General features: G+C 44.7%; 9 protein-coding genes and 1 long non-coding RNA gene across 23 annotated transcripts; 5 read left to right on the top strand and 5 right to left on the bottom strand.

Moving 5' to 3' along the window:
• The first annotated feature begins 5,460 nt into the window (after positions 1-5,460).
• On the top strand, positions 5,461-32,024 carry PDLIM3 (PDZ and LIM domain 3). 3 transcript variants are annotated; one of them, XM_037055192.1, is made up of 8 exons: positions 5,461-5,677; positions 12,342-12,493; positions 13,590-13,674; positions 20,805-20,872; positions 25,749-26,012; positions 27,626-27,756; positions 29,334-29,445; positions 31,075-32,024. In XM_037055192.1, exons 1-8 carry the CDS (start codon positions 5,585-5,587, stop codon positions 31,262-31,264), a joined length of 1,095 nt encoding a protein of 364 aa, XP_036911087.1. In that variant the 5' UTR covers positions 5,461-5,584; the 3' UTR covers positions 31,265-32,024. The 3 variants fall into 3 exon arrangements, with proteins under 3 accessions (XP_036911087.1, XP_036911089.1, XP_036911088.1); XM_037055194.1 differs by lacking the exon at positions 25,749-26,012 and having other exon boundaries at positions 5,462-5,677; XM_037055193.1 differs by lacking the exons at positions 20,805-20,872; positions 25,749-26,012 and adding an exon at positions 20,255-20,442 and having other exon boundaries at positions 5,462-5,677.
• A 5,428-nt stretch (positions 32,025-37,452) lies between these two features.
• Positions 37,453-48,973, top strand: CCDC110 (coiled-coil domain containing 110). Its single transcript, XM_037055085.1, has 5 exons — positions 37,453-37,462; positions 37,819-37,923; positions 44,372-44,427; positions 44,709-44,774; positions 46,838-48,973. The coding sequence occupies exons 1-5, from the start codon at positions 37,453-37,455 to the stop codon at positions 48,971-48,973; spliced, it is 2,373 nt and encodes a 790-aa protein (XP_036910980.1).
• Positions 48,974-53,176: 4,203 nt separating this feature from the next.
• Positions 53,177-68,381, bottom strand: CFAP96 (cilia and flagella associated protein 96). Of its 4 annotated transcripts, none has more exons than XM_037055185.1 (8): positions 68,114-68,381; positions 66,166-66,345; positions 63,663-63,882; positions 60,846-60,983; positions 60,666-60,741; positions 58,074-58,253; positions 54,414-54,583; positions 53,177-53,286 (listed from the first exon to the last, which is right to left on the bottom strand). In XM_037055185.1, the coding sequence occupies exons 2-8, from the start codon at positions 66,263-66,265 to the stop codon at positions 53,238-53,240; spliced, it is 933 nt and encodes a 310-aa protein (XP_036911080.1). In that variant the 5' UTR covers positions 66,266-66,345; positions 68,114-68,381; the 3' UTR covers positions 53,177-53,237. The 4 variants fall into 4 exon arrangements, with proteins under 4 accessions (XP_036911080.1, XP_036911079.1, XP_036911082.1 ...); XM_037055184.1 differs by having other exon boundaries at positions 66,166-66,341; XM_037055187.1 differs by having other exon boundaries at positions 68,209-68,381.
• UFSP2 (UFM1 specific peptidase 2) lies at positions 65,161-87,422 on the top strand. Of its 4 annotated transcripts, none has more exons than XM_037055180.1 (12): positions 65,161-65,165; positions 71,380-71,458; positions 71,933-72,116; positions 72,198-72,264; positions 74,423-74,580; positions 74,991-75,183; positions 77,225-77,371; positions 82,198-82,362; positions 82,597-82,721; positions 84,162-84,238; positions 85,097-85,221; positions 87,234-87,422. In XM_037055180.1, exons 2-12 carry the CDS (start codon positions 71,395-71,397, stop codon positions 87,318-87,320), a joined length of 1,392 nt encoding a protein of 463 aa, XP_036911075.1. In that variant the 5' UTR covers positions 65,161-65,165; positions 71,380-71,394; the 3' UTR covers positions 87,321-87,422. The 4 variants fall into 4 exon arrangements, with proteins under 4 accessions (XP_036911075.1, XP_036911072.1, XP_036911074.1 ...); XM_037055177.1 differs by lacking the exon at positions 65,161-65,165 and adding an exon at positions 68,676-68,753; XM_037055179.1 differs by lacking the exon at positions 65,161-65,165 and adding an exon at positions 68,764-69,044.
• A 63-nt stretch (positions 87,423-87,485) lies between these two features.
• On the bottom strand, positions 87,486-95,508 carry ANKRD37 (ankyrin repeat domain 37). Of its 3 annotated transcripts, none has more exons than XM_037055190.1 (5): positions 95,380-95,508; positions 90,589-90,686; positions 90,221-90,373; positions 89,037-89,128; positions 87,486-88,154 (listed from the first exon to the last, which is right to left on the bottom strand). In XM_037055190.1, the coding sequence occupies exons 2-5, from the start codon at positions 90,667-90,669 to the stop codon at positions 87,947-87,949; spliced, it is 534 nt and encodes a 177-aa protein (XP_036911085.1). In that variant the 5' UTR covers positions 90,670-90,686; positions 95,380-95,508; the 3' UTR covers positions 87,486-87,946. The 3 variants fall into 3 exon arrangements, with proteins under 3 accessions (XP_036911085.1, XP_036911086.1, XP_036911083.1); XM_037055191.1 differs by lacking the exon at positions 95,380-95,508 and having other exon boundaries at positions 87,486-87,697; positions 87,951-88,154; positions 90,589-91,511; XM_037055188.1 differs by lacking the exon at positions 95,380-95,508 and having other exon boundaries at positions 90,589-91,511.
• Positions 90,600-110,052, top strand: LRP2BP (LRP2 binding protein). 3 transcript variants are annotated; one of them, XM_037055182.1, is made up of 10 exons: positions 90,601-90,686; positions 91,933-92,016; positions 96,974-97,100; positions 98,013-98,125; positions 100,600-100,713; positions 103,665-103,807; positions 103,888-103,993; positions 105,058-105,281; positions 106,736-106,910; positions 109,923-110,052. In XM_037055182.1, the coding sequence occupies exons 3-10, from the start codon at positions 96,995-96,997 to the stop codon at positions 109,986-109,988; spliced, it is 1,047 nt and encodes a 348-aa protein (XP_036911077.1). In that variant the 5' UTR covers positions 90,601-90,686; positions 91,933-92,016; positions 96,974-96,994; the 3' UTR covers positions 109,989-110,052. The 3 variants fall into 3 exon arrangements, with proteins under 3 accessions (XP_036911078.1, XP_036911077.1, XP_036911076.1); XM_037055183.1 differs by lacking the exon at positions 91,933-92,016 and having other exon boundaries at positions 90,600-90,686; XM_037055181.1 differs by lacking the exons at positions 90,601-90,686; positions 91,933-92,016 and adding an exon at positions 96,368-96,548.
• Positions 100,936-105,950, bottom strand: LOC118993088 (uncharacterized). The gene is made up of 2 exons (XR_005067771.1): positions 105,309-105,950; positions 100,936-103,901 (listed from the first exon to the last, which is right to left on the bottom strand). It is a non-coding gene; the product is annotated as an uncharacterized LOC118993088 (long non-coding RNA).
• Positions 110,053-110,105: 53 nt separating the features above from the next.
• On the bottom strand, positions 110,106-195,889 carry SNX25 (sorting nexin 25). Its single transcript, XM_037055176.1, has 19 exons — positions 195,199-195,889; positions 172,815-172,899; positions 168,028-168,244; positions 162,576-162,748; positions 161,351-161,537; positions 148,130-148,200; positions 138,385-138,566; positions 133,107-133,238; positions 131,897-132,169; positions 129,469-129,633; positions 128,042-128,173; positions 126,944-127,084; positions 124,058-124,171; positions 123,289-123,453; positions 120,919-121,036; positions 117,422-117,488; positions 114,458-114,639; positions 113,850-113,950; positions 110,106-113,328 (listed from the first exon to the last, which is right to left on the bottom strand). The coding sequence occupies exons 1-19, from the start codon at positions 195,580-195,582 to the stop codon at positions 113,248-113,250; spliced, it is 2,970 nt and encodes a 989-aa protein (XP_036911071.1). The 5' UTR covers positions 195,583-195,889; the 3' UTR covers positions 110,106-113,247.
• Positions 195,890-202,020: 6,131 nt separating this feature from the next.
• CFAP97 (cilia and flagella associated protein 97) lies at positions 202,021-228,010 on the top strand. Of its 2 annotated transcripts, none has more exons than XM_037055173.1 (5): positions 202,021-202,138; positions 211,202-212,235; positions 221,142-221,413; positions 226,605-226,755; positions 227,868-228,010. In XM_037055173.1, the coding sequence occupies exons 2-5, from the start codon at positions 211,218-211,220 to the stop codon at positions 227,993-227,995; spliced, it is 1,569 nt and encodes a 522-aa protein (XP_036911068.1). In that variant the 5' UTR covers positions 202,021-202,138; positions 211,202-211,217; the 3' UTR covers positions 227,996-228,010. The 2 variants fall into 2 exon arrangements, with proteins under 2 accessions (XP_036911068.1, XP_036911069.1); XM_037055174.1 differs by lacking the exon at positions 202,021-202,138 and adding an exon at positions 202,152-202,391.
• Positions 228,011-235,530: 7,520 nt separating this feature from the next.
• On the bottom strand, positions 235,531-239,328 carry SLC25A4 (solute carrier family 25 member 4). The gene is made up of 4 exons (XM_037055172.1): positions 239,091-239,328; positions 237,289-237,775; positions 236,616-236,756; positions 235,531-235,779 (listed from the first exon to the last, which is right to left on the bottom strand). Exons 1-4 carry the CDS (start codon positions 239,199-239,201, stop codon positions 235,622-235,624), a joined length of 897 nt encoding a protein of 298 aa, XP_036911067.1. The 5' UTR covers positions 239,202-239,328; the 3' UTR covers positions 235,531-235,621.
• Positions 239,329-279,891: the final 40,563 nt, after the last annotated feature.

Here is a 279,891-nt window from a genome sequence, read left to right as displayed (position 1 = left end):
CTGGCTAAACTAGAGAACAGCTGAGTTCAATCTCATGATACACTGACTAGAAAGAAGAGTTCAGTAAAGAGAAAGTGTGATGTAGATACAGGTGGTCAGTCGTGTCCTCTCAGAAAATGTGGAAAGAAAGCTGGGAGTGATAGAGAAAAGAGAACACACCAGAAAAGAGGCACAGCACATATAAAGACAGGACACAAGAAATTATAATCCTGCGTGTTGATTTGATTACCGTTTCTTAATGGGTGGTCCGCAGACCACCCACAGTGGATTCTAGCCCCAGCAACTGGATTCAAATCTCTTGAGAGTGCAGCCCAGGAGTTTGCATTTCTAATAAGCACCCAGGCTCTTTCAATGCTTGTCACAATCCAGAATCATTGGTTAAGGTAATCTCTGACTCAAACAAAGATGTATTCTTTCCTTAAAGACAGACAGAAAGAAAAAAAGTAGAGAAGGAAGGAAGGAAAGAAGGAAGGAAGGAAGGAAGGAGAAACATTTTTAAGCAAAACAAACAACTTGGGAAGAGGGGTCATGGCCAGCTCTGCAGTGACAGTTATGTGCTGGAGAGACCAAGTCCTTGGAGCTCATCAGATGATAAAAGGCCTTCAGAGCCTTTGTCAGCAGGGTTTGGCTCTACTCTGGGGACAGTGAGGTGCTACTGTAGGCTCCTAACCCAGAGAGTGTGGGTACTTCCATCTGGCGGTAGTAGTCTGTGAGGTGCAAAGAACGGGGAGGTTGCGGGCAAGGGGGCAGTCTCAGAACTTGCCACCATCAAGAGATGAAGTCACTGCATTCCTGAAACAGGCTGGTAGAGTTTTTAAGGATGAGAACCAGAGTCTACTTTACTGGTAACCCATCGCACTTTCTGGGAATTCCTTCCACCCTCAGAGGGGGTCTGTCGTCCTGCACACCTGCACTCCCACCTTTCCCGTCCATCACCTGAAGGCAGATGCCATCTTTAACTGGACTTCCCTCAGTCCCCCTTTCCTTTCATAAACAACCTCCTTGAAAATATCATCTATCGTCCCCTCTCCTTGCCTTATGCTTCAAAGCACGGGGGTCTGCTTCTGTCCTCACCGTGCCTTTGATGCTGCTGTAAGACCTGTATCTAACGGGCTNGCAGTCTCAGAACTTGCCACCATCAAGAGATGAAGTCACTGCATTCCTGAAACAGGCTGGTAGAGTTTTTAAGGACGAGAACCAGAGTCTACTTTACTGGTAACCCATCGCACTTTCTGGGAACTCCTTCCACCCTCAGAGGGGGTCTGTCGTCCTGCACACCTGCACTCCCACCTTTCCCGTCCATCACCTGAAGGCAGATGCCATCTTTAACTGGACTTCCAGCATCGCCCCCAACTGACCACCCTCACCCTTTCCTTTCATAAACAACCTCCTTGAAAATATCATCTATCGTCCCCTCTCCTTGCCTTATGCTTCAAAGCACGGGGGTCTGCTTCTGTCCTCACCGTGCCTTTGATGCTGCTGTAAGACCTGTATCTAACGGGCTTTACCATCACAACTTTCACCTTGCTTCCTCGTCCCTGTGATCCCTGCCTTCTCACCCTGAATTTTCTCCTCACTTATCTTCTGTGCCTCCACTTTCATGGTTTTCTTTAAACATTTTGCAAGAGGAAAACCATTTCCTTCTATGGACTTCTTATTCTGCCTTTGGAATGCTGCTCTGTCTCAGAGCTTCGTCATTGATCCTCTTCGTGCCACCTTTTTTTTTTTTTTGGTAATTTCCTTCTGTGATTTCTTCTCATTTCTGTTACTACTGCTGTGTAACAAATGATCCTAAGATTTAAAGTGTTTCTAACCATAGAGTACTTTAGTTGAGAGACTAAAATATGGAGCCAGGTACCCAAGTGCTTTCCTAGCTCTGTTGTAGTTACTCTGTGATCTTAGACAAGTTATTTAATGTCTTTGTTAAAATGATGATAATAATATTACTTGCCCCCTAGAATTATCATGAGGTGTATATGAGTCAGTAAGTACAAAATTCTTAGAACTGTGTCTGGCACAAGCTAAGCCCATTAATCTTTTCCTATTATATTAGTAGTAGTATTTCAAATGCAGCATGACCAAAACTGTGCTTTATTCTACCATTCTCTAATTAAAACAAAAATGCCTTCCTGTACTTCCTATATATTTTCTCCTTGTTAATAATTTCTCCATTCACGTAACATCCAGTGGAGACTTTTGGGAGCCTTCCAAGTCCCCTAACCTCTCCTAATCCCCCCAAGCAAGAATTGTCCCCAGGTTGTGCCAATTAACCTTCCTAATGACTCTCACATCTGCTCACTCATCTCCGTGCCCACTGCCCCAAGCAGCATCTTCCCCAGATCAGTGTAGAACACATTAACTGGACTCCCTGCTTCCTACCTCCTTCCATTGTGGTTCATCCTCCCACCTCCCGAAATGAAGCCTACAAAAGACAAACCTGGTTGTTGTACACGTTGCTTAAAACTCTTCCAAGGCTCCCGACAGGCTAGCGTCAAAATGTCAGTGTAATATACAAACCCCCCTGTGATACGGCTCCCGCATGCTATGACTGTTGTCTCCTGTCCCTACCCAATGTGTCTTGCCTCCCTGCCACTGCCCATCCTACACAGTTCTTGCTGCCTTGGATGTCCTCCTTCCTGTTCCCCTTTCAATTCCCAGTCACCTGGAAAACTCACTCTTTGAGATCCAACTCTAACATCCCTTCCTCTGGAAGCCCTCCCTGACACCTGCCCCAAGGAGAGTTGGTTACATTCTTCATTTGAGAATAAGTTCCATCACTATACAAAGGGCTGTCCCTGTGCCCCTCACATATCGTGAACACATTTTACATCTCTACTCCCTTATTTTATCGCTGGCTCCTGGAGGACAGAAAGTGGGTCTTAGCCACCTTTGTATTCCCAGTGACTGGCATGTTATAGATGCTCAACAAATGCTTATTGAATGAATTAATGAATGAATGAAAGAAACCACAATACATAGTGACATTTGCTATATAGAGAATAAAATAGGGGAAAAGTTTACGATCGTAGAAACCTGGAACAGTAGTAGAATGAACTGAAATAAGGAAATTGAAAGTCACAGAAACCAAAAAATCATGTTGTTAGCATGAGTAACAACAGTGATGGGTTCAGTTTTATACAAGTTGAATCCCATTTGCACCAGTAGGCAATTAGAAAAACGGCATCAGGAAATAGATGAGAATTCGAGGTTAAAATTACAGATTTCAGAACTAAAATTGGAGAAGTGATTGTTTGAACCAACAAAAAAACAGAATAGAATGAACAGTTGACCCCCTTCTAAAAGGAAAAAATTCAAGAACTTCCTAAACATGGTTTAAAATAATAATTACAAAAGTAATACCTAATGGAATCATGAAGAGTTTGTTTAGCATAACCCTTTAAAAAGAGAAACATAAAAAGAAATGGAAGACCCATGCAAAAAGAACTTCCAGGACAATCCTCAAACCGAGGGCAGCTCCCTCACCCGGGCTGCAGCGCCCACCCAGGACGGCCTCAGCTCCCAGTTTCTGTCACACTCACCTCCCATGCTCTCTGTGGACCCTTAAGGACCCATTAGCTATTGTACTGACGTCACAGAGGTACTGCGTACCTGCAAATGACTCCAAAAATGACTGGTGAAAAGGCAGAAAAACAAAAACATGTAATTGATCGGTTCTGTAAGCCAGCTCATTAGGTAAGGTGTAAGCAATTACAATCACACTATACCAAATAACTTGTCTGATTTTCTTTCTGAGTTGATCGTGTGTGTGTGTGTGTATATGTGTGTACCAAGCCAATACAGCTAGTGACTAACAAACAAAATGTGCTTTACAAGAACATAGCCAGCCCAAATACAATTATGTCCCTGATAACCCAACATAGGTGGGGACCACCAAACGACACCTGTCCCCAGGAACCTTGATGTGACCCACCATGGGCAAAGTAGTAGCAATCCTGGTTTGGGGATGTGCACAGTCCCCAGGCTGGTTCAGTTCCCTTACAGCTTCCTAAATCTCATTTCTCTTTCCTCTACAAGTCTCAAAACCATTTCCAACAGACTGCTCTATCAAAAGTATGTTGCAGCCCTGCTCTCCTGGACTGATAAGGCCCTATCATATTGGACGTGAAGTACAAGGCCCTCCTTCTTGGGTGTTTAAAGCATTTTGTGCTTCTCTCCCTCCTCCGTCCTCCTCTCCCTCCTCCGTCCTCCTCTCCCTGCGACTCAGAACATCTGGGGTGTGACAAATACAGAGTGGCCCCTCCTGGGACTCTCCTGGCCTTTGCTCCTACACCAGGTGGCCACTAGGGTCAGACCCACGTTCATGATCTCAGTTCCACCACTCAGTAGCTGTGTGATCTCATGCAAGGCGCTCAACTTCCAGGAAATGAGGTCCTTATTGAAAAATAGAAATTGGAATAATAATAGCAACCTGATGGACTTGTGAGAATGAAGGACAAACACAGACATAAGGCAACCACTCCAGCACCCAGCCCTTCCTCGTCTTCCACGCAGATGCAGCCGGGTTGGGTCCTCCACTCCCCACCCTCGCCCTCCCCCCGGCTGCAATGGCCACACAGGACAGTCTCAACTCCTAGGCTTCCGTTCTGCTCACTTTCCAGGTGTCAAAAGCATGAGTTTAGGGACGGCATTTGAAGGGGGTGACAACTGCCCCAATCAAAGCTAAAACCTATTTTGAGTGTATTGATTGATCATCTCTCTCATATGTACTTTCGGAAGGTCTGCCGGACTGGATACATGTCTGCAAGACATGGCCACTTCTAGATTTCTTCATTATAAAAAATGTTGACTATATTTGCATACATGCTAAGTACATCGTGTATACCCATAAATATACTGCGTATATATAAATAAATACCCATAAATGTACGGCAGTATGTATTAACATTTAATTCAGCATTCACGCTGTGCCAGGCACTGTAGTTCATTTTTATGCTGTTTCACGGGCAAAGGAACAATTTTCACAGAAACCCTATTTATGTAAGTACAATTATCACCCCTACTTTACAGATGAGAAAACTGAGACTTAAGGACCTTCAGTCACTTAGCCAAGGTCACACAGCTAGTAGGTAAATATTACCGTACTCGACATTGCTATGATGTTTTGATGGCGCTGGTTGTTTTATTTTCATTGAACGCTCAGAGGCTGTGGTTTAACTGCTTTTAACTTCGAATGAAGCGCCCTGCTGAGCTCCCGGTAGAAAATAGACAGGCGGACAGGTGTGAAAGACAGCGGTGGAAGCTGTAACCCGAAGCCTCCTCCAGCGCCTCTCCTCCCCCACCCCCAGAGGTCGGCAGGCGGCACCCAGCCAGTGCCCGGCTGTAAACTCCCTTGGGTCTGGCGCGGCTCTTTCTTCCAAAGTTGGAGCTCTCCTTGGTGGGAGGGGGCGGGGAGGAGAGTGGGCTGGTGACGTCACTGGGGAGCGGGGATAAAGCTCTCAGGCCTCAGTCCGGTGAGGACAGTGCCTGGGGAGCATAGAGGGGGACCCAGCTCAGGACCACTCACAGTGCGCAGGGCTGCCCCTTGCTGCGCCCCCACCCGAGGAAGGCTGCGCCAGGAGGCACCATGCCCCAGAACGTGGTCCTCCCTGGCCCTGCGCCCTGGGGCTTCAGACTCTCGGGGGGCATAGACTTCAACCAGCCTTTGATCATCACCAGGGTAAGTGGTTTTCCATTCTTTTCCTACAAGTCGGGGACTCTGGCTTGCAGCCGGTCCCCCAGGAGCGGAGAGTGACCAGTGAGCACGGGTGCACTGGGTAGGTCCCCTGGGTTGGGGCTCACCGTTGGAGGGGCGGCGGCAACTTGACAAAGTGAGGTTTCGAGGATGCAAAGCAGCTTAGACAATTAACCGCATCCTCTAGGTCCCCAGCAACTTCCCGGCGGCGGAGGCAGTGTGATTTCTCTGGGCTAGGCTTCGAGGGCTGGGTCTCCTTTTCAGTAACAATGGAGATGGGGACGGGGGTGGGGGGGGTGGGGGGTGGGGGCGGGGAGGAGATGGGCACCAGCAGGGTGGAAAAGAGAAAGGACTGTCATTAGTGCTTGCTCCCTGGTGCCAGGTGCACCAGTAAGCGCTGTTCTTGTCTGGGCAAAAACTTCAGCAGGGCGCTGTTCACGGGGCACAGCCTGGGCTGGCCAAGTTGGAACTGCTCATATCTACTCAGACAGGGAAAGTATTACGAATCTGTGTCGCTGGGTTTCCAGGCTTTTGGAATCAATGTTCTCCAAAGTCAGGAACTTGGCTGAGGAATTTATCACCTATAACTCAAACTACAAAGAAAACCGGCCAGAGAGAGTTTCCCCGATGGAAAGTTACCATTCAGCTTAACAACTCCAAAAATGATGTTTTACTACCAAAGTCAAGCTTCCCTTAATAGTCTTTAAAGTATTGTCTAATTAGGGAAAAAGGAAACCTCACGATTTCTGTCCTGTCAGTAAACTTCTAAGGGCTCTAGCTGATTTCTTTCTGACACAAGTATTTGTCTTAAAAGAAAATTGTTGTTTCAGTCATCACACATAAGGCACATTAAACCTGATCTTTTTAATACTTTTCTTCTCTTCCTTACTACTTACACTGCATCTTACAATCCGGTTGGTTCACAGAGATTTTTGAACACGGTAGTACCTTTTAAATTCCATCCCATGTATACTTCTATGAGATTTGGAAACTGATGTCTTGTAAAAATACCTCCAAACATGTATCATATAGACACAGACCCTGGAACATTTCAACCCTTGGTTTACATTTTTCAAAAACATATAAACACATCTGACATGTGTTTTTGTATGAGACATACAAACTTAACATATCCCCCAAAATGTTGCTAAGTAAAGTAAGCAGAAAATGGTTCAGTGACCAGGGCCAAGGAATGCCTTTTATGGATTTACCAAAGAAAACAGTTTCCATTATCTGTACTAAGAAATATTTTAAAATATTTCTGAAGTATACTTTTCATTTGTTTATATCGTAGGAAATAAGTGTTTGAATTCTAACCGAAGGTAAATCGTATTTATATTAAATCCTAAAGAAATAATTAAGTGATTTACAAAGGAAGTATCTTGTTTTACTACGTAATATGTCAATATGATTCATCTCATGTTTGAAATTTGAGTTGTTGACATCTGAAACATTTATCTAAAGCTGTGCTTACAGTTTGGAATTGCACTGCAGGCGCTTTGGGAAAGTATTTGATACGAGGACAATTATCATGTTGTGAGAAGCCAGTTCTTGTTTTAACTTTTAACTCACTACTAATTCCCACCCCTCATTTCGACACTTGATTCAATAACAGTGCATGACCATATATGATTATCTGGCCCTGCCTCTTCTCTTCAATTAATTTAACTCAAGGGGAACAGGCAAAAATAAACTGCTTTGTTCTTCAGGTGTTCCCGAATCCAGGGCCGTGGTAGATTCCTGCCAAATAATGAAAACATACTTGCTTGAACTTTGTTGCCATCGTGAACACCTAATTGAGACTATTTCCACTTAGACTATAAGAATACCAAAAAATCATTTGGAGAAAGACTAAAAGATGTTGCCCAAAAATAACTGTCAGTGTTATAAGTAGGTAGTAGGGTGATTCCATGACTTCGCTAATGTTTATATTATGTGAAAAGGGTTGATTCTCTCATACTCTCTTCTAAGCCCTTTGTATGCAGGGACGCAAATCTCACGATAATCCAGTTAGAGTGGCAGCACCGTTATCCCTTTTTACAGAGAGGAGAGGACCCTGCTGAGGACCACAGGTGGTGGGACAGAATTTGATGCCAGGTCCACCCCCCTCCCAAGTCCTCACTCATGTTGAAAGATTCTGCTTATCGCACAGATATTTCCGACTAGGTGCTCTGTGCCATCCCGTTCACCACGTGCTTCTCTCGATTCTCTGTGGTTAAGATCTACTTTTCTTTGTTTCCACCCTGTCCCTCTTCAAGATCTCCTAACGTCCCACCGAGCTGTGTGTCTCCCTCTCCAATTCACCCTGCATGTTCTTCGCTGCTGTCATGGGAAATGCAGGTTTGCTCCTGTCTTCCCCATTCTTCCACACCCTTCAAAAGCATCACCAGATTGTGGTGGCTAACATGTGTGGTCTTTGCACACTCACGGCTTCTGCCCTCTATCCCGACCTGTGTTTCCGACCCCACTTCCTCCTTCTCTGGCCCTTCTCACTCCCCCCAAACTCCATACACAGGCAGTGGGACCACGACTCAGGACCACTCATTACATAGCTTCACTCCCCCATCAGTTTCCTTCAGAATTCTTGTCCCCACCCCGCCTCACCCCACTGTCCACTGTGCCAGTGGAAACCCAGTCAAATGGCATTTGATCCCTTTGATGACCATAGTGTCTGACCTACGACCTCTCCTCCTCCTACCACAGGTGTTCGTGTCCATCTGTACCCCACAAATCACATGCTCATCAAGGGCAGGAATTTTCAAATGTGGGGGTTACTCAGTGCCTGGCACTGTCTTATAAATCACATACATCACAGAATAAATATGACACAATATGAATGATTGACTAAATTGTCTACTTTTTACATAACGATCACAAATAAGTAGAGATTGTGTCCTCAAAAATATTCCACGTTAAAGATGAATGACAATTATTTTCTTAATTGATTTATCCATTTTAGATAAGTTCTTAAGTACATAAAGAATCAAAACAACAGTGCCTGCACTCAGCGCCACAGAAAGTCCCCAAAATAAGATGAATTCCTCTAATCAATTAAATCCGTTTTCATTCTTCTACAAGTGGTCCCCTTCCCCTCCTGCCCCACACTGTACAAACCCAGACTGCAGCCATGCCTCTGGACAGTGGATCTCCACTCCACCAGAGCCTGGGCAGGGGGTTATAAATGTAATTCTCTTCATCCATTGAAATGACACCCCATAATTGCTTACGATCCAATTAATCAGCTGGGTTCATCTTTGTATCATTAAAGACATCAGAAGTAAAGTAAATCAAATACCAGACATTCTCAAAAAAATTGAGCAATCGCTTGTGACACACAAAATTTTTAGGAAAGCAATTTTTTAGACTTTATGCAATCAAACTTCCATTGTGGTGCTCAGTTCGGGGCAGTGGGAAGTTTCTGCAGACCCCATATGTAAGTGGCCTTAGTATTTCACAGAGAGAAGCTTAAGGTTCACGTCTCTAAATGAGCAGCTTTCCTGTTTCTGGCAAGAAGGTTCTAAGGCGTCCTTCTCTCTGAAGTGTTCAGACCACCCAGAAGGACAATGTACTATCGATGCCAAGTTACAAATCATCTGTTTTCACAAAGGGTCCAATTTGGAATAAAGCACAAGCTTCTCTCATGCACACGATGTAGAATTGCTGTGTACATCTGACGCCAGTACGTCCCGTCCCACTCCGCTCCCCTCCCCCCCTCCCTCCCCGCTCCTTCCTATTCGGAGCACACCCAGGTTCCAGATCACTGTAACTGAGAATGTTATTTGGACTTGGGCACCAACATAGAAAAAACGTGAGTGCAGTCTTGAATTTTGCAGCCTCTAACATAGAAATGTATATTACTTTAACATAAACTATAGTTGAAATTTGAACTTTCAGGGAAAAGATGTTTATAGCTGAATGCCATCCTCTTCCGGGTGCCAAGGGTAGCAAGAAGGTTGATGTGAATAAAAACCTACGTAATCTTGTTCGACCAAAGGCGTGTCTACATGGAAGAGCTGGTTCCTGTGCGGGTGGTATTCACACATCCCACAAATAGCTGTTAAGTGCAGAATGCATCGTAATTGGGAGGCACTGTGGGGGATACCATCATAATTTAATTGGTTTCTACACCCTGAGAAGCTCACAGATCAGCAGAAGGGAACGACATGCACGTAAACCTCAGAGGTACAACCGTCCGGGATTCCATGAAAAGCAGTGGGACCCAGAGACAGGAGAAGTCGGGGGAGAGGTCACCTGCAGGAGTGGGCTGGCGGGATGGTGGCGAAGCTTCAGCTGCGAAGTTACACACCCCTGAGGGAAATGCAGATTTTCACTGGGTGTGGGACCTGAAGCAAGTTCCTCATACTTTCTGAGCATCAGTTTTCTCATGTTAAAACATTGTCTTGAGTGTTGAGATCACAGTTCTTGATAATAATACAATACCAATAATAGTGACAATAATACTGCAATAGTTCTTGCCCCTGGCTTCACCTTCGACTCACCAAGATAAACCCATGCCCAGGCACTACCTAGAGAGATTCTGGTTTAACTGGTGTGGCTCTGGAAATGTACATGCAGGTGCTAGGAGGCTTAAATTCCAGGGGAAGCACTGTTTATTGGTAGACAAGGAGAGCAATCAAACAATACGGTTTCTCAGCATTTTGATCCACACGCCACAGTAATGCCCTTTTGTGTACACTTGTCTCACTCCATGACTATTCCAGTTATCTTTATTCATAACATAAAAATCTCATAGGGCCACATCTTAGACTTCCCTTGTGTTTCCCATAGTAAACAGAACATTACAGATGCTTCATCTATGTTTTAAATTATTTTTTCCAAACAGGCCCAATTAACAGGTTGATGTGAATGATGAAAATCTGAGACACTTGTTAAAAACACAGATTCCCTAGTTCGTCTCCTAGCGCTTCTGATTCGTGACTCCAGAGACCCGGAATGAGAGAGAGTCTTTATGTTCGGCAGACTAGCTCTTTCCCTTTCATAAACTCTAAGTTAAATGGCCTTTCATTCATTTTCAATTATCCTTTAATTCCAAAACGCTGGAATATACACCGTGAAGCATTAGGAAGAGACATAAAATTGCTTCCAATCCCCAAACTGCCAGTCTGGTTAGAAAGATGGAGAACACACAGGTAAATAACCGAGCATCCAAGTGCACACTGTCTTCATGAAGGAGACGAATGGGGTGGAACGGTGGAGAAGGACAGAGTAGAAGCTGGAGAAACAGCTTCGGATGTTCGGGGGTGTCTCTCTGAAAATGTGGCTTTTAAGCCTAGACCAAAAGGAGGAGAAGGGACAACTGGATGAAGAGTAGAGGAAGCATCCCTGGCAAAACCAGCAATGCGTGTAAAACACAAAAAGGGTGCGGGTTTGGCCTGAGAACTAAAAGAAAATCAGAATAGCTGCAGCACAGTCAGTGGAGGGGAGGGGGCAGCAATGGTATAATCACGTTGGAGAAGTAGGTCGGGAAAGACCAGCTGACGGCTATTAGGCAGCGGTAAATCGTTGGGATGTACCCAGAAAAACTGAGAGTGGGACTAGTAAGCCAAAGAGTCACTGAACACCCAACATAATGATAATTTCAAATGTGTTATCTCTTAAATTAAACATTTAACAACCTTATTTCCCCATGTCTTTAAGTATTCCTTTCATTTCACTCCCCCACCAAAAAAACACCAACATGGATTTCTTGCAGTCAGCATAAAAATGGAACTTGCTCTTTTACCTGGTTTGACAATCTCTATTTGTAAGAAAAGTGTGGTGTGTTTAGACCATTTACATTTAATGTAATACTGACAGAATTGAATTAAAGTGTTGCATCTTGTTTTCTGCTTGTTCCATCTGTCCTCTGTGCACAGAGAAGAGGCTGCATGGATATGAACATCCCTGTGTCTGTGGTTCCCAGGGGTTCTGGACTCCAAATGCTAACTCACACTCAGCCTTGAACCATTTGCTCACGATTTTAACTGAATTCTTCTACCAGCTAGTCCATTAGCCCTGCCTTCCTCCTCGCTCAGATTCAGGCGAGCCCATGCTTACATTCTGTCTGTCCTTGCAGGCACCTGTCTGTCTTTCCTTAAATTCCAGGCTGGTTGGTTGCCCTGCAACTTCAGCTCTCTGAAGAGTTCGTGAAAAGTTACCGTTTTATTTATCACATGGCTTCTTCTTATTAACTCAAGAGGGATTCTCTTTCAAGCTCTCTGTATCCCAAGTACCCCCCTCGTGTGAATCATAATTTATAGAGATGCTAAAGCAGTTTCAGGTCAAATATGAAATCTTCCTAATTTTAGTCACACTCGATTCCCAAATAGCGAGTTGGAGGTAACAAAAAGAAACCTAAAACTCAAATTATGTTGCTTAAAGCAAAGAACATATGACCCAAGCAGGGAAGTAGGAAGGTGTGGGAAAAATAAGAGACAACATGCTAAATGAAATGTGGTTTAGTAAGAAATACAAGAGAAACAGACCTAACACAGTCGATCAACCAAGAGTTGGTTTAAGTTAAATTTAGCATTTCCTGCCTCGTAAAACATTTTCCATGTCGCCAAGCTGAAATACGAATGTCGGGCATGAAACTCAAGCTATTTATTGCAAGATGGTGACAGTGACGAGGCGCCATGATTTCTTCCAGATTACCCCGGGAAGCAAGGCGGCCGCTGCCAACCTGTGCCCGGGAGATGTCATCCTGGCTATCGATGGCTTCGGGACGGAGTCCATGACTCACGCCGATGCCCAGGACAGGATCAAAGCAGCAGCACACCAGCTGTGCCTCAAAATTGACAGGTGCTCCTTAACCCACGGCGCTGACAGGGGGCTGGGTGCCAGGAGAACCTGGACCGAAGCTGCAGGTGGTTCATCCCTCCCGGGGCGGCTCGGGCCACAGAAACTAGGATCTCCAGGGGCTGTTTTCTCTAACAGCCACTCCAGTCTGCTCTTTCCCCAAAGTCAGGCCTTCTGGCAGTCGTGAGCAAACTATTTCTACAAGGAATTTTCTGGAATGTCAGAATAACCAAAGAGGCTAATGGAATTTTTTTCCTGGTACCAGTCCAGTTCATTGACCATGAAAATAGAACCCCTGATGGTATTGGCCGCAGGAACACGGCAGAGCACAGCTAGTTGTCCTGCTGCGCCAAACGTGCTAGAAAACGGAACTCAAAGATTCTCCCAAATCTCTCGACTGGACAGAATGTGTTCTTGTTAAAAATTGGTTGCTAATGTGCTCTATGCCATTGGCCGTTTTGTACAGAAGTCAGCCCTGAAGAATCTCATGAGGTGTGAGGATGTGTGTACACATGAGTATATTAGGTCATGAGACATTTCTGACCAAAAACAGTATCAGGGAATTGATACTTCCAGAATTTTCCCTACTGGCCCAGAAGGCAGACAGTGATCTGCCCTCTGACCAGGTGGAATGGGCTCCTTCCCTGTCTGTGCATCGCCCGGGCTCCTCCCAAGCACAGCACACCGTCCCAGATACGTAAGGGGGATTGGACAAAGCACAGCTCCTTGATGCCAACTGCAGACCCCCCTGGCCAGTCCATCACTGTCCCTTTGTGCCCTGGGCAGGCTAGGAGGGAAGTAGCGGAGACGTAGGGAGCTTGGCCTGGGCCAGGGGACTAGGGTTTCACCGTGTAAATGTGAGGGGGGCACAAACACTCATCCACAGCAGTCCATGGGGTGCCTCCACATTTCCCTGAAAGCACACTCAGTATGGAAGACCAACGAGATGGGAGAGCACAGAATATGAGCAAGGGACATTGCTTTTGCTTCAGTTATCAAGGGTTAATAGTATTCCCACCAACGTTACAGGGAATTGAAGGATGCTAGAACTGAAAGTATCATTAGACTTTAGAGTTTACGAACTATATTTTATTTACAGGGCGGAAACTCGCCTGTGGTCTCCACAGGTATCGGAAGACGGGAAGGCACATCCTTTCAAAATCAACTTGGAATCAGAACCCCAGGTATGAATTTTGGAATACATGATATTTGCATTACATTTCTGTTTAAATGCTGTGGGCTACCGCCAAGAGGAAGAAGTGGCAAATATAAAAAACTGGAGTAAATCTTTATTATCTGAGATTAATTTAGGTTACCCACGTTTTCTTACATTAGGAAAACAGAGGGATGCCTAACCTAGCCAAACATCTTGTTAAAACACAAATATGTTCTCATCAGGAAAAATTTGGCTATATCTACATACAATCTACTTAATTTTTTATTATCTTTTACGATGGACTTCTGCCAAATGACCATGAGGTAGTCCAAGAAAAATTAAGATGTCGAAACAAAAGGGAGGGACAGACAACCATTTGAAACAGGTGTCTCTAAGCTGTTATTTGAACATCAGCCCTCCCAGGTCTTCACCCAGATCTTATTTTGCATCCGCTCCTTAAGGTCTCAGTTCAGGCATTCTGTAATCAAGTTTATTCTATGAAAAATCTTGCACTATGTAATCAAGATGATATTCTGCTCATGCAGTTGAATTGCAAAGATAAAGGACTTTCCCTTGCAGCAACTTTATCTACTGAGCTACACTAATTGAATAATCTGCTAATTATCTGACTATGTCCATTCTCAAAAGCTCCAAAAGTCTGAAATTAAACCAACCCTTTTAAGTGAGCTGCAGGGAGAATGTAATTAAGAAAAGGGTTTTAGAACCTCTACTTAACAGCTCCCCGAATTTAGAGAGATGGCTTTATAAATGAACTACCTCTTTTAAAGGAAGCCTTCCTACTAAACTGAGTAGAGGTTCCAGAGGTGCGGTTTTTCTAGGAATCTAGTGAAAACGGACTGAAAGCGCATTTGTACCTGATGCTTCAGCAACGTCTCCCTCTGGGGCTCGCTGGCTCCTGTGTTGGACCTTCAGGTCTCCCACTTGTCTCCATTAGCCCTGCCCCCTTCTCCAGTACGTGAAGGCGTGGGTGTTTGCACGTGTATCTCCTGGGGCTTCTCAAACAGTAAGGTAAACAATTTGGCACCTCCAATTGTTCACAGAGGTATTGAATTCAGTGGGAGCTCTCATCATTATTGGTAGAGTGAGACCTTCCCCCGCCCCCCCCCAGGGTGTGACCAGAAGTCCCCACAGGCCTGTTCTCAAAAATGAGAGAAGAAAGTGCCCCTGTGTCAGAACTTCCTAGAGACCCAGAATGCCTTCCTCATTACTGTCACCAGAGTCATTACAAAGTACTTTGGATTAAACAGGAAAGGCATGGGAGGGGCTAAAGATGGACGGCATTTTCTGACTTGGCCCAGGACCCATCCCGGGCACCCATCCTCAGTGCTCTGCCACCACCCCCCGCAGCTGCAGGTAAAGGTGGCGGTGCAAGGTGAGTGGGATGGGTAGGTCAGATAAAGGTTCTGCTCTTCAAGGTGAGCGAGCAACAGATAAAGTGGGGAAGACAGGTAATAAATGTGGTGGGAAGGGATCTGAATGTGGGGGGTGGAGTGCCCTGGCCTCCCAGCTGGGTTGGTGAGGAACCGTACCTCTAATCTTCTGTCTTTGATAGAAGAAAAGATATTACACCTGGGGAAAAGATAGAGCAGGAAACAGTTTGTTTGTTTTTTTTAAATTAAAGGTGAAGATTGGGTTAAGGACTATGGAAGCCAGTCAGAACATTCCTTTAGTTTGAGTCCTGAGTAATTCTTACTGACACCCTCAGAGAAAAGAGCCATTTCGGTTCTCTTCCTAACTGGACCGAGAGATTTCTGCTCCTCACGTCCTCCGGCCAGGTTTCTGCACAGTCAGCTCGCAGAAGTTGCCGCTTCACGACAGACATTCCCTACACGAGGCAGCTCAGTTCCAGTCCAGCCTCCACCATCTGAAATCCCATAGCGTGATCTCGAACAAAATGCAGTGATACAAACCACGCAGGGAACTTCACTTGCAGAATGAGATAGAAGGAAAGCTGAGCTGGGGTGTTGAGTAGTCTCCTTTTACTTATGTTTTAACTACCACAAAGCTATGCAAAGAGATGTCTTTTTTCCCCCCAAATGAGAGCTCTGCAAACTTCTGGATGACAAAGGTGTGTCAGCCTCAGAAACAAACGCCATCAATTATACCCAGCTTTGAGATGCCCTTGAAAAGGAACAGTAAAATGCCATTGAGCAATACACAGTCTGGGTTCTTGTTTCTCAGCCCAAATTAAACCCTTATTGTAAATTATGTGACTTTTGCTGTTGGAATAAAATATTCTTTTTTACTTAAAAAATAGCATACCTTTGCTGGGGGGAGAAAACACTACTGTATGTCCTACCACCCACGTGCAGCCACAAATAATAAAACGTCCATATATTTATTTATAGTCTTTTCCACTGTGTAAAGAGTTAGCTTTTAGAGACTTTTTCTTACACAGCTATAGTAATAATTAATACAAAATTTGAATATCTATTTTTGAAGTTTTTCCATGCCATTATTAAAAGCTAAATTTTGTTTGTATGGATTTAGACTCCAAATTGAGAGGTTCTTTAGAGCAACCCCAGCCGTGGACTATACAAATTCAGTGTCCAGGTTCAGTCCTGACCCTGCCCTGTGAGCGCACACACAATTTTCTACACAAGGCTCCACTCTAGACTGAAGTCACGTTAGCGTCCCCGTCCTTCTGCGAAGCTGACATCCTGAAACAAAGCATGTACCCTCATCTCTGATTAATGTCAGCTGAACAACTCAAAATTATATGTAGCTATCATAAGACAGGAAAGATGCTTTTTTGGAACCAAAAAAATGGTTCTTTTCTAAAGGAGAAGACAGCTGTTGGCACTTTTGTATAGAGGGCTGAATCCCCCCTTGTCACGGAAGATTTGACAATACGGACATGCTACATGTACAGTCAAACAGTGTAAGGGTTGAATTTCTTCATTTTTTTCATCAACTACCCTTGTTCTATGATATTTTGATAACTGGGCGGCAGCCTACACAAAGCGAATTTTCATAATCCCTATTTCTCCCAGTTCTTCCCATGAGAAATGGGAAAAACTTGACAGATCACTGCAGAAAGTAATCATAAGGGTGACTTTATTTTTTATTTTGGGGGTGAGGATGAGGCTGGGGGCGGTGATCATTCATAAGTTCTGAACATTATAAAATACCATTTAGTCTGTGTGGCTTGATCAAATATATGATCACTTGATTTAGTGTTTCCCTAATTTCCCCACCATTTTTTCTTATAAAGAAATATGTGTGTGTATTATCAAGCATTGTTGTTGGAGCTGACGATCACCTCAGTTCTCAGACCCAACCTTTACCTGTGACAACTCCGCACGAGGAATGGAAAGGTGGACCCTGCCGTCCTTGCCGAGGTCATGCCAGGGCTTGGGAGGTGGCTGGCAAGGGCTGCTTCCCCCCTCCCCCACCCCCCACCACCCTCCCCATGTTATCGGATCTCTGCTTTACTCTGGCAGCCCTCACATTTCATTAACTCAAAATAGTGTCCCTTAATATAAGCTCCTAACATTTAAAAATAATACTGAAAATGTAATCAATTGCCATGGTTATTGATCGTATGCCTAAGAGATAAGAATCGTGTGGCTGCTTTGGAGGGGTGGCGTATGCACGAGAGCTGGACTCGATTAACTGCCACATAAGGTTTTTACTGGTACCCTCCATTACTGATGACTCTCCACTACGAACTAAAAAGAAGGGAAGGTGGAATAGCAAACTTCGAATCGGTTTTGTCCCTCAATTCGGCCGGCCGTCAGCCGTGATGTGAGTCCTGGATAGAATGTTGCTTCTTGGTGTCATCTTAAGTGTGTGCTCACCTTTGGTGTACACGCATCCTGGGTCTTGTCGGGGATGGTCTCTAAAACTAATGCTTTGCAAAGCCTAAGTACGAGCGTTTAAAGCCTGTCTTAGGAAAAACTTCCTTTTATGATCTGCCTAGAGAACTCGGGGGTTACTTTTCCCTTAACACATTATACATTTGCAAACTTTGCAATATATAACCCAAACTGAAAATGACAAAGAAAAGGCTTGGAGCTGATAAACTCATGGGCTGCTGTGTGGAAGGATCACTAGACTTTATTAGTGCATAAATGTGTTCAGAAAAGTCCCCTCACTCATAGGACAGTCACCTTGCATGTTTACTTACCAGTTTAAGACACATAAAATAAAATAAGGGCAGAAATATTTCCCACAAAGCCAGCACATGATGTTAAATCATTTTTATAAGTTCAATTCTATTTACCAAGATCTTTAACGTATAGCATGCGTTGTAGAAAAAAAGAAAAAGCTAATTTACAAATAGCTTGAGCTCTTCAGTCCTGCCTGAGTCATTCTTTTAATTAGCCTGAGAGATTTATAATCCACCAAAACTAAATTATGCAATTAGGCAATTAGCCTTCTGTCTTCTTTCATATTAAAAAAGAGTAACAGAGGCTGGATCATGGCCATTGTCATTACTTAAAATTATTTCCAGTTCATAGTTTCATGCCATAATAATGGCTAATCATAATGGTTAATCATAAAACACAGCCAGTCCCACTTCATTATTAAATCAGCCAACACAGTGAGATTATACCACCATATAAATGTTTGACCACGCACGTTTTCACATGTTCTGGGACTCAGCATTTTTCTAAAGCCACATTTGGTTGTTTTTGGTCATTCTGCTCTCTAACACAGCCACTATACTGTCACCATACCAACGGGTAGGCGATGAGCCATTGTTCTGGAGGAAAAAGAATGGAGTCAATAAGCCAGTGGTCAAGCCCATCACTGTGTAGAATCATAGACTGATGTATTCAACTCAGACCTTTTGTCAAGTTCAGGAGGCTCTTAAAATATGCTGTCCGAGGCTGATGGGAGAGAAGCTGCTCTTGACCGCATCACAGAGTTTAGGTACCATGAGATTTGGGACAGCTGGAGTCAGAGACTCCTTTGATGCCATAACCCATTTGCCTTTTTGTAACTTGTTTTTTAAGTGGGTTCTGCCAATAGGCCTGGGCATGTGTGATGATGGCCTGCTCAGGAGAACCCATAGAAAGCTTTATGCTCCTTGGATCCCTACAGGAAGTTGCTGGTATCCTCGGGCACAGGTATCTCTATGCAAAACTCCTGTCCCACCCCTAAAAAAAGGGAGACAGTCTCTTTTCTAACAAAATTAAGCATCATTCCACAACATACTCATCTGTAATGACAAGAAGGGGGGAAAAATGACATGAACAAGCATAGTACAAGATCTTTTTTTAAAAAAAATAAAAAGTCTTGCCCTGGCTGGTGTAGCTCAGTGGATTGAGCACAGGCCCGTGAACCAAAGGGTTGGCCAGTTCCATTTTCAGTCAGGGCATGTGCCTGGGTTGTGGGCCAGGTCCCCGGTGGGGTGTGTGAGAGGCAACCAACTGATTTTCTCTCCCTCTCTTTCTCCTTCTCTTCCCCTCTCTCTAAAAATAAATAAATAAAATCTTTAAAAAAATTAAAAGAAAATAAAAAGTCTCTTTCCAGTAACATTCCAAATAACCATAAATGTTTTTACTATTTGAGATGTGTGTAAAACGCTGGTGACGCATTCACAAAAGTAAACAAAGTTGATGCGAATGTGAGAGTGAAAAGACGCTGCAAAGAATTATCTTACTAAGCCTGCCCAGTGAAAAGACTCAGAGAAAGAATTGGCTCATGTCTCCTGTAGCGTTCGCTTTTGGTTTTCTTCTGTTCCTTAGGAAAAAACTTAATAACTTCATGAAATTATAAATCTGTATAAAATTAGAAAACACGACTCCTACATTAAAGTAATAATATAGAGTTTCAGATCATTCGGGCCTATTGCAAGTTCAAAGTTTAGGACTCTGATTTTCTAACCTTTTCTCCAAACAATAAAGTCAAAGTCCTTTTGTGAATCACACACATTAGCTGCCTTTGTGTTCCCGACTTTAGTCTTTCTGGGACTAAACAACAAGAGTTCTCTAAACACAGAACAATGAAATCAGCACAATAAAAAAAGGAGGTTTCTATAAATGTTATTGCCACTTTCATAAGTAAAAAGAGTTTTTTTAATTCTTATTTTTTCTAAAGTTAAGGATAACTTAGTCCACATTAAGAATCTGGGGGTTGTGTTGTTGTTATTGTTGTGGGTATTAAGAAAAAAACATCTTTTACTTGGATTAGTTAATATGATTCAATATAGTTATTAACAAATGCTCCCTTTCTGGCTATTTTATTCCTTCATTTCCGAAAATGGGAGAGAATCTTATTAAAATATTAATAGGAGATAAAGCAAATGTAATTTCTACTTGAGAAAAATGTTAAGTAGAAGGGTTCTTTGAAGCTGAAAATCCCATTTCTGACCCCAAACTTCTCTACTCCCATGAGCCATGAGAATTTTCTAAAAGATGTAGATGCTGCATTATTTTATACTATTTTAAAGGAGGTCAATTCCTGAGCACACGTAAATTTCAGGGAAAATTCCGGAAGGTTTGTAAGCCCTCCTTTAACCCTGCCTGGAATAGTGTAGCGAGGAGAGAAGACGCGATGAACGGCGGTGCTGTCCTCTGCTCACTAACGGCTCTGTTCTGCCCTCTGTGGCTCTGTGTGCCTTGTCTGCCGTTGTACAGGAGTTCAGACCCATTGGTACCGCGCACAACAGAAGGGCCCCGCCTTTTGTTGCAGCTGCAAACCTTGATGACAAAAGACAGGTAGTGAGCGCCTCCTATAACTCGCCCATTGGGCTCTATTCTACTAGCAATATACGCGATGCGCTGCACGGACAGCTGCGGGGTCTCCTTCCTAGCTCGCCTCAACCGTAAGTATCGGACTCCGCCTCCGGCCGCGCCACGCTCTCACTCTTAACCGTGACAGCCGGGTTCTTGTCCTTTCCGAAGTCCAGCTCTTGCTGTTTTGCTTTTACTTTCCTGGAGGCACGATCAGGTTTTTATTTGAGAGATAAGCCCTAGATCAAGGTTCCAATGCGCCGGTTCCCGGACACTTAGCGAACAGACGGTGGAAAGGAAGAGCCCGCTCCCGTTCCACCGCAGCCCTTCTTAGTCACGTCGGTATCTGGTGGCAAAGGATCCGCTCCTGGCGGTTACTGTGCCTCTTTCTGACTGTAGCTAAAAGCAGAGGCTCGCCTTCCACTGAGGGCTCTCCAACCCTTTGTCTTCGCAGGACGTGAACTACTTCGAACACAAGCACAACATTCGGCCCAAACCTTTCGTAATTCCAGGCCGGAGCAGGTCATAAACTTTGAGATTGTGCAGTTTGGGGTGCATGCGTCTTTAATAAATCCTACTAATCACCAAGGAAAGTAACTCGTAGGTGTTTGGAGTGACTTTTTTTTTTTCATGTTGAAGCTTATTTCAAAAGCAAAAGAAACGAACTCACGTAGCAGAGTACACAACCAACTAAGCTCCATTTCTAAGAGTAAACACTGACAAGCTTAGAGGGCTTGAAATACAGTGCAGTCACCACGTTATTTATAACTAATACCCCTGAGGACCCCGTCCAGAGCGCAGCGACCTTTGAGGCAAGCAGGTGTTCAACCTCCCAGCTCAGGAAGGCCCCGGCCGACAGGAACAAAAATGGAAACCAGCCCTCCCATCAGGAGCAAATAAGCAGGTGGGGCACAGGTGGGGATGCTGGTAATTTTGTAAGTTAAACACACGCACATCATCCCACCTCCACCTGCTCATTCCATCAGAGCCCACGGGGCGGTCCCCTTCATGACAGCCGCTGCGTAAAAGTCAGTGCTCATGGATACTGGCAAAGGAAGAGAGGGTCCTTGGAAAGGAAATTTCCACCTGGGGGGAAAGAAGTAACGCAGACAGAGCTGGGAGGGAGGGATATGGATGGGTAGCCCCCACAGAAAACTGTACACGCTGGAACAGTGAGCAAGCTTCATTGTGGCCCACCAGTCAGAGAAGTGGACACCTTCATATGCTCCTATTCAGACATCTCCTCTCCAAACTGACCCCAACCTCCGAGGGAGGAAATTGGTGCCCTGTTTGCCTTTAGGAACCTCACACCCACTCCTCTGCCCTTAGCCACATCAGCCAGCCCGAGGAAGGTTAGGCTGCGTTGTCCTAACAGGGTAGGAACATAGAGTGATGGCCTGTGTCAGGTTTCCCAAACTGGAGGCCGTAGGTGGATCCATTCACAGACAATGATTTGTTTAACCCTCCCATTGTCTCAATGAACTAGGTGAGTACCTTTAAGATCGAACATCTACACTCCGGCTTGTGTAAATGCCCATCACTCCCATAGTATGATTCCTGGCCCACTGTCATGTATGTGTGACCCTGCTGGCCCCTGGGGACACTTGCATTTATGAGGCCTCCTGAAATTGGTCAGTCGTTATTTATGTGAGATGTCTACATGCAGATTTTTCCAGAAGCTAGAGTCAGAAGCAGAGGATTACCCCAAAATAAGCCAGGCAATTTTGTGATCTGACTCAGAAAGAGCGGCAGAAAGATGCTCAGAGGGCAATCATTACAAAATACATCCTCCCCAGGAAAGGGAGCACACGGCTAGGTCCCCACCACCTACAATTGCAGCCGGCACAGAGAAAACACTCCTACACGCCCATCAGCTACAGGAACCAAACCCGAAAAGGGCCTAAGATTTCCCGAGTGGCGAGAGAGACCAGCAGCACTGATCCCTGCCCTCCCCTGCAACCCCGCACAGTCCTCCTCTCCTTCTCTTTATCAGTCCCCATTCCATTTTCTTCTGCAGCTTTTCCCTTTTTCTCCATATTCAACAGCTTCCCAAGCCCGTTCCCGATAATTTAACAAAACTCCATCAGAAGCTGAATGTTATTTTACTGTTGAATAAATACATAAGCATCTTCCTGAAGAAGCACAGTTAACCGAACAGACCTGCATTCTTCTGAGGGTGGCATAACTGAGTGCACTAATGAGCTATAAGACTGTCAGAGGCTTGAACAGAAGGAGGCACCAGAGTAACGTATCTCTTGCCTTCGGTAAAGACCAGGCACCTTTAGTTGTATAAAACTTCAGGGAGATTTAGGCATGTGATACCCTCTTTTTATATGTGGGGCGGAGTGAAAGTAGATTTACAGTCGTGAGTCCCTGAAACACCGAGTTTATTCTTGTATTATTATTTATTGATTATCGTATTATTTTCCATATGAACAACTGTAAACCTACTTTTGCTAAATAAAAGTAAAATGTACTTTCATTTTCATTCAAATATGGTGATGATAACAAGCCACTCATAATTTTGTCATTGTAAGGTACCTTTCAACATAGCTGAATTTGGAAGTGGGGAGACAGGGATGAAAGGGTTGCTTGCAAAACAGGTACAAGGACACAGATCTTAAAGAATTGCAAAAATGCCTCTGCTGTCCTTCCTATCTTCCTGTGCTTTCCTTCCAGTATTTCCTTCCCTATTTGCTCTAGCTCCTGAGTTTCTCATTCTCACTAAGAGATTCTTCATCGGGATGGAATTTTGAGTGGCTATATACCATACTAGAACTACACCATTAATGACCAACTTTTTCATCAGAAGTACGTTGGAAAGGCTAAACTGTATGTGAATTCCATACCATGTTACTACTGGTTACGGTTCTTTTAATTATTTCATCATAATTGAAGCCTATGAAAAAACCAGTATTTCCATGTACAAACGTAAATTTGTAAAGCCAAAGCTATCGTCAAGAATATATACACGGGATTTTATAGGTGCAAATGTTCAAATACAATCCCTGTGAATGGTTTTGGACAAGTCACTTCCAGAAGCAGGCCCCCAAAAGTCTGTACAGATGCCAGAGAAATCCGTTCTCTCCTTAATGGTCTATCCAGGAGTGAGGCAATCGAGTGTAGCATCAACTCTGCAGGTGACTTTGCCCAGCCAGTAAGTCAATGTCAAGAAATCTCATTAGCACCTACCATTCCAAGTCACAGGAGTAGGTCATAGTGAGCCACGATGAGGTTCACAGTGACTGAAGCCCATGACAACCTTTTTTTTAAGCATCAGTTCGAAAGATCTTTTAAAATTGTCCCAGAAATTTATAAAAAACTAATTCTTGCTAGCTTAGAGTTTATTTCCTATCTGTTTAATAAACAGGGACCCCTAAATAGAATGATAAAGAAATTAGGAAACAGAACACAAACTTTGTTGAAATACAGTCATATACACAAGCATGCCTAGATAAAGAACACTAAAAACAGAAAAAGATGACTAATTACAACTATAAAAAGAGGAATAGCTCTAAGTTCTGAGCTGATCATACTTCATCCACTACCTAGCACTTTGCCTGGCACACAGTAAAGTCAGAGTAGTTATAAAGGCTTATTGGAAATGTTCACTATTGTCAGCCCAAGTCTGCCAGGATGTAAGTCACTTCAAATCCCAAATTACCACTTAACAAGCTTCATTCTACTTAGATCCAATGGAGAGGACCCTGACTGAACTGCGTTACAACTGACATTTTACTTCTGCCCTTTTCCCAGTTGAAGGTGATTTCAGGCCCCAGGGCAGTATCGAGCCTCCAGAAATGAGCACAAGGCCCTGGGCAGGCCATACACGATCGAGCCACTCACAGATTTTAAACAGGGTGTCAGGCCCTGGAGGGAAGGAGCAAGTCCCTAGTTACCTGCCTGGCTTAGGCTCTGCAGAGGGTTGAATTGAGTAAAACAAGACAGAAAATAAATGTAATCCCCGTGGTGACAAGGACTGTCCAGACTGCTCAGGCTGTGACACTGATGGAGTCAGCAGAGCCAGTGGCCCCACACAGCCTCGTGGCCTCAGCCCCCTGCCTGGGCCAAGGTCAGATCCGCAGCCCTGACAGCGGTCAGTGCAGGTGCCGTCACACTTGAGCCCTCAGAGAACCCTGACGTTGACAGAAGCACACCATAGAAACCGTGTCCTGCCTTGCGTTTGCGCAACACTGACCTGTGGGCATGACATGGAATACTAACATTTCTTCTGGCTTTGTCTTAAATGACTGTGCTTTTAAAAAAAAATCTCCATATTTCATTTTCTTATAAAGTGCCTTTCTCACACCGCGCGTAAAATGCACGTGGAAAAAGGACTTTTTTGTCCTCAGCATGTCAGTGGTGATCTGCCTCCTACTGGGCTTCAGGGAGAACGAGAGACTTCCCTGGCTGTTCCGCAGGCTGCATGGCCGGTCTTTCTGATGTTTCAGTAACAAGTCCCCTCAACCTGACTGTAGAAGGAAATGATACACATGCATGAGTATATGAGTGTTTTCGAAAGTTTACAAGAAATAGCTCTGCACAGAAGAAATACATCTTAGCCCTAGATTGCATTCAAAGAGTTCGAGGTCACCTTGCTTGCGAGGTGTCACCTTGGCATTAATGTCAAGATGACAAGCATTTGTTGGCTGTTCTAGACCCTGTATGAAATCAGTGAGCAATTTTTAAAGACGTATTCCTCACAAAATTAAAGAATGAAAGTAGGAAAAGTTAAAACAGTCAAAACATTTACAAGTCTATCGCCTTAAAACATAATCTTAATCATATAACCTACGTTTCTAATTACTATTCAATTAAACTGAACTGCATTTCTGAAACGTACTTATTTTGAAATGTCTAGCCTATTTAATTGGATCTTCACAGGGCATATCCAGTTACTCTTTCTATAGATCATTCATTAGTCTTTTAATCTTAGATACTGCCCCTCAGAAATGTAAAAGGATGCCTGGCCAATGTAATTTCCCTGTACCATTTGTCTGTGATGTTGTCAACTTTAAAATTATCTGGCCTATTTTTAAAAAGTGAATATGGCCACGTCTTTTCTACTTGATAGACAACTTTAAGTTGAAGGTTTACCTGTCCACCTTCAACTTACATATCCCCTGGTAGAACAGAGCCAAAAATGCAACATCGCCTGTACCTCTAGTAATTTGGTGGCACCTCTTCCAGTCCTGAGTGTTGACCTGCCCTCCCTCTTTAAAAGAAATGGCAGCCAGAAGTCCGCATGTCGCCCGATTTGTGGTTCCACTCACTTCTTCCTTCCTGTCTTCCACCCCTTTTAACCTCTCCACGCCCATTCTCTGCGCCCCGCACCCCGCACCCCGCCTGGTCTCTGCGCTCCCCGCACCCTCACCGTGTGGCGCGGGCACCGACACAGTGCGTGCAGCACGCCGTCCGGCATCGACGGCGGCAGTGGACGGAGCACCCCCTCTTCCGTCAGCACCATTAGCAGTATTTGCCCGGGCGACTTGAAAGTGGCTGCTAAGATGGCCCCTAACATTCCTTTGGAAATGGAGCTTCCCGGTGTGAAGATTGTACACGCCCAGTTTAACACACCCATGCAGTTGTACTCCGAGGACAATATTATGGAGACACTCCAGGGTCAGGTTTCAACAGCACTGGGGGAAGCCCCCGCGATGAGGTAACGCGAGGCCTTTCCAACCTCGGGCATGCTAACCAAACGCACGGGCAGGGTCAGCAGAGTCAGCGTTATGGGTGTCTTACATGAAAGCTTTGGGAAGAGCTTTAAAGAAAGAATACTAAGGATTTTTTTTTTTTTGCAAATATCTGGGCCTCATGATAAAGATGATTTGAAGAATTAACTAAGTAGAGCTTTATGTGTCCGGTTGTAATGAACTGAAATCACGGAAGGACCAAATGTAGATATACCTGTTGTGAAAAGTTAACGATGTACTTGGCAAAGGTCTGGTACAAAGTGATTAACAATCGAGTGTACTCTACGTTTCTCCCCTTTGGGGGTCCAAAATTGAGAAGGGGTGGGAGGTCCAGAGGAGTTATAAAAGAGATGATACTTTTCTCATGGCATCTTCTGGAGAGGGAATTATTATTATCATTCCACTTAAAATGTCTGCCATGAATAAGGGTTTATTAAGTGATTATCTCAAGCTATTAATGTAGATATTTAATTTCCAAAGGCCTCTATTTTGACTAATTTCTTCCTTAGTATATATATATTTATTCAACGTACTTTTGCCATCAAGTTTTTTCCAGTTAAAGTATAAGAAAACCATATTACTTTTTTCAGTATTACAGAACCATTTGTTATAAATTAAAGTAGTATAATACTTAAGAGTGCTTTGTAACAATATCCCAAAGCTATCTCTTGGGATGAATACAATAAGATAATAATAGCATACTGTTGCTCAAGGCCATTTTGCAAGGAAATTCGGATATTACATAATTATTTCCACATGTGATATAGGTAATAAAATTATGTGTGGATAGCAACTCCCTTTTCTAGATAATGCAATGAAATGACATAAAATAATAAAACATTGTGTGCCTGACATGTAGTTTTACTGTGGCATTTTTAATTGCTCATCATGAATATATTTATAGACAGTTTATTAAAATAAAGCCTCTATTGTTGTAAATGGATTATAATATGGCTATCTAGAAAATATAGTATAGTCATAATAACGCACATGTATGTGTAAGTTTCTATACTATGTGCTTTCAAACACTGGCAATTTAGACTTCTTCAATTTGCAAGCAAAGTGATGCCTTTGTTTCTAGGAGTTAACAAAGCAAATTAATCTTAGAAACAAAATCAAACCATACACTTTCAATGTGGTATCAGAAAGGAATCTGAATTTCAGGACAATTTTATGACAGAATACCCGAGTGGGGCTCACTTCTGCACTTTTGCTCCTGTGTATGTTGTCTTTTTTCTGAGAAAAGGTTGATTTTGTTCCTATTTATAATTATGCATCCATCCGCCACAAGCCTTTTTTTTAATTACTGTTACCTAACATTTTAGTTGCCTTCCAAAGTATTTTTCCAGATGGAGAAGTGCTGATGTGAGCCCCGGGTTAACTAGTGACACCCCTAAGGCAGCCCATATGAGTAGATGTTAATTTTTAACTAGGATAGAGATGAACTTGGAAACACTGCATCTCTGCTCAGGAGCCACTGCAAACACAGGGATTACAATTCGTTGATGTCTTGTGGCTTCTTGTGCGCGTGGTGCCTCGCCCGCTCCTGATGCTGCTCCGCTGCCGCGTTGTGTTTCAGTGAACCCGCAGCCTCCGTGCCCCCCCAGTCGGACGTGTACCGGATGCTCCACGACAACCGGGATGAACCCACTCGGCCCCGCCAGTCCGGCTCCTTCCGGGTGCTCCAGGAACTGGTCGATGACGGCCCCGGTGAGTGGCCGTGAACATCCGCTGTACCCGTTAGCGCCTGCTGGCAGGCCACGGGGAGGGGAGGACGGCAGACAGACCGGGGAAGAAAGTCTAGATACTGATTCTATCCAGAAACCAAGTGCATCTTGGCCCTGAAGGATTGGGGTGGTATTTTTTTTAGGAAAGGAGCTTCCAGAACACGTCCAAGTAGCCAGCAAATTGGTAGAAAGGCACCAAACACAAATTCCACCCACAGTGGTCAAGGGCTATCTGAACTTACACATTTTAAACAGAGTTTTAAGTGGACACTGCAAAATTCCTCAGCTTCCCCATACTCCAGAGCATCATCATCAGAATTTAAAAATAACATAACGAGCCCTCAGTAGGTTCCAAATTCTGTGCTACGTCCCTGGCACACATTATCATTTAACCCTCACAAAAACCCTGAAGGAGGAGCTATTATTTTCCCCGTTTAACAAACGAGAAACTGAGGCACAGAGGGGGCAACTCGTGTGACGTCCTATAGCCACTAGAAAGCAGAGCTGGGGCTGCAGCCTCCGCCTGCTGTTTGCAGGGCTCAGACTCTTACTCATGTTTTCCCACCCCCAAGAGATATGCACTGTCCTTCCAAAGCTGCACAAAAATGCAAAATGCCCCCTTAGAGTGGCCATTATCAAAAAGAAAGGCAAAATAACAAGTGGTGTGAGGATGTGGGGAAATGAGAACCCTTGCACATTGCTGATGGAAAGGTAAAATGGGTGGCCACGGCATGACAGTTCCTCGGAAAATTAAACACAGAGTCACCACACGACCCAGCAATCCCCTCCCAGTGCGCACCCCAGAGACCTGAAGACTGGGACTCAGACGCACGCACACCCCGTAGCAGCGTTATTCTCCACCGTAGAGAGGTGGCCACAACCCAAATGTCTGTTGATAGATGACTGGATAAACAATATGCATGCAGTGGAGCATTATGCAGCCTTAAAAAGGAATGAAACTCTGAGCCATGCTGCAACATGGATGAACTTCAAAACTTTATAAGCCAAACAAGCTAGACACGAAAGGACAAATATTGTGTGATTCCACTTACATGAGTGTGAGGGTCCTAAAACAGACAAGCTGCAGAGACCAAAAGTACAACAGAGGTTGCCACGGTCTGGGAGGAGAGGGCGACGGGGAGTTTTTGTTTAATGCATACAGAGTTTCTGTTTGAGATGATAAAATATTCTAAAAATGGATATGGGCAATAATTTTATAACATTGTGAATGCACTTAATGCCACTGAATTATACCCTAACAATGATGAAGATGGTCAGTTTTCTATGATGTATATTTCACCACCACAAAAGAACTGCAAATGTTCTCTGCTCCTTTAAACGTTCCGTAACAGCTCCCTGGGACAACAGAAGTTGTGACTGAGTTGTTCTGTAAGGCCCTAGTGCAGAACAAGGCATGCCTTAGCTGCTCCTACTGCTGAAACGAGACCAGGCGGCAGCTTAAGAGTTCCTTGGGTTAAAGGGCACAGCCCAAAATAGAAGCGAAGTGCAGGCTGCAGCCAGCTGTCCCTCCGCCGTAAATGGAAGCACTTTGTTTTTCAGATGACCGTCCTGTGGGGACTCGGAGTGTGAGAGCTCCAGTTACAAAAGTCCATGGGGGCGCTGGCAGCACACAGAAGATGCCACTCTGTGACAAGTGTGGGAGTGGCATTGTGTAAGTGTCCCTCTTTTTAAAGATTGTATTTATTTAACTTTTAGAGAAGGGAGAAGAGAGGGAGAGAAACATCAATGCGTGGTTTCTTCTCGCACACCCCCCAGCTGGGGACCTGGCCTGCAACCCAGGCCTGTGCCCTGGCTGGGAATCGAACTGGTGACCTTTCACTTTGCGGGATGACACCCAACCAATTGAGCCTCACCATCCAGGACTAAGTTTCATTTTTAACCCAGGAATTCCCTATAAACCTTGGTAGCAGCTCTCTATTTCTATTCATTGACTTGAAATACAACATCCACCACATATCATATTTTGACCAGAGTTCCTTAGATATACCCTAAAATTGGCACATAAGGTAAGTCAGCAATCTTGACTTATAATTTCAGATTATTCTCATGGAAAAAAATTGCCCAGAGGACATGCCCAGAGTAAAATCATGTCCAAGAAACCAAACTTCCCTTCAAGAAGCCTTCCCTCAAGTACATAGGCTTTGAGTCGTTCCTTTTCTATATAAACCCAGGGAAACAAACACAGCAGCCATCAGGATGTTCATAAAACACATGATCTTTTCCAGTCTCTTAAGCTGCATCAATACTCCAACATCGTTTTTAAAAATGCAATCAGCTCCCATTTTGAGGGTCCCTAGGTTTGAATGCCCACTCCTGCTAGTTCAGATCTTCACGTGACCCCAGTCATCCCCGCTCTCCTTGCAAGTGCCCCACGTGGCCACTTCTCCGGTCCCTTTGGGCCGCCCTGTTGCCCTAAGCTCCCACCCAGAGGCAGCACCCATCCCGGTACCCAGGGTCCATCTCAGGAGGGCAGTGGGCCCTCAGCCTGGTCCCGGCAAAGGTGAGGGTGTGGGGCAGAGAGAAACAGACTGGACAGGAAGCTCAGGAGGAGAGAGGGCCTCCCAAATCCAGACAGACTGTGATGGCAGCAGAAAGCAACTCCCGCTCTGAAGCGGTGACAAACTGTTGGGACAACAGAGGCAAGTCCCTGCCCCCGCCCCCCCCACCCCCTGCTGTGAGAATGCCCCCTCCGCTCTGCAATCTGCCTTGTCCCTGCTGCGCAGAGGCTGGGCCACCAGGGCACAGAGTGACCAGAGGCACTTTCAGTGATGTGGCCCAGGGGTCCCCGGCCTCTGGGCCATGGACCAGAACCAGTCCGGGCCTGTGAGCAGGAGGGGAGCTTGAATCTAATATGCTTGAATCATCCAAAACCATCCCCCACCCTCAGTCCATGGAAAAATTGGCTTCCACGAAACTGGTCCCTGGTGCCAAAAAGGCTGACGAAGACAACATCCCTAGTGAGAATCGAACCCTCCTCAGAATCACATGTCCCTCTCTTGAAGAAACCGTGGGGAGAGATCATGAAGGAAGAGCATATGATTTTCATGTCAGCGACTTGTCTGAAAACTCGGAAAAATATTCACGTCAGAGAGAGATGCAGGACAGTTCATTCTGGTTGTCTTGCATCTCCCTGACGATGACATCAGTGTCACCGCTGTGGCCGCTGCAGGCCCTAGTTTCCTGAATGTCAAACACTCACCACCTGCCTCATCCGTAGTTGCCACCGTTGTGCGGGGGTTGGGGCTCTGCCCTTTGGACCTGATCTCCTGTTTCTCCGCAGCGGGGCCGTCGTGAAGGCGCGGGACAAGTACCGGCACCCGCACTGCTTTGTGTGTGCCGACTGCAGCCTCAACCTCAAGCAGAAGGGCTATTTCTTCGTGGAGGGGGAGCTGTACTGCGAAACGCACGCCAGAGCCCGCACGAGGCCCCCGGAGGGCTACGACACAGTCACTCTCTACCCCAAAGCTTGAGACGGGAGCCCGCACACGCACGCACGCACGCACGCACACTTATACGGGAAGGCATTAGTGACTTTGGGCAGAAGTAGAGCACACTGCTGAGTGCAAACCTAAAACTGAGGCTTTTAGGTGCTTATCTCACTGCGTGGGAGGCAAATGCTTGCTACGGCACAAACATACTTCCAGCTCCGTTTTGCGGCTCTTTTCCTCTCCGGGGCTAGCAATGACCGGATGACATTTAAACCGATTACGTTTCTGTATGTGTTTCACCATTTAAGTTCATATGACGACCGTCAAACACGTAAACATCACGCTATTTCGGGGAGTCTGATCGTCTTTCCTTAAGAAGTTGACTTAGCGATGGTAGTGAACCCTGAGCGAGGGTCTTGTGCTCTGACTCACCCTGAAACTGTCTGTTTTCTGCTTTAACCATTAGAGTGCATGTCAGGGAGAAATTCCCCGGATTTCTGCAGTTTCAGATGCCACAATTGTACCACTGGATGCAACATGCATAAGAAACACACAAAGCGTTTTAAAAATACCTAACACAGTGTCACTCCATGAATCCAGCTGAAACCAACATTCCAGGGAGAGGACCCGTTTGTCTGTGCTGGCTCAGGTCTTTGAAGAAAATGTGGCTTCCCTAGCTTGTAATACTCATCCACTCCTTCTTGGGTGCCCACAGTTCCTGCTGATAGGAGGGACATTTAAATTTGCTAGCTGAAGGTAATGCGGTCTCTTTCAGATTAAAACGGTTTCTTTTGCTTTGAAATAGTCTCTTTCATTTGAAATGTCTCTTTCAGATAAATACTTAATCAAATTGAAGGGTCAGACTCCATGAAGGGTGTTTCTTTGTGCTCAGAGGTTGTTCACCACCTCCTTCTCCTCCCCAAGTTTGGACCCCCAAGAGGAGACAGCTCAGGGGGCTTCCTGAGGGAGGGAGAGGCTCCTGGTCCCCTGGGGTCCAAGGTCCCCCTGGCCAGGGTCTGTTTTCTCGGCATAGTTGGGACCAGGCAACAACCGCACCTCTACTGACATCTCCAAAAACGCAGCTCAGCCTTCTCTGGAGTCAGACGCAACCTCCTGGAAAGTTCTGGTCTGTCCTTCAGTGGGATTGTGACAATGCTGTTGGCATGTCTTATCCATTTCTCACGCTCCTCACTGGGGACACATGGGAACGTGTGCAACTGTCCCCTCCAAGGACAAACATGGGGAACCAGCAGAGTGGGGAGGTGGAAACAGTCTCTTGTCCCCTTGTCTCATAACCTTGTCACCAAGTCTCCTCCAGCCTATGGCAAATGGTGCCCATGGGCCTGGAGCAGGTCTTCTCCTGTCATCCGAAATGAGAGATAGGGCACGAGTCCCACTGCTCTGGGATTCTCCCAAATGTCACCAATATCCCTGACCCTCACCCTGACCCTGACCCGTCTCCGGTTTCGATCCAGTGGGAGGGGCCAGAACTCCCACCTGGTGGCTGCAGTCATTTGAGTTTACAGTCAATGAAATAAATAAGAAAGAAAGAAATTTGGAGGTCAAAAACATGAATGGAGCCAAAATGCATTACAGTTTTGGTTCGGATGTTATTTAAAGTATTTCAATGTGGGAAAGATACAAACTTTAAAATTTGGAAGCTAGAGAGCCAATGAACAATAACTGACCCAGAAAACCTGATAAAGTTAACATCCAAAGCAGCAGTGGAGAAAACTGAAAAGCAACCCAGTTCCCCCTCCAGAATCTCGAAAAGGCGTGGGGATTGGCGGGCTGGAGGGTACAGGTGGCGTTACCACTACGAGGAGATGCCCGTAGAAGCTGTGTGGGGAGCACCTACCCCCAGGGCTGTCCCCGCTCCGCCCCACACTGTCACACACCCTCACCGGGCGCATCCCAGTGGAAGTCTGTAGTACCCGCAGAGGTCAACCCAGCACCCCTGACCTGGGGGCCCAAGGCCCAGTGGAGAGCACGTGCCCCTCCCACTGGAAAGGGGTTACATGTTGAGTGAGAATGAAAAACTCATGACAGACGCATTCACCTGCTCGCTGTCCGTCAACTGCACAAACAGTGCCCTTGTCTGACCCGAGCGCCCCGTTCGGGAGCAAGGGCATTCCCGGGGCTTCAGTCTGTCACAGTGGGGAGGGCTCTGGATCAGCTCCACAGGACGCGAAACCTTTGCAAGTCAGGGAGACTGTTAACCCCCTGGCCGCCTGGTCCGAGTCATGCCCACTGCTCTGTTCCTCAAGTCCTCTTTCCAGCTTATTTTCCCCACGCTGTCTCTCTCTGTGCCACTGACTCACTCTCCTCAGTTTGTAGACATGCTCCAGAACTCCAACCAGGCTAAGAACACGTCCTGCTCAAAGACCTGTGCCTTCTCAGGCTGCCCCTATTTCTCTCTGTTGATCCCTTTCACACACCCAAGGACTTAGAGTTAGACCAACTCCACTTTCTCAGTATCCCCACCACGCTGCTATTAATGTCTTCTTACAGTGGCAATCAGCTCCCTAAGAGCCAAGGCTGGTGGCTGCCCTTGGTGAGCTGTGGGGCTGATTCTCCTGTACAGACACGAGCAGGTGACAGCAAGCACTTGAGGAAACTTAAAGAAGGCTGGGTGTGGAGGTCGGGCCCTCGAGTGGCCGGTGGCCCACCACCCACCCAAGACTCCCTAAGTCACCAGCACACAGGCCCCCCTCTCTGACCACAGCACTAGCCTTAGGACAAACGCCCCAATGTGTAACACCCCAGGAGCGGTTTGGTTATTTTTGCATATACTACAGACCTCAGCTGTGATTAGTGAGAGCCTTGCCATCTCAGGATTCAAGATCTTCTGAAGCTAAAAAACCCAGAAGTATTCCAGTCGGCTGACGCACGACTAAGAATAGCCCTGCTGCTTGTTTGGGTGCAGGGCTCGGGCCCGGCTGCGGATTCTCGGACCCGCAGCTGTCTGTCAGCAGGTGACAGCACATTCTCCAAGAGCAGCTACTGTTTGAAGATTTGGACACAGTGTGACTCAGAGATGTTTTGTCACTGGCAGCACAGCCTTTAATTCTGTCCTTTAGCGATGCACTTCACAATCAAAGAAAGCTCAGCCGCTGTCAGGGCGGTGCTGGGACGACTGGCGTGGGTGGCCAGACAGAGCACACCCCATGGTCCACCTGCTCTGAGGCCGAAGAGGCTGGCTGGCGGCAGTCGCTCCACACTGAGAAGGCCAAGCTGGCGAAGCGTGAGGTCATATCAGGAAACAGCAGCTTTTAGCTCTAGCAGTCACTATATTTACCTCCATGCTCTTGTAAAACTTAGATGAACTATTACTGTCCTATCACCTAAAACTGTAATTCATTATTGGGGGGAAAAACAGTCAAACAAACTGATTTGGGCAAAACCAGGGTCTCAGAATCAGAAAGCGGAGCACTGGCCAGTTTACAGAGTATGTGGAAAGTTTCTAACCTTCCCACACATCGGTTTTCCCCGGCACACATCTGGGCAGTAGAAGCAAGAATATTTCACTAAATTGGGATCCTAATGACGTCAGGAAGGGAGGAAATTTACCATCCCCCAGAGAGAGTGCCTGGATTCTGAACTTTGCTTACTGATTTGAAGTGGGGTGATGACCCAGTCCGTGTCCCTGAAGCAAGAACAGGGACAGGTGGCCCCCACAAGCACAATGCACATTTTGCCAGACCTCTCTGAACACCAGCAACCCGTCCTTTCCATGCATTAAACGTGTGTGTGCTGTCCAAGATACTGAGTGCCCCACGACAGACAGGCAAAGAGGCTGGGAGGGTCTCAGAGGACCCGGGGTGCCCTGCAGTCTCACTGGGGACAATGGGGTTTTCTCCATCTTGGAATCTGAAGGAACTTTCACTACACAACTCCCTTTGTCTAATTCTAATATATGTTCTTGGCAAGTGAATAATCATCTTACCTGACTTGAGCAACTTGGCCATGAGGAACTTTAGAGTCAAGAAGGTAGTAGGAGGGCACACATAAGAATGACACATCTTACAACGTCTTCAAGAAGACAGCTGGTGTGGGCAATTATGTTCTTTAAAATAAGTGGTGGGTCAAGAGAACACCCATAAAAATGGACATTGACACCGGCCTCGGACTCTACGAAAATCAACTCCGGCTGAACAGTAAATTTAGACATGACGGTAAAACAATACAGCGCTTATAAAAAAGCACGAGGAAGTCACCTCGTGGCCTTGCGAGGATAGACGTTGGTGTCCAGCCCTGAGGAGGGAAAGGAGAGCACCCACGCGTGGGGAGCAGCAGAACCAGAGTGGGGAGCAGAGCAGGGTGTGGAGCATGGCCCCGCGTGGGGCTGGCTGCTGTGCGGTTTCAGAGCCCAGGGAGGACGTGCAGGTCCTCTACACAGAGAGGTGGCCCCACACAGGGTGACAGACCTCAGGAGGGGCGGGGAGTGTGTCTGGGAGAAGGGGAGGCCCAGCACAGGGTCCAGAGTGTAAAGGGAGCAGGAGGGAAGGGAGTGTGCATGGTACTGGAACCTAAATGGGCAGACCCAGGCCTCCTGGTGGATCCGTGGTGAGAGACTGGCATTGCCCATGTGAGTAAATAGATAAAGGATCATGAGAGTCAACTTTCTTGCTGTTGGCAAGGGAAACCACACACATGGGAACGGAGAAGATGGGAAAAGACGTGGAGATGTTAGATGGGAACTGGAGGCATCGCAAACTCATGGTGCTCAACATAGATAAACAGATACAGAAATAACAAGGGTGTGCGTGTGTGCCTGTGTGTGTGATGTACACACACAACCAGACATTTCCTAGCTCTCCACTGAGGTGGTCTGAGAGCAGCTACACCCACATAGCAGCAGGCACACCCAGCACTCACACCCTGGCTGCTACAAGCCATTCTCCCCCAAAAGAAACACAGGCTCCTTGGAGAAAGGGTCCGGCTGGGGCTGGCAGAGTGCAGGAGGAGCCTGGAACAGCCGGGGAGGCCCAGAAACGGAAGACGTGCTCCAGCGGCGAAGGCGAGGTGTCAGAAGCACACAGAAGCCAGCTCAAGGAGTTCCACAGCCCCAGTTAGGGGGGTTTAAGCGGCCACAGAAATCACGTCCACAACAGAAGGTAATCCACTCTGACCCACAGAGTAAAATAGGAAATGCTGACTCCACGAACTGAGTAAAGAGGTGGTCACGACAACCACATGCATGCAAGATTCTGGACTGGATCCTCTTGCATTTACAAAGGACATTATGGGGAGAATGGGTGAAGCTTGAGTGGGGTCTGAGGATTAGATGGTATTAATGTATCAGTGCTAATCTCCAACGTTTAATGGCGGTGTCATGCCCATGTTGAAGAGTGTCCTTATAAGAGACACATTAATGTGTATCCAGGAGCAATGAGACACTGTGTAGTGGTTTTGGGTTTTTTTGTGTTTCTACATTTTTCCCTTCAAAATCTGCAATGGTTGTTATTACAAAATGAACATTTACTCACTTAAAATGTTTCCTTGAAGAGCACCATTTTCTCAGCAGCACAGAGCTTGGCTGCCACCAACCAGGCCCCAGATGAACCGGCACCAGCTTCCAACGCCAAGGTTCATCTTTAGCAAAGGGTTTGCCCAGGTGCTAGCAAATTAGCAGCCACGGGACAAAGGAGGGCCGTGGCCTCTGGGACAGCTGTCACGTGTATATTTTAATACATTGTGATTTTTTAAGTTCATTATTGGTAATGAGAGTCTTCTTTTCACCACGGCAAACAAAAGTCCTTCACTGCTCTGATGGATGGGTTGAAATTGGAGGACGGACACAGTGAAACAAACAATGAAACTGTCCTAAGAAAGAAGGCAAACGGTTCCCAGGTGTTTGTTTGGCTGTCTCCAAACAGTCCCTTCCCGACAGAGCTTGGGTCTGACAAGGTCTGGGTCAGCAGGGAAGACATGGGGAGGAACACGCCCTAGTGAGATTGTCCCTGGGTTGGGGAGAGCACAGCAAACGGTGGGACCTTCTCACCACGCAGCTGTCCCCGAAGCAGCTCTGGCGGGTCATCCCGGACGCAGGACCCCGATCCAAGCATGTACCTTCCTCCTCCCTCTTCCCCCACCCAGGCTCGCGCCCCTGTGTGCGCGTGCATCCAGGCCACCCTGTTCCCAGGCAACGGGCTGCCCCGGCGCGAAGCAACTGAGCGGAATGTGTGGGGGGAGACAGTTGGGAAGAAAAGAGAGCTTGAGCAGCAACAATGAGCCCCGGTGAGAGCCCGGACGGGCTGCTGTCCCTTGATGGGGACCCGTGGGTGGTGGACGGGTGGCGGAGGGCGCCGCCTGCCCCGGACAGGCCCCCACATCCCCTAGATGGGTCCAGTGTGGAGTGCGATTTTCTTGACTGGCCGCATACCTGCCTCAACCCCAGAAAAGTGCCGCCTCCATCCCTACACCCTGCTATAGCTTCCAGCCTCCAGCCTCCAGCTTCCTCCACGGTGTCCGGCCACCGCTGCCTGGCCCCAGCGCGCCCTCCCGTGGCCGCTTGGGGCTTCGGCGTCCCGAATCCCCACGCCTCGCCTCCCTTCTCCTAGCAAAACCAAAAGCCACGTCTGGTTCTGTTACAGAAAAGCATCATCAGGACGCGGATGAAGTTGACTGCGTCCTCCTTTCGGCGTCCAAGATCCTCAATTCCTCTGAGTGCGTAAAGGAAAGCGGTGGCAGTGAAACAGGTAATACCTCCAGGACGAAAGCTCCGAGGGCAGTGAGAAACGGTTCACCCTTTTATTACAGGAAACGGGTAAACGCCAAAATCCGCTGGCCCGATTGGGGTGCTTCCAACACATATGCACTTCGGGTTACAATTATATGGTACTAATAATAGTAAAGACGACACATTACTTGGTGCCTGATATTGTTCAACGCATTTAAATGTATCAACTCATTTAACCTCACAACCCTATGAAGTAGTTACTACCATTATCCCCATATTACAAGTGAGGAGACTGAGGCACGGAGAGGTTAATGAACTCCCCAGGGTCACACAGGCAGCAGGTGAGACAGCCCAGTATTCAGCGGGGCAGCCCAGCATCCAGGCATTCACCACCACCCTGGAGGACACTGGGTCTCTCAATACCAAGTAAGAGCTGCTGACTTTTTAGACACTACGAAGATAATACACTTTTTCCAAAAGCAGTACTTTGTACAATAAATGTTGTGGACTGCAGGATAGTCTGCGGGGAGGGTGTTGGGAATAACCAGAGCTCCAGTTTTCGAGCTGCACGTGAACCACGGATGAAGTGTGTGTAAATACCCAGCTGGGGGAATCTGAGACCCTCGGAGTCTCCCCTCGAGGATGGAAGCTGCAGGCTGCACCCCTCTCAGAAGCGCCCGGTGCTCGGTGCGACGTGCCAGGGAAGACGCAGGACACTGTGGGTGGAAGCGCTACCTAGACAGACAGCCGGCTCCGCCGCCCCGGTGCACATCACCTACGAGGCACTGTCCCTGGTGACCCAAACAGCAGTGCTGAGAAAAGTGACGAACCCGATGAAAACCATGGCGGTCAGCACAGGGATTCTGCACCTTCCTAAATCGGGGAGCATCACAAATGCCTTGTCAAAGGCACTGGGAGAAGGAGCTAGCCCCAGCCCAGGCCTCTGCAGACAAAAGCCAGCCAGCTGGGTGCCCAAGGATCACCGTGGAGGCCAGCAGACTGCACGGCAGGCCAGTGCCCTGACCTCTCCCTCTGGGTGCCTCAGCACCCCTCCACCCATGAGGACATACAGGCACCCCTGGCAACCAAGAGGGGTCGTGGGAACTCATGAACAGAGGTGGAAGAGGCCTCAGAGAGAGTTTAGGCCCAGACTCAGCTCAACATTTACTTCCAGGGAGCATTTAAGGTCAGAAGGGGCTGAGGTTCTTTTATTTGGCAAGATCCATGAGGGAGAGTTAGGGCCCCAGAGAAAAGCCAGCACTAGTGGGAAACGCACATGCATGTAAAATAGCACCTAAGCATGAGAGTTACAGCTTCTCTTGCCAGAACACGGTGGTTACAAGTCCTGGACCCACCAAGGCACGCCCAACAACTGACAGAGTTTCTAAGTCAGGCACTGCCAGGGATGACAGTGATTTCGGGCTGACAACTAAGGGCCAGCTCAGCGGGTGAGGCTTTGTCCTTCCCCACTCTGTTTTTCTGTTTATGCTCCACCGTCACCAGGAGGTCCATGTCCTGAGTACTACAGAGTATTGGCCTGATTTGGCCTAAATAAAGCTGGGTTACAAGAGCTCGTGTGATATTTCTGAGGTCTCTTTGATTTTAAAAGAACAAAAAATGAATAAAACATACATCAAAAGCAAACAAATAAATAAATAAAAGTGAAAGAAGGAGTAGATGGCCTAGCCACCTACTTTGGAAAACTCACTTTATTTCCCCGAAAATGCTTTTTCAAACCCTCTCCAAGATACCACATCACTCTTCTCATGTCAACACCTCTTGCCTCTGCCTCTCAATGTGTGACCTGATCTCATACCTCAGGCAAAAAACAGAAGCCGTCGACCCAAACTCCTTCACCCTCTGCCTTCAAATCTGCTATTCCACCTCTCCCACCCACCTGGGTGCCCACATCCAAGGTCACTGCCTCCGGATCCTCTCTCTCCTGGCATTCTCAAGTCCTCAGCTTCTTAAATTCGCCTCCCTCATTCTCCGGAATTATTATTCTCCTCTCTACCATAGGATTCCAGCAGCGAGCAGGCATACCAGAATCTCCCATGGTTAAAAAGTCCTTCTCCATCTTATGCGTCGTCCAGCACGTACTCTATTCCAGCTGAAGGAGTTGCCTGTGCCGATGCCGAACAAATCTTCACAGTGCAGTCTCTTCTCTAGACACTTCATTTGGGCTCGGTCCCCGTCGCCGCACTGAAACTGCCCTTGCCCAGTCCAGCAGGGATGTCTCTACTGCCCAAGACAGTGTTCGAACCACTGGCTAGAACCAGGGACGGGAATAGCCAGTGGCCTGTTCACATCTCCACTCTGATATCTCGCAGAAAAATGAACTTCAATGTATCTAAAAGTGTTTTCCCTGAACCCCATCCTTAGACCATTCTCTCATATCGGTAAATGATGTCTTCACTCATCCGTCTGCTCTCACCCAAACAGGAGGGTCCTCCTTCCTTCTTGTCCCCTGGCCCCGTCTAACCCTCCAGCAATGCTGCTGGTTGCACCTCCAAAACTCAGAATGAATCTGCCTATTTTTCCCCTGCTCCCCCAGCCTGTTCTAGTTCAAGCTACCCTGTCTCTCACTCGGATTGTTGCAGCGGTCCTACAGTAGCCACCTCGTCCCCCATGACCACACCCAGAGTGTCAGATCGAATCATCCTCATGACTGAGACCCCCCAAGGCTTCCCTTCCACCGAAAATAAAAGCCAGACCCCTCCAGCGGGCCCGAGAGGCCCTACGTGACTGGGCCGGCTCTCCCTGACCTCTTACCTTACTGAGCTCCCATCTGCCCGGTAAGTGGTAAGGGGCACCCGGTTGGCTTTCCTTCTGTTCTGCAAACAGAAACTCTCTCTGCTTCAGGGCCTTGCCGTCCCCTCTGCCCCCAGTCTCTGCCTACGGATGTTCACTACAGATGTTCGCACTGCCCGTCCCTTCTTAGGACATAGGAGTCGGATAAGCAGACTGGCACTTCCTAACTAGCCTCACTCACGGTCCCAGTAGCTCATTTTCTCTGCGTAACTTACCACTATTTGAAAGTACCTGGTTCGCTTCTTTGTCTGCACTCTTCCCTGTCTGCTCTGTCAGAGTGTAGGCACCATGAGTGCAGGGGCCCTGCTGTCTCGTGTCCTGCCTGCCTGCAAACCTACAGCAGGACCCACCACAGAGTGGACACTTTGGGACTGAGGGAATGACCCACTAAAACGTGAAAGCTGACTTAAGACTAAATCATTAACTTATAAAAACTTTCCGACACTTTCATGATGAGATTTTAGAGCCACACAAAGGCACTAAAACATGAAACATGACTTAGGACTAAATCGTTAACTCATAAAAACTTATCTACCCTTCCACATAGAGACTTTAGAGCCATGCAAGACTCCCGTCCTCCCCTGGAACGAAATGAAATGAACAACAACCAAAATATATTTTTTAAAGCTAGAAAACTGATAAAAACATCATCAGTAGCAACTGAGAAGGACATAAAAATTAGAAAGTGGAAGTCGAAGATCAAAACAGAAGATTGTGGCCTGGCAAATTATAGCCAGGCTCCTAACTCTGCCTTGACCTTCAGGAGCAATTAAGCAAGCTGAAATATTCATGAATGCTCCCCCCACCCCCACCCCGGCCAACGTGAATACAAAGAGAGGAGGAAAGGTGGTCTTTCTGTGGGTGGGGTTTGGGTGGTAGGGAGGGGCTGCTGTTCTAACCAATGGGACAAGCTAGAGGCTCATTAACAGGCGCTCACTTGGTGTGAAGGGAAGAAAACGCTCTGGACAGGCCCCCACCAGCCCGAGGGGTGGCCTCTGTGTGGTTCAGGAAAACGCACACCCTCCCCCAGCTGGAGGTAAACCCACCGGGAGTGCGATTAACAGGTGGGAGCCGAGCATGGGATGAACTCACATGCCCCCTGGCCAGGCGCCCTATGCAGTGAACAGCCTGCACAATCGCAGGGGACAACCCTGGGCCCCAGACTCCGTATTGTATGGATGCCCATCAACAGAACTCAGCCCTGCGGAAACAGGATACGCCGCCCACTAGATTTCTAACAAAAGTCTCCGGGGACGACCCCAGGGCAGCAGAGGTCACTTCCTCCCACGAAGCCTCCAGAGCATCTCCCCTCCCCCAGGTCCCCTCACCAAAGGGTGAGGCCACAGAAAAGCACAAAGGGAAAAGCACACCAGCTCCTGAGACCAGAGGGACTCAGGGAGGATGACGAGATGAAGGACACTCTGAGCACAGGCGCTCAGGCAGCCAGGAGCCCTGTGACAGCAGCAGCCTGGGAACTGTGCAAAAGCCCCGTGGTGGTCAGAAAAGAAGGGACGGAGGGAGGGTTTAGGGTAGAAGGACAGGAAATCTAAGCCAGGATAAAAACTCCATGTTCTTTCCCTACAATCTTTTCTCTACTATAGTCTTTGACCACGTCTCCAGATTTCTTTCAGCCCAGTATTTCTTATTTGGTTTCCGCAAAAGGAATCCGGTTTTGAGCCTTGAACTTGCACGTCCTCCTAAGGAGACAGGCAGTCCATGCAGAGACGGGAGGCTGGGGCTGCAGGGGCAGGGTGGAGATGGGATTCCGGACAGCACATCCATTCGGAACAGAGCGAGGCCGAAGCTGTTCACGGTGACAATGACCTATCTTTGTGTTAACGTAGACTTGTTGGAGTTATGCCTTCAGAACAAAATTAAACATCATAAAACTTCACAGCGTGAAAACAATATAACTAGCAAATATCATGAGAAGTAGGGCAGCGCAGTGGGAGGAAGTATAACTCTAATCTCTCATAATTTACTCCCATTCTAGGCAGGGAGTAAAACGACACTGACTACAATAGAAATGTCTGTTATTAAAAACCATTAAAATTCCAATCTCATAAGCCTTTTCATGGTCTATTTTCATTAGTGTAGAGTGATCTGGTAGGAAATAATCTCTCACGTAGTGGGAAAAAATCTGAATACCGCACTAATTTGCAGCATTTATTCTGTTACATAAATATAATTTGTTTAAAAGTGCCATGAGTAATATGACCCCACTGTTCTAAAATCATTCTGTTTTTCCCACATACACCCATGGGGAGGGTGCGGACTCAAAATTGACAACAGTTCGTTCCGGGCTGCGGGGTCCCAGGTGACCTGCTCTTTCTGATGTGCATTTTGAGCCGTTTGAGTTCAACAGTAGAGATTGGTTCGAGTCTGATGAGTTTTGGGAAGCTTGGCCACGCTGGCCCAGAGCTCACGGGGGTTCCGTTTGCTCTCTCTGACATAGACGCTGCAGACTCCCGTTTTTCCCTGGTGAGGGGCAAAGCTGAGCACTACCTGCGTCCCCTGGCTGCCTCTCCCTGCCCTCCGATGGGGGCGGGATTCTCCAACTGGCTCCACGGCCCCAGGCTCTGAACTAGAGTTGGGAGGGGAGGTGGGCAGGGGGCAGGGGCAGGGGCGGGGCTATACTTTGCCTCCATGGTCTGTAAGATCTGGCAGACTGCCCGTCCAAAGAAGACATGCTGACCGATTTCAAAACCACCTCTCAGGGTAGAAGTGGTCAGCCCAGGAGCACATTCTGTCCTAACTTTCATTTCATTCCGGACACTGCATGTTATTTTTTTTTAATTCCTGAATAAAAATTCACAAAGCAAGTAGCCAAACATCTGAACGGGGAGGGCTGCGAGTCCACAAATTGCCGTCATCTCTCCCCGATGGAGGTCTGCCACCCATTGCCTAGGCAGGAGCACACACATGGATGTCTGTATGACTTCAAGAGCATGACAGAAACTGTGCTCTGTCAATCCAACTTGTTTTCAAGATAAAGAGAAAAATCACTATGTGGTCGTTTCATAGACACTGCAACCTGTGCAGTAGTTTGCCCAGGGTCTCCACAGTGCAAGGATTATCAGTAGTTTTACCAAAATGAATAAATAAACAAACAAATAAATAAATAAATGTTGTCTGTCTGTAAACATTTATTTATTTAAACAGAGATACTTGAATTTTTTTTTAAAGATTTTTATTTATTTATCTTTAGAGGGGAAGAGAAAGAGAGAGGGAGAGAAATATCAATGTATGGTTGCCTTTGGTGAGTGCCCCACTGGGAACTGGCCTGCAACCCAGGCATGTGCCCTGACTGGGAATCGAACCGCGATCGTGTGGTTCGCAGGCCCGTGCTCAATCCACTGAGCTACACCAGCCAGGGCGAGATACTTGAATTTTTGAAATTTTCAGGTTTGGTGTTACAAGGTAACGGTTCTAAAAATAAAACCACTATTACAACCACAACTAGATATTTTAAGTGAAAAATAATTATTTCTGAAACTTAGTATGTGAGTAGCATTAGGTTCTTCCAAAAGTGAGGCTCAGATTCTCATTATCTTTTTCCCACCGTCCCCAAAAGTTGGTAGACTGCCTTCCACCATGGTTGTTTAAAAAAAAAACTTCAGAATCAAATCACCTGGTTGTTCAAATGTTCTCTTTAGACTATGGCTGCATATCTGAACCAGAAAATCAAATTCAACCACAATCAGCATTAAAAGTAAGTATATTTTGTTTTATTTTTTCCAATATTTGCATCAAGGCTGATGTTTTTCAGGATAAATACTTCCTAAATGCATATAGGTTATCCACAAAAAACAACTTCATGAAAATGCACTGGAGAGTTAGCAAGAATGACCAAGAATGGGAGTCACCTGACCCTCATGTGGTCCTTTCTGGTAAATGGCAAGTGTGGGGATATAAAAAAGTATGTAACGGTTCAAGTGCATGCTCACCGGCCTGAAAGTACCCAATCCCAATGCTCGTTTCGTCTTGTTACAGGCCCTTCAGCATCAACTGGAATCGTTTCAGGCTCTCCGGATACAGACTCTGCAGAACGTCAGCATGGTATGTTTCATTTCATCAGCACGCAGGAAATACCCAAACCTAATATGCCATCCGCATTTCTCACCCACCCATTGATTAGTTGACAGAGGCCACAACATTTTCTAGGCTCAAAATCTGGAGAAAGCAATATTCTGTTATCTTTGGATTTAAGACAAAAAGAAGTCGCACTCACTGATTTTGTAGAATACATGTTCCAAAGTGCTGCCAATAGGGACTCTCATTAAAAGTGATCTAAAAATCTAACCCCAAACCAAGGGAAAACGTGCATCAGCTCCAGACACTGAAAATTCTAGGAATTTCCACGAGGGGGTGGCTGCACCCATATGATCGGACTCATGTCGTCAAGGAAACAGCCACACCCCTGTCTGCTTCGCCTTCATCCCTCCAGATGCCAGGCAGACAGAGAAGGGCCCGTGCTTCTCTCTCTTACCAGTTCACGCCGAGCCTCTCAGCCTGCTTCTGGTTGCCCCAGACCGGGCCCTGTGTGATGCTTGGACCGGTCACTGTGCGAACAGAGCCACCATTGCCCCTGGTTGGCACTGAGCCACCCATCACGCTGGAGTTAGAAGTGGGATCAGCACCATCAAAGGCACAGGGACTTTCTCCAGAAGAAATACAGGGTGCCCTAACCTTCCTTAAGAGAAGGTTAGGGTGTGAACACTGGGGGTGCAGAACCCAGCAAGTATTCACTGAAGACCCCATGTAAACTTCACCCCAATATTCTTGCATTGAAAACAACTGCAGGGGAATGCCCGGAGAGAAGACACATTCCCGAGGGTGACAGAGTGGGTTCCATTCTGATGTCAGAGGTCAAAGGTCTCTGATTGTCCAACAATGTAAAAATCAAGCATAGAGAATTATCCGAACTGCTGAAGATTGCGTTTTCCTAAGTTGAGTCTTTCTAATTTTATAATCACATCATGAAGGCACAATTTTATATCTTTAATTATAGAGGTTATAATAAATTAAATTTATTTTGTATTTTATGGGATAGAAAAGAATTTTTATGTGCAGGAAATTAAAAGGTATCTTTTAATTATAATATCTATTACTCCTTCACCCTCATAAGTTTATAAACCTGAAATGAAATCCTAACATTTTCAATTTCTTTTTTTAAGGTACAGTCTGAAATCAGTGAAATATTGAACAAAAGTATTATTGAAGTAGAAAACCCACAGTTTAGCTCCGAAAGAAATCTAGTATTCAACACACACATTGAAAAGGTATGTTTTTCCTGTACAAAATCATTCTGTATTTAGGAATGTCAAAAATGTTACTGCCACCGGTTCATCTTCAACTTTACATTTTCCCCTTCCTCCCAGGGCGACTGGACTGTCAGAGATGAACATGGGCCAATCCCTGTCCTTGAAAACCCTGAAAGACGTGCATTTACCCCCATACCTCTGGGGCATCCCATTGCCCTCAGGAGAGTAGAAGGGTATTTAACTCAGTCCTGACACTAAAAGATTCCCACGTAACTGAAACACAAGGCAGTTTTATGGCCTGTCTGTCCACTTTTGATTAAGTTTTTCTACATTTAGGACCCGCCCAGACCTGGGGTGATTCCTTGGTGCAGGTCCAAACCGCCATCCCTGTGTCTACATGATTAGAACCCACATTCTCCAGGACAGTCACAGCCCTCAAATCGTCTGAAACTCAGACCACAAGCTAAGGTGCACGGAGAGCCCAGCGGTGGAAATATTTGTTCTCCTTAAATTTCCATTTGTCCCATTGCTTCTCTCTTCCCAGTCTATCAAAGATGGTCTCCTGAGAGATGCTAAATGTCTATTTCTGAAATGGAGGGGTTGGTCCACGTATCTCACCCACTAAGGAAATAAGCACGATTTCTAAGCATATTGTTAAGACCAGAGTTACAGATCTCAACTGCTGTTTAGATTTCCCAGAGAAAATCAGTCCTACTTGGTGGGCTTCATTGTTGTAGAAATGATTAAGTATTCATTTGTTTGCAAAAATAAAATCTCCACAAAATATTATCTTAATGTGTTTGTTTGGTCATGCGGCAAATGACAATACATTTATAGTGTGTTTTTTATTGTTACTAGCCTATAGAGAATCAAGAAGAAATCCTTTCCATGGAGAAAATTCTTCACTTTGAGGATTCGAGGACTCTTCATTCAGTGGAAGAAAAACCCAGTAGCAATGGCATTAACAGTCTCTCTCAGGGTATTCATGTTCCACCCCAGACACAGTCCCAGGACATCTCAACTCTGAGAACTTCGACAGATAATTCTGCTTCCAACATAATTATGAACCCTTCGGAAAATCCTAACGCATTCAAGAATTATAATAACCTTTATAGCTTTCTACCTAATGCACCTCAGAATGTTACGTCTCACGCTGACACAGTAATTCTGGATAAGTCCAAAATTACCGCGCCTTTCCTCAAGCCTGGATTTTGTGAAAATTTAGACGACATTTGCCATTCTATCAAACAAATGAAGGAAGAGCTTCAGAGGTCACAGGACAAGGAGCTGGCACTTACAAATGAAATTCAAACTTTAAAAATGGATACAAATTTTCAAGGTAATATGACATATGACCTGTCCCCCATTCACAAGGAAAATACTAACTTTATTAAGGAAGAAAATACAGAAAGTAACTTAAATGAAGATATAAAGTCAAAGAGAATTTTAGAATTAGAGGCATTAGTAAACAAATTACTCCCACTCAGGGGAACAGTGTCAAAATTGCATTTGACTTTTTGTAGGAAATGTAAAAAATTATCTAAGAGTGAGATACACAGGGGAAAGAAGAATGAGAAAAATAATAAAGAAATTCCTATTGCTGGCAAGAACGCTACAGATTTAAAATTCCATTCCAGACTTCCAAGACACACACTGTCATTCTTTGACCCAACAAAGTATGAAATGAAAGACAAAGAGAGGCAACCATTTGCAGTAAAACGGGGCTCAATAATATTTGAAAATGAGAAAACATCCAAAGTTCACACTGTGACTGAGCAGTGTGTTGCAAAAATTCAGTATTTGCAGAATTACCTAAAAGAATCTATGCAGATACAGAAAAAAGTAACAGAACTAGAGAATGAAAATCTAACCCTTAAGACCAAAATAAAATCTCTTGTCTTCACCACACAATCTCTGATACAGAAAATTGAAATATATGAAAAGCAACTTAAGAATTTGTTTCACGAAAAGAACACTATTCAATCCAAATTAATTAAAACAGAAGAAGATGGCAAAGAATGTCTAAAAGAACTAAAAAAAATTATCGGTAAATATAATGTTCTCCAAGAACAAAATAAAACTCTAGAGGAAAAAAATGGCCAACTTTCTCTGGAGAAGCAACAAATGATAGACACATTAGATCAACTGAAAAGTAAAGAGCACAAAACTCAAAATGATATGGCTGTGGTCAATAATGAAAATGATCGATTGAGTATAGAAATAGAAGCAATGAAAACAAATATTCTATTGATACAAGACGAAAAGGAAGTGTTAGAGAAGAAAACACACCAGCTTGTAAAGGACAAAGGCTCACTTGAAAATGAACTAAAAGAAAGTCAGCTCGAGAGAATGCAGCTAAAGGAGAGAGAAAGATTGGCCAAAACGGAACAAGAGACGCTTCTTCAAATAATAGAAACAGTTAAAAATGATAAACTCAACCTTGAAACTACATTGCAAGAATCGACTGCTGCTAGAGAAATACTGGAAAGAGAAATCGAGAACATTCAAACCTATCAATCGACAGCAGAAGAGAATTTTCTGAACGAAATAAAAAACGCCAAATCTGAAGCAAGTATCTATAAGAATAGTTTATCAGAAATGGGCAGTGAATGTGAAATGTTATCAAAAATGGTCATGGAAATCAAAGCAGATAATCAGATTCTAAAAGAAGAACTGAAAAAACACAGTCAAGACAATGCAAACTTTCAAAACAACATCAGCAGGCTTGTGGAAGACAAAATACTTTTAGAGAACTATGTGAGAAGTATAGAGAATGAAAGGGACACCTTGGAATTTGAGATGCGGAATCTTCGAAGAGAATACTTGAATCTAAGTGAAAAAATCTGTGGCCAACGTGGTGACTTCTCAAAAGTGGGCCACATTCCAAGAAGAGAGAAATTCCATTTTGACAGCCACGACACTTACGAAGACACCTCCAGTCCCAGGTATAGGCCTTTAGCCCCTGATGTGAAAGGTATGTACACACTCTGGTAGATTAATACCAAGTTTTTTTAATATTTTATTTATTTATTTTTAGAGAGATGGAAAGGGAAGGAGAAAGAGTGGGAGAGAAACTTCAATGTGTGGTTGCCTCTCATGTGTCCCCTACTGGGCTAATAGCAAGTTTTTAAACTCTCTTTAGCCTACTGGGCACTAGTCAGAGAACAGTAATAAGATGGAAACTTTTAAGATGAATATAATACAGGCCCTGGCTGGTGTAGCTCAGTGGATTGAGCATGGGCCTGTGAACCAAAGGATCGTGGATGGATTCCCAGTCAGGGCACATGCCTGGGTTGCAGGCCAGTTCCCAGCAGGGGCCAGTTCTCAGCAGGGGATGCACAAGAAGCAACCATACATTGATATTTCTCTCCCTCTCTCCTTCCCTTCTAAAGATAAATAAAATCTTTTTTAAAAGATGAATATAATACATTTTTTAAGATTTGTGTCCAATTTTACAGTAGATTTAGAGATTTTACTCTTTTAATAGAGTTCATGCTATTTTATTTATAATTACTTCTGTACACTGAATATGCACAAAGCAACTTTGGAAGGGAGCAGCAGGGGTGGGGGGTTAATTACTATTTTTCTGAAGTATACTTAGCACTCCCACCTTAAAACAAATTCTTTCTTTTTCCCCAGGAATCCCAAGTAAACTGTATCAAGTGCTTCCATCCAAGATGTGTAAATAAATTTCTAAAATCAACATTTCAAAATCCTTTGTCCAAGAACTTTTTTCCTACAAAATAATTCTAAGTTTGCCTTTAAATATGATTACAATTACTCTGTAATAGAGTAGGTTAGTTTTTTAATTAGAAATTAGAAATTAGAATTAGGTATGTACACTTCATTCCAATTTCTAACTAAAAAACTAATATATGTATTATATTATATATAATACAGATTATATATAATTATATAGAGATTATATCTATAGTCAAGAACTGTAATTAAAAAACCAATGTGTATAATCAAGAACTGTCAGCAGTATGAGATCTCACCACACTCGTAAGCTACTTCATTAGCCAAACAGTTGTATGAGTTCCAGTGGAAGGCAGGAGACATCAGGGTCAGAGGGGAAGGACGGTCTGTTATGGCCACAGCAGGGGCCAGAATATTACCATTTTTGCATTGGTTCTCCAAACCCCTATTCCTACACACAACATGCAAAGGGCCACAGTCCATTATATCACAGGAGAGAGCTCTGAGGCTGGGGAACCCAAATCTTTCTTACAAGTGCAGTGAGCTTGCCTGCCGTGGTCCTAGGTGGAAACAACATCTTTGGCACTTAGGACGCTAGCACTACTGGGCACTAGTCAGAGAATTCATACAACTCAAGGGCGCATCTGCCCTTGCCCCAAAAGAGACGTGAGCTCTAGCTTCTAAGGCTGCTTACTCTGTAAACTTGCTGAATTGTATCAAATGCTTTCTCTGCATTTACTGAGATGTGTTTTCCCCTTTCATCTGTTAATTTGGTAATTATACTGATTAATTTTGAAACATTGTACCAACTTTGCATTGCTGTAATAAATTCCAAAAGGTCATGTATTACCCTTTCAGCATACACTCCTGGGTTCAATTCGATAATGTTTGGTTAAGGATTTCTTCTATGTTCAGAAAGATACTGGTCTTAATATCATTTTCTTTCAATGTCTTTATTTGGCTTTGGCACCAGGAAAATCTGGCCTCATAAACTGTGCTGGGAAGTGCTCCCTCCTCTTCTGTTTCCTGAAAGCGTTCACGAAAGGATTGGTATTATCATTAGCTCTTCCTTAAATGCATAACAGAATTCACCGATGGCCTGGAGTCTTCCAAATGGGAAGGTTTTACACTGCAAAATCAAGTTCATGAATAGATATGGTCAACTGAGATTTTCTATCTGTTCTTGACTCCATTTTGATCATTTGCATGTTCTGAGAAATGTGAACACTTTAAGTTCTCAAATGCATTGCCATGAAGTTGTCCATAATACTCCTTGCTATCTTTGGAATATCTAGAGGACTCGTGACAACATTCCATCTTTAATTTTGGACATCGTTCATTTGGGGGTTTCTCCTTTTTTTATCAGTCTTGGTAGAGTTTAATCACTTGTATTGCTTTGTTCAAAAATCAGCCCCTACAGTAGCAAGGAAAGACTTCTGACACACAGGATATGCTGCTGTGGAACTTCCTCTCCAGTCCCCGTGGGAGCTTCTCGTTGGTCCCAATCTGGCTTGAAGTTCAGCCTTTCCTCCATGACAGGCCAGTACCCCTCCTCTTTGTTTCTGTGCTGGGCCTTGCACAGGCAAGGCTGGAGGACTCCCAGCAGACACTAATGGCTGCTGGACAAGCGAGCTCCTTCCATTGTTCGCGCCTGACGGATGCGGGAAACCACTCAAGTCATCCAGGCACCATCGGGGGACCAGAGATACCTAGATGCCAGCGTTTTCACAAGACGGGAGGCCAGTGTCCACTAACCCTTAACTCCTCATGTCTGAGTTCAGGGGGAAAAGTTGTTACACAGGAAACCACCTAATGTTGTGTTGTATTTGCAAACTTAAGAGTCAGTAATGACTAAAAAAAAAATCGATGGTCATCATAAATATGGCACCCCTCCAATAAAAGTGTACGTGTGTGTGCAACATTTTAAAGGATCATTTTAAAGGATCGTTCCTTTCCCACACGCCTCCCCTGTTCCCGTTGCTGGTTTCTGCATTCCCTTTCCTGTAAATTGACGCCACGCATGAATGCAAACTGTGGATAAGCTCCGCCCACCGTCACAGCACTTCCTGCGCCCTTCGGTCAAGCATTAGATGCACATTCCCACCTACGAATACCACGTGAAGTACGCATGCTCTGCTAGGAGAAGCACATTCATAAAAACTACAGCTGACAGAAGGCAGAGGGAAAAACAAGCATTTAGATCTTAATGAAATCTGAAATTCTAGGCCTCTCATCTCAAAGGACTGTGTGTGTGAGGCTGTTTGATAACATCAGTGTATGACTATATGAATTTTATAAAGTTATGTGTACCTGGTACACTCCCAAAGACAAATGTGTTCCCCTTTGAGTTTACATTATATCCTTGATAAAGTCTTTAAAGATGTTCATTCCACGCTATCCTCTGCATGGGAAATAAAGTTTTTAAATACTTTTAGAAGAAAGGAAATAGTTATGAGGCACAAAATAAAAATATATATTTGACAATAGTAAAAATTCACTGTACCAACTGCAATCTCTTTAAAAGCCAGATGTGTACCTGGATTGACATAGTTCCCCACCCCACTGGGAAAAAAATGGGTCCGAAAGAGGACCCAGCCCCTGTGCATTCGGATTTCCAGCTCAGAGAAGCCTAGGATGGCAGAAGGACGAGTCCTAAGGCAGCACCATGGATCAGAAAGAACCTCCCCAAGACATTATATTAATAGATACTGTACATGTCTCTTTTTAATACAAACACCACCACCACCCACAAATGAATGAGGACTATTGATATCGACCTCCTTATGAATTATAGTAATACATTTAAATTGTATCTTTCAACAGCAGATAGCTTTAAAAGTGGGAGGGCCAGTGAAGAAGAGAGAACTTGAGAACCAGAGGGGGAAGCCTAGGGGGATACCCGACAAGAGGCAGCTCTGGACAGCCACAAAGGGCCGGGGGGGGGCACCAAAGACAAATTCATCCGCCTTGTAACTCGGTGATTTTCTGCAAGATAATGAAGTGAACGTGCATCCCCCGTTCTTCGTTCCCCCAACTTGTCCTGAGGCTGCACTGGCTGACCTGATGCTTTACAGAGGCCATAAATGAAGGTGTGGGACCTCAGAAATTGAGACACTTGACTTACTGTACAGGCTATGACCCTGGGGTGGCAAGAGATCCAATTTTCAGCTCCAAGAAGAAACAGCAAGTTCAGGGTTTACTCTGTATGCTCCGCCCCTCCCTCCCTCGCATCCACCGCTGCTCCACAACCCTGGAGCTTTTTAACATTAGGGGTCCACGCTCTCAATCGAGACCCCACAAGTCAAGATTTATAAAACTTCTAAATATTATATTCTCAGAAACACAGCTCTTACACAGATCAGCAACCACATATTAAATTGCTAGCAGATGCTATTTATTCAATAGCACGAAAGGAAGAGTATTACAGTAAAAGGATTAAACTCATCATAAATGCTTCAGCTGTCTGTTCCACAACATCTTATATATTTTTCCAAATAATTAGCACCTGATAAAGAATTACTGGTAGTCAGGATCTAAAAAGCTCTTTGTCTTCCAGATGCTAATAGGACTGAACTGAAGCAGTCTTGTAGTTCTTCATATTTAGTGCCCTAAAATTAGAAAATAAATGCTCATTTAATTTTTTAGGTATGGCTAATATATCTGTAGGTTCTTGTAAAAATGTTTTGCAGTAAAAAATGAACAATCCCAAACCAAATTTCCTCACCACACTAAAAAGCTTCACTTTATATAAATCAGATATATTTTAAAGATGTAATTTAAGAACGAAAAATTGGTTTATGGGACCAGTGTTAAATAATCAGTTACTCTTTTCTGTCCAAACACATAAACTAGGGCACCATAGAGCCTTCTGTTCTCTGGATAGAAAAAAACCCACAGACAACTGCCCCCAAGAATATTATTCCTGTAGACAACAGTTAAATTACACAAATATTGAAGGGCAGCCTTAGTTTTGTGATATAATAATAATGTTGGTATTATAATCACTGTCTATAAGTGACAGGCTGCACTAGTGTTTTTATAAAAGGAAGTGTGAACTTGGTGCCCTTTACGTAATCCATTGTAGGATCACACTGAAGCTAGAAATAGGTTCATCAGTTTAATTGACATTAAAACTTTTTCAGTGACTAGACAGAAACGAATTCTTTCACTGATTTCTGATCTTGCACACACAGACACAAAATGATAGATTGTCCTTTTCTAATTTATTTTCTGAGCTCCTGAGACCTTCTCAGTTTTAAGAGTACTCCAAAGCTGGGTAAAATTGAAGTTTTAAGATACTTGAATATATACTTCTCCTCGAAGTATTATATAGTGATGCTAACAGCATTTTGATGAACAAGAATATTTCCTGTTTACATACAAGGCCGTTCCAAAGCTAAGAGCAGAAGCCTCGAGTGTCTTGTCAGCGTGCCCAGCTAACTGAACGAGGAATGTCCGTTTCATCTCCAACAACTCAGTGACACGCCACAGGTTTGTTTTAAAAATTATGGACAGAAGAGTTTGGTGCAGATCAATTGGGCTTTTTCCAACTACAAATTTCAGAAGATGGAAAAGAACTTCAAGGAGGGAGAGGAGATGTGTGGAAGGATTTCTCAGCTTCCCCGGATTTGTTGTCTATACAAGTTCGCACAAATAAAAAACATCATTTGGAAGGAATCTAGACGTCTAAAACAATTTCTCTCGGGATAGGGACTACATGAAACATCTTACTTACTTTTTGACATTCAAAGTCATGATGCTTTGAATTGGTCTGCTCTTTGGCCCACCTGGTGGGTGGAAAATCTTAGCGCCTTGGCTCACAGTCTGCTTTGCCAACTTAGCCACATAAGGGTCAGTAGAATGTGAAGGGTAAGGGTCAAATGTGCCTGCCTTCATTCCACCAGCCTACAAATGGAAATTAGAATATTGTATGGGGTTTTATAAAATGCTCCCCCAAAATTAGATTTTGAAGAAGTTTATATGCATTCATGCATTGTCTGTGAAGTTGGTTTTACATTTAAAGAAAGATATCTATTCTGTCTAATTCAAATACTAGTGAAGAGTCTTCCCTACCATCAATTTTATGGGGTTAAGACACTGTGGCTCTAAAAGTCGCTATTAAAATACAAATGTTCACAAGAAAATAAGTCTAAATTATTGCCCAGCATTAAAATTTTAGTGAGACTTTATGACATCAGGCTATCATCTAGTTAGGGGGCGAGCCCACCACTGAGGGAATGAGACCTAGGTCACATATATTTTGACAGAGAAAGAAGTTAGGACTTGGAACCGAAGGCTGGGAGAAGAGGCCAAGGGTAAGTTCACTCAACAGGAGGCCTGGCAGAACATGAGTTTGCTAAACATCAGTCAATGACGAGAAAGACAATTTTTTGTAAAAAAAAAAAAAGAACAGCACATAGAAATAGAAGGTGAGAAAAAAGCGTAATCTATTTTTATATTTATTTATAATTAAGGGAAGTCCATAAAAATATTTTTCACTTACACACAAAACAGATAAATATTTGCTTCAGTTTTTTAAACTGATTTACCATGGCTTTAATCTTTATATTATATATAGTTACTAAGAAAATGCTACAGAATCAAAGTAACCCATTTATTTAGGCATCTTTTCTCTTATAGTATCTAAGCCAGATATATGTGAAAATTTAATTCATTTGAAAGATATGGTTGTAATTTTCAAAATTTCTAGATTAAAAACAGATTACTTCAAAGAGCAAAAAATAATGAGAAAACCTAAGAAATGTAAAATAGATTCAAAAGTATAAAAATAAGTGGATAAATTAAAAATAATAAAATCTAGATTGGTATAGATTGGCATATGGTAAATATACCAACCTACCAAACGATGCATTTGAAAGTAAATTAAATAGATAAAGCCATACTGAAATTAAAAATGAAAGGAGTGGAGGAGCCCATACATATACAGACTACTAAAATACTGTTTTGGTTAACCTCGATGTTAATAAACTTGAAAACCTGAATGAAGAAAAATGATTTTCGAAGAAAATATAAATGTCAAAATTGACTTAAATAGAGACAGAAAACAGATGGGCACCATGCAAGAAATTAAGCTCAGAACATTTCCTACAATAATCCTTCAAGCTTTCAAGAACAGATATTTCTGGTGCCATTTAAATTGGCATAGAGCATAAAGAAGGAAATCTCCCTGATTATTCTAAGATGCTGGCATCTACTTACACCAAAATAGAACAAGGCATACAAAAAAAACGTACAGTCACACTTAAAGTCATTGATGCAAAGATAGTAAAATACTAACGAACGAAAACCTATTACACTTAAAGAGTAACACAGCATGGTCAAGTAGTATTCAGTTCCAGAAATTATCATCATTCATCTAATAGCAAGTCAGAGGGGGGAAAAGAGATGGTGTAAATAGATCAGCCCAAAACAGTCACATAATTCTACATACATTCCTGATTTACACCTATTGTTGGCATCTATAAAAATGAAACACCAGAAGTATCCTCATTAAACTCAAGATTAGGGCAAGGACAGCCACTATTGTGGTCTAAGCAACTGGACGTGAGCATGACATGAGAGATGTAGGTACTGGGAAGCAGGGAGCAAAATTATTATGCAGATAATATAATCATATAACTGAAACTCCAAAAAGAATCAACACAATACCCATTAGAATATAAGAAAGTGTAATGAAGCAGCCAGTAATTTTTTAAAATCAAATGTTTTATAAGGACAAATAACATGAGGAGAAATACGATTGCAAGAAAAAACTATTGACCCCAGCCTTGAAATAAGTGAGAATAAATCTAAGATACATAAGCCTAAATGAATAAATGAATAAATCTAAGATATGTAAGCCTATATGAAGTAAAATATAATATTCTACCAGGGAAATGAAGTTTCTTATTTTGTTCATTTCTAGGTCAGAAGATTCAAATTATGAATATCCAAATAAATCTTAAAATCTAAAGATTTAACTTTATAGCAAAATACCAAAGGTCTTTTCCCCCCAGAACTTTACGAAATAATTCCAAAGTTCTAGAGAATATGTAGAGAAGAAGAGCCAATATCGTTTTTTTAAAGAAAAACAAGAAGAGAACAGACTACCCAATACTGAAATGTAATCGTAATAATTAAAAGCAGGTTGGAACTGGTAGACAGAAGCAAATATCAAATAGAATGGAAATTTTTTTTAAAAGTCCTCAAACATAGGGTATGTTGATTTGATGAGTGGTATTCCAAAGCAGTGGCATTACAAATTACTCTGCCATTAATACTGGAAACAACTGGCCTTTAAAAAATGGCAGTTTTACTGAAATCTAATTCACACACCGCACACTGCACCCACTCGAAGCCCGCAACGCTCTGAGCCTCGCAGACACACGCCCTTCAGATCGACCACGAGCGCAACCAAGGCGCAGAACGTGCCCTCCCCCAAAGTTTCCTTCCGCCCTAAAAACTGGATTTTGAAAAAGGTGAAAGCTCGGTCCTTACCCCACTCTTCGCGTCAGTTACTGGAGTAAGCAAAAGTGGGTTTGTAGCTGTGAGCACGTGAAACACAGAATTGTTCACTCCTCTGTATTATTATTGATCGTTCATTGTATTATTTTCCATATGAACAACTGCCAACCAACTGTTGCCCACCCCTGTACATTTCAGATGAAGATTTCCATGCAAAAGAAGAAGCCGAATAGAAGAAATCAAGAATGTATTTTATTCTAATATTGATGATGAGGGTATAAGATCATAAAGCTCAGTGCAAAGAATAAATTTGACTGCATCAAATTACTAAATTTCTGAATAGCACAAAATTCCATCATTAAGTCAGAATTAACAGACTAAAAAATCATTTTCCACACAGATGACAAAAGAACAGTATCCTTAACATATGAAAAGATCTTATAAATCAATATGAAAAAATATATATATCCTAATAGAAAATCTGCAGAGAAAATACACAGGCAATTACAGAAGAAAAATATATATAAACCAAGGTTTGTAAACCATGAGGAGCATTTTCGTTTTTATTCACACTTATTAACTTCAGCAAAGTGAGACACTTTACTTTAATCATTTCAAAAACGAAAAGATCATCCGGCTCTTTATGGTTTTGAGAAAAACTATCCCTAAGATCTAGAGAGGCACTTAGAAAAATCTATTGTAAATTCAAAAATATTGGAACTGATTAATAATTACTGCATAAGAGCGTCCTTATTCCCATATGCTAGCCATACTTTGGGACTTTTCATAATTTTATAAAAACTGGTTTCACGATTCTTGACGTGAGTATGAGCAAAAGTTTACTGACACAGGTAACAAACCAATTTGGCAGCAAGAGGCACCGTTTCTTTAAAATGCTTAACATTTTTTCATTCTAAAATTTGTAACTTACCTTTTTACCAGGAGAAGGGGGCTTAAACGGGCCTGCAGGCGGTACTTTCTTCTCTTCTTTTCTAATCGGTGGGAGAGGCTTCTCCGAAAAAAAAGGATTGGTATCAAAATAATCTCTTGGGTAAAGATTTAACTTGAAAGGCGCCCCCTTAAGTAGGCTATGATGCTCTTCATTCTTTTTCTGTGGAGTTTGAAATTATATAGCATAAGTTACCCAAATGCATAATAGTACAGAGTCGAATCTTCTTTTCCATTTCATTTATTTACTTATTTATTTACTTAATTTTTAAATCCTCACCTGAAGATACATTCATTTATTTTAGAGAAAGAGGAAGTGTGGGGAGGCAGGGTAGGGGGAGAAAAAGAGAGAGAGAGAAACACTGATCAGTTGCCTCCTGTACATACCCCGACTGGGGACCGAACCTGCAACCAAGGTATGTGCCCTGACCAAGGATCGAACCAGCAACAGAACGACACTCCAACCAAGCCACCCATCCAGGGCTCTTTTAAATTTTAACATAAGCACATAGGTTTTTAAATATATACTGCCAGGTTCACAGGTTTTTAAAACATTCCTCTGCTATGTTCTGTTTTCATGCTACAAAGATGTGCTTACTTATGAACAAGCACAACTATGATCCTTAATTTTGGATATAAATTGATTTGCAGTATAGAAATCTACTTATCACCTGGACAAATCTATACTAACTATCTTAGTAATATGATATAGAAAAAAAAAGAAAAGGGAGAAAGAATAGAAAGATGTGCCTTTAGTTCAAACCCTCACTCCCGCCTGCCGGTGGGCACTCTCCAGGGACTCAGGGCGCCGTGATGTCATGTGCTCTCAGACTATAAACGAGGATAATCTGTGCCCAGTGTCCCAGTTCTGCATATATAGTACCTGGCACGTGGTAGTCCCGTAACAGGCGTCAGTTTTTACTTCTGAGAATGAGGACTATCCACTTTTTACACCCAGCCATTTTTATATGACAGTATTTTTGGCTACCTAGTACTCAAGCAATACAGGAGTCAACTGTTTCCCTCCTACACTGCAATCTTCTCTGTGCGACAAGACTAAGGACAAAAGTTGCTGTTAATAAAGTAGAAAAAATTTTCATGATATAAAATATAGACTCAAAAAGAAAACTGTCAAATGAATATTGACAGAATTTTCTCCGTTTTTTCGACTATGAAATTTGGCATTTCATCATTCAACAGAAAACTGAAAACATTTGATAACTGGCATCTAAAACCGTGAATCCAGGGAAGACTGGTTTTCATTTCTAAGAACAACGCTGTATAACACTCAGAATGTTTTGCTCTTCTTGGATTTTTCTCTTACTTTTGCTTGTCCTTACCCTTTTTCATGCCTGTAGGAACTTCACTCCCTCTTGGTGATCTCCTCTCCTCTCTCCCACACCACAATGGCACTGATAATTTAACCATTCCATTTTTCCTTTTGGGAAGTGTTATCTAATTTTGACTTCTGATCGGTCTACTGCAGGGCCCATTCATCTGCAGTGTTAACAGCCACCTCCGGTGACTCTGACACGGGGTATCAATAAGGCAATGCTGTAAGGATCTGAATGTCGTATCTGTTTTACCAACCCCCACCCGAGAGGGTTCAGTTGAGTACTGATCAGTACGAACATATCTGCTGGAAAACTGCTCAAGGCCAAAGGCACCACCTAAAAAGATCAGAGGTGACAACACCCAGCCCTGACACAGAGCTGGGATGGGTGCTGCTCCATCCGCTGTGCTAGAAATCACGATCCCCAGGGCACTGAGTGGGGCGCACAGAAAGGTCTCGCTTCCGAAGTGAGGAAGAACTAGCCCTAGATTTAGCACTGCTTCCATCCCACCAAAAGAATCTTAAAAGAAGACCTGAAAAAAATCCAACTGTTTACACCTCATTTAACTGCACCCCAGAACAAAGCTCAAGAATATGTATAAGAAAACCAAAAGGTTTAGCAACCAATCAGGGAAAATCTGCTATGCCCAACATCCAACTAAAAATTACCAGCAATGCAAAGAGTCAAAGGCCCAAGCCGGTACGTTCCAGTTCTTCATCCTGCCACTTAGTGAAGGGAGCAGTTTTCCATCCTTTCAATCGCTCCTCCGTTCTGTTTCTACTTTCTCACTTTTCTCCATCCCCCCTCCACGCCGTTCACTCATTATTACAATGGCTTGGTCGGCCCCAAAGTTCTCCCACTACTTTGCTAGTAGGGTGTTGCGGGGACATGACCAAGTGTTAGGATATGACTCTTCTACTCAAAATAGAGTGAGGTTGATCAGGTCGAGTTAACAGAAGTCTCACAGCCAGTTTAGACAGATGAAAGCTAGATGTGGTAAATTATAGCACCAGACAGAAGCTCATCCTGGGAAGAGCTGAGAGGACCTATAGCAAGATGTGCAGCTCTAATAGCAAAAATAAAATAAAGTTATCACAATTCATAAACCTTGGGCTGCCATTCACCTACTAATACAAATATGTCAAGCAAAACAAAGCCTCACCTGGTTAAACCAAAATATGATCAAAGTGAATTCTCTAACTCAATGAGAAAAGTTGAAAAAATTCAAAACATTCTTTTACCTTAAAATCTAGTTTTGCTGCATCGTAGAAATCAGCAGAGTGTGAAAACTGTTTACCTATCGTAACATTTGCATAGCTAAGGAAAGAAAACAAGTGATGGTGACTTTGGGGTTCAGAAATTCTAGATTTCATTGTTTTCAGTGCAAAACAAATGCTACAAAAGTAGTAAATATATCCTACCCATATCCAGTTCCTTTCTTCCCTGGGTTTGTGTATAAATTCTTCCCAGGTACCTCATATTTTTCCCTGGGTCTGGACTGCGCACTGAAGAAGGGGACTGGACCGCCTATTGTCCCATAGTAGCTTCCCACTCCGCATCTTACCATTAAAAAAAATTTAAAAGAATAGGTTAAAATGGCCAATTTTGTATTACCACAATTTTGTGTATATTTTACCATAATTTATCTTAAAATGATTGAAAAAAGAGCAGAATATTATTGACTTGCTTAATTTTGGTTAGAAAAATATCATTTTTGTTACTTTTTAATTTAATTTTCCCCATGTGTCAAAGACAAATTTTAAAATATGTTTTTAATTTTTATGCTTATTTTAAATGTTTGTATAAACAAAACTTTGTAATCTCTAGAAAGTTAAAATCATTTCCATTAATTCAGTTAACTATTACAATAAATAGACCCTTTTGTGTTTTTTTAGATAAATTTTCAGATACTTTACAGCAAATTAGCTAATAATTGGTTGATTACTTCTGACCATCCACTCATTAGAAACTACACTTTCAAAACATGTAAATATTTTTTCTACTGCTGATGGCAAAATGAATCTCATGGAATTTTGCTGAATTTCTCCTTTGTGGTTTATACATATTACTATAGAAAAAAATTTTTTTTAATTTTAATGTTAAATTTTCTGGGTCCACAGTATATATATTAAATCATTAAACCATTTACCACCTAGTACTTTATTTTAACAAATTTTATCTTTAAATTTCAAAATAAAAAGGGTAGCTAATGTTAGTAACAGTCATAGTCTCTAATTTCCAAGTTATCAGTGAAGTAAATTTTAATAATCAGAAAATGGTATCCAAGACAAATGAAACCTTATTATCATCAAAGCCTGACACTGTTTATACATTTGAATTAAAATTTTTAAAAACTAGACAGACATCAACATCGATTATTTACCTCTGGTCTTCAAATAGGTATGTTACCCTTTAATAACTTTAAATAAGGTTTCATTAGGAGAAGATACTTATTTTCATTCATTGCTTTTTATAAATATAAGCAATAAAATAAAATACAATAAGGAGACAAAGCAACGACATCACAGATAAAAGGTCAGTCATGCACAGGCATAACCTAAGAAGAATGTAATTTACTACAAGCAATGAATATTGGTACATTTAAAATTTAAGTGTCTATGGTTCCATAATTTGGTGGTGAATTAGTACCAATATAGAAGGCTTCTTATTTCTACTATCGATCTCTCTTTTTGGAAATACTTTCTGTATCCCACTAAATTACAGATTTGCACATATTTGTGAAATTTAAAAAGAAAGGAAAATACATCTAACTACAAAACCATTATTATTTCTTGGCTGACAAATTAACAAAAAAGCAGATTATAATCAGCGATTTTCAGTCAGCGTGCCACAAGAATTTTTAAAACATCCAATACCTAAGTATTTTAGTCAGGGGCATTGAACTCTTTTTCCTTAGATTGTCAAAAAGAATGACAACAGTCAACACAACAATAACTATTTGATGTGAATAAGTAAAAATTATGCCTATTTTTGTCAGATTGGCAAATATATACATTTTTGGTGTGCCACGGAATTTTAGCATTAGTTTATGTGTGCCATGAGATGAAAAAGGTTGAAAACCACTATCATGATCTAATGTGTCAAGACAGCAATTCCTGATTATTACCACAAGAGGTCAACTTCATGGGAGACACTGGAAAATAAAAAAAGGTTATTCGAAGGGTAAAATACCTAGATTACATGTAAAGAAATGAAGTAATAACTGAAAAAATGCAGTATTGAAGGAGAAAATGAAGAAGACAAAGAAAAAGTAGTAATAGTAAAAATAAATCATTCAAACAACCTATCCAAAGTGTGAAAATGTAGAAAAAAGATTGAACTATAACAATAGAAATAAAAAAGAAATTCCCGGTCAAAAAAAGAAACAGTCATTTTGACTTAAAAGATTGGAGCTTTACTAATCTCAAGAAAACACCACAAATAAGCTCAAAATTAGCCTTCAACCAACCTGTATCTACCATAAACTATAAATTAAGAGAGTAACATTATTGAGTATAAATTAACATATTATAAAACCCAGCTACATAGTATGATATAGTATAGGCTATACGATTGTTTTGTTTAATAATCTGAAGTTACGGAAAAAAAATGAGTCTTGCCCCCAAGTGGGGGGTGGGGAGGGGAGGGGCCAGAAACATGAACATTGCGATGAAGTATGAAGTGTGATTCCTGCTGGAAAAAAAAATGAACCTTCACCATGACAACTGTCTCAACTAAAGTGTTGTTAAACCCCACACAGGTACATTCACAATGATTTTTACATAATGTATCTTGGGTAAATTATCTCCTTTATCAAAAAAGAAGGCTTTCCCTAACTTCACATTTTTATTAATGCCACGTGTAAGATTTTTTAAAGCAGACAAAACAGTCCAAGGCACAGATATGATGACCCAAGGAGATTTTTCCCATCCTGACCACTGCCAGGTTATTGACTGAATTTATATGCATCATTTAGTTGGCCTTTATTATATAAACTAGTAGAGAACAGTGACATAGATAATCCAACATTTAATGTGATAAGGAGAATCAATTTAATCAAAATTACCTGTCAACCTAAATCTTGCAATGTAATTGTCCCCAACTAAGACAAAATAACCAAAGGATCATACTTTTAAAAAATGTATCATATACAAGTAAGTCCTGTGGAAGAACAAACACTTAATTTAGAATAGAGGACAGAAAGCTGCAGGTGTAAGACTTTTCTCCCAGACACTTACGGTTTCTTATCTCCATTACTAGGGAGGAAGGCCTTGCCTAGATTTTTTTTGGCTTCTTCCATCATATTCCGTCTCCTCACTTGATTCAGACTGACATAGCCTTCACCTTCAAAAACCCTCACAAAATGCGGATCGAAATAGCCGGCCTGGAGACTGGACATTTCTTTCGACCCCCCAGGTAGCATCTGTTTTTTTCTGCTGGCGGCCTCATTAAAGGGTCCTTTAAAGATAAGTTATATCATAATTTTGAGCTCACCAGGAATTAAAGAACTTGAAAAATAACTTAGAAAAGCTTCCAAATATGACACGTGCCACTAAGTTTTGAGACCTAAAACCTGTTTCAAAACGTCACTGAAAGCTCTGCAGGAAAGGCTCGGTTGACAATAAGTCCTAAGAGGGTTGCATTAAAATAGACGAATCATTAGATTAAATTCACAGTCTAATCATTAGATTAGACTGTGAATTTAAGAGCTGGAAGAGACCTTAGAGGTCACCTTTTCCAACACTTCCCCATCTGCGTACTGGGAAACACTGTGTGAGAGGGGTGTGTGTGTGTGTGTGTGTGAGCACAGGATGAAGGGGAGGGTGTTCCACACTCGGATGGAAACAATTTCCCTCCTGGGTATATACACGTGAGTGCCATTGTCCACTAAAAGACCTGAACAAGAAAGTTCATAGCAAGGTCATTCCTTATCACCAAAAATAGTTCAAATGCCCATCATCAGGAGAACAGATAAATAAAGTGTGGTATGTTTATACAATGAAATATTGGATTGGCCATGGCCAAAAAGTTTGTTTCCTCTTTTCTGTACAATGGCTCTTGTAGCACGCTCAGTTGTCTTCCACTTCGTTCGAAACGATGTTATTGGATTGGATTGGGACAGCCATCATACCAGCGTGCATTTAAAAAAATCAAAATGGGTGAATTTTTGTGCAGCCATTTTAATACTGAAGATAGAAGAAAACATTAAATATTTTTGGTGTATTATGCTTTATTATTTCAAGAAAGGTGAAAATGCAACTGAAATGCAAAAAGAAAGTTTTGTGCAGTGTATGGAGAAGATGCTGTAACTGATAAAACATGTCAAAAGTGGTTTGTGAAGTTTCTCGGTACTTGACATTCTGGCCGAATAATTCTCTGCTGTGGGGTCGTCTTCTGCAGTGGGAGATGTTTAGAAGCACCCCTGGCCTCTACCCACTAGAAGCCAATATCAGGAGAGAGCCAACATACTCAAAATATCCAAAGCAATAAAGATATTGGTGAAAACAAAAAGTGTGTCCTTTATTTTATGAGAAAAAACTAAATTGGCTTTTTGGCCAACCTAATAAATAATAGTAGCCCTAAAAGTTTTTAAAGGCCGTTTTTATGAATATTTACAACTTCTTTTATAATTGGGGTCAATTTGGGAAGTCCTCGGTAATGTAAATAATTTTTTTGAAGTGCAAACAATCTTTAAATCAATTGGCTACTTCAATTAAAAATTGTATAATTGGCCCTGGCTGGTGTAGCTCAGTGGATTGAGTGCGGGCCTGCGAACCAGATGATCGTGGTTAGATTCCCAGTCAGGGCACATGCCTGGGTTGCAGGCCAGTTTCCAGTAGGGGCCAGTTCCCTGCAGGGGATGCACCAGAAGCAACCATACATTGATGTTTCCTTCCTCTCTCCTTCCCTTCCCCTCCAAAGATAAATAAATAAAATATTTTTTTAAAAAATTGTATAATTGATTTTTTAATTTATATTTTTTAAAAGTAATACATTCACATGGTTCAGAATGCAACAGCATAAACATTTTTTACAACAAATCCTCCTCCTACAGCACTTGGCCATTCAGTTCTTCTCCCACAGGCGATCATGATATTAAACTTGTTTCCCAAAGAATTGAGGCATTTTCCAATAAATATTTTCATATTCTTCTCTATTGTTAATGTTCAGCAAACTATATATACCATTCTGCAACTTAATTTTTTTAATCACATATCTTGGAGGTCTTTTGTATCTGTATATTCTTCCTTAATGTTAAATAGAAGTCATCAAATAGCCAAAAATTTAACAAAGACTTTGAAAAGCTTTATTTACTTTAGCTTTTATTATTTATGACTCTTCTAAAAATCCCTCAGCTATTCATTTAGCATTTCATCTTTCAAGAAGGGATGGTGGATGGCCTTTTCAGGTGCAAATGTAAATGCTATTTGCATACTAAAGTGTGCCATTTAAGAAAAAAAGCCAAAAAGATATTCTGGGAGAAAACTGCCATGAAACCTTGGAAAGCAGTAAAATTACCCATAAGCAGAATTATAAAGGTAGGGCAGCCCAATGAAATGAGCTTCCTGCTCTTATGAAATGACAGTCTCTGAACGCTATGGAAATTACACAGGTTTATTCAACGACAGTACTAATACTTTAAAATACCTACCATTAAAAATATCGCCTAACTTAAACCCCAAACCCAAACTTTCATACAGGAAACGTCTACTGCTAGGCTGTAAAGAAAACTACACTCACGATTAAACGGAGACACGTATTTGTCGCCCACAGTGACATAGCTCATCTCACTGAAGAGGCCGATCCTCTCCATGTCAGTCTTCCCTCCTTCCGCAGGCATGGCTGCTTCTCGGCGGGGCTCTCTACGTCGGTACCTTCAAAGGGTTCCTTAGGGCTACTTCTATCGCAGCCTCAACCTACCTCTCAAGGAAAAATACAGGAGGGAACGTTTAGAAAAATGGTGATTAATAAATTTCAGTCTAAATTACTTTCAGTCTCTAACATTCTCTAAAAAACAATAGTCCCAAACTATGTGGGGAAAGAATCTACTTTGGGGGCTGAGAGGGGAATAATGAGATTCAACATTACTACCAGTGACTTCTCCTCTTCGCTTTCCAGGGAAAATACCCAGAAATTACTAAGTGTGTGTGACAGCATTGTCCCACTGCCACCCAACTGTTGTCAATGACAACGTTATTACTGTTCACTGAGGCCCAGAGTCTGTGCAGCCAACACCCTTTGAGTTCAAGTTAGAATTAAAAATCATAATTAACTATGGCAGGTATTTTCAGTTTAGACCATACTGCATTGTCCCTCGTATTGAAAATTATAACTTAGCTTTTCAGAATGCACAACACACACAGTAAAACCCTACAGCTCTTGAGGTTTTTTTCAGGTTTAAGGGGGGAGGGGACAATCGTCTAGACAAGATAAAAACAAAGAACAATACCAACAAAAATCCACAATGAATTCGAAGTATCTGTAAAAGGGCAAGATGTAACCGTGATTACCTTTTGAAATACCACATTAAAAATGCAACGATTTACTTAGATATTAATTTTTTACTTAGACTTGATCTAATAAAGGAGAACCAAAGAGCTAAGAATACTTGCCTCCACTTCCTCATAGTGTTTTTGAAGCACCAACTTGATCTAGGCACTGGGCATCCATTAGTGAAAAAAATCAAACATTGACTTATGCCTTGAATATAGTGGAAGCTGTCAATGATACTAAACATTTATATTTGGAACTGAGGCTCACTGGAGGATCAATCACTGCTAATGTGCAATATTAAAGGGGCACGTGAAGATTCCAGTTAAACTAAAAGGAAAAAATATATAAGCCCTTCCCCACGTCCTACCTTTTCCTGCAATGGGGTACATTTTTTAAAAGCTAGTGGTTAGCCCACTGGAGTGTACTACTTAGATTTGCGTGGTATGTCAAAGCTCCATCCCACTGCCCACCCACCAAGCTTCCCGTGCTTTTACAGGGGCTCCCAAGGCCGCTCTCACCCTCATGTGTGGCCCTGGGGACCCTGCTCCCTGGGCTGCACTTGCCTTCCTTCTGCTCTCAGGTTGCGCCCTCCCCTGTCACAGGACCACGACAAGCGCTCTGTCACTTTAGGCAGGACTTCACTGTGCCACACCCTTTCGTTCCCTCAATTAACACTGAGCCTTCGTATTATTTAGTTTATTCATCAAGGCGTTAATTCCCTCTATCACAGCCGCACATGCTTCTCTTTCCGTGTCCTCATGACTATGGGTTATCATCTTACATCCACATTAACAGCTCTGCCCCATCCTGCCCCCCCCCACACACACACTCACACTCGATTGTTGGTCCACAAAGGCAGGAACAAGGTATGAGTTTGGTACTTAGCACAATACTCCCCGCGTCTGCGCAGCACCTGGCGCAGCAGCAGAGCGAGGGGAGTTTTTCCACTCTTTATCTCTCCTTGAGCAACATTTACAAAAATCATTCATTCATGTATTTAGCAGTATCTTTGCAAACCCCTCCTCTGGGTAAGACTCGCTGAGAAAACTGGTATTTTAAAAAGCATGGATGATGCCCTCAGAGAGCTTACCCTCTAGTAGAGAAGTTCATAATTAAGTATAACACTCCTGGAGCGTGGATAAAATGACGGGGGTTGGGGGGAGGGTACACGAGGAGCAGAAAACTCCTGGCTAACCTGCTGAGGAAAGGGAGTTCCCACTAGGGAAACAGGCTCGGAGTAGGTAGGTATATATAACGGGCAACAGCTGGCGGCCGCCAGGGCCAAGTCACCTCCCAGAAGGGCACTCAATCCGACCACCGGGATCAGGTCGTCTCAGCTCCGGGCCAGGTTAACTCGGCTGCAGGAGCCACGAGGGCTGCGAGCAAGCCTTGCGCAAGCGCTTCCCGCGCGGGGACTCGCCGCGAAGAGCCACAGCAAGCCCCACGTTCAGCTGGTGTTTGTTGTGACACGTCGCCCCGGGTACGGGAGACTCCATTCCAAGGATGCTACAGGGGGCCCGTAAAGGCATCGAATTGGCTACAAGTAACACAGAAAGACTTATGAGTCGGGTGGAATACGAATGACTCAACCAATAACATTTACTTGTAAATTTTAATAAAATTTACTTTTATGTTAATTACAACAAGACTTCTTCCTGCCCCTTTCTTCACCCGCGGAGAGCTGTGGCGTGGTACGCCCGGACGTCACTGCCTGGCATGCTGGGAGTTGTAGTTCGCCTTCCCAGGCCCCGCCCCCGGGTGACGGCACATCCAGACCAGCCTCCCAGCGCGTGGGCGGACGTCAGCGTCTCTGTCACCGCCAAGTCTCACGCATGGTGAGTACCTCTGCTTGCCACCGACCCCTGGGTTTTTTCCGCGGACTTCGGTAGCTGCCACGACTACGGCTCCAGCGACCTCGAAAGGAGCTGGTCCTGCCGGGGCCCGCGATGGCAGCCGCGAACCCCTCGGCCTGGGCCGCCCTGTGCTCGACCTCCCAGCTGGGGCCGAAGGGACCCTGCCCCGCACCGCATAGATCCCCATCTCCTCCGCATTTGGCCAGGCACCTCCTGCGCCTCCTCCTTGTGAATGCATTTTGAGGACGAGGGGGACATTCGGTGTTTTTGAAGGTTTGAAGAAGTATTGGACCTGGGAAAGGCGAATAACTTCCTTCAAATAATCTGTTCCCTCCATTCCACTGATGTCACCCTTCCGGTTTCCCTCCCTTGTGATTGCTCAGCCAGGTCCTCCAATCCCTACTCTACATACCGTGTGGTGTTCTTCAGGGATACTTCAGCGATACTTCTTTACACCCTGTGCCTTCTCCCAAATTCGTGTCTCCAGTTTAGACCTTTGTTTTGACCCCCAGATCCGCATATCCACTGGCTGCACCTCCAACTGGGATCACTCACGTGTATTTCAGGCTCAGCGACTCATCATTTCCACCTCTCATCCCACCCCTGCTCTTCCTCCAGTGATCCCACTTCACTTAGCCATGCCCCGCGTCCACCCTCTTGTGCATCCAGAACCCTGGGTATCATCCTCGACATCTCCCTCTTCCCAGCTCCTGAGCATCTGACCGGTGATCAAGTCCTGTGGCATCCACTTCTAAATGGCTGTAAATTCTCCTTCTCTGTACCCTTACCGTCCTTGTGCTCGCCACCAGCATCTAGCCATCGGCCAGGCTCTTCCATGGTCCTTTCAGCAGGCCTAGAATGCGCTCGCACACACCCAGCCCCACCTTTCCTTTGGAATTGTCATACTTGTGCCTGCTCACCTCTCGGATCTCAGCTTAAATATGATTGCTTCTAGGCAAGTCTAGGGAGAGCCTAGTGCTTTTACATGAGATCTTCTATGGAATCTGCACAACCATCCTATAAAGTTGTGCATTTTTCCAATTTTACTGAAGAGTGCAGAAGACTTGAGTAATTAGTTAAATTGTGCAAAAGCATACAGTAAGTCACCAAGGTAAATTTGTTCTTGGCTGTCTTTTTAACTTTTACCTTCTTCGGGATCTTTCATTGCCGTTAAATGTTTTCTACTCTTGGGTGCCTAGTATATTGTATGGTAGTATTGTTCTTTATTTTACCAACCTCTTAGTGATAGCTATTTAGGTGTATTTTTTGTGGGGGAGGGGTTACTATGATGAACAAGAGTATGATAAGTGGACAGTGATGAAGCTAAATTTGTCTTCAACTTTCTTCATTATTTTCTTAGAATTCCCAAAAATAGAATGGGGCAAACAGGTTACAATTTATGAAATAAATACAAGCTGTCACCATTTAAAAATGTGACAAGAGATTTGTAAACAAGAAAAATAGTAATGATGTTTACTCAGTAATGTTCTGCGGATCAGAATTAATGTATGTTCAGTCACTAGCACAGTGCCTTTTACATTTTAAGAGCTCAGTCAATGTTTGTCTTTATTTGTTTATTTCAAAATAAGACTCTTACTATGTAGTGTGGGTCTTCGACCTGTCTGAAAAATATTTTCAGACTCTGATGAACTCTTTGAAACCCCTTCCCAGAGGTTCTCTCCCTCCTCCACTCCCCGCAACAGAATGGTAGATATCCTTTGTCACATGCCATCAAATACCTGAAACTCAGCACATGTACCCAAGTTAAAAACTGCCGATAGATTCCATTTTACAAATTCTCTTTCCCCTTTATAAGTTGCAAGCATTTTCCTATGGTGTGAAAAACTCTTCTAAAGCATGGTTTTTCGTGGCTATATAATATTCAGAATTATTTAACCCATCTGTTCTTGTTGACATTTGGATTAACATCCTCATTCCTGAATCCATGGGTGTTTTGCAGATTTCCTTAAATTTCTAAATTCACACTTACTACTCCAAGAATGAATGTAAGGCTTTTGGTTCTGATTGGTGCATTGCCTTAGGGAGTGTTCCACAGTTCATCCTCCCATTGGCGATGTATCAGTTTTCTCTCATCATCTTGACCACCAAATAGTTATTATATTAGGCTCAATGTTTTCGTCCCACTCTTAGACGAGTTCTTTACCATTGATGTTTTCATGTCAGTATTAAGCCCATTGTTAAGACTTAAGTATTAAGACCGTATTTAGGAATACGGTCTCAGAGCGGTGGTCCTCAGCTTTTCCATATTAGAATCACTGCAGTGGCAATGTAGGGAGGGGGGTGGCTTTTAAATCACCTTATGCCCTAGACAGTCCACAGACCACAATTAATCAAATCTCTAAGAGTGCAGCCCAGGTAGCAGCATTTTAATTTCCTCGGGTGGTTTCAGTGTGCAACAAAAGTGGAGAACCCTGATTTAGAATTTGGGGTGTTTTGGTTTGTTTTTCTGCATAAAATAATTAACTCAAGAAATAATTTGAAAAGTCAAAGTCAATTAATGCCTTGGCTGAAACTCAGGTGGACTGTAGTGTATATGAGGATGAGTTTGTCTGGTTTCACAGTGGAAGTTTTGCTTCTTGTGTCTTAGGTGACTTCGGGGACTATGGACATACTCTTCCGAGTAAGGGGAGGACTCGACCTAGCTTTTCAGCTAGCTGCTGCTAGTGGTAGGTTTGCCAGAAAACAATGTTTATTATAAAATTGACAATGAACTATACTGCCATGCTCACCAAACTGCAAATGAAACCGAGGGAGCGCTATGTCCCAATTAGGCAAATCTATAAAGACAAAGAGTAGATGAGCAAGTGCTGTCGGTAAGCGTCGGGGGAATAGGGAATGACCTCTGATAGGGACAGTTTCTTTGGGGTGATGGAACCGGTCTGGAATTAGAGAGTCATGACTGTACAGCCTCGTGAATGTACTAAAAGCAACTGAGTTGTACTTGTTAAAAGAATGAATTTTGTGGTCTCTGAAATTTATCTCAGTGTTTAAACAAGACAGGCAAACGTCTTTAAGTCATTATTGAATCTGGGGAATGGATATTCAGGAGCCAGTTTTACTTCTACTTTTGGGTATTTGGAGGCATTCGTGTTGAAAAGTTAAAAATGTTCCTGACTTCTCTTTATATTCTTTTACTTTAGAAATTTTTGTCAAGAAAGCACTAGATCATGTGTTGAGCGACCTGTCAACCAGGCTTTCTTCAGACGCACTGGTGTTCGGCATCCGCCACAGTCCCGTGTACGTGTGGCCGAACAGCGACCAGAACACCGTACCAGGAGAACTGACTGACGGTTCTGCTTGTAAGACCATCATGCGCTTTATCCAGTGAGTGCTTTTGCAGATTGCCATGAATGTTTTCAACATGGGATTGCATATGATAACCATCTGTGTGTATTAAACATTTAGATTTGAACAGGAAGAAGACACAAAACGAAAATTCATGAGAAAGAAAGACAAAAAGTTACCAGATGTGGTAAGCAAATCACCTGTCTTCTTAGTGGTAAAAACTTTAAATCCTTGAATTTGGACTTGAGATCTTAGAAATTATTTAATCCTCTCTTAGTTTTTACAGATCAGATCATTGAGGTCCAGAAAGATAAATGATTTTCCAGAAGTTATATCTTTTTTTCCATATCTGAACTCCTGTCCCATTATAACACTTAGCTTAAAATTTTCCGAATGCTCTCTTTATTCCACAAAAACAGCTTGAGTGCATTTCCAAATCACTTAAAATTTAATAAAAAGGAATCATTCTGAAACACGCAGTGACATACTATGCTATGTGACGTAGTAAATAGAAAATGATTTACTTTTCTTCACACTGTTCTTGCTTCTGTTGACTTTTGAACCCGTACTGTTGAGTGCCCGCCTGCCGTGTGCTGCCGGATACTGGAGATAAGAACTGGAGCGACTTCTTCCAGGCAGGAAGTTACATAAAATGAATTTGACAGTAGAGAATTTCCAGGCTGGTAGGGGACAACTGGGGTACATGAGGGTGGAGAGATCAGTAGGGGACACGTCAGGAGAAGCAGAACTAAACTAGCAGCTGTGATCATAGGAGGGAAAGGAGACAAGGGGTATTGAGGGGACACAGCGCATGACACCCGGAAACCAGTGGGATGTGGGGTGACCAGGTTCCTGCTGGAGTGAAAGTGGAAGTTGTAGGAGGGCATGAGGGTCCATTCGCCTTGTGTTATGTTTGAGATACCAGTGAGGTGTCCCCATGAGCCGTTTTACCAATCTGGGGGGCACACAAAAATTACAAGCTGTATTAATCATTGTTTGAGAATTGCCAATCATTGGAGCTTGACATTTTGAAGAGTACAGGCCAGTTATTTTGTAGAATGTGCCTCAGTGTGGGTTTGTGTTGTTCTTCCTCATGAATAAACTCCAGTTGTGCATTGTCGGTAGGAACACCACAGGGGTCAGGTTTGTTCTCCTAAGCACATCATGTTAAAGGGGTGCGTGTTACCAGTTTGCTCCGAGTGCCGGTGACGTTAACTTTGATCACTTAGCGTATCCGCCACCGCTCTCCACTGTGAGGGTGCTGTTTTTCCCCTTGGTTAGGAAGAGTCTCATGGAAAGATACTTTCGAGACTATGTGTATATTCTGTTCCTCATCACATTTTTACCTACCACTTCTAGCACCAATTGATAATTCTTGCCAGAATCCAACATTAATCTGACAGTTGAAAAGTGGTGATTTTTCTATCATGTGTTCCTTATTCATTAGATATCATTAAAAGCTCTTCCTTATCCTTATTTGGGTAGTTTCTGCCCAGATGCATGGATTCTTGTTTTATGCAATGAGTTATAATCTGTTACTACTCTTAGTTATTCTGAGGCTTGGCCAATAGAAGCTTCTCCGGGCTGGCTCCCGTGTTTTGTTGACACTGTATTTCCAGTGCTCCCTCGCTTCTTCCACAGGCTGTTCCAGGCACTTCCTGTACTGTCTCCGTTCCAACGCAGGACTGAGCCATTTCTCTAAGGAGCATCTGCATGGATGAGTGAATCCATGCTATTCACACACACACACAACACATACACTCACACTTGCCTCTGCAGTCATTTTGTACCCATTTTGTACCCGCATTCCATTTCAGCCTCACACACTTCCTACCCTTTTCCTGGTGGGAAACCCTGCTTCCAGCATCCTCCGATCTCGCTACATTTGTTCACTCCCTAAAAAGTATTTTCAGAATTCTTGTTTCAAGCCACTGTCAAAATCAACCCTACTAATCAAATTTAGTATTTGTTTATAGGTCTTTGTGTCTTTAAAGCTGCGGTACTGACAGATAGTTTAAAAGTTTCTTTAGCGGGCGGTTATTGGATCTTGTTCACTTAATTTTTTTAAAAAATTTAAGTCTATAAAAAGTCAAGAGAACAGGATAATGAATCCTGGTGAACCAGTCTTAATGTTTATCAATACATAGTCTGGTTGCATCTTCACGGCCCCCCCGCCCCTCACTGTCCACCTCTCCTCCCACTGTTCTGAAGCAGAGAGGGATTTTTGTTAAGATGAGATTTGGGCTTTTAAACAGTTCACGGTAATGTAGCTTTGGCCCTTAAAAAGTCCTTTGACTAACCCTTTTATATCCAGTGTGCTATGAGTTGACTGTTTCTCTTTGTAGAATCAAATAGTAAATATAGATCTTATGCTGGAAATGTCAACCTCTCTGACAGCCGTGACCCCTGTCATTGAAAGAGAGAGCGCAGGACACCACTACGTCACCATGACGTTACCGGTGGATGCGGTTGTGTCGGTCGCTCCCGACGAAGCATGGGGGAAGTACGTATTTACACGCTGCCACCACATTGCGACGAGCACCCTGCCCCACGGTCGCCCCACGGTCGCCAGAGGCCACTTTCAGGAATCATTAAGGCACATCCAGGGCGCTGGGGGTGGTTTTTAGTATGATTTACTCCCTGCTTTTCCTTGCCATCTAGTAATGAAATGTTCATTTGAGGAAGTGGGGCAGTCTGCAAAGCCTAGATGCAGAGTTTTCCCTTTATGTACACAGAGGAAACACAGCGTGCATTTCACTGTTCATAATTTAGACTTCCTTCAGTAAACCTGGTCCAGTCAAGTTTCTTTTAAGACTACATTAGGGATTTCTTAACTGTACACATTTTCATTTATCATGTATCCTAGCCACTATCACTTTTATTAATGCACTTGTATATGCCGCCCCCGCCCAGAGTTCGCAAGCTTCTAGTTGATGCAGTTCATAGTCAGCTCGCTGATATGGAGAAGTGCCTTCTGAAATACGTGAAAGGAACCTCCATCGTGGTCCCGGAACCCCTGCACTTTTTACTGCCGGGGGAGAAAAGTCTTGTGACCATTTCATACCCATCAGGGATTCCGGACGGGCAGCTGCAGGCCTACAGAAAGGTGAGGCCGGTTCATTTCTTCTCCGAAAAAGTACGCCCATCATTCATTTTATATTGAATTGCGAATTTCTAATAAGTGGAAATTATTTTTACAGGGTGGAAACAGGCTATTTGTTTTATGTATTGTTTAATTTCTCTATGAGTAAAAAAACATGTAAATCCATTTGCAACATTTGAATTTTATTTGCTCAATGTGGCTTGTGTGTTCTCTGAAATTTACTATTTTTCCCTAAGAAAATAAAGAACTGAAAAGGTGCTTACAGTGAGCTAGAAAAGCTGATCAGTGTTAATACAATTTCTTTTCCCTTTCACTACCTTTCAGATTTGTAAAAAAAAAAAACAAGATTACAGTCAGGGACCGGAAATTAGAATTTATGCTAATTCTAATTAGGATTTATAGTAACACTCCATCCTTCCCCCATTTCCCAGGGTTTTATTAGAGGCATTTAAAGAAAGCATGATAAGGACTCAAAGAAAGGAGACTTACTGGCATGGTGACTGGTTTCAGAGCGTGCATTTTGGATATGTGGCCTTGACCGGCGCCCGTTGAGGTGCCCACGGGGGCATCTCCTCAGTCTCTGACCCGGAGGAGAGCTACAGCACTGTGACCCCCTGCACGACGCTGTGCTAGGCAGGTTGATACGTACAGGCATCAGCTACACCAGCTGACGCCCCCCCCCCCTCAAACTGCCAGAGTACACAGGAGATTCAAAAAAGAAAATTTCAAACTTTTCAGAGTAACTCTTACATACTTTTATACAGTTGGGAATACTTGTGCATTTTCAACATGTGTTTATTTCAATGCTATATTGGTTGGGTTCATAATACCAATGTCTTTTTTCCCCCAAAGATGGCTTATTTTTATTGGGAGCAGAAATTCTAACTGGCCATAGCTTTAGTGGTCAATTATGTAAATTCACAAATAGCCAAAAAACCAGAGCTTTGTGTTTACAAAGCTCCGATTGCTAAGAGAAAACAGAGGCTCAGAAACTCTCAGACTCTCTTAAATATACAACCACACGTACAGCTTCATTTTGTAGCTTTTTTTTATTCCCAATTTTTCTCCTTTTGCCCTCCTTTGCCCATCGCACCCCCCACTCCCACAGTCAGTTCCCACACTGTTGCCCATGTCCGTGGGTCATTCATACATGTTCTTTGTCTAGTCCCTTCCCCTTCTTTCCACTTTGATCCCCCTCTCCACTCCCTTCTGGTCACTGTCAGTCTGTCCCACGTTTCCATGCCTGTGGGTCTGTTTTCTTCATTAGCTTATTTTGTTCACTAGATTCCTCTTAGAGGGAAGATCATTGCAATACCATGGATGGAACTGGACAGTATTACACTACGTGAAATAAGCCAGTCAGTGAAAGAGAAACACTGTGTAACACCAGTTTCTACTCTGAAATTTAATCACTACCCCTTATACTTGTTAAGTACTCTAAGCATGATTGTTTTTAATTTACTGATTTTAGAGAGAGAGCATTGATTTATTGTTCCACGTATTCATGCATTCATTGGCCGATTCTTGTATGTGCCTGACTGGGGATCAGACCTACAAGCTTGGTGTATAGGGAGTGACGCTCTAAACAAATGAGCTACCCGGCCAGGGAGAGCATGATTTTTTAAAATACTTTAAAATAATTATATGATTGTTAGTTATAATTTACGCATTTACAGGGCTGTTTCAAAACCAGTCTTTATCCTGGGCGTATTGTAACAGACTGTGTTATAATAGATAATTAATTTTAAATTATCTCAGTTCTCTCACACTTAACAAATTACTTTCATTTTTCCATGTTCCCTTTCAGTTTCTGCCCATACATATAGATACTATTTATATTTATTACCTAATAAAAACAAAAATCTGTTTGCTTTTAGTTTATGCTCGCCCTCTTTGACTTGAGTAAATTAAATCACGAGTGTGTTAAATCAATATGTAGCTAATTTTCTGTTTTATATCTCTACTTTGAGTTCATTTACTAACTAGAAATGTAAATCATTTAACATTTTTCCTGTTCTATCCTATCAATCCTGACTTCATTTAGGAATTACATGACCGCTTCAGCCTGCCGCACGATAGACCTTATTTCAGAAGGCCTAATGCTTACCACTTTGCAGATGAGCCGTACAAAGACGGTTACATTAGAAATCCACACATTTATCTCAACCCACCTAACCTAGAGACTGGTATGGTGAGTTTAATAATTATTTCTGGAAGTCAACTAATCATTAATGTCCTTCGTTTCTTGTTTGTACCAGTGGGATTTGTTAAGAGTTTATTCATAATGTCTGTCATCCCTGAAACATAATTCACCACCCATTTCTTTTAATAATCAGTTTCTTAAGATCGCAGTAATTGACAGTGGTCTAAAAAGGTCCCTATAGATATTATGTACCATATTCCTCTTACTAAAATTCCATTCCTTGTTTTCTTTAAAGGCTGGTCCCATTTTACTTTCATTCTGTAGCTGAGACATCGTGCTAATTAAGGGCATATTCTGCCCAACCACACTGTAGCAGGAGTCTAAGGAGGTACCACGAAGTGTTTTCTGTGCCGCATGTACCTGGTTGCAGAGGGTAATCTTCACTCCAGCTGCTGAAATGAGGGGCATGGGGGAAGGGCTCCGTGATGGATACGTGTAGGCCAGTGAGAAAAGATCCCGTGACATCCAAGAATCGGAGTGTTTGCACAGCTGGCCTCTCAGAACAAAGCTGCTGCCGCAGGCTGGGGTCTGTGTTGGCTCCTGGGTGGCCTTTCTGCTACTCTGTCTGCTTTGGATCCTAACTGGCCCGTTGCTCCCCTTTACTCTGTCTTTTCTCAGCCTCATCCCTTCTGTTTCTTCCTTGTGTCTGCTTCGCCCTCCTCTCCTCGCCGCTGCTCACGGTGAGCCTTGTTTCTGCTTCATGCCCTGCCCCTTTCTGCCCACTCGCTCGGCACCTTCAAACTCCCAAGACCCCAAACTCAATTGGCTATTGTGTCAGGGCAGTTGCTCACTACCTGCTGAGTCTCCGGGTGCTTGTAAGGAAATCTCAAATGAACATGAACGTATGATGCAGAGTCTAGCCCAGGGGAGTCGGAGGCCCACTGCTACCCTGGCTGTCAGAGTGCGCTCAGGACAGCAGGTCCGTCTGGGCAGGGCGGCTTCCCACGGGAAGACCTGGCTGGACACTCACAACCAGTGCGTCCTTAGTCAACGTTTCAGTGATGCCCCATGATTCCATTCATTTTGCTTGAAGAGACCTATTCCTAGTTGAAAATCTTGTTCTGTCGGTCACAGAATCAGAGTAGGAAATACAAAGCTTAGAGTCTCAAACATTATAATTCTCGATGGTTTTCCTGTAGATCATTATACAAATATTTTCTCTCTTAGGCTATATTTGGAACCCCTCTAGGGTAGATATGGTTATCATATATTGATTTAATTCTTAATAGTTGCTTATAAATGCCACTAAGAAGATATTGGATACATGCTGACTCATTTACAATGAAAGTCATTTACAATGAAATGGGTTTACTCTTTCTATTAGATACAAGAAGCATTTATGTAGTTGTAAATACTTGCTATAGAACATTGGGTGTGTGCCTGTAACATACATGTAAGTTGTAAAGCACAGTGAGGGAATGAACACTGGGACCCCCCCTCCCCCGATTTGAGAACGAGCATGTGACCGGTCTGTGTGCTCCTGCCCTGCCCACACCTTTGCCTCCCTCCCCCGAGGACGAACTGTTGTGCTGAGTGATGTGTTCCTCGTTCCCTTCTTTTAGTAGTTCTGCCATATGTGTGTATGTTTCCTCAACAATGTAGCTCTTTGTTTCGCTTCATGGTGAGGTCTTATTAAAAGTGCCAGTGTGTCTGTAGTCTTTTACAACCTGCTTTCTCACTCCATGCTAGGTGTCTAGACTTGCCCGTGGCCTTGTGTCTGTCTCAGTAATCCTTAGCGCTGCACAGTGTATCTCTGTGTGATGCTCCCCAGGCTTCTTGCCACTTAGACAGCCCTGCTGCAGCCAGTCCTGTCCGTGTTTCTTGTTACATATGTTCGATAATTGTCAGCATTTACTTAATCTGCTTCATTTCTCCTTTTTTCTCCCCTTGAGACATTTCAAAGAATATTGCAGACAGCCTGCCATTTACCCGACAAACCGCAGCACAAACCTCCAAACAGTAACAGATTGGCATCCATGGGATAAACCTACTTTGTTTATGGTTATTATTTTTTATTTTCTGCTGGATTTAGGTTGCTAATAGTTTGTTAAGATGTTTGCATCTGAGTTCATGAATGATACTGGCGTCTACAAGGGGGGCGAAAACAACAGACTTTATTTAGAAAAAAGAATGTATTTATTCTTACATGTTTAAACTTAAGTCATTTTCAAAGTACTCCACATTTGATGCAGTACTCCTATTGAAATGTTTTTATTTCACTGCTCAAGACAGTTTTTGAACTCAGCAATTGTTATGCCTTTTAGCGCTTCTGTCATTTTTGGTTTCACCTCTTCCACATCAGCAATATGTTTTCCTTTGAGGACTTTTTGGGGAAACAAAGAAAAAGTTGCTTGAGGCAAGGTTAGATGAATAGGTAGGTCCTGGGGGTCATGTCATTTTTGGTCAAAAACTGCTGAGCACTCATCACAGCGCTCATTAACCACCCGTCATGAAATGGGCAAAGATATTGAAAGAGTCTTCACAGTCACTGAAGCCACATGCAGCCTCTCACAACAACACCAGCTGGTACACTGATACATATGGGTTCATATGACATACATATGATACATATGGGTTCCTAGAACACTCACCTAGCTGGCCTACCCTCCAGAAAGTAATTCCATTTTTTTGTGGGGGGTGTTCCCCCCTGTTAATTTCTTTTCTCATACTGTTCTTAATGTTTTTTTTTTGTATCAATATACCAGCAAATTGAAAGAGTTGGGTAGTATTCCTTCTTTTTTAAATTTTATATAAGAGTTTATATAAAATTGCCATGATCTTCTCTTGATCATTTAGCAAAACTCACCTATAAAACAATCTGGGCTTAGCATTTTCTGTGGGAAGATTTTTAATAGCATTAATTTTGCTAATGGTTATAGAACTTTTTCATTTTGTAAGTTATATTTACCTAAGTTCTAGTCTTTGCTGTAGTTGTAATGTTTTCTTTTTCATTCATTTCATTTTTATGCCCTTTTAAAAAAACTTTTGGCTTTTTTGACCCCATTTATTGTAATTTTTGTATTCTAGTTCATTAATTTTTGCTCTGTATTTTCTACTTCCTTTACTTTGATTTATGTTGTTTTTCTTCTAAATTCTTGAGTCAGCCACTTAGCTTATTGTTAGTCTTCCTTATTTTCTAATTTAAGGTTTTAAATTTCAATCTAAACACTGCTTTCACAGGTTTTAATTTGGTGTATTTTAGTTTTATTCATTTTCAAGTATCTTTATAGATTTTTAAACCCATGTGTTATTTAGAAGTGTTTTTTAAAATCCAAATATACCAGAATTTACTTATCTATTTAGTTAGTTACATAGGTAGTTATTTTTACTGATTCCCGACACCTGCCTATTGGTCAGAAACAATTTCTATGCAATACAGACTCTAAAACTTATTGATACTTACATTTATGTCCTATGCATGCTACAACAACGACAGATTTGATGGCTTAACACTATAAAAATGTGTTCTTTCTCAGTTCAGGAGGCCAGAAGTCAGACATCAGTGTCACTGGGCAGAAATCAGGGTGACGGCAGAGCCTTGCTCCCTCCCAAGCTTCTCGGGGAGCATCCCCTGGACTCTTCAGAGTCCGGCAGCTGCCTGCGCCCCTTGGCTCGTGGCCACATCACTCTAACATCCGCCTCAGTGGTCCCGGTGCCTCGCCCTCCATCGGATTTCCTTCTGTCTCGCTCCTGCAAGGATACTTATGGTTGCCTTTAGGGCCCACCTGGAAAATCTCCCCATCTTAAGAGCCTTAGATTTAGTCACATCTGCAAAGACTAAGGTAGCATCCATAGGTTCCAGGGATTAGGATGTAGGTATCTTTTGGGGACCATTTTTCAGCCTACCACAATGACCTAGTTATAAATCTTCTACATGTGCTTGAATGTATAGCGCCTAATTGTTGAGTGAGGCTTCTGTATTTGTCTATCACTCTCCTATCTAATTTTTAAAAAAATGCCAATTTATCAAAAAATATGTGTATTTTTAGTATGACATGACAAGAATTTATAAGACACTGGCCCTTATTTAAGGATCTTTAAATAGCACACGTGGGCTATAATCATCGGCAGGCTTACACAATTTCAGAAACGCTCCTCATAGGTCCTGTTATATGGACCCTCCCTCATTCCTTCCTTCCTTCCTTCATCATTTATTCAACAAGCACTTGTCAACTGTTTGCCAAGTTCGTTGTAGAATCTTGGGCTCAGAAAGAACTAGGACACACTGCATGCCCCTGCTGAACTCAAATACTAGTGCGGGCGGGCAGCTTTTTAAACGATAATAAGTCATGTGTCAAGTAGTGCTGTCTTAACAAATGGATCAAGCAGGATAGAGAGTGACCGTCAGAGCAGGGGTGGGTGCTAAGGGAGCGAACCTGCCCTTCTTAGGTTGGATGATCGGGGTGCCTCTGACTTCTGAACAGAGACCCGAGAGAAGTAAAGGTGTAAGCTCTAAAATTACCTGGGAAAACAGCCTTCCGGGCAGGGAGAACCATGAGGCTCTGATGTCAGACTGCCCCTGGCCTGTCTGAACTTAAAGCGGAGCGAGCAACAGGGGAAAGCAGTAGGAGGTCAAGTTGGGGGAGAAGCCAACAAGCAGGACTTGCCAAACCTTATAGCCTTCGATGAGGACTTCAGACAATTCATAAAAAGCCAAACGAGACTAACATTCCGCTGTAGTTCTACGTGGGCACTTTCAGAAGGAACCAAAGTAACAGTCTAGCTCTGAGCACGGTAAACTTGACGCGGGAGTATGTACAGAACACATGCCTGTATCTCAAGTCAGTATTTGACTGTACTCCTTCCCTTTGCAGGTTTGCCTGGTCCAGGGCGTGTACGCCTACCATCACTACATGCAGGACCGCACAGACGACAGCGGCTGGGGCTGCGCATACCGCTCTCTGCAGACCATCTGCTCCTGGTTCAGACACCAGGGCTACACAGAAAAGCCCGTCCCCACGCACAGAGAGATCCAGCAGGTCAGGGCAGGCCGTTTGAAACTGCAATCTCGCGTGCCTTGCACCAGCCCTTAATACACCAAGCATGGTCATTGATAATTATTATTGCCTCGTAGTACAGACTGACTTGTTTAGAAGGAGAAAATATTCTAGTAGTCAGGGAAAATGTTTATGTGTCATTTTTAATAGCTGTTTTCTGCATGGGCTTTTTTTGTTTTTTGTTTGTTTATTTTTTTGTCTTTTAAATACAAAAAGGCTCTGGTGGACGCCGGGGACAAACCAGCCCCCTTTGTGGGGTCACGGCAGTGGATTGGCTCCATCGAGGTACAGCTGGCCCTGAACCACCTGTTGGGTGTGACCTCAAAGATACTGTTCGTCAGGTGAGGACGCTGCGGGGGAGGAGAAGTCATTTCACAGTGAGTCTCCCGTTTGGTTAAAATGATAGAAAAACACTGCCCTTCCCCACACTTGTCTTCACTGCTCTCTCTTCTTCCCTCATTGCCTCATTGCTTCATAAATCTCATTATTTAACCCTAACTGGTTTTTAGTTAATTTTTAGAAGACTTTGGAGTTTATGAGTAAACTCTGTAATACATACTTATATGGTTGAGGCCTCATTTTAGCCAAGAGAAAAACTTGGAAATATGTCAACCTCGGGTGTAAAGAAAAATCAAGTTTTTTTATGCTCAAGTCTTCAGAAAGTCTTAAAAGGAGAAAATCAAATGTTGGCCTCTGGCTGACCTTTTTGTTTACTGCCTGCACTGTTTCTTCTTAAGATGTTAATAAACTAATCACATGTCCAAATAACATATTCATTTCATTTTTCCCAATATAGCGTAGCCACAATGGCAACATTACCATACAAGCAAATCTAAATTAAATAAGGTTGATTTCTGGTACCATAACTAGCTTCCTCCTTTTATGAGCTTATGCTTTGAATTCTGTTATGACAACCTCGATAAACACAGTAACATCATCCTTATTTGGCCACGTACTTTAATACATCTGGTTTCACTGTTGCAGTCTGGACCGGCTGCGGGAATCAATGCTAACAAACAAAGGATAGATCGAGCAGTGAAGCGTATGGTGATTAAAGAGAGAGTTTTAGCACAGTAACACACTGTGCATTTTTACCGTGCACGAGCTAGGATTTAACACCACCTGGCACCTCCATTCTAAACAAGTACCTCCATCTGTCCGTCTTCCTTTGTCTTCTCCACATTGCACAGCCCAGTGAAACATTCCCTAAAGATAATGTTGCAGTTGGAAGCAGTTTGTACTTTTCCATGGGCTTCACAGACATCACTGCGTTAGTGCTGGGTGCCCCTGTCATGCAGACAGGGAGGGGCCCCTGGGCCCGATTTAAGGTGAGGAAGTACAGACTCAGAGTCCGACAGCAGGAAGACAAGGACCCAGGACCGAAAACTGACTTCTGAAATTCAGTCCGCCCATAAGAACTCCCTGGGTAGCAAGGTGACTGCTTCCAACCTCAGGTTAAAAATCCAGGACCTTCTTTATGCAGTCCCAGTGGCCTTAAATATTTAGCAAGTTTCTATTGCTTTAACTTGCTCAGTCAGTTCCCTGCCACTTAATTGAATTTAAATTCATATTGCTTTTTTTTCACTCCCCCCACAATCCCAGCCATGCCCACTTCCCACCCTTGATCCTACCCCGCCTTTGGTTTTGTCCACGTGTCCTTTCATCTGGTTTTCTTTTTTAACCATACAGAAAAGAAATATACAAAACATTAGTTCCTAAGCTCATTTATGGGCCCTTAGTGTTTGAAGTCATTCATCCAGTGGAAAACGGTCTCTTTCTAGCCAAGGTTCTGACATGGCCGCCCAAGGACGGGAACTGGCTCGGCACTTCCAGAGTGAAGGGACTCCGGTGATGATCGGTAAGGGTTCTGGGCCTTTGGGCTCCTTCGGAAGGGTGGAGAGTATGTGAAACGTACCATTAGTGTAAATATTTAATGCCACATACAGTCAGTCACTTTAAAGTTAGCTTTTACACCATACACACTGACCTCTGGGTATTCATTTTCAAATGTGCAGGGCAGAAGGGGAGCTACAAAGATTATAATAACCAGAAAAAAAGGCTAAGGAGAGAAATGGTGACTGTGTTCAGATATTTAAAGAGTTGAACACAGTGTGGAAAGGAGGCGATGGTCACCCGCCCAAACATCGTCCGCGGGCTTCTGTCACTGACTTGGCTGGCTGTGCTACATCATCGTAAATTGCTTACTCTCTCTCGACTTTATTTGTAAAATAAAAGGATTGGATTAGTTGACCTAAGGATTCAGGATTCTACGAGGAGCAAGACGTACCCTGTGATGCCACAGGGAAAGCTAAACGGGGTGTGTAGGAAACGGAGGGAGGCAGATTTCCGCAGAGTATCAGAAAGAAGGGACCAAGGTCGGGCTGCCTCTCGGAGGTGCTGAGGCAGAGAGAGCAGGCCCATCTTCTGAGGGGAGCCACACAGCAGTGGCCGGTGCTCTGGGGGGAGGGGTCAGGCCCTCTGTGGCCCCTTCTAACTCCAGGTTAGGTGATGCCATGGATGTGGCCACGGAACATAAGCCTATGTGATTAGAGACAGGACTGTATCTTTTCGGTCTTAAAGATGTAATTTTATCTTTTTAGAGTATATTTGGCATTGTGGTCCTTTACAGGGTAGGTTAGTCCATTCTTAACTGAAACTGAATAGGGGGTTGAAGTTTGCGCATGCCCTCTGACGTTCCCTGTTTTGTCTTCTCCAGGGGGAGGCGTTCTGGCCCACACAATCCTGGGAGTTGCATGGAATGAGAATACAGGGCAGATCAAGTTTCTGATTTTAGACCCACATTATACGGGTGCTGAAGAGCTGCAGGTTATTTTGGAAAAGGTAAGACACGTTTCAGTACAATGCAAAGAAGCCAGAACGGAGGACAGTAAACTGCTAACAGAAGACCAGAGTATGGACGGAGGGCAACAACAGAGGCTGCGATGAGTCCAGTCTCTGTCCAGACAGAGAGGGTATGAGGGAAATACAGTAAATTGCCAAAGACAAAATTTACATTTATAAAGATATTCTCAGTGATTAAACTTAATAATGGAGCACAGAGCTCATAAATATATTTCTTTGGAGATTTTACAGCTCTGCATAAACAAATATACTGAGGTTTGTTAACTCGATGTAAGGAGAGTGGAGTATATGGCCTTTATAACTTTCGAATTAACCAAAAATAACTAAGCAGTATGCTGGGCATTATGGGGGCTTGACTGCTTTTAAGTTCCTTACATTCACTTCATCTCATTCTACTAAGGATCTGAATACAAAAATAGAGTTGCTCTATTAGTGCATATAGGACCCCGTGAATCCAAGGCCTGGCCATCGGTAGGAACTGTTAACTCTTACTTGACTCTGGAACCTAAGGCGCTGTTTTAGTCTGTTTGGGCTGCTTGAACAATGCCGTAGACGGGGCAGCTTATAAACAGGACATTCATTTCTCACAGTCCCGGGGGTGGGGAGTCCAGGATCAGGGCACCAGCCGATCTGCTACCTGGTGAGGCCCACCTCCTGGTTCATGGGCAGCCATCTTTCCCGCTGTGTGTTCACATGGTAAGAGGGATGGGGGACCTTGCTGGGGCCTCTGTAATGAGGCCACTGCTCCCATTCATGAGGGCTCCACCTCCCAAAGGCCCCCACCTCCAGGTATCCTCATACTGGGGATTAGGATTCAACCTCCTACCTCTGAAGGGACAGAACACCCGGTCTCCAACCAGGCCTAGGGAGGCCCGCCTCTGCCTCTCACCCTCTTGCGAAGCTTTCCTGCCGGACATCCCAGGCCAGTCACCTCAAAGGAAGGCAGCGTGGCTCCCCTGTGTATTGCCACCAGTTTCTGGTTTGGGCACTCTCTCTACCCACGTGCTTAAAAAAAAACAAACCTGAGTCTGGTTAGCTGGAGAAGGCCTACAGGTGTAAAGGGATCACAGGAAGATTAAACGGATATAGTATAAGCCTTTTTTTCTGTTCATCGTTTAAAAAGGGATCTGAGGACATTAAATTATTCAGAGAAGCTTTTTCTGAGAACAGATAATAAAAAGAAGCTTATTTGTGTATACAAACACAAACCAAATTTACCTTGACAGCTGGGAGCAGGGGCAGTAAAACAGTATGGGAGATTTTCTCACTTTTTTACTTTCATCTCGTTTGAATTTCTACAATGTGTATTTTATTTCTGCAATGAGAAAAAGGAAACACTAAAGAGCATCTCTATGCAACCCTCCGGCCCCCCACACCCAAACTAGAGCTAACCCAAAACTAGAGCTAACAGGCCGTCCCATGTAGAACTCTGGACTCTGCCTCCGGGCCCCTGGCGACGCCCTGCAGCCTCCCTGTCGGTCAGGGTGCACGATGCTGCCTCCCCTTCCCCTCACCGCCAAGCTCTGCAAACAGGCATTTCATTGCAGAATCATGCAACACAGGCCAGCTGTTAGCCGGACCTCCAGAAAATAAACCAGTGGCCCTAGGGGACATCTGATAAACTTTCACATCCACAGTGAGATTTTGTTTGGAAGTGATCTTCTCTGCTGGGGAAGAGGATGAATACTGGCGTGAAGAGTTTGGAGGGGTGACCACAGCCTGCGGAGAGTGAAGGGCATGGAGGCCACTCGGGGGACAAGCTCAGGTTTCTCATAACCATGTTTCCACACAGCAAACATGCCTCTTCATGGAACACGTTTCAGTCTTTTATGTTTTACCAAGAAAAACAGAGAGCCAGTTAAACTGTCCCAAGCCACTAGAGTCTTATTCCAAGATCCTGCAGACAGAGCAGGATGGTAAAATGTTACAATTCTGATCCTGTCGTCCTGTGACTTTGTAAAATGTTTTCCTTTCCCTTTCCCCAAATCTAGGGCTGGTGTGGATGGAAGGGCCTGGACTTCTGGAACAAGGATGCCTACTATAATTTATGTCTTCCTCAGCGACCGAATGTTATTTAAAACATCTCAGACTCAAAGACTGCAGTCAAGTTTATTATAAATATGTTAATAAAAAAATAAGTTTAATCTCAATTAAATCCTAGATGTAGTCTGATAGTTTAACCTTGATTTTTTTCCAAAGGTGTAAAAACTACACAAAAAAAGAGTTTTTTCTTTAGACATTCCTTTAATAACATAAAAGACAAAGCATGTACAACCTGAATAGTACAGGCATATAAATGCATGCATTCACAAATGTTATCTTCTCTGAGAAGAAAGCTTCCTCCTTCCCAGAAGGAGCTGAGACACACCTGGTGAGCCAGAAGCCATGGCTTACAGTTGAGCAACAGGTGTGCATGAAGGGAAGGCCTCGTCACACCTCTTCTTAACCAAGACATCTGTTGTTAAAGAACATCAACAGTAAAAGTTTTAAAAACTATTTTAAAAAGGTTATTTCCCCAACCTTCCACCATGCAGGACCATTTTTGGTTTCTAGTATCTACTAGAACCAGTCTTTAAATGCTGTTAATGAGAATCAAAAAGGTATATTAGAAATAAGACTGCCAAGACTTAAATAAAACAATAAATTCTGTGCTAAATACGAGATGCTCAAGGGAGGGAGGAAGAAAGAAGAAACCCCAAGTTACTCACCAACACCTCCTCTTCCCACTTGTATTTTGGGCGCTTCCAAAGCTCCGCTTCCGTCTGAGCGCTGGAACACCATGACCACTGCTGGACGGTTCACTTGGTTTTTCGGTCTGGATACATTTAATTGCTGTAAGAAACTTGGCACACTCCGGAAATCCGTATGACCAAGCGAGATCTTCAGCTGTTTGCCCATTCTTATTACATAAACTGAATTTAAAATAAAACTCAAGTTACATAAAAATCGGTGACCCTTTAGCCTTTATATACCTTTCTAACAAAAGAGCTTAGGGCTCACACGGGTTGGCTGCAGACCAGAAGAGGGGAAGGAAGCGCGGAGAGCTCCGTGTTTGCTCGCCTTGGTACCCTCAGTGGCTAGCAAAGTCCAGCCAGGGTGGGCATTTCAGTTCTGAATACACCTATTCAATGCAATAAATACGTACCCAAGAAAGTCAACGAGAACTACTATAGCATGGATTTTCCTAAACGGAAACTAAGGCATAACACTGCCATAATAGATGAACAGTTGCGCCCCATTGCTCAGGAGCCATTTTTTTATTTATTCCACTTCACTAATGTCAGATATAACCGCCTAACATTTAAATGATATCACTATATTATCAACTAGGCAAGCATTCTTTTTAATGAACTATAGAAATGATCCCTGAAAGTATAGTCTTAGGCAAGCATTCTTTTTAGAAGCACATGTAACTACCATATTTTGCAGTGTATAATGTGCACTTTTTGCTCAAATTTTTGAGGGGAAAATAAGGGTGTGCATTATACATAGGTACTACTAATTCCTTATGTATATAAATGTTTTTAATTCCTTTATGCTTATGCATCAAAAGTGTAACTCTAGAAAACAATAATGATATCTGTATGCAAAATAATGCCCTGAAATACAATAATCGGTTTTGTTTCTAAATATAAATAAATAATTGAATTTAAAAATTTAAATTAAATCTTTTTTTTCCTGAAAATTTGGGCCAAAAACCTGGGTGCACACTATGCATGGGAGCACAAAAAACAGTAAGCTTTAGGAACCTGATTAATATAATCCAAATTAAAGGCACAGAGTTTAAAACTTACTCAATTTGGGCATCACTGGCCACAAGCAGGCTAAGGCATTCCAGGCTTCCAACTTTTGCTGCCTTGTGGATTGGAGCTTCTCCAAACACATCCTATATAAATATAAGACGCACATTTTAGTCTCTCTCCAAAACCCTTTCTCGTTCTTGTGGCCCTTGGGGCGTGAAGTCTATTGTTTGAGGCAGCTATTTGAGGAAGCTAGTTAGACCTGCATTGTACTGGGCAGGAAAAGAATCTTTTTAATCCTCACCCAGGGACATGCTTATGGACTTTAGAGTGAGGGGAAGGAAGTGAGAGAAATACTGACGTGAGAGACAATTGATCAGCTGCCTCCCAGTACCTAACCCACAACCCAGGCATGTGCTCCAACTGGAAAATGAACCCACGACCTTTCAGTTTACAGGCTATGCTCCAACCAACTGAACTACACCAGCCAAGGCAGGGCTGACTTTTTTCATTCAAGACTGTTTTTTTTTTCCTTGTAAGAGTCACTTGGTATGTTATTAAATACGAACCTTTCATTAATAAAAATGTGCAGTCACAACCACATATATTAAAATGTAAGTGAATAAAAGCAAAATAGTTTTATGAAAGTTTTTAAAAAATCACAATTTAAAATTCCCCATACTCTAATATTCAATGGAAGATGCAGACTTCCATTTAAAAAGTTCTGTAGGAAATAATAATGGTTGTGAGAATGGCTCACAAATATTTTAATTGTTGTACTGAGACTTTTAATTTGATAATGTAGTAATTGTTCTTGAAATTGTAGACCTGTATATGCGGTCCAGTGTAGTAGCCAGCAGGCATATATATGGCTAACCAGCACTTAAAATATGGCTAGACTGAACTGAAATGTACTGTAAATATAAAATACACACCAGACTGAGAAAACATTCAACAAAGAAATGTAAAATATCTATCAGTAATGTTTTATACTGAGTACATATTGAAATGATAATTTTTGGACAAATTGGTTTAAATTATAAAACATTTCATGTTTCATTTTACTTCACTGATGTGGCTACAAAAAAATGTAATTACATGCATGTCTCACATATTTCTATTGCACATCGCTGCTATCACGTTTCTAACAACGGAACTGAATATTCTGGGTCTAAGAAATGTTTGTGTGGATTTGGGGTGGAGAGGGGGGTTGTACACAGAAACAGTTACCTAGTTACCTGCTGGTTAAGGTCCGCGCCGGTCTGCAGCTGCCAGAGAAGCAAGCCGGCACGGCCGCCACCTGCGGCCAAGTGGACAGGCGACTGCTCGCAGGGATCCGGAGGTGCGTTGACCGAGGCCCCGGCCTCCAGCAGATGCTTCAGACTATCCACCTGCGGGAAGAGAAAAGCTCCGGCATCCTTCCTGCCCTCAGTCCCAGCACTCGCCGTGCAGCCCCAGCCCGCCTGGGGCTGAAAACCTCCCAACGCTGAAGCTGCTTGATTCGCCAGGGCCCAGTGGTGAGTCCACTGTCACCTTTGCTGGCGCCTCCGACAGGACAAACATCTGGAAGTTTAAGCTTGCGGGACAAAAGGGGCCCGAGTCTCACCTCTAGATTGCCATCAAGCAACAGCATTTCCCGCCTAAAGCAGAGGACAGGAGTCCCTGGACGTGCAGAGCGTTGAGGCATTTGCTGCAGACTAGCAGGTAAGAGTTCACAAGCCGCCCAAGTGCTGGAGAATTTAAAGACCGCCGGGACTACCGGGACCGCCCGTCCCCGCTGCGCCCCAGCTCCGGCCGCGCCCCAGCAGCCTAACCTTTGACTGCACCACCCTTCCCATCCAGCAGCTGCCGCACGTACGCAAACACTGACACGTGCAACCCAGAACCCGGCGCAGCCGTCTGGAAAGAGGGCGGAGGAAGTGGTTGCGGAACCGGTCAGCGGATTGGGCAGCTGGAGGCGCCAGGCCCGCCCACCTCGGGGCGGGGCCCAAGGCCACCCAACGGCGGGCGCCGGGAAGGGCTGGCGTTGCGCTGTCTGGTTTCTGCGGCGTCCCTAAGGCGCGCGGAGTTTGGCACGTCTTTCTGTCCTTCCCAACCCTTTAATCCCTGTGGGGAAGGGAATGGTTTTGTGTTCCGTGAGCACGCACGTAACCAGGAAACGAAGGAGCTCTAAGCAGCTTTGCGGCACCGCTTTTGGAAGCCGCCACACGTGGTGCTGGCGCCTCGTCCCCCGCCCCCCATCTCTGGAGGAAGGAATGAGAGTGTCTTCTGCCTTCAAGTTCAAAATCGCCCCAGGGTCGCCTCTGAGCCCCCACATCCAAGGCTGGAAGGAAAAGGGGGTGGGGTGTAATGTAAACTAAGCGGTTAGGCTTACCACAGGACTACCCCACCCCCCAAATTAAATGATTTATCAAATCTGACCCTTTTGCCTACACGGGGAATTCCTGTAAAATAAACCCACCCTTGTAATGTGTCCCCTCCTGGAGACAGGTTCAGGCGCGCCGCTGCACTCGTCCCTGAGGAAATGTTGAGAGTCCGAGCTATTACGCTTGAGCTTTCTGAGACGGGCGGGGCGGAGGGGATGGGGGGACAGAAAGGAGGAGGAAACGTGTTTGTCCTGACACTCGGGGACAGTCACGGATAAACCAAGGGACCAGGCCCTGGGTGTTTATGACAATGAGCTCTTCCCCACAGGCAGCGATGACGCTCCCCAGGGCTGCTCGGGAAGCGGCCTCCGGGAGCTCTTTACACTGTGGGGCTGTACCACTCCTTTACATAAAACTCAGAAACGGACTTCCTGACCTCCAGTTGTAGCCAATGAACACATGTGTGATCTCCTGACTACCTTTCCTAAGCTCTTTTTTTTTTCACATTAACCTAGCTAAACACTAAAGCTCCAGCCACATATATATTTTTTCCCCTAAAAAAGCCTTGGGTGTGTCCCTTCTAGCTACTGCTCCCCTCCAGAGCTGGGCTGAAAAATAGAAACGTTCATTACGATGCTTCTCCAGGACAAGCTCATTGTCCTCTAAACGTAAGTGACCTTTGAGTTATAATTCTGGTTACAGTATATTATTTTGTAGTAAGAGCCGTAAATGTTTGCAATAATAAGTTTATATTACTAGAGTGAGGTACTGGTCCATGGGTAGTTTTAGACATTTGTATTTACTTGAACATATATGTGGATATTTATTTATGTTCAAACACCTGTATATACGAACCATGCTTTTGCTTTGTATTTCTTATATTTAAGTGACTCACAATACTTTTTTATGATATTTAAAGAATGGCACTGCAAACATGTTGCTGTCAGGTGAGAACCCGCATCCACATTGCCAATTTGCCTTCTCCCACGCTGATCTATTAGGTTAGCGCTATTTTTTAAAAGGGTTGCACAGATGTTCATTTTTGGGAACTCCTAACGGATGCAAGGTCTTCTCAGAAGTTCTTAAGAGTTCTAAACATATGCACTGTAGCTAACGTATATAATGGGATATTTGTGTGATGAATGTTCCTCCATATGGCATCCTTTTCCTTTAAAACAAGATTCTATTCAGTATGCGTTAAGTCTGGTAACTATTGTTAACTTCCTGTTACATGTGGAAGTTTCACAAGGAAAGGGCATTTTCTGAGTAGTTTTTAAAGCCCGCCCCTTAATCACTCTGTACTTGTCTATTTCTCACGTTGTTTGAGGAGAAATCTTTGTCTTGTCTGGGTTCCCCTTAGTAATGGGCCTAAAAGCTTTCTAAACACTGAACAAAGCTGGCGGAGCACTAAAACACACAGAATCAATACATTTGGAGGAGAATATCTTGTTGGCAAGTAACTGGAGTTTGTAGTAAACATGTAGCCAGTGGGATCTGTTTTCTAAAGAGGAAGATGGTCTCAGATTTATACTCAACAGACACACTTCTAAACAGCAATCACTCCACTGAAGTTTAACTTGCTGGTAAATATTTTCCCAGAGGAAGGATGCCATTTAGAGTGAGAGGTTAAAAATATATTGAGTGACCCTGCTTGGTGTGGCTCAATGGATTGAGTACCAGCCTGTAAAGAAAAATGTCACCAATTCGATTCCCAGTCAGGGCACATGCCTGGGTTGCTGGCCAAGACCCCAGAAGGGGGCGTGTGAGAGACAACTGATCCATGTATCTCACACACTGATGTTTCTTTCCTTCTCTTTCTCCCTCCCTTCCCCTGTCTAAAAGTAAGTAAAATCTTTTATATATATATAAAATCTTTATATATATATATATATATATATATATATATATATATTTCCAGCCTTAGGACTTTACTCTCAATTTCACCAAGATACGGAAGCAAGCTAGGTGCTCCTCGTTGGATCCATAAAGAAAGTGTAGTATGTGCACAAATGGCCTATCACTCAGGCTGTAAAAGGAAGGCAGTCCTGCCATTTGTGGTAACGTGAACAAATCTGGAGGGTGTTATGCTAAGTGAAATAGGCCATACACAGAAGAACAAATATAACATGATCCCGTGTAAATGAGAAATCTAAAATAATCAAGCTCATAGCAGCAAGAGAGAAGCCTGGTGGTTACCAGGGGCCAGGGGGAGGGGACATGGAGAGGTGCCAGACAGAAGGTATAAAGTTTCGGTTATGCAAGATGAGTAAGTCCTAGAGATCTACTGTACAGTACAGTGCCCGTAGTTAACAATATTGCAGCGTATACTTAAAGATTTGCTAGGAGGGTAGGTCCCATGTTTAGTGTTCTTATAGGTAAGAGGGAGGAAACCTTTGGAGCTGTGACCACATGAAGGCATTGATTGTGATGATGGTTTCATGGGTGTGTATTTATCTTCAACTTAACCCCCTGTATAGTACCGGGGGTTAAGTATGTACAGCTTTTCTATATGTCAGTCACACCATAATAAAGTGGATTTTTTAATTATAATAAAACATTAGAGAATTTTTTAAAAATGAACTTCATCAAAGTAAAATAATTGAGGGGTCAAAGAAACTGTCAAGAAAGTGATAAGATTCCACAGAATGGGAGAAACTTTTTGCAAATTATATAACTAATAAGAATCTAGTATCTAGAATATATAAAGAACTCTTGTAACTCAACAACAAAAAGACAAATAACCCAACTACAAATGGGCAAAGGATTGGAATAGACATTTCTCCAAAGAAAACTTAAAAATGGACAGTAAATACATGAAGAGATGCTCAACATCATTTTTCATTAAAGAAATGCACGTCAAAACCCCCTGATACGACTTCACATCTACGAGGGTGGCTCTTCTCAAAAACCTGGACAACAAGGCAGGTGTTAATGAGGGTGTAGACCCCCAGTACATCTCTGGTGGGAATGTAAAATGCGCAGCCACTTTGAAAAACAATTTGGCAATCTCTCAAAATCGGAAACAATGACCACCTAACACAGCAGTTCTACTCCCAAGTACACACCCAAGAGAACGAACGAAACCACACACCCACACAAACACAAGCACCCAAAAACTACCGACATTATTCATAATGGCCAAAAGCTGGAAATAACCCACGTGTTCACCAAACGATGAACAGATTTTTTTAATGCGATGTATCCATATGATGACATACTTTTGGGCCCCAAAAGGAAAGGAAGTACTGAAACATGCCACAACATGTGTGTACCTTGTCAACAGTATGCTACATGAAAGGAGCCAGACCAAAAGACCACATATGTGGGATTCTGTTTACATGAATCATCTAGAACAGGCAAACCTAGAGAACAGAAAGCAGATCAGTGATTGCTGGGGGCTGAATGGAGGGAGAGACTGGGAGAATGGGAATGGGGCATTTGTAGTGATGAAAAGTTTGGAATCAGCGGTGTCGGTTGAGCACAGTGCAATTTCGGGGTCACAGGGGACGGGGCCCTAGGGGGACAGAGGATGTGGGGCTAGCCCGTCAGCGTCCACTCCGCCTGCCCTTTCCTTTCAGATTGCAGATTTCTGGCAGGTTTTCTATCATCCGTGTCTACCATGCATATGTATAATTTTATAAATTTACTGCATACAGTGCACACAATTGTCAAGTTTTAAAATAATTTTATATCTCATGCCAAGATTTGGCAAAAATAAACACATACTCTTACTTTTTAAAAAATCTTAGTTCTCCTTTTCTGAAATTAAAAAGTACTAAGTTTTGGCATGCCCTCTTGCAGGAGTTCTGCCATTTTATTTTATTTTTTAAAGATTTTTAAATTATTATTTATTTATCTTTAGAGAAGAAAGGAAGGAGAGAGGGAGAGAAATATCAATGTATGGTTGCCTCTTGTGCATCCCCTTCTGGGAACTGGCCTGCAACCCAAGCATGTGCCCTGACTGGGAATCGAACCTCGATTCTTTGATTCACAGGCCTGTGCTCAATCCACTGAGCTACACCAGCCAAGATGAGTTCTGCCATTTTAAAAACTCACAGAAGCTTTGCCCTTTGGAGAACAGGAGAGAAAGACGACACCGTGCACAGGAGCCAGGACACGCCAGCTGTCCCAGCCCTATGACCCAAGGCAAGTTACTTAGCTCCTTCACTGTGCCTTAGTCCCCTTATACGTTAAATGGGCCTCCTGCTAGCCCCCATTTCATGAAGTTTTGTATGAATTCGTGCCTTTAAAGTGCTTAGAACAAAGAACACTACCTGGCATTTAGGAAGAGCTCAATAAATCTTTGTATGTGTGTTCTAGACCCCCTCTGACTGTCCTTGTAAACCCCAGTAACCAAGACCAAGGGCAGCACTGTTCCCGCAGGAGACAGCCTGGGTTCAGAGGAGGTATGCTGTCAGCATCTGACTCACTTCATTTCCCATGACCTCCCTGCGCTTGCCAAAGTGTTTAATTTTGGGGTGCAGTAGCACACTGAGTGACTTCCCTGATACAGTGTAAAAACTTCCATCACCAGTTTTTTTATTGTTTTCCTTCTAACCAATTTACCTGATATTGCTTCACCCCAGAGCTCATCAGAAACTTTTATATTCACTGATGCAACCACAACATTTGTGAAATCATGTACTCAAAGAATCTTACATATCTAGGAACAGACATTTTGAAATTCTCTAGTTCAAAATACTTACAATCCAAACTACAGATGGGGAAACTGACTCTTAAAAATATCGACTCTTCCAAAATCATAGTCACTTCACTGATTTTCCCCCTGTCATACTGAATTCTCTCTTAGGCCCTTCATTCTCTTTAATGAAGCAATTTGTTATCTGAAACAGTGGCCATATAATTGTGTAAATAGAGCTTTCCAGGCACACTAAAGGGCTGCTCTCGTCCCCACCAATCAGGAACCCTTACTACAGGCTGGTTCCTGATTGGTGAGAGCTGGCTGCAACCGTAGAATGCAGAGGAGTAAACAGAAAAGCATAGCAACAGCCCAGTTTGCTGTCTCACGACCCTCGACCTAGGCCAACCTGGACTCCTCCATCCCCAATGAGGTGGCCTCTACATTTTGCATGAAGGCTCTGGTTTTTCATTCCGCCGTGATCCATCTTATAACATGGCAATCCGGTACAGACAGGAAGATGAAACTGAACAACACAGCTAAAATAAAGTGCATTCCCAGGTAAAAGAGACAAATGCTTTGATGTGAGATGGATGACTAGTCAGGTGAGATTCGGAGAGAGGGCCGTGGGAAGGTACCAGGGCACAAGAACTATGTCTGAGGGCGCTGTCCCCACATCCTACTAGTGGCAGCAGCGATTGTGAGCGAGAAGACCCACGGCAGCGTGTGAACCCATCGAGAGGATGTGCAAAGAGCTCTCGTCATTCAGCCCAGGCTGTGGGGATGGACAGGAAGAGGGTTGTGCTGTGTTTGGTGGCTATAAGCGGCCCTGGTTTCCGAAGGAGGAACATTCACAACCCAGAGCCGGCACTTTGGAGCCTGAGCCCCAGACGACACAGGGCAGTTGCTTTTCATAGAGCATCACGGGTGCACAGTCTGGTTTCGCAGGAAGACGGGTCTGTCTTACTCTTGGTGTTTGCTTACAGAACACACGTTGTGGAAACAGGATGAAGCTGACCAGCGAAGAGCTGCCCGAGGACCCCCTTTATACCTCTCTGTCCCGGTCCGCCGCCAAGAACCAGTCATTCTCCCAGTGGAGGAAGGAAAAGTCTGGTACAGATTCCGATACACTTTCTCTAAAAGTTCATCTGCACACCAGAGAAAAAGAGAGTCTTAGTGCTGTTGAGGAAGTGGCTAACTTTACAGTCTAGTTGCAGAGATTCTTGGAAAAAAGAATCTTTAGATTCTCACTCCTGCTTTCCAGCCCTTTCCAGCTTTCCTGTAAGAACGTGGAATGGCGCAGTTTAGCTCCTCTGGTAGCGAGTCATCAGTGGAGAAGTTCCATAGAGCCTGGTCTTGATGTTACACCAGGGGGGTTTAGGACACCCTTCTAGAAAAGGGAAGCCAGGTGTCTCTTCTCTTAAGGAGAACAATGCCCTACTTGACTTGAAATTGGCCTTTAAAGCTACCATGATCTTCTCTAGTCTTAAAAAATTTAAATTGGGGATGGTTAGCTCATTTGGTTAGAATATGTCTAATGGAGCCTCAAGTAAAGAATTTCAGCCCTGGCCAGGTGGCTCAGTTGGTTGGCGCACACTCCCAATAATACACCACAGTTGCAGGTTCAATTCCTGGTCAGCGCACACACAAGAATCAACCAGTAAATACATGAACAAGTGGGACAATAAATCGATGTCTCTGTCCCTCTCAAATCGATTGTATGTATATAAAATCTTACCCCTAGGATGGCTTTGCCTAAAAAATCGCACGTGGACCGCACTGCTAGAGCTCCTGCCTAGCAGCAAACCAGGTTACTTTGAAAACAATCAACAGATGTTTCTGGATTAGACAAGGCATGGTGTTAGGCCCTGTGATAATGCTTTCCTCCTCCTTCAGCGAAGGAGGCCCGGAGGGAGAACTAGGAAGGAAACTAGCATACACAGTTCCACACATCGAATAATCGGTGGCTGGGAGAGAGCAGGTCCATACTGGGCGGTTAAAGGTGGAATTCTGTATCTTTCGTAGACCACTACAGCCATGCTAACTTGGTGGATAAGGCATTGCAGCTCCTGAAGGAAAGAATAAGAAGAGGCGATGCCATGGCCTATTTCCTGCGAGGCCAACTCTATTTTGAAGAGGTATCATTCTTTATTCGTTTTCACTTCACATAAGGCCGTGAGGCCCTCCCAGCAAAATTTCTGCTACAGTTCCTTACATTGTAATGTCAGGAGAATTCTGTCAGTGCCATAGGTTATGGTTGTGTTTCAAGCATGATACACATTGGTATCTCCTTAAGGAGACATCTGACCTTTCTCCGTAGAAGTCATTCTAATGAAAGTCATTTATAGGAGACATTTGGGTATAAAACACATTCTTAGACTATGAATTAAAAAATCTAATTGTTATATTTTTGCCCCAAATATTTAATATCATCTATAAAATGTTTCCACGTTGATAGTCATTGAGACCCTGATTCGTATCTCATACTGACAGGGAGCTCCTGTGTTCCTCTGTGGAGTAAGGAGCGGTCCAGCCTCCACACACATCACACTGAAGTGCCCTGCGGGTGGGTCGAGGGACTGTGCCCGCGCTCACTGCAGTGTCAGTAACATAGCTCCAGTTCCTCGCTGAGCCCAGGGGAAGACGTGAAAAGGGACCAGCTGTCCCTGCCCCCTCACCATCCATTGCGTACTTGGGCAGCTGTTCACCTGTACCCCTCTTACTCTTTCATCTGTGGATGGCTCCTTCTTTAATTCTGGCACCGATGTCTGTTGAGGGCTTGTCCTACCCGTCACTGTGAGAACAGCACAGCTTAATGGTTGCGAGAAGGGCCACTCAGCTTTGGGCATGGGGCAAATATGGTTCTGTTGCTTGTTAACTGTTCATCCTTGGGCACCAATACTGCACCTCTCAGTGCCTCAGTTTTCTCATCTGTAAAAGGGGAGGGGTAATGGGTGTCTCATGGAGCTAATGTGAGGATGCATTCATTGTAAAACAGGGCCTAGCACCTACCTAACCAGTGCTTTGTGTTTGCTGTTATTGTGCTAGGCACTAACCAGATAGTGAAGAGGGGTCCCCCATTTCATAAAGTTTATAGTTGAGTAAGGGCAGAAAATAGATTCAAATATGTATAATGAAAAATAAGAAGTTCTATGAAAGGAATTCACTGCACACTGTGATGGAGAATAACTTAGGGTTAGGGTGGAAAGATGTGTTGCTGAAACTAAAATTTGCAGAAAAGGAAACAGGCAATGCGAGCAGCCCAGGGGAAGCACATTCCAGGTAGAAGGGGGAACAGGGGATGTTTCAGGGATGAGAAAGAGCGTGGTGAGCGCTAGGACTTAAAAGAAGACCCATCTGGCGATGAGCAGGGCAGAGGATGGCTCTCAATGAGCTTCGAACTGTAGGCCGATGAAGTTTGAGTCTGTGATGAATGGATTAGAAGGCAAGCACAGAACCAAGAGCACTTTGGGGTGAGATTACATGAGTTCAGGCAAGAGAGGATGGTGGCCTGGCCCAGCATTAAAGCTGTGGAGCTGGGTATTTTGGAGCCACAAATAGGGCACCTGGACTGAAACCCAGAGAAGTGGGGAAGGGTGAGTTCTGCGGTGATGAGCTAGGGTTCAGTTTGGGGACATGTTATGCCTGAAATGCCCATGAGTCATCCAAGTAGGCAGGTTTCAACGTAAAAACTTACATGTTCTCCAAGGAGAAGTTTGGGCTGAAGGGGTATATGTGAGATCTCCCAGCAGGTACGTGGTATTTAAAATCATAAAAACTGAAAGAACTTTCTTATTATTCCTCTGTATTTTCTAACTTTTCCAGCCAAACATCTAAGCCAGACATTAGCAAGAAAGGAAAATAACACTTAACAACTCAGTTATTTATTCATTGTAATGTGTCCTTTAAAATAAATATTTGTTAGGATATTACTGCAGTTTTTGTTAATTTTTATCAACTTGTTAATTATTATTTTATGAAAACAGTATTTCAGTCATTTTTGTGTTTTCCGAAAGCTGTTTTTCTCTGGCCTGCTCTTCCTAATAATGACCTTCGAGTTCAGCAGAACACTCTCTCCCCACTGTTAGAAATGATTCCTTCTTCGGTGTGAAGCTTTGCATGGTAGACTAGGATGTAACAGCCCATATCAGCCCGTCACACCTCAGCACATTCCTTACCAGACTGTCCAGCTCAGCATATTCCTCACCAGATTGTCCAGCTGCTGAGGAGGCTTAAATAGATGACATGGGCCTCAGTGATAGGATTTTTAACAACAGCAAATATCCTCCTGTTCTCATTTTTCTCAGAGGCTTTGGTCCCAGCTCTGGAATCTCTGCAACTTCAGGACTGGCGGGTGGTGTGCCAGGCTACATGGAGCAGACAGCTAGGCTCTCATTTCGAGAGAGGATGGGCAATTTGAGCCAAGAGTTTAGGTCCATTTAATTGACTTGCTGCGTTGATTGTTGTCAGTGACTAACTTGCAAATTCCATGAATATGCTGGTGTCCTTTACTGTGTTATTTAGTGCTACTCGCTAGATTTAGGTGGGCATTAAACAATCGGGATTGCTTTAAGATAATAAAAATGATTCAGTATTTCCTGGGAGCCTGTAGGGATGGTATGAAGAAGCACTGGAGCAGTTTGAAGAAATCCAGGAGAAGGACCACCAAGCAATGTACCAACTAGGAGTGATGTACTATGACGGGCTGGGCACAGCTGCAGACGCTGTGAGTCACTCTTTCCTTAATGACTGAGATTTTCACTGTTAATGGGTCATCTGATGCATCCGAGTCACTTGTATTTTAATATTTCTCTCCTTACAGTTTAACAGTCTCTAACCTCTTTGCATTCGGAGGGTAGCTGTAGTCATTTGGACATTTGTGTGAGCAATGAAATTTTTTTTTCCCCCTTCTCCTTGCTACCCTCAGATGTCAGTAATGTTTTAATATGCTTTTCTGTGTTTTTCAAAGTTGTTCCAAAGCTACACAAACATGGAGAAAGGCCGGAAAATAAGCAAAAAATAGGCTTGTTCCAAATTCTATCAAATACGAACGTTGTCATTATTTTAAGGCATATTCTTCCATGTACTGCCCCATGCAAACACAACTTGTATAACTACAGGTTTATTGAAGTGGCAACGGGACGTTTGGGCAGAAGAGCCTCCCCCCCCCCCCACCCTCCCCCCGCCCCCGGCAAAGCGCACTCAGATCCGCGTCTGTGACCTGTGCTGGGATCTCCCTATCTTCCAATGACTGGAAACAGTTAGTGAAAAACAGATGAGGCGAATCCAGCAAAATAGAATTTACATGGTTGTTACGCAAATGTTTATTGTATAGTCTCTCTACTTTCCTGCACGCTTGAAAAATTGCATTAAAAGAGAAAAAACACAAAGAATAATTAAAGCAGCCACCGGACAGATGTGATTTGTCTAAATTCCCCTGTTAAAAGAGAGTAAATATGGGTCCACCGACCCACGGTGGACCTGCATCAGTGGCCAACAACACCGTTACCAGGGCGTCCCCTCAAGGGGCTTGTCCAACACCTCTCCTGGAGAAAGAGCACATCCCTCTAAGAGAAGCCATGGTGGCAGATGGTAGGATAATAAAATATCTGGCCTCGTTACAAACAAAATCAATAACCCATTAAAAGAATAAAACAGGATAACCAAGTAAGATTTAGCCCAGAAATTTAATAATTCAACATCAGGAAATCTATGAATAAAATATACCACTTTAATAGCCTGAATAAAAGAAATGAGATGGTGGTGTCAGAATGTGCTGAAAGTTTTATAAAACTCAGTATTTATTCATAATGAAAACCTTAGAAATTAGAGAACAGTACTGGGAGGTGTTTCCTTAAACCAGAGGCGTAGCCAGTTCAAGGTTCTCCTTTCACAAGCAGAAACCCAGTGTTTTCCCCATGGCTCGCACCGACCCACTCGTGCCACCTCCCGCATTTCACCCAAGTCCGTCTCCAGCCCTCTCTCCCCCTTCCCTCTGCTGCACTCAGGCTTGCAGCGCCCTGAGCTGGGCTACTGCAGAAGCAATCCTCTAACGTTGCTCTTCCTCCTCCTTCACTCAGCCAGCCGCCAAAGCCATCCTTTCCAAACTCTCATCGGACCGTGGCCTGTCCATCTTTAGAAACTTTCACAAAGACTTCCCTGGTGAAGACTGAAAGAAAGGGGTGTCACTGGGACTGCTCCCACGGACAGCCAGCCAGTTGGCCATTTACGAGGTCAAGTCTTTAGTTTCCAAACCAGTAGCTGCCGTTCCAGGGCCTCCCCAGGCCCGAGCTGGCCATCTGCCTGGTTGCTGCCGTCTGTGGGGCTTCCCTAGGTGTCCTGAGGCCAAGCCACTGTGACTCTGTCTGAACTTGACCCCAGAATTCCATGTTGAGCCCTGACTTCACTTGGACCCACCACGCTTCACAGCACCGTACTGGCCACCACACAAGATGCGTGCCTCTCTGGCCATCTGCCTTCTCACGGTGTCTGCACTCCACATTGCTTCATGGCTCCTCTCCCTCAAATGGCAGAGTCCCCCACAGCCTCAGCCTCTTCCCAGACCACTGCCCTCATCTCCCTGCCTTATCGAGATCAGCTGTCCCACAAGCAGCCCGTGCTGGGGGGGGGGCTCCCCCAACACCCCAACATGCCACAGTGCTCAGAGGTGGAGCTGACATCACTTCCCACCCTAGGCGCCGAGTCCCTGCTTTCAAGTTCATGCCAACACGTTGCTCTTCTAGTTCCATCTGTCCCCTGGTCACTGGCCCTTCCCCTAACATGAGTCGGAAGCCTGGCTCAGGGATCCCATCCTTTTATCTGACACATGACTAACAACTGAGCAACAAGAAGGAGCAGCCATGTCCAGCTGTCCTCGGAGGGTTTACACACCCTTTCACATGACCACCCTTTCACATGACCACCACCACCACGTTCTGACCACCAGCTGGGGGAAGACTGGTAGACACCTACCACTTAATAGTCACAAAAGGAAATCCACAGAACCTGAGGCTCACGAAAAGTAAAACGCCTTCCTTTCCTTGTCTGTTAATGTGGGAAGGAGCCAATGACACTCCGAGAGCAGCGAGCCAGGGTTGCAGCACTTAAGCCTGCATTTGACTGTCAAGTAGTATTTTCCTTGGAGCGGTCCAAGGGCTGTGTCTGGTGGGTTTCCGGAGGGCGTGGTTAGCATGTCACATCTTCTGGGCACTCTTTGTGACTGTGGAGATGTCATATGAAGATTAGCATACTGCGTGTACATAATTGCTGAGCATGTTTAGTGGGAAGCGGGCTTGAAGAGAGAAGATGGCATTTGTTTGGGGCTCACAGATGTACGGAGAGAACTAGAAATGTGAAAGAAGTCACAGCTACTTTGGCACCTCGATCAATTCCAAGAACTGTGCTGATTGATAAGAGGGCCTAGGAGCTGGGAGGGAGAAGGGGGAAAGGAAATTCTACTGAGATGTTACGATGCAGCTTGGGAAGCTGGACAGTGGGGGGCATGCCTCATGCTCAGGTGCTCCCAGGAACGCCTCCCCAGAACAACAGACCGCTTGGGCATAGATCGGGAATTGCACCCTGTCAGAGGGGGGATGCTTTACGACATTATGGGGAGAAAGAAAGCAGTTCGGGTAAAACTAACAACTAGGGTTTTGTTTGTTCTTTTCCTTGTGGAAGGAAAAAGGACTGGAATATATGAAGAAAATAGTTGATTCTCCATGTCCCAAAGCAAGACACTTACAGTTTGCAGCTGCTTACAACCTCGGAAGGGCTTACTACGAAGGCAAAGGTGTTACACGGTCCAACGAGGAAGCTGAAAGGTAACCTTCCCTGAGAATGAGTTCTCGTTTTAATCAAATGCTCACACAAGTAACAACTCGCTGTTGTCTCTCTCTTTTAGGCTGTGGCTTTTTGCTGCCGACAATGGGAATCCAAAAGCTAGTGTGAAGGCTCAAAGTATCCTAGGATTGTATTACTCGACGAAAGAGCCCAAAGAGTTAGAAAAGGTATCACTGATGTATTTTTTTATGTTAGCATTTAGATTATTTGTCACTGTTCTTTTTTTTAAAAAGGGTGATGAGGAATAAGGGGCTTTGAATCTCTTTATTTAAACTGTAAAGAAAGTTTAAATGTTAAGATCTCAAAGCCCATTTCCTCCTGTAATCATCTATGATTGCTACCTTCCTTGCATCTACCAGAGGAGACCCCAACCGTGAGAGCCTTTTGTATGAAAAAAAAGTCACACATACAAAATACATGCCATAAATGCTCTAAGAGGGAGAGTCCTGAACTGAAGCCCAAATCCTGTGGGTGTGAAAACAGTACTACATTTGATGAAGTCACTGTGACACTAATAAGTAAGATATACCAAGAACTGAAAACTAAACCCATTTAGGAGTTTTACAGAACTATAATCTCTTTCATCATCAGTGACTGAAATATTTTCCAAGAAATCTTAAGAGGGGGAGAAGTTGTAGGGCTGAGTTCTACTTGTAAGAGGTGTTTGGGGCAAACTTGTGAGAGCCACCTAACAGTTTAAGACTCTCCCTGGACAACCACACCGCACGTGGAGATAACTTTCCGAGCTCATTCCCATTCGGGTAGCTGAGTATTAGGCGAAGGAACAGGCCTGGGCCTCCACGTGGCTTTTATCCTTGCTTGCCTTTGATCTCGAAAGCGCCCTCTCTGACACCCACCTGGAGCTCCGCCTTCCCTGAGTCCCCTCGGCTCCCTGCTGTGTTTAGTAGCAGGTGCCGCTCACAGCCACGCAGAGCTTTGTCCCTATTTCCCTCCTTGAGGATCCCTGGTGTGGAAAATCTGAAAATCCTGAAAGCTGAGAGAGCGGAACTCTAGGTAGTGACCTCACCGGCCCTGAGGGGTAGACAACAGGGGTCTCGCCTTACACTCTCTCTTTAAGGCTTGGGAAATTGATGCAAGCCTGAAATACCTGCCAGGTTATTTCCTAGAGCCGAATTAATGATACTATCGTATCATTAGAGACTTTTCTCTTTCTAGTAGTACTCCCTTGTCATTTCACCTGGTAACAAGATGAAACTGTGCTTTATTTAAGGCATTTTATTGGCACTCGGAAGCCTGCGGCAACGGGAATCTGGAGTCCCAGGGTGCACTGGGGCTCATGTACTTGTATGGACAGGGCATCCGCCAGGACACCGACGCCGCCCTGCATTGCTTACGGGAAGCGGCTGAGCGCGGAAACGTCTGTGCGCAGGGGCATCTGGTGGAATATTACTATAACATGAAGTTCTTCACCAAGTGTGTGGCGTTTTCCAAACGGTAAGTGAGCTGCAGGCGAGGGCTTACAGAGACTCTTGCTGGACGTGCCGTGCCAGGTACATTCACAGAAGCTGCAACGATGCTGTACATGGGGGCTGGCGAGTGACTGAAACGTGGCCAGTGCCCCGAGGATGGAACTTTTACGTTTGGATTTTCATTCGTTTAAGCAGCCACATGTGGCCAGCTAGCGGCTGCCACATCAGATCGTACAGTTCTGTGACCTCAGACTTTGGGATTTCACTGCTGTTAGTTCCGTACACCAGCAGAGTGAGCTTAAGCAAGTTTTCTAACTTTTGGAGACACGAATTGCTTTATTTATAAGAACATACTTTTACTGCAGGGTTATAAAAATAGGATATATAAAGTACTTAACATAGCTGGGCACATCAGAGATGTATATTAAATATTAAAGTCATTGCTCCTGCACCCTTAGCCACAGGTTCTGTAAGCACACAATTTCAGTGAGGCTTGATCAGAACTATAAAATGAGAATAATGGTTAAAAGACTCCAACATTAGCATCTTATAAGATACTTGGAAATTTTCCTAAAACAGGGACATTTCCTTTCCCTGAGCCTACGTACTTTCCTGCATCTACTTACCCGCACTGAACAAAAGCAACACGCCGGGAAGAGCCGCCCTGGCCATCCGGAGCAGCCGCGGGCCTGGGCTAACATGTGTCTGGGCCAGTAACGCCCTCCCCTCCCACAGAGCCTGTGGGCTCCCCGCCCCAGCCCTTGGGAGGTGGCCACAGCCCGGAGGACACAGCAGCTGCCTCTGCCTTGTCCTTCCCAGCGTCACGGCCTCCAGGCAGCGGGCCACGAAAAGGTTCGACCTCCAATGTCCCAAATTTCCAAATGCCCATTTGCCTGAAACTAAGACTTAAAAATTTCTTACAGCCTTTGAGACGTTCCATTACCATCCACATTCCTACTCCCCATAACATTAGGGTTAATGGGATGTGACTGGGTCTCCTTTTCACACAGTTCTCCAGGTTTGTGCCTGGGTTATAGAGAATGAGTTCTTCTTATTGCCCGCTTTTAAACAAAGATAGACGTGCAAGTTTTTAAATGTGTTTTCTGGTCTTGTGTGGCTGACATCCAAACTTAAAGTTGACGTGTAAGTAAACAGTCCGAGGAAACAGAAAACACATTTTCCCCCATTGTTGAAATCTGCAGTAATTTTAAGTTTAAAATACTAATACTACAAGAAAACCACCTTTCCTTTACCTCCTCGTGGTTATGAAGCCTGACGAGGATAATCACAGGGGGCCGTGAAGCAGCCCCTCTGCCCTGTGTTAGCTCTGCCCCCTTGCCCTTCACCTCACAACGTGGTCAGCTCTCCACCAGGTAGAAATGAGGAAGCCCGAGGGGCTCAAGGACAGTTTCTGGACACGTTACCTGTGCAGATGAAAGCCATAACCGGCACCCTTTCCACGATTCCCCACCATACCAGGATCGCCGACTACGACGAGGCTCACGACATCCCCATGATAGCCAAGGTCACCGACTGTCTCCCGGAGTTCATCTGCAGGGGCATGGCCATGGCGTCCTTCTACCACGCGCGCTGCCTCCAGCTGGGCTTGGGGATCACAAAGGACGAAGCGGCCGCTAAGCACTATTATTCTAAAGTAAGTGGGCTGAGAACACACATGGCCTGACTCAGAGGTCTCTGGGCTTTTTAGTTGACAGTTGACTGTCTTTACGGATCCGGGCCTTTTCCTCCCCAGTTACTGGCAGATAACCGCTGTCTATGAAGAGGTTGTCAGACAGGCAGGTTGTTTGCACACAGTTCCCTCCGGTTCTCAGCATGATCACCAGTCCTGTATTATTCTCTCTCTCTCTGCTGCCCCCTGCAGGCCCAGGCCCAGCCCCCAGACCTTAAAGTGAGAATGTTCACACCTTCTTTCACCCAGAGAAAGTGTGGACCTGTATCCTCACTGTAGTTCCTTAATGAAATGTCGCTTTTACCAAGTTTCACATGCATGACATCTACCACGCAGAGGCGGAATATTCATGAGCCTTTTCATGTTTGAACCCACATGGTTAACTTATTAAAATCCCAAATGAATTTCACAGCTAAAAACCAAACTGTCAGCCCTGGCTGCGTGGCTCTGTTGGTAAGAACATCGTCCAGCTGCAAGGAGGTTGCAGGCTTGACGCCCCCAGTCAGGGCACAGAGAAGAACTGACCCCTGAATGCATATAAAAGTGGAACAACAAATCAATGTTCCTCCCCCTCTCTCTAAAATTAATAAATAATATAATAAAATCCATTGTTAAAAATGGGGAGGGGTGGGAGAGGGAGATCATTAGGAAGAGTAACCTGCAAGTGAGCATTTTTTTAGAAACGGGAAAAACAAAAAATACTGTGCCGTGACATCCAGGAAGTCCCAATAAGAATGACATCCTCATGAAATTTATGAAGCAGTTCGTGGTCTACACAAATTGTTCAGCTCGAGCAGGGGAACAAGTCAGGGGAAAACTTCTGAAACCCCTCGCCGGAATCTGCCGTGCCTGCGGTGGTCCCAGGCGTTGTCTGTGTGTCAACATCCCGGGGATCTCTCAAAACGTCCGGAGGCCAGGCCTCGTTCAGAACAGTTCAGGCTCAGCAGTCTCGGGCCCGCGATGCAAGCACACTTCCTGAATCCTAGGGATCCCTGTGTTTTGGGAGTCTCGGCGGGCAAGTTTGGGAACCCTAAATTTCATAGAAATACAGCGCACTAATACAGCTAGTTATCACTATGCCTTTCCATTAGTATCAATAACAGTTTAATTCTTTTTAAACCTAAATTCTCTATGTATTATACCAGTTTCCAAACCAAGTCCAGTTCAGACTGTTTCCTATTCTTAGTATCTTTTCTAAATAAACAGCAGCAGGGAAAACTCTAGGTCAGAAACATCCTGGACTGCGCTGTATGTCTCTCCCAAGTAAAACAACAAAACAAACAATCCACACTCTCAGAACAATTTTCCATATGGCTGGAGATAATGGCACCCTTACTCAGTTTGGGTCACTGTATTTTATGGGAGATACTTTCAAAGTGGAGAAAATCCGCATGTCGTGAGCCAGTGAAGGGTCTGGAATCCTGTCACATGAGGCGTGGTAAGAGAAACTGAGCATGAGGGGGTTGACAGTGGTCTTCAGCGGACTGAACGGCTGTGCTATAGAAAAGGGGCTGTGGGGGAGGGGAGGCAGAATTAGGGCCACCGGCAATGCATTATGGGGAAAGAGAAGGCAGTGAGTGGATGGTGCTGACAGGGGCCTGGAGTCTGAAGACCATGCCTGTGGCAGGTGTCCGCTCTGCCTCCGTCAGGCTGGGTGGCTGCCAACGACTTGGCCTCTCAGGGTTTCTAGGAAGCCAGCATTAGATGTCCTCTTAGGACCCTTTACTGGTTCTAAAGTACATGGAGGGAGTTTCTAGCTTAATATAAAGAAGAATCTGCTAACACAACTGCTCAGGAAGTATTCAGTAAGAAACGCTTTTCCTGTAACATGGTGACGTCTTGCCACTAGGAGCAACCAAGCAGGTGTCTAGTGACCAGCTGTCATGGGTACTGAAGGGACAGTTTCTGCAAGGAGAGAGGTCTGGGTGTGGGTCTTGACATTCTATGAAATTATGAACTGTTACGTATCATTACTTAGTCATAATAAAATGATATCCTTCAAAGTAAGATTATTATGAGATGCTGCTATTCATATAATGAGATAATAACAAGTTTGAGACCCAAAGTTGCCTCTTTCCACGTTACTTATTTTAATAATTCGTGTCTTAGACATGCTGTCGTCAGTGCCTACATTTCCTTTATTTGGGACACTGATAAAATTTTCTCTTTCAATTGATAACAGCGTGGATGTTTTTACTATGGTCTTTTTTGCATAGGCAAATTTGAACTTCTCTAATTAAAAAATCNACTTGGCCTCTCAGGGTTTCTAGGAAGCCAGCATTAGATGTCCTCTTAGGACCCTTTACTGATTCTAAAGTACACGGAGGGAGTTTCTTGCTTAATATAAAGAAGAATCTGCTAACACAACTGCTCAGGAAGTATTCAGTAAGAAATGCTTTTCCTGTAACATGGTGACGTCTTGCCACTAGGAGCGACCAAGCAAGTGTCTAATGACCAGCTATCATGGGTACTGAAGGGACAGTTTCTGCGAGGAGAGAGGTCTGGGTGTGGGTCTTGACATTCTATGAAATTATGAACTGTTACGTATCATTACTTAGTCATAATAAAATGATATCCTTCAAAGTAAGATTATTATGAGATGCTGCTATTCATATAATGAGATAATAACAAGTTTGAGACCCAAAGTTGCCTCTTTCCACGTTACTTATTTTAATAATTCGTGTCTTAGACATGCTGTCGTCAGTGCCTACATTTCCTTTATTTGGGACACTGATAAAATTTTCTCTTTCAATTGATAACAGCGTGGATGTTTTTACTATGGTCTTTTTTGCATAGGCAAATTTGAACTTCTCTAATTAAAAAATCAGAATAGATGTACATCTTAATTAAGAAAACACCCTTGCCATTCATTGTATTTACTATTCTTAAACACAAACCACAAACTATTAAAACGTAAGAAGACCCATCAATTCAAAATGCGTTTAAGTAACGGACTCTTCGCCTTTGGTTTTTAAGGCCTGTCGTCTGAATCCTGCCCTGGCCGATGAGCTTCACGCCTTAATTATTCGTCAAAGAATTTAGACCATTGTGCCTTTCAACAAAGACCGTCCACCCGGACACCTTTCAAATGCGTGTATTTTTGCAATAGCTATGTTTGCTTGTTTTCTACATCTCAAGGTACACTGTTTGGGTTTTTTACCGCTGACATGTTACCTTTCGTTCTTGGATCTGTAGTTTGTAATTTCACAACTCGAAACACAGCTACCGGATCAAACTGTTGGACAGTCACTCAGAAACCTTGCCCTGGGCCTGCAGACCAGCCTAGACCGCACCAAACCCTGCAGACCGTGCCGTGAAACAAACCTCTGCTCCCCTTCCTTAAATACAGTGTCCCCGAAAGACCTAGTGTGGCCTTCGGTTTAAGGACTTCAGAAGCATAAATGCTACCATGTGTAAAATATTCTATAGATGAAATAAATTGTTTCACTTTAACTCATTATTGAAATGTTTAAATTCAAAATTCACAAAAATAGAGATTTTTTGAAGACATTTACAAATAACTTTTAAAATAAATTGGTGTAGCCTTTATGCTTCTGAAGTTGTTAAAACTAAGACAACACTAGACCTTTGGGATGTCTTCTATTTGCAAAAGGGATGGTTATAAATAATTGAACTGGCTGATTCACGATCAACTTGAAAAACAGTGGGTTTAAGAAATTGCTTACAACTGTGTCCCTCCACATCTTCCCTTAAATAATTTAATTTAATGGAACAACTGCTATATTCCCGAGAAAACCATCAATTAAAGCTAGATGTTTTCTTTGTGCTTCATTTTCTACATTTTAAAAAACCTAGATGTACTTCAAAGCGAGACAAAATGTGAAAAAAAATCAGTGGAGTTAATATAGAACTATAAGTAAACACGGTTGAGAATTAAGTTAGCAAAAGGCTTTCCTTCTATCAACAGTTTCAACGAAGTCAAAGGAGGGCAGGAAAGTAGAATTCGTATGCATAAGACCACAGTGACAGCCATTTGTGAAGCAGAACTAGGGAAAACGGTATGTCTTAAAGATACCTTACCATCTTCTTTGTAAACACGCTAAGCTACTGTTGCTTTATTTTAAAAACCACAACCATCCCTTCTGAACGTGGGTTTCGGGGAGATCCCGTCTTAGCTGGGGAAGTGCCCCTGCTCTGTGGCAGCCAGTTACCAGGCGTCACCGGGCGAAAAACCACGTCGACTTTGGTTTCTGTTCTGGCTCGTCTGTGTTACTTGAACTTCACTTTGTCTTTATAAAAAAGGAAGAAAATGTCAAAAGAATCTTCTGTGACATTCCCTCAACTGGTCCTATGCTTCTCCCTTCAACCTCTTAAAAAGTATACACTTACACCATCCTTGAAGATCGGTTTCCTTTGCAAATCTCTCCTGAAGACTCTCTCCTCTCCTCCAGGAACACATTTCAGTATCTCAAGCAATTACGAGACTTTATAACCTCTAACGCATTAGCCCTCTCTGCACTGCAGGCCCGCTTGCTTTGCTCTTGTCCTCTACTTTGTAGAACTCGGCTTCAACCACCTGGAGGTCCACTGTCACAAGTGTCCTCTCCCCCAGGCTCAGGCCCGCTCCAGCAGCCTTTCTTTAAGGACGTCCGCGTAGCAATGCAACGAAGCAGTGTGCATTGGCTGTAGCAGCACATTTAATAGACTTGCTATCCTTCTTCGGCCAAAGTAAAGAACACCCTTTCTTACCTGCCATCGAAACGCAGGTCGGAGTGGCTGCACCCGCACTGCTCGCTCCACACTCACTTTCAGTGGATCTCTGCTCCCTGCCTGTCTGCCTGCTCTCTGGTCACTGACAAATGATAAACCGCCCTTCATGTGCAGCGAACAAATCGATCGCAGGTCTGAGCAACCCTCAAAGTAGGTATTTGACACGAGAATTTACCTTAAAGACTGAGGAGTCGGGTGTTCTTGCACTTGGACTATGAGTTTAATAGCTGCAGCTACATTGTGCATGAGACAGACATTCCCAGCAACTGGGCCGCGGTGAGTTCCAGCCCTCGGTGCCTTCACACTACTTCGCGTCTCTGGATGTCTTTTCTACACGCCTGTGAAGGATAATTCTTACCCGTATAAACAGCCAACTTTGATTTTTACCCGAAGTGTCAAATGGCATCCTGGTTTGGCACGTAATTATTGAAGAGCTGAAACTGTAAGAATCCCAAAGATAAAATTTGGTTTGCTAATTCTCGATCGTTTACCTTTCAGAAGTTATGTTTCCCATCAAGAATGTGGCAGGCATGATCTATCAATGATATCATCAATACCACTTTAATACCTATAGCATTTTTCTTTCATGGATTTCAAACTGAAGTTCTGTCTGTTGTTGTGCCTTCAGTATTCTTGGCAGTTAGACCGGGGAACCTGTTTTACTACCCCTGCATAACAGATGGTAAGACCCAGGAAAACTGGTTAGTTGTGCAGCAACCGGGCCCCTGGATCTCCCCGGATGCCCCCACTGGCCTACGAGACTCGACACAGTCACGTCCCTGAACTCCCCGAGTCCTTCCCTCCTTTCCCCGTGTCCTGGTCTCAGCCCTGCCGGCCCATCTGCAGCCCAGCTCACATCCCGCCCCACAGTGTATCACTTCTTCTCATTCGTGTCAACACCGTCTTCTCCACATGCTCATCCCGTGTCCAGAGAAAAGGCAGCACCGATTTCCTTACACAAGTACTTACGTGCACAATGTTTCCTACAAACTAGGGCACTGGGTAAGTACTTGAACCGCCTACAGTGTTTCAACCTCTTTCCGATGTGAGCGACTTGAATGTCGGAGCTCTAGGATTCGTTTTTATCTTTTATTGCTTCAAATGCTTCAAACTATGGGAAATCTTTGGTAAAAATAAAGACAGATTTTTCACAATAACTTTACATAAAGCATTGCACAACAATGTTCCTCAGTACACATGAATACAGGAATGTGCAAAATCCTCAGTGAGGACATTATCTGTACAGTATTTACACTTCTTCATTTCAAAAGTTTTCATAAATATCTATAATATTTCCTAGGTTCTTACCACCTATTAACATTTATATGTCCATCAGCATGTTGAATTTTAAAGTATTTATATTCTTATGAAAATAAAAACCAATAGTTAACAGAAGTGGTTTTTCCTGTTGCCTGAGACAGCATCGACCCACTCTGCTTACTTCCCGTAAAACTAGAGGGAGGGAACCAAAACAAAATGCACATTGTTCTCAGTCAGGCTCTCTGCGGAAAGGAGGAAACGCGGCATGTCTATGGTCACAGACAGTTCCCGGCGGTTTATTTGTGCAGACTCAAGCCTGACCCGCCCTTGGCGGGTCCACGTGAGCTCTCAGCTCCGGGCACAGTTCGGTCAGCAGCAGTTCCATCAGCACCTGCACCAAGAAGGAAGGAAAAAGAGGAGGCAAAATTGTGTTTTTTCTCGCAGGGTTTACTCAAGTACCTACATTTAGGAGTGAAGTCTAATGTTAGGTCTGGGATGATTCTCGGGCAACCAGTCACTCTCGAGGAGATGGAATTCATAGTTCTCTTGTGGTCTGCTAACCAATACCACACCATCAACGACATTAACACCACCAACTCTGATCAGACAGACGCCTGGGAAACGGTTTGCTCGGCTGAAGTAGGAAAAGCAAGGAGTCACGTTACAGACATCAGAAGTCAAGAGACACAAACAGGATGAGAACGAGAGGATGCACCAACTGGGGGGTCATTTCTTTTTTTTTCAACCACATTTAACAGGCAGACAAACAAAAAGGAAGCAGAGAAGATGGGTCCAGAGTGGCAAGTAATACAATGATTAAGAATGTAAAGAATTTCAATCTACCCTAATACGTGAGTAGAAACATGAAATCAAAGGAACAGTTAACTGTCTGGTAGGCTTTACATTACTCACATACAACAGATGTTTATTGGCTCTTGTCTCCTGCAGTGCATTGAATATTTTTATTATTCCATGGCGGGCATTTTGCTGTCCAACAAGGCTCTGAAGCATATCTGAAAAATTAGGTTTGTATTCTATGCTGTTACTGGGAAAATGCACATGCATGGATAGTCAGTTACATAACACGTCCACCATAAATAAGGCACTGAAGCCTGCGGAACGCAAATGATAAGTTTTTTTCAAATGTTTACAGAGAAAATAAGATTATTTAGAATCTTTCAATATAAGATATTTATACAAACTATAATTTTAATACATTGCTACCCAATTAAAAATTAAGCATTCGGAACAGTATACTTTAGCAGGACTTTTAAAACCCCAAATGTATTATCTGTTCTAAAACATTTTTCTCCCTTAAGTTAAAAATTATAAGCAGTATGGTTCTTATTAAGATTTCAGTATAATTTCTCAGCAAGGAGCAAGACATGATTTTTTAAGTGTGATCATTCTTTCTCATGGTAAACAGTGTTTCCCAAGAAAGAGAGAAATGAAATGCACCTGACTGGGCTAACATTCCCCCTTTATTGCTGTACTTTCCAGGGCCAGGTCCCAGGCCTCACCTGGAATGTTTTCCAGCAGCTTCTGCTGCGCTCTCTGCTTTGTCTCCTGACTTTGTTCTTTGCTTCTGATTTTGGTCGGTGGTGCCAATTTCCCATGCGGCCAAAAAGCATCCCGGAAAACAGTGATATAGTAAACCAGCATTTGCTCACTGAAAATCCAGTTCAGTGTGTCCCGAATTTGTCTTTTAAGAGAAGAATATTTCTTGGATGAGGTTTTAAAAAATTTTTCATACTCTGTTCTCAAAAAGCATTCATCAATGGGAAGGCTAAGATACAGCCTGGTCTAAATGTTTATTAAATAAACTAGGAATTGGATTTCAAACTCTGGCTCTGAGAGTTACTGTTTATTTTGGTAATACTGTGTGACCACTGACCCCTGGCGCTTCCATTTTATTTTCTCTGGTGCTCACTTCTCCGAATGTTCGCCACGCAGCATCTTCTCCAGTGAGAAGCTTGATTTGTTCAAAGCTGGCGACCACTCCAGCTGTACTCAGTACCTGATATACTAATTTCTCCTCGACGTGGTACCAACAACTGAAAACACAACTCCACTGACAGGTGGTCAAAAGTGGTCTGAAACACCCCCGAGTTCCTCAGGTCCCGGGGAGAACCAAGTTTCTCCATCTCTTGGTGTTGCTCCGGCAGACCATGCCAGGCGGTGTCCTCTGACCCGGGGTGCACGTCTGACATGCCCCCTCTCACCACAAAGGGAAGGGCCCTGGAAAGACACACCGCTATCCGGCCATGTCAGATCTCCACGGGAATGACAGCTGGGCACAATGATAAAAGGTGGCTTTCATCTGTAACCCAGGTCTTCCGCATAACCCTAGTTCATCAGTTATGAGTCACTTCTCACCAATGACAGGATTTATGCTGTCAAGGGACAAATACAGTTCCAAGAACCCGAGAGTAGTTGTTCGGTGGGAGCAGGAAGTCTCATTGTTGAAAAAGGGAAAAGAATCATTTCAGATTGTTAGTACCAGAAACACCAGGAACTTCAAACTCAATGCATGAATAGTACATTTAAAGCCCCTGTTAAGAATCTGACTTCCCAACCAGATTTTTAAAGAGACAATGTAAGGTTCTCAGAAATAGTATCTGAAATAGATATTTCAAGCCTGGTATTTCTGGTGTACAGGACAACGCTCCAACCAACTGAGCCACCAGGCCAGGGCTCCGAGCCCAGTATTCTTCACACAGTAACCACTCAAGTCTGAAGACTGTGGAGTCAAAACCACTCATTCTGTTTTGAGACTGCACGTCTCCTACACTACTTCCCTATATTGCTTAGAACGTACATTTCAATTCATACCTAACAAAAATAATTTTGTTAATTTAATGGGATTTGTGACTTAAGAAAACCCACCAACCTGCCTGTCAGCCTCAGAAAACCTGCATAAAAAGGCAGACACCTGGTTCTTGTCTGTCACCTTCCTTGGGTTACTCGTGGGTGCTACGCAAAGAACAGAAGTGAGAAAACTTCCATTTGCAAGTTAAAATTAGGTCAGTGACTCTTACCCAAGGCCATCGCCTAAGTATTTTCCATCAGTTTGGGTCTGGCTTTCTATTAGCCAAAACCGTAGGAAGCTTCTGCAGCAATCCTGGTATGTGGGATTACAGCTGGTACAAGGCAAGTTCTGCTGCTTATTTTTAAGTGACAACATCAGCTAAAGGCAAAGAAACAGAGGGCAGGGGCGAGGGGCCGGGGCTCCATACATCCTCCACGGGAGAAAAAAGCCCATTGAAAGGACCAGCCTGGAAATTCTACAGCGGGCCTCTGCTCCAGCCCCATGAAAATAAGTGCCCACTGTGTCCACACTGACAAACCGCAGCTGCTCATGTGATACCAGGAATTCACAGCCTGTATCGTATATACAAGCAAGGAAAGCGTGAATGGCTTGCTGAAACTTGCTGAAACTGAAAAGGGAAATACATTAGCAAGCCTGGAGTTCTGAGACAAACAGGGCCATCGAGGCAATTTCTTATCCAGCGCCTGTCACTACTAAGGTTAAGAGGGCTGACCCCAACTGAAGCTGTTAGGTTCAACAGGCCCCTTTCTGATGAAAACAAAAGCCTATGGTCTGAACAAAGAAGTCACCGACACCAGTTTTAAAAATCTTAGAATGGTGTGTTTATGACCACAAGGAAAATATATTCTATAGGCAAATGAACAGAAAGATAATGTGTTTTTATGTTTTCCATAAAAAATTCATGTGATAAAACTATCACATTAATGTTGTGCATCTGCTTGACAACTGAGTCTTTCAACTGGAAAAATATGATTTTCATCCTAAAACATAGTTGCTATACAAAAAAGCAATGTTTTCCCCTTGTTTTTAGTGGTCGACTCACATTTTTACTGTGTGAGAAAGACATGATGTTTATCCACTGAAGAATACAGGGTATGGAGTGAAGCTTTTATGTTTAGATAAAAACATAAGCATATTTAGATACACAGACAATGGGATATAAAAATATTCATGTGGCTTACAATAGTGGTACATGATGCTCAGATATTAACTAACAAGAGGACCACCTCATCAGCAACTTGGAGGGTCTGCACTTCCCTCCAAGTACACACCTGCCCTGCGAGGCTCGGCCTCCTTCCATCCTGGCTGAGGGTCAAAGCCTTAACCTGACTCCCATCGTGTGACACAAAAACGCTGTGCCTGAGACACCCAAGCTGGTCATCATGACCGCAAGAGTTCTTTACAGACTGTCTTCCGTGCCGCGTCCCCAGAACGTCGGCACTAGCTCAGGCTTTCGCCGTCTCGTTCACTGTGCATTGTGGGAGCGATTCTTCCAGGAATCTGCTTCCCTGGTCAATCTCAGAATCATACCAGAAACAACAATTAAAATAAACTGCCTTCAGTATGAAAGGGCACTGACTACTGTAGCACGGGTAATTTGACTACTGAGGCAAAGAGCAGGCATGCATTCAGACATTCATTTTGTGCAACTCACTTGTTGATGGTCCTTCCAAAAGTGACTTGAACAAGAGCCATCAGGGTTCTTCGCACCCATTTAAACACTAAAACGCAAGTCAGAGGAGAAGCATTGTCACGGGAGGCCGTAATTACGACATTTTCCTAGCTGCCCCAGCATAAATCTCACCACTTGACTCACTCTGGGCCCTGACGCCAAGCCGGGGCTGTGATATCTGCGAAGTGTGGGTCGGGATTCTCAAACTTCTACCTGGGAAAATTCCTCTTCCTCAGCTTTTCATTTTCTGCTTAGCAACCAACAGGATGACACTCAGAGCTTTTACAGCTTTCTGATGGCTAAACAATGGCTGAACTAACAAGCGGAAATGATGCTTCACTCCAGTGTCCTCGGGCTCCGGGCAACGAGTCTGTTTCCACCAGAAGACGGTGCAGCTCCTGTTCCGGATTTCTGGCTGGCTGGCCACCCGACCTCCTAATGCCTCTCTGAACGAGAAACACGCATCATCCCTTGCTGAGAACTGTTCTGAAATATTAATGAACCGGTGGGCCTAGCTGCTCCCATTTGGGTACTAGTTTGCAGAGCATTTGGTGCGTTTCTCTGTTTTACACTGTTGTGGGCGGAGCCGGGTTCTGAGTGAGCGGTGAACCCAGTGCTGGCCTGCACCTGCGCTGTGGCCTGGGAGGGGCAGGGGGGTGCAGCTGGCAGGGGCCACCTTCTCTGGGCCGCAGTGCCCTGGTCTGGAAAAGGACAGGGGTCACATGTGCTTGTTTTGCTCTGAGGGTCTTGTCAATACTTTGTGTGAGAGAGCACTGTGAGGAGTTCTACAAATCTATAAAACTTTCCTTATTACCTCGGGGACTACAGATACAAAATAGGAATGTGAACAAAAAGAAGGCAAAGCAACACTGCAAACTGGAATCTAAACTGGATTTTCTATTTATTCACCCCCACTCTTTGAAACGGCTAGCTACTGACACATGCGCAAACGAGAAACTCAAACCTGACTGTAACGGAGACAAAAGTTCAGGGGTCTAGTACCGAACCTGAAAGGGCAAATTCGCAATCACCCCCGTGCAAGGGAAGCCTTGCAGATGAAAATCAGCAATTCACACGGGCTTGGTGCTGGGCTTCAAAACATTCCAAGGTCACGTCTAACTTCGTAAGACATGGCTCTAAGTGTCCAGTTGAAGTGGTGGCGTTAATCCTTCAAGTGAGATCCAAGGCATGGAGTCGGGACCCTGCGTTAAAGGCACCTTACACGGTTGAAGGCATTCAGGACACGTGGCCAGCAAGTGGACCTGCTCGGTGAGGCCGGTATGGCGGCCGGGGAGTTTGTCTGTCCGTGATGATACCTTCCCTCTGCCCTCCTCAGGCAGGAGACGCAGCTCACAGCCAGAGGCTCTGAGGACACGGCCCCCCAGAAAGAAGGCCTGTCGGCCGAGTGACCGGTCGCAGGTTTTTAAAAGGCTGTATTGTTCCTGCTCCCTTTCCGTACATATGAACTAGAACAGGAAGCAGAAACTGCCATGCTCCAGATTCTCCCGTCACTGATGGCTGCTGACTGCGTTTTCTTGTCTTCCCCCCACCCCCCAAAACAGCCCCCATGATCCCTCTGAAGGCTCATTTGCTCAAAGCCACAGAGACAGCTGCAGCAACTGTAGGCTCCTGCTGACGGCACAAATATCACATCTCATTATAGATGACATTCTATTTTTTCCCCTCCGGAATGTCACCAGCCAACCCAAATACACTCTGGGCAGGCACATGAGGGGGAGGTGCCTGCTGGCTGCGGAGACGGGAGTCTGAGCCCCACTCTGCCCTGACGGAGCCACCGTGTCTCCATCTCCGTACCCCAGAGACACACTGACACAAGGCTAAAAGGGCGCTTCCTCCTCCTCCTCAGCGCTGGGAGGCCTCAGCGTGATGGGCTGACTTCCCGGGGGAAGAGTCAGGTGCTGGGTGGAGGACAGTGTTTTCTGACAGCGCTGAACCCAATGCAGCTGCGCACGTCTCAGTGTGTCTGAAACACATGAGCAGCTACAGCTTCTCCATCTGGAAGGACCTTTCATACTTGGGTGACGTTCCATCATAGGGAGCGTTCTTAATTTATCCCTCACTTCCAACTTTTCGATACTGAAATTGTGCTAAAAATGAACGTCCTTACAAATAAATCTTTGCCTGTGGTTTTTGCATTTAATTGTGTCTCCTAGTTAATGTGAGTTAGATTTTCAGAACCCTTATATTGTAAATGAACTGAAGGAAGAATCTACATCTGATGTGGTTTTGTTTCCCCTACACAGCTGTATCTAAAACGTATGCTCCCAAGGTCTTTGGTGATTGTTTAGGCTTTGGCCTGGGCAAAGGAAAAGTTCAATAACCAAGACAATTAATTCCAGCACTTGAAATCTCCCCGCCTGGTCACTCATCAGTGCATCCGGCCAGGCGTTTCCTGGATCACCTACTATGGCTCAGGCATTGTAGTAGACACTGAGGATTAAAAACACACAGACATGCTCGAGTGTACACAGCACCTGAAGTTTCTCATCTGCTAGTAATTCCTGAAGTGGCACTGAGGGATATATAAGGAGGGAAGCACAGCCCCACTGCCTATAGGAGACCAACTCTCGGCCACCTCCTTTGCCCCAAGGGAAAAGATGCTAATCTGAGTAGACAGAGCCTGGGATGCCAGAGGGTGCCACTGTGCGGGCTGGAGGTACCCCTAGGCCTTGCAAACCCTTGCCCCTCTCGTGTGCTTCCTCTTCAGGGCAGTTAGTGGGGCCTTTCAGTGCCACCACACCACCAGCCAGTACCGAGGCCCCAAGAGTGGCTGCACATGCCAGTCTCACGGTGTGGGGGCCGTGGGAGGTGTGGGTGGGCAGGGAGTCCTGCTTAGGACTCAGGGCAGACCGGGTCCTGCAGTTTGACCTTTCCCTGAGCACTGTTTCAGGAGAGAGGCCCTTGTATGGGTCCTAACAAAATGGTGCTTTGATCCTATTTTTGCTCTTGTTTCTTCTAAGTACATCTGAGGAACTGCTAGGGTAGGACTCTCAACCTGACGTTACTGTCACTCGGGACAGGAGTCTTCACGGTGAGGGGAGGGGCTCACCTGGGTAGCATGAGGGGCTCAGCAACAACCCTGGCTCCCACCCTTTGGATGCCAGCAGCGCCATCCACCAAGCTGTGACACTGAAAATGTGTCCGGAAAGAGAAGTGGCTGGAAGGGCATCAAGGAAGTCCTGTAACCCTGGCCACAAAACTGTCCTCACAACACCAGCCTCTTCTTCAGCCACGGGGCTGAGCCATATGAACAGAAACCAAGGCATTCCCTGGGTCTGTCTTCAGGCTGCATCTTCAGATCCTACCGCACTGTCCGGTTGCCCCTCAGGGGGATTTGCTGAATGGATGAATGGATGAATATAAATCCGTGTGTGATTCAGAAACAAAGGGACAGTGAACGTGTGTGTGTGTGACCACTTCACCAGAACACGCCGCTACCTGGTAACAAAAAGGCTTACTTCCTCGTAGTTCAAAAATCTCCCCAATCAACACGAAACACGGCTCAGCCAAGGAGTCTTTCCGCCCGTCCACATCGTCACCGTAATCTGACAGGTCGCTGTCCTCCTCTGTCTCCTCCTGGGGGCACAGAAAAGTCACAGAAGCAGGTCACCTACCCAACGAAGTGGTAGCGCTGTTCTCCTCTTCTAGATGTAGACGCCTCGCTCTGTGCTAATATTGCAACCTCACATAACTTTCCTACATGCAGACATCTAGGCTTTTTCAATAAAGAGGAAAAAATGTATGTGACCATTCCCCAGTACTTACTTTTTAAAAATACTTTATTTATGTATTTTTAGAGAGGGGGGAGGGAGAAAGAGAGGGAGAGAAACATTGCTGGAGACCTGGCCCACAACCCAGGCTGGTGCCCACCCCAGAACTGAACCAGCAGCCTTTGGTTCACAGGCCAGCACTCAGTCCACTGAGCCACCCCAGCCGAGCTCTCTGCTGTGGGATTTGAGCACCCTCCCCCCATCCAGCTTAAGTCAACACTAGGAGGCAGACCATGGCTTCCTGTCTACTGAGAATGGAGGAAGCAGAAGTTCAAGCAGAGACTGGAGACTGAAGGAGCCTGTGGACCACTCAGGACTAGACTCTCACCGCCCCACTCATGGACGCAGAAGCTAAGAAATGGGTGAGTGACGTTGGCAGACGTGGGCGCTTCTCTAACCCCCTTTGTAAACCATGTTTACAAGCTCAGATGCCTATGGTGACCAGGTCGGGAGCCAGGGGAAGGGTGGTAACTGGGAGAGCCCCATCCTGCCTGAAAGGGGAGCTGGCTGCCTGGTACAGGCCTTCCCATGTGCTTTTTTAAAAAACCACCAGGCAATTCTCATGAGACTGTCCAGTGCCCCACAAATTTAACTACATTCTGACACTACCTAGAGATTAGCATCAGACACCAAGGTTAAGGACTCAATCCTACAAGGCTGCCCCCACTTCAAACACCAATCACACATCTAGGTTGTTACCTGTTCTTCTCACCAACCAGCTGTCAATCGGGGGTCCCAGGACCCCCTCCTCAGGTTTGAGTAATTTGCTAGAGCACCTCACAGAACTCCGAGAAACATTCACTTACACTCACCAGCTTATTATAAAGGCTACTGTCTAGGACACTGACCAGCACGCACCTGAGGCGGCGAGGCGTGTGGCAAGGAGAGTGGAGTTGCCACGTCCCTCCAGGCTCACCACCCCCCGCACCCCACATGCTCATCGGCCTGGACGCTCCCTGAGCCCCGTCCTGCTGGCTTTTTACAGACGCTCCATTATGCGGGCACTGTGGGCCCAAAAGGGGCCACATGCTAAACCCGACAAGCTCAGGGGAGGCCCATCGGGGGGGCCTTACGACCCTGGTGACCAAAGGGACCACACAGGGTGGTCTGGATATAACTAAAAGCCACTCGTGGTGGTTAGCCAATGGCCTAGGCCTGTCGCTTCCTTGACAAAGGTCTACCTTGAACTTGGAAACGGTCTACTGTCTTGGTGTGTCTCAGATGACATCTCTCTGAAATGCCAAAGCAGACTTCTTCTGAGAGCGGCCCAGGCAGGGCTGCTGGCACTGAGCACAGGGCCGCATGTCTGCTGTGGCCCATCTGCAGTGCAGTGAACGTCCCCGTCCCGTGCCCGCCAAGGTAACACACGCATCTCTGTGTGTCACTTCTCATCCATCTCGGTTGGTTTCCCAACCTGGCCTTCTCCCGCCTCCCTACTCACCAACGGAGTCCCTGTTACTCTCCTTACGTCTCCTCCTTGGATAATAAGGTATAAAATAAGCGGCAAAACTGACATTTTCTGGAGCCTTTTCTCAGTCTGTTGGGACTCTGCTTCCCAGCAACTGTCTTCAGTTTGGTTCAAATAAACTCTTACAAGACTTAAAAAATATGCACACAAATTCTTACAAAATCATTCCTTACCCTGGCAGGGCCTTGCCCCTCCCAGCCTTTGCCTAATCGTCCATTAGTCCAGGGCGGAGACCCTGCCGCCCCTGGTCGGAGCCCGCCTCCTCCCCTCCGCTGAAGTGCCAACTCCTCCACCCACCCCCACCCGAGACCAGCTAGTGCAGCTGCCTGCTGGGGTTCCTGAGAACTTCCCACTGCATTTCACTGACCTGCCCTCATGAACCCTTTCATTTCTGAATCCTAATGCTGCCAATCGGCTTGAAGGGGGCACAGGCAGGTGCGGAAAACACGACAGCAACAGTGACGGAAAACGGGTGTCTCTGCCTTGCCCCGTGAACAGCATGCTTCCCACGAGCATGTTACCGCAAACCGCCTTGGAGCAGACATTGGCTTAAATGTGCCCACACATGGCATAGGCTCTAGACAGCTCACCTCCTGGTGGGAGAAGAAGTCACGCGGGAGCCTTTCCAAAAATGAGGATAATGAAAAGGTGGGTTTTTTCCCCTGCACGTCAATGACCTTGAGGTAGTCAGGAGAAGGGCTCAGAAAGGCATAAAGGGCTTCGCTCTGAGACAGTCTCTCGTCCGAAAGCAGATTCTGCGGAAAAAAGGGGGTGAGTCACTCCTCTGCGGGGCTACGCGCTGCGGAGCCACCAGCCCCACAGTAACAGAGGTGATCCACTCCCCCCAGAATTCTGAGCCTAAAACCACGGCCCTTGCCCCCTGGAATAAAATATACTAGGTCGGTTCTCCATGACGGTAATGGCACGCCTTCCTCTCTGTGTGGCCGCGGTGCCCCCACCAATCTGCTCGGCGGGGCTGCTGTGCAGAGGACGGACTCGCTCTGGTCCACCAGCTCAGTGCAACCAGATTCTGCCTCTGCACACGGCTCGAAGTCTGCACCGCGGCTGCCTCCAGTTCAGGAGCAGGGACGGGAAGGGAACGGGAGTGACTGGCTGTTTCCAGACTGAGTGCTAGTTACAAGGGTGTGTTCAGCTTGCGGAAACAGAGAGAACCGTACACACAATGTCTGCATTTCCTGTATGGATGGCACACTTTAATTACAAACAAATAAAAAGTTATTCCGAGGATCTGGCGTGGCCTCTGAAAACAGGAGGCAAATGGGCAGACTCTTAGAATGATGACGGTTTAACCCCAAACAGCTACTTTTCCTCTCACAGCCAAACATTTCAGTCGCTTACCTGTAAAAACTTATTTAGCTGGTTCTTTGACTTTTCCATAAACTTCTGATCTACAGATTTGAAAGGCAGTTTGCTGAGAGAAGGCAGCTGGACTTTTTTTAAAGAAGGGAAGCACTGCCGGGGGAAAGTACATGTTAGATTTTGGAAACTACACTTCACTCTTAAAAAGAGACTCGGAATTACAAGCGGGACAAACCAGGGCCCTTCCTCCGGCACTCGTTCCTCTGACATTCAAGACCTTGAAAACCTACCGGTTCTAACCAGGCTCAAGGGATCTGGAGGAACGGGGCATCTGACGGAAATGCTAAACCTCATGCCCGGACCCACGAACCCTAAAGCCCGGCAGGTCGGGCGGATTTGCACACCATGCACCTGGCGCACAGGACAGGGGGCTCTGTTTACAGCGTCGCTGTTGAAAGTTATCCAAGTTGACAAAAGAACACAATGGAAAGAAAGAATAACTTGGGTTGAGGCTCTATCACTGCCTTTAACGGCACACTGCAGAGTATAAACCTACCAATAATACTAGTAATATAGGTCAACACACAGTAACAGGAGACTTCCTTTGTGGAGTAAGGCCTGCTCTGTGCCAGACCCTGTACCAGAGCCCGGCAGGTGCAGCCGCTCCACACGGTGGGGGTTAGGGCTGTTCCTGTTTCCTGTGTGAGAATACACAGGACCAGGGATTAAAGCCCAAACCCACCTCGCTACAAAGGTGGTGCTCTCTATGCCAGATGCCATAGGACGCTGCCAGCGTGCCCCTCAGAGAAGAGGGAGTGGGTCCCACAGGCCCCTGACGGCCCCACTGCCAAACACCAGCCTTCATTAAGGCCCTTGCAGAAGCTGCACAAGTTCAAGTGCTATTGACAAGCAAGTGAGCACAGAGCAGGCCGGCCACAGCCTTTAGGCCCCTCACCACCCCCACCCCATGGGCCTGGCCATAGCAAGAAAGGACATGTAACAGGTGACCTGTAACAAGCGCTCTGCTGGTGGAAAAGAGAACACTGGTGTTTCCCACACAACCCACTGGAGCTCCCCGAGCACAAGGGCACCTCCCAAGAAGGCAATACCAACCGGTGCCCAAATGCGGGGCAAGGTGTAGAAAGAAATACTGTTGAATGAAGTGAGGTGAGAGCTGGAAGGGGAGAGTAAACCACCAGGGGCTGGAGAAATGTGCGTTTTGTCACCATGCTCACACGGAGGGCACTTTCAGCAGGGAAAACTCACACGACAGAAAACGCCGGGGCTGAGAGAGAACCAGGCATCAGGCCACAGAGAGGAAGGGGGACAAAGTGATGAAAACAGCAGACAGGGGCCTCGACAGTTTGTTTCCTCTGGCGCTTCAGTTTCATCGTTTCTCTTTCCAAAGAACATTTTCTCTTCCACACACCTTTTGTCTCCCCTAAATTCCTTTCTCTCCTTCCTTCTTTTTTTATCACCAAATAGGATCGATACTAAGCTTTGGCTTCGCCAGGGTTTGTCACGGGGCAAACGATGCATTTTCCTGCAGTGTCAACCATACCCGACATTTTGGGAAAAACTTATTCTTACGCTGGGTGACTGTTTCGCGGGCCACGCTGCTGGCGTGGCCACAGTCTGTCTGAGAAACGCTGAAGCACAACATTCAGCTTTTGGCCACCATGGTTTTAAAAGCATTGAAAAAGTAATAGCACTCAGAAGCTGGTGATTCGAAGGATGTTAAAAAACCACCCTAGGAGAAGAGGTTAAAGGAACAGGCAGATTCCACTTGCAAAAGAGGCTCCGGAGGTGAGCGCAGGGCCTGACCGGCGGGAGTCCTCTCAGAGTGGAGAACAAACAGGCCTAAGTGAAAGTGGAGGTGGGGGAAGAACTTGCTTGTTGCTGGGGTAAAGGGCGATGCCTCCGGGACAGGGAGAGTTAAAGAAGGTGACCTTTCTGAGGCAAACAGGAGAACAAGGAGTTGAAGTCGGAATACCTGGATGCTAATCCTGGTTTGGCCACCATGCACACACCCTATGAGAAGTCAATTAAACAATCCGCATCAGTTCCTCCAACTGTCAAATCAAAGAACTGACCTGGATTCGTGGCTCTCAAACAGTTTTAACCAAACCCCCAGTAGGAAAGATGTGCTAAGCTGCAACCCACAACACACGTGCATCTACACAAGTCTGTATAAATGACACGCACACACATAAAACCGAAACACGAGCTCTGTGGAAGCAGGCTCGGTACCTTGGACAACGCTAACACGGTGACGCCCCGTACGTGCCACCCACTCTCCTGGATGCCTTGTACTCATCTATCCCCTTATTCTCACAAGTCCGAGATGAGGGAGGGAGGTGCTATCAATCGGTATCTGTGTGTCATTGACAAGGAATGAGAGGCACAGAGGGGCAGAGTGACAAGTCCCAGGTCACAGAGTGGTAAGGAGTCACGCTGGGGTCCCAGCTGGCGCAGTCCAGCTCCAGGGTGCGCTTTCAGTCACGACACTTAACTGACTCCCGGGCTTTGTGATGAAATTCAGGGCAGCCCACTCTCCTCCCATTGCGGCCCCCACCCATCACTGCTGCCACCCATTTCTGGTTTCACTCCCCACGGCGGGGTCCCAGAGGGCAGTTCCCAGGCCACTCCATCGGCCACTCCATGGTCCCTGGCCCTCTTCCAGCTCTGGGGCTCTCTGGGGTCCCATTCACAACGGAGATCAGACAATCATCTGTCCTGAAGGATTTACACAAGACCAGATGATCTGAGCTATGAATAATTTCTAAATGCCAGGTCGAAAATGCCACTTTGTCAGTATCAACAGCAAAGAAAAAAGATGAATCCATTTCCCTATGGGGAAAAATCAAAACAAGCTCTTATGCCTTTTGTTGCTCATTAATTCTAATGTTCTGTGAGTATCCGTACCTCACTAAGTTTCCGGTGCAAATTCTGAAACTCACTGAGCCTTCTGGGGACGGTCCAGTTCTTAGTTTCAACTCCTTCCACGTCTTGCAAGCTTACCATGACAAAGTAACAGGGCATCTGCTCCCCGTTCTCTTCGGTAACCTTGAAAGCAAAACAAAATAAAACCAACACAACAAAAACAATACAAAGCATGGGGAGCCTGACCTTTACACATCCCCCCAGATTCTCCTCCCCTTGGTCTATACGCCCTGCACAATCCCTGGGACTGGGACTGGGACAGTTTCTGTTCTCACAACTAGGATGCTGCCTGGCACAGCTGACCCGCAAACAGGAAAATGGCCTGGGTGGGTCTAAGCTAATCCCATGAACCCTTTAAGAGCAGAGAGATGTCTCGGGCCAGCAGTGGAAGAGGAAGGCGCAGAGACTGGGGACACAAGGAGCTTCAAGATGGAAAGGTACACAAGGAAAGGACTAGGAGCACTTCCACTAGCTAAGAACAGCCCCCAGCTGACAGGGAGAAACCTCAGGCAACTGACTTCTGCCAAGAACCCATCATATTGTGACTGAGGGCCTACAAAATTGTGAGCTCATAAATGGGTGTCATTTTAAGCTATGAAATTTGTGGTGACTTGGCAGACTTAAAGAAAACTAATACGGCAGACTTAACATCCTATGTTCCCTTGGAAAATCAAATGAACAGCAGGCCAACAGGTGGGGGGTATACCAACACCTCTCAGAGAAGGATGAGGATTTCCCCAGTTCAATTTCAGGAATCCACCAACCATGACTTCTGTTTTCATGAAATTTTACCTTGGGAGACGTAATGTCCTCTCCCTCCACCCACGGTCCCACCTGAAGTTCCTTACGGTTCTGGTGAACACAGACAGCCTTCTGTCTGCGTGGGGCCCTCTGCCAGAGAGGCTGGGAGAGGCCCCTGTCATGGCGGAGCCCAAGCAAACATACAAAGAAGGCAGGGCAAGTATAGTCTCGAAGAGTGAACGTAAGTTTCCTGTCCTCGACTTTAACTCTCCAGGATACACCTCGTCTTACGAAGTCAAACATTCCTAACAAATGGGGAAGAAGGGCAATCAGACCTACCTGCCCGCCGGTGATGGCGGCCCGCCACAGGCCCAGGTTCTCACACCACCAATCCGTCCGGGCCAAGTGCAGCTGGAGGTCATTTCGCTCCTTCTCCGTCAGAATGATCTCCTCCTTCAGCTTGGAAACGATCTGCCACGGGGAGAACATCCCGGGAGTTACAGAACCATGTAAAATGCCGTACAGGGCAGCAAAATAGCAGGGCACACAACCGACACACAAAAGTCAGGTGCATTTCTAAACACAATAGACAATCCAAAAAGGAAATGAAGAAAACAACTGAATTTACAATGGCACGAAAACAATAAATTACATAAGATGAACTTAAGCAAGAAGGTGAAAGACTTCTACACCCAAAACTGCAGAACACTTTCCTCAGCAAAACAGAAAGTGGGCACGTGCGTGACAGACACAAGGAAAAAAAAGCAACTACAGAAATCTGATGAAAAAATGTAAAGAAAAATATAAATGCATGGAAAGATAGCCTATGTTGATGGATTAAAAGGCTGAATATTGCTAATGTCAATACTACTCAAAGCAATCTAGGGATTCAATGCCATCTGTGTCTAAGTCTCAACAATGTTTTTTTTAGATAAACAGAAAAATCTGTCCTATAATTCATATGGAATCGCAAGGGAAACTATAGAACCGAAACAACCTGGGGAAAGAACAACGTCAGACAACCCACTCCTAATTTTCAATACCTACTACAAAGCTACATTAATCAAAACAGTATGGTGCTTCCCAGCGGCCACCGCAACACCATTCTCTCACTCATCGGTGACTGGAGGTCCTGAGCACACACTCCGACAGTGCCAGAGGGGGTCCATTCGGCAGACCAAAGGGTACCACCAGCTGTACCTCTATGGCAGAAACGTCCTTGTCGGACTCCAAAGGGGCATGAACACAAAGCAAAAGGCCACACCACCTCTTGGGTTTCAGAAACGCCAGTTAGCAAGATGCTATTTACATTTTTAAATCTACAAACTCTGCTGGATTTTAGCAAAATAATTTATTTCTTGCACAATTCTGTGAGGTTCTCTATTTTTACTTGCCACATTTATAAGAAAATTTTAAAATTTTCAGATTATCCTTGAGTACGGTTAACTCACTTGCAGAAATGACCTTGGTACAAAGGAAAGCTTTGCCCCCTCCCCAAAGGTACTGCAGGTTCGCCAGAGAAGAGAACAGAGTTACTCACAGTTGACGACTGGGAAAGAAACCCAAATCATGTGATATTAGAAACAAGTAACTTTCTAATTCTTACTAGAAGCAAAATAATAATAATAATAATAACAACTGTAGAACTTACAGTAAAATTCCTTTTAAAGAAACAGTGATACTTCTCAACATAAACTAAAAATTGCTTTTTATCAAATTAAAAAAATAGAGACTTTCAACAACAACCTTGAAAGCAAAAGAGTTACCTTCTTGTCAGGTTTTGGTGCATTTTGAATAGAATTTAGAGCTTGCCTTTTATACTCAAGCTTCTCATTTAGTTCTCGTAGTTTGTTTACAGCAAACCCGGCTTGTTCATTGATCTGGCTGGTGCCTTCATCCACGGCTTCCTCAGCAGCCTCACCTCCCAGGCTCTGCGAAAAGAAGTCACGTGACCACCGTATCTTACAGAGACGGACCATTCAGTAATTATTATCTATTTCGTAGGTGCTACAACACCACAGCGCACGCTCCAAAGTCCTAGGTTCCAATAAGGAAAGAATCTATAGTGGGATGTCAAGGAGAGTGAAAAATTAAAGTGTTCGCAACCAAAGTAACGAGTACTCAGAATTGCAGTGAAAAAAACCCCATCATTTAGTAATGTGCAAATAACACTGTTATTTCCCCAATGGGGTGCACCCAAGGGGGTCTGCATGGAACCCGGGACAGCACCGTCATGTCCCCAGCTCAGCCCGACTGTCCTGGGCCTGGTCTCTGACAGGCACACCCAGGCTGGGCTTCCTTTCGCTGTCCTAAGAATATTATGAACAACTCATGCAAGTCCCTTTAAAATGAAATCCTCAAATTCCCACCAGTCCAAGTACTTTCTGTATATACTTTGTTCGGGCCTTCTCTTGAAGATGTATTTTATAAATCACCAGGTAGATTGTTTTTCTAGTAAAATGGTTAGCTTCTGACCGTGACTTCAAGTTCACCAAGAACAGTGTAACTTGGAAAACTCTGAGCAGATCATCGAAGGGCTCATTAACCAGACTCCCGAGGAGCCGCAGCAGCAGGAGGGCGCTGAGAAGGATTGCCAGAACTCCCTGCTGGCTAGTTTTCTCCTTAGCTTCCTTCCAGAGTTTTCCCTTCCAAAATTTATTCATTGTAACAAACAGGAAATTAAAATTCTTCAAAGAAAAAGAAGATATTGTAATCATAGAAAACCAAGCTGTTTTTATTTGTGCAGGTTCTTTCTAAACCTCGTCCATAAGTATACCATTATGACATCATTCTACACCTGTGTACACTCAAGGAGGTAGTCTGCCTTTTCATGTACCATACAACACAGCATATAGTGAGGTTTTATAGTCTTCAAAATTGTAATTTAGGCCTAACCAGCACTTCATGAACTGATCATTGAACTGAGGCAGAGGCCTATTGCTGCCCCTGCTAGGGGCTGATTTCACGTTTTTGCTTTCCCAGATGTACTAAATCAAAGTCCATTGTATATACTCTTCTTTCTACCTTTTAGCTATTTTGTAGAATAAATTTCTAGAAGTGGGAATTATTGGAACAAAGAGTAGGAACTATCAAAAGGGCAGTAACACATGAAAGGGCAATACATAATACCCTTCTCTGAATCCGAGGTGAAGTTGGACATTTTTTTTCATGTCCATTTACTATGAATTTTCATATCAAGTGTCCGTTCAAGCTCTTGTTCAGTCTATCTGTTAGGTATTGATGTTTTTATTAATTTGAATAGCCTCTTTTGTAGCACTTGCATTATTAACCACTTTAACTTTTAGGCAAAGAGATAACACAGTTAAAACAAACTGGCCCATCTTAAGGAGAAAATGCAATCAGTCATGAGCTTGGGACCAAACAGTTTAGTGGGTTTTGTACTCTGAAAAGGTAAAGAATCAAGTAACAAAAGCTTTCTCTCTTCAAAAAAGCTTGAATGAATGAATTTAACCACAGTTCGGAGATGCGAGATTCTAATGTCATCAAGAGCAAGCCTTTGGTCCTTAGGGCTTGAAACAGAGTGAACTGGGAAGAAAGAATCCAAGATAAATTGTACTCTTTCTACGTAAGATGACTCTAAAACACTTTGCTCCCTTGGTACATTCACAAATCCTAAAACTCCTATGTCACTAACAGGAAATGAGAGATGGCAACTGGGGCTACCCAACATGACCTAGCACACTAGGTGGAAATCACACTGACAGTGTGGCTGAGCAAGGTTCCTTTCAGAACATCTTCATCTCATCTGATTTTTCTTAACTCCAAAATATCTCCTATGACTCCGGCCACATTCTCTTCCTCTCCTCATTTCCCCTCAGAGTGGATGGTACAATTCCACTGATTCTCTAACCTGGCCGAAGCCACGAACGGCTCCCCTCACAGACTTTCTGCCCCCACTTTTTAGGAGCTGAACCCTGTGTGTCTCTCAGGCAGACAAAAGGCGGAGAGGGCTGTGACTCAGTGCTGGGAACCAGCAGCCTGTGGTCAGAAGGACAAAGAAAGAAGTGTGTAAGGCCGGAAGCAACGAGGTAACACAACATCGAGTTCCACTGAAAGTCCTGTACATTAAAAGATGAAGGTGCCCTCCACCTTTGGCTTCCACAGTACGTGCTCGCCTAATTACACGCAAAGCTTAGGCGCCGAAAAGGAAGCAGAGAGCTGCACGGGACTCACCACGCCCTCCTTGTTAGAAATCAGCTGCGAGGCGTGCTTCTCTTCCTCCCTTATCATCAACTTCTCATGCAGGTCACTGACAATAAACGACGGATAATACCTGTCCTTCAGGATCTCACACACGTCTCCCTGGATTTTGCAGAACACTTCAATGCCTTTATTTCCTACCAGGCATTGCTGGATCTCTTTGTACAGTGATTTCTCCACAGGTATTTCTTTGCTCTCCACGAAGAAATTCTGGTAAATTTCACCAACTAATTGTGGGATTTCAGTCTGAAAAGACAAGAAAATAATGATAAAAGTGAGAAATCCCGTCTCTGAGAACTGCTTTCTTCTGCACTCTCTGATTCTCAGAGCCGGAAGGAAGGCACTGAGAACGCACGCAGGCACACGCCAGGGTTGGGCTCGGCCTTTGAGTGCACATTCGGGGCCAAGGAAACAACCAGTTCCTTAACGTGAACACTGCGTTGAACAGCTGACAACGGGTGAAACTCAGTTCTAGCAACAAAGTACAAATGAGTGATTTAATGTGCACAGTGCCCTGTGTGCTTATTTTCATAAGCCTCACAAAACACACATACTATACATGTTATACATATTGTTAAGTATATTTATAGACATAAACACACACATATATTTCACATTCTTTAATTTAATTCTTAACTACATATTGAGGAACTGCTAAGTATTGTACAAAACGCAATGCTTATTGCTGGGCTTTTCATTCTAAGGGGCATCTGTAATCAAAATGTTTTTCTGTGTTCCTTAACTCAATCATATTTTAAAGAAAACCAAAGGAGAACAAACAGTAGTATAAAATATGCACATTATGATATTAAGAATAACAAGGTTATAAAATGGAGTTGTAGGTGACAAGACCAACTTTATTATAACAACAATGTGGGTATGTATATGCCTTTCTATGATGTGTTAAAAAGAAACTACCTTTTACTAAATTTACTGTTTTGGCACATTTATAGATCTTTCTTTTCCCCTTTGAATATATATTTAAAATAATCTTTTGTAAAATAAAAATAAAAATCTAATTTTATTTACCATCATAGGCTAGGACAAAATGCCAGTATTATATTTGGTTTAAAATACTCTTTTAATGTATTTTCTTACAGCTCCACTGAGAAACACAGACACAGGGCAGACCGTATGAGTTTTCACCAGCTGGTGATTAACATTCCTTGGTCTAAACAGATACCTTGTTCGCATTCTTTAGACATTCCACAGACTCCCAAAAACTAATCAGAGCTTTCTTGTCCATCCTTTCCATGTATGTTCCAAAGTGCTCTCGGTAGAAAGCATTGGCCAAGATCTCTTCAAACTGAAGAATCTATTAAGAGAATTTAAGAAAAAGTTCTGAAAAATCAAATTTTAAACATTGGTTTGCTTTAACTTCCAATGGATTCATTTCTACTTTAATTAAGTTCTACATTTATTAATAAATTAATTAATGCTTTGTTTTTCTAAGGCCATAGACAATGTAGTATAGTACTTCTCTCGCTCTCCTAAATTTTAAATGGTAAAAGGTTACCAAACATTCAAAATGCACACATTCAATAAATACCAATTTTCTATAATATTCACTCATTCAGTAAAAGATCTATTTGGTATCTACTCTGTATCAGACACACTTCTAGAAAATAAAACAGACAAAAAACCCTGCCCTGTGGAATGTACTGCTAAAAATAATAGATGCCGATAACAGAGAAACCGAAGAGAAATGTATTCAAGACCAGGAAGCTGGAGGGTAATAATTTTGCGTTTTTGCTTCCCATCCTCTTTTCATACGGCTAAGGGAATCTACAAATGATTTTCTATTTTACCCTTTTGTTTACAGCTCACGTTCATTAGAAAAACCTTTTATAAGCATCATTGAATTGAACCATTCCAGTGTATGGAAATACCCACACTACTTCTTCATCCTTCTGCGAGCTTACCAAACAACAAAACCCCACTATCTGAATACACTGCAGGAACAGGCGAGAGCATGGACTGCCGTAGGATGAGAGAGCAGATGACCTTCATTATAATTCGTAACTCAATGAACTAGGAGAAATGCCTGGAATTATTTTAGGAGACATGTAAGCCCCACATCCTTGCTTCTTTTTTTTTTTCAATTTTTTTATTTAATTATTTTTCAAGTACAGTTTTCTGTCTATTGCTCCCATCCCATCCCACCCCCCAACCTTGCTTCTTAATAAGATTTAAAAATAGCACCTACATATAACTCATGTGCAATGAAAAGAAAACATTTTAAGATTCTTTTTAAAAGACTCTTACTATTGTAACAGAAAATTTTCAGAATGTTATCGGTAACATCTAAAACCAGATGTGTGTGTCAATGCCTGTTCAATTCTCCTGCTACCGACAGTAAACACCTAAATGTGTTCCTTGGGCAGAAAGGGACAGGCACCTTTTCCCACAACTTCTGGTCACTAATTAAAGGAGACAGCCGTCCACTGCTGTAGACTACTAATAATTACTCTCCATAATCATTGCAGATCAGTGGTATTTAGCTAGTTTACTAACTGTGGGAGACTGTAGCATGTATCTTTCCTTTACATAAACCATACCACTGAAGCAGTGTGAAGTCCAAATGCTAACTGTCCATGCTCCTGAGGGGTTGGAAGGGATTTATCCCAACTTTAGCCAGGGATGACAGATCCCTCAGAAAGCAATTTATTTTTAATATAGGGAGGAGATGAGCGTGAAGGACATTCGACACATTTTAAGGAAGTCTTCCCAGGATAATTTCACTCAGATCAAATAAATCCCAAGTTGGATACCAATTCACATATTTGCAAAATTAAGTCCAAACCATCTTCTGATTCTCTTATTATTTCTGTGTTCAGTCCCAAAAGTTGCAACCATCTCCAAATAAACAAGAAGAAATATATCCCAGGGATAATTAAACACCTAATATACCTCGTATCCTGGCTGGTGGATAAACCCAAGTTCTCTGCCGCATTTGTTTTTCCTTCTCCTGAAGCCTGCATGAGCTTTTCACTGTGTCACACCTACACTCTTTGCAAATACACACACGTAGGTCTGAATCCTGGCTGTAGTGACTCCATCACTCTGAGCCTCGGTTTCTCCATCTGTAGAATGGGGATTGTACTGCCTGCTCTACAGGTTGCTGTGAGACTTGTGAGAGCTGTTGTGAATCACAACAGACAACATCAGAAATTAATCAGGAAAAGCCTGAACCAGGATTCTGGCTAAGAAAGATGATGCTGGAGGCCAAAAATCAGGGTAGCGAAGAGGCGACTTTCTAGTTGGGTAAACATGGGTGAAAGGATTAGATCTGTGGGTCTCAAGTGGGTTTAAGAGATTACAAAGGGCACCAGGAACATCGGGGGGTGACGAATATGTTCACTATCTTAACCGGGATGATGATTTCATGAGTATATACACTCGATAAAATGTATTCGTGCACACTTTAAATACATGCAGTGTATTGTGTGTCATTACACCTTAACAAAGCTGTTTGAAAAGTCTGCATTCCATCCAGCTCTGACAACAGAATTGCAGATAAATGATGTATGCAACATTTACACTAAGGACCCAGTGCCAGGAGAACAGATACTGGAGTACTTTTCCTGTGTATGGATGGCTGGATCTGACTGGCTACGAGTTTGTTCTGGACGTTTCTGTTTAGGGCCATGATGCTATTGCTCAGCAGCATTTTGTTTTTCCCTGTACTGTTTTTCCCTGGTGTGGCACCAGTCACCCCGGCATCCTGAAGAGCTGAAGAGCCCCTTCCCCTTCGTTTTATCAGAAGGGCGTAGTTAAGATCGGTATCATCTCTGCCTTTAAATGTTGAATAGAATTCACCAGGGAAAGGCTCCGAGCCTGCAGTTTTCTTTGTGAGCAGGCTTTAAAGGATGAATTCACTTTCTTTCATTCATTTTCTTTAATACATTCATTTCTGGGGCTAATCAGACACTCTGTTCTGAGTCGGTTTTGGTAATTTGTGTTTGTAAAGGGGTTGTCTATTTCATTTTGATTGTAAACATTATTGGCTTAAAGTTGTTCATGGTACTCCTTTGTTACCCTTTTAATGTACGTAGGATCTATAGTGATGCCCTCTCTCATTTCTAATACTAGTAATATGTGTCTCCTCTCTTTTTTCCTTAAGTCTAACTAACGTGGATAAATATTACTGATCTTTTCAAGAACCTACCTTTTGGTTTCATTGTTTTCTATTGCACTGGTTTCTGTTGTTACATTATTTATTCCCTTTTAGTTATTTTAGCATTGATCTGTGGGACTGAAGATGAAGATCACTAATTTTTGACCCCTTTTTTCTTCTGGTTAAACTCCTTATTCTAAAGTCTATTTTGTCTGATGTTAACAACAGCTACCTTAGATTTTTAAGTTTACGATAGCACGGCAAGCTTGTTCCTCTCCTTCTACCTGCAACCTCTGTTTACACCTTTATCACTTCTTGTGGACAACATACAATAAGTCTTGACTTTTACTTATTCACCCAGGCCACCTCTTTTGTTTGGAGGGTTCGTCTAAGTTTGAAGGCGATGTTCCGAAACAGAGTCAGTGGTGACGCCTCCAGATTAGATAAGACCGATCAGGTTAGGGCAAAGCTGCGCTATCTATCTAGGAAGAGAGCAGAAGGGCTCCGAACTGACCCAAGTGTTACCTTTCAGATGGCGACCCGCCACGCATACTGGAATGCTGTACTGTCTGAGCCTTCCAGCCTGAACACTCGATGAAATGGTTTTACTCTGAGGATGAACTACTGCAACAGAAATGGGTTTCCTCACTTCCTGAGAACCTGGAAGAATGAGCCGAAATGCAGCTGGAACCAGGGTAGCTCTACTTCTCGCAGGAACTTCCGGACAGCCTCTGTGGCAATCACATTCAGTTCTCCTAAAATGAGCTCCCCTTATCTTTCTCGGGGTTCTTCCCTGTCATCACATCCAAAAATCACATCACCTTTTGAGTAAGTAGCTAGCCACCAGGTGCTTCTCTTAGGCGTGCACCTCCCCTCTGTATTGCATCGCTTAACCTGTAACTGCATGGGACTGAGCACGGGGCCTCTCTGACTCACTTTGCATCCTAATGCCTTGCACTGCAACCGAGAGATTAAAGACTCTTGATAAATGAGTCTTGAATGAATTGATGAATGGATAAATGGATGGACGGACAGGACACAAGAAGACCTCATCTACGATCAATGTGGCTAGAGGTTTATTTAAGAGTCCACAGGCTGAAGAGAAGGAGGGAGGGGAACAACATTCAACCTGGCAAATCTACTCTCTCTCCAATGTTTACCAAAAAGTGACGTTTACACTTTGAACCACAAAACCAAAGTCGCAGAAAGGTGCATTTGGCTAACAGCAAAATACACAGCCCCCCCGTGGCTAGTGGCCCCCTCTCTAAAATGAAATCCCCTCGGGGCTGCCCAGCACCACTTGTGGAGATGCTGCAGAAAGGCTGGTCCACTGTGGAGCGCGACCTTCCCTGCAGAGGCTCTGCCGGAGACTGAGCCAGGAACAAGGTCAACTTCCATCGCTGCAGGGGAGAGGAAGCGGTAACGCAGAGACAAGCAAGAGCTGAACAGGAAAAGATCAAGAGTCTAAAAATCAGAGTAAGTGAGGTTAGGGGCTGTGGTCTTGAATACACAGATGCTGCTTCTCTGTGGCTAACTGCCACCTTACAGAAGAGGAAGGTGGAGTTTGCCTTGAAGTCTGTTCCCAAGTGGTACAGCCACACTCCTCAAAGCGTACGGTGGCCGTTTCCTTCAACCCTGGCCTGCTCTCGGTCCTGGAAGACAGGCTTGGTCCTTGCAAATAAGGACAGGTGTGAGGTAGGGCCAGAACACTTTCCTAAGTGCCATGATTTAAGGACTGGGCATCAGACAGTCCAAAGTTTTCTTAAACAAAACCACCACGGACATATTATGCTTTAGTGAGAAAGCACTCCGATTTGTGAATCAATTAGACTTGGATCTTTTATCTAGTCCTGCCTCTTCTTATCTACGTGGCCTTAGAAATTTACTTAGAAGGAAACCAAGTCTGTTTCTTCACCTGTAAAATGGGAACATCAAGTACATATTTCACAGCCATGTGCTGAGAGCTACATAAAATAACTTACAAGACTCCTCTACTTCGTAGGTGGTTACTTCCATCCGAGTGGTAACATGTTGGGTCCTTGCAAATATACATGTGCTCCTCTAGGACTGTGGGAGGGCAAAGAGGGGATGGAAACACACACACAGGCCCGTGCAGACAGACACACACACACACATACACAACCATGCCTATCTGTCGTGCCCACTCTCACTCCCAGAAGTCAGGGACATCAAGTAATACAGCTCTGCGCTCATCAAAGCAAACACACCAGCTCATGTTCTGGAACATAAGTCACACACCAGAAAGTCAAAAGACTGCATATCTGATCTCATCAGCGTTCGTGACTAACAGGAAATGGTCAGAACAAGGACTAGGAAGCTCTACCTTCTGGCTCTGAGGCCCCTCCCCCTCGTCCAAGGCCCCATCCTCTTGCTGGTCGTAGGCAGGGCCTCCCAGGGTTCGGATTCTCTTCTCGCACTGCTTCTTGGCCACAGTCAGCTGGTTGATGTACCTTTTCATGTTCCTGGCCCTCAGGAGATCGGCTTTCATCGCAGCAGTTTCTTTACCTTGAATGGGATGGACAGACAGTGCCCGGTCAGAGGACAAGGGACAGCAGGGGGACACACAACTCTGAACCAGATCCATGTCTGACATGGGACATTCTGAGCAACGGTGGCTGCTAAAGAACAGGATAGGACAGGATAAAATTTATGCTAAACATACGCACACCCTCAAACAGAAACACTATGAATTTCTAAACACACCCGGGACAAATCTGACTCAAATGTAAAAACATGTTTAGGGACCTCCTCTGTACCCACACACTCACACACTGATACGCATGTCTGCATGTGTACGTACCATTGACCCTTGAACAACATGGGTTCAAACGGCATCGGTCCACTCATATTTGGAGATGACAGAACCAATGATCGAATCAGAGAACTTTCGAGAAAAGGCAGGTTTATGAAGAAGCCAAGTTCAATTTTGAACAGGGTGGTGGATGACATTTTGCCAACGATGGCAATAAATTCATCTCCCCTCTCACATGTACTTTTACAGTGTCACGTGGCCAGCACCCCCCGAACACCAGGGTATGTGTTCCCTCTCGGTGAACCTGGGTGGGTCTGTGATTTTGCAGGAGGTGAGTGATGCTATGACGTACGTGCGATGCCATGGGGTAGAAGGCCATTGACGTGGAGCCCTGAGCTGCCCTGTAAATCATGCACCAGCTGTGAGGTCTCCAAGCTGGGAGGAAGCCTAAACAGTCGGTCAGTGGCCAGACCTGCGTGGAGAGCCCCACAGGCCTGGCTGGATCTCAGCCGCATGCAGAGCCGACTTCGCACCACGTACTTGGGCCACCTTGAAAATGACCTGTCCAGCCCCAGACAAGCAGGGAAGTGTCATCCCTGCCAAACCCTACCCAAACTGCAGGTTCACGAGCAAAAGAAATGACTGTCGTTTAAGACTCCAGCGTGCTGGGGGAGGCCCCAAAAGATAACTGGAAGAGGCCAGCCGAGTCTGAGGGGACGTGAGCTACGGCAGCAGAGACCTGAGGTGAGGAATTAAAAAGTGCCCAGCTCTGAGATGGGGGCTTCAGTCATGGGGGAGTGAGGCAGCCAGGAGGAAAACAACGATCCCAGGACGTCATCTAAATAAACCGTACGGTCAATGAGAGAGAAGAAAAGCTGGCAAGGGGGACTGAGGAGAGACACCACAGTGGATCGGGGAGTGCGGCTTGCTGAGGAACCCAAGAGAGAACTGCAGCAGAGAGGGTGCACCTGCCTGCCAACTGGCCACTGCCACGCTCTCAGCCCGCTGTGCCATGGCTTCATCACAACACAGCGGACAGTGTAAGCCCACGGCGTTCCTCCGCTCACAGACCTCCAGCACGCCACGCCACCCCCAGCCACGCCCAGTGCTCTTACTAGGGGCCGTAAGAGTCAACTCCCCGACCTCATCCTGCCCCACTGTCCGCAGGAGCCACACTGGTCTCTTCACTGTTTCTTATTTTTTAATTACAGCTTTATTGAGATATAATTCACAGGCCATACAATTCACTTACTTAAAGCGTACAACCTAATTGCTTTTAGTATATTTACAGAATTGTGTAGTCATCACCACAATCACTTTTAGAACATTTTCATCACCCCCAGGAGAAAACATGTACCATTCATTGGCAGGCACCCTCACTCCTCTTCGCCCTGGGTTTTTTTTTTTTTACAAGGCTGCCTCCATGGACTTGCCTGCGTGGGACCTCTCGTGCAAGAAGCTATACTACGTGGGGCTCGGTGCCAGCCTCCTGAACACAACGCCCAACGCATTCTCTCAGCCCGGCCCTCACCTCCTCCCGTATGACCTGCATGGCTCAGTCCCCAGCCTCCTGCAGGTCCCTAGTTCAGGCCTCTGGGAAGCCTTCCTTGGCCACCCTATTGCTAACTGCAACCCGACCTTAAACATTACTTTCCTCCCTTACCATAGCGCACATTACCGTACTACATATTCAACCTACGTGTGTCCTCACAAAGGTCGTGGTGTTCGCTTATATACGTCTACATCCCCAGCACCTACTACAGGGCCTGGGAACACATCAGGAACTCGTCGGGTATCTGTTGAATGCATGAATGAACTGTGTCAAATGCAAAGAGGCAACATTTTCTGAACGCTCACTGCCTATCAGGTCTTGTGCTAGAACTTCGGTTGTGAACCAGAGAGATGGGGTGTGCAGCCTCAGCCCCTACTCTCGAACTTCCCTGCCTGTGGTCTCTGTCCCTCCCGTCCACCAAATCCGCTGTTCTCTAGACCACTGGGGACTTCTACATCGAACCCAGTGCAGAGTTTGCAGACGTGTTGGGATTGGAGCAAGGTTAGAATTCTGGCTGTCCGCTTATGAGCCATGTGGTCTTAGCAAAATTTTTTAAACATTTACTTGGAAAACCACTCACCATGGTCTACTTCCTTAAGTTGACACTATCAAATTTAAAGTAAGAGCAAAAAACTCAAACAAAATTAAATTTTAAAAATGACTAAGCATTGAGCACTACTTTGTGGGGAAGGCACTGCTTTGCATACACAATCTGAAGGGGCTGGGGTTGGGGAGGGCTTTTTTCTTCTTTTTTTTTCACTGGGTCGGAGATGAGCTGGTTTTAATGCTGATGAGGAAGGCGCAGTTAGGAGAGCAGGAGAGGCAGACGATGGATGGGGAGAGGCGTCTAGGGACCGGGGGAGAGGCTGGCTTTGGGAAACACCGCTTCTGCCCTGTGGTCGCCTGGACAGACGCAGACACCAGCCTGGACCGTGGAGGCTGCTTCCCTGACACAGTGAGAGAGGTGATCTGAGCAGAGGGAGGGGAGTGAAAGGGGGTGGGCCCAAGGGCTACAGAAGTGGGGAAGGGTGACATCCACAGTGGAATGCAGAAAGCATGTCCCCTCAGACACATGCGAGACTGCCAGGCATTGATCAGGGCCCAGATGGCCACTGATGGAGGGAGACGTCCCCAGGCAAGTGAGGGCATACCTGGAGGCGAGTCCTCAGGGCCCTGGCTTCAATGGGCATGGCACCGTGAAAGAAGAGGTCTGGGCTTGGTTTCTGGGGGCCCTGGGGCAGAGTGTGAGGCACAGCTCTCCCCTCTCCCCCAGCTGCAGACACACTCCCCAGGATGATCATGGTCCCCCTGGGGCCCCACTTAGCCAACTTGTCCACATGCTGGAAACAGCACCTCAGCGGCCAAACAGGTGAACTGAAGGAGCTTAGACAAGACCATGAAACCTCTGACCTCCCTGAAGCACCTTTTCCCAGTATTTACCACAGGGTCACGGGCAGACTGCAGGTCAGGAGGCAGCCTGCTTCAAGAGAGTGTGTCAGACACTCTCTTTCCCCCCCAAGTGCCCAGGAGCTCTACTGTCTGACTTCTGTGACGGTTCCCCAACCCGTCTTGTGCTCAGTGGGGCAGGGGGGTTGGGGGGGGCGCACAGCCCTGACCAGAGAACTCGGCCACTCTGCATTCAACTCCAGAGGAGACAGCAGGACCTCGGAGCCTCCAAAGGTCAACGCAGGCTGCCCCCAAATTAGTCGATGCAAGTGCGTGTGTGATGTAAAGAAACAGGTGCTTGGGACAGCTCATTTTTCAGAAAAAAATCATTTCTAAACATATATCCTTAAAAATCTAAATTTTGTGCATGACATTTTATATCACCCTAAAACTGGAGACAAAGAAAATGCTTTTTACAAAGTAAATCTACACTACAATTTTAACTTTGGGTGAAAACAATGATAGAGATACAGATAGACAGATAGATAGATAGATCTACCAAGATGGACACAGAAGTGATACAATATTCTAAAGCAATTAATTATAAATGTTTATTGTTTCTCCTGTAGGTCATCTAGAGTCTGCTGAGGTCAAAGCATAAAGGAAGTGGTTTCATTTGGGTTTGTTTGCTGCGAAGGACATTGGGAATAGATATTAGGTGAAAACACTTTTGTCTATAAAGCCACCAAGCAGACCTGTGACTGACATCACAGAGTTGCCTGTTGCTATAACCTTCTGCCCATGCGGTTTTTCTTCCTCAAGCAAATGGAGTGGCGGTTAAACGAGAATGGGGGACAACTATTAGCTACGATTTCTAATGAGGCAAAAAAGGGCAAAGTAACTCACAGTACAAACTAGCGACTTCAGAAATAGCATCGGTATAAAGGGATGGAAACACCACCTCTACACTCTTTGGGTATCCAGAAATGTCAATAGCAGAAAGCTCCCTTTCTCACACCACCTATGGGACTCCTGGGCACAGCCTCACAGCAGCAGCTCTGCAGGCGGAGTGAGGAATTCGGTGGACGGGGCAGGGTTCCTCAACCCCGGCCCAAGGCAAATCTTGGCTGTGGGTCCGCCCTGAGCCCTGCAGGGTGTTCACAGCATCCCTGGCCACTGTCTACCACTAGATGCCAGTAGCATCCCTCCTCCCAGATGTGACAACCAAAACTGTCCCCAGACATTGTCAAATGTCCCGTCCCCTGGGGGACAAAATTGTGCCCCCACCCCCAGCCCATCGAGGAGCACTAATGTAGAGACACAACCTCCATGGTGCTGGGGGAGACAGGCTGCACCCTGTCCCCTTCGCCAACCCCCACGGGTCTTCTCACATCTACCAGGCAACGCAGGTGAGGAACTGGGGGAACACCTCTCCAGACAACTTGGCTCCACACTGACAGACTCACATACCTTTGAGTCTTAAACATGAAACAGAAATTTTGACAAACACCCTTTGAGAAGAGGGCTCGAGAAACAGGTGAGTATTTATTTACTCAGGGCACCAGTCAAGCTTCCGAGAAATGGTGCTCGACTTCTTGACAGCAATTCCCAGTAGTGACTAAGCATCACCGACTTCTGCAGAATTACTGGAAAATTGCCTTGAAGTTTACCCAGGAACTTAAAAAAGATTTACTGTACATTTCAGTTTGATGCCGGTAGTTTTGGGTTTTGTTGTGTTTTTTTAAAAGAATAAAGGAGATTCTGTTACTGCACAGAACACTTGAAATTTCCTGAAGTGTCACTCCACTGTGGCAGAAGGGACACTTGAGGAACGAGGAGAAAGGACAGGAGTTGGCGGCAGAACCGCTCGCACTACCACGGAGAGGACAGCACAGCACGCACAGGCCCCGCACAGCCTGGTCAGGTGCGCCTGCCACACGCCTTCCGTGCCCTTCCTTTAAGTGTGGCTAACACTTCCTTTGGTTTAAGGCCCTCGAGATGTTTGCAATATACCTTTAAAGTCGTAATGTCGTGTCAATTAAACCCACATTACATTACCAGGACAGCCCTGCTCCCCAGTCAGAACTGTTAATGTAACAGATAGGAGACATTCGCTTACAACACAGACCTGACCCACATCATTTGTAAGTTCTCAGCATGGCTCTCCTCACCTCAGCCTGTATGAATGAGCAGTGTGGTGGCAAAGGTCTAGGACCGAAATGCAGGAGACCTGCGTTTACAACCCAGCTCTGCATGTGGACAAACTGGCAGTTCCAGCCACACAGGGCACAGGGCTGAGCATCCCTGGAGCTGAACTTCATTCATATGAATGCAGGTATTGGCACCTATGATAACTGAAGTTTTCTTGGGGGACGGAGATGGCAGTAGGGCTGCCTATCAAAGTACGAGACTCTAGAGAGTGTGAAAGTGCTCTGAACCCGTGTCCCTCAAGGCAGAGAAGGGAGGGGGCGAAGGAGGACAATGGCAGGGAGAGCAGGTACGGGAGCGGCAGGGCCGCAGCGTGAGGCTGGCTGGGGAGAGGCTGGCAAGGGCCCTGGGAGCCATGGTGGGGAGCCACCCCGGGGTGTTCAGTCAGTTTGGATCACTCATAAATTAGGAACGGTCTGTATCAAATTATCTCAATGCCAGAAAGTCGGATCACATCAAAGCATTAGAAAGGACCCTGAGATGATGAGCTCCCTTCTTCCAGGCAGGGACATCTTTAGATCCCAAATCAGACAATCTTTATAAAAATAATTCCTGATAGAAATCATTATGGTTCTTAGCAAGTAACTGTGTTTCTGTGTGTAGGTATATGATATATTCCAAAGTCCTACAGTTCTACTAGAAATATTTAATTCCCAAACTGCTTACTTACATCCTAAAGAAAAGAAGATACACGATTTTACCCAAACCTCCCAACTACACTTACGAGTGTGGCACTTCCAAGCATGTACGGTTTATACACAGCAGTTTCTGTCAGACTCAAATCCACATTACGTTCTTTGCTGTGGTCAGCTCAGTGGATATTACTCTGAATCGCCTGAACTATTCCTGATAACATTTCAGGCTTCAGAACAGCAGAAAAGAAGGCTTTAAAGGGAGCTGAAATACTGGGTTTATTCACATTGAACTACAGAGAAAATGTAGCACATGTCCCATCACTCCTAGAATTCCTACACTTGGCCAGTGTCTTAGTTCATTCAGGGGACTATAACCAAATACCACGGACGGGGCGGCTGTAGAGAACAGAACTTTATTCCTCAACAGTTCTAGAGGCTGAAAATGCAAGATGAGGGGCCAGCGGGCTCTGGGGAACCTTCAGAAGGCACCTTCTTGCCGTGTTCTTAATGTGGTGGAATAAGTTGGGGATCTCTCTGGGGCCTCTTATAATGAACAGAGTCCTAATCCCACCCAGCAGAGCTCCACCTCATGCGTAAGTGCCTCCCATAGGCCCCACCTCCCAATGCCATCGTGTTTGGATGTCAGAAGCTCAACAGGTGAATTCTGGGAGGGCACAAACGTTCAGACTATAGCAGCCAGTTATTGTAATGGACCACCTCTCGACTACCCCGGCCGTTCCAAGTGTAAATAAAACGCTGGAGAGCTGGGTACCAGGACGCAAACACGAACACATCAGGGGCTCTGTATCAGAGCGTGGGTCCTGGGTGACTAGCCTCAGCATCACTGGGGAACCCGTGGGCACTGCACACCCTCGGGGCCCACTCCAGATCCTCAGGGTGGCCCAGCAGGTGCACTCTGACTAACCCCCAGGAGGTTCTGGCGCACGCTACAGTCTGAGAACCTCTGCTCCACGGGACGAAGTCCAAACACCTCAGGCCAGCGGGTCAAGCTCAGCTCTCCATGGCAAGCTGAGCAACAGCACGGTGTCTCCCCTGGCCCGACCCAAACACAGGACGCTGGTCCACAACTGCCTTCTTCATCTCTGTACATGCAGTGCCCTCCATCCACATCTACCTGACAAGCCCAGAAATGGATGACAGAAAGGGATGACAGCCACTCCACCTGTCTAAATCCACTCTGTCACCCGCCAGGAAAAACCCTTCCCAACCTGTGGCCCAGGTGGGGCTGACCGCACCACCACTGAATTCTGCACCTGCTGCTCTCAGCACGGTTACCCAACTGCACTGTAACTTCCTGCGTGTGACTGCCCATCTCCTCAGGACACTGTGGTCGCCTCAAGGTCAGGGACAGTTTTATCCACGGCACAGCTTTTCTACCATATACTGGCACTCAGAAAAATGCAGGTGGGATGACTGACGGCCCACTTCTGGTGGGTAAGGTACCTTTCAGAGTTCATTCTCCACTGATGTGGGGGGTCTTACGAGAACTCAAGTGCCCTCTCATCCACCCAGGACCAGGGAGGCGGGGCTGTGATCAGAGAAGAGACATTCGGGATAAAACACAAAGGGTAAGTGGGAGTTACCCAGACAGAGGGATACTGAGAATAAGTACGGTAGCACCCCAAGAAGAGGAAGAAACCACGTGCAGAGGACATGAGGCAGGAGGAATCGGGCGTGTTGGGAAAACAGGAAAGTCACTGTGGCTGCAGAACAAAGTGAGGGCGCGGTGTCGGGAAGTGAGGCAGAAGGTGGAGCGGGGGCCAAAATGAGCAGGACCGTGTGGGCTTCCCACCAAGGAGTTTTTATTCTAAGGACAATGGGAAGATAATAAAGGGTTTTAAGCATGGAGGTGACATGATAAAATGCGTATTTTTAAAAAAATCATTATGAGCCCTGGCTGGCGTAGTTCAGTGGATTGAGCGCGGACTGCGAAACAAAGGGTCACCAGTTCGAATCCCAGTCAGGGCACATGCCTGGGCTGCAGGCCAGGTCCCCAGTGAGGGCCACATGAGAGGCAACCACACATCGATGTTTCTCTAACTCTCTTCCTCCTCTCTCTAAAAATAAATAAATAAAATCTTTTAAAAAATAATTATGGCTTCAGTATGAAAAACATATTTAAAAGGGCCAGGAGTGGAGACGAGGAGGCCGATTAAGAAGCTACTGCTGTAGCTGAAGGAAAAGCTGGTGGTGGAAAACCGCGGTACGGAGGGAGCTGAGTTGAGATGCGTTTAGGAGGTCAAGCTGCATGACGACAAGGGACTAGCTGGAGCACACGACGGAAGGAACAAACGAGGGTGACTCCCGGCTTTCTGACTTGCATGCATGGGTGGATGCAGACGCCATTCACAGACACAAGAAACTACAGAAGATGACGAGTTGTGTGGGACTTCGGTTTGGACATTTTCTCTCGGCAGAACAGAGTGAGCTGGTTAATTGCTTGAGGTTTCAGCGGTCACACAATCAGGAAATTTCTCACCGCCCGTTAGATGCCATTTTTTCTTTAAGTGCCCAAACTATTTTCACAGTTGTAGATCATTTCTTAAACGTCAATGATTATGACTGAAAAACACTTGTCAGAAACATCTTTATAAGCAGCCACCAAACTATATTTATAGCATATACTCATACACACTACATTCATAAGCAAAGTTCCCATCTCCAGGTTGAAACAAAGATATTCTTAGGATCTTCCATCTGTTCATTCTTTTTTAAAACTTCTTCCGTTTCCCACTCACAAAGCGAATGTGGACACAAGGAGCAGTAACACTGGAGATGACACTGCGTACAGTGGCACACACGGCCCGGTAGCATCGCTACACAGTCATGGACTTGGTCATGGACATGGGCGGCCGTGTCTGCTGCCGTTCAGCGATGAATGGAGACCTGCCCTGCACTCAGGACACAGCAGGTCCTCCACCCTCACGTAGGAGAGGGGAATGGGCTAGACCAGGCAGTGACGGGGGGCTGAGAGCCACAGCCACCCCCTCGCCACCCCTCAGGACCACGCCTGCGTAAAACGCTCTTCATCTGAAGGAAAACAACAGGCAGAAGAAGCGGCCCAAAGCCTATTTCTTTAGAAACACATGCAAGAGTGGGGATAGCACAGAAGGCGTTCCCAATTCAAATGCTTCCCACAGGAAAAGGTTACGTATGAAACAGCAACTCACTGGAGTCATTTCAACGGTGACCGAGATTAAGTTTCTAGGTAGAAACATTAATAAATATTAAGATTGTTTTTACTCTGTAACCAAACTTATAAAGCCATGTTTAGCTTAAAAACAGAAAAGCACTGTCTACCCAATAATTAAAATCTCTTAAGAGTTACGACTAAAGATGCACAGTTTCTAAAGGAATGGAGAAATACAAACGAAGGTTTCTGTTAGGATTAAATTATAGTTACTTTCTCTAATGCTATTACTGCAATAAATTAAAACACTTCAGTGTAAGCCAGAAGAATGCTCGGGCTTGGCAAAGCTCTGACCGTAACTAGAGAAAACAAGTTGGTTCTTACCCTTGTGCCTCTTCGGCTGGGGAAAGCTGCTAATTGTGGTTGCCTGGATTATTTCCACTACAATTTGATACCTGATTTTAAAAGAGAGAGAAGAAGAAGAGTGAATGGAAAGAAAACACCATCCTCAAAGAGATATTTTACATTGTGTCTGTACCAATCAAACATTACACGGACGGTGTGAATCCTGCCCACGTACCATCGAATCCATCGACGTGCACCAAGCACCTACCCCAGGCCGGGGCTATGCCGCTGTCTCTGAGACCCTGATGTGAGAATGACGAACTGGCTCCCCCCACTCCGTTCCCTACACCAGAAGCATTACTACCTGCCCCCCTCCGAAAGCGGAAATCGGAGGTTACGTTCAACTCCTCCCTCGCTCCTCTCCTGCACTGGTAACCAGAGCCCACTGACCCCACCTCCCAAACCTGCACCGTGCAATAAGGTGCCCACAAGCCACGTGTGCCTGCTTGAAGGAGTTCAGTTCCTCAGCTGCGTCAGCCACAGTTCAAGGGCTCCGCAGCTACGTGCGGCTCATGGCTCATGTTGGACAGTGCATGTGAACATTTCCCCATCGCTGCGGAAAGCTCTGCTGGGTGACGTTGTCCTACAGACTTCTCAAAGCTGTCCTTCGCCCTCCCGTCCCACTGTCGCTGTCCCAGTGACTGTCCTCACGACTCCTCATTTGGGAGACCCCTTCAGGCCAACAGAATAGAGGGCTTGTGATGGGACCAGGGTGCCAGTATTGTTCCCACTCCCCGGCCAATTCTAACGCAAGAAAGAGCTGACAACTCGTATATGTGTATACGAGACTAAGAACACCTTTGAACCAGGGAAAAAACAGCTTACATTTTAAGTACAGTGGAGCCTTGGTTCTCAAACTCCATTCATTCTGGAAAACTGTTTGAGAAGCTGTTTGTTTGAAAACTGAACCTCCTTTTTGTCTGTCACCTGAGAGGCGTGTGACTGATCAGACAGGTACCGGTATGAGAGGGTTATCAAGCACAGAATCGAACCCAGAGTTTTGTTAGAAAACTGAGATGCTTCTCCCTGAGCCACGTGGTTGAGAGCCGAACTGTGTGAGTAACCAAGGTTTGAACTTACTGGGTCCAACCCTGGAGTTGTGGCTATTTGGGGCACATTCAGGTGGGCTTTTAACTCAGGTTCTAGGGCTATTCGGTGGTTACTAAGTATCGCCCCAGGCAAGTCCATCTTCACTGAATGTCTCAGCCCTTGATTATACTGACTGATTAAGACTCTGCCCTAATAAAGCTATTTGAAATTAATTATTACTCTGGACACAAACTTCGCAGTGTTCTAAGATGGAATGTTACATCTGGCTGGCACTATACATCCTTTTGCTTTTCAACTAAAACCTAGATGGGATTCATGAACTCATCCCAGTTACAGCTATTCATGGACTCCTCACAAATTCACATCTTTTTGTTTCTTCATTTGTGTAATATAAATATCAGTGCCCACCTCTGACCACCTCAAAAAACAGGCTGTGAGGAGCACCATCAGCCTGTCACCCAGAGAGTGTGGCAGACACTGTGCTTGCCACACCCTTTCCCTCCTGCTTCCTCACTAACTGAGCCACGGTTCTCTCAGGAAAAGCAATGCGCCTTGCTAAAACCCTTCTCCCTGGCAGTTAGAAATGGCCACTCAGTACACTTCTAACCTGGGAGGGATAAGCAGAAGTTGCTAGGTAGGGGGTTCTAGGGAAGCTGCCTAAGGGGGCAGACTCCACAGAAAAGCCCCCTCCAGTCTTTTGTCCACACCGTTTCCCCATTTTCCTGCATGAAACAAGGATGCAGCTGGGTGAAGGCACAGCAGGCGTGAGGATGAAAGCCACAGGCTGAGATGGTGACATAGAAGACAGAAGAGATCCAGGTCTCTGATGACATCACTGAGCCATCACAACAGGCCACACTGCCCTTCCCAGGACATCGTGCTCCATGAGGAAAAGAACTCCCTAACTTGCCTACGTCCCAGTGTGTCAATTTGCCTCATGGCTAAATGCCATCCCAACTGACGCAGCGCACTATGAAGACGTCACACAGAGGAGCTGGCTCGAGGCTGCAGGCACCTGGGCAAGGTCCCCAGACGGCAGCTGTGCTAGGGCATGAAAGAGCAACCAACTTTGCTGCCTCCTTTTCTCCAGGTCATGAGAGCGCACAAAATCGGCTCTGGACACGGTTTTTCCTGCTCCTCACTACACAGGCGAGGAAACAACTTAGAAGAAGCATAAACAAACCGGCAAACATCGAAACCTAACACTCCCTAACCAATGCCATTCCCTCTGCAGCCTCACACTGGGCGTCTTATCCAACGCGACCTCTCTTTCCTCCTCGATACAAACCTGGACTTCAGCCAGGATGGTTTCTGTACACCTCCCTGCCACCCCCCCACCGGCGCCACAGTCCCTTCCCAGGCCTTTGTTCCTGTGCACGTTCCTTCTGGAAACCAGCTGCCCACTTGGCCACCCAGCTGGACCTTACACCTCGTACTTCTTCCCGCAGCCCTCCCCATCCCTCTAGGCCACATTAATACTTCTCTCCTGCGACAGCCTGAGTCACCTCTGCTCTACGACAGTGTGCATTCGGGTCCCATTCCACATCGCCGACTGAAAGAGTCACGTTTCCACAAGTGGTGCTGCGGGGGGAAGAAGGTGGTAAGTCCGTCCCTCCCACTGCCAGGCCTCACGCTTCTTCAAAAAAGGGGAACACATCCGAGTCTGCAACCAAGTCGCGCCTCTATCTGTGATGAAGACGCACCACCTTCTTTCCCCCCAACTTTGCCACGAGCCTCTCTGACATGGGGTTGTGTCTTTTATTCTCCTACAGGACCCAGCCTGGCCCCAAACACGTGGCAGGCACTCAGTCAATAGTACTGAGCGCTGTGGATTGAGGGGTTGTGTTCGCCCCAAATTCATGTTGAATCCTAATCCCCAAGGTAATGACATGCGGTGGTGGGACCTCTGGGGGGGCGATCAGGTCAGGAGGGCAGTGTCCCCATAAATGAGATGAGTGCCCTTAGAAAAGAGACCCCCAAGAGTTCTCTTTCCACCGAGTAAGATTACAGCAAGAAGAAAGCTGTCTACAAACCAGACCGTGGCTTGCTCACCCTTATCTTACACTTCCCAGCCTTCAGAACAGTGAGAAATAAATGTTTGTTCCTTAAGCCACTCACTCTATGGTATTTTTGTCATAGCAGTCCAAACTGACTAAAACAATGAGCTAAATGACTCAGGGACGCTTAAACGACATCTGTAACACTTAACAGGTACCAATAATATTCCGAACAATCTGTTCTTTTGATATTCTTAGTGATTCACGCTCGGGAACAAATGAATCATCAATGGTGCTGAAAACTAATACATACTGCCTGAGTAAAGAGTTAAATTTTTTACAGTGAACCCAGCTAACATTTGCAGATTCCTCTCATTGGGTACCAGGTACCTGTTTAGATACTTTAATTTACATTACTTCATTTTATGCTCATACTAAGGTGCCGTAATTATCCTGACGTTACGGAGGAGGAAGCTGGAGTTCAGCGGAGTAAGAAACCTATTCAGGGTCTGGCTTTCAAGTACTTTTAAGGACAAGGGCCTCAGTTACCCAGCAGGGCTACCTGGCTCTAAAGCTCACACTGTTAGCCACCTTCCTGCTACCCTCAAATTCAGTACAGCTACATGTTGACCTTGTCTGAGGTCTTTCAAAGCACATAAGCACAGCCAATGCCAGATATTCTTTCACCCTTACTGCCCCCTATATCCCTCTTGGGTACCATTTTTGTGCCAAACCAGACCACATGCAATACCCCCAAAACACTCCAGCTCTCTCCTGACCCAGCCTTTGGTATTTCTACTCCCTCTTGCATGCAATTCCTCCCCTTATCTGTCAAAATCGTATTTGTCCTTAAACACTCAGCTCATGGCCATTCCTCTCTGAAGCTTCTTAGATTCCTCTCTTCTATGGGGTGAAATATTTGCTCCTACACACTTCTTCACTCTTTACACTCTACTTCTGGCCTTTGTATATTGTTTTGTATTTAACTATTTATCCCCACATGGGTCTCCTATGCTGGACTATTAACACCTTGCTTGACAGCAGGGGATAGAATCCAAAGGACCCACAACCAATTCATCTTCACATACACCAGGCCCACCTCACACAGAGCTATGCACATAGTAGGCACCTGAACACGGTTAATGAGTTTGTGCGATTCACTTTCACTTGAAACCAAAAGGCAAAATAGGAGGTGAGCGGGTTCCTCATTCCCAACAAAGCTGCATAAACACACGCATCTACATGCAGGCCAACCTCGAGGGCTCCTGGTCCCCTGGGAGCTTTTCAGAGGAGGACACGGCCTTGCTGGCGATGCGTCTGGTTCAAGAACTAGGAGGCCTGACATCCGTAAACATTCTGCGGCTCAGGGGTGCAGAGACTGTTAGTATATTTCTTCCCAAAATGGTAATGGAAACCCCGGTATTAAGAGAAAGCAGCCTCACAAGAATTCAGCTATTTTCCAACTCTAGAGAGATCCTACCTACGGCGTCCCTTTGTCCCCAAAACAAGAAAAAACAAGTCACAAAGAGATAGCTGCCACCTGCCCCTCTGAGCAGCCGTCTCATCTCTCTGTAGACTGACACATTAGCTACATTAATAAAGACTTTGAGCAGCTTTGCACTTACGGACTCTTCCTATCCATCGTAGCTCACCTGAAGTCCTTCAAATCAATCACCTTAGAAATCTACGGACTTCCCGTCTTTCTCCTGCCAACTGTTCGGGACAGCTCTGGAATTCTATTAGAACAGCCTTCAAAATTATTTATAGGTCAAATTAAAAAAAACAGTCTCTTCATTTCATGAGGCAAAATGTACACAGATTTTTGTCTTAAATATTATTTTAAAGCTACCTTGAGCCTAGACACCCTGGAATGTCTTAGCAGAATCAAAGGCTGGACAAATCCTAGCCTCAGGTATAATATGGAAAATGGTATAAAATACTCTTATATTAAAATTAGCAAGGGTATACTATAGATTAGAATAATATATATATATGTATATATATATATATGCATATATACAAATGTTTAAGAAAAAAGTAAAAACTTAAGAAGAATGTTTTCAGAGTTGCCACAGACTACTTCATACTAGTCCAGAGAGAATGTTTTCATTGGGGGGACTTCGGTTAAGGCATTTGAGAAGAAATAAAGCCACGGGGTCTCAGGGAGCTAAGCCGAAGCTGCTCCCTTCCTTAGGAAGCGTACCAGAGTAGTCAAGAATGTGAGCTCTGGCACCAGGCGGCCTGGGTTCAAATCCTGCTCCCAACGCTCACTGGGTCACCTGGGGAAACTTACTTACGCTATCTAAAACTCAAGGGTCCTCATCTGTAAAAAGAGGACTAGCCACATTTTTCCCGAAAGGGTTGCTCTGAGGAGTCAGTGAGATCACACCTTTAACGTATTTGGAATAATGCCTGCCCACAGTGAGAGAGTTCAGTGTTAACTATTACTGTTGTGGCTTAACTCCACTACTGACCCTTCCCACAGGCACTCCTTGGGAAGACGGCGTGTGCGTTTGTTAAATAAGTATGAAAATTTTATAATTTTCATTCCCGACTACACGAGGGCCTCCGCCTAACCCACCAAACACCAGCAGGGTCACAGCAGCCCAACAAAGTGTGACCCACGGGGGCGCCTCCCACACAGCTCCTGTGTGGGAGGAAAGGACAGAGCTCCTGCAGGGCTGGGGGCTGCGGGGGGGCGGGGGAGCATGGAGCACAGATGAAATTTAAACGAAGCAGCAATGGAATAAGCTGAGCGCAGGGCCTGTGGAAAGAGGTCACTGTCGGGAGGGTCCAGGGTCCCATTTCCTTGGACACAGTGGCTAAGAGAGCCGTGGAATGTTGGGCCGGAAACCCACCACGTGCAGCTCCCCCGAAGGGCAATAAAGGAGGCTGCTTCTCCATGTCGGAGTGACTGCAAGCCTCCAGGCACGGGCAGCATGTGTCATTCTTGCTGGTAGAACTTCAAACGGCAAAGTTCTCAAGAGTCCAGGGGAGCTTTCAGAGAGCACAGGTTTTCACTGGATAAGGAAGAAGTCGCTCCAAGAAGGGGATCATTCTGGGGAGCTACAGCTGCAGGTCCTTGAACGAGAGATTGTTTCCTGTTAACTTCTAGCTGCCTTTAGTATCTCTTCCCCCAGGCTTATAAACGGATGGGCAGATTGTACTTTCTCAGGCTGCACCAGTTTTCACTTTCTCTAAAGAACATACGTTCATTGAAGAAAATTGGAAAATACACTAAACACAGCATTCAAAGTTAATCACAACATTTGGTATATCTTTATAAGCTTTTTCCTAGGTAAATGTGGTTTTTTGTTATAAGACTGGATTTATGCTAGAAATACTGCCTTAGAGTCTTTTTAATTTATCGGTTTATGATTACTACCTTCCAATATTATTAAATATTCGGACACAAGACCACTGTTACATGGTGATCCATTATACACATTTGCCAAAAATTTTTTTATTTTTACCCAACCCTTCTAGTGAGGTACTCTGGTTATTCCGAGCCTGAATTGGCCATGGTTGGAGTATTAACACCAGGAATCAGTGAATGCTAAGTCAGGGCTTCTCATCCCTCCACACAAAAGCCAGTTTTAAAATGACCAGCACAACACTTTCTCACTCCTTACCACTGTTCCTTTAGTAGGACCCTGTGGATCATGAAATTCTTCCCTGTTGAGTACAGACTTAGCGCCAGAGTTTTTGTTTTTAGAAAGAAAAAAGCATCCCCCATCCAGCCGGCTCCACCCCAACTCTTAACGCTTCATTGTAAGTCTGAGCAGCTGTGTCCCTGGCCTCGCCCCACCGCTCACTCCCTCCTCTCCACTCGCCCTAGAGAAGGAGGGGCCTCTCAATCCCACCACAGGGCAGGAGGAACTGGTCTTGTGAAGCACAGCCCTCTGTTCTCCTTCCTCTTAATAGCACATGTTCTCTGCCTGCGGGGCGGCCGGCCAGTGGACTCTGCACCTGCCAGGGAGGTGGGGTGGGGGCAGGAGCAGGGACAGGGAGGCCTGTTCTGCTCCAGTGCTGCCTATTCCGGCCCAGCATTGCTAGGTGGAGAAAACACCTGATTCGGAGACTCAGTTTTCGAGTCGCACATAGCTAGACCACAATGCCCATGATCCATCAGGAACAGAGTGGCATCTTGGCCTTCACTGGCCTTACTCCTTGGCCCGAGAGGCACGCTACTTACAGGGTCTCCTCAAACTCCCAATTCCAGAAGGCCACTCATAATTGATCAGTGCAATCCCTGGTCTAATGATTATAGGGACAGTTGTAGCGGCCAGCGATGAGGAACAGGCAGATCTGGGCTGAGTACCTCGTGCCCCTTACTGCGTGTACACCTCACCACGCCTCCAGTGCCGCACCGACTGCAGGGAGATGGTCAACTTCATTACACCAAAGCGCCCCCTTCTCCGATCACACTGCTGCCACTATCAAATTATCTGTGCTCCTAAGCGAAAATAATCTGTGTCTTCTGATATGTTTAACTCCCCACTCTGTGTCCTCTGCTATTTCTTGGACACCAGCAGAAGGAGTTATATTCAGGGTGCTTTTGTTTCTTTTCATAAAACACTGTAGCATCTTTTAGAATATTTTTCATCGGTAGCCTCACATTTAATGAGGTTTCTTAATGAAATTTTTACTTATTTGTTGTCATTATAAAAGCCTGCCAGGCTTCCTTTTGTTTTCCACACTGATTTCTCTCCCCTCGTCCATCCACACTGCCCTTTTGCTTAGATGTCTGTGATGTGCTCGCTGACTTCTGACATGCTGATGGCGCATCAGTCGGTCTTCAGGTGCATGCAGTTTTTTCTTCCATGTTCCTCTATAACGTACCCTCATTACTGTTCGCGCCTGATTCACAACACAGTTTCAGAATCACTGTTCAAAACACTGAGCATTCAAAGAATTTAAATTCTTTTACACAGATGCATGCAACTTTCAGAATTTTAATATTGTTGTTAATATATTACCTTCATGTGCAAATGCAGCAGAACTAATTTGGAGATGAAAATCCATCCCTGTAACAGCTAAAGAAGAACTATTTAGCAAGCCCCCTCAATAACCCGCTCCACCGTTACTTATGACCTCTGAACTCCATCTGTTCGTCATTCCCACCGCCTCCTGCTTCATCCTAGCAAAACAGAAAACACCCCACAGACCTCAATACGTCCTCGATAAAAGGTTTGCTTCTCTTTTCCACACCAAATGAACCTTATCTTTTTCATTTTAAATCTTTCGTTCAGTAGTAGAATGTGCTCTCTACTCTTTTCAGATTTTCCATGTTGCTCTTCGATTGAGGGGTCAGAAATGAACAACCCAGAACTAGAAAATCTAATAAAGATTTGGCGATAGATGAAATTACGGCAGTGATAGGTTGCTCAGATTTCATTTACACCTCGTTTCTCGGACAGCTGGCCGCCATCTTGGCGGTGATAGCACTGTCTGGTGGTATTTTTCTTATGCAAGGGTTAGTGCCTGCAAAGACTCCCAGACCACAGACAGTTTTGGCCACATCAATGTGAAATTCCACAAGGTTGGGCTGTGTGTCACTGCCGTGTCCACCCACCTCGCTGGCAAGACACCCAGCTTTTCATACAGGATCTGAAGTCAGACCGACCTGAGTTCAAATCTCAGCTCTGTCACTTCTTTGCCATGTGATCTGGGGAAAGCCACTTCCCCTCCTTCAGGCACACAGTGAAAATGATAGCAGCCGGTGCACATGGCTGTCATAAGCACCACTGATGATTATGAAGAACCTGACATGATGCTTAATACTTATCAGACATTCAACAAACAGGAGCTTCAACACAAAGACCGTTTTTCCCTTCTCGAACCTTTGTGTGGCATCTCTTTGACCCTGGCGAGTGTCCCGGCCAGGAAAGCAGCGCCTTCCCAACACCTGCTCGCCATGCTGCTGGGGCTGCCCCGCCCCACTGCAGCTACACAGCACGTAGCACTGTCGAATCGCGGCTGTTTGCCTGTCCCTAACCCACTCTTCCTTCTCCCTTAGTAACAGAATCCTCCATTTCTACCTGAGCCTAAGGCTGCTCAGAGGATCAATAAAATATAGGCAGAAGTGTCATATAACAGCTTCCGGAAATTTCCTGAAAAGACAGCCAGTGCATGACCTTTGCTGCCTGCCGCCTTTCCTTGCCTTCATTCTGCTTCCTGGACACGATGGATAGCATTCCAGAACACGCCCTGGGCTGCGAGGCGTCTGGAACACACATGCTCAGGACAGCAGAGCAGCCGGCTGGAGGGCCCTCAAGGAGAGTGGAGTCCCCCACTACCAGTCCTGGAATGCCTACCAGACTTTTCATATAAGAAAGAAAAACCCCTCTGTGCTTCGGTAAGTCACCTTATTTTGTGGGTACTTTGTGAATCTAATCCTAACTAACAAAAGTGTCTCCAATCTATTCATGGGATTAAGCCAGCAGCTCCTATCGGAGGTGATTTTGTCCCCCTGCAGACATCCGGCAATGTCCGAAGTCATTTCTGGTTGTCACAACTGTGGGCGTGCTTGTGGCAGCCAGTGCAGGGAGGCGAGGGGTGCTGCAAACATTCTACCACACACAGAACAGCCCCCACAACGAAGAATTATTAATATATAGCCCAAAATGTAGATTTTGCCAAGGTCGGGAAGCCTGAGGTTAAACATATGTCTCAGGAAGGCCTTTGCTTATGACAGCGTGGCAGAAGAACGAGGTATCCCGATTAACCAGGATTCCCCTCCCCGGAGTATCTCACACGGTGATAAGCAGCTCTCGGGGAACTGCAATACAATGAATTATGTGACGGGACATCTAGCCAAGACTTCAGATTGGTGGCATGTGGGAGAATATCCCGTTCAAAAGAGATTCTCACTACTAGCTGCATGTTCTAACCCCTGGGAAGCGTTTAAAGATGCTGATGCCCAGGTTCTACTCCAACCAGTTACGTCGAAACTCTCCCATTTCGTGGGGGACCAGACAGTGTTCATTAGGGCACTTTTCACAAACTCACCGCAGAATTCCGCAGTGCGCAGCACCGGCTGCATTCCTGGGCCATAGTCTGCCCAGTCCTTCCCAAGAGGTACTTTAAAGAGCGGAACCTCTGTTTTCTGTTGCTTAATGTTTACTTCGACTCCAGCTTTATCTTCAAAATAAAGGAACACACAGTTCCTTCTCTGAGAAGGCTGTAATTGTAGAGCTTTGCTAATGGACGCTGAGCTCTGAGCCCCGTTTTGCCTTCCCCAGCTGTGCTCATCCCCCCCCCACCGCCCACAGTGGCAGGGAGGCTGGGGGGGGGGAATCTATTCAGCTTGCCCCTTCATATCCGGCATCAAGATGCCATTCAGATTTTTGGGCTCCTGTTTTATTAACAGAGTTGATTGCTGCTTATACTAGAAGAGCCTGGAAAATTCAAAGTCTTAAACCCAGCCCGTCACCATATCCTCACTTTGACTGCTTGGAAGAGAAAGGAAGCAGCCAAGGAAAGCGAGGTATCCAACTGTAATTTTTTTAAAGCCTGGGTGATTTTAATAAGCAGTCAGGATTTAAAAAACAGCTACTAACTCAGTGTATTTGAAGCATGTCTGGCCCTATATTCCCACTGCGAAAACCTCTCAGGCTGACTCAGAAAAAATGCACCAGGGAACTTCAAATGCTACCTTCAGGGTTTGTTTGCCTCTTTGTTTTTAATGCATCCCAACCTCACCGAGTTAAGTGACTTTTTTTTCCTTTAGAAAGTAGGCATCTCTCTCTCTCTCAAATATGTATCAAACTAAAGTGGACAGTTCCATCAACTGTGTAGTCTAAATAGGATGCATGCCCTGCCTTAGGCAGCCAGTCCTAAAGTTGTACGAGAAGCGAGTTGTAAATAGTGACCCAGAGCACTTGTGTGGTCAGACAGCACGGCACGGCCGTGTCATCAGAAGGAGCACAGGACGGTGCGGCCTGTGACTGGAGCAGGCTGTATCGCCAGCGGCAGGCAGCTGATAAGCCTCCCAGATGCTGGCTCCAGACAGGAGTCTGATAGAGAGTGATTTCGCCCTCAGTAACAAAAGGCAGACCTGAGCCTGGCCTAGAGAGCAATTTCTCTGTCGGATACACAGGAAGTAGCCAAACAAGATAATTTATGCAATGCCATCTACATTTTTGAGCAGAACAATCTATCTCTACCATAGCCCTCGGGTCTGTTCCTAAGATGCAGTGCCTAGGGACGGCAGCCCCGTGGATAGGAGACACCCCAGCGCCACAGAACAGCCTGGCATTCTATCACACGGCAGAGCCCAAGGAATTCTCTGAGCCACAGGTCCAGGGCAGCTGCCTCAGCACAGTGCGACAGGCACAAAAGGACTCCGCAAGTTAACTCTGGACGTGTGCATCTACCGTCGGGACAAACGCCTTGCACAGTGTTCTTCTCCAAAGGGATTTTGCCGAGATTGTTGAGGGATTACCACGATCCCATAGCTATGGGATGCTGGACGCTGCATATGGCTCAGGGATGTTGCCGAATGCACACAGCTCTTTTAAGAGGTTTGCATTCCTTGCTAAGAGAATTTTGCAGCCCTTCTGGAGGAAGTTAGAGACAGAACTCCAGAGACTGACATGAGGAACTGAAAGTTTATAAAGAGATGAGACTCAGAAAAAGAGGTCATTCCAGCTGCCCAGCTGCCATTGCGCTGCCCCATTTCCGAGGTCAAGAGGAAGTGATGTGAGACAAACATGGAAGTGGTCACACGGTTTTTGTTCCGTCATGTGTTAGAGGGAACATGGGAAATCAGAACGTCAGGTGTAACCCCTGGCCACGCGCAGACTGAGGCAATCCACGGCGCTCCTACTGGGGCCAGCGCAGGGGTCCAGTGGCCCTGGGCCCGACGACACCATGAGCTCACCTTTAGAAGGCAATTCTTGCTGAGCTATTTCTTCACCTACCAGATGATGAACTGCCAACATTAAGCTATTTATAGCATTTCTAGTGCTGAGCCTCTGGTTAGTATATTTTGAAAAAACAAACCATTAATTTGCCCTGGCTGGTGTAGCCCAGTGGACTGAGCACGAACCTGCGAACCAGACGATCGCAGTTCGATTCCCAGTCAGGGCACATGCCTGGATTACAGGCCAGTTCCCAGCAGGGTATGCATGAGAGGCAACCACACATTGATATTTCTCTCCTTCTCTCCTTCCCTTCCCCCGCCCCCAACAAAGATAAATAAATAAAATCTTTTAAAAAACCATTAATTCTTATTAAGATCCATGCCTATAACGAGAAACTGTACTCAGATGCAGAATGACAGATGACACTAAAGGACCTACCAACGGTTGGCTGTTCACAATAATTAGTTTCATTTTATTTTTAAGTCTTTTGGCAGCTTTTTGCAACTCACCTTAATATTGACCTAGTTCAGGGGCAAATAAGACAAGCGAAAAGTCTCAAATAGTCCAAAGATCCAATTTCAGCCAACGTTTACTTTTCCATCAGTGATTTGCCAAAACTAGTTATCAGAAGCCAAATGACCTGCCAGAGTTCCCTTCCTTCCCCATGTATGACCATCTGCAGTCACTAACACGGAGTGACTGGAGAACAGAAGCCTGGAAAGCCCACCAGCTACACAACACTACGCAACATACTGTATGTGCACACACTTACTGTAAAACGAACACCAAAACACACACACTCGCCCCTGAAATATATCAAGTACAATAAGTGAGACTGAACTTCCCTATAAAAGAGACTCCTGGGGTCTATTTCAAATGTATTTTCTGAAAACAGTTAGTGAAGAACCCTTCACTCCCACCCCGGGCCTCTGCACGTTCTAAGACAAAGGAAAATCAACGCCGTGCTCTGCAATGTAATCTAACCCCCCATCATCTCCTTCTGATGCTTTCTTTCCTCAGGAAAGCACCAGTGGGGCTGAGCCTGGTACTCCCACCAGCTGAACAGCGTTCAATCTACATAATCTAAGTACTTAAAAAACATTATCCTTAGGAAAAACTAGTCCCACTGCTAAAGGAGGAGGTGGCTACAGTCAGCTATCCCTGCAGGCGAGGTGCACAGACTTCCTTCCCTGACCAACATGCTTGTCTGTACCCCCCCCCCGCCCCCGCCCAGGCTGCAGTGATGATCAGGAGCTACTGTGGTGCCCCGGCCGGACACCAGGTACCTGAGCTGCTTCAGGAACTCCACGTCCGAGTTGCTGTTAATGAGCTTGATGAACTCTTCGTAGGAAGGAGCGTAGGTGTAGGCTCGCTTGTGATGCTCATTCATCTGCTCTCTGCGCTCCAGCTGGGCCAGCAGCATCTGGTTAATGTAGTCCGGGTTACTGAGCAAGGCCACCGCAGGCTTCAACACTGGGGAGGGGAAGGCGGCACAACTGAAAAGGGTGTTGCTGTTTCACGGAGTTGCCTTTGTATTACATAACTGAATCCACATTTGGGGGCTATTTAAAAGTACCCAAACGGGGACCATAAAGACACACACCCCCCCACACACACACCTGCCTTTCCCAAATTACTAAATCAAAGTGCTTTGATTTTTTTTTCTTTTTTCTTTTCTTTATAAGGCTCATCATATTTTGTCTGCCCAAAGATGAAAATCAACTTTCTCCCCACTGCTGAAAGCAGACATCAAGGGGGAAGTCATTAAAAAGTCAATGACACTATTACAAATTCATTCTATTAACTTTAGGTTCAAAAGTTCCTCTTTTCTCTGTGGTTGATTACATCAGCTACTGGGTACCACTGGCTAATCCTGAAATACTGAGAGTCAATCAATGCCTAGCAAATGCAATGTTATTTGCGTGAAATTACGAGGTAGAACATTTTCTCTTAGTTCATATTTTCTTCTTTTTCTTACCTGGCTAAGCATGTCCCTGGATATACTTTTTTCCTAGTAATCACGTTATATTGTGGTACAGTTCCTTTTTTAAAAAATTTATTCCCAGTTCACAAAATTACATATTGGCATTATCGATGAATCTTGTAGCAAAGGTATTTTAAGTAAACTCACACTGGAGTTTGAATAGAGATACCCTTTCGTTAATGTATATGTTACTGGCCTGGGTGATTCAAAAGCTCTCCCAAATGGATGTTTCCTATGAAAAACATAAGGGCTGGTTAGCCTGTGTCAAAATAAACAACAAAATGTACTCTGCACCGGGTGACTCTATATAAAAACCTGTTCATCATATATGGCCAAATGATGCCCTCTCTGAGTGACATGACATTTAAACTTACTATTTGGAAAATATTCTGAATCTCCTACGTCCTACAATGCGCAAGGTCCGTGTAGGTGTCCTGTCATCTGTTACCAATCACATTAGTGTGTAGCACATTCATTTGCACAACTGCCATCACAGCGGGAAATATCGATTACTTATGAAGGCCTACCTTTCATCGTGAGGATTTCTGCGAGCATTATGCGTAAGCTGAGAGACTGCACATCCTTGGCGGGGAGGAGACAGAACACCAAAACCCGAGAACACGTCTGCAGGAATCTTATTTCTTCGACCGAGTTCCTCAAGCATGCATGCAACACGAAAGGCCTGGGCTGGTCTTCCTGTCTACAAAATAGACACATGAGAGAGGATAAAAGAAGGAAAGAAAATTCTAGAAACAGTTCAGTTACAGGGCATTAGGTAAAAAATATTTCAAATGGGCAATGCCTCAGTTTTAATAACTGTGTCCACTCCTCAATAATACCGGTGGTCAAGAATTTTCCTAGCCACAGACTAATCTGGATACAAATGCCTGGTCTTTTGTGATTTCAAACCTTAAGTAGCGCCAACAGGTGTATATAACTCCCGAATCATAGCAACAATCCAGAAAGGTATGAGTACTTCTTCAACTAGAATACTTTTAAGATTCCTAGATCTCTTCATAAATGTGGTCTACAGGTTTACTTTTCAAAGGAAAAGAAACACTAACAAAGCATAAACCAGGGGCACCGGCCAGCTTTCCTGACTGGGCAATAATGGGGTTAAAAAAATCTACGGCCTGTCTACTGAGGACAGAGTGCACGGCTTGATGCTCTATAGTTCAACGGCAAATTGCCCTCTGGGAGGCTCCCCAGTGTTTTCCAACTAGTTCTGCCAACCCGGGTCACGGATCCCGTCAGCACTGACTCCGTCCCCACCCGAGGGCCATTAGGTTGTAGGATCTGAGGGAGGAAGAATGGAAGACCTTTCTATACCTCCTTTTCCTACAGTATCTTGACAGCAGTTCAAGAAAGAAGAGGGAGGTCATTTTTTAAAGCTTATGGGCTGCTTACAGTAACTCGTGGCCAATATTGGAAGAGAGAAAAACAAACAAACACTGAACAGACTGGGAGGAAGGTACCAGGTTCTGCACGGGCAGTGAAACAAGAAAGCGCATCTCTAGTGGAGCTGTTAGGACCAGCGTCTCTCAGAGGTAAACTGCGGTTTCTTTCTGCACGAGAGGAGACCAGTTTCTAGAACAGAAACACTGCAACAGAAAGCCTTCCTCCCTGTCTTCCCCAGCAAACTGGAGGGCTTCACCCCCAACATGCAAAGCCAACAACATGACAGAGAGATGTTAAAAGCGAGCCCTTGCACATACACTAATATATGCTGACATCTGTAACTGGCACCTTCAATTATTTTAAACCCTAGCTACACTGCCGGAGAGAGTTCAGTAAGATTTAGATGCTACTTTGTCATTTCAAGCACGTTTAAGGGTGCCACTTTACTTAAAAATGTATGTTTGGTTAATATTATTGTGGGAAGCTGGCTAAAAGAAATGCCACTTTTACGAGATGCTTCTTTAAATAATATCAAAATCCCTCCCGAAGTGCACACAGCCCCTTCTCTGTTCCAGTGGAAGACAGACAGCAAGAGGAGCCTGATCCTCGGACTTCCACGAATTCCCCTCCCTCCTGCGGCTCAGTCAGGGGAAAGCCTTCGGAGTGAGCTGAAGCCCAGAAGGTCGGTCCGACAAGCTTGAGCTCTGAAAAAAGGAAAGGGAGCCCCCTGCAAACTCTGAGCAGGATATTCCCATGATGCCCCCTGGTAAGTGGACATCAGGTGCTGCTTCAGCGGCCAAGAAAGAATCACAAGTCCAATGGCTGCTTCTGGGTCGGGAGATGCCCATCTCGCTTCTGGGGAGCTGTGGCCCCCAGTCCTGGTGGCAGCGTCCTTTTCAGGTCGGTCTGAGTCTGTTTACTGCCGGTCTATGGCTTACCTCGGGCTCTAGTGCCGAGTGAGGAAAAGGACCTTTTGTAAATTTCCCATGTGCACTATTACTTCTCTTTCCCATCTACGCCAAGAAGGATACATGATCATCACCATTTTATAGGTAAGAATACGAAGGATCTGAGCGGTTAAGTGAACAGTCCAAACGCAGAGGTAATAAATGGTGAGAATAACTCTCAAGTCCAGGCTCTTTACACTACACCACAGTCAGAGACGGCACAGATGAGAGGAGAAAAAAAAAGCTGCAGCGATAAAGAAGGAAAATATGTGAATAAGAACATTATTCTTCCCCTTAAACACCACACCAGTGCTTGACTGGTAAACAAAACACAGAGACTGTAAAGAAAGTACAAAATTAAAGATGCTATCGATTTAATGGCATAAAAAAAACCAATCGTTTTTAGGTTTTCCTGAAACATGCCGAAACAAGACAGATGGGACAAAGGAAGTGGAAGCAGAGGCAAGAATTAAATGTCATCTTGATTGGCTTAAAGCAGCACCAGAATGTTGGTCTGGAAATAAACACAGGCCGACCAGAAAGCTACCTCCACACAACTGTCTAACAGTCAGCTGGAGGGCGTACTGCTTTTATTAACTCAATTTATTACTCTCTTGTCTGACAGTGGCCAATTCAACCGGAGCTTCCCAGGCTGCCGAGCTACTTTGCAGCCAATGGGCATCTGCACAGCCATGGAGATTTCTAGGATAAGGGCACAGTGTACCTGGGGCCAGGAGGTACAGAGCTGGCCATCAAACTTAAATGAGCTGTCCTCCAGTCTCCCCGTGTGCTTTGTAGAAGATGACACACAAGCAGCTATTAGCTCGCCAGGGTTCACCTCCGGGGCACACATGATCATCTGTATGCAAAACACCAGTGACCTACCGGCACTTTTCAAATATCCATAGTCCCAGAAACAGTGATGGAGTCTTTTCTTTAATAAGGATCCTCAATGAGAGCTTCTAGGCACAGCCTAGATATCAGTAAAACAAATCTACCCTGGGCAGAAGACAACGAGAAGCCCAAAGAAAAGAAGTTTCTAAAATGAAATCAATTTGCCTCGACCAGTGTGGCTCAGAGGGTCGGGTGTTGTCCCACAGATCAAAAGGTTTTGGGTTCAAGTCCTGGTCAGGGCACCTGCCTGGGTTTGTGGGTTAGGTCCCTGGTCAGGGCTCATGCAAGAGGCAACCAATCAATGTTTCTCTTCCTCTCTTTCTCTTCCTCCTTCCTCTTTCTCTCCCCTTTCCTCTGTCTCTATAAATAAATAAATAAAATTAAAAAAAAATAAACTAAATCCTCTTTCTATTGTTCTGATGCTTTATCTGTGACATATTAGTCACAGAAGCAGTAATTTCAGAAGATGGTAAATGTCTCAATGAAAAATATATTTTAATGTTAAAATCAGATAATCATAAAAATGCCAAATTTCTCTAACCACTTGCTCTTCTCCCAAACTTAAATCCACCAGCCTTCTAACTGGAATAAAACATTGATTTAAAATATTTTCTGGTACTGGACCATAATTTAAATAGTTTACCTTAAAATGAACGTCCACTCGATTCAAGTCTTTGGCAGTGTTTGCCAGGGAGAACTTCGGAGCGCCTTACATAATGACACTACAGCGAGTCAGCAGACGCTCCACGGGGTTGTGAACCCTCGAAAGGAGAGGCTGAAGCTTTGAGACTCTGGGGAGGTAACCCATGGGCTCTACCTCTCTCACTTTCCTTACTAGTTCACATGTCCCCTTACTGGAAGTAAAGTTTCTCTATCAACAGCAATTTTCAAAGGCTGGTCTGGAGACTCCAACGTGTCCCCAAGACCCCTTTTCAGGGGCTCTCTGAGGTGACAACTATATTCATAGTCATAGAAAAATGTCATCTGTGCTTTACTTTCGGCCTCACAAGCACAGCAGCGTTTTCTAGAGGCTACAAGATATGATGACATCATCACCCTGATGGTTCATGGAGAATACACTGCATATTCTTGCATTTTAAAATCTGACATGGTAAATACTGATAGATGTAAGTGGTGAGCTGGTAAATGTTTAACAACTGACACTTCAACCGGGATGGAAAAAAAGAAAAGTTCTCATTGGTAGCGTTCACCCATTTCACGGTGTAAATACCCCGACGTGGCCAGTTACAGGCTACCAACGCGACGTCACTAGTCTCACTGTCAGGAAGAGATGTGCTGAATTAGCTCTCCTAACCCAGGACAAGCTGACCCCTGCACACCACCAGATATAATCCCATAAACAGAAATCCTTCCATGTCCCTAATAACTTAGGCCAAAAAAATAATAACCACTGCACATTAATTTTTTTAGACCATGGGGTGTAACCCACAAGGAACAAAATAGAATTTACTTAGCCTCAAACACCATTTTTAAAAAATGTTAAAGAACAAAATGTAGCAGTTATCACATGTAATAAGAGTATGGTATGATGAAATTGGGTCACGATGTAAGATGTATTTCTCTCTATGGGTCCAAGTTTTTACAAGTTTGCTGGAAAATTATAGGTATGTGATGGCTCTGTGGACTCCGGACTCCTAAACCTGTGCCAGGCAGATTTCAGGAGAGAAGACGGTACCGTGGAAGAAGCAAACACTGAAAATGGCTGGCAGCTGCTGTACGAGAGTGTTTAGCGACCAGGCCCCACCAAGCAACATCGCAGGGCAGAAGGGAGACTGCTTCCTGATAAAATTCACATGACGGGCCTTCTTAGAGAAAGAGGCTGAATTACCACCTTCCCAATAAGGCTACTGACTCACCTCCATGTGCATGTTTCAAAAACTTTATCTCTTCCCCAAAAGTGGAGGTAGAATAACATCAGTGAAAACAGGCCAGTTAACTATAGGGAGCCCTGTTCCTACTCCGGCTGGGTCCATTTCCAAACAGGCAGAAGGCTCCTCCCTTCAGTAAGTCTACTTTGTGTGTACTGGTTACAAGTGCCCAACCAGTCCCTCTTGTGCTCACTCAGGAGCAAAGCATGCGTTGAGGATCCTATCAGCAAACCTAAGAGAGTAAGATTATTACCAGCACAGGACTGGCCTTGGTGAAGTCTTCTTCCAAAGTCAAGTGCCTGCCTAAGGGGCAAAGACCTTGCCTATGGAACGGCAGAAAAGGCCGACAAGCGTAACGTTAGCCATTTTCACACTGAAACATCTCTAATCATATCATACAAGCTCCAATATTAAGTTCCATCCAAAAATCCATTTTCAGGATGTGGTAATGTTCTTAACGCAGGCTCACAAAAAAAATGAACTTTTCCAAATATGGTAAACTCAGTGATGCTCTTCACAGCATAAAACACTGTAATTTTCTATTTCTAGGTATCCATAATACTACTAATAAGTTCATGATAGTGCTGATTCAGTAAAATTCACTTTACTGTTTAAGACACTTACAAAATTAAACAAGTCTACAAAGTACTTTCCTATTACAAAGTTATTTTTAAAAAATCTGTGCTGTCATAACACTATAATTATTCCCCTCAATATGTCTACATTTCAAGCCAAGTGTCAGCAAGTGATAGAGTTTTCTCGAGTTTGTCTTCACTGTGGTCCCTTGATCAATAAGAACAATATTTTCATGTGAAAAAGGAAGGACAGATTTCCTGCATTCGAACCTTTACCTGGCATTCGCAGCCTTCAGGTCGCAGAAGTGAGTGAGCAAGGTCCTTACGACATCATTGCAGATGACTTTAACCACGTCCACGTGGCTCAGTCTCTGGTGCAGCTGTCTGGCAATTTCCCAAAAGTCTTCCAAGAGCAGGTTGTAAAGCTGTCCCTCATCTTTGCTGAGGTTCCCATACCAGGACAGGATGTAATCTCTATAACTGTAGTCAAACACTACCAGGAACAAACAAAGCAGTGAGCAAAACTCAGATGAAAGAAGCAAAGACTGAGACAGCGTTTCTACTGGAGACTGACCACCTACTGTTTAATGTACACTGTTTAAAATACAAAAAATACAGTAGAGCCCTGGCTGGTGTGGCTCAATTGGAGTGAGTGTTGTCCTGCGAACCAAAAGGTCTCTGGTTTGATTCCCAGTCAGGGCACATGCCTGACTGGGCGTATAGACTGGATCTCAGCTCTCCACGGTGAGGGACTCCTCTTCCAAATGCACCCCTCCCTCAAGTGCTTTGCCGCAGCTCCAGAGATTCTCGGGAGAGTGCTCCCACTCATCTGCTAATCCCCTATTCTTCCAAGTTCTCTTTACCGCTCAGAAATTAACCACATGCTACATGCTAGTAATTCTTTTTATCTTAATCCTCCCCCAAGAATATATGTATTGATTTGAGAGAGAGAAAGAAAGAGAGAGGAAGAGGGGGGGAGAGAGAAAAAAATCGATGTGAGAGAAAAACGTTAATTGGCTGCCTCCTGTACCCACGCCAACCCGAAATCGAACCTACAGCCTATGTACATACCCGGACTGGGGATTAAACCCGCAACCTTTCGGAATATGAGATGCTGCTCCAACCTACTGAGCCACCCAGCCAGGACCAGAGGAAATTTTTAAATAAATATTCTTAAGCATTTCTTATAAACTGAATTCAAATTGCTATAGCCTTAACAAGCACCCCTGTTATAATTTGCAAGCACAAGACACTCAATTTTATGAAGGCAAGTCTACTAAAAATAGCTGATAATATTCAGAATTTCAATTAAATATACTGGTACCAGGGTTTAGAAATATAAATTAAAATACTCTAGAGATGCAAATTATAATCACTACAGATTTTCTAAATGCTTATAAAATCTCTTAGCCTTCCCAACACACATTTTTAGGCTCTAGTTCCTTATTAAATTAAAAGTCCAAATTTTTAGAAGGCAATTTTGGTTTTAATTTGTCTCATGTTAGTTTCTTTTTCAATTAAATATTTTAAATGATTTTTTATTGTATAGAAAGCTTTGGAATATTAAGTTTATTAATATATTGGCAAGGACTACATGATTAATATACTTTATTACTAAAATATATTGCATTAACCTGGGTAAAACAGCAGTTTGAAGCCTACGGTTGTTAATTTTAGGCTTATTTTATTTGGGGACTGGTCTGAATGGCTTGGAAAGCTGTCACTGATACAGTGATCTAAGTAGGAGAAGTATACTTCCTCGGCGTATTCTCCACACCTTCTTAAATTTTTTTCTAGTGTTTGCATTTTTTCGATTTTATTTTGTATTGGTTTCAGGTGTATAGCTTAACAGCTAGATAATCACATACTTTACACAGTGTTCCCCTCGATATTTCCAGTACCCCGACTGGCACCATACATAGTTACTGCAATATTCATGCTGTTTTTTAATAACATTATTAAATGCATAAATTTTATCCTCAACAACCACCTTTGTTACAGCTTATAGCCCTCCTTTGGTAGATCATATAATCATCAACTCTCCTGGAAATGATTTGGCTTAAAACAAAGGGCAGCAAGTTGTAAACATTAAGAATATGCCAAAAATTACTGTAGAAAAGTGTAACTAACTAAAGCTCTTACCCAAAGGCTTTGGATAATATTTTCTTTCAAAGGAAATCATTGAACAGGAATTAACCTGAGGATAACGTGGGTTTTGTTTTTTGTCAGCTAGGTCTCAGCCCTATCCTGTACGTCTTCCCCAAATTACTTCCGAAATAAACCGGCCCATCCTACAGACACATGCCATGTCCAAGTGCAGGGAAACCACACTTCAGAGTCTCGAAAAATTAAAGGGACACCGTGTCCACAGCACCTTTATGCGTAACAGCCAAGAGGCAGAAGCAACTAACGTGCCCACTGATGGATAACCAATGAATAAACAAAATGTGATATATGCAACAAATGGCATGTTATTCGGACTTAAATGGAAGGAAATTTGGACACATGCTGCAACACCGACAGGCCTTGAGGACGTTATGCTAAGTAAATAAGCTAAATACAAAAGGAAAAACACTGTATGATTCCACTTACACAGGGAACTTAAGAGTCAAATCCATAAAGACAGAAAATAGAATGGCGGTTACCCGGGGCTGGGTAAGGGCGAGTAGGAAGTGTTGTTTAATAGGTATAGAGTTTTAGTTTCGTGAGATGAAAACGTTCTAGAGACTTTGAATAACAATGAAAATATAATTAACAGTACTGAAATGTATACTTGAAATGGTTAAGATCGGTAATTTTACATGATGTATACTGTACTACAATTTAAAATAATTTTTAAAAAAACATTAAGGAGAGAGTTCCAAGGATGGTGGAATACTTTATACCAGACTAACCCTTGGACAGAAAACAATTAGGAACCCTGAAAAAAAAGTTTAGGAACTATGTAAAGGCACTGGAAACAGTCCAAGTAAGTAGAAACTGAGAAAGAATCTACCCCTGAAAGAAGGAACTAATACTGCGTGTAACTCACGTTTATACAACTTCCCCCAGAAGGCACTCAAAGGTCCCAGACACACAGGCAGTTCGAACTTAGACTGAACATCTGTTTTTTGGTTTGGCTGTTTTTTTGTTTGTTGGGTTGTTGTTGTTGTTGTTTTTAAGTTATCAAAAAACAGAGTTAGAAACTGCCAAAGCAGCTGGAAATACAAGTAGAAAATACCGAAAAGGGTAAAGCCACAAAACCTGGGCACGAACTCTCAAACCAGTTGATGGCTCTAAACTAAATGTGCATGGAGTGGGCCTATGAGGAGACCAGTGGAAGGTGGAGACCCCTGGAAGGCTCGAGAGAGCCCAGCAGAGCCTTCAACTGCTGCCCCCTGCAGGGATGCTGTTTGGAGGCGGAGTCCCACTGAGCCAGAGGTATGACTGTGCCTTCCATCAACACTGTGGAGGGACGGAGAAATAGGTGAGTTCAGCCTAAGTCCCGGGACTAACAGATCCACTCAGACGAAGGACAAAATCCAAACAGATTAAAAAATGTATAGAACCAAGTATCTTCAAGGTGATCCATCAGTTGAATATTAAACTGCATACTAGAATGAAACTAACATTCTTCAGAGGAAGATAACAGAATCTAGAATGTCTAAAAAGGAGCATTCACATTGTGAAGTACACAGTTAAAAATAATCAAACCTGAGAAGAAACCCCAAAAAGTAACATACAGTTAAGAGAAAAAGCTATCAACGGAGACCAACCCCAAGACAGCCTGGATGGTAGAATTAGCATATGGGTATTTTAGAGCAGCTATTATAAATATGTTCAAGGAATTAAAGATAAAAATGGTCATGATAAATGACAGGTGGGGAAATCTCAGCAGAGAAGAAAAAAAGGACCAAAGAAATCCTCCTAGACATAAAAAGTACAATATTTGAAATAAAACATTTGCGAGATGCACTTAATTAACCCCAGGAGGCAAATTTTCTGTGATGACATTCTTCATTTTGATGAAGGCGGTGGTTACATGGTTATAGGCACTTCTGGAAATTATTGAATTGTACGCTTAAGATTTGTGCATTTCAAAGTAGATTAACTTTACCTCAATAAAAGCAATTAAAAATTACTTTTGAGATTAATAATAAGTCAAATTTTAAATCCTATGTTTTATCAAAGTCGCCTTACTTTGCTAATATAACGGAAACATTTTCAAAGTTGAATTACAGTCCCCAAAGTTCTGAGATTCTAGGAAACCTCACAATTTCCGACGGTCTCTGCCCTTACACTGCACTCATTTGCAAACGTTCGTAAGGTGATGTCTCTGACTACAGCTGGTAAAACGCACCTGCTTACGTGCCACCTAGATGGTTCTTTCTTGACTTCCCAATACCATGCATTTGCCTGGAAAACTCACACCTCTTTTGCACATACAACTGAAATTATCCGTGTTTTTGGAAATATAATTTTAAAAGTCACGTTTGAACTTTAATTCAATCAAAATATATTGTCTTTTAAACGTTAGTATTTATAATTATACTTATTCCCACCTCGAGACACATATTCTAGCCCTGGCTGGTGTAGCTCCGTGGACTGAGTGTGGGCCTGCGAACCAAAGGGTCACAGTTCGATTCCCAGTCGGGGCACATGCCTGGGTTGCAGGCCAGGTCCCCAGTAGGGGGCGCGTGAGAGGCAACCACCCATTGATGTTTCTCTCCCTCTCTCCTTCCCTTCCCCTCTAAAGATAAATAAATAAAATCTTTTTAAAAAAGAGAAAGCATTTTAGGGGGTAGAGAACAGACCCTTGCTTCCTATGGTGAAACGCTCTCCATGTGGCTGGCCAGCTCCAGGTGACCTAGAAATTCCTACTTAATAAAATGTTTAAATCCTGCCCGTTCTACCGAAACATGAATACATTTATTTAGTCATCAAATAAAAATCCATGAAGAAAAACATCCTAATAGTATATAGAGACAGGAAGGAAAGATAACTTTACCAGAGATTATTTTCCTTTTAGAGCACCATAACCAAGCGCTCTATAGGGCAATTATGCTCTCCCACGTAATCCTTACCTTCTTTCAGAGCTTTATCCATATGATGAGAAATTACTGCCCTCCTGGACTGAACTGCCTCCTGCGAGTTTCCATAAACAGGACTCTGACATGTAAGAAAAAGAGAAAAGACACAGATTACTAAATGAATAAATCACATACAAAAATAAAATCAGAGGCATGAAATGTCCTCTAAACAAGCAATAAGATATTGCTTATCAGAGTATAAAGTTCTTTGAGAAAGTACATAAATGTTTAAGGTCAGCTTAAAGTTTGGAGGGGAAAAAAATTCAGGAAAATTTTTTTTCTTTTAGATATCAAAAACATGTGACACCAATGTAGAAATAAAGAAACCAACAGAATAGTAGAAAGTACAAAACCATGCAAGATGTTTGGAAACATGTATACCAAACTATTAAAAGTGGTTTTCTCTAGGGAGGGGCATAGAATTTTTAGCTTCTTACTCAATATATATCTATGTAACATATCTAACATATCTATATCTATGTATCTTAAAAATTTTAAATACCACTCAGCCAAAAAAAAAAAGGTGGAGGAGAGAATATACAGAATTAAAATCCTACTATCAGACTAGTAAGACTACATTAAAGAGGAAAAACATTTTAAGTGTTCATATACCAAAATAATCAAAACCATGTATAATGTAATTGAGCCTACTCATTGGTCTTGGGAGCTAAAAAGCAACTAAGTAGTGTTAACATGTGGAGTATTTTTTTTTGCATTGTACATATTACAAATGTTCAACTAGCATTATCATATCACTAAGGAGATCAAATGGCTAATATCACCATCACCACCGTGCAACAAAGCAGCCCGAGGCGATCACTTTGTTCCCAGGCAGGCCACCCAAACACGGCTGCAGGCCACCCCACGCGTCTGGGCCACCCACCCAGGAGCAGGAGATTTCTAGACCCAGCTTAGTCTCACCCTGTCCAGGTGGCCAGTGCCAACAGTCTCATCTGTTTTTGTGATCACCTTATTAAAAACAAATAAAAAGCCAGTTTTAACATTCCTTCGTTGAAATAATTTTAAAAGCCTTAAGTGTACAGTTATATTCACGAAAGAAAAGAATTCCCTTATGCTACAAATTAACAGACCATTCACTGCTTTCCTGCGGAAGGTTTTTAAACCCTTAAATAATCACAATCCTATCAACAAAAGCCATTTAATGCATAAAAGAAACGCACTTTCAACCATTTAAAGCTATTTTTTACTCCCTGAGCAGCTTGGTATAAAACTAGGTGGTCAGCACATTTTATTACAACTCTTAAATTCTAATGCTTTTTAGAAGATCAGTAAGCTATTTAAACAACTTATGGATTTTTTGGACAATTTTTTAATCGAATTAATATTTTTAGGGCATTATATTGACAGATAACTCTAACTGCAACTTTTTAGGCCTCTGACAAATAGGCAGGTATAGTTTCCCCAATACGGGTATGGCGGTTTTAGTGTGTATCACTAGTCAGATGATGAAACCAAACGACACCACACTTATTTGAGAAGTTCCAGAGCTGGGGTTCTCGAAAAGGAAACCTCCTTCACGGGTGGGAGAGAAGCAGGTTTTCTGTGGTGGTGTCTACTTCACAGTTTCCTTCAAAACCCAATTTTTTTATCTGTACTTTTAATTTCTTGTGTCTCCCTAGTTTAATTTCTTTTGTCTCACTCTACTACTTCTTGCCATCTGTCCGCACATTTCTTTTCTGTCTCTGCTTTATACTTAGATGTAAAACGTATAAAAACATACGTTGTCAGGATGACTGTATCTGAATAAGGAATTAATTTATTCTCTTTAATTTAAAAAGCTAACAAGATAAACAATTTCCATTTCTGGCTCTTTAAAAGTAGAAGGCCTGTTATTCTGTCAATCTGGTTTTCCAGTCTGGTTCTGGATCTCCCCATACCCCATGCCCAGGGGTCCCTGGTCCTTGTTAGAAAGAAAAAGGTTCTTCAGCCCTTCTCGTCCCACAGACTGATGGTGAGTCTGTATGTAAGGAGAACAGAAAGACAGCAAACATCAACCGTGTGCTAAGAAGAACTGTATAACTATGCATGGAAATTCCTTTCATAGGGATTAATATTCATGGCGCCAGGATCTCCTCATGTCTAAAGTCCTACACAAATGTAAGTTTGTCACAACATACTTCATTTCTTTCAGATCATGGAAGTGGAATTTACTAATCGTCATCCCAAGGAAGAGAAAGAAAGAAAGGACGGAGAACCCTGGCTGGAGTGGCTCAGTGGATTGAGCACTGGCCTACGAACAAAAGGGCTGCCAGTTCGATTCCCAGTCAGGGCACATGCCTGGGTTTTGGGCCAGGTCCCCAGTAGGGGGCATGCTAGAGGCAACCACACATTGATATTTCTCTCCTTCTCTTTCTCCCTTCCTTCCCCTCTCTCTGAAAATAAATAAATAAAATCTTTTTCTTTAAAGGAAGGAGAGAAAAGAAAAGGAGCAAAGAAAAGGGGAGGAAGGAAAAAAGAGATAGGGAGGTAGGAAATTGGAGGGGTGGAGTGGTGAGGAAGAAAGCTAGCTAAAACAGATGCAAAATGTGAATAAATTCCTGTGGCCCAGAGGTCAGTGAGCAGAAACAGTCTTCATTCTCCCTCTATTTATAAGCTTGAAAAAAAAAGAAACTCCACATGGCAGACACTTCCCAAAGGACTTGTTTTCTAAGACAGATGCAACCTTTCCCTTCTCTGTGTTGCCTGTGGAAATTGGGCTCTTTTACTGGATCACGAGGAAAGCATCCCAAGGACCCACACACGGGAGACTGGTGTGGCAAGATGATTCACGTGGGTGGAAATAGAAGCTGCTCCCTGGGTTTCCAATGTCCCATTTCCCTTTGCCCTACCATGGAAAAAGTCCAACCGGGTCCTCAGAAAGAACAAAACAAAAGCCAGTGTCCAGAGTCCCTGCTTCATACTAAGCTCAGCTCAGTCCAGCATCTGGCTAGTGCAGCCTGTGTTCCCAGCTGCAATCCGTTGCTGTGCTGAGATACTCAGTCTCCCCAGTACAGCCCACATGTGAAGGTCATGTGGCTGCTGCTAAGACCACGTGGCTATAGAGAGTAGACACATGAGTGCATGGGGCAAATGCGGGTCGAGAAAGAAAGAGAGACAGAGACAGAGACAGAGAGAGAGGGAGAGAGATCACATCCTTGCTGCTCTGGGATTATATTAGTTTGGGTGTGGGATGGAGCAGGTACTTTTTCAAAAGAACCAATCGACTTCCCAGGCATTCGCGGGCTTTGCAATGGGTCCATTCCCTAGTTAGACTGACGGGCTGCCTCTTTGGTCGAGTATCTCCCCCTGCGCCCCCTCCCCCAACAATCTGATACTGGAGAGGGGAGGAAGGAGTGTTCCTTCCCTTGGTGGAGCAACACTATGACCTCTCGGGGCGAGAAAAGCCATGGCTTCCTGGCGGAGCAAACAGGCTCATGCTCCCCAGTCCATTAAACTCAATGTCTCATTCCCTTTGCTCTCCACTTTTGAAAAATTAATAACGAGCTAACGACCTATGGTGACATCTGCACAATCACGGGTCTCACTCCTCAGGTAAAGCCTAACCATGCTCCTAAAATAGCAGTTTTAGGAAAGAGGAAAGAAAATTAAGTGTGCTTTTCCTGCTGTCACGAAGGATAAGTGATAGAAATCTTCAACAGCCCAGTTCAGACATTAGGACTTCGCAAGTAGTCTGACCAGTCAGTCGGCTCTCATTTTAAGTTTTTAGTATTCACCCCACACTATTCTCTCATAAAAGCTTTTGTAAAAGTAGTACCCTTCATTATGTAAAAAAAATATGCCTTAATTTTCATTTCATTAAAATAAATGACCTCTGGCTTCATTTTAAGATTTAAACCTAACTTAAAACCAACATGTCAAGGTCATTTTTAATCACTCAGTGAGTGCTTTGGAGAAAGAAAATAAGAGGTCTCAACCCATAAAAATGCTCATTTCCAAAACGCTTTCCACGGCCAGCGCAAAACCTGGAAGCTTCCCTCCAACACACACGTGTAATTACACCCTCAGCTTCCAGGAAGAGGTGCCGTCTCAAAAAACCCTTTCCCGAGAGCATGCCAGCTTTCTGTTTGCTCCCAAATATCACTTTTAGTCCACAGCCCCGACACACTCACACTGTGTGTGTCAGAGCTAAGACAATGTGAGTGTTTTGTGGCTGTGGATGCCCTCTCTCCCGAGGAAATAAATAACAGCCACAGAGTCTCCGTGCAGACAGATCTGGGTACTCAGACGCCATTGGCTATATACCCCGAGGAGCAATCGGGCATCTGGCCAAGACATACACGCTCAGCGTCCACTGTAACATTGGCACTGCTTCCCGCGCTGCTCCCCATTGGGAGCAGACGGGCCAGGACAGCCAGTCACGACTTCCCATTCCCGTCCCGCCCATTGCCTTTCCCCTTCATTAGATACTTGTACTCGTCCGTTTTTTTTTAATGTATCTTGGTTTATTTTAAAAAGAAAAACACTTTACAGAGTCACAGGGGTGATGGTTATAATGTCTTGTAAAGCTATTAAAGCAGTGATTTATCTTAGGAAAACACACACAAACCCCCAGTCATCACCATTAACCACATGGAGCTGTCTGTCACATGGCTGCGCCTTTGCAGATATTCTCAGCATCTGACCATCTACTGGAATCCCATGACAAATATTCTCCTTCTTAAACTGTTGTTCTCAAAGCCACAGCTCCTTTCAAACCACTCGTATTCTGCCTCAGCCTTAAAAAAATAATAATTTATTTAAAACCAAAGAAATGAAGGAATCACACCTATTCTTCCGCAGGAAGGCAGGAAAGGACTGAGAAATGCGAAAAGCCATCTCTTCTGAGACCCTGACAAGAGACGGTGACATGGCCACAAAAGTCATGCCCAACACGGAGGCTGAGCAGCCACGTCACAGAACCAGGAGGGAGGCTGGCAGAGGGGGAAGAACGCGGGCTCTCAAGTCCAACAGCACATTTTCCTGATGACAGATCCTTGACTCAGCCACTTCCTCCTCTAGGTTAAGTGGGCCTCCGATACCTCAGAGGATTAAGTCGAATGACTAATTCAGGGGTCCAGGAGAGAGAAAACAAACAAACAGAGGCTTAGTGGAAATGGAAATGTGTTAAGGGGGTCACTGCTGCTGTAGAGCTAGGTGTTCCGATTCTTTGCAACAAAGAATGAAAATCCGAAATTTTAGATGATCTCTCGCAGTAATTCATCAATATTCCAAACTCCTTGCACTGTTTGGGCCAAACCATAAGCCATAATCAAACCATGGGCATCTTAGTCTGTAATCGCTAGCTCACAGAAAGCACTTAAAAGAATGCCTGGCACACACTGCCATATATAGCCATTATCATTAATAAAATCAAAATGTTACTAACTTTCAACAAATTGGGGCTAATCAGATGGTTGCTAATCTGCTTTCTAAGAGAAAAATGACTATTAACACAAAGGCTCGGATTTCTGACTATTTTCAGAAATCTCTATTAACTGATCAGTAGAGGTAGATTTTTTTAAAGATTTTTATTTATTTATCTTTAGAGGAGAAGGGAAGGAAAGAAGGAGAGAAATATCAACGTATGGTTGCCTCTCGTGCGTCCCCCGCTGGGAACTGGCCTGCCACCCAGGCATGTGCCCTGACTGGGAATCGAACCGTGATCCTTCAATTTGCAGGCCCATGCTCAATCCACTGAGCCACACCAGCCAGGGAGAGTAGAGGTAGATTTTGAGGTAGGTTAACCTACTGAAGACTGCTTTTCCATTCAGTTGGAAGAATTAGATTCAAGGGAAGGAAAAAAGTGTTTTGTTTCTAATGTCAGGGACTCAAATCCTAAGCTTAGAAAACACACTGCACTTGATTACAAGAGAAATTTAAGTATGTTTCAAATCAGACACGGATTTGGAAACTGAAATTATAACATACACTTGAAAGTACACAGGCAGACAGCAGTTTGCCCAAATTGGCAAGTACAGAACAGATATTTGGACTGGCAGAGAAAAATGAAGAAGAGCAAATTGGCTTAGGAAATGTAACTGGAAACTGACATTAGCGTTCTGCATTCTTGAAAGGTTTGTGTAAAATAAAAATTCTGTAGCCAATTTGATCACTGGCTTCCACTGTGGTTCTGAGTTCACAGGGGAAGGCACAGGTTTACATGATCTGAATCACATTTCCATCGATCCAGACAATCATCTAACACTGACTGTGCACTCCATATGTGTCTACCACTTAGCTTGGTACTAGAGAAACAAAGGTGAGTGAATTACATTATCTGCGCTCCAGGGGCCTAATCTCTTCTTGACAGAAGCTCATAATCAAGTGACTAATGAGCTATGCCACTGTGGGAAGCCGTGTTTAGGAATCCAAATATTCTTCCGATTCCGGCATCTTCTCTACGTTTTGCTCTCCAGCCCAGGTCATGGAAGAAAAGGTATTCAAAGATACCATCAGTCCACAAGATCATTTCAGAGGAGGTATGAAGTTCAAACACACTGAAGCCTATTACAAAAATCATTCTCATTCACGAGAGTTCTCACTGAAACCATGGAATGTAAGTGACAAGGGAGCCAGCGTGGCTGCCCCTGCCTCCTGTGGCCCCGAGACGGGTGAGTCACACACGATGGCTCTTTCCACAGGGGTCTTTAGTAATGAAAGCAATTACTGTTTTATTTTTATACTCCATGTTCTGGAATAACAATAAGGCCATTGCTAATTAATGCATTGACTGGCCTTTAAAGAAAAACAGGTGACGCAACATTTAGTACCTGGTTAGAAAAATATTACATTGGTAGTTTGATTCAGTGGGATCCATATTGCCACTGAAGCAAAAATTTGAGCTCTGGGCAGACAGCCAAGATAACACATGTGAACAAGATGCTGAGAGTGTGTGAGATGAATTAGTGCCACAAAAATAATTCACGTTCCAGAAACATGAAAGTACAATTCAATGGAATTACTCAAAGAGGCTGACATTTACGTCCCTTCTAACTGGTGAGTGAAAGTTATCTGTCCCAGAGTGGGTCTAGATCACAAAAATTATTTCTTCCTGTTCCATCTAAAATCAATGTGTTGAAATTCAGGGAATAAAACCTTCTCCCCAAAGAAACATGGTATCAAAGATGGGCCGCTGGGCTGCAGACATCGCCTCCAAGGAAAGAAGGCGGAGAAGTGCGTGCTCGAGCGGGCGGGCGGGCACGTGAAACACAGCAAGTGCTGAAAGGGACCCGGTGGACACCAGGAAGCCCCAATACTGCTTGCAAGCACGCTCCTCGCTTTTCAAGAATCACTTAGGGATTTTTTTCAAACATATATTTCTAGATCCTATCCCCAAGAGTCTTTATGCAGAGAGAGTAAGATATGTCTTTGGAATAAAATAAGTACAGTATCTTTCATAAAAATTTCTAAACTATTTATGTACCCTTAGATCACACTGAGAAACACTATTCAATGGTTGTCGTGACAAAAATATGACCCCTGAAAAACTGAGAAGTGTTTTGCTGTTCAGAAGATTTTTAATGGAAGAACACCACGATCATTTTACATAAATTGGGAGCAGAAGCACAAAAGATTCGCTCCTAACTTCAAATTTGCTTAGTTCACTGAAATGACAATTATAATGCTTCATTTGTATTCTCATAAAGAAAGGAGGTAGTATGAACTCTCTATAGAATTTCTACTCCACAATGACATTACCAAATCATTAATCACTTTAAGAGTCAAAGAAATCAGTTAAATTAATGAAGAGGCCATTTTAAATATTGTGCTTAAATCAAACGCAACTGTAGTCCTGGAATGGTCTGTACCCCACACTGTGTACAACCAGTGAATAAAATAATTCTTGGAAATTTGACTTTGCTAAAACATACTCCTCTAAAGAAACAAGCATTCTCTGTATGTCCTGACACTTAATTTCCACTGCACTTAGCAGATAAAACTGCCCCTGAGCACAGTGACAAGCACATGCCCTGGATGACCCGGCCCCGGACAAATAGTCCAAAGACAGCAGCTCCCCCTGGACCCACGCCTGGCCTGCCCACCCCTCTGACTTTACAATGGGTACTGCAGTCTTCCTTCACGGGCAGCATTTACCAGGGACCTTCCGGAGGCAATCCCTTCAGTCAAAAGAGAAAGAAGACGACGAACAACGTGGACCATCAGGGCAGATCACACCCACACGTGATCTGCGACCCTCCAGGGACCCTCAGCTCCGCTCCTGGGTCTCATAGCCACGTCACAGGCTTTGGCGTGACAGTCGGGAGACCTCCAATCCCTCTGACCATCCCTTTCCTCTAAGCCCCAGCTCCCTCCTGGCCTCACCCCTTCTTGGTTTTGTGACCCGTGAACGACTCTCATCAAGCACACCTGCACCCTGAACTTGTCATACCAGGCCCCCAGCCTGTCTTCTTCACCCGAGGCTGAAGCAGAGAACTCCTCTGACAAAAATATAACCTCCCGGCCGGTGGGCACTGTCGCCACATCGCCCTGTCCTCTAAGACAATCCATCCACTTATCTGTGCTGTGCTTCCTCTCCTCTGTGGGCAGGAGAGCACAAGGATTAGGAGGGGCAACTCCTGGGTCAGGAGCCTGGATCCCTCAGTCATTACCTCTGGCACTGTGTCACCTTTGAGGTGACAAAGGCAAGTCACTTAACCTCTTTAAACTGTTCCCTGTTTTGTAAAATGAGGAGAACAGTAACTGTCTCATGAAGTCACTGAGGATTCAATGAGAATGTCAAGTACTCAGTACAGGGCCTGGTACACAGTAAAGGGTCAATACATGTTTTTGCTGTTATTCTCTGCAATAACTTTCCCCCAATGCTTTCACACCTCTCTTAAAATCCGTCTTTATGCATGTCACTCTCCTCACCATCAGCAATTAACTTTGCCTGCCACTTGCCGAGATCGAGGAGACCAGCAGGAGACGTCTTAATGCCCTGCCTGCCTCCCAGAGTCCTCTCTACCTGCTCCCATTCTGCCTCTTTCACGTCAGCCTGGAGCCTGAACCGCCCACCTGTGCTCAGACCCCCGCTGCCTGGACACCATGCTGTCAATCACACACTCGTTTCACAGGTTTTCAGGCTCCCCCTCCACTTTACACGGTTTCCCTTTAACCCAGAAATGTGCTTAAATCTCTGCCCAAACAACAAAAAGTTCCCCGAACACACACAGCCCATGGAGCTATAAGCGCTGCCTTCTCTTCCTTCCCTCTCAGCCAAGCGCCTCCACGTCAGGGTGGACGTCTGTCCCCACGTCCACCCTGACCGCCTGAACGACATGGCACAGACCTCCCGGCCCTGCACATTGTCAGAGCCAGTGGACACGTCCCAGTCCTCCTTCTGGACCTCTCGGCTCCACCTGACAGCACCGGCCATCTAGTCCCTGCTGCTCTCGGCCTCTCTGGGCTCTGCCCTCACACCCGGCGGGCTCCTCTCTGCCAGCCCTCCAGCTCTCTGCTTCTCAATCACCCCAGACTACCCTTGGCGGTCGTATCCAGCCTACGTTTTAATACCGCATGTGCACTGACTGCCAGCAAGTCCGCGAGTTTTCCCCTGGTCTCTCCTTCCAATCGCAGGGCTAAACATATCATTGAGGTGTCTCAAATTGGGCAGAGCCAAAACTCACTTCAGTATCTTCCACTATCACAAACCTGCCTCGAAGGGATCTATGTCCATTCAAACCACTCAAGCCAGAAACCTGAACTTCACCCCGACCTTCCTCTCCTCAACTCAGCCAAAGCTTTTTGGGCAGAAACCAGAAGAGTGGTGAAGTGGACTGCATGGGAGGGCCATTTACTTGGAACTGTAACAGCCAGAAGTGAATGTGCGAAAACGAGGCAAAGGTCTTCCCAGGGCCCATGGGTGCACACAGACATCAGAGCGAGGTAAACTCGGGAACTGCAAGCTGATTCATGTCAGTGAAGAGTGAGAGTGTGAAAGACAAGCTAAAAAGGGAAGTCAGGGAGATCTGTGATGCCCAGTGAGGTGCTCATTGTTTTGACTCCGCTACTTCCTTCCTCTCTAAGTGACCCACTTTTAGAGGATTGAGCCAGTCACAGAAATCCTGCCCCCTCACCAACAGCTGGGTGGGAATGGGTACCCGCCTGAACCCGGCCAGGAAGCGGATGTGGAGGGGTCACTGCCACAAACGTTGCTAAGGACGTCTTCCTTGTTCCTCTGGATGTCATCTTGTGTCGCTGTGGTCCCTGAGACTGCAGCAGTCCTACGGCCCATAGCCTGCGGGTTCATCCCACTCACGGGCGTGGGCGGGGGCAGGCAGCACATTGTGGAGCTGAGAAGAAAACGGAGAACCGGTGCAGGAGGCTGGATGCTCCTCACAGGGAGCCTGCCCACCCCTGGGCCTGTCCTACCTCTGAATTATGTATTGTTTTTTTAAGATAATGAATCTCCTGCTTGTGGAAAAAAAGAAAGAGATACAGGGACCGGTCATGCTTAGAAAACACTGGGTCAAAAGCAGTTACTGTGAGGTTCCTCAGACTGTTAACATAATAACACTCACGGTGAAGCTTTAAGAACGTAGTTTTTCAAACCAGTCTCTCATCCTTCTTCCTCTTTGTTTTCACCAGGTACCTAAAAGCATCTCCCAGAATTAAGTGCTTATGAGTTATAGTGTAGAAAGCTCTGATTTTTACTGGAACAGGCAAAAAGACTAAATGACTGACTTGTGATGACAGAGTAGTTCAGCCACCGAAAAAAGTGCCCCAGGAGCCCACAGAGATCACCACCCATCTATGAGGTTCTCGCTCAGAACGACATATGCGTTTCAGGTTCTGTGCCAACTCTAGCGAATGTTAGTGGCTACCTGGGGCGCTATATTGAAAGGGATTCTGAGGCCTCATCCAGATTCCGCAGGAAAACAAAATGAAACACAAACAACAATCTTGCCAGATTAGTAATGGCTGTCATGGGCACAGAGGGGGCAGTTGTGCCACCATCCTGCTCGTTCTGAGACCTTTAACGAATTCCTACACAGAGCCTAGAATACCCCAGAGTCTCAAGTTGGTTTTTTCCCCCATTAACCTGAATCAGGCCAGACTTATCTTTCGTAATTAAAAGCACAATAAAGTGGCTATGAGGCAGGATAGTAAGGAGCTAGGAAAGTTCCTTGGCAAGTGGGATGGTGCAACTGAGAGAGCTGAACAAACTGGCCGAGTAGTTAACAGCCAGACACAGAAGGTCACCAGGGCAAAGAGCCCGGGCTCCCAGCAGTGGGCAAACCTGGTGTCAGACCTCGCCACCGGGGGTGGCCCTTCTCCCCTCGGTAATGCTCATCACGTGGTTTAGACCCCCTGACCTCTCCTCCCTGGACATAACCTCTAGGCCTTGGTTGTATATCATCAGCTCCAGGCCCAGAAAACTGCAAAACCAAGTGGGCAAGGCCAGGACCAGCTGTGATGACCGATGACCCCCTGTCCTGGCACTGACCGGTTAGTAGAGACCACAACCCTGAAAGGACACAAGAGCTGCTGCTTGCTCCACAGAGATCCTTCCCTAAGACCTCCTCTAACACCAGCCTTTTTAAAAAGATTTTATTTATTTATTTTTAGAGAGAGGGGGAGGGAGGGAGAAAGAGAAACATCAATGTGTGATTGCCTCTTGAGCACCCACTACCAGGGACCTGGCCCACAACCCAGGCATGTGCCCTGACCGGCAATTAAACCAGAGACCCTTTGGTTTGCAGGCCGGCGCTCAGTCCACTGAGCCGCACCAGCTGGGGCTAACCCCAGCCTTTACAGCCCCCAAGATGAAGGACCTAGCATGTGCTCTCCCTCCTGCGGTCATGTTTGCACCTTTCCCACCGCCTCTGCTCTCACCCAAGCACCTACCTCCTAAATTCTAAGGGGCCTCAAGAGACTTGCAACCAGGGGAATAATGGGCAGAGGCAATGCATCACGGGGTGAACCCCTGAGCCTGTCCCCAAGGCCCCCTTTCTCCGACGTGCCAGTGAGTGACACCCCACTTTGGCTCACTGCTTTCCCTGCTGTTTCTAGCAAGCCAGAGCAGCTGTGCCTAGTCTCTCTCTCTCTCTCTCTCTCTCTCTCTCTCTCTCTCTCTCGTTGCTCCTACCCTAAGCCCTTCCTTGTTTCACTGTCCCCAGCTTTAATAAGTGGACTCTCAAAAATCACCTGGACTCGTGCTGTGAAATCTTTCCTACATGAGATCAAGACTCCACACACTACAGGCCGCCCCAGGCAGCCTGCTACAGCCCAGTCCCTTCCCAGTGACAGCTAAGTGTACAAGTTCCAGAGTAAGACCGACCTGGGTCTCATTCTTAGTTCCTCCGTCTGCCTGGATGCATTTTTGGCCTCTCTAAACCTCAGTTGTCCCACCTGCAAAATGAGCTCGGCAGCCCCTACCTCCTACGGTAGATGTAAAACAAAACCGGGCAGCACATATACTCGCCTGCATCCAGTAAGTGCAATAAACATCAAGTTCAGCGATAACAATTACTTTATGACGTCACGGTATGACTCCTGTAATACATCTATTTATCCACTGTAGTCACATGCAAATTACAGTGCAACGAATCAAACTGAAGCCACAGAAGCCATTTCCCTGAACCCATTAATGATGCCAAAACAGGCTATGGTAAGCAAATACTGAAGCTGGTTACAAAGCAATATTCAAAATAAGTAAGTGTTACTTGCCTTTAAGAAGACAGAGACAGTATGGGTGATGTTATCTACAAAAGACAGACTTTCCCCCAGTATTTCTCCATAGAGAAGGCAAAGAAGCAGTGACCAAACCAACAGCAGTGAGCCTCCCTAACATCTAGAATGAGTTCTTTTCCGCCCCTGGCACCTGGGACTTTCAGTGCTAAAGAGAAGACAATTCCAAGCAAACCAGGACAGCCGTTCGCCCTACAAAACACGGCTCGCTCACATAGCAGCTGGGGCTGGGTGTGGCTGTGCCGCTCAGAGCTGTGAGGCATAGTGAGTTCTTGAAACCCCATTTCCCTTGAAAAGAAATCAGGGCTCTTTCTGTCGAAACGGCTATTTCCAGGTGTGAGCAGAATTGCGAATGCTCAGAATAAACCTGCAATACCCTGTTAAACCAGGTACAAGAAAACTCTCAAAGACGAGAAGGGCCGTGTCAAACAAAGGACTCAGTAGGCAACTTGAAAGGGCTCTCGCTGGCCAAAGATGGAATGATATGAGTTTCAAGAACAATCATCACAGCTGATTGAAACCCATCAAAAATGTTCAAATCCATGAGTTCATAATATTTCTTTAAACACACAACTGATTGGTCATTTTCAGAGGATGATGAGGAACTAACTCACTGTCTTGGAGATCAATAATGGGAAAGAATCTAGCATTCATTCTGCTTTTTATATGAACTATACTACTGGGTAACCAAACAGTAGATGAGGGGAAAGTGTCTTTTTAAAAAGTATATAAAAAACGAATGACAACCAAAGCATCACTATTTTTTGTCGTCCCCAACGAATAATGGACTTAGGGTATTGACCATCAACGGTGACTGACGCAGCAAAGACAATCAGACAGGACGGGCTTCCCCACGAAAGCTCACGCCACCACTTTCACAGTCCTGCCAAAGAGACCAAACACACATCTGGTCAAGCCTCCAGATCCAGCTGCCAGTGTACGGAGCATAAAAAGGAGAGGGGATCGTGCTGAACTGGATCACTCAAATGCAATCAGCAAATTCCAAAGTCTCAGACACGCCACGGGACAAATGCTCCAGGTTCCCCACTAGCCAAAGTGTAAGGAAAATAAAAGGACAGAGGGGGGACCTTTCTTTAATGGGCAAAAATCAAAGTATAATATGCACAGGTGCACATTTGAATGATAAAAGTATAACGACATGCAAGGAAATGATTACTATAAAGTCAAGATGGAGCTACTTAGGTAGAACAGAAGGGGCTGGCCCAGGGTTTGGGGAAGTTACAAGGGTAGTCTCTTCATAACCATTCATCCAACTTGACAGTTATATTGCGTGATTTTCTGGGTCTGCGTCTTTAAATGTTATGATAAAAAGTTTTTTAAGTAAAGTATAAGTGTAACGTCTACGACTTAAAAGTTTCTATATTCAAAGCACTTTTATAAATACTAAATATTTGTATTTTTAAATCCTATGACATTGTTCCAAATAAGCCCTGAAGGTATTTACTATCTTCATTTTTCAGGTGAGGAGACTGAGGCCTAGAAATCTTTTTAATTTGCATGTATGTATGTATTTTTAAAGAGAGGGGAAGGAAGGGAGAAAGTAAGGGAGAGAAACATCAACGTGAGAAACACTGATTGATTGCCTCTAGCAACACGCCCTGAGACCAAACCCACAACCTAGGCAGGTGCCCTCATGGGGAATCGAACCCAGGACCTTTTGCTGTGCAGGATGACGCCCAACCAACTGAGTCACACGATCAGGGACAGAAATCTTAAGCAAATGGCTTAGAGTCACAGAGTTATTAGGGCAGAGTCAGGATTCAAATTCAGACAACTAGCTGACTCTGAAACCATTCTCTTAATGTGTATGTCCTATCAATCCCCAGTTATTCACTCAGGAAATATTTATTGCTTACCTACTAAACCAGATACAGTGGGGAGCTTCCACCTTCATGGGGTTCAGGGTTCGTGAAAAAGAAAGACAGAGAATTGTGCAAGTGAGTATAAAACTACAACCTCGGCCAGCACAATGACGGGACGGAACGGAACGTGGAGCCATGAGAATGTACACAGCTGGGAAGGAGGGGAAGCTTCACTGCCACAGTGATGGCTACAGTCTGAGTTAGAGATGTTCACGAGGTCAGGGGGCAGCAACAGGCAAAGAAGTCCCTGACACAGGGAGCCTGGCACTTTGAGGGCTGAGGATGAATTGAGAGAAATGAAGGTAGTTAGGACAGCAGGTGAGGCTGGAGACCTAGGAAGAATCGGAAGCCACTGATGGGTTTTAATAAAACAAGTTGCTGAAGAGGAATTTGACTGGGCTTGCAGTTTTGAAGGAGTGGAGTGGAGGAGGAGCCAATGAGGAGGCAGAGGGTACTGCAGGCACTTAGGCGGGGCATGATGGTAGATGGGACCCAGCGCAAGCGATTGAAAGAAGTGAATGAAAGCAAGATACACAAGAGGTAAAAAGACAGGACTTGTTGATGGACTGCACATGGGGAGTGAGGAGAAGGAGGTGTCAGGGAGGACCCCTAGGTTCTGGCTGTGGGACTAGACTTTCACGGGTGCTACTCACAACATGAGGACCAAGGGATGAGGGATGGGGACACTGGGACTGGAGTTCCCCGCACCACTGTGAGTGCCAAGCAGACATGTCAAATTAAGCAGTTGAATGAATGAGTCTGAGGCCCAAACAGAGATCTGAGCCTGAGGAATAAATCCCTAACCCTTAGTGGAGAGACAGTTAGCGTAGGGGGCTCAAGGGTGAGGCTGCCTAAGAGTAACACAATTTTTTTAAAAAACGAGATTTCAAGAGTGAACTAAATTCAAATCTAGAAAGCAAAGCAACTTCCTGAGCTTATCTAGGGATCAAAACCTCACAAAGGTTTAGTGAAATGGGAAGAAAAATATGAAATTAACAGCCTTGGGAAAAACACATTGACATTTCTGGATCATTTAAAATGTTCATTTTTGTGTCTAACAAGTTGGCCCCACCTGCCTGCTGCCCTCAGGTGTATATCTGCACTAGCTGATTCGCACAGAAGCTTGTGGTGGCTTGTGTATCTGGCTCAAGGTTAGAGACCTCTAGGAAGCTTTGGAGCAGGGAGAGGAAGCCCTAGCTTGACCTCAGGGACTGCCCCATGAAAGGCGGAGAGGAACCACAAACAAAAGGGAAGGGGCTGTCCTACCCAGAGAAGCAAACAAAGGCAGAAGCTCAACAGCTTCTTTAACGAGGTTTAAAAAAAAAAAAAAGCTTGCCCAAATTACAGACACAGGGCAGTGCTCCCAGCTTCTATAAAGACGGTGCTGCAGCCCTGGCTCAGAAAAAAGCACAAGGACTAAGCACTCCTGGCTTTCCAGCTTCAGGGCCCTGAGACAACAGGAGCCCAACAAGAGGTGGACTTTTTCACGAAGTGGCAATGGCTCCAGCAGGCACAGACATGGAAGAATGTAAATGAGCTTATCCACCAACACAGGAGACACTGCCTGTGGACTCCTAGAAATGGAGGCGGGGTGGGTGGAGTTAGGGGCACCGACCAATGAGGCCCTGTGTGAGAGCAGAGGAGCAGACACCCACAAAATTTTGGTTGGTACTATCAATAAAAACTCACTCGTGCAGGTGGGAGAGAACTGCAGAAATTCAGGTTTGAGTTTACAAGGGAGTATTTGTAAAAAAATGTGTCTCACTCTCCAAGATGTGTATTCTACACTAAAATTGAAAGCTTATGGGATAAATGCTAGTGACCTAAGCAAGTTCACATGTCAATGCGCTAGTCATTCCATTTCCTTTTGGCCCCAGAGGCCTTCGCCTGCTCTTGACATCCAGCTTGCAGCAATTCGCACGTGGAAAGGTGGGATGGATGCCAAATGCACCCGAACTGACCAGAGCCTAGAGGGACTGACAAGCACTGGCCAACCTCAGGGACAGAGCGGACACACCGCACACTCCAAACTACATTCTCCCAAAGCAGCACCTGGATCCTGACCAGTGTGGCTCAGTGGCTTGGGCGTCGTTCAGCCCAGCGAAAGGTCGCCGGTGGGATTCCACGTCAGGGCTCGTGCCTGGGTTGTGGGCCGGGTCTTCAGTTGGCGGCGAGTGAGAACCAACGGAGCAATGTTTCTCTCACACATCGATGTTTCTCTTTTTCTCTTTCTCCCTCCTTTCCCCAAAATAAATAAAAACTTTTTAAAAAAGAAAAAGCAGCACCTGAGCTGACAAGCTCAGTGAAATATAACCAACCCCACTAGGCTTTCTGGAAAGCTCCACATAAGCCCACACCCCAGGGCTAAAGCAAGATGTGCCAAGGAGTGACCGGGCCCAGGCCTGCCCCCCAGGGCCCCCAGGAAGTGATCCCTGGGGCAGCGGGGTGGGGAGCCGTCTGCCCCTCGCCATCACCCAACCGACCAACCCTAGTTTGGAAAGTGACCTAACAGTGAAGGGCTGAAACATACATTCCCTGGTTTGCAGTATTTTTCTTTCAAAAGCAAAGCTGTAATTAAACCAAAAAAAAAAAGTTTATATACGCCATCATTTTAACCAGCCTTCCACAGAAACCATTCATTTTCTAAAGCCCGAACCCTGGGCACGGAACTTGCTGAGTCACCTTTTCGTGCAGTACCATGACCAGGACTCACACGTTCTAAGGAATCTAGGGCACTTCCTATCCACCCAATGGTAAGGTTGGGAAGTAAGAAGGCAGCGTTCAGTTACCAGGTGACATCACAGCATGCGCCCCAAACAAAAGCGGCCTACGTTTCAGGAGTGTCCGAAATAAAGGCTCCAACCAGAACGTTCCAGTTTGGAGACTTCCATCTTCTCATCTGTAAATGAACAGGAGGACCCATCGATTTGGGGCTGACTTTATTGTTTGAAGACAATGTTAGGACCCTCTTGAAAACATCCTCGAACCTGTCTGTACTGAGGACTAATGGTAATGAATGAGCTGCCACACCTACAGACGGATAAAACACCAATTCTGCTTTCTCAACTGACGGTTTCCAGGATGGGGCCAAAACCACCTTTCCAATCCGAGCTGCTCTGGGCCGTCTCACATATTCATGGGCAACTCAAAGCCCAAATGGCACACGTATTGTATCTCTATACCGGTTTGCTCAGGTTAGTTAGCCTTATTTTTGTACAAATCATGAGAGTTCGTATTGCTCCCTTCAGACAGCTTTGCTAAATTCAAATATACACTTTCCTCCTTTCTTAGGGTGCATGTTGGTCTTGATTAACTTTTTCATGTGCTCGACTTAATCATGTATTGTATCTTCTGATTCCAAAATATATGGTATATGTCTTATATATGGTACTCATATATAATTTCATCTTATGTTTATGACCTTAAGAAATAGTTCCTCCAGAATAAAGATACAGAAAATGAATAATTCCTCCTTTGTGTGTAATCACCGTTTATATATCAAGGGATTATAGGCATCAAAAACTGTTTTAATACACATTTGCATGTGCTTATGTAAGTATAATATATATTTGAAAGAATAAATATCCCCTGTTAATAGGGGCTAAAAGGAAGAGAGATTTTTCCCCCCCACTAGATACCCTTTCAAATGCTTCTACTTTTAAAAAAAATCATACAATTATATAACCTGCATTAAAAATTACATTTAAATATTATAAACAGGATAAATTTAAAATGCAATAAAACAGCCCTTACACCACAGAAAGAGTTACCGTAGATAGGATCCTATCATTTACGGGATTCTCAAAAAACCATCTTCCCCCAAAAATATTTTTCTTGCTAGCCACCTTGACTGAAATCCCCTAGTTAAAATGCAAACACACACTCTGAAGACAGTAAGTGTATTATGCCATTATCCATTATCCAATGATTGAGAATTAGTTTATCACATTAGCATAATAAAGGCAAGTTACAAAGAGGCCATGTGTAGTCTCCCTAATTCCCCTTGCTTTTCCTTTTTCCCCCTCAAATAACTAAATTAACTTTGTTTTACTCAAAGAACTTCTGTATTCGTAAAGAACTCATTTAGGAGTTCTAAAAGTCCTACACAAGCCAACTGGAGCCATGGGTTGCTGTGTGGATGTTTTCACCATCACTTATAAACATCCCCCCACCCCCATCCAGTCTGCTCCATCAGCCCAATCTCCTGGCCCCAGAGGCTGGGCCCACGGAGATCTCCTTCATCTTTGAGTCCTCCCACTCCCAACACTGAAACATCGGCATCCGCTTCCTGAAAGCAATTTCGCAGGCTCATAGTGACTCCTATGGCAAGGCTCTGGACAGTTCTAGGAAACTGTGATTGAAATCTCAAATCAAAAACATCAATGGGAGACTTAAATGTGTTCTCATCTCAAGCAATAATTCCCTTGTTCAGGCAAAGTCCGTCTACAAATAGCCTACTCTGTCCCTAGCACAGCACTCAGCAATTAACTAGGCAAAAAAAAAAAAAAAGACCTGGCAAGATCAGAATAGCAAATACATAGCAGATAGTAAGTAAATTCTTAGTTAATGAGATTTGATGAACTTCTAGAACTTCCTTGCCTGAACTTTGAAGTCTTTCATCACTGTTATCTTTACATGGCGGTAGACTTCAGTTTCCCATAACCTGTTAGTGCATGTCTTTTCCACATTATATGAAGATGCACTTTGTAATGCTGGCTCAGTAATGAGAATAAGTTTTCTAAACTATTGATTCGCTTTCACCATATTTCTCTTGGTCCAGGTGAGTTCTTGGTCCAGGCTCTTCTTGGTCCAGGTGAGTTCCCGGTAACTGGCCTGGCACAAGACCGAACTACAACTTTAGATTCGGCAAAGGCGGGCTAATAATTTTAACGCAAGGAAAAGGCCAGCTCCAGAGTGTCACAGCTTCCATCTGCTGGCCTGTGAGCGATGCAAGCTTTTCTGAAACGAGGCCCTGTTACCAGCTGCCAAGACTTCAGTATCCACCTTTCTGACCTTACACAAGTTTTCTCAGTAGCTGAAAATACTGTATTATTTCTGCCGGAAATAATATGGTACCTGCAAGGGATAACAGAAGGTATCAATCATGGGGCCTAACTGCGTGGAGTTCAGAGCCAGTACCTACACTGTGAAGCATGCAGAAGCATATGAACGCTCTTAGACATGAAAACACCTTTTTCCTTTTAGTTGAGGCTTCTCTAGCTGCCAACTTTTAACAATGTATGCATTTTGTCCTCTACAGAAGGAAGTCAAGAAGAAAGAAACAGGAAGGAAGAGGGGAAGGGGTGATTGACAGATGGAAGAATTAGTCCCAGCATCTGTCTTGTCTACCTGACACTAGAATAATTCAAATGTACACAAATGAATGAGGACCTTCTGTAGCTCAGGTCATCCTGATAAGAGCATCATCCTGATAAGCCACTGTTAAGGGTTCAATTCCAGGTAAGGGCACATGCAAGAATCAACCAACGAATATATAAATAGGGGGAACAAACAAATGTTTCTCTCTCTCTATCCCTCAAATCAATTTTTTAAAAAAAAGAATTAAATAAGGATTCTTTTTTCATGCTGAGCCAAAATTTCTTGTAGTAAAGTAGTCACTGTATCTTAGGCACCATTTGGTTTAGCGCTAAGCAGCCTCCCCCTCCACATATGTTAGATGACCTAAGCGGTCCAGCTTCTACCCCCACAGAACTGCAGACATGTTACACTACACCATGTGCTTCTGCTTCCATTCATAAAGAGAACACTTTTTTAAAACCCTCCACACGTATTGTTAGAAACACAGCACCACGAGAGGCATCAGTACTAGTTTTAAAAAGAAGTGCAGATGATTAATGTGCATTTCAACTTTAAGTAACACATAACTGAGTGTACTTATTTTCTTATTTGAGGCTATTATAAGAATCCAAGTTCTAAAAGACTGATGAACAATTTACTTTCCTTAGATTATACTTCATCTCTTCGAGTACCTGAAATCTTCAGGTAATATACATGAGAGATTACATACACTGTTAGTTTACTGTCACCTTTCAAATACTATTTTCTCCAATTCCTCTACCAAACCAGCTTTCTGGATTATCCAGGTTTAACCTACCCAGAAGTGCGAGTGAGCTGGGAGGTTTGGGAGAATGTGTTTTCCATGTATCAGGGTGGTAAACCCCAACCTGAGACCCTCAGAGGTAGACTGCAAATAGGAAGGCTTTGACCCTGACCTCGCCTTGTACACTTCCTGTCCCCATTTACTAAGCACTCTTCTTTTTTAAAAAAATGGGTGTCAGAACCAACAATTAATGAGCTGCTCAGATGTCAAAAAATTGTCTCTCCCCCTTATACAGCAACCAAGCTGCCCTCTGAGCACCACTCACTGCAAAAGCCATTCTTCACCACTTAACCACTTTTTGTTTCATAGCCTTTATCACTATTCAGAAGTATCTCATTTGTTCACCGTCTGGGCCCCCATAAGAATATAATCTCTAGAGAGATGTGCATTCACGTGTCTTGTTGATTGAATCTCAGCTTCCAAACTAATCTCCAGCTTGCACAAAATAATTAATAAATATACACACCGAATTACAACTTCTTACAACACTCTGAAGAATTGCAAGGTTTTTTATAATCGATCAGTGATCAACAAACCATAGTAAAATCTTGGGGTCCTTTTTTTTAAATCATTGTAGAGAAAAGCAAGAGGAAAAATACAGGTGCTCACCAACTCTGGCTACATTAGACATGAGAAAATGGACAGCTACGTGAAGGTTTTTAAGAAAAATCAATATTACTAATTTTTGAGATGACTTACGAAAACAGAAGTTCCTCTTTCTTAATACACTGAACTGTTGATCAACCTACAGAGTGAGCACGCCTGACTGCCTGGCCCACCACTCTTCAGCCATTATCTCCGAGCTGTGTGCAGGCTGTATTTTTGGTGAAGAGCAGTGATGATTTTTACAAAGAAGCAAGCGGGTCTCATCACAAACAAATACAACACTCCGGGGTTCATGATCCCTCTAACAAATATCCTTAAGAAGTTAAGCCACCACCACAAAGTGCCTGGGCAACTCCGGTTTAATGACAGCCGGGCAGCGAGAGACAGGCTAAGATGCAGTCAATTTCCCTGACGGGTATGAGCCGGAAGCTGGGAGGCAGAGAAAGTAGGGGTTTGGGATTAAGGAGGAAAAGAGCTCATTGAAAATACTGCTTCTTTCCTATGTTCTCTAACCGCCCTGCTGTTCCCTACCTCACAGACGACAGACTACAGTGGCACACTACAGTGATTTCTGGCACCCCACCACCACCCCCGCTTGGTAAATCGCAGAAACTAGCCGGGACTGCCTTACTTCTCAACATGGTGGGGCCAGGATGTCGTGGTATCGGGCGCACACGAGCTTGGAAGTGAGGGGCTGGGTGAGTGGCCTGGGCCGAGTTGGTCTCTCTAAGCCAAGTGCCCTCCTCCGTAAAATGTCCTGAAGTTACCTTCCCCGGAGGACGGTTAGCAGACCCACTATAACGACCGACCCCGGGTGCAGCGCCTGCGCCCAGGGAGCGCTGTGCACGGCTGCCTGGCACTCGCCCGCCGCAAAGCAGTATCGGGGGAACTAGGATGGTGGCTCGGCCAGCATGGTGGTGGCTGAAGATGGCTGTGGAGCGACTCCACCGCCTAACACCGTGCCTCTCCGCCGGCCCCGCCGCGACCACTGGGTCTCGAGAACCGGCGACGCGAACCAGGGGCCGGCAGGGCCAGGCCGAGGCCGGGGCGCGCGAGGAGGGGGGAGGCCGGTACTTACCCCTGGCCGGCGGCAGGCGGCCTCTACCAGGCGTGTCCAGGCGGCGGCGAAGTCGGGCGGCGGGGCTCGCCGGCTCCGGCAGACGAGGGAGAACAGGGTCCCGAACAGGAAGGCGGCCGAAGCGCAGCCCAAGTACAGGACAAGGCTGAGCAGGGCGGCGCACGGCCCCGTGCCTCCTGCCCCCAGCCAGCAGCCGGGCCCCAGGTAGGAGAGGAACACCGCGGCGAGGATGGCCACGGCCACTGGCACCCGCCAGCTCCCGCCGGGAGGGCCCCCTGGAGCCACCGCGTCCTCCCGGGGCTCCGGCCGCCGCTGGCCTGGAGCGCCCACGGCCGGCGCTGGGCTGAGGCCGGCGCCGCTGCTGTCGGTGGCATCGGGGTGCATGCTGCTTCCTGGGCCGCTAAGGACAGGCACATCTCCTGCCCCGCTGTCCCCCGGCGCAGCCCTGGACCGTGGCCTCTGCGCGGCGTCTCCAGCCCTCGCCGCTCCCGCCGCCGCTCGGGAGGCAGAGGGAGTCCGCGATCATGCCCTCGCCGGCGGCCCACGGAGGGAACGGCTCCAACAGACGCCGCCGAGCTCCTCTCCGCGACCCCTCAGCGCCGCCAGTCGGCGCAGGGCCCGCAGCTGCCCGCCGGGCGCGTCCAGGTAGCCGGGCAGTGTTGTGACTTCAGCAGGCGAAGCCGGAGGCGGGGCGGGGGCGGGGCGGCCCTGGAGTGCGAGTTAGGCGGCTGCCGGGAGCGGCGCGGCCGGCTGAGTGACAGCTGGGAGGTGCCCGCCCCCCGCAGCCCGGGGGAGGGGTCCGACCCCCGGCTGCCCACGGGGAGAAGGGGCGCGACCGCTGGCTGTGGAAGCCGTTCTGTCTTGGGCCTCCCAGTCCCGCCAGGACCCCATCTGTGAGTGGAAAATTTTGCTGCAGGTGTCGGAAGCTTTTATAATTCTCCAGCTCAGATGATTCCTTAATCCTCGCTCTCCGTTTGTCTCTGATAAGAAGAACCTCCCTGCACGCTTACAGGCCCCCAAATTTCTGCCTTGTTTTCCCCTGCGACTTAGATTAAATGGGCAACTACTCCGGATCCTCACTTTCAACAGTTTTCTCTAACAGCCTTGCCTTCCCCATGCGGCAGCCTCAGGGAAGGAATCAGACAAACGTGGAGGAGTAAATGAAGCCTGCAATTCCTAGTTGTGCCAAGGCCCGAAGAAGTCGGCCTGGTGCCAGGCGGGTACCAGCTGCCATCAACACTTTGGCTCCAAGTCCCTACATTCCACTGCCAACGATTCAGTGCAAACGCTATTGCCCACGCAAGTGAAAGTAGTCCAAATAATTTTTAGAGTACATAATTTCTATCATGGTCCCAGCGTTAATATACAGACAATGGTTGCTGAGAGGATGGCAATATGCTAGAGAAATACGGTTACTACTAAGACCAATGAAGCAGCAGATGTATCTTGAATGGATAAAGGAATTCTAAAGAGATGAATGATTATTTGAAAGGAGGGTGATAAGAGTAGAAAGACAAATCCAGAACTGAAAAGGGAAAAAAGGGAAGGAGGGGTATTGGTAAACAGATGAGGGGAGCAGTGAGAAACAAGGAAGGAAATGGGAGACACTTGTAAGCAAAAGCCCAGGGCTCTCTACCTGCGGCAGTTGTCATGAATTTTAAGTCTAAAGGCACTGTTGTTTTCCAATAAATTGAGTTATATCCTGCTTCCCAGTAAGCATGATTAAGAAAAATAAGGATTAAAATATTTTTTCAGTACTGTAACTGTATTGTGTTTTTCTAAGCAATCATGCCTCATGTCAACAGAGAAATATACATTAGTAAACTATTGAGTGCATATTTATTCTTTTAAATCAGAATTGTCTAAGAGGTTATTATTCAAAGAAGGAAATACTGGTGTCCACAGACATACACAGCCCACCCATGTAGTCGTGTCTTCATAGTTAACTTCCCCAGCGTGGCAGAGCTTCAAGTGGGAGAAGAAGAGGTCTAAAAAATCGTCTGTAAGATTTAGTTGTAACAAAACAGTACATCAGTGAGTTATTTGTGTAATTTTACAAATATTTTTGTTTTAAATATTAATATTCCCATGACACTTTTCATACCTTGTAAGTCAAGGACAAGAAGATAACAACTGCCTCATGCCAGACGTGACTGCTGTGCCTAGATGACATCAAGAGAAACTGCCACCTTCCTGTTCTCCTTGCCTTCAATCCCCCTTTTAAAAATTTATAAATAAATAAAGTAGTGTAACTGAACTCGAAGCGTTCCTTTTGCCCCTAAAATAGTTAACATTCATTTCACTGGCCCTCCTCAAAGTGCACCCCACTAATCCAAATTGTTTCAAGGAAAGCAAGTTATTTCCAACAATCATATCTATAATTTGTTGTTCATTTCTACTGTGTGGGGAGGGCTTTCTATACCTTTTCCAACTGAAGCCCATGGCTGACAATAACATATCTAACTGCACACCCCATGTGCCGGGCACTGTTATGGGCCCTGGACATGCTTTATCTACTTACTTCATAGCAACCCCAATAACCTTATCCCCAGCTATTCGTGGGGAACCTGAGGCAAAGCAAGTAAAACAAATAACTTGCTCAACATTTCAGAGTGAATAAATGTCTGGCTTTAGAGCTGTGCATTTAACCGCCATGCCAGGTGGCTTCCAAAAATCTGTCACTTACTCATCCCATGTGACAGAGGAGAAACAAGAGGTTTAAATCCTGCACAGTTTAAGACACATGTTCTATTGCTTTAAAGCATCGAGTTGTGGTGCTTTGTGAGTAGAGCTGGTGGTATTCTGGCCAGGCCCCTGACTAGTGCTGAGTGAGTATAACTTCAACAAGTAAAGCGCAAACTGGTCTTTCTTTTATTAAGAGCCCTGGTCTGCAACTCTTAAGACCCTAATCTTTCCAACACACCAGTATATTGTTCCCCAAAATAACGCAAAGCTGGAGAAAGGTACAGTCATGGTCAGCAAACTTCCTTCAAGCGGACGCCATCTTGCTGCTAAGTCAGCACTGACACTTCGAAGATTCTCTTCGCAAAAACACTGGGCGGCTGTCCTGTGCAAGGTCTGAGGAGCACCGGAGTCAGGGCAGACAGGGGAGCACAAGGGAGTGACTAGGACCAGCAGGCACCTCGGGCAATGACGCCAGAAGTCAGCCATTATATTAGAGTCCATGCGTGCCTTCCCAGAAGCCAGCATTGAGTCCTTCCAGGTCTAAGGATTAAAAAGCAAATTAGGTTGGGAAGTCTCATTTATATTCCTTAAAGCCAGCACCTTCTGACAGGCAATAACCAAATGTTCCATAGGCTAGCTTCGTTATCCTCTCACAAGAGATGGAATGGCGTCTGTCTTAACTCATTGGGATATTATAAAGACAAATGAAGTGGGAAAATAACATTTAAAATATTAGGCAGTGTAAATAAGCAGATAGCACAAACTCTGGCAAAATATATGACCATCTTCCCTTTCACCAGTGTATTTCTCCTTAAACGGCCCACCCTGGAAGTAGCTACAGGATTAGAGAGAAAACCACAGAATTTGCCCTTGACCACTTTGGGAAACATTGTGAATGAAGATGTTAACATAAGTCCAAAGACCTGGACATCATGCTAGTTTTTTCTGCTGTTCGCTGTAAGACCCTAATAGGTCAGTTAATCCCCCTCTCTTTCTTTCCTGTAACTTTCAAGCGGAGTGTGGTTTTCAAAAAAATAGAGAGGTGTGGCCAAACTTCAAAAGGAAAAGAAATCATAAGATACTTTAAAAGCAAATAGTAGTTGGCTAAAGATTAGAGGAAACGCAATGCAGCATTTCTAAGAGGAGGATAAATCTCTCAACAAAATTTTGGAACACGTATAACTTACACTGAGTGACGTTCCCTATTGGAGCAGCCGTGCCTCATTTTACTGCACTTTGCTTTACTGTACTTCACCGAGGGCACGTTTTTTACAGGTTGAAGGTTTGGGCAACCTTGTGTCTAGCAAGTCTGTTGGTGCCATTCTCCATCAGCATTTGCTCACTTTGTGTGACATTTTGGTATTTCCTGCAATATTTCTAACTTTTCCATTACTGTTATATTTTTGTGCTGTTTTGTGATCTTTGATGTTACTACTGTACTGTTTGGGGGGGCACGAACCACACCCACATAAGATGGCGAACTTAATAAATATTGCTATCTGTCCCACCGACTGGCCGTTCCCATCTCTCTCTCTCTCCCTGTCTCTGTGTGTGTGTGTCTCTCCGTCTCTGTCTCTGTCTCTCTTTCTCTCCCCACCCCTCAGGCTTCCCCTGACACATAACAACATCGACATTGGGACAACTGATAACCCTCCGATGGCCTCTAAGTGTTCAAATGAAAGGAAAAGTAGCATGTCTCGCACTTTAAATGAAACACTAGAAATATCAGGCTTCGTGAGCAAGGCCTGTGGAAGCTGAGATAAACTGAAAGCTAGGCACCTTGCGCCAGTCAGCCAAGTTGTGAATGCAAAAGAAAAGTCCTCGAAGGCCATTAAAACTGTTACTCCAGTGAACACATGAATGATAAGAAAGTGAAACAGCCTTATTGCTGATATGGAGGAAGTTGTAGTGATTTGGACAGAAGACATCCGCGTGAGCCAAAGCCCAACAATCCACAGCAGGGGCCTGACTTCTCAATTCTGTGAAGGGTAAATGGGGCGAGGAAGCTGCGGAAGGAAAGTCTGAGGCTGGCAGAGGTGGGTTCAGGAGGTTGACGGACAGAGCCGTCTCCATAACATCACAGTGTGAGGAGGAGCAGGAACTGCGGGGGGAGAAGCTGCAGCAACCAAGGCTATGCTTACGGAGAATAACGCCAGCTAAGAACATGGTTGTACAAATATATGCGTGAGACTCTGCTTTCATATATTTTCAATACAAATATACGCGTGAGACTCTGCTTTCAGTTCTTCAGGGTACATATCCAGAAGCGAAATTGCTGGGTCATATGGTAATTCTATGTCCCATTTTTTTTGAGGGACTTCCAGTTCTATTCAGCAGCCATACCATTTTACATTTCCATCAACAATTACCATGGGTTCCAACCTCTTCCCATCTTTGCCAACCCTTGTTAGTTTGTTACATTTGCCATCCCAATGTGTGTGAAGTGGTACCTCATGGTTTTAATTTGCATTTCCCTGGTGATTAGTGAGGTTGAGCATCTTTTCATGTGCTTATTGGCCATTTGAGTAGCTTCTTTGGAGAAATGTCTATTCAACCCCTTTGTGTAATAAGCTCTAACCAGAGAGTAAAAAAAACATCTCTGAGAAATGGGGACAACCTAGTTTTATCAAGCAGAATTAAATGAAATCCTTCCTTTTAGCCTACAAAAAGAACAAAGAATCAATTCTCCGTACTTGCTGGCAGTGACGACCACACGCGAGATGCATTGTGAAGAATGAAACCAGAGCCATCTCCTTAGCAAGAGTCCCTAGGATCTGGCTAACCCTCACTTCCTTTCTTTGCCCTTTCATGTAAAAAAACACTTATTGAGTACCTGTTATATTAATTTACTATTCCTGCTATGACAGATTAGTACCAACCTGGTGTTTTAAAACAACACATTTATTCTCTTACTGTTCTGGAGGCCAAAAGTCTAAAACCAAGGTCTTGGCACGGTCTTCCCTGTGGAAGCTTCAGACAGTCCTTGCTCCCCTCTGCCAGCTTCCACAGTCGCCTGCTTTCTTCGGTTCATGGACCCTTACGTTACTCTGATCTCTTGCTGTGTCTTTTTTTTTTTAATTTAAACATTTTTTAATTTTTTTCCAGTTTTATTGAGATGTAATCCACATACAATGTTATATATGCTTAGGGTGTGCAACAGAATATGTGTGTATTACAAAATAATCACCACAATGAGTCCAGTTAACATCCACCACTTCACAGAATTTTTACTCCTTCCAACTTTCAAATATGCAATATAGTGACCATGTTACTACAGCAAGCACCACGCTGTACTTATCTCTTGCTTCTATGGCCAGGACTCCTATTACTGACTTTGATTACTGACTTTCTTGCTTCCCCTCTTACAAAGACCACCTGGATTACATTGTGCCCACCCGGATAATCCAGGTTCATTTCCCCATCCCAACATCCTCAATCACATAGCCAAGTCTCTTCTGCCATTTAAAGTAGCATATTCACAGGTTCTGGGGGTTAGGAGGTGGACATCTTTGGGGCGCCATTATTCTGCCCCCCCCCCATGCTATGTGCCTGTTCATTAAAAATCGAAAAATCATGACATTCCATGTATTCTACAGAGATCATTCTTCTCTTAGATTGTTTGAACAACCCACCTCGGTTACCATTAGTAAGAGGGTTTCTCATGTGTCAGCAGCCCCTGGACCAGAGAATTACTTGTTTGAACTGCAACTGCTGATATAAGCAATCACAAAGACACAGCCGCCCCATTTTTATTGTTACTGTTGCTGTTTTGGTAAGTACAAGAAAACGAAAGTACCTTTCCCCCTTAAATTGGCACACAACAGCTAGCCCCACCATTCCCCTTCAGAGGGGAACCGTAGCAGTAAGACCTGGACGGACGGAGCACTAGGCATCTCCGGAGGACAATGCCTTCCACTCCAGCACTATGGGCCGGGCCTCCCGGGCCTCACCGGAGCGGGCGGGACCGGTGGAGCCGCTCTAGGCCGCAGGAGCCCTCCGCGCTCTACGACGCCTGCCGCCCGGAGCGGCGCTACTGGGAGGCTCGACCCCCGCCCGGTTCCCGCAACGCGCGCCCCAGGCCTTTGCAGCTCCTCCCCTCCTTCCGCTCGCCCCGCCCCGGAAGCGCGCCGGCGCGTGCGCATCGGGCGGCCGTCGGCACTCCGGCGAGCGGCGCGGAGCGAGGTCTTTTTCCCGCTTCCTCTCCGTTCGGGATCCGTTTCCTCTCTCCGGAGCGGGGCAGCGGCGAGCACTCGGGGTCGGTATAAGGAAGCGCGCGGGAGGGGAGCAGGCGCCCGGCCAGCCCCTCAGGCGGCGGGCGTAACCGCAACGGAGGCGTGCGAGACGCGGGTCCCAGGCGCCGCCCGTACCCCCAGTCCCGGCCTGTCCTCTAGGCGCCTTCGGGGTGGCGTGAGGGTCGGAGGCAGCTCAGAATTAGGAAGTGGCAGCGACCTGGAGCCGGGCGCAGGTCACCGCCGCCCACCCCCGAGAACTTGAACCTGAACCTTGAGGTGGGAGTGGGGGCTGTCAGTTATCTTCCCGCCACCTCGCGGGGTCCAGAGTGGGTGGGGGACCGGGCCTCTGTTCCTGAAACATAAATGTTTACTGGGGGCCTAGATTTTGGTGTACCTAGTCGGTTACCTTCTTTGGACCGTGTTATATAGCTAACTGCAGAAACTTAAAACCGTAAGAACTGAATGACAGTTTGAAAAATGCCAATTCTGATCTGTGCACTTTCCCGATGAATCTGGAAAGCTTCGCGGACCCGCCGGAGTGGAGCTGATCGGGCATGTCCCAGGCAGCTTTGGCAAATACCTATCTTCACTGAGCACCGCTTAAAGGTTATTCAGGCTTGATGAACTGCCATTGAATGTTTACCCTTTCCCAATGTGTTGTAAAGAGAATCGTTGCTATGTTAAGGCCGTATGTTTATTATGCTGTAATATAAAGTACATCTCACTAAGGTTGAAGTAAATATTATGGGAAGAATTGTTTGGGTGGGATTGCTGTATAATTTTTCTGTGAATTAAGTGAAATTATCTGAGCGTTGGAATAACTGTACCTGTTGGACATTATCAATCCAAATTTAAACCCAGAAAGTTTCCCGGGCACTGGGCTACGCACCACCTCTCCTGAACTGTGACCAGCTAGAAAGGGTACAACTGTTGGGGACCGCAGGGACTGTGTCATTATACATAAGGGGACAGTGTGATGGGGGAAGGGGAGGGACGACGGAGAAAAAGTATCAAGGAAACTAGCTCAGGGAAAAGAGGTGACTCTTAGGACATAGCTGTCAAAGAGCAGAACCAGGCACAGTCTTGTCTCGAATTTCATGGGATAAACATTCTTTGAGTAATATATTGGTCAGATCCTACTTAGGGTGCTATGAGACTTAGTGATGATGAGGTGGCTATCGGGTTCCCAGTCTGGTAAGGAGACAGCAAGGCAGGGGACTGTTAGCTGTGCAAAACAGGGATTTCAGAGATGTGTGTAATCTTTGGATTTGGGGATTTAGACCTAGTTCGTATAGTCTTGGGGCTGGGAAAGAGCATATCATCCTGATGCGTGTGTGCCCTCTGCAGCATCCCAGCCAGTGGACATTCAGCCTTTTCTCCAACATCTAGTGAGCCATGGCTCCTACTCTGGGAAAGTATCCTGGTCCAGCCCTGGCCCAGTCCCGCACACCTAAAGGTGCTGGTTTCCACACCGGGTCAGGGTATGGGCAGGGGGCAACACATTGATACTTCTCATAACGCTGTCTGTGTCTGTCTTTCTCCCCCCTCCCTCCCTGCCCATCTCTCTAAAAACTGAATAAACATATCCTTGGGAGAGGAGTCGGTTAAAAAGAAGGTAGCCCCAGTTTATTTTTGAGCAGTACTAATGTTAAACTTGATGGCTTTCTAATTCACTCCGTCTGCTGGAGTAAATTCTGCCTTGAACTACAAGTAACAACTCTGAAATATTTGTTCATGTCAGTCCTGTCAATACCTGAATACATTCTGTTCTTAAAATTCTTAATCACAATTTACATTGTAGACTCTTCACTGTAACTCCCAGAACTAACTGCTTTCATTCAGGAAGGTCTGGGGTGTGCTATGGAAGCATTTGCCTTTAAAACTGAAGAAACTTTAAAAAAATTTAATCTGAAAGGTATTCTTAGCCATGAAACAAAGTGAGAAAGGAAAAAACAACCGTGACTCTTTTTTATTTCAGCTCTTGACTGTTTGGATTGCAGGGTGAATTATCTGACCAAAAAAAGGGTAGCTCTTTTGGGAATTTAATGACAGTGGCCCTTTAATAGATTTGTTGTTTTCCTTTGTGGGCTCGGATGGGCAGAATTGGGCTGGTGACGTCAGTCAGACTGTTCACCTTTGCGATGCCGGAGATCACAGCCCTCCACCCAGGTTCCCATTCTTCTTGACCCCTCTTTCCCACTCTTATCCTTCCTCTCCCCTCAAGGGCTTGGTTGCTTGCATGTCTGATGTATGCCCTTCCAGTCCAGCCTGTGTAACTATATGTGTTGGTGCCCATGAGGAATGGGGGCTTGTGTGTGCTTTAAGTTTTTTGTAATGGTATTGCTCTTCGTTTAATTCTACTTTTTTAGTGATTTTGTAGATCTCCGCTCATCCTTTGTGATTGGTGTATAATACACCACATACGCCATTTTGCTTATCCATTTTCCTCTTACTGAGACACTGGGCTTTTTTCTAATTCACTGTTACAAGTAGTGCTACCTGAGCACCTTTGTGTTGAGGGGAGAGACTTGGATCTTCTTGCTGACACATGTAAAGAGTTACAGATCAGCAAATCTATTAGCGTACAGCCAGTTTATTAGTGACCTGTTCCCAACGAAGAGAATGGGACTAGCTGGAGTGGGGGGTGGGAGGCAAAGTTACAGGGCAAAGCAGGGCAGCAAAAGTAAGAGTGACTGAAGACCAGGATGACAAGCCCCCTGGTGGCCTGAGGCCTGGTGGACGCCAAGAGCACCCCAAACCTGAGACAGAGAGAGAGAGAGAAAGAGAGAAAAGAAGAAAAATTACATATTGATTACTGTGTAGATGTGGTACCAGCTTTCCTGGGGCGATGCGACTACCCAAATGTAGGTACTTGTGGGGGTCTTTTAGCCCGTATACTTACCTTGCTCCACATTCCATTTGTTCATGTTGTTATAAAACAAATACACACGACAGGAGGCAGTTACGAAAGATTGGGGCGCTTTCCCAGAGTTATTCATGGGCTCTTTCTCTAAGCATCAGGGACTCCCTCGTAAAACAGATAATGACCAGAGGTAGACAAAGTTGTTTGTCTACCAAAGTTGTTTTATAAGCTTCTTTGGGCACTGTGGACCCTCTCCTGCTTTCCTGGCCCTAGGATGGAAGCTCAGTTTCAAGGACTTCCCTCCTTCCTTGCTAACATGGTGTTTCCTGTGATGTTGGAACACCTGGCAGTATTATCAGACCAGGCTCAGGACTGCTGAGTTAGCAGGTGAGACCTGTCTCCCTCCTCCTCCCTGCCTCAGTTTACTATTCATTCTACCTAAGTGATAAAAAGGCATTTCCTGGCAACCAGGATGCTAGATGCCGGCCGGTGACAGCAGTGCAGTCTCAGATATCTTCCTCTGCTGTCTCCTGCCTTACTTGTACACGTGCCTGGGAACACAGAGCTAGGAAGTGGCAGGGTCGAGCTTGAGCCTGGGTGCACTGGCTCAGTTCATTGTTTTTCACTCTGCAGGCTCCCAGTCATCACCTGCGTGCTTCATTTATTGCATGGACACTGTTATAACAGTAATGGAAACATAAAATAGGCAGTGGGGTTGTTGATTTTTCTCCTAACAGGTCAACTCTTAATTTGTACCCTTTTTTTCTCCTTGTTTCTGTTTAAATATGTAAATTGTATTATTAACCCAGTATGGGCAGTCATTTTTCAGTACTGCATTTTTCATGCTGATATATCCCCTAAGTCAGGGGTCCACAGATGTTTTTTCAGGAAAGGATCAGTCGGTAAATATTTAGGCTTTGGGGGCCGCAGGGTCTCTGTCTCTTCACAGCTCTGCAGCTGTGGTGAGGAAGCTGCCGGAGACTGCACCTAAACCCGTGAGTGGGGCTGCCGAGGTCTCCATTCCTGAGATATGTGACCCTCGTCTCCCAAAACCCTTGGAAATTCCCAGGGGTTGAAAGTGGTTCTGGTGTTTTTCTTCTGTTAACAAAGTGATATTTCGACCCTACCCAAGGGTGGGGCTGGCTGCCAGGATAGTCAATCGGATTAAAGGTTTGGAACTTCCCCTTCCACTCATGCCCTGGGGAAAGGGGTTGGAGAGCAAATTGCTGATGGCCAAGGACTTAATCCTCACTGTGCGGTGCAGCCTCCTTAAAGACCCGGGAGAGCTGGCTGGTTGTTGTTGCAGAGTTCCCCTGGGGAGCGCACCTTGCATCTCTCTTCATCGGACTGTTGTTGACAAGTATCCCTCAACATCCTTCGTAATGACTTGGTACCCCAGTGAGTAAGTGGGTTTTCTTGAGTTCTGTGCACTATTCTAGCTAATCAAATCCAAGCATGGGCTGGTGGGAGACTGGTTTGTAGCCAGTCAGTCAGGATTGCATGCAACAACCTGAGTTTGGGATTGGCACGCTGAGTTGGAGGAGCCCCCTGGAGCCCCTGGTGTGTCGTTGTTAAGTCAGAAAGTGCAGGTAGCCGCCTGGGTTTGTGCCTTGTGCCTCCAGGTGAGAGTGGTCGTGAGGGTGGTCCTGAGGGACCGAGGCCTTTTTCTGTGGGATCCGATGTCCATGGTGTCAAAGTTGACTTGAATTCTCAGACTCCCTGCTGATGTCTGAGATTATTTGTTGGTGTGGGGAAGCCTCTTACCCACATCAGAATTCGGTCTGGGGACCTTTTCAAACTGAGTTACTCTAAAACTTTTACAGAAACTAGTATCAGGCCAAATTTAGCCCATGCATAGTAGTTTGCTGACCCCCTGATAAATAATTATTTAATGAAATCATAACATTCCTCTATTCAAGTTTTTTCAAACTGCTATAATTAATACCGTTCCTTCTTAATGTTCTTAGGATAAATTATCAGAAATGAAGGTACTGGGTCAAACAATTTATGACTTTTTTGTGCCTCCGAAATTGTTTTGACAAGATTTTATTTATTTATTTTTAGAGAGAGGGGAAGGGAGGGAGAGAAACATCAATGTGAGAGAGGTACATCAATCAGTTGCCTCTTGCATGCCCCCAACTGGAGACCTAGCCTGCAGTCCAGGCATGTGCCCTGACTGGGAACCGAACCGGCAACCTTTCAGTTTGCAGGTTGGCACGCAGTCCACTGTGTGGCTCTAAAAAATTAATCGCCACATGTCTTTAAGAGACAAATTTCAGTTTTTATAAATTACTACTTGAGAGAGTAGACTTTTATTTCAGTATGGGTAAATATTATACCTAAAACCTTATTAGATATCTTTTTTTGAGAATTTTGGGAAGAGCTTTTCTTCTGTCACTTTGGATTTTAAAACACAAAAAGGTGTTAATCTATGTTATGAGAGGTAATATTTTTTGTAGTTTAATACTTATTAGGTATAGGTTTTATAATCTAATTTTTCTTAAATATTTAAGATTTACTTAACACATCTTATTTCAGTTTAAGTGTAATAATGTTAGACTTTTCAAACTCACTTGCACTTTGATTAATTTTCACTTAGTTTAAATTTCCTTGAACATTGTACTCCATTTGCAAATTTATGTAATTAACAGCACAATTACAGTTTTAGTACACAGTATTTGGTTTTCTTCCTCAAATGTCTGACAGGTCACACTCAGCAGACCTAATAAAGAAACTCTTCCTAAGTACTTAGCTGTTGTGTGTAAACCTAGTAAGTCTAAACTCACTGATTTAAACAGATTCCCTTATAAGTTTAACATGTCAGAATCTCTCAAATTCTTTAAAACTTTAGGCAGACAAACAGTCCAATGATGAGAAAATGTATTACCCTGTATACTTTACCCTATTGTGTTGAACTTACCATATTAGTATTAATAATACAAGTTTTGGTTGATTTTAAAATCATGTTCATACTTGTTTTTATAAGTTGAAGGGTCACTTAAATAAAGGCTGCAGAGTATCGTGGCTGATTTAGGATACAGATAACATAATTTTTTATTGCTTGATTGGATATAATGAAGTTGAATATAGTGAGCACATAATTGGCTTGTTACCTATATGTTATTATTGGGAATTTGTATACTGCTTTCCTTTAATGTAACTCCTACTATTTGCCCTTTTGAATACCAATTCAGACGATGTCTTTCCATAGAATTACATTTTCATTTTTACATATGTTTTTTTTCTTGTTTTTCAGTGTAAATTTCCAGCTTGAACAGTGAAAGCCCCTTTACATGGAGTCCTTTCTGTTATTCCCACTAACTCAGGCGTATTTGAATAGTGTGCTTTCTGACTACAGGAAGGTATTCCAGGCCCTTCTTGAGCCCCCCCCAATGCAAAATGGAATCAGCTGTCCTGATTTTTTTAATTAATTAATTTTTTAGTGGAGCACAGTATTAGAGGTTACACTGTGAATTCAAGGTTATTAGTAATAGCAGTTGTCACACTGCCACTAAGACTGATGAGAAAGAGAAATGTTTTCGATTTAATGTCAATGGTACAAAGTATTGAAATATTTTTAAATCAGCAAGTCAGCTGGTAATTTAAGGTTTTAACCAAAATAGTGGTTCCTGCACTATGCTAGAGGCACCTACTCTGAACATTTTTATGTATTTCTCCCAATATTTAACTCTGTCTAAATAATATGCTTTTATTTTTTTACTTTAGACAGCCCAGTTGCTATAAAATCCCTTCTGTGAAACTCCCTTTAACACAGTAAGACATGCGGGCTCTTCCCTTGTCGTCTTGCATTCGTGGTGATGTCCCAGGTTGGGATGGAATTTCAGAGGTTTGCCCCAAGCTGCCTGTGTAGCCTGTGTCTGGGTCTTAGAGTTGTAGTTTCCCTTTAAGGATGGAGGCAGCTTGTCTGTTTCGTGGGAACCCTCTCCTCTCTCTGTCGCTGCTTCTGTACCCACAGCGGAGGAGCAGAGTAGGGCGGAGACAATCTCTAAAATAGGGTGGTCTGCCCATCGGCGTCGACTGCTTTCACTAAAATAATAATGTGTTTGTGCTGGCTCTATGGCCATCCTTTCTTATTCTGCACTTGAACTTCATTTACGGAAGGCAGGTCTTCCTTAGGGTCCATCTACGTATCCATGTATCTGATATCCCTGCTTCGATGATCTGTTTTGGTTTTCTTGTGAACTGAACTATTAGACCTGTTTTTCAAGTCCTTTTTTAAAAAATATATTTTATTGATTATACCATTACAGTTGTTCTATTCCCCCCTTCATTCCCCTCCACCCGCACACTCCCTCCCCCACCATTCCCCCCTCCTTAGTTTATAACCACGTGTCTCAAGTTCTTTGGATTCTATATTTCCCCCACTATTCTCGCCCTCCCCCCTATCTATTTTCTACCTACCATCTATGCTATTTTCTGTGCCTTCTCCCCCCTTCTCCCCCTCCCACCCCCCTATTTCTAACCCTCCATGTGTTCTTCATTTCTATGGTTCCACTCCTGATCTAGCTGTCCTCTTGGTTTGCTTTTGTTTTGGGTGTGGTTAATAACTGTGTTTGCTGTCCTTTCACTGTTAATATTTTTCATCATCTCTTTCTTATATAAGTTCCTTTAGCATTTCATATAATAAGGGCTTTGTGATGATGAACTCCTTGAACTTGACCTTATCTGAGAAGCACTTTATCTGTCCTTCCATTCTAAATGAAAGTTTTGCTGGATAAAGCAATCTTGGCTGTAGGTCTTTGGATTTCATGACTTGGAATACTTCTTTCCAGCCCCTTCTTGCCTGTAAGGTCTCTTTTGAGAAATCCGCTGACAGTCTGATGGGTACTCCTTTGTAGGTGACTGTCCCCTTATCTCTTGCTGCTTCTAGGATTCTCTCCTTCATTTTAGTCTTGGCTAATGTAATTATGATGTGCCTTGGTGTGTTCCTTCTTGGGTCCAACTTCTTTGGGACTCTCTGAGCTTCCTGGATTTCCTGGAAGTCTATTTCCTTTGCCAGACTGGGGAAGTTCTCCTTTATTATTTGTTCAAATACGTTTTCCACTCGTGGCTGTTTCTTTCCCCCTTCTGGTACCCCTATAATCCGGATGTTGGAACGTTTAAAGATGTCCTGGAGGTTCCTAAGCCTCTCCTCATTTTTTTGAATTCTCATTTCTTCATTCCTTTCTGGTTGGATGTTTTGTTCTTCCTTCAGGTCCATTCCATTGATTTGAGTCCCAGTTTCCTTTCCATCGCTATTGGTTTCCTGGACATCTCCCTTCATTTCAGTTAGTTTAGCCTTCATATGTTCCTCTAATTTGTGACTGTAATCAACCAGTTCTGTGAGCATCCTGACAAACAGTGTCTTGAATTGTGCTTCTGAGAGGCTGGCAATCTGTTGGTCGCTTAGAGTTATTGGCTCTGGGACTTTGAGTTCTTCTTGCGCCATCTTTTGGGCTGTTCGTGCCTGTTAAGTAGCAGGATCGGAGCCCTAGGTTTTCACCAGAGCAGGGCAACTCAGTCTCTGGGTTGTGACGTTGTATGTGGGGGCAGGGTCAAAGAGGGACAATGGCTTCCCGTCTGCCACCTGCTGCCGCGACCCCCACCAGCACCGCAGCCACCACCATCACCAGGCCCACGCGCCTCACTCCACGGCACGCGAGTGTGCCACCGCTGTCAGCCCTCCACCACTGGGTTCGCCCCCTGGGGCCTGCGTGGTCCGTCTCACTGCGCGTGAATGTGCGACCTTGGTCAGTCTGCCCCGCACCCCAACTAGTTCCGGGCTGCCTGCGCTCCTAGGTCTGTCCTTCCCGACCCAGCTCCGCTGCTGGCTCCACCTCTCTTACCATCCTCGTTGAACGGTTCGTAGCTGTCGGACTTACGTATAATTCTGTTTTCTGGTCTCTGGGTGTGTCTTAGTTCTCCAAAACTTTTGTTGTATCCAAACTTGGTTGTGGGAGAAGGCACAGTGTTTCCACCTATGCCTCCATCTTGGCGGAAGTCCCCCCTATTTTTCAAGTCCTTGACACAACTTGAAAGTGCTCCTACAGCCCCATTATCACTTCTCTGAGGTACTGCTTTTTGGTGGGGTTTTGGGGGGTCATGTTTCTCTTAATGTATTAACCAAACCTCTCAGTTTGGGGAAACTGAATTACTATACAAAAATAAGGAGTATATTAAAATTACCTGTTGGTCTGATGGTTACATTTGCCTCCTTCTTTAGATATATTTTTGCCATCATGGATAAGTTCGGAGATATATCAGAAGGTGAAGTGGACCATTCTTTCTTTGACAGTGACTTTGAGGATGCAAAGAAAAGTGAAAGTAATTCAGTTTTTGACAAGCAAAATGATAACCCTAAAGAGAGAATAGACAAAGATACAGAAAATGTAAACTCAAAACTCAGAATGCAAAGAAACGAAAATTATCTTACTGAGAAAGGAAATGAAAGACAAGTGATAATTCCTCCAAAAGAACATGTAATAGAAAATGATAATACACAAACCAGAAATTCTTTATCATTGACCGCTTCGTCAAGATCAAAGAAATTGGGTGATGCTACAACAGGACGTAAAATACACTTGACCATTCCAAGTAGAATTCCCAAAACTGTAAAAGAAGGGGAGGATGATGACTACACAGACGGAGAGGAAAGCAGCGATGACGGGAGAAGACATCGTGTCCGGTCCAAGTCGGCCAGACCATGCAGTCAGGCGAAAAAAGGCCCACAGAGAAAGTATTCCGGAAGGAGTTCCTCTTCCTCTTTGTCCTCCTCGACTTCACGGTCAGGCACAGAGTCTTCGGATGGAGACTCTGATAATTGTACATCTGATTCACCTCCAGCATTAGAGAAGCATCTCTCGCGTGTGACCCACTCGTCACCGAAGCAGAAATCTCACTCAGCAGGACTGCAGCCTTCAGGGACTAAACCCAAAGTCGGCGACTACGCCGAGGAATCGGAAGACACTGTGACAGATGTCACTCCTTTGTCGACCCCCGACATCAGCCCTGTTCAGTCTTTTGAACTGGGTGCATCAAACGATCAGAAAGTAAAAATTAAAAGGCAAGAAAACGTGAGTCAGGAAGTGTATGGAAATGTCGGGGATTTAAAAAATAATTTGAAATCGGCTAAAAAAGGAAAAGAAAAACCCGGGGCCGACCCCACCCCCAAGTCCCCAGAGCTAGACTCCAGTTCAGGTCGCAGGCACAAACAGAGAGCCTTAAATGACACAGTGGACCTGAATCATCTCTTGAAAGGTGAGTTTTCCTTTTCAAAACTGTTGAGTTTAAATATTAAACTTAAAGGTATGTTGAGCTTAAATGTTAAATGCTTTGACCATGTTGATTTTCCTAATAGATAAGCTTTGTTGTTTGGGATAATTAACATCACAAGTTTACTAAAGATTCCAGTTTACCATAAAAATATTGTGAATGTCATCATTTACATGAATCAACCAGGCCTAAAAATGACTTCACACTAATTCTTTTTGGTTAGTGCCATACAAACTCCAAATGCCTGGAGGGACCAAATGGGTGAGATCATTGCGATGAGTGGGGGCAGCCAGAGTTCCCCACATTTGGTAGAGATGGGTGGGTAGACCTGCTTCACTTTCTCCCTATAGAAAGGCAACACCTCGGAGGTTGAAGTGACCGAGTGTCATCCTCACACCCGGGAAGGTGGCGAGGGGGCAGGCAGATGAAAGAACTCAGAGTAAACTGTGGGGCACCATTCAGATTTTATGTTAAAGCTTAAAAAATATTACTTAAAAATAATTACCTAGTTGATGAAATTGCATAATTCAGTTTTCAAATGTAAATATTTTTAGCTAGAATAATTTTTATTGTGTTTCTCTATCCATTTGTTATTATCCACATTTCATTTGAAAGGAACAGTACATTCGTTCCAGGTGGACTAAGAGCCGCCTCAGACTTCCCTTTGGGCTTGTCACTATAAGTGAAACTGGGGGGCTTGCAGGTTAGGATTTAGGTCAGTTGAAGATAACATTTTTAAGTTGTAAATAGAATTCTCTTTGTTTGAAATGTTGAAAGAAGAAATCTTGAGCTTCATAACTTACATAGTGGTGAAAATGTAAGAGTGTAAATAAATTCCTTATTTACTCAAATGCCTCGTAGATTGAAAAAGCGATTTTGGAGCATCTTACACTTGGGATCAGTCCCTCTTCTGGAGGTTTGCTTTTTCCCTGTGCTCTGATTGTCCCAGCTGCCGAGGGTGTCTGAACCACAGGACTCGCACGCTGGCCATCCCCACCTGGTGGCCACGCCTCCACCCGGTGTATCCTTCCTGGTAAATGTTTATTCGGCCTCTTAAAACTTTCAGGATGGAGACGTTTTCTGTTGTCGCCCCTCTGCTTCATCCGCAAACTACCAGATTGATCGTTTAAAAAGCAGTCCCTACTAGTTTTTTAACTGTTCGGTGGGGCTTAATCTTATATTAAAAATAAAATCCAAACTCCTTATCATAGCCTAACAGCTTCCCAGGCAGCGTGTTGGTGTCATCTGGAGAACGAGTGAAACAGATCAGTAAAGCAGATACTGATACCAGGCCCCACCGAGGGCTTCCTGATACTGTTGGTCTAATGTGCTATTAAGGTCGATGAGAAGAACGATGGCCCTGCGTCCTATGGATGTAGCCCACATCTCTCTGATCCCCCGTTACTTTGCTCGGGTCGCACTGCCTCCTTCCCGTTCTCAGAACACTTCGCACTTATGGGGCATTTGCACTTGCTGTCGCCCTTTGCCTAGGCCGCTTCCGTGTCTCAGGTCTCAGCCTGTAATCACCTCTTCAGACTTTTTCTTACCATTCTGTCTTATCTTAGCTTCATACCCTTGACTCCTACCTACCTCTCTGTCCCAGAAGCCCATTTCCTTCCTAGAAGGAAACCCTGAAATTGGTGGTGTTTTGCCTTTCTCTGCTTAGAGTGTAAGCAACAGGAGGGCAGGATCATATTCCTTCCTAGAAGCCCAGAATCTAGCCTGTGTTGGCACATAATAGACGACACCTGTCAACTGAAGGAACTGGGAAGATGCTTCTGTGCTGCACAGCTCTGACGGTTAGGAAGTGTATTTCGTGTTCCACTGAAGTTTGTGTCAATGACGCATTAGTCTTACTTAGATTTGTCATCTGAAATTTCATCGAATAAGTCTGTGCCTCCTCCTGCATTATAACCTTTAGTAAAGTTGATAACATTCTTCTCTAGGGAAATTCTCTAATTCTTTGTCAAGCTGTCCACTGTAACAAATTTCACTTAAAAAACAGTCGTATGGCCACTTGCCAGCCCATAAGAGCTTCTCAACTTAATATGCATACAGGTCATGGGGGACCTGCTGAAACACAGATTCTGGTTCAGGGTCTTGAGCAGAAGCCAAGGAGTGACATTCCCAGCCAGCCTGCCAGCGGTACTGACCCTGCCGACCTGAGCACCACAGTCTGAACACCAGGATGCTGAAAAGCGTTCTGTTTTGTGAAGACGCAGCTGTCTCTCACATCGTTACCTAGGTTGGATGGGGAAAGCCTGGGTATTTTTAAGTTTGAAATGGGAGAAACAATAATCGTACCCAGAATCCCTCAGCAGTTTCTCCAGATATGAATGAAGCACTGAAATGCTGTTTCAACAGGGAAGCCGAACGTGTGTATAGAGGGAAAGCTTTGTTCGTGCCACTGCACGGGGGGGGGGGGGGCAGGAGGGGGTGTGGTCTGAGGGACTTGCTGCCAAAGCTTTTAAAGGCACTGGAGCCAAGGGGGCATTGGCTAGTTGGTGCCTCTGGCTAGTTGGTGCCTCTGTCACTGGGCTCCATGACAGTCCGAGGATTCTATGTAATGAAGTAGTTCAAACACTAACTATGGCTGTTAGCCTGTCACATAATGTTTTTCTTTACTTCTTCAAAATTATTTGTTTTCAATTTACCCAGGGAAGCTTTTCAGATCCAAGAATATTTTTATAAGCTTTCTTTGTTTTTCCACATATAACTCAGCTGTGGACATGTGAATTGGAGATGTGTCCGTGGCCATGCCTTTTCTGCACTCAACTTCTTAGCACGCTTTTCACTTGCAGCTACTGCTGTGTGGACTTTCTGGGCCTCTTTGTCTCGCCTGATTTCTTCACAGCCTTTTCCCTTTAGAAGATAAATTAGCCTACTGTAAGGAAAATGATAGCAATGATGCATATACCACATTTTAAAAATTGTGACATGAGATGTGATCCTGTGAGAGCAGCTGAGGTAGGGACACATTTGCTACATCATCTGAATTTAAACACGTGTCACTAGCTGAGTACAAAGATACAAAGAACAGTTTGTTGATCCAGATAATGAATTTCGAGTAAAACATTTTGCAAGTTGTCACAGCAGACACGGAGCAAGAGTTTGTAGTGAGGGATGCTTATAGCTAACAGTGTTACCGTTATTTATTGGTGTGAAGTGACTTTGTTAACAAATTCATTAACCTTTGTAAATTTGAACTATGAAATAAGTGATAAGCATGTAAAACAAAGGTCAATAAAAGAGTATGAAATCAGGTATCCCAATTAGGGCCAATTAGACTATGAAACAGTGTTGAATTTGAGTGAAGAAAATTTTGGAAGTGGAATCAAAGTTTTAGGCTTCTGACTTAATCCACGTGACCCTAGACAAACAGCAACTGTTCTGTGCTCCAGTTTCTTCATTTGTGGAATGGGGTGTGGATCTATGTTGCTATGGTCCGGTTCTAAATTCAGATTTCTGGGGTACAATGAGAAGTATTAGAAGGGAAGATCCCTGTAACTAGTATTATTAGATATCTGACATTCAAGTAGATCCTGAAAATTTATTAGAATTTTTTAATATTTAGCCTCTTTTATAGCTCAGTTGGGTAGCTGATTCGGGCAATTTTCCATCCCTACCCCAAGCCTGCCTTTGGCTATGTAAATAGCAGAAAAGGGTATGCTTGGAATTGGTTCTCTGACCTCGAGCCGTAAGTCACTAAATAGGCAGAGAGAGCATTAAAAAGTAGAGTAAAGAGAGTAAGAAAAAGTCTAGGCATCAGGCTGTGGCCTGATCACTCACATTTGGAGAGCACTGAGGAAGCTGGCGGGACCGGATTGGAGGGTGTGTTTCATACACGTTGTTTAGGAAAATTAGATCAGTTTGGGAAGAATCTGTGAGACAAAGTGGAGACAATTTGGAAGCGCTCCACCCCAAATGTTATTGCATAGATTCTGTATGAAATAATTAGATATATCATTAGGTGATGTATCCTGAGAAGAAAAATTATAAGAGAAACAAATGCAATTAAGGAAGAATTAATGAACAGAAACTGGTTAAACTTGTTGCTGAACAGATACCTACATCGGACGGAGTGAAGCAAACTGACTAAATCAAGGGGGAGATCCGGGCCCTGTTAGACTCAGTGAGGAAGAGAACGCCTGTACAGCGGTCCCCCTGATCCTCAGTGAGTGCGTTCCCAGACCCTGTAGGCGCCTGACACCGGGGTGGTTCTGAACCCTGTGTTTGCATGCCTGTGAGAAAGCTCACCTGAGAAATAGGCGCAGTGAGAGATTAGCGGCAACAACTTAGTAATAAAACAGACACTTAAAACAACAAACTAATAAAAGCTATGTAAACGGCTTCAGGGTCGTTGGTAAGGAAAGTGAGGGTGCCCTGAACACGAGCACACGGCACCGCCACAGGTGATCTGGTGACCCAGACGGCGCTAGGTGAGTAGAATACGGTGGTGTGGACAGCGGGGTTTCCTGGACAAAGGGATGATTCATGTCCCAGGTGGGACAGCGTGAGATGTGATCATGCTACTCAGAATGGCACACAGTTTAAAACTTAGGAATAGTTTATTTTTGGAATTTTCTATTTAATATTTTTGACCACAGTTGACCACAGGAAGCTGAAACCCCAGAAAGCAAAACCGTGAAGTGGGGGGTCCGGGGGGCAGTTCTGTACTGAGATTAGCCGTGGGCACATGCACCCTTGCAGCAGGTCGGTCTGTCTGCCTCTGCGGGCTGGGCCGACAAGGTTCGGGTCGGCAGGCGGGAAGCCGCAGATCCCTTGGCATTCACCAGGCACTTGGTACCGAACCTCTGAGAAGAGATCGAATCAGGAGAGGCACCAGGCTCATAGTTGAAGACCGTAATACTTGAAGCAGAGTTCAAAGTGACGCTCAGTGATTTTAGGCAAGAACCACACTATTTTCACTAATAAAACAGGCATGATTTGCTTTTACACCCTTCTGTCCCGTGCGCACAGCGGAGCTTTCCTGGGGCTTCTTGACAGCGACGGCACAGCAGGCAGATGCAGGGATCTGTCATGAGGGTCGGCCATCTGCCACCAAGGCGTTAAGAGATGTACAAAATGTTAAATTCTGCCACTCGGCTATTTTTTAAATTTTTAAATAAAAATGTGATGTTAACATGTCATTGGTTATTTTCAGATGAATTAATAATTATCTTTAATTTTTTTCTTTTTAACATGGTAAATATTGATAGATGTACCCCACATAAGCATTCCTTGGGGTGCTCAGTAATATTTAGGTGTGTAAAAGGGTCCTGAGACCCAAAGTTTAAGAACTTCTAGAAGAATGGGTTAGAGTATATGATTTGTAGCGTAGTTGAGGAGAAAAATTTAGTATAGTCTTCCAAAAGGGGGGGAAATGAGAAAAAAAGAAATAACAAAGGTTTTTTTTAAAAAGTAAGATTGTGGGAAAAGAGATCAAATAATGTAAGTGGATGTTTCTAACTTACCTGAAGATACCATCAGAGGGCGCTATACATTTTAAATCCAACAAAAAATATATTTAAAATAACATAGAAAGGATGAAAATAAAGGCTTGAGCAATATGTCAGGGGGGTATTAGCAAAGAGAAAATAGAGTTATCAATTTTGTGTACATACTAGTACACAAAGTAGAGTTCAAGGTGCGAAAAACACGGAAAGAGACAAAGTATTTTACGTTAATAAACTGACAGAAAGGTTTAAGAGCCATTGACTTGAAATGTGTGATAAAAGCAAAACACACCTGGATGATGACATTGATAAAACACAGTCAGTATGGAAAATTTGTAGATCAGCTACCCCCACCCGGCCCCAACACACACACATTAACCGCCTGCTTGTGGGCTGCACTTGGCCCACAGATAGCTTGTCCGTCGCACAGCGTTCTTTTTTCAGTGATGACATGTCAGGGCTATTCCTACATAGTAAGTCACCCCCACACAGAGACTCAGAGGCAGGGCTCAGATCATCCGAACGCTTGTTACTTACACGTCTTTGGGGGTGTCTGGTTGCCGGGTGACTGGAGCAGGGGGCCCACGTGTACCCTGTCAATTACATGGCGGCTCGGGTATCCAAGCACAGTGTTCCGGGAGACGAGGCAGGAACCTCATCGCCTTCTGTGACCTAGCCTCAGGGGTCACGCAGCTTCATTTCTTCCGTGTTCTGTTGGCTTAAACAGCCACAGACCTTCCCAGATTTAAGAAGAGGAGCATAGGCCTTCCCTCTTAGTAAGTCAGATCACTTACGGACATGAGTAAAACCTCCACGGTCCGTCCTCTGCCACAGTAATTCACCCATACTCCTCCCAAATGCCAGAGTGCATTTCTCCTTCCCAAAGACCCCCAACCTCTAGGTCCAGGGTCTAAAAGAAGTCCGAGTGCAGCTGAGACTGCTCAGACATGGCTCCTCACTTACGTGTAGCCCTTCGAGGACTTTGAGAACCTTCTGCAGGAAGGACCAGAAAGGGAAAGTTGTTACGTGTATGTATTTTTAGTCCTCACCCGAGGACATTTTTTTTTCATTGCTTTTTAGAAAGAGGGAGAGAGAAACATGGTCACTGGAGAGAGAAGCATCAATTGGTTGCCTCCCATAAGCGCATGGGACCAGGGATCGGATGTGCCCCAACGGGGCCATCCTTTCTATATTACTTACACTCTGGTTGCAGGGAAATACTCCAAACTAATGGAGCCACACTGGCCTGGGCCAGTAGATATGTCTTTGAATCCCCCACATCCTGTTTCTTTTATAGTCTCTAAAGCTTTTACTTGTCTGGATGCTTCTTCAGCCCATCTCCTGTTACTGTGGATAAAATAAAGCACTGATACTTTCAGCATTTCGAGTGGGCATCTGCTCAGCCCAGTCCACAGCGGCAGTAGGTACCTGCTCAGACAGCCACCCAGCAGTGTCCCTAACATTCGGCCACTGCATGCTCTTCATAGCAGTCCCTCCGGGTCCTTCCAGCTCTCCTTGTCACCTGGCCTCTCAGCCAGGGCCATGTGTTTCTGGTTTTGTTACAGTAACACCCCAATTCCTGGCACCCAATTTTGTGATGGTTACTGCTGCTCCGATGACACATCACAAACCTTAGGTGTAAGGCAGCCCCCTAGGGTGACTCAAAGGCCAGGATCACAGTGCCTCTCCTCGGCCCCTCCCTCTGTGGTGTGATTTCCTCAGCCTGGCAGCCCCAGGGCAGGCAGCTGCGGAGGGCAGCTCGGCTCAGGGCCCAAGGACAAGGACTCCAGGGAGCGGGTGCGGGGTGCATCTCCTTCTTCGCCCAGCTTTGACACACTTTGGCTGGGTCATCCTGGTCCGCAAGCCTGCTGGATTCGAGGAAGGGGACCGGAAGAATGTCACAGAATTTCTCATCTGACAAGTTCACAAGGAAGACGAAGAAATTCAGTAAATTTAATTATTCCTTAAAGTGTGACTTACTAGTTTATAAGATCGTATTAATAAAAAAAACTTTAAAAATGACTTTAAAAAGCAAATAGCATCATTTTTAAGTAGGGATCCTGAATATGCCTACAAGATGGATTTTTTTAAAGAACTAATATATGAATAAGGTCTTAGAATGGCCAGGGATAACATTTTCAGTGGTAGCATCATACAGGAATTTTTAAAGTGCTGTCTGGCAGCCCAGTGAGAGTAGAGCTGATACTTCTAGTAAGTGGTGGTGGCCCCTGACAAATCCTGTAACAAGTTTGAACAAAATTGTTCCATTGAAAAAATTAGGGAAAAGCAACATCTCGTAAATATGGGCAGATTTATATAATCATCCCTGACAGTTTATTCGAGTTAAAAAAATTTAGATCTTAATTGGAAAAAACCAATGGCTCATATATAGGGGTGTGCAAAGGTAGGTTTAAAGTTGTGAGTACGTGGAAACAACTTATTCTTGTATTACTGTTTATTGTATGATTTGTGTTACAATTATACACCCCCCTTTGTTCACCCCTGTATTTGTTTTATTTCTGTACCAGTCACATTTTTAGATGAGGGCTAAAAATCCCCTTCCCCTTACAGCATTGTGCCTTTAACAGCACAAAGTGCTTAGGGAGTAAGAGAGTTAACATGAAGGTGCTCAAGTAGAAACAAGTAATGGTTACTTTAAAAGATATTGTGAAAAAAATAAATGTGCCAGTATATTAATCTGACATAATGTATTCATTTTTAGTATAGATTTAAATGGAAATGTTTAGCAAGTGTAATATTTTTATAAATTTTTATGTGATAATCATAGCATGCAAAATATTTTTCTTGGTTAAAAACTTTTCATACAATGTACTCATGTTGGCTAATGGTTAGTCAGGATGAGATGTTTGACTTTCACAGAAGCATCTGTTTTAGTACCAATGTTAAGATCATGAATCTTGTGCAGGAAAATATTTTCAGATGAAGTTGAAAGTGGCAGGATACCCTGAGCCCTTTTCTAGCCGTTGTTTCCATCCGTCATTGCTGAGAGCATTTTGTTTTAGAGCGTGCCCTCCGATGAACAAATGCTGTCCAGATTAATCACTGTATTGATGTACTCAGCCAGCGGTTTCTGACCTCCTTAACTAGGAAGCTGCCTTAGGGAAACGTAAAATTAGCACGACTGAGGCATTTCCCGTAAATCATACCTACTTTAGAACCAGCATCATGTACCTTTCTTATTAAAAAGTTTCCATTGTTTTGTGTATAGCTGTTGCTCCCCAAGACCCCAGTAAGTGTAAAACACTAAGTTGCCTTGATTTTGCCTATACAATTGTAGTCTGGACGCAGTTAATACTGTTTTATCCATACCTTTTCACGGGTTAATGTAGTTTTCCTTTTTAAGAGTTAGAGCTTGCACCATCGTATTTCTGCGCTGTTTTCTTTAGCTCTTTTTCCTTCTGTTCATTTCTGTAGCTTTCCTGGAATTGGATAAAAAGGGTCCTCAGCAACGTCACTTCGACCAGCAGCCTTCAGTAGCAGCTGGGAGAAACTACTCGTTCACGAGAGAGGAGGTGAGGCAGATTGATCGGGAAAACCAGAGGCTTTTGAGAGAACTGTCGAGACAGGCCGAGAAGCCAGGAAGCAGAAATGGGACCCCTAGAAGATCGATTAGTCACCCCCCTAAGTTGTATCACAGTGCCGTCAACCGACAGAGAGAACAGCAGAGGATTGAAAGAGAAAATTTGGTAAGTGACTGAAATGTTTTAGTTATCAAAGACAATGCGCTTGTATTGATTTTAGGTCCCACTTACCGGAAACCCCCAAACAGCCCGAACTTCAACTTTAATTATGTAAAGGTAGGTTTAGATGTACCTTTGCAGGAAATACATGATGAACTCTGAGCCTGTGTGGTACAATGTGTAGGGTTTTTTCCCAGAAAACTATTTTAAGGGAACATTAAATGAAAATCCTGAAAGCTCCATTATCTCGCTGACTAGATCTGCTAAATTAGTGCAAACTACAGGAAATGGTGTCCAATTGTCAGATGTGTATTACCTTCCGTAAAGTATTCTAGCTAAACCTGTTTCACTGTATTATGTCCCTGAAGCCAAAATAACTTTTATGTTACTTATTTCAAAGAATAAATAACATTCTCATAGAGGTCAGATTTGGTGGTCTGCTACTTGAACTTACGAAAGACATTGATTGTTAAGAAACATGGTTACGCTTAGAACTTTGATGTTCTAAGGAGTGTATATGGGGACTTTTCAAATGTTCACATTAAACATTTACTCATGCATACATCACTTGCTTCATGAACTTCAGTTCATAATAATTGCTGATGTTTACTGAGCTCTTACTAAATTCCTGGAATTATCCTTAGTGTCTTCCAAATATTAGCTTATTGAATCCTGACTGGTTCTCTCAGGTAGGTGCTATTTTTATCCATACCTTACAAATGAAACAACTGAAACCGAGACGGTTAATCAGCCCAAGCTTTGGTTAATAGCTAGTAAGTGGCTGACCCGAAATTCTAAACCCAGGCAGTGTCTTAAACTAAAATTAGATCCTTAGCACACAAATTCAGAGCAAAAATAATTGATAAATCTTTTACCTTCCTATCAGAAATATGTCTTCTCGTTTATTCAAAGATTTCTTATACTCTACCTTAGTAAGGTAACTTGCTCAAAACCACGAATTTTTATTCTGTTCTGCATGAAATTTTTTCATTACATTTTCTAACTGCCTACTTTTGCAAACATGATTTTTGCATTTTTATTGTATAAGCAGCCGCCTGTCAGACCCTGTGTAGAGCCACAGTGGCTCCAACGGTACTTCACTGTGAGCCGATGCACTTTAAAGCTGCTTGCAAGGCTCTTCGTAGTGGAAACACATGCGCACACCTTTGTAGTTGCTCCTGTGTCGGAGGCACCGCACAGGCAGCGCCCATTCCTTTAGAATCTTTTATTGGCTCCATCTCCAGTGGTGGAGACCAGCCGGCTGCTGACAGTCAGGACGGCCAAGGCAGGTCTGTGGCAGGACTGGCACCTTCACGGCTGGCAGTCCTGGCGCTGCTGAGCCTGCCGCAGGCCGTGCCAGACAGAGAAGCACCACTGCGCGGTGGAGGTGGAGGAGGAGAGCGAAGATACAGTGCACGGTTAGGCCCCAAGCTTCAGAGTTAGACGTGTGCTGTTAACCTGTATTTCTGGGGAATTTTGATTTCTTCATTATTAGTTTCACTACCTTTTTTCCCTCTCTCATTACCAAGGGAAATAAATAAGAAGAATAATGAAGAAGAGTAACTTCATCCAGTAGAGGGCGCGCTTGCCACATATAGACTCAATTATATTAGAACTTTATTAATTCCAACAGGGGAGCCGTTTTTTAATTGATGAATTTTTACATAATCTTACTAAGCCAGATTTTCTTATAAAGAGCACAAGAATAATCTTAGCAGAGGAGAGGGAATCAGTAAAGATAATTAGTTTATAATTTCACTTTACCCTCTAGTAGAAATGAGGTTATTTCATTCTGTTAATTATATGTCGGTTTCCTTAGCTGGGAAAGGGGGGGGGGGACCTGAAGCAAAATTAGGGAAGAAGTAACTTTGCTGCAGGGATGTATCAGGATTGGAGCCTAGAGCTCAAATAGAGTTAATTTATTTCAGTTTTAAATCCAGAGAAATACAAATAAGTAGACAATAAAGTAGACCATAGTCTCTCCATTCAGGAGTTCCTGCGTTCAAATAAAAGTAATGCATGTATAAATTTAGAAATGTAGACTGTTCTTAAACACATTAAGTGAAAAATAAATCCTCTTTTTCTCCTGTTCTTTGCTGGTCTAGAGGAGTAATTTTAGAGCTCTTACAGTGGGAACACTATTTATTAAAAGGAGAAGCAATACATTGTCACAAAGACGAAAATTTATAGCAGACCTCATAGCTAGGGTGCGTGTTAGTCTGTTGAATAATCGGCACCTTTGTTCTCAGAACTTAAAGTAATTTATGGTTCATTCAGTCTGCTGCTTCTCTGCTTTATTGCCTGGTGTCTCCCTCTATAAAAGAAATAACCCTAATGATAACTAAGTGTGACTCCAGCTGCAGAAAATAAGGGAGAACAGTCCTGGTTTTCCCTGACTGTGCGACACTTGCTACTCTCTGATGTCCCTTAGGGTCTTTGCTTTATCACTTCAGAAGCAATGAAGCAGTTCTTCTGTGCAGAGAGCTACAGAGATCACCAACACATTGTTTATTCATTCACTTGTTTTAACCTTTCTGCCTCCAAAGACAGGATTTAGGCTGGGCTGTTTTTCTTTCCCCCCAGAAATGATACTTCCAAGATAAAAAAAATATTTAGTCAAATTATTTTGAGATTCATTATTAGAATCTGAGTTGAGTAGCAGTTCTAAGATTTTCTAGACCATAAATTGAAATATAAGTAACCATTCTTACTATTTTTTTCAGTTCATTAAACAAATATTTAATTGTGAGCTAGGTAAGATACTGAAAGGAATATAAAAATATGTACTTAAAATACTGCCCTGTCATGTAATTTATAACTTAACTGGGAGGGTACACTGTTACGTGTCAAACAACTAGAAAATAATACAAAGCAGTGTTAATGATGCCATGAATAGTGAGTGAGTACTGTATGCCAGGCACTGTTCTGAGCACTTCATCAGCATTGTCTCACTCATCACCCCAAACTGTTTGAGGTTCATTGTCAATATCCCTCCCTATTAAGTTATTTTTGATCAAGGTTATACAGTCAATGGCAAAGCCAGGATTCAAACCCAAGTCTTTCTGACTAAATAACTTACAACTTTTACCCCTCTGTTACAAGTGTTTACAACGTTTTGAACTATCATTTTTAAGTTTTCTCCAGGAGTTGTAAATTGATGACTGAACTGAAATGTATATACTTTTTTTAACCCGCACCCGAGGGAATTTTTTCATCCCTTTTGAAGAGATCCGAAGGGAGAGACAAATACTGATGAGAGAGAGACATCGATTGGTTGCCTCCCTCGGGTGCTGGGACCGGGCGTCGGTTGTCTGCGCCCGGACCAGGATCAAACCCGCAGCCTTTCGGTTATGGGCTGATGCTCCAACCAGCTGAGCCACACTGCCCAGGGCTGCAATGTGTATGCTTTTGATTTTAGGGTTTGGACTGTAATCAGCACTTCGTGTTTTGACATGGTTTCTACAAGCAGAAGCGATTTCTGTCGGCAGTCGGTCATTTAGCCTTTGCTCGGCTTATGGGAGCAGGGCCCCAGACTGACGCAGGGCACTGTGGCCTCGTGGGGCTCGGGCAGCTGAGCCGGGGCGTGCTCACTCCCTGGGTTTGCCGAGATACAATCTTAGGAGGTTTCTTCACCCAAATTGTACATCTCTTTCTACAAAGAAAGACAGTGTCGTGATGGAAAGACCGTGGACTTGACAGATGGAACCTCGTGTAAACCACGGCTCTTGGCCGAGTGGGGAGCCCCCAGGACCCGAGGGTCAGGCTTCCGGAGGGGCCAACTCTCCTGGCCTTGGAGGGGGTCGGGGGCGGGGCATCCGCGCGGAAAGGATAGCTGGCCGGCAGCGTCCTGGTGGTGCTGCCACCTCCTTCGCGCATGCGGCTCCTCCGCCCTTTGTCTCCAAGCCCCGTTCGTTTCTGTAGCACCCTCCTCTCCCCTCTGCAGACGATTCTCCCCTGAAAATGTTGCCTCTGCCGCCGTCCCTCCCTTCTCGGGGTCACTCAGAGCACTGACGATGGGACCTCGGGACAGAAGGGCAGGGGGTAAAAATGTGGAGAGCAGAACAGTGGGCAGAAAAAAGGCCCTGAAAACGTTTGGTGTGATGGTTCGCCGTGATGTGCGCGCACTAATTAAGTTCCCCTGAGTGGTACTCTTGAAAATGGTTAAAGCGGTAATTTCATGTTACGTATATTTTACCACAATATAAAGAAAACTTCAGTTGAGAAAGGGAAACAAATTGTGCGGAGAGAAACTTGTCCTGATAGAACAGCTGATGCTGATACTTCAGTGTGAATCATGGTACAGAACACAAGTCTTTTTTCAGACAAAGTTCAGTGTGCTACAGAGAAAGTTTAAGCCTGTAAAGAAAATGATAAAACACTACCTTGGGTAAATTCCCCAGTCCATCGGTCTACTTAAATACTATTCCTTTCTCAGTCATGCCCGGGGAAAAGCAAACAGGAGGAAGTCTTTCACCTTCTGGTTTGTGAAGAAAGAAAATAAAATTAGGAATATTATATGTACGACTCTGACTGAATCTTATTAAAATACCATGTTATGCTATTGTGTTGCCTTGGCTCCTTGGGTTATGTATGCTTTATATTCTATAATAGTTTAGTTGCAGACTTAACAGCAAAACCTTACTTCTCAAACTGAATTCTGGGCGGAATCTCGGGTATGTAAAACAGACCACCAGAAGCATAGTGGGGCTGGCAGAAGCCAGGGGCGGGAGAGCCCTGCCCGCTGGCCTTTGCTCGGTGTCCCAGTCACCCCGCAGCCAGCACTGCCCTGGGACCAGCGCGAGGGTTCGTAGCAGTTGCAGTAGGTTTGGGGTCGTTTCTGGGCTCTTAGCATTGTGCTCCCGTTATGCCATTTCTATGAGAACGTCGGGTTTGATGTATTTCAACTTACAGTCCCTTTTCTAAAGTTGTGACCGATATGAAAGAGAGGTGTGCCTGCAATCCGTTGGGAAACCGTTTTGAAACCGTTGTGGTTTTGGTTGTTAGCCGTAGAGCAGGTCCCAGCCCTTAGGTTTTCCTGAAGGTGTGTTGTTTGAAACATTGGCTCACATAGCATGTCAGCAGTGATTTAAAGCCTTTTTTGTTTCATGAGTTCCGGGCTCTAAAGATAGTTTTCCTTTTGGGAGAACATTGCTATTTATCTGACATTGACTTTCCAACTGATTCTCTTTAAACGAAGGCTCTATTGAAGAGGCTGGAAGCTGTGAAACCGACGGTCGGCATGAAGCGCTCGGAGCAGCTGATGGACTACCATCGCAACATGGGCTATCTCAGTGCGGCGCCGTCCTTGAGACGGGTCAGGTCGACGCTGGGCCAGTACAGCCCGCTGAGTAAGTGTATTCAGAATGGTTCTGTACTTGCGTTCAGCTTCTGTCCTTATAATAGAACTTTAAAATGCTGACTTGTGGGATGCACTGTATGACTTTTCACTGGCATGCTTTGTTTTATTGTGGTGTTCACTTGACTTCAGATTTCATTTAAGCAGGGAATGGCAGCGTAGGAAGGAAACCAGGAGAAAAAACAACTGAAAATATTAGTAGTGTTCGTAGATAACGAGAGAGAGACTTTTAATAACTTCAATATATTTATTAAAGGAAGAAGTGAATAGATGTGCTGTTTAAAATTTGCTGGAATATCTTCCCTCGCCAGTTAAGAACTATTGACATCTTCAGCCCTTGTATGTGCTTGGTCGTCCTCACTGAGGAGCGAAAACGAAACTCAGCCGTCAGTAGAGTCATCAGGTGTGACCCCTCCTGATGCTTGCTGTGCGACCAGTGACACGTCCCATTCACTAGTGGTGTGTGCCAGAGAACATAGCGTGGAGGGGCCGCTCGGTGCCAGGGTGCACGGCACAGGAGGGCAGGCCCCTTCGGTGCAGAAGTCTGTGCTCTTCCTTCCGTGCACGTCCCAGACTGGGGACCGTAGAAGCCAGAACTGAAAGGAAGTGGGAGCCACCTACCCCGCCACAACTTCCTAGTGCTCACGTGAGTCCTAAACAGTCAAGGGACCAGCAGTTCCACGCACTCATTCTCCTAGTGTCACTTCCTCGACCCAGTGACTGAGATGGCGATCTCGTTCCAGTAACTCATACATAATTCTAGGTCTTGGATGTGGTACGTTTTTCTGAACAAATCTGTAAACGGTGTATAAAAGTTTTTTTTCACTTGAATCATATAAGCTTTTTAAAACATTTATTCCCACCCCAAATCTGTTGAATCAAAACCTCCCAGTGTAGAATCTGGGAGTGTTTGGTATTTTATTTTTTAAGCTCCCCTGGGAAGTCTTAAGTGCATTTCTGGTTGAAAATGCTGTTGGATTGAAAACACACGTGAGACAGGAAAGAAAAATTTAGTTTGGACCTAAAATTAGGAAGTTTATCTGATGATGATTTACGCATTTAGCTTAAGGAGTTCAAACAACTTCTCACTTTCTGTGTTCTCAGGAGGAGCTTCCAGGACGTCCAGCGCCACCAGCGGCCTCAGTTGTAAGAGTGAGGGAGCCGTTCTTGACACTTCCCGCGGCCTGTTGCTGAGACCGAAGCCCCCTAATGTTCGTGCAGCTTGGTTATAAAAATGTTTTACTTTACACGTTGTTCTTCTAGTTCTTACTGAATTGCCCTGGTGTATTAGTGCAGTTCTCTGTGTAAGCATCTATAATAACTATTTTAGGAATTTTAAGTTGTACAACAGCGAGTTGTAATTTACCGTAACTCAATGCAAAATTGTTTTCAAAAAACAACTGAGTGTAAAATCAGCGTTTCCTACGAAAACGTATCCGCAGGAGACGTGCGTGGATTTAATGGAGAGTGTGTGTGCTGTCTCACTGACAGAGCAGCTGTGACGTGTCTCGCGCGTTGGACCCTGGTGTTAGCTGCATGCGTCTCGTTTTATTTTATTTTCATTTCTTAAGAGCTCCAAGCCACAAGCATATCTCCTAAAATTTGGCGCTTTTTTTTCTGTTTGCTTCAGGATTTAGGTGCTATGACTCATAGCTTGACTGTAACACTTTCTTACTAATGAAGCCAATGTTGCAATTTGTTTTCATTGGCGGAGCTAATTTACTGGGGCAATCCGCAACAATTCTCCGGAGACATCTACTGCCTCTGCCGTGTCTGCACTTAGTTAGGTCTTAAAGTTTGATCAGCCATTCCAAACGTTTCAGACTGAGTATTTTAGGAAGTTCCATTTAGAAGCTTCTCTTTCGTGTTTTTGTACATTCAGATGAAGTACTAGTAATGATTCTGAGAAGCGAGTAGGCCTTTGCGCTACAGTCTGTTTGTGTTGTGAATAGTTTATACAAGGAGACGGGTCATCATAAGCAAAAACCAATATGTTTTGAATCAGCAAAACAGCACCACCAGTTTGAAGGGCAGAGAGGTCCACCCTGAGTTGTGTCAGAAGTGCTTTAACTAATACCGTTAGCACGTTGTGTTGTACTTAGTGTTTATTGTATTGTGTTAAGTGTTTATCAAAGTTAAGAAAGAAACGTATTGTCTCACAGCTTTAGAAATTCCAGCTAGTGTTTTCAAGAACTGGAAAAGAAAACTAAAACATAAACGATAAAGAGGGCAGCATCACATATTGCTGGGTCCACTTTAAATGTCTGCATATTTTCTTGTTTCTTGGTTTGGGCTTACAGGTTGAATCCTGGAATGTCATTTTTGCTAGATCCAATTTAAAGTCTTCATAATCTTACTGGAGTAGAAAGATAAAATATAGTTGAATTTTGAAATTAAAAATTTTTTATTGTTTTATACAACAAAGTGTGTCTCAGCCATGGTTGCTTCTGCTGTTCTGGTATCACTTTTTCATTACTGGCCTTTTTACTGTATCCTGAGAATGTATTAGTTTCCATGTTAAATGCTAAACCTTTCTTTTTTAATACGAATTTTTTATCTGTAGCTGCAATAAGATGATTTGCATTTTCTGGGTTAAATCGGGCTCTGTAGCACGTATGCAGAAAGCCAAACTGCATTTTACTGACATCATTTCAGAATTTCTTGGACTGAGTCCATGTGGGTCCACAGGCTGTGTTCGGGGGGGCGTGTGGAGTGTGGGAACAGTGAGACCCACAGACCCCATGGACACAGCCCGGCGGGGGGCGCTGCTTCCTCCTTCAGCCCCAAAGTTGGCTCGTTGTTACGTGACGCTCTGTTCTGGGGAACAGGTTTTTTCCTCTGTGAGTGTTCTGCTTTCTGTGTAAGCTCTAGCTACACTGATGCAAGGTTTTATTTTTAACTTACTGTACTTTTAATGTTTGTATAACCTGTCGTTACGGGGAAAAGACATAATGCTGAACTGAAAACTCAGCATTTGAACATCTGTCTAGTAGTGATTAGCCAATATTTTAAAATTGATTTTAAATTATTAGGGAAAATATGTCAAAACTTTTCATGTTCTAATGGCATTAGTCTCGGAACACTGTAGATGGCCCTTGCCGAGTGTCAGGTACAGCACGTAGTTTCATGGGTTAAGCTGTACTTAGACTTCAGACATGAATGTAATGCCTTTCGTTTGTACTGCTTTGACGGGAGGAGCATCTACATATCACTAACAGGAATTCAGCTCGAAGAAAAAGTTGGGAAGAGTACTGTTCATTTCCTCAAAGCAGAATTTACACTTCCGTTGTCAGGGTTACTTATGTAAGTATAGATAGAAGCCCAGTAATTCCCTAAAGTGATGTTCTCTCCTGTGAGTCTGGGGACTTTTAGGAAGGACTCGCGGTTATACTGTCCTCACTGTCAAACATGTGAAAAGCGAAGGATCGTCTGGCTCGACTTTGTGTTTGGTTTACTTGTTCCCCACTGTATATACTTCGGAGACTTACTTCTGCAAGTAGAAATTACACTAGTCCCAAAGGCTAAATTATTAGGCAAGATTCTCATTGAGAGTTATTTTCCGATCTGTCACGTGCTAGTGTTGCCTCCTTTTTGATAAGATTCGTGAGAGATTTTCAACATTAAAAATGTTTGCTAAGGGATAGCTATCATCTCGGGCTTCCCCTACTTCCTTTTCTCACTCTCCGTAAAAAGCTACCTTCTTAACTACTACTCCAAGTAAAGTTTTTCTGATTTGCTTATAATTATAGTGTAACGCAGTTGTTCTCAACCCATTAACCCAAATGTCCAGACTGCGTGCCTAGACAACTTTGAGAGGTTGTTGTGATGGATTTGATCGTGTGCTTCTCTTCTCCAGACTCAAATACTGCACACCGTGGAAAGTATTATGACCCATATTATGTTGGAGACACGAGTTTAATTTATTGTATTTTGATAATTAAATTCACAAATGTTTACTATCGTAAATGCCAAAGTCTTTACCTGTAAATGACTATGTAACATCCTAGAAAATGTGCTTAATGCTAATGACTACTCTTATTTCCGTGAATGAAGGTCAGCAAGAAACTGAAAAACCACTACACTTTTTAAATTTTTCAATCCGTTGTAATGTGTTTTAGTCATCAAGAACTAGCTTGGCATAATAAAAACAGAAATAAAAGAATTAAAGATAACTGAGTTCTGAGACTACTTTTCTCTCTCAAATACATGGTCTTGTTCCCGTTGAAAATTGATGGTAATAGTCTATGTGCCATGCAAGACCGAGAATTGGTGAAAATGAAGATGGAAGGAGGGTGTTAGCTATTTGTAGAGTTTTTAAAGAGTTTGCTTAAAATCCTGTTCCAAAACAGGTTGCCTGATTTCTGTACAATTGTTACGATGCTGCAGTGGACACCTTGTTACAGATTGAAGGAGTGTCTTCTGAAAGTATCCGTTCCCTACATCAACATTTCACATGTGTTGTGAGTGATAAATACTCATTTTAAAACTTGTTGTTCAAGCATTGATTTAGGAGCTAACATGTCATTTTACAGTAACTTAATGAGGGTTTTTTCCTATGGACCTAATTTTGTATTGCTATTATAAGATAGTAAGAGAATTTGGATATTCACCAAAGAATGATTAAAAACTCTGGTTCTGAATACACAGGACATGCCTCACAGTGACAGTCTCCACAGTGACACCACGCGTGTTTCACGTGTGGGGATGGTAGGAGGTCTCCAGGTTTGGAGGGTGCCTTGTTTTCTTCATTTCATGGAGAATCTTTATATTTGATAAAAGAAATATACAGAACCATAAGTAAATACATCCGCTTCCCCATGTAGTTATGTATACTAATCAGAAAAATCCACTGAGAAGTTTTCATTCTAAATTCTCTTCTGGAGACTATGAGAAGGACGTGGCCCTTGAGGTGAGAGTCCACAAGAACATGACAGCTTACAGAGTTTTTGTTGGTTGTGGTCTAGGTGTCACAGAAATACAGAAGAGGACACCAAGCGTAAACATACAACCCGTGTAACGGCCCAAAGCCAACACCCGGGTCCCGGCTCAAATACTGTGCCCACACTAGAACCGCCAGATCCCGGGGGCTCCCTGCCAGCCATTACCCTCTCTGTCTGCCGAAAGGTAACTGCCATTCTCACTTTTAACGCCGCGGTGTCGTTTGGTCTGGGTTTTTTTAAGGTCCTATGAATAGAATTGTGTTCCTTTATGCCTGGCTGCTTTTGCTGGACCTGTTGATGTCTGGGAGATGTTTCCATGTTGTCTTGTAGCTGGAATTCCTTCTCATTTCTGTGTGCTAGGCTGGCTGTACTGTGATTTATTGGTTCACTTGGTGGTTTATGGTCATTTGAGGCGATTTCCAGGTTTTGACTATCACAGGTAACGACGTGAAGACCTTTGGAGGTGTGCCCTGCGTACTTGTGCGTGAACTTTAATTAGGCATATGCGTAGGAGTGTACTGGGTCATAAAACCTATTTAGTGGATAAAGCCAGAGCTGTCCAAAGTGCGTGCCCGGTTACTCTCCCACACAAGTGCGCGTGTTCCTTGGTTCCTGTTGCTCCATGTCCTCATAGTATGTAGTGTCAGTCATTTTCAAGTTCAACCTTTGTTGGGGGTGTGGAACGGTACATTGCGATTTTGTAATTGCACTGCTTACATCTGATTGAACACTTTGTCTTGTTTATTGGATGTTGGGAAGTACATTTTCAAGGGTGGGTTTTTTTTTCTTGCCTGTTTTTCTATTGGTTGAATGTCCTTTTCTTACAGAGTTGTAGAAGCAGTTATACACTCTAAATACACTGCAATTCTGCTGAGAGTTATGGTACAATAAAAATATTTTCCCCTAGTCTGGCTTGCCTTTTCACTCTGAATGGGCTCTCTGAACAGAAATTTTGCATTTTATTTAGTTCACTTTACCAATCTTTTCTTTCATGGTTAGTACTTTTGTTAAATGTTAGATTTTATGAAATTTTCATTTACCTGAGGGCATGGAGATGGTCCCGCTATGTTCTAGAAATTTTACCTTTCACACTCAGACCTGCAGTTCCCTTGGTACTAGTGATTGTGCCTTTCACACTCAGACCTGCAGTTCCCCTGGTACTAGTGATTGTGCCTTTCACACTCAGACCTGCAGTTCCCTTGGTACTACTGATTGTGCTGTTCACACTCAGACCTGCGGTTCCCTTCGTACTACTGATTGTGCCTTTCACACTCAGACCTGCAGTTCCCTTCGTACTACTGATTGTGCCTTTTTCACTAATTCTGCCACCTTAGTTATTTACTTCCAGTCTTTGGGTTTAGTTTGCTGTTATTTTTCTGACTTCTTGAAATGGAAGTATAGTTCACTGATTTTCAGCCTTCTTTCTAATATAGATGCATTGAAGGCTGTAAATTCCTAGCATAGTTTTAGCTGTTTCTTCCATGTTTTGATAGCATGGTATTTTTACTAAGTTCAAAATATTTTTGGGCTTCCATTGTGATTTCCACTTTTAAAGTAAGGCATTCTAAGTATCAGGAAAACCTTGAAGCTCTAGTAGATCAGGGGCAGCAAGGCACAGCCCATGGGGCAGATTTGCAGCCTCGTCCCTCAGGGAGAACGTCTGCTTCCCCCTGCTCTGGGCAATGATTCCTCCCAGACTTCCACCCCTGGCAGGCTGCAGGGGTGCCCCCATCTCAAATTGGGGTGACCTGAAGGCTGGCATCAGGGACAGCAAGCCCAACTGTTTTCAGTTCACCCTTACTGCCAGGACGGCAGCGGTCATCAAGGCTCCCCACTTCCTTCGCAGGCTGAGGGTTCCCTTGTTTGGGTTTGTCCCTCTCTCCCTGAGAGGCTGTCCAACTCGCCAGGTCCTTAGTCCTTCAGCCCAATTTTCCACGACTGGCAGGCACCTCATGGGGAAAAGTATCGGGGGGGATGATGTCAGACTCACCTGGGGTGTCTTCTTCCAAAATCTTGCCGCCATTGTTTTCCATGCCTTGTTAGCTCTCCAGTGCCTTCAGGCAGGTTTTCATTTCAAACAGTTTGAACCCCTTTTCTGCTTGTCGTCAGAGGGGGCATTGGTTTGCATTACCTGGGCTGCCGACGTAGAAGTCCTTCATAAACCACAAATATGCTTTGTTTTTTAATGTAATTCTTAGGTCTTCACAGTGAAGTAACTGTGTTGGTCTTGAACTTGAGTGTGTTGGGGCTGCCATCAATGAGGCAGCCCCATTTTCTCTAAGATCTCTGCTAGGCTGGGCCAGGTGTTAGGGCTTTCCCTCTAGGTACATTTTTAATCTTCCTTGACCACTGAAGGCAGGGAAGCCGAGCACTTCCCTATATTCACAATTTGGGGGGGAGGGGTCTGGGAGAGCATTGCCCTTAGTTATTGTGGTGAACAGGGGCAGCCAGTTTCTTACTGGGGATGCAGGTGGGAGAGCTGGGGAAGGAAGGGAAGGAGGAGAAGGTGCAGGGGCCCCACACCCCTGGAACCACCTGTCAGGGGAAGCAAGACACCTGCCTGCCTCCTGGGCTCCGCCCCAGGCGGAGGGACTCATTTCTGCGGTCACTCATCAAGCCAGGACCCCATGAACCGACTGGTATTCTGGACCCAAGTGCCTCCTTACCCACACGAAATTATCATTATTTTCCTCTTGCTCACACATTTATGAGTCAAACCCAAAACTGACTTTTTTGCTAGATCATGCTCAATCGTTACAGAAAAGAACGCTAGATTCGTGCTCTGCGCGTGTGTGTAACGCTAGCAGGTGCTTTCCAGAGCCCTGTGTGTCAATCTTCCTCGAAGGTCCACCTTCTCCCACTTCCCACATTTCAACCCCGCCTTCTACTCAACCAAGATTCGTTACAAGAAATATGACATTATTTAACAATGCCTTTTCTCTCCTGCTCCTCTGTCCATTTAAGCTTCTTTTTAAAAAGTTCCTTGATTTGAGGGAGAGAAACACCGATGTGTTGTACCATTTGTTTGCACCATCGTTAGGTGGTTCTTGTACGTGCCCTGATCGGGGATCAAGCCCGTGACCTTGGTGCATCAGGACGATGTTCCAACGGCTCTAGCTACCCAGCCAGGGCCCCACTGAAGCTTCTTGGAGGATGGGTTCATCTTTCCGCATCTTCCACAGAACCTAACCATCAGGAGATTCTCGCTTGCTAAATGATTTTCAGGGCATAGTGTCCACTTGTCATAAATTCCTAAGTCTCACAGTTCTTTAATGGTGCCAATACAAAGCACTTCCTATTCGTGCAAAACTCTTGAAACCGTGGTTTAAAGCTTTTGGTGGAAGCGAGGAATTCCTGAAGACAATGAAAGCGCACAGAATACAGTGAGATTCTATGGAAGCTGTGACCTGGGCCAGCATTGCTGAGCCTACAGCAACATGGGGATGAGCTAAGAGGGTGTGTGACCTGTTCAAGTCTGGATGCCGGAACTTTAAGCCCTACAGGTACTTGCATGAGACACAGTATAATATTTGACATTGAGAAGCTGGGCCACTGGCATGTGAGGGTCATGCTAGAACACGGGCATTTATGTGCCTTCACCCACACGGCAGTGAGCGAGAGTTCAACAGAGAACATGCATTCAGTGGTCTTTACGGGTTTCACATTCAGTTATTTTATTATCAGTTCTTAAGTTAATTATACAAGGATGACACGTTATGTTTTCTGTGGGAATTTAAATGTAAAATAAATACAAAATGCATTCGTGGTTTAACCAACACTCAGTGAAGCTCTTTTCTTTCTTTCCTGAGGTCTTCCTTTCAGTCTGGTTTTATCCCAGCTCCTTCTTTGTCCTTCCCCTGGGAAGAGTCTATTAAACCACACCCCGGGTCTGGAGCCAATGAACTCGTTTTAATTCCATTAGACGTACTTTTTGATCTCATCGTACAACACCAACACGAACGCGCCGCCCATGCCTCGCAATACATTGGACCAGGCCCCTTTGAAGAAAGCATTGGCTCCCTCGTCTTTGGCAATCTTCCTCCAGCAGTCCAGGGTCCCCGTGTACATGATGTCCGCTGTGGGAACAAACAGTGGGGGGCGCGGGGGTGTCATTCTAGGGGAAAGTGGCTTTGCCTCCAGGAGGCATCGGCACACAGTGCTATCAGTAAGTCACTCCAGCAACAAGTCCCAGCTCCACAACAGCCAATGAGAAATCCCCTCCCCTGCAGAACAGTTGGGCAGGCTCGCTTTTCGTTCCTTCTCCTTCAACTCAAGAACTGCGGCAGTTAACCAGCTCCTTCACAGACCCCCAAACTGTCAAGCGGGGAGGGAGCAGCGTGGAGCCACTGCTGCACCATAGCATGCCCATTTACGGATGAGAAAACCGAGGCCTTGTCTCTGATTATGCCAGCCCGGGATCACACAGTGAAAAGAGCTACGACCATGCGGTTGAACCGCAGGAAACAAACACTTGACTTTGACTTTAAAAATGGCAATTTCGTGTGTTTCGACCCATGGCAGCCAGTGCCTTTTCTATCACAACAGACTGCTTCAGCCCTCCCTCATCCAGCTAAATCCCTCTTCCCTGCTTGTAGTAACTGGGTAAGAGAAGAATTATTTTTAAATAAACCAACAATTTCTTCAATTCTTTCCCCTTCTCACCACGATCCAAGGGAAAAGAGGGCATAAGGCCTCCATCATGCTGGATACCCAGTTATGTTCACCTACGAATATCCTGATGTTGGTGTTCTTACCTGTGTGATAACAACATTCTCTAAGGACGTGGCTGAGAATCTTTCCTAAGTTCCTAGCGCTTACTTTTAACAACAAGACCAGGTGGGACCAGAAGCAGTGTCAGATAGTGTGCTCGGGCAGGACAGATGCGGTGTGGACCGGCCGGTGCCAGGCTTACCCCCTTTCCGGCCAGACTGCATCATCATCCTACGGCGGACGGTGTCGAAGGGGTAGGACACCAGCCCCGCCACCGCCGTCACGCTCTGGGCGATCATCCAGCTGACGATGATGTGCACGTTCTTGGGGTCAGGCAGCATCCCTGTGGGCAGAGGCCAGAGGCTAAATGGCAAGGAAGTCATTCCTCTCAGCAGCGTCGTGAAAGGCAGGGGGGTGGGGTGGGGAGGAGGCGACAGAAGCTCCAACTCCATGCCGCCCCTTCCAGAAGAACCTGCCCCTGTGGGGCGCCTCCCAGACAGCCAGGCAGCCAACAACCACGAGTTGGTGGCTGCCCTCTCAAGATTCAGGGAAGTCAGCTCTGCCCGGCGTACAGGACATGTTCAAGTGTAATTACTCAGTAACTGGAAGAGCCTTGAGGCAGCTAGTCTGCCCCTTCTTCCTCGGAATGACTCCAGCCAGAGTCTGTTTCAGCAGAGGACAAGGAGAATCCTCTTTCTCAAGAGCCACACCACGCCTCTGCCTCACGCACAGCCTCCGTGTAGCCCGGAGACCAGGAGAAGACAAGATGGATAACTGTAAAGCCCTTTGTCAGTGACACAGATCCCCAGGATCCTCTCTGCACAGCCTCCTCCTCCCCAGGCCGCCCCCCACAGCCCCCCAGGCCCTTCTCTTACCCTTGGCAGTATCATAGACTCCAAAGTAGGCAGCTCTGTAGATAATGATGCCCTGAACAGAGACACTGAAACCCTGGTAGAGACCCTTAAGGCCGTCAGACTTGAAGATCTTGGAGAGACAGTCGCCCAGACCACTGAACTCACGCTGGGTGGCACCCTTGCCCACGTCGGCAGCCAACCTGGTCCTAGCAAAGTCCAGCGGGTAGACAAAGCAGAGGGAGGTGGCCCCAGCTGCCCCACCGGAAGCCAGGTTACCAGCAAAGTAGCGCCAGAACTGCTTATGCCGGTCCACGCCCCCCAGGAAGATCTGCTTGTACTTGTCCTTGAAGGCGAAGTTGAGAGCTTGGGTGGGGAAGTAACGGATCACGTTGGCCAGGTTACCTCTCCAGAAGGAGAGAAAGCCCTGCTCCTTGGGGATTCTCACCACGCAGTCAATGATCCCTTTGTACTGCTTCTCAGCGCTGATCTGTTTGCTGGCATGCTGGACCTGTGGGGGGCGGGGGAGGGGCACGGGGGAGGGGTTGGGCGTTAGGGTGAGCAGGACAGAGGGAGAAGGAGAAGAGGGCAGGAGAAAAAGAACGTGCACTTCTCAGAATTCCCTTTTTAGAAAGGTATGGGGAAACTGAATATTGTAAATAAGCATGTTAGCTACTTGGATAACAAGCCAAAAGTACCCAATTTTGCTTCAATTTGAGAGAAAATGTTCTGTCCCCAATACATGGAAAATATGATTTCATTGTGTGAAGAGAGTCATCTACGGACTAAGTTTTCCAGAGGTGCCAGAACTATGCCAGGGGCTCACTGGGGCACAGCAGTGATTGAAGACCCCGTCCCACAGGGCACGGGCCCTGATTCTACAGGCAGGAGGGGCAGGGGACGAGGACCCCTGCGCCGCAGTCCAGTGGCCGGAGACACCGTGATCTCTGAGTAGTAGGTGCTCTGCCATAAGGAGGACAAACCCCCTGGGCCCCAGAGCCTGGACATCGTCAGGCAGGTTATCCAAGGCACCAAGTACTGAGGGGCGTGCTGCTGCTGCTGTGAGCGACTTGCTGGGGCTTTTCTGGTCGCTGATTATTTTCACTCCCAAACCGAAAAGGCTCACTGAGGGGCCCAGGCCTTTTGGACAAGTGGAGAGGAAAAAGACAGATGGGATGATGGTGGTAAAGCCATCCAGGGACTAGGATGGAGTGGGAAAGACTTGGGGAAAGGGTGAGTAAGGAAGGCCGAGTTTCTTCCAAAAATTGTTTCTTAATCTCTCAAATCTGTTTCTTCATCTGTAAAATTAGAGGACATAATATCTATCTTAGAGATTATAGGAAAATGAATGAAAATATATACACATCAGCCTCAGCAGAATGCATGAAACACAGTAAGCAAGTTCTGTAATAATTTGAGGTTCTTATTGTACAAGGTGGGTGCAGGTGAAAAGATCCAAGGAGCATTGAAAGTGGAAAGGTGAGGCTGACCTATGAGGCCTCGGTGGCGTGCCGTGTTGTCCCAGGCACAGGATCTGGCTGGCTGTAACCCACTCGGGGTGGGTTTCCATATATAGACACCAGGCCGCTGTGTGCCACCCGACACCAGGAATCTGCTACTGACGCTGGACCTGTCTGCGCAGAGGGCACCTTCCCCTTCGGGTAGGCCTGTCGCCGGGCCTGTGGCCTAGCGCAGATTTGCGGCAGCTCGCCCGCCGGTCCCCTCTCGCCTCTGCGCCCGGCTGCGCCCAGCGCGCCCAGCCCGTCCTCCCCGCTGCCTGCTGCCTGCTGCCTGCTGCCTGCTGGCCGCGACCGCGCCGTGCTCACCTGCAGCAGCAGTTTGACCCTCTCGATGGGGGCCACCGCGGTCTTGGAGACGGCAGCGGCGATGCCGCCCGCCAGGAAATCCTTCACGAAGCTCAAAGCCTGATCACCCATGATGACAGCCGGGCGCACACAGCCTCCGGGAGCCGCGCTCTCACTCTCGCCTCCGCCCGGCCAGGCACCGCCACCCCGTCTCCGTCCCTGCGCTGTGCGAAGGGGCCACTTGTCTCGCCCGGCATCCCTCCTTATATCCCCCGCCCGGCCTCTCGCGAGAGGAGGAGGGACCCCGGAGCCGTGCGCGCAGTGCGCATTGGCTGGGCAGGTGCTTGGACTCCCCCCTGGCCACCCCCCTCTTCTGCAGAGGGCAAAGGGGGCGAAGGCGCTTCCGGGAGGCAGGGGTGGGCCGGGGGCTGTGCCTTCAGCTTGGGACGTTTAAAGGGCAAATTCATGTTATCTGTCCCAGCAAGCAGTGGGAACATCATGTCTCTGCAGCATGGGGGACGCTGTATTTATAGCACAGGACGGCTTGGGCTGGGGCCGACTTGGGGACGTACGCGGGCCGATGCCTCCAGCAGGGCTTTCTTTAACCTCAGGCCTCAGGGGCCTGCTGCTCGCAGGCTATATATCCCCAGAATAGTGTCCCTCGCCGCAGCTCGCTGCCCGGATTGGGGCCTCTTCAGAGGTGTACGCGCTCACAAATAATGAAGATCCTCCAAAATAAATACTAATGTCACTTGATGCTGTGATTTCCTAACAGAATCTGGCAACCTGCTGATTCCCTTCGTCTGTCCATTCAAGTGTTCAACCATTAATTTCATGCTATCAAATATTTATGTGTCTGACACTCCGTGGCACCAGGGCCACTAAGTGAATAGTTGTTTTAGCATGTGTGTGTGTGTGTGTGTGTGTGTGTTTCCATTAGGTCAGCCTGTCACCCCCGACACAGAGTCTGATGACGCTAAGAACAGGGACCTTCTAGGACACATTCTCTAAGTATCTTAAGGGCTTAAATGTGCCACTCTGCTCTGAACGGAATCTCAGCACATATTCTGGGCAGGAGGTTCTCAGGCAGGTGGCGGTTTCTTGAGGGTCAGCACCGTGGGCATTCCCATTAGAGTGGCTGGGTGACCCAGATATTAAGAGAAGGTCGAATCCTAGGCTGTATTTGCCTCTTTTTAACAGGTGTCTGAGGTTGGGAGGACTTAGGATATTTAGCTCTACTGAAATTAGTTTTTGAAAATACACATAACTAGGAGCTTTGGTCCTTAATTTTTTAGGCAGTTCTTATAATCACACAAGCTTTCAAATACCGCTCTTCTCTCCCCCAGAATGATTGCAGTTAGATTGTAACTCTACATTCTTCACCCCATTCAATTCTTTTCCCATAGCTGTTACTGTTTTTCTGTACATTGACCAGTTTATTCCTTTTCCCACAAGCTTGCTGATGAACGTGGACACCCGGCTAGGTGTTGACTGAGCTGCAGCTGCGTGTCACCCCGGGTCTGGACACTTCATTAGAGCAGAGGTCACACGAGTCGGATGCCAGGACTACAGAGGGTATGCATTTATCTGAGGCTGGGGCAGGCTAGAATTCGGAAATGCAGGTGAGCACTGTGAAAGCTAGCAAAGTGCAGACGATGCCAAGGTCACAGCAGGCAGAAGGTCAAGAACTCGGGGAAAACAGAAAAGCCAGGTATGCGTTCATTTCACAAACCCCTTAGCACTTCTTGTGTGTCAGGAACAAAGTCTGGCTCTGTAAGTTCAGTGTAAGTAGGATATGGCTCAGTCCCCCAGGGCTGTACACCTTCAGCAGAAGACATATTTGTCGTTTGTTTAACTCTATTTACCACAGCCTCACATGTAGATTTCCATGGAGCAACACAATCCACGTATCAGTCACCCCTAATTTATAATAGAATATTGCATTCCATCCTGCCAACATAGAGCAATTGCCTAATCCACTTTCCTTTTAATTATGCATAGAGCTGTCTCTTATGTGAATGATGAAAAACAATGCTGCTATCGAAATGCTTCTGCACGCACTTTACTTCCCCCTTTGTTTTTTTCTTCTCATATGTTCCCAAAACGAAATGGGTAGATTGAACGTCTTAAAAGTATTGTTTGAGCTCCTGCCGCATGTTGAGAAATTGCTCCACAGAAATGCTGAGCCTGCCTGCAACTCGGACACCACTCGTTTCCCACAACCCTTCTCCGACACTGGCTTTATTTTAAAACAGCACCTTTTAGTTATTTGTGCCATTTCATGAATTCTAATTGGTATCTCTTTAATTGCTATAAAAGGTGTTATTTATTTGAATAAATAAATATTCAAATGACTATAAAAGGTGTTATAAATATTCAATTATTCAATAAATATTTATTGGAATAAATATTCAAATTGCTATAAAAGGTGTTTTAACACCAAATTGCTATAAATATTAATTGCTATAAGAGGTGTTATTTATTTGAATATGAACACATTTATAATATGATGATCCACTGCATGTTCAAATGTAAATGTGTCTCTTTTGTAGATATACCTGTCTATTTGCCCTAATGGGTAATTAGTCTATTTTCTCCTACTTCTCTTGGTAGTTATTTTTAAAAATCCAACACTACATGATATATTATAAAAAGGTATGATCCAATTTCATTTTTCTCCATACCATTCTTGGGTATCTCAACACTAATTCCTAAGTAGGTGTTTTCTTTTCTTCATTATTTGTCATGTAGTACTAACCCTAGTTTGTTATTTACTAAGTTCTTGTAATAATTTAATTTACAGAATCACCGTACCATGACTTATTTGATCATTGATCTTAAAAAAATCACAATGTATATTTTATATTCACAGTCTACAACGACTTCAAAAATAAAAGTTTTTAACTGCTTATATGCCTGGATTCATTTCTCCTGTCAAGTTGTTCAATTTCTTAAGTTAATATTAACTTAGCATAATAATTCAGGAAGTATTCGTGTCTTTGTTATACTTCACACATTTTTGATATTTTCTAAATAAATGGGAGACATCACAGTTCTCCTCGGCTTCTGTCCAGTTCTCCTGTCCTGCTGGAGGCGCTGTTGCTGGAACCCTCCACGAGGAGTTATCCATGGAAATCCACACACTGACCTCTCCCTCCACTGACTTTCTCAGAAGAGGGAGGCCTTGGATGCCCTCTGAAGCATGAGCTGCCTGTGATCACAAGATCCGGGGATCACTTACACAGGCAGGGAGTGACCGGTGCTCAGCAGAACGTGTGTCCACCCAGCAGTCCCAGCCCCCGAGGGGGGCTTTCTGCCAAGGTGAGATTGGACGGGCATCTAGGAGATAAGAGAGAAAATTCTGCCTTCAGATGGGGCTGGGTATCCTGGAGACAAGGATGGGGGTACGAGGCACAAACGAGGGGAAGGTTTTGAGCTAGTCTTATGGCTTGTAGTGGGAGCTTTTAAAGAATTAGTCTCATTGATCAAACTGGGAATAGAGAATGGAGCTGCTAGTGACCAAAAGGCCAAGAAAGAAAAAGACTTGAGAATTTGCTGGTGGTGACCAAGTAGCGCCTGGGTGTTCGTATGCACCTAAAACCATTAGGAACTAAAACACACGATTACTATCTGTCCACATGGTAAATTTCAGCTAGAGGAATGAATCCTGAAATAATATTTTTGATCACATACAATCACAGATGAATTGCTGAGCTTCAGTCACAGGTACTTAATAAGACTCATTCTGCATTGCTTCAAAAAGACAAAAAATAAATGCAGTCCTTCTCCACAGGTATTCCTCTGGGTAGCTTAGTTAATTAGAACAATACCCAGGCAACATACTGTTTCAAATAAAATGTCTTTATAGTGATGTCTTTATTACAGTGGACAAACACGCACCACACACACCTTCACATATTCTGAGTTTTCCTGCAAAAAGCTCCGACCAGAAGCTCCTATTTACTTAATGACCAACAAAATTATGGACCTGCAAAATGTGCGGGTTTTTTAAGCCCACTTCAGAAACTTCTCATCCTTCAGTGATCATCTATCTGCCTTGGGAATCCCCTTTCCTCCCACTCTTCCCCATCAAAACAGAAATTACCTGAATCATCCCCATCTCATTCATGCATTCATTCATTTCTTCCCTTTCCATCTTTCAACAAGCATTGCAAATGCTTGCCTGCGCTAGGTTGGTGCCTCCTCTAGACACCAACACCCTGCAGGGTCTGGCTGATACAAAAATCAGAAAGGCAAGATCACAGCCCCAAAGGTTCTCGCCTGCCAGGGACACTCTCGTGTGGCCTGCAGGGCTGTCCCCATGCGGTCTGACATGGGTCCAAGGAGGGCTCTCACTGTACTTCCAGGCAAAGGACTTCCAAGCTGTTGTCTGAGTCAGAACCTGTGTTTTTTCACATCATATGAAACAAAAATTTCTGTGAGAAGGATTTCAGGCATCATTATTTAAAGGAGGTGATTTCTGGAGGCAGAGGAACCTCAGAATCCTGAAACAGGGGATCAGAGGGTCTTCTTTCTGAATGAAGACCTTCATCCCTGAGGAAGAGACCCATCAGTGGCTGGAGGCGGTGACCTTGGGGACTCTCCAGTGGGAGCAGCACACCCCCTCCCCCCACCGGCAGACCTCCATCCCCCATTCTAAAGAGAGGTCCACAATTCTTCTCCCACCTCATCCTCACATCCCCTCCTCACTGGATCCAAGACTCCAGCGGCAAATCAGTATGTTATGGCCCAACCAAGCTTATTGTTATGGGTGCGGAATAATGCCTTCCGGCCACGACCAGCCCTCACTCCCCTGGAGTTGCCTTGATCCATTTTCTCAGTACATCCTGAACTGGCTTCCCTAGTGTTTAGTGTTGGGTCCATCCTACCCATCGTTTTTGAAACACTTGCTTTATCCCTATTAAGGTTAAAACCAGAGCTTAATAAATGTTACCAGAGGGACCGTTTTTTGCTCATCCGTACTGTTAAAGAACAACAATTTGCAATTTTAATGAATGAGGTTTTTTTAGATACGCTTTTTTTTTTACCCCATGACCCTTTCCTCGTTTCATCAGTTAGACGTTCTATGTCATTGCCTCAGAAAAGGAGAACATGCAGAAAGTGGAGAAAAGCGTCTGTTCTTGGCATGAGCCTTTCCAAAGGAAGAGGAAGAATTCAGTGTAAACAGTGGATTTGGTGGAACACCTGAGGGGGAGCAGCGTTTCCTGCCCACTCACCCTCCCTGAGGTTATATCCCGCTTTCTCAAACCTGGGGAAAGAGGACCAGGACGCTTGTCAGAGGGGGAGGAGGAGACGTTAGTGAGGGGCCTTGAGAAAAGACACCCCCCTCCACACACACACACACACACACACACACACACTCCCCCCTGCCCCCCCAGCCCAGGGAGGCAGCAAGGAGCCAGGGGGAGGGGCTGGATGTCGTTCTGGTGCGAAGGTCAGACACAACCCCACAGTGGTCATCCAGTCCAGGCGCGAGCAGGGCGGGGAGAACGCGCCCCAGACCCGCGCAGGTCCCCCGCCGCAGTGAGGGCTCCCAGGTTAGCTGGGAGGAGGCCCGGCCCGCAGAGCCTGGTGGCTGGAAACCCGGCCAGTGTCCGCAGTGACCTTGACAGGGCAATGACTGAAGANAGACACAGCCCCGAAGTGGTCATCCAGTCCAGGCGCGAGCAGGGCGGGGAGAACGCGCCCCAGACCCGCGCAGGTCCCCCGCCGCAGTGAGGGCTCCCAGGTTAGCTGGGAGGAGGCCCGGCCCGCAGAGCCTGGTGGCTGGAAACCCGGCCAGTGTCCGCAGTGACCTTGACAGGGCAATGACTGAAGACGGGAAAGGAGTGAGGATCTGGCAGCTGATGCCATCTCGGACAGAGGAAGACCCGGCCCCCAGGCCCACGCTCCCCATCCGCAGATCTGACACAGTAGACATCCCCGGGATTCAGGTGCAACCCGTCAGATGGCAGCAGAGAGAGAAAGGCGCTTTGCTGGTCTCCTCTGCTCGACCGAAGGGAGTCTCCTCATCCAAGTTCAGGTGCTTTGCACTGCTGAGTGGGTCTGCCACTAATTCTTGCTCTGGCATGTTCTCAGTTTTAAAAGATAATGTTTTAAAGGCATAATTGTAGAAACCCTTTACTTTTCTTGTTCTGTCCATCGAAGACATTTCTTTAAGGAGACACGCACTTAGTTGAGAGTGTCTGGGGGGGAGGGGCTTCGGGGCAGTTCTCTCCCTCCCCAAATCTCTATGCACGTCTATTAAATGGCCGAACTAAATACGTACAACACCTGCCTCTTTTAACATGCTACTTTAAACATAATAGCTGTTCAATAAATGTTGAATAAGCAGAGAAATAACATGCTTCAATTCCTAGCACAATATTTTCCCCAAAAATAAGAGCAGCTGGAACCCACCTTAATTTTTGCGGCACACCATGAAATGTAGGTGTGTGGAATTTCATCATATAAATAGGAGTAATTATACCTCAGAAATATGATGGTCTATAACATACTATCTACTGTATAAAATCATAGCCACTTTAATGGTGCATTTATCAATTTCTTCTTGTAGTTCTGTGAAAATTTTCCGTACGTATTTCAGGGCTTTGCTTTTAAAGGCATGCAATGTTTGAGTTGTTACATTTTCTGGGGGAATTTCATTTGCTATCATTAAGTTGTAGCACTCTTCGTCTCCAGTAATGCTTTTGCCTTAAATCTTTTCGCCCTAAAGGAAAGAGCAACACCTGCTTTCCTTTGGGTCGTATTTGCCTAATTTAGCTTTTTATATCCCTTTACTTCCAACCACTCTATGTGTTCATGTTCCCTGTAAACTCTATATTTTATTTTTCCCTTTTAAAATTCCGAATTGACACTTTAGCTGGAGAGTTTGAATCCATTTCCATTTATCACGACCAATGATATTTTTAAACTTTTATTTTGAAATAATTATGGATTCAACGGAAGTTGCAAAAGAGTCACTGTACATACTTGAAAGTTTTGTTTCTGCCCCTTTATTTTACGCTAACGAGAGTCTTCATTTACGTGCCGCTTACCATGAGGATCCTATGTCAACTATTACATATGTTTTGGAATTAATTATTAAGGCGGTAGTAACACCGTAATTGATACTGCTTTGCCAGGTTCTGAGCGTGCCACGCTTCCTGTCTGGGCACTAAGTGTCTCTGGGACCACAACACAAGTTTACTTACTGCTCCAGAAAACACAGAAGTCGAATTAATAAGGAATTACACAGCTGCCAAACATGCGGACGGTGCGTGGGTAAATTAAGCCCTGGAAGAATTGTTCGAATTTGATAACATTTGTCAATGTGGCCACTAGAGGGCGCGCACATACAGCAATTTAAAAAATAGCATTCTAGGTCTCTATATTTAAAGTGCATTCCTTGTGGATCCATATGCTTGGTCTTAGTTTCTTTTCCCATGTGAGTCTCTGCTTTGACTTAATTACTTTTGTGCACTATCTTGAGGCTGCACTTGTATGTCTTTTTGAAAAGTGGAAAGGTTTTTATTTGTTAGTTTTGTGTGCTATTTACAGGTTTTCAATAAAAATTAAAGACACGAATAGGTTAAAAAAATAAAAAATAGGAAAAAGCTACAATTGAAGGAATATTATCAGGAATAAATAAAGTCATTTATAAAGAATAAAGAGAGCCCTGGCTGGCATAGCTCAGTGGATTGAGCGCGGGCCTGCGAACCACACGATTGCGGTTCGATTCCCAGTCGGGGCACATGCCTGGGTTGCAGGCCATTTCCCAGTAGGGGACTCACAAGAGGCAACCATACATTGATTACTTCTCTTGTTCTCTCCTTCCCTTCCCCTCTAAAGATAAAGAAATAAAATCTAAAAAAAAAGAATAAAGAAGTTGGTTTATCAAGAGGACATAACAATCCTGTTTATGCATCTAAACCCAGAGCTTTAAGATACATGAAACAAATGTTGAAGAAAGAGCAAATCAAATCAACAATTAGAGTCAGACATCCCAATAGCTCTGCATTAGGTTCCTGGGGCTGCTGTAACATGATCACAACCTGGATAAGAAACAGAAATTTTTCCTCTTACCGTCCTGGATGTTAGAAATCCAATATCCAGGTTTAGCAGGACACAAGAGCAAGGTACAAACATAACTGGTTTCTATATGTTAACAATGCATTTGGAAACTGAATAAAAGTAACACGTACAATAGCATCAAAAAGATAAAATACTCAGAACTCAACCCGACATAATAGATCTAATGCAACCCTGGTCAAAATCTCTGCAGGCTTTCTGGGGGTAGAAACTGACACATTGATTCTGAAATTCCTACAGAAATGCAAAGGACAAAGAATGGCCAACACAATTTCAAAAAAAGCAGACAAAAGTTAGAGGACGGATACCACCTGACTTCAAGGTATTTAAAGCTCCAGTGATCACAACAGAGTAGCATTACTGTGGCTACGGGACCATCCGTTTTAGATTTGCTGGGTACTCCTGTATTCTCGTACTGTCTGTATCTATATCTGCCTAATGTAAAAATATTTTAACTGAGGTTGCATTAAATCACAAGGCTACTTGAAGAAGAATTTGCATTTCTGTAACATTCAATAGTTTTACCGTGAGAACTAGATGCTTTGGGACTTTTATCCATAGTAGATACTTTATGTTTTTGAGGCTGTTTTGGATGGGATTCTTTCTTATATTCCTCCAAAGAGTGTTGTTTTCCTAGAGAAAGACTATTGGCTTTTTAGATTTGGACTGAATCATGTTAAAGATGTTTCACATTGTTGCAACAGCTTTTCAATTGATCCCTTTGAATTTTCCAGGTCAGAAACCAACTCACCTGTGAATTATAATCATTGAAGAAGTAAAATGACCTTTCCAATGTCCCTTGCGTTTTTTTCTGTTAATCGCATTGGCCAGCCTCATCAGTCAAGTGTTAAATAATAATGGAGATGACAGACATCCTGTGTTCTTCCTGACTTTGTTTTTTTAATTTTTAATTTATTTTTAGAGAGAGAAGAAGGGAGGGAGAAAGAAAGGAAGAGAAACATCAACTTGTGGTTGCCTCTTGTGCACCTCCTACTGGGGACCTGGCCGACAACCCAGGCATGTTCCTTGACTGGGAATTGAACTGGTGACCCTCTGATTCACAGGCCAGTGCCCAATCCACTGAGCCACACCAGCCAGACCAATTCCTGACTTTATGTGTAACATTTCTAATGTTTCCTCATGAAGCATGATATTAGATTATTTTTGCCATATAGTAGTTTTTTCCCCTATGGGTATACCTTTAGAAACTACCCATTTTATTTTATTTTATAAGCAATTAAAAAAATCAAAAATTAAAGAAAATAGTTAAATTAACCATGAAGAATACCAATAAGTTCGGCTTATTGAACTTCAATTAATCAATTTCATTATGCATCAGTTTGCTAGGGTTTGCCATAAAAAAATATTACCACAGGCTGGTGACTTAAACACCGAATTTATTTTCTCACGATCCTGGAGGCTAGAAGTCCAAAATCAAGGCGGGGCAGGCGGGGCCTCTCCGGAGGCCACCCTCCTTGGCCTGCAGATGTCGGCCTTCTCACGTGTCCTCCTCCATCGTCTGTCTGTGTGTTCTAATTTCCTCGTCTTGTAAGGTCGCGAACCATAAGGATTAGGGCCCACCCTGAAGGGCCGCATTTTAACTTATTTCTTTCTTTAAAGGCCCTATCTTCAAATGCACTCACGTTCAGAGATTACTGGGAGTCCGAACTTTAACACAGGAATGTGAAGGGGGCACAATGGAACACCTAACACACCATGAAGAGTGAAAAGGGGAACCACCCATCGGAGAGGAAGAAGACACCCAACCCGATTTAAAATTGGATGAAGTATTGGATGGAAACATAGACTTCGCGGAACAGATTATGTGCACAGTTAATAAATATATGATAAGGCGCTCAACATTATTGCTCACCACGGAAAGTATATTAAGTTGAATCATATGAAAGCACCGTTTCCATAAGCCAATTTTCAGCATTTTTATGATTCCATCATTAAAAATAAATCCCACCGTGAAATACCACTACAGGCCAGAATGCTGAAATTAGAAAGAACACTTGGCAAAGGTTGGCAGGCGTGTGGAACAACCGGAATCCTCACGCACTGCGGGTGGGGATGTGAAATGGTACAGTCCATTTGGAAAACTCGTTGATGGTACCCACTAAGGCTAACCACGCGCTTACCCCACCAACCACCAAGTCCACTGAGATACGGAAAGCTGAGCATGAACCTCGAGTACCCCACGGAGGCGTCCTAGGGACATTCCAATAGGACAGAGAGTGTGGTCACGAGCAGACGTGTCTCCGAGAAGCCGGGGTGGGGAGAGGTCCACGCTAAGTCCTCCGTGTTTGCTCTGAGAAAGCGGACGACCTGGGTGGCGGGACCCGTCTCCGTAGCAGCGCCTGGTGCAGGGCTCGGTCAGCCTGGGAAATTGCTCTGCTTTACCCAGAGGGAGCAGGGCAATTAGCTTAATGTAGAAGGGACAGAGTTGCCTTTAGATGAACTCCTCCCTTGCATTTACCTGCCCATACCTGGCCCAGTGCTGGAGTTCAGAGAATCCCCATACTCCTGCGGGTTGGTGGGCGCTTCAGGCGCTGTCCCCAACCCGAGCCACCAACCCGCTGTAAGGGGCGCTACCAGGTCCTCGCTCGCCGCCGAGGGCCGGAGGGATTAGCAGACCAGCGCCGGCACCCCGTTCCCCGGGGCCTCCCTACTCGGCCCTGGGGGTGGCGGGCGCACGGCCGGGCGCGGTGGAGGGGTCTTCCGCATCCCTTCTCGCTGCCTGTGCAGCGCTCTTCCCGGGCTCCCCAAGGGGCACTGCGGGGCCGGGACAGTGGGCGCCTCCCCGTTACCCGTGGCAACCTCCACCCGGGGGGAAGCTGAGCCCGCACAGCGTAGCCTAGCGCCTCGCGGCTCCTCCCGGAGCAGGAACGGAGACGCCAGGGGACAGGAGCCGAGGTTCCGCATCTTGGGGAGCGGTGGGGACGCGACGAGGTGTGAACTAGGGGCGGGGCTGGAAGGAAGCTGGCTTGGATCCGTGCGCCCCACGGTTCTATGCCCCGCTCGGCGCGCAGCAGCCCAGCCCGGGGTTCCCAGCCGCCTGGGAGACCCGGTGGGCGGGGAACGCTGGCCCGAGCGGGCGCGCCCCCTTCCGCCCGACGGGCTCGCGGTGCGCGCGGCCCTCCTCTGCCACGGCCGTCTCCCCGAGCGCCCCCCGCGCCGCAGTCCCCGCCGTGGCGCCCGGAGCGGCTCTGGTGCGCGGACTCCGCGCTGCCGCCGCCCTCGGGAGGGACTGTGCCCACGGAGACGCCCTCGGCGGCCCCGGCGGCCCGGGAGGAGCCGGACGCAGGTGAGTGGGCGCGGTGGCCGGGCTGCTCCCGGAGCTGCGGCGTCAGCCCGCGGAGATGCTGCGGCCGGGCGCAGGGTGCTGGTCCTGCTTCGGGACGACCCGGACGAACTCACATCTCGAACTCGCTACGTCCAGCTCCCTACGGGCCCCTCACTCGTCCCGGGGGTTCCTCCACCACGTTTGCGAGGCTACGACCCCGTGGGAAGGACACGCATCTCCCCCAAACTTAACCCAGCGGTTGCTTTGTGCTGCGCACTGTGCTAAACCCTTCACGTCCGCCGGTATCGCGCAACCGAGGCAGGCGGTGCTCCCTGTATTTGGGAAGCAACTTGCTCGAGGCCTCGAGAGGCCCCGGCGCTGAGGACCCCTCCAGCCCCGGGCAGAGCTGCCGGCCACCTCCGACCTCAGCCTCCCCAAGAGCGAGGCTTTCACGAGCCCCGCCGTTCCCTCCTCAGTGTGAATTGGGTTCCTTTCATTTTCTATCTCCGTGCCTCCCTCGCTTTCTCTTTCTTTCTTTTTCGGTCACCAGGTAAGCCCGATGGCTTGGCGGCGAGGAAGCAAAAGTGACTAAGACCTGACCCTACCTTCAGGGCGCTTACAGTCTAGGTCCCTGGGCTGACTTTGGGGGTATCTGTCTTCCAGCTCCTTATATCCGCTGGGACTTACCCTGAAAGTTGGGGAACTGGCCTTCAGCTTGGTTACTCCTAGGTGCTACTTCCCTGCTTGAATCCTGTAGGATGTCTCTCTACTTTGTACAGGATAAAGTCTTAACACTTAAAAGCTGACTTAGCCTCACTCCTCTCCAGCCATATCCGCCTTTAGTTTCGGCTGAATCCATAAACTGCCGCGTCTAGTCCTGACGTCTTGTCTCAACTGATCATCTGCTCGAATTCCTTTTCTCCGCCTTAGCCACCCCATGTGGTTTAATGTATTTTTCTTTTTGAAGATGTTATGTATTAGAGAGAGGGGAAGAGAGGAAGAATAGAGGGAGAGAAACATTGACGTGAGACAGAAAGATCATTGGCGGCCTCTCGCACACGCCCTGGCCAGCAATCCCTGATGGGGAAGCCAGCCAGTGACCTGGTGAAACCACGCCCAAACACCTGAGCCACGCGAGTCAGGGCCTTATTTACCTGTTTATAAAGACCCTATCTCCGATTACAGTCACATTCTGAGGTCCTGGGGTTAGAACTTCAACATACGAGTTTCTGGGAAATATAGTTCTGCCCTGTAACACTTGCTAATACTTTGCTGTATTGATCTAAATAGTTTTTTAAAGTTATTTATTTTATTTTTAGACAGAGGGGAAGGGAGGAAGAAAGAGGGAGAGAAACATCACTGTGTGGTTGCCTTTCATGCGCCCCCTACTGGGAACCCGGCCTGCAACCCAGACATGTACCGGGACCAGAAATCAAACCAGGGACCTGACCTTTTGGTTTGCAGGCCAGCACTCAGTCCACTGAGCCACACCAGCCAGGGCTCATCTGAATAGTTTTAAGAACTAACTTAATAGTTGTAAATGGTATTGTGTCATTAGCCTGTACTGACACGTCTCTTTCCCTCATTAGCCCGTCCTTCTGAAAGCCGAGCACTTTGTTTTACTGATCTTTGCGACCCCCCAGGGCAACAGGCAGTTGGCATTTGGTCAAGTCTTGTCATTCGAATGACATTCTTCAATCAACTAAAAAACAACGTAGTTTAGCGGGTTTCGTAGACTTGGGCTGGCTAGAATTCTTATGACTAAAATACATTCTTTCAATTTGTTTTCATTAATTTCAAGCTTCCTAAGTTATACAGTGGTCATCCATGTAACTAATCGTCTGTCTTGACTATTCGGCTCTCCACTTTTTTCTTCTTTTCCTGTGAGTCTCTGAAAAGCACTTTCCTGGTATTTAGAAGTCCCAGGGGAGGTGGGGACACAGCAAGCCAGTGACAACACCAACCTAATTTGCTTGTTTTTAGTTCCTCCAAAGGTGTGAGTCGGGTGAGTAACATGAAAGCTGAAAATGAACTTACAGATTATTGTCTAATTAGAAAAGATACTCGATCTAAGTGTTAAGCATTTGCTTTTGTGTACTCTTTAATGACTTTAGGAATGACACGTTTCTATAAAATTTTGAGTTTAGTCTTAAATATACAGGTTCTAATTAGAAAGAAATAATTGTCCATCAGAACATTTTCACCCTCACTGATGTGGCTCAGTGGATTCAGGGGCCAGCCTGCAAACCAAAGGGTCACCGGTTTGATTCCCAGTCAGGGCACCTGCCTGGGTGGCTGGCCGGGTCCCCAGGAGGGGGTGAGCAAGAGGCAACTACACATTCATGTTTCTCTCCCTCTCCATCCCTTCCCCTCTTGTCTAAAAGTAAATAAATAATAAAATCCTTTTAAAAGTTCCCTTCTGCTTTCTCTTCCTGGATGTTCTTGTGGGGAATGAGCTCTCTCCTGGACTGTGTGACTTGTAGGTAATCGTTATCTTACTTCTCCGATTAGAATGTGAGTTCCCAGAAGACAGTCTTTATGGCTTCGTAGCCCTATGCATACATACTGGTGTCCTATACATACATAGCAGATACTCTTCAAAAGTCTGCATAAATTACCCTACTTGTTCTCCACCATCTTCCTGTGACTCCTAACAAGAAGAAAAAATTTAAAATCCCGAACATAGGATTACATGGAAACTTTGCCAAGTAGCAGTGTCTGATCTTGCCCTCTCGGAGGTTGGAAAAGGAAGGTTTCTTTCCGGTCCTGAGAAGGTTTGACTTGCATCTGAAGGAGCAACAGCTGGACAATTTCCTGAAGAGATGCCACCTTAAAAAGAGTCCAACTGGCACGAGTTATTTGGATGTCCCCAGAAACGTCCGGGATCGCAGGGAGGAAGGGGTCACGCACAAAGTCCCCTCCCAGCCCACGCACAGGCTGCAGACCATCCAGAGTGTTATTGCGATTTTCCTGAGCCACTAAGTCCTTCCAGGCCACTGGTGAACTCTCAGGGAGGCTCAGGTCCTCAGAGGCCCCCGCTTCGTGGGGCAGCGTCTCCCTGCAGACCTTGCGTAAGTGGACAGATGGCAGATGGGCCCATAGATCATCTGTGAGGACCAGATCTTGGCCTCCAACCCATTCTCTCTACCGAAGCCAAGGAGGCATTCCTAAATTCGAATCCAATCAACTCTGGTCTTTGGGAACAAAACTGCTATAGGATGAAGCTGCTCTGTGGTGTGACTGAAATTACTAGTATCCTTATGCGAATGACGTTCGTATAAGAACCAGTGTGCCTTCCCTGGCCGAGGGGGTTACCGGGGTGTGTGGAAGGGTATGGAAGTGCCCACTGGGTATGACTACCCTCCCCTCGACCAACTCCATAATTTTACCAGTGCCACATGTTATTTTTAGCTTTGGCCTTCTGCAGCACTTGACCTTTCGCCTGGATAAAGTAATTCGCTGTGGAGCTCAGAGTCACAGCCTCCCCTGTTTCATGAAACATAAGGGTTATATTATTGGGTTATGGCTGCTTTGGAAGCCTGCGATCCAGAATGGTCTTTTTGGACAAAATAAAGATGTCTATATTCACATACACATACACACACACACACACACACACACCCCCCTCCCTTTGGGAGCATTATCTTGCACATTTGGATTATAATCTTTTCTTTTACAAGATATTTCTTGTGCCATCTGCTGCAAGAAACTAGTATAATCTTTTTTTAAGATTTTATTTATTTATTTATCTTTAGAGGGGAAGGAGAGAGGGAGAGAAACATCAATGTGTGGTTGCCTTTTGTGCGTCCCCTGCTGGGAGTTGGGCTGCCGGGAACTGGCCTGCAACCCAGGCACGTGCCCTGACTGGGAATTGAACTGCGATCCTCTGGTTCGCCGGCCTGCGCTCAATCCACTGAGCTACACCAGCCAGGGCGAAACTAGTATAATCTTAACACTCAGAAAAATATTCTTAAAATGTGGATAAGGATCTCATACAACACCATCTATTCTGCTTGTTTTGGAATAAACTTAGAACAAAGCTTCTGAAGAAGAACAAAAAACATAGAAACAAGCTTCCAGTAGAGAAGAGTAGTTAAATAAATAATGAAATATCCATCTGATGAAATCCCACGAAGCCGTTAAAAATGATTACCAATATTTTTTCAATAAACTGGGATAATGCTAATGGGATAGTGAATGAAAACGCTTAAATCCAAAACGATTGGTCCCACATGAGCGTGGCTCTGCCTTTGCTCACCTCACCTAGCCCGCCACCACGGCCACCTAGACACGCCTCCCCAACCAGGGGTGATCCCTGCCGCCCCGTGCGTTCTCCACACTGAAGCCGGAGAGGCCTTCCTAAGTTAGAACTCAGCCGTGGCCACTGCACACCAGACGCTCTGCGACGACTCCCTACCACCTTCAGGAGAATGTCTGGGCTCCGCAGCCCGGGGTCGGAGCCCTCTGAAACCCTGCCCCTCGTCTCTGGGTGTCCTGTTCCCCCTGCGCAGCCCCAGGCTTGCCTGGCCTAGCCCTTTGCCTGTGTCCTCTCCGCCTGGACTGCTGTTGTCTCCTTTTTGCCTTGATATCTCCTTCCCATCCTTCCCGTCTCAGATTAGCCACTGTTTCCTCAGGAAAGCCTCCCCCGTTCCTTCCCTGGTTTGCTTGCTGCTTCTCTGTGCTTCCGTCACTCTCTGTGTGTCCCCTTATTGTAGAGCTCCTGGCCCTTGACAGTAACTGCTGATGTCCTTGCCCGTGAGAACTGCGTCTGGGTCCACCATGCCCACTATTTGGGTCCCAGCAGACAGTACCACGGGGCAAGCTCTCATTTACTGTTGAACAGTAGGCAACACATCGGGCAGACCCCCATCAGCTGGTTCGTGGGAATTTTCTCTATGTGACTGAATTTGGGATGGTTTTAAATGTCCTCTTTATTCTTAAACCGAAACAACTCTTTCATTGTGGCAAAGAGGCTCACCATCAAATTTGCCATCTTAAATTGTGAATGCAGAGCTCAGTAGTGTTAAGTATATTCACATTGTCATGTGAGAGATCTCCAGAAATGTTTCCCCTTGGAATCCCGAAACTCTACCCGTGGTAAGCACAGTCCTCCTTTCTCCCACGTGTAACTACTTTACGCCATCTGTTTCCACGATTTTGGCTACTTTGTATACTTCATGTGATGGCAACCATGCAGTATGTATCCTTTTATGCCTTATTTTGCTAAGCATAATGCCCTCAAGGTTTATCCATGTTGAAATGGATTTTTGATATGAACTCTATCACTTCTATAACAACAAAAAAAAGCCTTATATAGAATCACAGGAACTAGCAGTGACTCTAGACTTGATCTGGACCAGTTTTCCATGAACTTTATTTACTTTTTCTAGATGAGAAATTTAGAAATCAAAAAGTAACTTGTCTCAGGTAAAAGGTGAAATAATGCAGATTTGACCCAGGAAATAAAAACAAGTCATAGAGGTAAATGTTTAGCTCTTTCACGCAATTCACAGCAGTTTCTATGCTTTTATTTTCTGCTCAGCATTAGCTGCTTTAAAATAGTTTTGTGTTCCAGCATTTCAGTTCAGATTTGAAGTGAAAAAATCTGCTCGCTGCTTTCTTTGTTCAGAAGGTACAAAGCACTTCTCTTTGTTAGGAATCTCATTTCTTCAATTTTGTTTGTATAATGCATTCCACGGGAGGTTGAGATTTCCATTCTGGGCATGAGGATCTGGGCGGGAAATAAATGATTCTTTAAGTTTACGGGAGAATCTGATTCCTGAGCCCCACAGCTCAAGCAGGCCTGGAGTCAAGTATAAGAGATGTTTTATTTGGTTCAGCTGCCTGCTGTTACATAGCATTCTCTCCTAGTGTGGAAGAGAAAGATCTCAGAAATTAGTTTATCGGATAATTGCCAAAGAAGACCGTCTTGTTCTCAGTCCCCAAAACTACTTTACGCATTCAACTAACCCGTATTGAGTCCACCGTGGGCCTGTTGTCATTTAGAGACACACTTAAGACACATTTCCTGAGTTTGTGGGGGAAAAAAAAGAAAAAGAACCGGTGGGTTAAGGCTAAGAGCTCTTAGAAGCCGTGTAGTCAAACCCCCTCCTGCTGTGTATGGGAAACCGAAGCCTAGAGCGGGACTGGGAGCCAAAGAGCTACTGAGTAGCTGGAGAACTTGAGCTGCCTGCTTCTGACTTCCAGGCCCAGGAGGGGCCACAGCCTCCCTACTGCACGTCGGCTTTGTGTGAAGAGGGACACAGAGACTCTCACTCAGCACGCTTCTTATTACTATTTTACTTTTTTCATAATTTACTTGTCAGCGTGCTTTTCAGTCTTGTCTTCATATCTGCTGTCGTTTTAAATCACGAGAGGAAAACGGGAGAGTTCCCGCCTGGAGTGATTTGGAATATAGCTCGACAGCGTGCTCCTTCCAGCCCTGAGGGGTGACTTGTCTGCCCTCCAATGGGCAGAGCCAGGAAAGGCAACGAGCCTCAGCTGGGACCAGGCCCAGGGATGCGTGGTGCACGCAACTGGGTTTACGTGAAGGAAGGACTGACTCCACCTAGGGAGGGGTCTTTTGCTTGGTGCTTTCAGTTTTGTTTACGATTAAATGGTAGGAGTTCTCGGCTGTGTAAGTGTGAGGTGATGCCACCTTTTCACAGTCTTTCTAATATAGAGACAACATCTTATGTGGTAGGATTCCTACCCATCTTATATGGGTAGGAATTGTGATTCATCCATAATGTGCTCTTAAAACACTGAAAATAACCACAAAGATTGTTAAGTGTTAGACCGCTTTGTGGTTCGTACTACTTTATGACTTTATAAGTGTTTAGGACTGATATGAAATTTAGTGGATATAGAAACAAATTAGTGAATATAATTCTCTGAAATGTAGGGGAAATTTTGTATCATGATGATACTTTGTTCTGTAGGGTTCTGAGAGATCAAATCATATTTTTTGGATAAAAAGTTACCCCAAACTATAATGCAAAATATTCACAGTAAGGGGGAACACGTTTGCACCTATGTGAGTTAATGTAAGGACATGCGGCCTGTCACATGTGTCCATTATTGCCCTGTAACCCATACTATAGACTTAGACACTCAGCAAAGTGATACAAGCCACTGACACGGCTTCATGTGGCAGAGTCCCTGTCCCCTTCGTCAGCCCCCCAATGGATGCTGTGGTTTTAGAATCACCCAAAGTGCCCCTTTCCACTGTGCAGAAAGTATTTCCTGTGCATTGCTCCCTGTAATACAGATGGTCACAGGGCCTGTGGTTTTCAAGGGTCATAGTCACCAGGTTGACTTCATACGACACCAGGAACCCACCGGGTCCCTAGTTTCTGAACTGCCCACTCCACGGGCAGGAATCTTCTCACTGATGACGTGAGGAGGGGGGTCCCACCCTGGCCGCCTAGGTGGAAAACCACCAACCACGTGAACGAGGGTGAGGTAGTGGTGGGAAGTGAATGACAGAGTTTCGTAACCAAAGTCTCACTCAGCAGAATAGTTTGTCATTCCGGATCTACTCAGAAGGAGAGGATGGAATTCTTTATTCCTGGAGGTGTAAGTCTCCATGCTTTATTTACCATTATTTGAAGCTAAAAATCTGTCGCTTCAACTAAACCATCATTTTGCCCTCGCAGGACCCTGGCACATAAGTAAATGCGGCGCAGTGAAACTGCAGGAGTAAATTATGCTGATGTACATGGACATCCAGTTTAACATTGAGAGACAGGAAGCGAATGCCAGGAATGGTTCCTCATTCCTTTGAGGTCATTATTCGGACACGTTCAGTAAGTCATGTGTCTTCCAGGGACTTTAATGAGAGGAACAGAGCAAAAGGCTGATGCTGGACTCCCGACTCCATACCCTCTTTTTATACTGAGACACGAAGTGGTAATTTTCATGTTACATTTTTTCTAAGAGTCTGTAACGAGAACAGCCAGCTCCGCCTTCGCTTTAATTGGAATCAAAGACATCTGGGTGGATTTGTTTCAGTCTGACTTTCTCTGGCTCTTGACCACTTTCAAGTCGGCATTTAATCAAGGCAGATGTTCCACTTTGGTTTTCATCTTCGTTTCTATATTGGTCACTGTCTCCTGTTAAGGAAGTTACAAAACTCTCCATTATTCATAGCATCTATTAAACTGAGGATATTTTGAGCCCAGACATGATAGAAATATACTTCAGTGGGCACTGCTGTTAAAGTGACCGGGCGTTCAGGAATCATCTGTAGTCGGATTTGTGCGCTGTCCATAACTCTGAAGATTGTGAAGCAGCATCGTGAAGACGTATTTCCTCTTCTGCCTGTTTCAGGTTATCTAGGACTACAGTAGGAGAACACACATATGAGTTCAACTCTCTTATCGTGGAGGTGGGGCCGTTTCAAAGGTTCTATTATCTTATGATTCTGAAAGGAGTCGTTGAATGGTTCTGAAGAAGTTAGAAATATAGCTACTGGATTCACTATGACAAAGTCCATATTTCTTTGGGGTTTTTTTGCTTCTTTTTGACAGAAAGGTTGATAAATTAAAACATCATTAAGCACAGGAATTTCAAACAGCCATTGAAAGCAGGTAATAAGAATTTACGTGTGCTTTTTCAATAAAGAGCTATAAATACTGGAGGCTGTGCTGATTCTACTTTTCCCCAGTGCACATAAATAGATCAAAAATATTTTCTGTTTCTCTATGATAAATTGGCAGAGGAAAGTTTTACTTATGTTTACAAAAGATAACTGTAGGGATTATCACCCTAAGATCTTCTGAAATCAGTTGATCTTAAGTGAGAAGTTTTAGGTATTTCGCTGCCCAGGAAAAAATTACCAATGATAATTTCCTGGCTTTAAAATGATGATATTCAGAATTAGTCATTTTATTGCCTTCTCTGTATTCATGTGTCTTGTAACCAAATGACTTGCCTTCCTGATTCCGTATTTCAGGAACAGTTCATCACCCTTCCGTGGAAAAGAGAAAGGGTTTTTATTCCTGCCTCCGGACCACGGAAATGTCTCAGGGAGCCACCAGGTGGCAGAGTCTCCTTGGATTAGACTGAACACTGCTTTATTTATTTATTTATTTATTTATTTTCTGCTGAGAGCCAAATGTAGTTTGTAGCTAACGTGAGGGGCCATCAGACCTTTCACTCAGGCGCCCCAAAAATAATTTTGAAAACACGCGCACACGCCACAAACTTGTACATTCAAATACAAAATTGTTCAACAAATGTTCAGGTAACTGGAGAGACATCACTTCTGATATACTGCAAATGCTAAACGTTTAAATGAAGATTGTTGATAGCATTCTTTTAAATGAATCTAATTGAATACAAAACATTACAGAGATTTGATAGCCACCATCATCTGTTTTTAAAAATTGCAAAATAAGCTTATTATTTACAGTTGGATACGTTATATCACTCCTTTTCCTCCTTGACCTCTTGCTTTCTATTTTATTTCCTCTATAGAATGGTATATTAATATAAAGTGTTGCATGCTTAAAACCTTTGGTCACCCATTATTCTTCTCTGCAACAGAGTGTGTGTATAAAAAATGAAATTAGCTCTGGCCGATGTAGCTCAATGGATTGAGCACAAGCCTGCGAACCAGACAATCTCGGTTCGATTCCCAGTCAGGGCACATGCCTGGGTTGCAGGCCAGTTCCCAGCAGGGTACTCACAAGAAGCAACCATACATTGATATTTCTCTCCTTCTCTCCTTCCTTTCCCCTCTAAAGATAAATAAATAAATAAATCTTTAAAAAAATGAAATTAAATGTTTTGTATTTCCTGGGACTGTAAGGTTCTAACTGTCAAATTTTTATAAATCTAAATTGCTAATACATGTTAGTATATACTTCTAAATTTGCCCGGTATACATTTATTATTTCATTAATTTGGGAAATCCTGAAAAACATAAAAAGAAAAATGACCCTTAATCATACCACTTAAATCATATTTATAGAGAATAATACTTATATATGGCAACCCCGCTTTTGCTCACCAATTTGTCTAGATAATTTCTGTTAAGTAGTTGATACTCATTCTTTCATGTTTTTTCTAAGTTTATAAAGATCTAGTCTAAGTTTATAAAATTTGGAGCACAAAATAGTAAGGTACTTCCAATATTGCCTTTTTAAGAAATTCTTTCCTAGTGTTCCATTGGGAGTGTGTGTGTCTGTATACATATACACATGCACACAAAAATTAAAAAATCCCATTTAAAAAAATCATCCTGATTGAGGCATGATATTGCCAAAATTCAGAGCTAGCCCCTTGGGAGTTTAGGAAGCTGCAGAGTTAGCCAGAGAACAGTTCTCCACAAGACCACCCTCACTTCCGATGCCAACTGCATGTTCTGGGATGTCCCCCAAACCACTCACAGGTTTGATCATTAGCTGGCAGGACTCACGTAAAATACCAAAAGCTGTTAGACTCCCAGTTATGGTTTATCACAGCGAAAGGCTACAGATGAAAATCAGCCAAGGGAGGAAGTGCACAGGGCAGAAACCAGGAAAGAGATGAGTGCAAAGCTTCCATGGTCTGTTTCCCATGGGGTCTTGGATGTGTTCTCTTAGCGTCTGTGTGGAACAGATGGAGTATGGCCGACTAGGGAAGTCTGCCTGAGCCTTGTTACTCAGAGTTTCATCAAGGTTCCATGACTAAGGCGTGGTTGCTCAGGTGGCTGATGCCAGTCCTCAGCCCCTCCGGCCAGCGGATGCTGAGTGGCCCAAAGCCTGCACCCCACATCACATTGTTGGTCTCTGCCCCCCCCACCCTGTGTATTATTTATTGTGTCTGGCTTGGTGCTGTACCACACTGTTAGGCTACCAGCATAATCCATGGCCCCCAGGCAAACAAAGACATTCCAAAGACCTTACCTCTCAAAGGCTGAGGGCGAAGGCCACACCTCTTTTGGAGTAAGGTTAAATTCTTTACTGTACAGATACACATACATAGAATAAAAATGCATCTGTTTGAAGTATGTGTTTCAGTGAGTTTCAGCAAATGTATACGTCTGTGTAGCTACCACCAAAATCAAGACAAAAGACATTTCCATCACCCCGGAAAGTTCCCTCCTGTTCCCTTGCAGTCATCTGCCCTCTGCCCTTGATTAGCCCTTTTTAGAATTTTGTATACATATCCAAAGGACTCTCACAGTGTGTATTTCCTAATGTGTATCTTCTTTCATTCAGCATGTTTCTGAGATTACAGTGTGTCAGTAGTTGGCTAGTGCTGGGTAATATTCCACACTCTGTCTATGCTCCAGTTTGTCCATCCATTCACCTGTTAGTGAATGTTCGGGCTGTTTCCAGTTTTCTGCTGGTCTTTATAGAGAGAGAGCTCTTTCTGTAGACTGTGTTTCCCCTTTCGAGGCTTAACTACCTAGCAGGAGAAGTGTTGGTTCGATGATAAGCATTTACTTTATAAGAAACTACCAGACTGTTTTCCAAAATGGTTGTAATATTTCCTACCAGCAATGTATGAGAATCCAATTGCCCATAACCTCTAGCACTTGGTATTGTCAGTCTTTGATTTTAGTCATTTTAATAGGTGTATAGAGTAATTACTCATTAGGGCTTTAATTTGCATTTCCCTGATGACTTGGGATCTTGGGCATTATTTTACAAGTTTATTGGCCATTCATACATCCTCTTTCATAAATCTTATCAAATCTTTTACTTGGGTTGGCTGTGTTCTTATTTCTGTGTTGGGTGGGTTCTTCCTATCTTTTAGATATAAGTCCTTTTCTAGACATACATGTTTGTGGCTTGCTTTTCTCTTTATCAATGATATCTTTTGAACAGTAGAAGTTTCAATTTTGATGAAACGGAAAAAGACCATGTTTTAGTGCTGGTACTATGTTCACACCACATAGTGCTATGAACTCCCAAATATTTTTATGGCTCTTTTGCTGTCCCCCCCCCCAAATTACAATGTTATCCAACTGACAACTGATAAAATTCAGGGAAGTCCCCACTTACTAAGTGTTTTTTAAAATGAAGCAAGGTAGTATAAATAATAATATTACACAGTGTTTCACATGCCATCACTAACAAAGTCCTTTTTTGGTGGAAAGGGTGGGTATTTTCTGAGGATTAGGTGTTAATTCTGCCTCCCCTTCTCTTTTTTGTGGACATAGCAGACATCTCGAGACCATTCGGGAAACTTACAGTAATAACACTGGTACATCTTTTGACGGCTGCATTCCACACAGGGAGGTAAAATAAGTAATACTCTTGGCGGCTCTGTGAGATAGCTATTTTTGTTCTCATTATCCAGAAATTCAGATGAGGAAAAGTGAGGCCCAGGGGAATTAAGTGTCCTGACCAGGACTGCATGATCAGGAAGCCGCCGAGCTTGGATTCCAAGCGAGTCTGTCACCTCTAAAACTCACACTCTTCATTAACTCTCTGCACATTCTGGCCGCATCTTAAATATAGCGAACTTAGGTTTTGGCAAGTCGTGGAAAGAGCAGGAGCTGGGGAGAGGGGATGTAGAAAAGAGATTTCGCAGGGGCTGCTCATGCCTCCAGGTTCTAACCCCCTAGACAGACGGGCTTTCTTTTTTGCTGGTTCAGGGAGCCAAATTGAGCCAACATAAATACAAATTGGTAGCCCAGTCACTTTAGATAATCTAATCAGTTGGCAGATTATTCAGAATGCCACACGCCTCTGCCAGCTTTTCACAAGATCCTCCTTTTGATAAAGAATGTTGGAGAGTGCCTGCCTTAAACTTGGATTATGTGGAGGCTTGCTCTGTGATTTTACCTGTAAACAATACTTTGGTCGGTACTACCTACCGTCAGAGCTCTTCATTAAAGCCAGGTAGTTATTTGGAACTTTATCCTAGTGACTAGCGCTACTTCCACTCGACTCCCTTCTGAAATCTTTGGTACGCTGTCGTTTTTCAATTCGATAGATGTGGAACTCCCTTAGTTTACTTAAGATGTCAGTTTGGGACATTGGCTGTTACACATTATGAGCTACACATTCTCCAAGCGCCTTTCCTTCCACCTGATGGCCCGGGTCTCTGTCATTTGTACAGAGACAAAATGCTCAGTAGAAGCATTGACTTATAATCTAATCAGTGATGTGGGATCCACTATTGCACAGTTCTGCTGAAGACTCTACTGAGTCTTTGGGTTTTTCTTTTATTATCATTGTGTTACATTTAAAAATCCAAATCATCTTGATTGTTCAGACCAAGATGAGGTATGAAACTGTGTGTGATCTGTTAGAAGTGATACACTTATTAATAAAAAGACAAATGAACATTTTCCCCTTTCTTTAAGATTCAAAGGCCAAAAGAATAATTTAGTTTTAGAATGCACTGGCATGGTATTCAAATGAATTGAGGAAGGAAGAACCAAAGTAGAGAGAAAGTGACAGGCATATCTCCTTAGCCACAGGCTGTTTTCAACAGAAAAGAAGAACCCTTATACGTAGGCCAAGGCTGTATTTTTTTTAATTGGAAAAACAGTCATGAGAGTTAAAATAGAATTGCTCAGCCTTTTCTCCTAAATTCCTAAAGTGTTTATTTTTTTTTAACCTGAAATATACTAAAACACCTTTCTGCTGAGGAGTTCAGTGTCATGTCCAGATTTGTTCTCGTCATCCTATAATCTGCTATCTGATTACTACAAGGTAATTAGCATCAAAGTTCCATCAGTACTAACGTTGGAATGTTCAAATACTGAGAGACTAAGACATTGGCCCACAGGTAGTAAAACATTGAGTTGGTTTAGATATTGGGTTTTCCTGACCAACTTAGAATTACTTTAATTTTTTAAGTACCTAGCTTATTATCAGGAATTTAGTCTCTCTATAAAGTTTTCATGTTCATTTTAATGTTGCCACTTGGAATTAAGGCATTAATAAACATGAAAACATTCCAGAGAATATCTCATATATAAATTTTTGAGCAACATTAAAAAAATTAGGATAAAAAAATCACAATATCTATGTCTTTCTCCCTCTCTGAACCCAACCTCCTGCCCCCAAAAAGCTGTGCTGAAAGGTCTCATTGGAGGTAAATATATTTTCTAGACTAATTCATGAGAAGGAGGGGTAGGTATGGCAGTAAAAACCAGAAATGAGTTATAGATACAAAGAAGGAAATCAGTTAAAATATAGTATATGTATATACTAAAAAAGGAGAAGACACTTATAAAATAATAAACTCTGTTTCTTTTGGGATCTTATTTTCAATGCATTTTTAAAATTTCCACCTTACAATATTCTGTGAGTTAAGTGGACAGTTAATAGACTTCTTGATATTTGGCAAATACGATCACAAAGAGGTAAAATACACTAGCTCTGAGCCTGCAGCTGAAGCAGCAAGAGAACCTGTGCCTTGTACTTTGCCCACACCCTACTTCTCTGCCTGTGGCACTCTGCCTAGGTGATGGAGAGAGCCACCACCTAGGGGTTAGCCTGACCACCACATAGGGGTTAGCTGGGCCAACTGAGAAGGGGCCATGACAAAGAATAGCTTAGGCATCACTCCACGCCAGGCACAGAAAGTGAACAACTAATGGGTAAGAAGAGTCAAGTGATATTGATCGGTGGCTCCCCAGGGTTGAATTCAAAACATGTTCTGCTGTCTCCTGGATGCCAAGATTTGACAGAAAGGGCAAAGGACAGCTTGAACAATGTGGGGTGGGCGGCTGAAATCTCCATTCATTGTTGTTCACGTGGGAATGGAGTGCTCAGAATGAGGGAGATCTTGACAAGGCTCCCTGCCTGTTGCAGCCTCTTGTTTCTTATCAGAAATGTAATACTCAGGGCCTCTTTCTCTTCACCACTGGGGTTGGAAAGAGCCTGAGGAAAGCACACTGGTAGCAGAGGGGAGAGATTTTGTGTAGGCAGACCTTTGTCCTTAATGAGAAGGAAATGGGAGAATGAAAAGAGAGGATTCAAAAGAAGAGGACAAGACTTAAACATCAGAAAAACACTCCAGAAAATAGGCTAAATGAAAAAGAAATAAAGTATCTTTGGGTCACCAGAAAGCACCAAATTGGGGGGCGGGAGGTTTGCAGTGGAAAAAATAAAGGATGGCTCAAGAAACGAAATTGTAAGAAGTTAGACACAAGCAATATATACTTTAGTAAGTGGTTGGTTTTATAAATGGTACATACACACAATGGGATACCATATAGGCTTTGAAAAAGAAGTATATGACTGTTAGCACAGATATCGAAGATTTAGTGAAAAATGACAGAATGTTTTCAAATGTAATTTTACTTCAAAATGTTCATCTATATGGAAAATCATCTGGAGGATGAAGCATCAAGCAGCCAAAGGTGGTTCCTTCTGGGGAACAGAGAGAACAATTACCGTGGAAGGGGGTTATGTTTTACTTTATACATTTTTGTGTACTCAAAACTTTTTTTGTAAAACTCAATTTCCCTTGTACACTGGGAAAAAATAACAAATATAGAAATAAGTTATGTCACAAAGAGGAAACAATACATATTAAGTAGAAAGACAAAAATTTTATTATTTATCATAAAACTTAACATTGAAGTAATTTGCACAGAGGTGTGTATATATCTAAGGCTATAACTACAGTTATGCCTCCTATCTTTATCTAGTCAATGGCCATCCCGAAGTTAAGTTTTACTTTCATTTGAAATGTTTGTTAGTTTAAAATGCACCCAGTTGTTGAATGGTGGGCGTGCGGGTGACCTGAGCAGACTGAGGGGAGCGGGGCAGGAGGCTGCTTTGTCGACTTTGAACAGGTGGTCTTGAATATGTTCTTTATTGTACTGTACTTCCTCTAAAATAGAATATTGAGCATAATCCATAACAACACATCTTACCTATTAAGGTAACTAGTATTTTTCCAGTGATTTAATATTTTCTTCAAATTCTTGAATTATTCCCTTCAGCTCTTCTGCTGTATTTTGTCAATCTCATAAAGCATTTTTAATTACTTTTAATTTAAAGACAGTCCTTCCCACAAGAGAATTACAAAGCACTAAGCAGAAAGGGAAAGCAAGAAAATTTTAAATATATTAAAATACACATAACAGAATATTTTAGGTCCGACTTTTAGGAAACAGTAGGATTTGGTAGCTAGCTAGACCGCAATTGTCAATCGCCACAGATGGATCCTAAATTTTGCCCATAATTTTGAACGAATTAGATTAGGTAGTTAAGTCATGGAAGTTAGGATAATCAACCACTGAGCATTTAGAAAAACCCTGATGTGAAATCCGACCAAGAATCTCTCTGGTGCACTGTCAAATCTCAGCCACAGCCACACCAAAACAGATTGAGAAAGAAAAAGTGTAAGTCCTTTAGGTTCAAAATGACCCAGACGCTGTATCGCCATTTGTTTGCATGTTGCATTCACATCCACTTGATAGGAGTTCCATTTAATAGGGTTTCCTGCAATAGTCCACTCACAGAAGGCTGGGGCTCTGTCCCAAATTAATGCAAGCATGAAATGATTCTGCCCAAGATGAAAAAACCTTACGCTGGGACTTAAAATACGACCACGGAGACTTGAGGGCCTGCGTGATCCATTGCAGGTGGAAGCCAAGTAAAACTTAAGACATCTGTCCCCCAAGTATAGTAAAAAGTTGGAGCCCACGCAGAGAAGATTTCAAGAGCCAGCCGGAAGTCAGCTCCCGTGGGCATCACAAACACTCAGGACGCTGGGAAGAGGCCGCCGGAAACAGCCCCCTCGGGCCGTCTGGATGCAGCTGAGGTCGTAGGGAGACTGGAGGGGGAGATGCATCTTGGACTGAAGGAAGATGCGGCTAGTAAACCACCCAAGCTGTGTAGCGCTGTAAGAACAACTCTAAAACGGACTCCACCAGAAACATTTTCCATCTGCCTCTGAGAAACCCCACGCGAGCGCTGTTCCTGGGCTGCATCTCTCCTCGAAAGGCCGCAGGGTAGGGACTTCGCCCTCCACTTTCCTCCTCCCTCTGCCAGAGTCAACATGGCGACTTCCGACTTCCCGGCCTGCCCCGCGACTTCTCAGGGGGAGTGGCACTTTCCCAGCATACCCCACACCTTCCCGGCATGCCCCGGGGCTGCTCCCGCCTCATGCTTGCTAGGAGGCCGGGTGGGCGCTGAGACTCTGTTTACAGTCCCAGGACCACCGAGGCACCCACGGGACCTGTCTCGGCTGCAGTCTGGAAGGGGGCTGGCGCCCTAACAAGACTCGGAAGGAAGATTAAGACGCAGTTCCTAAAGGTTTGGGATCCCGCTAACCTCCTCCCATACGGGAGCGCACGTGACTTTGAAAACCCCGGAAACCCAGCGGCCCGAGGCTTCCGCACCTGGGAATGAGCCCACCAATGTCGCAGTCAGTGAGGGGCCACCGTCGGGGGGAGAGCGCCCGCGGGGGCCCAGACAGCCGGCCCCTCTTCGCTCTGTGCCTCGAGTCCGCAGCTGTGTCCCGTCCTGGCTACTCTTCGTTGTCTAATTGCTTCGTTGCCCGGTGACTCAAATTAAATCATACTCTGCAGAGTCTTACTGCGCCTGGAGGAACAGGGCGTGCCAAGGGAGTGCGAGGAAACGAGCCACGCCTCTTCTCTGTGTAGTATTGAAGTGAGTGCGGGCTGTGCCCAACTGTACTGTTAGTATTGTGAGTGTCTGACCCTGAGAGACTGATTCAGAATTTATGGGTCCGTTTTATATGTTTCCTGACCCGTCTGACCCTAGAAATAAACCTGTAGGTTGATAGGGTAAGTGTGATTGCTTTATTGGCTTTGCAAGTGAAAGTCTGTGAGAGGTTGAGACTTGCTTAAGTCTCGCATCTAGTAAGTGGAAGAACTAAGGACCCAAGCCCAAGACTTCCTCCTTTATGTCCTATTCTAAGAGATTCCTTTAAAAAGAAAAAAAAAATCGCCCTGGCTGGTGTGGCTCCGGATTGAGCACTGGCCTGCAAACCAAAGGGTCTCCAGTTCGATTCCCAGAAAGGGCACATGCCTGGATTGCAAGCCAGGTCCCCAGGAGGGGCCACATGAGACAACCACACACTGATGGTTCTTCCCTCCCTCTCTCCTTCCCTTCCCTTCTCTCTAAAAATAAATAAATATTTTTAAAAAATCAGCTCTGGCTGGTGTGGCTCAATGGATTGAGGGGTAGCCCGCAAGCCAAAGGGTCACGGGTTCTATACCCAGACAGGGCACATAGTTGGGCTGTGGGCCAAATGCCCAGTAGGGGGCGTGTGAGAGGAAGCCACACATTGATGTCTCCCTTTCTTTCTCTCTCCCTCTCTAGAAATAAATAAAATCTTTTTTAAAAAACCATGTTCAAAGCCCTTCACTTGTGTGAAGTGCTTTGTTAACATAAGTAAAGGACTATCTATAATATCAAATATCCTCTTTTTCAGGTTAGTCTGATTTAAAAAAATCAAAACAATAACAAAAAAAAAAAACACCATTATCTCTAGGTGCTGTGGCCGAAAGGGCACCTGGGACGTGCCCCAGGGGTTTGGAGTGGCCCCGGACCACCTGGGGACCCCAATAGCAGATCGCACTAGCTGTGCTCCCATCTCAGGCCTAGCCCCAGCCTCAGGCCTAGCCCCAGCCGGCCCCTCTGCGGCGGTCAAGCCCAAACCCACGCATCTCCGCGGGCACTTGCAGCCTGACGTTGGAGCACAGGGTGGAGAAGGGACCAGACAGTGCAGGGAGACGGTTGTCACGTGCCAAGAGATCTGCTGTGTGGTCTGGGTTAACGGGTTTTCCATCACCCTGGCCTTGATCGGTGTCTTTTGGTTTGTGCTTTTAACATCACATAATGTCCATAAGAGTATATTTCTGGAATATTACCTTAAATTATTTCTCCACTTGGAAATAAAGCCTGAAGATACTTTTTCTAGAGCCTGTGAATTTATTTTATAATAGTGCCCACATGTTTTCTGAGACAGCATGCTATTAAAAATTTTGAGAATAGTGAGGGAAACAGAGGCTATGAAAACTGTTTTTTCTGCAGTGTCACTGTTTTGTTTTTTTTAAAGATAAAGTAGTCTAATTGGAAAAAAGCTGGAAGGACAAAAGTAAACATTCTTTAAAACAAGCCCTAAGCACTTCTTTAAAGTACTAGCCTTAAGTAGTTTTAAAATAATAAATACGATTTAATCACAAACCAGTAAGTAATTAAACAGATTTGTCAGGGAAATATATGGTTTTGATATGGTCTTATCTCCAAGGATTGGGTTGAAAAATTAGTGCTAAAATGTAGTGAAAGCACCCCAAATTTGGACAGTAGATATAATACTCTCTCTAGCCTGAAATACGTTTAGGTAATATAGATTGCATTTCTCTGTTTCTGAAGAATGCCATTTAGTAGAAATTACAAAGGAAGTACGCAGTCCTTGGTGAAGAGCTCAAAAGTAATTCATAAAAACCCTTCAATTTTTAGCCTTCCCATTGTAATAACTTACTTGTTGGGGTGAATAAATGATCTTTGTTAAATGTGAGGCCTCATACCATATCTTTTTCATTTGTGTCTTTTAGTTTCCTTGGAAATGCCACCCACTGAAAGCAAAGTCTGATTGTTAAGTCACTATTAAGATAGAATCCAACTGTGTTTTTTTTCTGAATTATTTATTTTTAAATTAGTTCTTGCATTCTATACACAAATGCTATACTCTGATATTTTACAACTGTTAACAGAAAGGGGGGATTTCTATAATGGGACTTCTGCTTATTTTGTATGTATGAAAGCTACTTTGCTTGTTTGATTATTTGTTATATACAGAAGTGTATGGACCTAAGAAAAATCACCCCAAGATACTGTCTATTATGGAATTTAATAGAGTGAACCTGACAGTAACTGTTTCTCCGGGAGAAGTATCAGAGACTAGTTTCCACCCTGAGGACAGATTATAGTTATTGTGTGACAGACGTTTTTCAGGTTTTTAAACACACTGGGTCTGTGCTAAAATGCCGTCTGGGCTGTATGCCTCAAGACTGCCTTCTAAGAAAAGGAGGTCTTTGGGGTACTTAATAATGTAAGCTTTCTTGGATGAAGTTCAAGATAAACTTTTTATTTCACAATCTGCTTACAGAGTATAGTGTCCAAGTTTAGCTTTGGATGTATTGACATTGTCATAGTCTTATCATGTATGGACATTTAAGTTTTTCTGGAAAGATTGTCTCCACACCTTTTTGTCTCCATACCTTTTTGTGCTAGAGAAAGCGCACCACACAGGGAAGCTACTAGTCGTAGGGAGAGAAACGACAGCCCTGTCCAGCACTAAGAGAAACAAAGGACAAGCTTTCGGGCTCCGGAGATGGCGAGCGGAGCTCACGTCGTAGCTCTGTGAGATACGTAACGTTCCACTGTGTTGTGGACATAACAGTCCATCGTTGTCTTGTTGTGAGGATTAAGTACGTAGATGCATGCAATGCGTCTGACAGGTTGTAAGTGATCAATAAAAATCGGCTATTATTATAGTCAGAGAATTTCAGCTACTTGCCCCATTGCCTATAGAGACAGGATGAGTGATGAGCTAAATAGGGGCTGGATGTTTACGTTTGAAAGAGGCTTCTAGAGTGTAAATCCACATGGCCTCACACCCATTTTCCTTGTCGCACCTGTCCATGTTGTGAACTCGTCACTCGTCCAGCCTGTGTGCCTTCTCAGCGATATCCCATCCTGATGTTCATCTGTGCACCTGTTCCCTTTTCCAAATTCCCACTGCTCATTCCCCTCCTTCTACCACCCTCCCACACCGTGAGGAAGAAACTCAGCTGCATTCTCGACCTCTTCTTGGTGTCAGGTTTGGTGTCACCATAATCTGGCTCTCTGCCAAGGACACAGCTTCCCCAGAAGCCCTTTTTAGAGGAAGCGCTCATTGTCCATACTGCTTGGTGCTATTTCCAGACCATTTCTCTTCCACTGTCTTTCGTCATGTCAGAGGTCTCACTGATACTGTTAGCACAGCATTGAGGATGATAATAATTGATAGTTGTAGGAATTATATGGGGCCAATGCATGTAAAACGCTTAGCACAGTGCTAAGAACATGTTAAATTCTCAGTAAATATTAGCCTATATCTCTTATATCTCTTATATCTACCCTCTTTTCCCAACAGAGTGTCATCATCTAAAATACACCTATGAAATCACACTTTTAGTCTATTCCTGACTAGTATCTTCTATGTGTTCTAGTCCAATGATTTTCAACCAGTGCCCTGCAGAATTTTTAAAACATGCAGTCAGGGACACTGACCTCTTTTCCCTTAGATTGTCAAACTAAACAATGACAACAGCCAACACAACAATAGCCGTCCGGTGTGAATAAATTAAAATTATGCCTGTTTTTTTTTGTCAGAAAAAAGTATAAGGTATTTTTGGGTGTTCTGTACAATTTTAGAAATAAGTTTATGTGCGCCATGAAATGAAGAAGACTGGAAATGGACCCATGGATCCCTCTGCTTTTACCCGGGTCTGTCCCCGCATGCCTGTCCCCACGTCCCTGTCTAAGGTGGAACTCTGTTCTCCCACCTCTGTCATTGCCTTGGCAGTCTGATAAACTCTTGCTTTGTTGTCTTTCGTTCACATCTGTCTGTGAACGAAATTTGGCAGATTCCCAAACCTACATGGGTTCAAGTGTCCATCTCGTGTTCACCCGCAACCGGGTTACTGGGGGAAATCATACTACTGAGTCAGTTTTTATGTCACCATAAATTCGTGGTCACCAATGTCCCCTGAGCTCTCAACATGTTGTCACTCCCTGCTGAGTTCTCTTAGGCGACTCTCTGTCATTCTCCACTGGGCTATTTGAGACCTTTTTCAGTTTTTCCAAAATGCCTGTCCCCTCACTTTCCTTCCCTCCCCCAGTAAATAACCTTGCAACCTACTTCACAGTAAAGTTGGAAATAGGGAAGCTCCTGATAGTTAAAAATCTATAAACCCATTGCTTCTTCATTTCCCCGTTTTAGCGAAAAGAGGTATTCTTTCACTTAACCTACCTGTGCTCTTGATCTTTCTTTCTCAGGATCCATCAGTAATTCCCTCTGTTTTTTCTCTACTTTTAACCTCTGCCTGGCTATTGTCCCTGTTAGCATTCAACATTGTTCATATTACTCATCTTTTAAAAACAAACCCACCTCTTGACTTCTTGTTCCTTCCCCCTCGTATCTAAACTCTTGTCAGAGATGCACATTCTCTAACTCTATTCTCTCAAGTGCTGCTCACTCCTCACCCACTCACCACAGCGTGGACCCCTGCCCTCCGCTGGAACTGCTGTCACCAGGGTCATTGGCATCATATGTCCGAATTCAATAAAAATTCATAGCTTGCCTGATGTCTCAACTGCTTTTGACGTGACTGAGCACTGCTTCCTTCTAGAAGCTCTCTGTGCTCTTCACTTCCATGACCACTTCTCTTGGTTTCCTTTCTGCCGTTCTTTTTACTCCTTTTTGGAGCCTCTTACTTCTTCCTTTGCTCATTTCTTAAACAGGTCTCTCTTCGGTGACCCCTTTTCAACTCACTTGACATATTTTTTTCACAATCTCACCTAATCCTGTTGCCCCAGCTCACCTTTCTGTAGCCTTTTCTCCCAAGTTTGCAGGCAAGAGCTCTCTTGAGCTTCAGACCTCTATCTCTATTAGCTTATATGTGTCGATACATACATTCTCTTGTATGTGTCGAAGACCAGACTCGACATGCCTAAATCTGAACTCGTGATCTTTATTTGCACCATCACAGTCTGCTCCTCTTCCAGGGTTCCTTTATCTCAGTTATCTGTTTATAGATACCAAAACTGAGGCTCAGGGAATTCCGTGAGTCATCTGAGGCTACATACAGTCTAGTGGCGGAGCTGGGATTCTGATACTGATGTCATCAGTCTGAGGCCCACGCTTTCTGCACTACATTATACTGCCGTCCGGAGGAAGGCCTCTTGAGCAAATGGACTACTGTGTCTCTGTTGGGTTTAAACAATTTATTCTGGTATTTTTAAAGGATTTTTTAAAAAACCTGTACTCTATATCAATGATAGTACTATAATATACAACAGTTATATGATACTTCCTGTTTTTCAAGGTATTTTTCTTTTCCTTATCTCATTATCCTGTGTCCACTAAGTAAGCTACAGAGCTTACTTATAGACCTTTTGAGAGTGGAGGAAACTGAAATGTTAAAGTTAAGGGATTTTTACCATGATTTTATAGCTATATAATGGTAGGTATAGATTTAGTTCTCTTAACTTTTAGTTTGGTATTTTTTCCACTATGCCTATGAAAAACTTGTTTATTTTCCTTTTTAAGTATTGAGTTTAAGAGCTTAAGTCCAAGTAAAACTAGAAAATTTTAAGTTGTCAGACAAAATGCTACAGCTTTATTAGTACCGATAATGTCATTGCTAAAAAGTGAAAAAGAAAAGAGAACAACAGGGAATAAGCTAAAAAGTGTTATGTGTCTCATTAAATAATCAATTCTGTATTTTTATTTGTCTAATTTTGTGCAAGTGAAAAAAGGACACCCAACTGCAAAGTCCCTGAGACATTATTCAAATTCAAGTACTTCTGAAAGAGAAAAATATGACAACTTTATTCTTTGCTGCCTGTGAAAGAGCTGTTTTTGTTTGTTGCATTATTCTTGATGGTATCTATGTTTTGTTTTGTAATTATCAAGGAAGTAATAATGAAAATGGAAATAACACTTTTTTGTGTTATTTTCTCATTTCATTGCTGAAACAAAATATATTCCCCTCTTTTCCAAAAGTCAGCTGGGTTTTATCAGCTTTGCAAAATGATGAATGAATGCCTTCCTTGTTCATTATTATTGCTTAAGTCATTCTTATTTATGCCAGTAATTCAAGGATTATGTTTCGATTGTTCTTCAGAGATGAAAACACTTTCTTGCTGATGAATAAACACTGCCACTTTTTAAATATTTGTATGCAAAATGCCTTTAAAGCCACTATGAAATCCTTTGCAAGAGCATTAGGAAACTGGTTTTCGAAAGGCACTTTTTTCTCTACCTTTTCTTCCATGCTAAGCAGTCCAGTTGAAAAGCCTTTCAGAGTTAACTTGTTTAAGCAATACCAGTGTTTTAGCGTAATGAATAACTTTTTATAGGAGACAATCGCCCACAATTCAACATTGCGGTATTTCTGTTTCTTTGCACCACCAATGCAGGGATTCTGCGGTAGAATCTCTTCCTTTGAGAAAGCTGAAGCCATCAAAACCCCGATTAACCTCTGATATTCACGTGGTGCTCTTGATCTTGAGGACGGCAGCAGTAACAAAGCGTTAATGGCAGCCATATGCTTAGGGTATTGTGGGTACGGGTGACTCACATGTGAACTTGGGGGGTGACTGATGCTAACTGCTATTTGTTTCAGGTTTGGTGTGGAGATTACTGATGAAGAGTTTGAGGTCTGAGTTTCGGCTTCTCAGAATCCTCCTTGATAAAGACAAAAATGTCGGATACATGCCGTTCACGGCCAGGTTTGATTCTCGGTACTCCTTTTCGCATTTTCTCGTTCCCTAGTAGTTTTCTGTTCTTGTTTTAGTACAGAAAATGGCCCACCCCCAAGAGTTAGGGTCATTTCAATTTTTTCTTTATTTCTCTGTATTTCATTTATTGATATTTTATAAGTGACAAAGATTTGAAATGGCGATGTTAACAAAACATTTTTTAACGTTGACCCATAATTCATTTGAAAGTTTTTACCATCTCAGCATCTGAGAAGTGGGCATGGGGGTGCGGTGCAGTGGAGATGACCGAGGGCGAGGGTGTCAGCTGTGTTCGTGGGGTTGGGAAGGGAACAGCTGTGAGTGGGAAAAGTCAGGTCCTGCAGACGGACGTTCCCACGTCCCACTTAATACATCTCCACGTGCACTGACCTGCTCTCTCACTAACCTCCCAAGTACCATCCCTGTGCAGGACTTCTCACCGCCTCCTGAAGGGCTCTAGCTCGGAGAGTGGGGTACACAGCGGTTGCCAGGGGTGGTGGTAAAGCACAGCAAGAATGCTTTCTAAATATTCCTAGTTTGTGTTCTCTGTCATGGACCCCGAAGTTTTACTCTTTTGAGCAGTTTGTTTATGGATTTTGCAGAGTAAATCAAGGCTGAAATATTTAACGTTCTGACCAGTGTTGACCATTTTATTGCTCAGGTATCTGGAGGGCTATTGCAGTCCCTGTTGTCTAATGTCTTTGGCTGAGACCGCAGAAAGGGGGGCTCCTTCTCCTTAAAGATGCTTCCGTCCCCAGGGCCATTTCAGGGAGCGTTCATCCTGCACATCTCTCCACTGGCCTCCAACTCGCATGCCTGTTATCTGGGAAGCCCCCCGTCACTTCCAGTTGGCTCTGGACATCGGAGTGCACAGTCACCGACCTGATTTGATTTCAAGGTCATGGCAAAACACACTTCTCCAAAATTATTTTCCACCATACCTACCATACAGCCTGAGATTTTTACCTTAAGGGACCCAGTTCTTTGAGTCAGAAGGTATGGTCCTCAGAAAAAGCTGTTTAGATATTAATACCTCTGAGGACGGTAGTACTTTAATTTGTCAGTCACTAATGCTCAGTTTGACACCTCCCACCTGGCATATGGGAGCAATACTAGTGGCATAATAGGATGGCCCGGGCTCTCACGGTTAAAAAGGTTCCCAAGGCCAAGGAAGTCCAATGAATTCCTTTCCTGAAAGACTTTGAATAGTCTTTTACATTGCCATTGCCTGTTGTGAATCTTCCAAAGCAAAGACACAGATCATTAGACAAATAGTTTATTTCAAAGATGATCCCAGGAAACGCTGGTAAGGTATCTGGGAAGTGAGGCCGTGAGAGAGAGCAGGCCGGTACAGGAGGATGCATTAAGGAGCGAGTCGTTGGTGTGGGCGTGGGGACTTGCCCCTGCGGAGGAGGACCTCTGGGAAGGTGCAAGGACCCACCTCAAAGCCGTGCAGGCTGGGAAGGAGGGAGCTGGAGTAGACACAGGCACTGGTGCCCCCCCCCCCCCACCCCCCCCCCCCCCGCCCCACCCCGCCATGGGTCCGGGGCTCCCTTTGCAGCGTAAACACCCTGGCTCTGCACAGCAGCTGAGTGGAAGCGGAGGCGCTCGCAGCAGGAACCGGGAGCCTGGAGGACACGCTGGTGGGCCTTGTCTAAGACAGGCATCTGCTGTGTTGGATGTAGTTTAGGGCTCCTCCCAGACCAATTTGACCTTCTGTGGAGCAGGTTGGAGGCCAGGGTTCCACAGAACATAATTGGGGAAGGCTGCCTTAGTTACTGTAGATAAGTTAGTTTTGATCTTAGAAAGTCAAGATCAGGTGCCCGAGAGAATGAAGTGAAGAAACAGACAGAGTTTTGAAAACAGTGTGGCGCCTACGGAAAAAGACACAGGCAGGGTGCTGCAGGCATATCCTGAGCACCCAGGAGGTGGGATGGAGGTGAAGGGGCTCGTAGGGTGAAGTGTCCGTCCGTGCCAGCAGAAAGGTGGGGTGCCCAGGTGAGGTGCAGGGCACAGACAATAGAGTTGCCCTTCGCCTGGCCCATCCCCTGCAGTTTGGGGTGGGTAAGCGTTAATGACAGGGGGCAGCGCTTTTCGTCCTTTATATTCTTGATCTAAGATTCGAGATAACAGACTATGACTTCACTGTCAATATTTACAAGTGCGTCTATTATCTGACATTTGGCATAGCTTATCTTGTTATTATTCCCATTTTTTCATGTGGGAAATGAATGTCTAGAAAGACTGAGTGACTGAAGCAGATTATGTAAGTCCGTGTCTGGTTGTTCACAAATTTCCTTGGAGGGAGGACGCGAGAGTTCGTTCTCACGTGCTCTCTGACAAGGACCGTAACAGCAGCTAACACTCCGTGCCCACCGTTTGTCGGCGCTGACTGTCAGCTCGTTTCATTCTCACAACAACCCTGTCAGGCATTTTATACGTGAGAAGCCCGAGGCCCAGAGTGTCGGCTGCTGCTATCAGCGAGCCGGCAGTGGTAGCCAGGAGGCAACGGCCGCGGGCTGGCCCCGGAACCCACACTCCTCGCACCACTCCGCCTCTCCGGGCGGGAAGGGGCAACCCCACCTGGGTCACCGTGCGGGGGCCTGTGCCTGTGCAGCACACGCGAGAAAACGCCAGAGATTCTAAGAAATTCATCTGTTCTCACAATTTATTATTATTATTATTAAATTCAGAACTGAAATGTTATGTAAGTATGAAATACCAGATTTCTAAAACCGAGTGTTAAAAAAGAATGATTTTTATACAGATTACATGTTGAAATGATAATATTTTGGGTATATTGGGTTATATAAAATAAGTTATTAACATTTACTTTACCTTTTTTAAAAACCTTTAAAAACGTACACTTGGCACTTTGAAATATTTAAGTGGCTTGCAGTGCACTCTTATGGGACAGAACGGAATTAGATGGCAGATCTCGTTAGAGCCGGCGGCAAAGTGGAGGGAAGGGGTTGCTTCAGCTACTGTCCGACCGCGAGTAAGGCAGTTCTGAAAGTCTCTGTGCCTTAGTTTCTCTATCTGTAAAATGTGATCGGAAACTTAATTTTCCTCACAAGTTTAATTTAATTAACAAATCGAGCAAAAGTAACTACAAATGATTTTACCCAGTGTTTACAGGAGACTAGACAATTATTTGGGAAAGCAGGAATAATGTAAATAAATTGCTTATCTAGATTAGATATGAGTTTGAAGATTTACCTGTTATTTTCTTTTAGCAAATAGACAACTTTGCACTGAACCCCAAACAAAATATTTCTGTAGTGTGGAGGTTCGCTGTCATTTCTGGCTTTACAGTTTTATTTGAATAAGGATCATTTACTTTAGCCTGAGCCGATAAGGTGGCAAGGGCAGTATTGTAATCTCCATTTTACAGATTTAAAAATGGACTCAAAGGAGCTAAGATGCAGGGTTGAAACTTTTGGTGCCAAGGCCAGTGGTGTTCAGCTCTGATTCCTGTTGGGAATGAAGGGGAGGTGGGTCGGGGCTGAGGTTCGTTAAAGCTGTGTGCTTTCCTTCGACATGCCGTGTGACTCCGTATGGCCAGTTGTGACAGAACCAGAATCCCAGAACTTGCCCTGTGAAGTTCGCTGTAACCGTGATGTTGCCACAGTGGTACCTTCATAGGAATAAGTGCACACATATGACTACTTCGAGTGGATGAGAGATTCAGACCGTCCAAGCAACCCATGTGTTCTTTGGCTACTTGTTGTCATTATTTTTTAAGTTAGAAAAGCAATACATTCTTGTAAAAATCCAAATAGTCCAAAGAATGGAGGGGGATGCCCCTTGCACCCTCCCCCAATCTAGCTTCAGCAATAACCTGTTGATTATCCATTTTAGCAGAAGACAGCACATTAAATATTTTCATTCTAAAACTATTCACAAATTGCCATAGTGTTCTACATGAACCTTTACTGTGAGTAGAAAAATAGCCATTAAAAATACCATGTGTACACAATTTGTTGTGTGCCCTTTGTAGCCGTGTATTGGTTACGTGTATACCTCTCATCTTTATTCAAGATGACAGTTCTACTAAAATTATGTGTAATTTCAAAAATAATTTTTTTGCAAAGACTAAAGAAAAACTGGTCTAGAGCAGTGGTATTCTCCAGAGATATTTGTCAGAAAAGTTAGATTTTATCCATATCACAGCTTTGTTTTGAGCTGAGAGCATGGCTATTATATGGCTTAGGAAGGTTGTCTGTTTAGTCGTGAGTAAATTGACTTCCCTGAGTGCCCGGACAATTACAGAAGCTCTTGATTTTGCCTTAGACCACTCGGCCACGCTACCTCCCACTTGATTTTGTTTAGATGTGTTTTGGGAAGCAGAGAAGAGGTTTATTTAGAATATTAATAACTCTTGGAAAAGAAATAATTAGGTCAGGACGGTGGTCAGGGTATAGTTTCTTTATCATTTTAAAATTCATTTGCCACAAGCCATTTGGAGTATGAACATAAGCACATTTATCCTACACACATAATTACATAAAAGTCACACACAGTTTTCTCCTTCGTAAAAGTCGCTTTCCTTCTGTGAAGAGTAACCACCCTCGAGTCAGTTCGTGGGACCCCCAGGGGTTCCACCGCACAGTGCGCCGTAAACCCCTCCCTGCCGGGGGCGGGGGGCGGTGTTTGAGTCGTGCCAAATGGGGAAACCGCTGCTGTGTCCCCATCATAACTTAGGAAATTTTGGAAGTTTGTTGACCAATTCTCTAATTCTGAACATGTTATCCGAGAGCAAGAGGACAGAATTTGCAAGTCAAATGATAGAAGAATCTATTGTCCGACAATTAAAACATCTTCACTGGGACCTACCGAGCTAACCTTTGTGTGGTCTTGTTCTCAGATAGAAACGGCTCCTCCAGGCAGTTGACAGCATGGATTTTTGAGCTGACACTAAATGTGTGTGGGAACTTGCGAAAACAAATCAGAAGAAAGATTTAGGAGCAGGGTTTTCTTTGCCACTTCTTTGCCGTGA

Source organism: Sturnira hondurensis, unplaced genomic scaffold (assembly GCF_014824575.4).
Source record: "Sturnira hondurensis isolate 20B ecotype Veracruz unplaced genomic scaffold, ASM1482457v3 Scaffold0008640, whole genome shotgun sequence".
NCBI lineage: Eukaryota > Metazoa > Chordata > Mammalia > Chiroptera > Phyllostomidae > Sturnira > Sturnira hondurensis.
The sequence above is the reverse complement of the archived record's forward strand: the minus strand, read 5'-3'. Positions and strand labels throughout refer to the sequence as shown.

Bases quoted from the DNA above. Each gene is read 5' to 3' on its own strand.
- ANKRD37 (XM_037055190.1), bottom strand. From the start codon at position 90,669: ATGCCTCAACGCTCTGCACGTCCAGGGACTCCTGTCCTCTGCTTTAGG. The intron at 89,129-90,220 runs GTAACTAGGTAA...ATATTTATATAG, and splicing joins GCGCGGACCTTAACCAGCAG to GATGTGTTTGGAGAAGCTCC. The intron at 88,155-89,036 runs GTAAGTTTTAAA...TTTTAAATTCAG, and splicing joins GCCAGTGATGCCCAAATTGA to TTTATGTAATAAGAATGGGC.
- UFSP2 (XM_037055177.1), top strand. The intron at 75,184-77,224 runs GTGAGGCCGGTT...GACTTCATTTAG, and splicing joins AGCTGCAGGCCTACAGAAAG to GAATTACATGACCGCTTCAG. The intron at 84,239-85,096 runs GTAAGGGTTCTG...TGTCTTCTCCAG, and splicing joins AGGGACTCCGGTGATGATCG to GGGGAGGCGTTCTGGCCCAC.
- SNX25 (XM_037055176.1), bottom strand. From the start codon at position 195,582: ATGCACCCCGATGCCACCGACAGCAGCGGCGCCGGCCTCAGCCCAGCG. The intron at 161,538-162,575 runs GTAGGCCTTCAT...TCCCCTCCCCAG, and splicing joins AGAAATCCTCACGATGAAAG to TGTTGAAGCCTGCGGTGGCC. The intron at 129,634-131,896 runs GTGAGTCCCGTG...TTCTTTTCGCAG, and splicing joins TTTCTAACAAGGAGGGCGTG to AGCCTGGGAGGTGAGGCTGC.
- LRP2BP (XM_037055183.1), top strand. From the start codon at position 96,995: ATGAAGCTGACCAGCGAAGAGCTGCCCGAGGACCCCCTTTATACCTCT. The intron at 97,101-98,012 runs GTACAGATTCCG...TATCTTTCGTAG, and splicing joins GTGGAGGAAGGAAAAGTCTG to ACCACTACAGCCATGCTAAC. The intron at 105,282-106,735 runs GTAAGTGAGCTG...CCACCATACCAG, and splicing joins TGTGTGGCGTTTTCCAAACG to GATCGCCGACTACGACGAGG.
- SLC25A4 (XM_037055172.1), bottom strand. From the start codon at position 239,201: ATGGGTGATCAGGCTTTGAGCTTCGTGAAGGATTTCCTGGCGGGCGGC. The intron at 237,776-239,090 runs GTGAGCACGGCG...CGCCCCCCACAG, and splicing joins GGGTCAAACTGCTGCTGCAG to GTCCAGCATGCCAGCAAACA. The intron at 235,780-236,615 runs GTAAGCCTGGCA...TTGTTCCCACAG, and splicing joins GCAGTCTGGCCGGAAAGGGG to CGGACATCATGTACACGGGG.
- CFAP96 (XM_037055185.1), bottom strand. From the start codon at position 66,265: ATGCCTGCGGAAGGAGGGAAGACTGACATGGAGAGGATCGGCCTCTTC. The intron at 60,984-63,662 runs GTAAGTGTCTGG...TTTAATGGTAAG, and splicing joins AGTAATGGAGATAAGAAACC to ATGCGGAGTGGGAAGCTACT. The intron at 53,287-54,413 runs GTAAGTAAGATG...TTCTAATTTTAG, and splicing joins ATGACTTTGAATGTCAAAAA to GGCACTAAATATGAAGAACT.
- CFAP97 (XM_037055173.1), top strand. From the start codon at position 211,218: ATGGATAAGTTCGGAGATATATCAGAAGGTGAAGTGGACCATTCTTTC. The intron at 212,236-221,141 runs GTGAGTTTTCCT...TCATTTCTGTAG, and splicing joins CCTGAATCATCTCTTGAAAG to CTTTCCTGGAATTGGATAAA. The intron at 221,414-226,604 runs GTAAGTGACTGA...CTTTAAACGAAG, and splicing joins GGATTGAAAGAGAAAATTTG to GCTCTATTGAAGAGGCTGGA.
- PDLIM3 (XM_037055192.1), top strand. From the start codon at position 5,585: ATGCCCCAGAACGTGGTCCTCCCTGGCCCTGCGCCCTGGGGCTTCAGA. The intron at 12,494-13,589 runs GTGCTCCTTAAC...TTTTATTTACAG, and splicing joins CTGTGCCTCAAAATTGACAG to GGCGGAAACTCGCCTGTGGT. The intron at 29,446-31,074 runs GTAAGTGTCCCT...GTTTCTCCGCAG, and splicing joins AAGTGTGGGAGTGGCATTGT to CGGGGCCGTCGTGAAGGCGC.
- CCDC110 (XM_037055085.1), top strand. The intron at 37,924-44,371 runs GTAATACCTCCA...TGTTCTCTTTAG, and splicing joins AAGCGGTGGCAGTGAAACAG to ACTATGGCTGCATATCTGAA. The intron at 44,428-44,708 runs GTAAGTATATTT...GTCTTGTTACAG, and splicing joins AACCACAATCAGCATTAAAA to GCCCTTCAGCATCAACTGGA.